General features: G+C 43.2%; 1 non-coding gene across 1 annotated transcript; it reads right to left on the reverse strand.

Moving 5' to 3' along the window:
* Positions 1–221931: 221931 nt before the first annotated feature.
* Trnas-uga (transfer RNA serine (anticodon UGA)) lies at positions 221932–222006 on the reverse strand. The gene has a single exon. It is a non-coding gene; the product is annotated as a tRNA-Ser (tRNA).
* Positions 222007–288358: the final 66352 nt, after the last annotated feature.

Consider the following 288358-nt stretch of genomic DNA (forward strand, 5'->3'; position numbering starts at 1 on the left):
ACTGCGAACGCAAAATGCATACCCAAGCGCTTGCATATTTTACTTAGTTATTTTTCTGCAGATATTTGTTACTGACAGCACAGCAAAGAGGAGCGAATAATTCCCGAACACAGCACACGTGTTATTCAGAATTGCTTGTTTTTAGACAGCTTTATGTCATGGTATCGCGTTCTTTCTGTGGTCTGTTCAAGATAACGCTGATTTTTAATTCGCTAGACAGAAGCAGCTACATCAGTTGTACATTGATTTTAAGCTAGCATGTGACAGCCTACACAGGAAGGAATTTTTTCAGATTATGAAAAAATTTAGAATCCCATTAAAAATGGTCAATTTAACAGAAATGACAATGAAAACAACAGTGTGTAAAGTAAAAATAGAGCAAGAACTGTATGGTGAATTCTAAGCACGGAGCAGGCTATGAAAGGGAGATGTGATCTCTACAAAGCTATTTAATTTAGTTTTAGAAAAAGTGATGGGGCAAATGCCGATATACCCAGGAAGAACAATACTTAATCGGCAAGTTCAATTGGTAGCATATGCAGATGATATAGCATTAGTGGCATGGAATGTAAGGCACTAAAGGGGAACTACGATACGTTAGAGGAAGCAGCAAGAGAAGTAAGTTCAGAAGTAAACATAAACAATACAAAGTATATGATGACGGGGGAGCCAAATATAAACTGACGACAGAATTCGGTAGTAATGAATGGGAAAGAATACGAAAGAGTGAAAACGGAGGACAAAAAAGTAGCAGTAGATAGTGAGTGGAAAACGTTCCTATTTTGCCTTGCAGAATGTATTTAATTCCAGGAATGTTAGTAGGAATACAAAAATCGTAATGTACACGACCAACTTAAGACCAATAGTAATATATGTATCAGAAGGCTGGGTATTGACATTACTGGAGGAGAACTGGTTATTGAGATGGGAAAGAAAGATACTGAGAGGCATTTTTGGAGTAATGAGACAGGAAGGTGACTGGAGAGTAAGGACAAATGTAGAGCTACAAATACTTTTTGGACAGATGGGTATTATTGTTAAAATTAAGCAGGGAAGGAAGAATAAGTTGGGCAGCACATGTATAGAGAATGCCAGAAACTCGAAGCGTCAAGAAAATTTTCATGGAAAAACCTGACGGGAGAAGGTGATGAGGTAGACCCAGGAAAAGGTGGCTGGACGATATGGAAGATGATCTAAAGGCGATTGAAATAAGAAATTGCAGAAGGAAGGTGATGGGGAGAGAAGAATGGAGGCAGGTGATACACGAGGCCAAGGTTCTTCGAGGATTATAGAGCCAACCAGGAAGAGGAAGACGACACAGATTAAACTTTTGCTTAGTTCGGGTAGTCTTTATAGTTTAATTGTGGCTCATACCATAGTCTTATCTTTGTCTTAAACTTGAAAGCTGACTATTAAATAGCCGCTTTCAGTACTCAGTTTTTCGTTTTCTTGTATTTACTGTACTACTTACTAGTAATTGTAGCATGAGTTGAAAGGAGATTCTGTACTAAGTATCGACTGCGGGTGTCTGAAGTTTTACCCTGTGAGGTTTTGCAGAATGCATGGTAGGACACTTCTCTGTGTCCGGGCCAATGGAAGCGTGACTTGCTCAGAACTACGATGCAACTACAGTAGCTTTCGAATAGTTTCACTGCGGTGTGAGCTGTAGAGAGCGGCCTGTCACTGATTTACTGTCTGCTGTAACGGTTTGTGTTATTGGGTAGCCATTACATATCTACAATACTACACTGAAGAGCGAAATAAATTGGTACATCTGCCTAACATTGTGTTGGCCTTCCGCGAGAATGCAGAAGCGCCGCAACACGAATTCGCTTGGACTCGACTAATGTCTGAAGTAGTGCTGGAGGGAAGCGACACCATGAATACTGCAGGGCTGTCCATAAATCCGTAAGAGTAAGAGGAGTTGGAAATCTCTTCTGAACAGCACGTTCCAAGGTATCCCAGATAAGCTCAATAATGTTCACATCTGGGAAGTCTGGTGGGCAGCGGCAGTGTTTAAGCTCAGAAGAGTGTTCCTGGAGCCACTCTGTAGTAATTCTGGACGTGTGGGATGTCACAGTGTCCTGCTGGAATTGCCCAAGTCCGTCGGAATGCACATTGGACATGAATGGATGCAGGTGATCAGACAGAATGCAGACGAGTCACCTGTCAGGGTCGTATCTAGACTTATCAGGAATATATTTGGACACGCGGGTTCTACGCGAAAGTAATGTTATCCAATATGGCGGCGATGACGTCATTCAAGATGGGAATCATGACATCAGCTGATGACTTAAGTACCGTTATCCAATATTGCTGATTTTGGAGGGAAGTTTGAATTTTGGCGGGAATGTACCACACGCCCTCCCCCACAAAAATGGCGGAAAGTTCAAATTCCTACATGATAATGTATCACACCCCTGTTATCTCTACAAAGCAAAGAGCATCGCAGGAAGATAGCTCACTTGCCCTACTTCCAATAACCTAAGTCACCCAACCGTTACTCCCTCCTATGAATTGGCGCCAAGTTTGAATTCGAACAGGATAATTCATCACACCCTAGTTATCTCCATTAAGCAAAGAAAATCGTGGGAAAATAGCTCACCTTGCCTACCTCCACCAACCTAAGTTACCCGATCGCCACTTCCTCCTATGAACTCGTGTCAAGTTTTGATTTTGGCAGTAAACAAAGATCACTTGCTGTTTCGCTGCTAATCTAAGAAAATGGAGCGAAATAAAGGACACTTGTACTAACTTCAGTCGCCCGACCGCCACCACCTCCTAAGGATTCCTGGGAGAAAAGGACCTGTCTTTATTATTTAAACAATTTCATTCTGGTGTGTTCACAACTTGGTACGGAGCCCAACTGACTTAGTATTTCGTCGCCGCCAGAGGGCACTAGCATGACGTCGCTTGATAACGCAAGTACCTTTATTCAAGATGTGTGGATATACACTCCTGGAAATGGAAAAAAGAACACATTGACACCGGTGTGTCAGACCCACCATACTTGCTCCGGACACTGCGAGAGGGCTGTACAAGCAATGATCACCAAACGGCACAGCGGACACACCAGGAACCGCGGTGTTGGCCGTCGAATGGCGCTAGCTGCGCAGCATTTGTGCACCGCCGCCGTCAGTGTCAGCCAGTTTGCCGTGGTATACGGAGCTCCATCGCACTCTTTAACACTGGTAGCATGCCGCGACAGCGTGGACGTGAACCGTATGTGCAGTTGACGGACTTTGAGCGAGGGCGTATAGTGGGCATGCGGGAGGCCGGGTGGACGTACCGCCGAATTGCTCAACACGTGGGGCGTGAGGTCTCCACAGTACATCGATGTTGTCGCCAGTGGTCGGCGGAAGGTGCACGTGCCCGTCGACCTGGGACCGGACCGCAGCGACGCACGGATGCACGCCAAGACCGTAGGATCCTACGCAGTGTCGTAGGGGACCGCACCGCCACTTCCCAGCAAATTAGGGACACTGTTGCTCCTGGGGAATCGGCGAGGACCATTCGCAACCGTCTCCATGTAGCTGGGCTACGGTCCCGCACACCGTTAGGCCGTCTTCCGCTCACGCCCCAACATCGTGCAGCCCGCCTCCAGTGGTGTCGCGACAGGCGTGAATGGAGGGACGAATGGAGACGTGTCGTCTTCAGCGATGAGAGTCGCTTCTGCCTTGGTGCCAATGATGGTCGTATGCGTTTTTGGCGCCGTGCAGGTGAGCGCCACAATCAGGACTGCATACGACCGAGGCACACAGGGCCAACACCCGGCATCATGGTGTGGGGAGCGATCTCCTACACTGGCCGTACACCTCTGGTGATCGTCGAGGGGACACTGAATAGTGCACGGTACATCCAAACCGTCATCGAACCCATCGTTCTACCATTCCTAGACCGGCAAGGGAACTTGCTGTTCCAACAGGACAATGCACGTCCGCATGTATCCCGTGCCACCCAACGTGCTCTAGAAGGTGTAAGTCAACTACCCTGGCCAGCAAGATCTCCGGATCTGTCCCCCATTGAGCATGTTTTGGACTGGATGAAGCGTCGTCTCACGCGGTCTGGACGTCCAGCACGAACGCTGGTCCAACTGAGGCGCCAGGTGGAAATGGCATGGCAAGCCGTTCCACAGGACTACATCCAGCATCTCTACGATCGTCTCCATGGAAGAATAGCAGCCTGCATTGCTGCGAAAGGTGGATATACACTGTGCTAGTGCCGACATTGTGCATGCTCTGTTGCCTGTGTCTATGTGCCTGTGGTTCTGACAGTGTGATCATGTGATGTATCTGACCCCAGGAATGTGTCAATAAAGTTTCCCCTTCCTGGGACAATGAATTCACGGTGTTCTTATTTCAATTTCCAGGAGTGTATTTTGTTCGACTTGTGCTCTAGGACACAACCACTGCATAATCCCATTACGTAATCCAAAATCGTCTGCTCTCTCACGCATTTACAACGGGATACATAGTGTGTGTGTAGCCAGCAAGCGCACGACTGCTGACGTCGCAGCCTTCAGCCTGCACATCCATACCCGCACCAAAGATAGTCTCTGGAAATATCCTAGCTAATCTAACTCAACACTTATTTCCATTTCAATTTTTTAGACGAGCGATTTGGCCGGACAGTATTGGTACGAGGTAAGATGAATTTGTTGCACGGCTGGACGCTAGCGGGCTCAGGGCATAGGGCGTGCAGCAGCGGTCAGCCCAGCAAATTGACCGTATCCGCCCCACGCGACCGCAGGTGCACAGAGGAGCGGCCTCACCGGAAATGAGTAAATCCCAGAGCTGGGAATCCGGACAGCTGTCGTTAACGTGACGTTTGTGCAGGAGACAATGCTCCAAGACAAGCTGAAAGCTGAATTCTTATAGCTCTTTGAGAGTCTGTAACAATTTACAGCTAAATATTAATGTAAATCCGAATACATTGACGATTTCCGAAAAAATGAGCCTCATCAATGACATAATAATAGTTTCAATACCTTTAGAACTACAGAAGTTAACATTGCTGCTACAGCCTGACACCGATCGTTGTACAGTTAATGTCTCCTCTTGACAGCTGTGCTTCTGGAATCAATATCTCTACCTACAGCGCACATAATTTTCAACATAAAAAATCTCTCGCCGTTTCCATGAGCTGAATCTATACGACCTCATGACAGGACACACAGTCAGGCCACAACATAAACCATACGCCTTCCGCGAGCGTGCATATACAGAACACACAGCGTATGCTCTCCGAATGTGGAGGTGACTGGATACAGTCGAGTACAGTGCAATATTACACCTCCCGATCATTGCATTTGGGCTAGGTGTTGGCAGCTGCGTTGCATTTGCAGACAATTTTAGAACACAGAACGAGATGTTATGTCTTGATCGCATGGATAAATTTGACCTAAAATCGATAGAATTGCGAAACATGGCGACGGAATAGGTATAAATTGACAGAATATACACTGAAATGCTGAGGAACTGAGGAAGTACTTACGTATCACCGAGCGAGGTGGCGCAGTGGTTAGCACACTGGACTCGCATTCGGGAGGACGACGGTTCAATCCCGTCTCCGGCCATCCTGATTTAGGTTTTCCGAGATTTCCCTAAATCGTTTCAGGCAAATGCCGGGATGGTTCCTTAGAAAGAGCACGGCCGAATTCCTTCCCCGTCCTTCCCTAACCCGAGCTTGCGCTCCGTCTCTAATGACCTCCTTGTCGACGGGACGTTAAACAGTAACCACCACCACCACCACCACTTACGTATCGTGTAACTCGGGCCGAACAAGTTGTACATGGGAACAAGTATTCGGCAACAGGAATAATCCGGGAAAACGTCGACATCGATACGAAGGGAGTCGGGGAGTCAGTCAATTTTTTTTCCGTCGAGGCAGTAGTAGGTCTATTGAGGTACCAGTGATTCACCCTAGTTGACTACTGTATTTGATGCTTTTCAGGAGGACAGAGAACAATTCAATTTTAAACTTCAAATGGCTCTGAGCACTATGGGACTCAACTGCTGTGGTCATTAGTCCCCTAGAACTTAGAACTACTTAAACCTAACTAACCTAAGGACATCACACACGTCCATGCCCGAAGCAGGAGTCGAACCTGCGACAGTAGCAGTCGAACGGTTCCGGACTGCGCGCCTGTAACCGCGAGACCACCGCGGCCGGCAATTTTAAACTTACTTAAACGATAACAGAGAGTGGAAGGGGTGATCGATTGAGATATAACTGTAACGAGGTACGATGTAGTGCTTGATTGATGCATTCTAGAGAAGGAGATGTCACAGGAGGTCAATTTTTTTCCATTGTTCTGTCCGGATGCATCAATTTTCGTGACATAGCCTGCATTCTACTCGTTTACAGCCACGTGTTCTGTATGTGGTTTAAAGCACTGTCTACTTGCGAGCGTTAACGGTAAACCTGTTGGTCATTAGAGGACTTCCATCTCATTTTTGATGAAACTTGACACATTCATCTAAACGAACTTTGATTTATGCATCACCCCTGTCGCTTCTTGGGTGTAAAATCGAGACTTCAGCGTCATAGCTAAGTTATCGATAGGTGTTTGTGAGGCGCTGCAATTCCCGTGTACACATTTGCCCGACAGATGTGCTGTTTACAGAGTTAGTGATGGGATGACTTGTAATTTTCACGTGTCGGACGCTACTGCTGTGTGTTTCTCTGTTTCCTTGTAGGATGTATCCCCCGCCACTAATGATCATTTTATATAGTGCTTATGCAGGTATTGTATAATTTCTGAACGGTGTTCGGATGTGCACAGTGCTTGTATCACGCGGAGCAAGTGTTTTACGGTTCGATGACTGCCACACACGACTCGTGAAATGACCAAAACGAGAGAGTTAGAGAATTTATAGCTGATACGGAGATGTACCGACAATCATTCTTCCCACTTGCCACTCGCGTAAACAAAAGGGAAGCGGGGATCAGAGAGTGCTGCTGAAAGGCCTTCGGCTTGCAGAAAATTGATACAGATGTAGATATCAAAAAGAAGTAAATGCATGAGCTATGGTACAATCAGCTTTGCAGCTCATGCATCTGCGTCGCCGACATTGGAAGTGTAAGAAGATGTTTTTGGATGGCAGTTTCTCTTTACGGAAGTTAAAGACACCAGAGAGACAGATCGGACGATGCGCTTCATAATGGATGCGAGAATTAGGAAAAATCAAGACACGTTCATGCATGATTTTGATCTAGAAACAGCGATCGAGAATCTAAAATTTTGCAAGACGTTTCAAGTCCACTTAAAAATATACCTAAGCCACAGAAAAAGTAGATTACGATAAAATATGAACATCAACCAGGAGGGGACAATAAGAATGGAAGATCGAGAGAGAGACAGAGAGACAGAGAGAGAACTCTCACTGAAAAGGACACAAGCTAACAATGCAGCCTGTCTCTACTATTGTTGAACCTATAAATGTAAAAACTAATAAGAAATGTCAGGATTGGAACTTAAGAGAGGAAGAATATCAATGATAATACTCGTTGTTGGAAATCGAAGATAATACGAATTATTCGAGAGTGGCGTATATAAAAGCATTCTATAGAAAGGGAGCTACAGATGCTTTTGGAAATTGCAGATTTTACAAACTCTTACTGTGGGATCAAAATGGTTTTAGAACAGGACGATCTTGCAGTGGTAATATTACAGTAGTGCTGCAGATAACTTAAAAGAAATGACAACATAATCTGAAGACTAATATTGCATTAGCAGATAATGGAAAGGCTTCGATATAGTGAGTAGGTACACGCTGTGTAATAAAGGGTGTGCAGTTTTACCGAAGACATTGAAATATCTCGAAAACTACAAAAGTTATAATTTCAGTTTGTTTGTCTACATATGTTTTGTCTGAACCATTTTCTTCGTTTCATCACAGATGGCGCTCTAATGGAAGTAATAGGACTGGGTACACACTCGTAACTGACGACATGCTGCTCTATGGCCTGCATGGGCAGGACAGGCCAGTATTTCATAACTTCTAATTGGAAACTCCATTCGCAACAATCTGTTCCTCCGACACACCGAACGGGGAACTGTTCGACGCACCACCGTGGCCGTCTAGCGACTACGACGTGTCATAACAGGCTGTACACCGCGGCTGGAGCTCTCGTATCCTGCAGACGTAGAACAGATAGCGGCTTTAAACATTACTAGACTTGAGCAGTGTGTGTTACCTGCCACCTACCTATCATTTGGAGAACAAACGTGCAAGTGGACGATGAATGTTGCAACCATTGAAGAAAATACTAGAATGATCCTGATTTAGGGAGAATGTAGGCAAAATGTTGAGGCTACTATTGTCCTGTATGCCGAGCGATTTCCAGAGAAATCTCGCTCTCGTTCTTCTTTCCCAACGGTGTGAACGGCTTTATGTCTGGTGGCAGGGTAAGACTAACAGAAGGAAACGAAGCAAACGTGTTACAGCAGAAGCTAATGAAGAAGCTGTGCTACCAGCAGTGCACCACAACCCACGGATAAGCGACCGGCAGTTACACTGCGATTCCGGTGTGTCCATGGGTAGTGTTGTCACAATACTGCTGCGTCGAATCACCCACACCACGTGTCACTGTATCAAGAACTTCATGGCGCCGATTTCCATACTGTTCTGTGAATGGACTCGTCAACAAATGCAAACGATCTGCACGTTCTTTGCCGAAGTAGCCTTTATCGATGAGTCTACATTTACAAACCATGGTAGCGTTACCCGGCATAACATGCATTACTGGAGTGAAGACAATCCCCACTGCCTACCCCTACCGTCAACGTGCTTGGTCGGTTAACGTGTAGTATCGAATCGTGGGCAATAAACTCATTGGTCCGCATTTTATCGACAGCACGTTGAATGGAAAAAATATCGAACATTTTTGGAACAGGAACTACCGCTACTACTGCAGGCTATTGCCCTGGACGTATGTGGGTGGCTTCAGCATGAAGGTTGTCCGGCGCATTACGCAAGTGAAGCACGGGAGGTACTAGACTGTGTTTTAAACTGGTCGGTGGGTCGACAGTGGTGACCCTATTAATTGACCCGCTAGGTGGCCGGAATTCTTTCTGTGGGGGTATTAAAAAGGTAATGTGCAATAGCAAGTGCCACCAGGCCATGGAGACATGGTCGACCCCATCATAAACGCCTGTGCTGACATTCGAACATATATACTTCTGTCCTGTGTAGGGTCCTTTGAAAAGCCGATCACTAAGTGTACTGAAGTTGGCCGCACTGCGGTTGAACACTTACTTTAATTGGAAAAGTAGAGCAGCGTTCGCCTCTAGCAACGGCCACGGTGGCTCGTTGAGTAGTCCCTTGTTCGATACGTCAGATAATACAACGATGCGAATCGGGTTTCCATTTGGAAGTTACGAAATACTGGCATGACCCACCCACGCAGCATGGAGCTGGGATCCCACGTGCCATTGGATAGTCAACGTCCAAGAAGTAGCATGTTGTAAATTACGCTGGTGTACGCGCTTCTGTTCCTCTGATCATGGCACAATCTGTGACGAACCGAAGAAAATGCTTCAGACAAAACGTATGTAAATTTTCCGCAGGATCGTAATCTGCAGTAAAGAACGGTGCTTCCCATTTTGATTTCGAAGTTGGCTCCCGCCACCTGCGTAGGGGGCTTTAGTTACGATGGACACCACGTATAATGGAAAGACAAGGTTATCCTAAATATTTAATGCAAGTGATCGAAAGCTTACATTTACATAGCCAAATATTAATTAATTAGACAGAACAGGACCAATTGCAACTAACAGAGGAGTAAAACAACGGTGCAGTTCCCGCTCACTTTATTTAATTAAAATACATTAGTAGACAATGGAAACAAGAACTTAAGCAAGGAAGAGAATTAATTCCTTGCAAGATACACATAATGCTGTATTCTTTGCTGTTAACCAAATAATTTTACAAAACACGAACGATGATTTACAATTTGCTCTACCAAAGTTAGCGTTTTAAACGAAAATACACAGTACGTTTTAAAATAATGCTGAATGAAAATCATTTGAACAAGTATCTCATTTTCAGCTGTTGGCATGTGAGATACGTATATGATAATAACATCTTCAATAAACTAAACACGTTTGAAGTGGTATGTTGAGCTATACATAGAACATTGGCCAATAAAACCAGCCAAATCTCAAACTTCTGCAAATTATTGCAACACTTACGCCCACACATCGTAAAGAGATCTGGACGTTAGCCAAGAAAGTCCAAAGGAGGACACAGTCAGTTTAAGTGAAAATTTTAAGGAAAGTGAAACGATATACTGTGAAATATTAAATAAAAAATTCTGAAATAAGAAAAGAATTCATTACCTTTTGCAGGAATGAGAGAACAGAATACAGAATAAGAAAATACAAGGATATTGAAAGAATGGGACAGATACAATACTCAGAGACGTAACAGACTATAGACATAAAGGGAAGAGACATACAGGAACATCAAAGAAAAGGTGTTTTTCGTGGAACCGGAACAGTCTACAGTCCTACATCTTGAACTAAGGAAGAACAAGAAGAAGAAGAAGACGATAAGAAACACGAACATTCCCTGATAACGTTACTGTCCTCTCTGAGAATGAGGAATAATTACGGGACCTGTGAATTGACTGCAAAATTAATGCTCATAGATTATGGACTGAGAGAAAATCCAAGAAGCAAGAAAGTAATGAGAAGCAGCAGAAATCATTTTAGCAATAAATTAACATCAAAATCGAAGACAACGATGTGGCAGCAAACACTGGCCTTAATTTGAGGACGAAATTTCCCAGAAAGTACATTTGTAGCACAGCATTGTATGACAATGAATCATGACTGTGGAAAAACCTTAAGGAAGAGAATCGAAACGTTTGAGATCTGGTGCTACGGAAGGATGTTGAAAATAGGGTGAAGTGGTAAGAAATGAGAAGGTCCTCTATGGATTCCGCAAGGAAAGGGAATATGTGTAAAACACTATCTAGAACAGGGTTTCCCAAACTTTGTTCCACAGGAAGTGTTCAAGTGTTCCACGAAAAGCTGATAGTAATATGACGTCTTTTCTGACATTTTTCCTTCTTTAAATTTTTTTGTGGTTGCTGTGTTATGAACTACGATTTAAAATTAAACTAGTCACTGAATAAAACAAGTACTTTCTCATTTTTTAAAATTTGATTAACCTTCAACATAGACAAGATCTTCCAAGAAAGTAGTAGGATTCTCAAATATTTATGACAGAGGAACAATCTGAGAACCTTTGGTCTCGAAGAAGGAGCGAGATGATAGAACATGTATTAAGACATCAGGGAATAACTTCTATGGTACAGGAGGAAGCTGCAGAGGGTAAAAACTATAGGAGAAGACAGAGACTGGAATATATGGCAGTAATAACCGAGGATGTAATTTACACATATTCCTGCGACGATCTAACTTTGTACTTTACAATACTGAAACCAGTGTCACTTGATGTGAACTGTTTGTTTCGTGACCAATTTCGACAGTAACTAGCTATCATTCTCAGGTTATCAGATCTTACATAAATGTAATTACACATCATTTTCAACATTTCGACCAACAGATGATTTCACATAAAGCTGTCTTGGCTTCTAATATTGTTAACTATAATAACTGAAGACATAGAGTGTAAGTGGCACTCTGTGATAAAGGAGAAGGCAGTCGCGGTGGACCGCATCGAGCCAGTAACAGGATGATCCAAAGAAAAAAAAAAAACAACGCCTAGACTCATCGTTTATATCATTTACCGGGTGACATTTATTGAGCTATATGAAGTAAAATCGTCATCGCCATAACTTCTGAACGGTAGGCTTCAGAATGTTCAAACTGCGCAGTTTGCCCCGGGGCGTGGTGGTAATTAGTATGTGCATTATGGTTTGGTTCAGGGACGAAGTTCACTTTCATTTGGATATATCTGCAAATCACATTTAAGTTCCTGGCAGAGGGTTCATCGAATCACCTTCTCAATTCTGTGTTATTCCAATCTTGTACAGCGTGCGGAAAGAATGACACCTGTATCTTTCCGTACGAGCTCTGATTTCCCTTATTTTATCGTGGTGATCGTTCCTCTCCGTGTAGGTCGGTGTCAACAAAATATTTTCGCATTCGGAGGAGAAAGTTGGTGATTGAAATTTCGTGAGAAGATTCCGTCACAACGAAAAACGCCTTTCTTTTAATGATGTCCAGCCCAAATCCTGTATCATTTCTGTGACACTCTCTCCCATATTTCGCGGTAATTCTAAACGTGCTGCCTTTCTTTGAACTTTTTCGGTGTACTGCGTCAGTCTCGTCTGGTAAGGATCCCACACCGCGCAGCAGTATTCTAAAAGAGGGCGGACAAGCGTAGTGTGGGCAGTCTCCTTAGTAGGTCTGTTACATTTTGTAATTGTCCTGTCAATAAAACGCAGTCTTTGGCTAGTCTTCCCCACCACATTTTCTATATGTTCCTTCAAGTTCTGTAATTGCAATACCTAGGTATTTAGTTGAGTTTACTGCTTTTAAATTAGACTAATTTATCGTGTAACCGAATTTTAACGAGTTCCTTTTAGCACTCATGTAGATGACCTCTCACTTTTCGTTATATTTTAAGGTCAACTGCCACATTTCGCACCACTCGGATATATTTTCTAAATCGTTTTGCTGTTTGTTCTGATCTTCTGATGACTATTAGTCGATAAACGACAGCGTCGTGTGCAGACAACCGAAGACGGCTCCTCAGATTGTCTCCCAAAGAGTTTTTATAGATAAGGAACAGCAAAGGGCCTATATCACTACCTAGGGGAACGCCAGAAATTACTTCCGTTTTACTCGATGACTTTCCGTCAATTACTAGGAACTGTGACCTCTCTGACAGTAAATCACAAATCCAGTTACATAACTGAGACGATATTCAGTAAGCATGCAATTTCACTATGAGCTGCTTGTGTTGTACAGTGTCAAAAGCCTCCCGGAAATCCATAAATACGGAATCGATCTGAAATCCCTTGTCAATAGCACTCAACACTTCATGTGAATAAAGTGCTAGTTGTGTTTCACAGGAACGATGTTGTCTATACGCATGTTGACTGTGTGTCAATAGACCGTTTTCTTCGAGGTAATTCATAATGTTCGAACACAATATATATTCCAAAATCCTGGCTGCGTATCGACGTTAACGATATGGGCCTGTAATTTAGTGGATTACACTACTACCTTTGTTGAATATTGGTGTGACCTGTGCAACTTTCCAGTCGTTGGGTACGGATCTTTCGTCGAGCGAACGGTTGTGTACGATTGTTAAGTATGGAGCTAATGCATCTACATACTCCAAAAGGAACATAATTAGTATACAGTCTGGACCAAAAGACTTGCTTTCATTAAGTGATTTAAATTGTTTCACTACTCTGAGGATATTTACTTCTACGTTATTGATGTTGGCAGCTATTCTAGATTTAAATTCCGGAATATTTACTTCGTCTTCTTTTGTGAAGGCATTTCGGAAGGCTTTGTTTAGTAACTCTGCTTTGGCAGCCCTGTCTTCGATAATATCTCCATTGCTATCGCGCAGAGAAGGCATTGTTTGTTTCTTGACGCTAATATACTTCACATACGACCAGATAGGTTTGTCAGTAGGCGAAATTGGGGCATTTGGGTGACTGAGAATCCGCATTTTGCAATCCCGAAGTCTCTTCACCCTAAGTGGGTGACTGTGTAGTGTGCCATGTCCAGTCACAGATAATTTGTGCGATATTCCTTGATGTTATGGTGACTACCTAACGCTAAGTGAAGGTTTTGGGAGATGATTTGATCCCCATTACCCAAAGTTACCCTGATTTCGACAAGATGTGGTTCATGCAAGACGCAGCTCGACCACATCGAAGCAGGAGAGTGTTTGATGTCCTGGAGAAGTACTTTGGGGACCGCATTCTGGCTCTGAGATACCCAGAGCCCACTGGCAGGGGTGTCAATTGGGCGCCATATTCACCGGGCTTGAACACATGTGATTCCTTTTTGTGCCGAAGTATTAAGACAGGGTGCTCAGCAATTACCCCAAAACCGTTACTGACTTGAAAACAGCCATTCAGGAGGTCAAAGACAGCATCGATGTTCCGACACTCCAGCGGGTCATGCAGAATTTCGTTATTCGTCTGCGCCACGTCATCGCCAATAATGGCACGCGTATCGAACAATTCTCATAAAAATATTTCTGAAGAGATTTGAAGAGAAAGTGGAGGATATGCTGAGTGAAGATCAGTTTGGTTTCAGAAGGGGATGGGGAACAAGAGAGGCGATTCTGACACTGAGGCTCGTTATCGAAAAGCAATTACAGAAAAATTAACCAACTTATATTGCCTTTGTAGACATGGAAAAAGCATTTGATAACGTTATCTGGCAAGAGACGTTCAGAGTGCTAAGGAGAAGTGGAGTAAAATACAAAGACATCCGTGTGATGCTCAGTTTCTACAAGAATGAGGTGGCAGTGATTAGGAACTGTCACCAGGAACAAGAAGCAAACATTTGAAAAGGGGTAAGGCAAGAATGTGCTCTTTCTCCTCTTATATTCAGAGCTTACATCGAGGAAGCCATAGACAAAGTTCGAGAAACTACTGAGGTGGGCGTCAAAATTAATGGGCAGAAATGGTTCAAATGCCTCTGAGCTCTATGGAACTGGAGGTCATCAGTCCCGTATAACTTAGAACTACTTAAATCTTACTAACCTAAGGGCATCACACACATCCATGCCCGAGGCAGGATTCGAACCTGCGACCGTAGCGGTCGCGCGGTTCCAGACTGTAGCGCCTAGAACCGCTCGACCACACCGGCCGGCCAAAGGGCAGAAGATGGACATGCTACATTATGCAGATGATTTTGTTATAGTCACAAAGACAAAAGAAGATCTATAGGAAGTACTCATAACAATGGGAAGAAATTCTACGCAATCAGTATGGAACATTAATAAACAAGAAAAAGACTAAAGTGATGGTATGCAGTTGTTGTTGTTGTTGCTGTCTTCAGTCCTGAGACTGGTTTGATGCAGCTCTCCATGCTACTCTATCCTGTGCAAGCTGCTTCATCTCCCAGTACCTACTGCAACCTACATCCTTCTGAATCTGCTTAGTGTACTCATCTCTCGGTCTCCCTCTACGATTTTTACCCTCCACGCTGCCCTCCAATGCTAAATTTGTGATCCCTTGATGCCTCAAAACATGTCCTACCAACCGATCCCTTCTTCTAGTCAAGTTGTGCCACAAACTTCTCTTCTCCCCAATCCTATTCAATACCTCCTCATTAGTTACGTGATCTATCCACCTTATCTTCAGTATTCTTCTGTAGCACCACATTTCGAAAGCTTCTATTCTCTTCTTGTCCAAACTAGTTATCGTCCATGTTTCACTTCCATACATGGCTACACTCCAAACAAATACTTTCAGAAACGACTTCCTGACACTTAAATCTATATTCGATGTTAACAAATTTCTCTTCTTCAGAAACGCTTTCCTTGCCATTGCCAGTCTACATTTTATATCCTCTCTACTTCGACCATCATCAGTTATTTTACTTCCTAAATAGCAAAACTCCTTTACTACTTTAAGTGTCTCATTTCCTAATCTAATTCCCTCAGCATCACCCGATTTAATTTGACTACATTCCATTATCCTCGTTTTGCTTTTGTTAATGTTCATCTTATATCCTCCTTTCAAGACACTGTCCATTCCGTTCAACTGCTCTTCCAAGTCCTTTGCCGTCTCTGACAGAATTACAATGTCATCTGCGAACCTCAAAGTTTTTACTTCGTCTCCATGAATTTTAATACCTACTCCAAATTTTTCTTTTGTTTCCTTTACTGCTTGCTCAATATACAGATTGAATAACATCGGGGAGAGGCTACAACCCTGTCTCACTCCTTTCCCAACCACTGCTTCCCTTTCATGCCCCTCGACTCTTATTACTGCCATCTGGTTTCTGTACAAATTATAAATAGCCTTTCGCTCCCTGTATTTTACCCCTGCCACCTTTAGAATTTGAAAGAGAGTATTCCAGTCAACATTGTCAAAAGCTTTCTCTAAGTCTACAAATGCTAGAAACGTAGGTTTGCCTTTTCTTAATCTTTCTTCTAAGATAAGTCGTAAGGTCAGTATTGCCTCACGTGTTCCAACATTTCGACGGAATCCAAACTGATCCTCCCCGAGGTCTGCATCTACCAGTTTTTCCATTCGTCTGTAAAGAATTCGCGTTAGTATTTTGCAGCCGTGGCTTATTAAACTGATAGTTCGGTAATTTTCACATCTGTCAGCACCTGCTTTCTTTGGGATTGGAATTATTATATTCTTCTTGAAGTCTGAGGGTATTTCGCCAGTCTCATACATCTTGGTCACCAGCTGGTAGAGTTTTGTCATGACTGGCTCTCCCAAGGCCGTCAGTAGTTCTAATGGAATGTTGTCTACTCCGGGGGCCTTGTTTCGACTCAGGTCTTTCAGTGCTCTGTCAAACTCTTCACGCAGTATCGTATCTCCCATTTCGTCTTCATCTACATCCTCTTCTATTTCCATAATATTGTCCTCAAGTACATCGCCCTTGTATAAACCTTCTATATACTCCTTCCACCTTTCTGCCTTCCCTTCTTTGCTTAGAACTGGGCTGCCATCTGAGCTCTTGATATTCATACACGTGGTTCTCTTCTCTCCAAAGGTCTCTTTAATTTTCCTGTAGGCAGTATCTATCTTACCCCTAGTGAGATAAGCTTCTACATCCTTACATTTGTCCTCTAGCCATCCCTGTTTAGCCATTTTGCACTTCCTGTCGATCTCATTTTTGAGACGTTTGTATTCCTTTTTGCCTGCTTCATTTACTGCATTTTTATATTTTCTCCTTTCATCAATTAAATTCAATATTTCTTCTGTTACCCAAGGATTTCTAGCAGCCCTCGTCTTTGTACCTACTTTATCCTCTGCTGCCTTCACTACTACATCCCTCAGAGCTACCCATTCTTCTTCTACTGTATTTCTTTCCCCTATTCCTGTCAATTGTTCCCTTATGCTCTCTTTGAAACTCTGTACAACCTCTGGTTCTTTCAGTTTATCCAGGTCCCATCTCCTTAATTTCCCACATTTTTGCAATTTCTTCAGTTTTAATCTACAGGTCATAACCAATAGATTGTGGTCAGAGTCCACATCTGCCCCTGGAAATGTCTTACAACTTAAAACCTGGTTCCTAAATCTCTGTCTTACCATTATATAATCTATCTGATACCTTTTAGTATCTCCAGGGTTCTTCCACGTATACAACCTTCTTTCATGATTCTTAAACCAAGTGTTAGCTATGATTAAGTTGTGCTCTGTGCAAAATTCTACTAGGCGGCTTCCTCTTTCATTTCTTAGCCCCAATCCATATTCACCTACTATGTTTCCTTCTCTCCCTTTTCCTACACTTGAATTCCAGTCACCCATTACTATTAAATTTTCGTCTCCCTTCACTATCTGAATAATTTCTTTTATTTCATCGTACATTTCTTCAATTTCTTCATCATCTGCAGAGCTAGTTGGCATATAAACTTGTACTATTGTAGTAGGTGTGGGCTTCGTATCTATCTTGGCCACAATAATGCGTTCACTATGCTGTTTGTAGTAGCTTACCCGCATTCCTATTTTCCTATTCATTATTAAACCTACTCCTGCATTACCCCTATTTGATTTTGTGTTTATAACCCTGTAGTCACCTGACCAGAAGTCTTGTTCCTCCTGCCACCGAACTTCACTAATTCCCACTACATCTAACTTTAACCTATCCATTTCCCTTTTTAAATTTTCTAACCTACCTGCCCGATTAAGGGATCTGACATTCCATGCTCCGATCCGTAGAACGCCAGTTTTCTTTCTCCTGATAACGACATCCTCCTGAGTAGTCCCCGCCCGGAGATCCGAATGGGGGACTATTTTACCTCCGGAATATTTTACCCAAGAGGATGCCATCATCATTTAATCATACAGTAAAGCTGCATGTCCTCGGGAAAAATTACGGCTGTAGTTTCCCCTTGCTTTCAGCCGTTCGCAGTACCAGCACAGCAAGGCCGTTTTGGTTAATGTTGCAAGGCCAGATCAGTCAATCATCCAGACTGTTGCCCCTGCAACTACTGAAAAGGCTGCTGCCCCTCTTCAGGAACCACACGTTTGTCTGGCCTCTCAACAGATACCCCTCCGTTGTGGTTGCACCTACGGTACGGCCATCTGTATCGCTGAGGCACGCAAGCCTCCCCACCAACGGCAAGGTCCATGGTTCATGGGGGGTATGCAGTACAGGAGCATAATATTAACCTCTGAGAATGAGAATTGGAATCGAGGAGCTGGAAGTGATAGAGGAATTTACTTACCTGGGAAGCAAAATCATAAGAGATGGAGCCAGCCGGAGTGGCTGTGCGGTTCTAGGCGCTACAGTCTGGAACCGAGCGACCGCTACGGTAGCAGATTCGAATCCTGCCTCGGGCATAGATGTGTGTGATGTCCTTAGGTTAGTTAGGTTTAATTCGTTCTAAGTTCTAGGCGACTGATGACCTCAGAAGTTAAGTCGCATAGTGCTCAGAGCCATTTGAACCAAGCCAACAAGATATGGTAGAAGCCAGAAAGAAATTGCGATCAGAACACAAAAGGCCAAAATTGCATTTAATTGGAGAAGGAGCTTAATTACCAGCAACAACATCAGTCTGAAAATAAGGAAACGTATCATGAAAAGTTTCGTTTGGAGTGTGGCCCTATACGGATGTGAAACTTCGACAATTGGAAGAGAAGAGAGAAGATGGCTAGAGGCCCTGGAGATGTGGTGCTATAGAAGGATGATGAAGATCAGCTGGAAAGACAAAGTAAAAAATGAAGAGGTGCTTAGAAGAGTTCAGGAAACCAATTCTCTGTGGAGGCACATCCAAACAAGAAGAGACAAACTTGTAAGGCACATCCTACGATACAACATCATTGGAACAATTGCAGAGACGACGGTTCAATACCGCGTCCGGCCATCCTGATTTAGGTTTTCCGTGATTTCCCTAAATCACTCCAGGCAAATGCCGGGATGGTTCCTCTGAAAGGGCACGGCCGACGTCCTTCCCCATCCTTCCCTAATCCGATGAGACCGATGACCACGCTGTCTGGTCTCCTTCCCCAAACAACCAACCAACCAACCTACCAACAATAGCAGAAGGAGCTATTGAGGGAAGAAATCGGCTGGCGGGACCAAGGATATCATACATACAACAGAGCATAAATGTTGGATGGAAACATACGTGGATATGAAGAAGAAGGCAGACAGAAGAGGGGAATGTCGCTCCGCTGCAAACCAACCTCAGGGTTGAACCCTAAAAGGAGATCGAACAAATCATAACCTAAATGGAAGTATCTGTAGGGACGTTCACATGTTGGATGTAGCGTGTGCGCACCGTAATTTGTAACTAATTTTCGTTTTTTTTCCCATATAGGTGAATAACCGTCATTCAGTGACGACACACCGTCCCGCGCTTTGAGCCGCTACGGGAGCTACAGCAGATGAAGCAGTCTGCTCGACGGACGCGATCCGTTGCAGCCGTGCGACCTCCGGACCATCTGTCTCCGTGCTTGTGTGTGTGCGCGTCCGTCTTTCTTGCAGTGTGCTCACTGAGGCGTACTATTACCCTGCTCTACAAAAGGCCGCGATCCTCGCTGCCCCTGCGCCGGTGAGGGCGGCCGTGTGGAGGCAAATTCCACACACTGCGCAGCCGCCACCATACGTCGCCGCCGCGCCGCCCCCCCCCCCCCCCCCTATTACCGTGACAGCCGGACCCCGGAGCACTGTGCGGCGACCGGCGCCGCTGCCTTCTCGTCTTCCATTCACCGCCGGGCCCTCACTGTCCCCTCCGCTGGCTTTGAAACTGTCTGCAGCCTAGTATAACAATCCCGTCCCACCCGGCCGCACGGACTTAGCTTCTTAGCACGGGCGGCACAAAAGGCAGCACCGGGGATTCTTCCCGCGGTCTGCACCTGGCCAACAGATCAGATTACTGCGCTCGAGTTCAACCGTAAACGTTTCCACCCCCTGCTCACCCCCTCTACCGCGCCAGGGTTCCAGACATCGCATACACGTCCAATACGTTAAAAACCGACGCTCCGTCACCTCGTACTGCCTCTAAACCTCCCCTTCTCCCGCTACACTGCCACCCTCCACCCCCATCCCCAAGCCAAGCCACCCTCACAAACAGCATTCCGGCCCGCCGCGACTGCCTCCCGGGAAGAGACCCTGACAGCCCAGGGTATTCTTGCGCGGGGTGGGAAACTGCCACCAGAACGACAACAACAATAACGGCGCGCCAACGAAAATATAAAAACAAAAATAAAAAGTACGGACAGGAGGAAACGGCGGGCGGAGGCGGCGTGGCCCTTTTCTGACCTGCGTTAATCGCCGGAAATGCCGACACGCTCGCATTGGTGATTCATTGTGCGCGTTATTTCGGCCCCGGCTGGGCGCAGCGTATTTGGGGAGCGAGTGGCGGCGGCAGCAGAAGCGGCGGCAGGAAGAGGGTTGCGTCTGCTGTGTGAACGGCGGGGGCAGTGGAGGGGTGGAGAGATGACAGAGCGAGATTTATTGTCGCAACTTAGCCGCGTCAAATTGGGGAACTGCGCACAAAAGATAAGCCTTCGTTGCTTTTTTTGTTGGTGTTCTTTCAGAAAGTTATTTGGGACAGGAAGCCGGTTGTCTGAATATGCGGGGTGAGTGAAAGTTGTAACCGGAAAGTCACGCCTAGAGAGGGAAATGGAGGGGACCGGGTACCAAGCCCTCGGTATTTTTTTTTTTTTCTCCTTATGATTTACTGTTAATTTACTTTTGAGTTATCAAAGAGACAACCTCATTTCCTGTCACATTTATTTCTTAAAAAGGAAGAAAGTATTTGACAAATTTCAAGTATAAGAACATTAAACAAAAAATCCATGCTACCTGTTTCCTTCATTCAGCACCTGCAGCAATCTGTTCTTTTTTTTTTCTAAATATCAAATTAGGGCATGAATTCATCTCCCGACTGCTCAGTATGTGGAAGTAAATAATGGATCACTGAAAACAAACACAATTAAAGCAGTTAGTATACAAAATTACGGCACGTTCAGTGGGTCATCACAGTGACATTTAGTGATTTATAGAATACGTCGTACTAAATACAAGTTGAACTGATACGTAATGTTTCTATCACACAAAATTATTGAGGCTTTCGTGGCCACTTGTTGACTTACTATCTGTTAGATGTTTTTAGGGATATTCGATCGACGTTTGCACAAATACGTTTTTTGGCATTTCGCTGCCACCAATGGCTGATTTTGGTATTCGCAACCAAGAGCTGAGGCATCGGGCGGAAATTATATATAGTGATTCCCTAATCGTTCAGAGATGGTAGAGAACGGTAAATGTATCAATCTGTGGTGAGAGACCCTGGTCCAGAAACGATGGAGTCAATAGTTATAAGAGAAAACGGTGGTTATGTCTATGACAGTGGCGCTCTTCTACTCCAAGTTCTTTGCTTTCCATGTCTAGATATGTGGTAGTACGGACCAAAACAAGAAAAGAATTTCAAGTAAGCACAGACTCTAAAGTGCCTACCTTAATAACTACGAGCACATGTTGGCCTTTGCTAATGTGATCCACGTTCTTCCCCTAGACATGTGCTCATAGCTTCTTAAGTATGCATTTAGAGCCCATTTTTCTTGTTTCAGTCCATACTACATCCTCCGAAATTAGGAAAGCAAAGAGCTTGCAGTGGAAAAGCCCACTGTCAGTGGCACCACAACTACTTTAGCAACTCACTAGCGTTCTCACTTTTATCCACGCATCAGAAAATGCAAGTACATACAGATTCATCATAGACTTCTGTGTTGTAATTACGGGTAATGTTGGCTTTTCTCATAGGAAGCTTCATCAGTATACAGGTGCTTGATAAATGACCGTTATTTCTTTAAAAAATCGTTAAACTGCATCCAAATTAGTTAGATTATGTGAATCTATGTCTTGGTTAGATGTTGTTTCATTGAAATTGATTAATGGTTTCGACTTTGCACCCGCCATCGAAACTAAAAGTTGCAGCAGCTACACATTACGTGTATTATTTATTATTAGACCTGTTTTCGGGACTGCCCCATATTAAAGTTTCATTAATCATATCCAAGTTGGCAACGTGCGTATTGCGTAGTAGGGAAATATCTGTGTACCACACTGAATCTAATAGAGCCAAGATTTTCCAAGACAAAACACTCCACGTTATTCAAAACAATTGCCAAACGGGCACCTGATGTAGATCTTGCCAATAATAGAGTATCTTTAAAACTAGTCTACATCAAAATAAAAGTAACATAGGTCCATCGACGGCAACCGTCTACTGTAAATGAACCTCTACGTTGCCATGACTGGATCGTGTAGGCTACTTACTAATACAAATGCTTTCATTTCGGCAAAAAATATCGCTACATAGTTACGAAATAAAGTTGAATACGTGATTTTGACTGTACTTCTGCATTCTTATCTACTGACATTTAAATTATAATATAAGACTATATCACCGCCGGCCGGTGTGGCCGAGCGGTTCTAGGCGCTAGTCTGGAACAGCGCGACAGCTACGGTCGCAGGTTCGAATCCTGCCTCGGGCATTGATGTGTGTGATGTCCTTAGGTTAGGTTTAAGTAGTTCTAAGTTCTAGGGGAATAATGACCTCCGAAGTTAAGTCCCATAGTGCTCCGCTCCAGCATATCACCATGAACAAAACAATAACCACTTAACATAAATTAATGAAACCAGAATAGAGCACAAACTTAAGCACTACGTTTGGTGTAAACACAGAAGAGACGCTTCTTTCCCTTCTTCATGCCTGCACAACCTTCATGGACCCATTTACAGCAAGACAGCACTGACTCACATCTACGGAATCTGCAGAGCACAATTCACAAACCGTGAAGTCATCAGTTTTCCGTCTTTCGTGTCTTTACTCGCATCCTCGAGTCTTGAATCTAATCGCACCCTCCGTTTTCCGTTCCCACGATTCTTGTGCAATTCAGATTTGAAGGGATTACTCGTCAGTACAGGCGGCTTTTGCATCGCACTAGATGCCCCATTTTCAACTTCTACCTCCGGGCGGGGACTACTCAAGAGGACGTCGTTATCAAGAGAAAGAAAACTGGCGTTCTACGGACCGGAACGTGGAATGTCAGACCCCTTAATCGGGCAGGTAGGTTAGAAAATTTAAAAAGGGAAATGGATAGGTTAAAGTTAGATATCGTGGGAATTAGTGAAGTTCGGTGGCAGGAGGAACAAGACTTCTGGTCAGGTGACTACAGGGTTATAAACACAAAATCAAATAGGGGTAATGCAGGAGTAGATTTAATAATGAATAGGAAAATAGGAATGCGGGTAAGCTACTACAAACAGCATAGTGAACGCATTATTGTGGCCAAGATAGATACGAAGCCCACGCCTACTACAGTAGTACAAGTTTATATGCCAACTAGCTCTGTAGATGGTGAAGAAGTTGTTGAAATGTATGACGAGATAAAAGAAATTGTTCAGGTAGTGAAGGGAGACGAAAATTTAATAGTCATGGGTGACTGGAATTCGACAGTAGAAAAAGGGAGAGAAGGAAACGTAGTAGGTGAATAAGGATTGGGGGTAAGAAATGAAAGAGGAAGCCACCTGGTAGAATTTTGCACAAAGCACAGCTTAATCACAGCTAACACTTGGTTCAAGAATCATGAAAGAAGGTTGTATACATAGAAGAACCCTGGAGATACTAAAAGGTTTCAGATAGATTATATAATGGTAAGACAGAGATTTAGGAACCAGGTTTTAAATTGTAAGACATTTCCAGGGGCAGATGTGGACTCTGACCACAAACTATTGGTTATGAACTGTAGATTAAAACTGAAGAAACTGCAAAAAGAGGCAAATTTAAGGAGATGGGACCTCGATAAACTGACTAAACCAGAGGTTGTACAGAGTTTCAGGGAGAGCATAAGGGAACAACTGACAGGAATGGGGGAAAGAAATACAGTAGAAGAAGAATGGGTAGCTTTGAGGGATGAAGTAGTGAAGGCAGCAGAGGATCAAGTAGGTAAAAAGACGAGGGCTAGTAGAAATCCTTGGGTAACAGAAGGGATACTAAATTTAATCGATGAAAGGAGAAAATACAGAAAGGCAGTAATTGAAGCAGGCAAAAAGGAATACAAAGTCTCAGAATGAGATCGACAGGAAGTGCAAAATGGCTAAGCAGGGATGGCTAGAGCACAAATGTAAGGATGTAGAGGCTTATTTCACGAGGGGTAAGATAGACACTGCCTACAGGAAAATTAAAGAGACCTTTGGAGAAAAAAGAACCACTTGTATGAATATAAAAAGTTCAGATGGAAAACCAGTTCTAAGCAAAGAAGGGAAAGCAGAAAGGTGCAAGGAGTATATAGAGGGTCTAGACAGGGGCGATGTTCTTGAGGAACACATTATGGAAATGGAAGAGCAGGTAGATGGAGATGAAATTCAAGATATGATACTGCGTGATGAGTTTGACAGTGCACTGAAAGACCTAATTCGAAACAAGGCCCCGGGAGTAGACAACATTCCATTAGAACTACTGGCAGCATTGGGAGAGCCCGGTCTAACAAAACTCTACCATCTGGTGAGCAAGATGTCTGAGACAGGCGAAATTCCCTCAGACTTCAAGAAGAATATAGTAATTTCAATCCCAAAGAATGCAGGTGTTGACAGATGTGAAAATTACCGAACTATCAGTTTAATAAGTCACAGCTGCAAAATACTAACGCGAATTCTTTACAGACGAATGGAAAAACTAGTAGAAGCCAACCTCGGGGAAGATCAGTGTGGATTCCGTAGAAATGTTGGAACACGTGAGGCAATACTGACCCTACGACTTATCTTCGAAATTAGATTAAGGAAAGGCAAACCTACATTTCTAGCATTTGTAGACTTAGAGAAAGCTTTTGACAATGTTGACTGGAATACTCTCTTTCAAATTCTGGATTAGGCAGGGGTAAAATACAGGGGCCCAAAGGCTATTTACAATTTGTACAGAAACCAGATGGCAGCTATAAGAGTCGAGGGACATGAAAGGGAAGCAGTGGTGGGGAAGGGAGTCAGACAGGATTGTACCCTCTCCCCGATGCTATTCAATCTGTATAGTGAGCAAGCAGTAAAGGAAACAAAAGAAAAGTTCGGAGTAGGTATAAAAATCCATGGAGAAGAAATAAAAACTTTGAGGTTTGCCGATGACATTGTAATTCTGTCAGAGACAGCAACGGACTTGGAAGAGCAGTTGAACGGAATGGACAGTGTCTTGAAAGGAGGATATAAGATGAACATCAACAAACGCAAAACGAGGATAATGGAATGCAGTCGAATTAAATCGGGTGATGCTGAGGGAATTAGAATTGGAAATGAGGCAGTTAAAGTAATAAAGGAGTTTTGCTATTTGGGGAGCACATTAACTGATGATGGTCGAAGTAGAGAGGATACAAAATGCAGACTGACAATGGCAAGGAAAGCATTTCTGAAGAAGAGATATTTGTTAATATCGAGTATTGATTTAAGCGTCAGGAAGTCGTTTCTGAAAGTATTTGTATGGAGTGTAGCCATGTATGGAAGTGAAACATGGACGATAAATAGTTTAGACAAGAAGAGAATAGAAGCTTTCGAAATGTGGTGCTACAGGAGAATGCTGAAGATTAGATGGTTAGATCACATAACTAATGAGGAGGTATTGAATAGAATTGGGGAGAAGAGAAGTTTGTGGCGCAACTTGACTAGAAGAAGGGATCGGTAGGGAGGGCATATTCTGAGGCATCAATGCATCACTAAATTGGTACTGGAGGGCAGCCTGGAGGGTAAAAATCGTAGAGGGAGACCAAGAGATGAATACACTAAGCAGATTCAGAAGGCTGTAGGCAGCAGTATGCACTGGTAGATGAAGAAGGTTGCATAGGATAGAGTAGCATGGATAGCTGCATCAAACCAGTCTCAGGACTGAAGACCACAATAATAACAACATCTACATCTACACGCATACTCAGCAAGTCCCTTTTAAGTGCCTGGCAGAGGATTCATTGAACCACCTTCACAATTCTCTCTTATTCCAGTCTCTTACAGCACGCGGTAATAACGAACACCTATATCTTTCCGAACGAGATCTGATTTTCCTTATTTTATGGTGGTGATTATTTCTCCCTACGTAGGTCGATGTCAACAAAATATTTTCGCATTCAAGAGAAGATCCCGTCGCAACGAAAAACGCCTTTTTTTTAATGATGCCCAGCCCAAATCCTGTATCATTTTACGGACACTCTCTCCCATACTTGTACAGAGGAAGAAATCTTTGGCAAAGGTTGACTGGTACAGCGGGAGATGACTTATTCTTCCAAACGTCTGTTCTTTGACTTGCAGAAGGAATGGCGTCAATAGTTGCCTGAAGACAGTCAGCAGCTGAGAAATGACCGAGTTTGAAGATGCTGCGATTTACTAGCCAAACAGCAGTACTTGCAAATCGTCCTATCACAATTGCAATAGTAGCTGCATTCACCTAGGCTTCAACAAGGATGTGTGCAATCTGAAACAGCGTGACACAATTCTCTAGCGTTCACCGGCTGCCGGATGTCGGTCTACATTTCACTGGTGTAATAAGAGCTCGAAGGCTTGAAAAATTCAACGTCTCGTGGTTGGAGCCTATGAATGGAGTGACCAGGTAATACCACGAAACTCACTCCGTTATAGCGTGCCAAACAACGTGCTTCAGTATTTTTAGCACACGTTGAATGGTCATCTAAGAGAAGAAGCACCTTGACCTCCCTACTTGGACGAAGTATTCGATGAAATGTTTCAACCACACTACAAACAATTCCTTAATGGTGTACACACTTTGAGGACTAAATGCAAAATACGGTACCTGGCGACGCTCCTTTCTTGAGCACATCATTTCCTCTGGAATGTTTAAGTATCATCACTGCACTGACACACCAAATGCCGTTTCATTTGTTCCCCTTTCGACAATGGAAACAGGGCCAACTTGTTGCTTACCTATCAATGCTAGATCCTTCTTCGGCTTCTTTTGAACTGTCCATCATCGTATTTCGTCTGCACTGTAGACACGGAAAGCACCCAGAGATTCCATGGAGCAGTTTGTCCAAGAAGTTCAACAATTCATAGAGCCTTATTTTATTGAAATCTTCAGCTCTGGCAAGAAACGTAGTCTCTGGTTGCCTTAGATTGAATCTAGGATGCCTTCCAGTGAAAAGTGAGTACAACTTTTTACCTGCCAGCTATTTCTTCGCATAGAATCTCTTCTCACAATATTGCACTCGCGTCAACAATCTGAAAAATACATAATGCAATGTATAATGTTTAACATAAAGCTGACATGTCAAAAACAAAACAGTTCATAAAAAGATGTGAAACACACATTTTTCAAACTGACCTCAGTAAACGTAAGTATGGATTTAATTTTTTTAAAAAATCACACTAATTCGAAACGCATATCGATTTTCCAATGAAAAAACTTGTGCCACTTAGACCTAATCAGAATTTATGGTGTAAATTCTATTACAATTTCTTTTTTTCAGAGAAATGTGATTTTATTTTGAAAATCGTTATAATGTCCAATACATAATTTCAGATAAATGAGATGAATTAAAATAATTAAAAATATGGTAAAATGCAATAATTAAAAGTAATCTACACGCCTTGGATATATATAATATGTTTGTCTGTGTGTGTTTGTGTGTGTGTGTGTGTGTATGTGTGTGTGTATTTTTTACTTCTTTTCTGCAAATAAATGCTAAAAACTAGGTATATATGAGGTTTTGAACAGTTTAGTATATTTTTGAATATATTTTAATGTGAAATAATTAACTGAAAATAAATACATCATGTAACAATGAGCGATCTTTGTTTAGTAACTATTATTAGTGTTTAACATATGAACAGTACAGGGTGAGATGTTCACTCTGCAGCGGAGTGTGCGCTGATATGAAACTTCCTGTCAGATTAAAACTGAGCTGTCACCGGGTTGCGCGGCCCCTCCCGCCGGAGATTCTCCTTCGGGCATGGATGTGTGTGTTGTTCTTAGCATAAGTTAGATTAAGTAGGGTGTAAGTCTAGGGTCAAATGACCTCAGCAGTTTGGTACCTTAGGAATACACACCCATTTGAACTTTTTTTTTTAAACTGTGTGCCGGACCGAGACTCGATCTTGGGAGCTTTGTCTTTCGCGGGCATGTGGTCTACCGACTGAACTACCCAAGCAAGACTCACGACCCGTCCACTCAGCTTCAATCCTGCCAGTACCTCGTCTCCTACCTTCCAACTTGTGAGAAGGAAAAACGAAAATCGTCCAGTGCGAGCTCTGATTTCTCTTATTTTATTATGATGGTTATTTTTCCCACGTAGATAGGCACCAACCAAATATTTTCACACTCTTAGCAGAAAGTCGTTGATTGAAATTTCAAGAGAAGGTCCTACCGCAGTGGAAAAGGCCTTTGTTTTAATAACTGCCACCCCAACTCGTGTATCATACCCGGGGCACTCTCTCCCCTATTTCACGAGCAGCCCTTCTTTCAACTTTTTCGATGTCCTCCGTCAATCCTATCTGATGCGTGTCCAACACGGCACAGCAATACTCCCGAAGAGAGTGGAAAAGCGTAGTGTAAGCAGTCTCTTTAGTAGACCTCCTGCACTTTTTAGTGTTCTGCCAATAAATCGCAATTTTTTGTGTGCTTTCCCCTCAACGTTATCTGTGTGGCCGTTCCAATTTAAGTTATTCATAATTGTAATCCCTAAGTATTCGCTTGAGTTTACAGCCTTTAGATTTTTGTGATTTATCGTGTAACTGAAATCTAGCGGATCCTTCTTAGCGTTCATGTGGATGACATCATACTTTTCATGATTCAGGGTCAATGGCCACTTTATGCATAATCAGATAATTTGTCTAAATCATTTTGCAGTTCGTTTTGATTAACTGATGACTTTACATGACAGTAAATGACAGTATCATCTGCGAACAATTTAAGAGGACTGCCCAGATTGTCTCCTAAATAGGTTATGTAGATCAAGAACAACAGAACGTTTATAACAGTTCCTGGTCTCTTACCCGATGACTTTCCGTCAGTTACTACAAACTATGACGTTTCTGACAGGGAGTCACATAACCAGTCATGCAGCTGAGACGATACTCCATAGGCACGCAATTTGATCAGAAGACGCTTGTGAGGAACGGTGTCAAAAGCCTTCTGGAAATCTAGGGAAGTAGAATTAGTTTGACGTCCGCTGTCGATAGCACACATTACTTCATGAGAATAAAGAGCTATATGTCCCACAACAACTATGTTATCAGAATTCGTGTTGGCTATTTCTCATTAAATCGTTTTCTTCGAGGTGATTCATAATGTTAGAGTGCAATATATGTTCCAAAATCCTACGGCATATCGAAATTAGTGGTGTGGGTCTGTAATTCAGGGGATTACTCCTATTTCTTTTCTTGGGTATTTGTGTAACTTGTGCAACTTTCCCGTCTTTGGGTAAAAAATTTTTCTACGAGAGAGCGATCGCATACGATTCCTAAGTATGGAGCTATTGCATCAGCATACTCTGAAAGCAGCCTGGCTGGCACACAATCTGGACCGGAAACCTTGCGTTTCTTAAGTGTTTTAATGTGCTTCGCTACACCAAGGACATCGAGTAACTAACTCAAGTTGGCAGTTATTCTTGTTTCCAATTCTGGAGCATTTCTTCGTCGTTTGTGTGAAGTAATTTCGGAAAATCGTGTTGAGTAACTCTGCTTCGGTGGCGCTGTCATCAATAACATCACCACCATTATAGTGCAGTGAAGGTATTGTATGAGCATTGGCATTGGCGTACTTTACGTATGATCAGAATCTCTTTGGGTTTTCTGACAGATTTCGGGATAGAGCTTCATTGGGGAAACATGTTCTGTTATCACTAATTACTGTATCTGTCATGATGCCGCTTTTCTGGTCAGGACTGTTTGTTGCCAAAAGGTCAAGTATGTTTTCGCAACCATTTACACATCTTCAAATAATTTTCTGAAAAGATACGTCACAGAAGAATGCACTTGGTTGTGTTTTATATTTAAAAGATTTTATTACCTGTTCATCAAGGGTATAGACAGCTGACACACTAGTATAAACCTTTTTAAATGCAAAATGTGACTGGCGAAAGACTCTTCACGGATCTCCTTTGAGGTATTTACGAACTCAGTGGGGCTGCCTTGGTGTAACAAGATACTGTTGACCATCTGGCCTGGGGTAGTCTGGAACCGTGCGGTAGACATAATAACATGACGCACGCCGAACCAGCTGACGGAATTCACACACACACACACACACACACACACACACACACATTGAGGAAACGTAACACATCTTCTGTGGGTGTGGGAGGGCGACCTTAGGCGAGGCGCAAGCTGCACGTGCCCCAAGAAGACGATCTCAATAGGGCCTTGGAGACGGTTCAGCTGCCCGCTTTGCAGACAACCTCGGATGTAACTGTATCCTCCATTCTTGCTGATCTGCCAGAAGAAACTTTATATCTTAGGAGCACGCAACATTCAAGCCTAAGGGGAGACAGAACAGATATTCTTCTCGATGCTGGTGGAGGATGGGGCCATATTTAGCCCCCTCGTTTGTTAATTTATTTGGTATAAAGGTTTCAGTTGCTGTCGATACTATTTCTTTGAATTCAAGCCACATCTGATCTAATCTTACATTGTTAATTTGGCACGAGTGGAGATTATATCTCAGGAAGGCGTCAAGCGAATTATTATCTGCATTTTTGAATACACACATTTTCCGTTTAATTTTGTAGGATTTAGGAGTTACAGTATTCAGTCTCGGTACGACAATATTGTGTTCACTAGCCCGTGTCGCCGATTTGGAGATCGTTATTAGCTCAGGAATCCTTATTGTTAAGAGGCCAAGTGTGTTTCCACAACCGTTTACTATTCGAGTGGGCTATGAACTATTTGTTCGAAATAATTTCAGAGAATGCGTTAGCACAATTTGGGATGATGTTTTATGCGTACCTCCGTATTTAAAACACTTATTTTCACGAACATATAAAGGGTAATTTAAAGTCAACAGCAACTATAACTGTATGAGTCGGACACGAGTTTGAAATCAATCTCAAGTTTTCTCTGAACCTTTCAGCAATTGTATCATCAGAGTTGGGAGGTCGGTAAAACGATCCAATTATTATACAGGGTGTATCAAAAAGAATTATCCGAATTTTAAAAAAAAATACAATTATTATGTTATTTGAGATGCGTGAGTGAACAAAGTACGGTTGGAAAGAGCAAACACTCGAGTTTTACATGGTTCCAGCTAACTAGCAGCAGTGTGCGCCCACTTCAGATCGAGTAATGGTGTAGGGACAAAAGTAAGCGTTTTGTGTTTTATGTTTTGCGCATTGCGTGACAATAATTTCAGCCTGACTTTCGTACATGGTATGGTGAGGATCCTCCTACAGCACAGAGCAATATACGATGGCATGAACAACTCTTGGAGACAGGTTTTTTGTGTAAGGGTAAATCTCCGGGCGATCTCCGAGTGTCTGATACAGACGTCGAACGCAACCGCAGAAATCCGTTCGCCGTGCAGCTCGACAGCTCAACATGCACCAGATGCTCGTCTGGCGTGTGTTGCGTGGACGTTTACACATGAAACTATCCAAATTTAGGTGACAACAACATGTGGAGTCCTGCAATTTCGTTCTTGATCTCCAAGGTCACTGGACCTGGTTATGTGGTTATTCCTTGTGGGGGTTTAAAAAAGCCTCTGTTTATGTGCCTCCGTTATCAACAACAATGAATAAACTGAGATACTGCATGACGGCAGCTGTGGAAGCCGTATCTCACGGCATGCCCGCTACAGTGAGCGAACAATTTGAACACCGGACTGACATATGCCATGCGTCTCAAGGGAGGCATATTGAACAATAATCAAACGGTATGAAAAAAAACCTTTTTCAGCTTCCGGTTCGTCAAAAAATAAAATTTACAGTATGTGTTTATTAGTTTCGGAAATACAGACGTGCCAAATCGGATGATTCTTTTCTGTATACCCTGTATTATTTCGCTTGCCAAGAAAACTTGGTTTTAGATAAAGCACGGTTTAAACTGGGTTAGAAAGACGTTTTGGTAGGCTACTTCTTCTTCTCTATAGATCAATATCTTAACAAGGTCTGTCTGACCACCTTAAGTAAAAATATCTATTAAGTTTCAATTTCTACAGCACTTGGTCATAAAAATCAATCTTGGGTATTTTGCATATGACAAATTTATCAAAAGTGCATAACAATGTGTCAATTTGGAAGTATATTGGCACTGTAAATATTAGCAGTTCCAGTTTACTGTATTGTATTCACATATCTTGACAATATCCTGACAAATGATCGGGAAAGTGAGTATTATATTCAAATGTTTTATGTTTTTTATATTACTCTTTGCGACATGTTCCACACCAACGAGAATCATCTCATATTTTTGTCTATAGAACGAATATTGAACCTAATATAAACTAACTTTAACACTTATCACTGCTACTCCTCATTATATTCATCTCCCATACCTGTATTTATTAAACCGTTCATTCCATTCATTTAGTCGTTTAACATGTCTTCACTTTCACTGAGATAGCAGTGCCATCAAGGAACCTTATCATAGATATTCTTAAATCTTCAATCTCAATCCCACTCTTGAGCCTCCATTTATTTATGTATTTCTTTTTTGTTTTAATTTCTGTCATTGCTTCTTCCATGTATATGTTGAAAGGTATGGGCATAAGGCTGCAATTCCATCTCACATCCTTTTTAAATTCGAACAGTTCACGCTTACTATTCAATTATTTTTATTTGCTTTTGAGTTTGGTACTGTTGTATATTTGCCCTTGCCGCAATGGTAACACCAGTTCCCGTCAGATCATCGAAGTTAAGTGCTGCTGGGCTTGGTTATCACTTGAGCTGGTCACCATCCGGGTCTGCCAAGTGCTGTAGGCATGGGGAGTGCACCCAACACGTTTGAGGTCAGTTAGGGAGCCACTTGATTCAGAAGTAGTGACACTGGTCATGAAAACTGACAACGGCCTGGAGAGCAGTATGCTGACCACCTGCCTCTCCATATTCGCATCCAGTGACGCCTAAGGGCTGAAGATGACATTGCGGCTGGTCGGTATCGTTAGGCCTTCAAAGCCAGTTCGGACGGTGTACTGTTGTATATTATTGTCAATAGCTTACTTCTGTCTTTGAAAATTTCGAACATCTTGCAACATTTGACACTGCTGACTGCTTTTCTGGATCGACAAATCGTATTAATATACTTGTTTCCAGTATCAGTCGCAGCACCAGAACTGGTCTCTGGTGCCTTTACCTTTTTGTAAAGCCTACTGCTCATCATCTGACAAACTGCCGTTTTATTTAGCATTCTTGTGATTTTTGTCATCAACTTGCATGCGTGAGCTACTGAGCTGATTGTGCAATAGGTATCGCACTCACATCCCGTTACTGTTTTCTGGATTGCATTGATGGTAATTTTATGAAGGTCTTACGGTATGTCCGCAGCCCCATAGATTCTACACACCAGCTTTAATACTCGTTCGGTTGCCGGTTGCCAGTTGCTAGTTTCAGTACCCCGATACGAAAAGGCTGAAAAGTGCCTAGTGGAAGATTATCCTCATGCTCAACTAGGAAGGTTTGAATTTGTTTTGTTTTAATCTCGGAATCACGCACGCACCATGCATCCTGCTCGATCAATCTATTTATAGGTTTTTCACAGCTTAAGTTAACCAAAAAACGTAAACTCGTAATACCCATCCAAACTCAGTGAGCTACAGTGTGTCATAGCCCTAGGCCGTTAATGAATGCAAGCGCGGCGTTCAATATGTAATGCAACACATTTTCTCTAAAGTAGGTTAGTTTTATTCGGTATTCCCTCTTTTAGCTACAAAACCCTATTTTTCAACACAATCTCTGTTCAATACAACGGCCGTTCTGAGAGGTTCTGTACACTGGCATGGTACCACTCTCCCGGTCGACGTGAGGGCCAACGTTTTGCTGCATCAGTAACCTCCCCATCATCTAGTACTGCTCCCCGCAGAATGCGTCATCCACTTAGCCAGACAAATGGCAGTCGGAAGGTACGAGATGCGGGGTGTAGCGTGGATGAGGAAGAAAAGTCCAGCGAGGTTTTATGTGCTGCTCTCTGGTTCGCAGACTTGTGTCAGGACTTGCGTTGTCGTAGAGAAGGTGAAGTTCGTTTACATTTTTTGTGGCATCCAACACGGTGAATTCCTTTCTGCAATTTCCTGAGGGTAGCACTATACGCTTTACAGTTGATCGCCACACCGTTATGAAGCGGAGGACATTAATCAGAACAGCCCCTTTGGTCTCAGACGGCCGTGGCCATGACTTCATCAGCATAGAGGCGGCTTCCTTTGGAGCAGAGGTGGTGTGGGGCCTCTCCATGGATTACCGTTTTCTTTCCGGTTCTAAACTCATCTTTCAACGCCTGTGGTGATATTCGACAAAAAATTATCTTGATCAGACTCGTAATGCGCAAGCAATTCCACGTGATCGTTCGTTGTTCTTTGTTGTCTTCTGACAGATGACGAGGAACCCAGAAGGCACATACACTATGTGATCAAAAGTATCCGGACACCGAGCTGAAAATGACTTACAAGTTCGTGGCGCCCTTCATCGGTACTGCTGGCATTCAATATGGTGTTGACCCACCATTAGCCTAGATGTCAGCTTCCTCTCTCGCAGGCATACGTTCAATCAGGTGCTGCAAGGTTTCTTGGGGAATGCCAGCCCATTCTTCGCGGACTGCTGCACTGAGGAGAGGTATGAATGTCGGCCGGTGAGGCCTAGCACGAATCGGCGTTCCTAAACATCCCAAAGATGCTCCATAGGATTAAGGTCAGGATTCTGTGGAGGCCAGTCCATCACAGGGATGTTATTGTCGTGTAACCACTCCACCAAAGGCCGTGCATTATGAGCAGGGGCTCGATCGCTTTGAAAGATTCAGTCGCCAAAACCAAATTGCTCTTCAACAGTTTAGGTCTGTGCTGTGATAGTGCCACGCAAAACCACAAGAGGTGCAAGCCCCCTCTATGAAAAACATGACCACACCATAACACCACTGCCTCCGAATTTTACTGTTCACACTATACATGTTGGCAGATGACGTTCACAGGGCATTCGCCATACCCACAACTTTCCATCTGATCGCCACATTGTGTGCAATGACTCGTCGCTCCACAAAACGTTTTTCCACTGTTCAATCGTCCAATGTTTACGCTCCTTACACCAATCGAAGCGTTGTTTGGCATTTCCCGGCGTGATGTGTGGCTTATGAGCAGCCGTTCGACAATGACATCCAAGTTTTCTCGCGTCCTGCCTAACTGTCATAGTACTTGCAGTGGATCCTGATGCAGTTTGGAATTCCTGTATGATGGTTTGGACAGGTGGTTCAAATGGTTCAAATGCCTCTAAGCACTATTGGACTTAACAAGTGAGGTCATCACTCCCCATCGATAGATGTCTGCCTATCACACATTACAACCCTCTTAAACTGTCGGCAGTCTCTGTCAGTCAACAGATGAGGTCGGCCTGTACGCTTTTGTGCTGTACGTATCCCTTCATGTTTCCACTTCCCTATCACATCGGAAACAGTGGACTTAAGGATGTTTATGAGTGTGGAAATACCGCGTACATATGTGTAACACAAGTAACGTCGAATCACCTGACCACAATAGAAGTCCGTGATTTCTGCGGAGCGTCCCATTCTGCTCTCTCATGATGTCTAACGACTATTGAGGTCACTGAAATGGAGTACGTGGCAGTAGGTGGCAGCACAATGCACCGAATACGAAAAGCGTATGGTTCTGGGGCTGTCCGGATGCTTTTGATCACATAGTGTACATTTGGGTGCCTCACCTAGTGGACGAGTGTTTCAGCACTATCAAACGAGACGTCTGTCCGCAGCTTGTGGTCGTGCGGTAGCGTTCTTGCTTCCCGGTCACGGGTTCCCGGGTTCGATTCCCGACGGGGTCAAGGATTTTTTTCTGCCTCGTGATGACTGGCTGTTGTGTGATGTCCTTAGGTTAGTTAGGTTTAAGTAGTTCTAAGTTATAGGGGGCTGATGACCATAGACGTTAAGTCCCATAGTGCTCAGAGCCATTTTTTTGAAACGAGATGTCCATTTGAGCAGCGAGGTGTTTGATTGTAATACGGCGAAATCCTCCAATGAGAGTGTACACACGTTCCAACATTGCAGGAGTCACAGCTGTGTGGGCGGCCGGCCTGCCCGCGGGAGATCGGATAGGTTTGCATGACCTTGTTACGTTGAAGACGGACACCTCATCTGACGGCTCACCGTGGTTTTGTTCACTGTCAGCTCTGTGTAGGAGTTCTTTAGGAGAACATGAGTATCTGCGATGCTCTGTTTTCCCACAAAAACAAAATTGTCTTACAACTCTCTGCTGGAAACACATCTCCGTTACAGACGCTATGCTACCTACAGGAAGTTCATGAAACTCTAGGGGTTGAAGCAAGTATGGTCCACCATGTACCACAGTAGATTCCCCGTTTTTAAACCGAAATTCGCCAAGAAAAGCGTTGCAATACTTATTCAACGTCCCTGTTATGTTTTATTCTAAAGTTGTACACACCACTGAAAAAAGGACGGAAGGAGCATTAGGACTGAAGAGCCCCGTCGAAGACGCGACCATCAGGAACGATGCACATCCCCTGAATGGAGAAGACTGGTGAAGGAAATCGGTCATATCCTTTTCATGAAACAGTCCCAGCGTTTGCCTTAGCGATTTGAGGAAATCGCAGAATTTGATCTTAAGTCTCCTAATGACAATTCTGGATTACAAAATTACGCACAACTCCCACAGTTTACACGTTATGTCAATTTTACAATGAGAAAAGGTCTTTATATTTAACACCAGTGCCATATCTCTCTCCCTTATAGTGTTTTGTAAAAGACCGTCTGATGGAACTTCTCATATCTAATTATGTGAAATCGTCAGACAATTCATGTCAAGAAGTAGTTGCGGACGATATGAAAATTCACTAAGGAAGATTTAAGTGTTGAAAATTGATAAAATTTAATAACTTACTACGGAGTTCGTTGAAAGTCAGACCCTTAACACTGGACAACTCTCGTAGAGTCGATCTAGCATACCTCTTATGGCTTCGGCAGCTAGATACAACGAATATTCGACGTGGTCAGTACATATGGTGTCCTGTAAAACAATTCTTAGCACTCAATTTATAAATCACAGATACTTTTACATGAAAAACTTAATTATCTTTAATTGTTTTAGGCTAAGATTTTCGAACGTGAACTTGAAGTAACAATCTGTACATTATTCACTAGTGCTCCTGGAGTTCTTCGTGCTTGAATATTGTGCCATTATTCCTCTTACATCCCTTCTGTAAGTGACATCAATGTTGCGTTTTTGATATAGGTGACAGCAGGTCATCTCTCTATTCTGTTGTTTCTTCCTTTTATTCAGTATACCTTACCCTTCTTCTTAGTGTACTATTACAGTATAGAATGTACGAGGGCCAAATGGTCTGTCCTTTTCATATATTTTCTTTGCTAAACGCTGTCGATGCAAGTTTGTTCTAAGCCCGTGTGGTGTATAGTTAATATTTTGTGACGTAGAGCTTTCCTACAGCAGGTAGCCATTTGCTGATCGTATGCACATATACCTGCAGATGTCATCCGTTCATCCCCTCTTGGTAAATCTTCTTGAACCTTCACCATTTTCATTTGTATCTTCGGACGTGCTCCCCAGTTTTTCTGCCACCTTCCGATCCCAACTGTTATTGGAAGCTCAGGTTAACTCGTTACAACCCAGACAACAACTCTGAATAAGTAAGAATTCAGTGATTTTAGAAGATGAGCGATCTCCCTCGATACCCATATAAGGTAGTAGCCTTCTCGAAAATCCTTTTTATATCGACAGTATAATTTACGCGTTGCCCTGCGGGTTGGTGCACCACTAAGCGATATAGCAGATACGTACACGGGTGCTACTGCAGGATAGTACAGTGTTTTCCCAAACGTCTGCGTTATTATTTCTCTCCATTTCACGTTGTTTTTTACTATTCGTGGTGAATTGCTCCACATTACAAACAAACATTCATAAATTCAATATAGCTCGAATGAATGACGTTTGTATCTGTTGACTAGGAAGCAAACACGTACCATAACACAAATAAAAATTGTTTACTTCGGTAATTTCAATACCGTCAACTTCCAAACAAACAGCGTGTGAGCGGTACATAGGCTGAAAAGGTCATCACAAGGGGCAATCGGTAAATCATTCAAAATTACAAAACAGAAATACGATTAAAAGTAGTAAAAGCTATGGAATCGAAAACTTTTCCTGTCAAGCAGCAGTATTAAGGCGTTAGTCTATTTACTATTAAAAATCTGAGAAATTGATAGCTGCCGATCTACTGTGCACGTAATATTAGCTAACCGGAGGATACCAGTCTACAACAGGTAATGCACAAAGAACTAAAACATATATGATTTCTTTGATAAGAACAGTTAACAGATATATTAAGACAGTTTTAAGATGGTAGTCAAGTATCAAGAGAATATTAACCACTTCAGTCATCAAGGGTACACGACTGGTCCTTCGGCTCCGAAATCCCACGTCGATGAAGGGACGGAAAATGACACCGGTATAAAAAAAAAATGTGCTCCTCCATAAGCGCTTCAGTCCAGAACCTCGCGACTGCTACGGTAGGAGGTTCGAATACTGCATCGGGCATGGATGTGTGTGATGTCCTTAGGTTAGTTAGGTTTAAGTAGTTCTTACTTCTAGGGGACTGATGACCTCAGATGTTAAGTCCCATAGTGCGCAGAGACATTTGAACCTCCATGCGCCATAAGATAGGATCCGCATTATCGATGTAGATATAAGGAAAGTTAATCTGATGCTATCAGTTATGAAGCCAGTATATCATATGTTAACACACACTATTTCTTTTACAGCGAGTGGGTTCGCTGTTGCCACTGGTGAATGTCTGTAGATTGTACCAGACACAGAAAATTTTGATTCAGCGTTCAATAACACATTTTTTATTAAATGTTCGTCCTCATGTGAAGATGAAGAAAACAATCGCCAGCATACTGCACAGTTTCTCGACTACCATATAAGTCAATTACCACACGTAGACGACTGCCTCGTGTAGTTCCGTACTAGCAACTGGGCGTTGCTATGTAAACCTATGAAAATAATAATCACACACACGCTGTGAATCAGCTCTCGCGAGTGTGGAGACATCATCACTTGTAGGCAGCGTTTACGATTCTTCACGATCAGGGTGCTCTTCAGAATAAATCTCTCATTCAGCAGATTCCTATGCACTGGTAAATCAATGGTTTTGAAACGGTATTCGTACCCAGAACTTGCATTTGGCAGACAACGCTCTTGCCAGGTGACCTATCCAGACAATAGTCCCTCTTCCCCAATATCACTTTTTTTTTTTCAGCAACGCTAACACAGCAAAGTACGTAGAAGAGCTACTGTAATTAATTCATTGAACGTGAATTCCTTGACATCAGCTGTATTACGTATTGATATAGTACACAATCCTGCCATATTAAAACTGATGTTGAAGCGGGTCTCGAACCCTTATTTCCCGCTTATCGCTAGCGGTCGTTTTAACCGCTTCGGCTACGCACGCCGCAGCATTACTTAGTTTCCCACAGCGGGAAAAAAATATTGCAATATTTACATGCATGTATGAAAGACCAGACACTGTTGACGATCCATAGCTGCAAGAATTAACCCCGGAATTAATTACCAGAATCCAAGTAATGTTGCGAGCATTAGGTGATGAATTTAGTGGGCTGCGATGTAAAGATGTGGACTGTGTGAAATATGGAGATTTAGGTTGGTCCTGGGAGGGTGCACAGATAGTGGAAGTGGTGAGGGCGATGTCTGGCTATAAACGGCAAATCCGGCGTCGAACATTTTGAGTCCAAGTTCGGTACAAATTTTCAAAAATCTTTATTGCGTAGCAGATCTATACCTAACACAGCGTATGTAAAGAATTCGCATTCAGCTAATTATCTTCGAATTATTTCGTACAGCTGTGGATCATCAACAGTCTCTTTTCTTTCAGACATGCTTGTAAACTTTTGTGACTTTTGGTGAGTGTGAGGGGTACGAAGATATTGAAGCTGTGGCGGTGGGGCGAGGAATGTCAGTCGGTAGAAGCATTTCCGACGGAAAATCGGTGTTCCCTGATCAGTCTCTGACAGCGGAATGTCCTCACCGTGGCGCTCGCTTTTGAGGTGATATTGCTTGAATGGATCCTATAGTCCCCTTTCACTATCATTAAATTTGTTTTCCAGTGCGCTCTGCATCCTACAGAACAATTCGGGTGTTTTCGTTACTAAACTTCGTACCAGAGCAGACTGAACTATGATCCATTCTAGCCGTAGCCTATTTCTTTCTACGATTTCCAAGCATAATATCGTTGTTATATTGGTTCTAAAAAAATGGCTCTGAGCACTATGGTAGTTAAAATCTGGGGTCATCAGTCCCCTAGAACTTAGAAGTACTTAAACCTAACTAACCTAAGGACATTACACACATCCATGCCCGAGGCAGGATTCGAACCTGCGACCGTAGCAGTCGCGCGGTTCCGGACTGAGCGCCTAGAATATGTTGGTTCTCTTCCAACTTGCAAATGCGTCTATAATGTCATTATAAGTCTTCCATGTTTTTATATGTAACTTAAGTCACGACTACGATTCCATAAAATGTTTATCTCTTGTTCTTCTGTTCCAAAACTCTCTGGCATGCGTGAGTGAATGAATGTTGGTGTGTTCCAATTTGCTGTACGGTGATTTAGTCTACTGCAGAGAATCAGCGGTAGTCTTACAGAATGACCAATCCTTGTAGTTTTCAGGAGGGCAGGGAGGTTTGCTCCCTTCGTGTGAAAGTTACCCGTGTTATGTTGGTGGCGGAAGCCTCATCTCTGGGTTTTCCTGGCCACGGGGTCGTGTGGGAGAAGTTTCAGTGTGAGATGGTCAGTCTGATTCGAGCTCTCCCAGTGTGTGCAGCAGAGGACTCTTCGAAGAAGGGCGAATAGACTTAACCGCGTGGCGCGTTGTCTCTCAGCGAGAGGGGAGCTTTTAGCTTTTGGCTTCACGTTTTCTTTTATAAAGATTGTTTGCTTGGTCGCAGCAAGGAATGCAAGACTTTTGCAGACTTTCATCTGGATTTCTAATGCAGACTTTGGTCTGCAAGAAGAACGTAGCACAAAGGTGTTGCATATGTTGAAGCGATGTCACGTAGGAAGTGCGCCCTCGGTTCAGTGTGAATGTTTGTGTGCCTGCGACTGCATGTGTATACATGCTAATCTTTATTTGCCTCTAGATGTACGTGATAATTACCAACTTCTTGTGTATTCGGATAATTCCTTCGTGGCGCATCATTTTACTCCTTTCTTTTAAATGTTTTACGTTGTACCTCATTGGAAAAAGCTGTAAACTAAATACGTATGTGTTTTCTGCGTTTTTTCTGTTTGCATAACATTCACTGTGAGTATGATCTATGGTACGGGTAACTAAGTAATTAGCATTCGCTTGTGCCTTACAGTTAACTGCCGTGGCTACGTGTAACGAGATAATTGCGACACGTGGTGACAGCTCGACTCTGCAGTAAGTCCCCATTTTCCGCTTCCTCTGACAGTGAGGCGAGGTGAGGTGTCGGATAGCGAGGCGTGAGTGGAAGATAGGTCCTGCTTGCTAGGCGGCGCACGTGGCGGCCCCTGGACGGGTGAATCAGCGCGGCGGAAGACTTGGAGCGCGAGGCGCGGCAGCAAATTGCGGAGAGGGATGCCGACAGCGGCGGGCGGGAACCCGTGCACTGGAGTCGCTCCGCACTTGTTCCTCCGCGCCTGCAGCTCCCCCGTTGCCGCACAGTGGACGGGCACCGGCGCCGCGTCGCTTCTTCTCAGCCTGTGTCTGGCTAGGCGTGAAATACCTGTTGCTACAGCTACGACTGCGAGTCAGCCGGTATTCCTCTCAGCATTGAAATCCAGTAGTGGTACTCAATGTGTAAGGTGGTAACGCTCTTGCCCCTTACATGGGTCCATTTAAAATGACTATGACCACTTCGCGAGTAATTTAGGTCAATTAAAACGACTGACAGCGACGCAATCGCTTTGTAGATAATAACGTGTTATTTGTTAGAATACTACGTTCGATTACGGTGTACGAAATGTCTGTGGAAACGCATCGGCATGCTGGTTATGTAATACAGGTGTAAGTAGGCTGTTTAGGTTTTCTTATTGGTAACGCCACATAGCGCTCGGTATGAAAAAATCACTGGCTGTGCCGTGTGCAGTCTGTGTTTAGTCTGCATTGTTGTCTGCCATTGTAGTGTTGGGCAGCGGCAGCTGGATGCTAACAGCGCGTAGCGTTGCGCAGTTGGAGGTGAACCGCCAGCAGTGGTGGACGTGGGGAGAGAGATGGCGGAGTTTTGTAATTTGTAAGACTGGATGTCATGAACTATCATATATATTTTGACTATTAGGTAAATACACTGTTTGTTCTCTATTTAAATCTTTCATTTGCTAACTATACCTATCAGTAGTTAGTGCCTTCCGTAGTTAGAATCTTTTATTTAGCTGGCAGTAGTGCTGCTCGCTGTATTGCAGTAGTTCGAGTAACGAAGATTTTTTCTGAGGTAAGTGATTTGTGAAAGGTATAGATTAATGTTAGTCCGGGCCATTCGTTTGTAGGGATTTTTTGAAAGTCAGATTGCGTTGCGCTAAAAACTATTGTGTGTCAGTTTAAGCACAGTCTTGAATAAATTTTTCTAAGGGGACGTTTCATACACAGAGAAGAGCGTACCGTTCCAAAGGATTGGAAAAGGTCACAGATCATCCCAGTTTTCAAGAAAGGACGTCAAACAGACGTGCAGAACTATAGACCTATATCTCTAAAGTCGATCAGCTGTAGAATTTTGGAACACGTACTATGATCGAGTATAATGACTTTTCAGGAGACTAGAAATCTACTCTGTAGGAATCAGCATGGGTTTCGAAGAAGACGATAGTGTGAAACCCAGCTCGCTATATTCGGGTTCCTAGGTAGATGTCGTGTTTCTTGACTTCCGCAAAGCGTTCGGTACAGTTCCCAACAGTCGTTTAATGAACAAAGTAAGAGCATATGGACTATCAGACCAACTGTGTAATTGGATTGAAGAGTTCCTAGGTAACAGAACGCAGCATGTCATTCTCAATGGAGAGTAGTCTTCCGAAGTAAGAGTGATTTCAGGTGTGCCGTAGGGGAGTGTCGTAGGACCGTTGCTCTTCACAATATACATAAATGACCTTGTAGATAACATTGGAAGTTCACTGAGGCTTTTTGCGGATGATGCTGTAGTATATCGAGAGGTTGTAACAGTGGAAATTATACTGAAATGCAGGAGAATCTGCAACAAATTGACGCATGATGCCGGGAATGGCAATAAAATCTCAATGCAGACAAGTGTAATGTGCTGCGAATACACAGAAAGAAAGATCCTTTATCAATTAGCTACAATATACCAGGTCAGCAACTGGAAGCAGTTAATTCCATAAATTATCTGGAAGTAGGCGTTAGGAGTGATTTAAAATGGAATTATCACATTAAGTTGATCGTCGGTAAAGCAGACGCCAGACTGAGATTCATTGGAAGAATCGTAATGAAATGCAATCCGAAAACAAATTAAGTAGGTACAAATGGTTCAAATGGCTCTGAGCACTATGGAACTTAACATCTGCGGTCTTCAGTCCCCTAGAACATAGAACTACTTAAACCTAACTAACCTAAGGACATCACAAACATCCATGCCCGAGGCACGATTCGAACCTGCGACCGTAGCAATCGCGCGGTTACGGACTGAGCGCCTAGAACCGCTAGACCACCGCGGCCGGCATTAAGTAGGTTACACTACACTTGTTCGCCCACTGCTTGAATACTGCTCAGCAGTGTGGGATCCGTACCAGATAGGGTTGATGGAAGAGAAGATCCAACGGAGAGCAGCGTGTCTCGTTACAGGATCATTTAGTAATCGCGAAAGCGTTACGGAGATGATAGATAAACTCCAGTGGAAGACTCTGTAGGAGAGACGCTCAGTAGCTGGGCACGGGCTTTTGTTGACGTTTCGAGAACATACCTACACCGACGAGTCAAGCAGTTTATTGCTCCCTCCTACGTATATCTCGCGAAGAGACCATGAGGATAAAATCAGAGAGATTAGAGCCCACACAGAGGCATACCGACAATCTTTCTTTCCACGAACAATACGAGACTGGAATAGAAGGGAGAACCGACAGAGGTACTCAAAGTACCTTCCGCCACACACCGTCAGCTGGCTTGCGGAGTATGGATGTATATGTAGATGTAGAGTTTGTAATTATCAGATTTTGCGTCGATGCATTATATGCGAGGCATTGGGGACAGCGCTCAGCCAGCAGCCTGACAGCGTGTCTCCAGTTGTGTAACCTAAAGTGTTTACAAAACAGAGAAGTGGCCTGCTCGGCATGCTCTCGCCTACATTCCAATTATTTTACGCCCTCGAGTAATTGAAGTGGGGCAGGCCAGTAGCTTGCTGAAGTCGGGCAGGGCAGGAGTCCCTTAGGAATTAAAAATTCCGGAAAAATTGTTGTTGCCCGCAGCTGTGGATCTTCCCACTTGGCTTGGGAGGAGTTTACTCGTGAAATTTGGTAGAAAGGGTGAAATTGTGGAAAATAGTTGGATTCTCAGGCCCTACATTCGTCGGCACTGGGAAACTGGGTATTTTGAGCGTTTCTAGGGATGTGATTCGCTCGGTAAAATTTACGTCGTGAAAACAGAGGCGAAGAGTGATATTGCTCATCTCTGTGTAGAGATCTTGTATCTTGGGCTTTCGTTCAGAGAGGACGTGGGCCGTGTCAGCTCTTTGCTGATGGGAGGATTGTCGCAATTTGACAAGTTTAAAGACAGCAGTCCGTTGTGCAAGTATTGTAGCAGCATCATTTCCGAGGCGCCGCACTTGGATTCCACGGCCGCTCCGTCGCCCGCCGGAGGTCGCAGCCACAGCAGCAGTATTACGGTGAGATCTATCCCGCTTCGGCCTGCGTTAGGAGTAAAGTTAAATAGCTGGATCACTTGCAATTGCTGTTTCCACTGAGGTTTCACGATATTTTGGGGTGTAGTGATTCTTCTTATTTTCGTTCTGTGTCGATGACAGTCGGTCAGCCAATTTATAAGAGATCGCGTTTCGTACTGATTTTGACACAGTTCGCTGCCAATCCCAGCTAGGAAGGTAATTTGTAAATGGTTCATCTGTGTTTTTATTCAGCATTGGTTTGAAGTTGATAATAAATTTATTCATACAGTAGAGCTTTTACTTTCAGTAATTTGATCCTGAATTCACCTTTTACTTTATTTTGTTTCTGTGTAATAGTATGATATCAATGAACCCCCTAAGTATTAGTTATGGTTCGTGGTTGGAATTAAAACTAGGTGTGATTTATCGTCAACACTACCACCGCAGATTAATTTGGCGTGATAGGGCGACATTTAAATCTAGCGTTATCCATTCTTGTCTACATTACCATTACCAATTTCTCTCTAAGTTGTTTGACAGGGGCGAACACACGCAAAATCCAAACAACCAACAGGAGAGGTGTTTCAAATAAATCTCATTTCATTTATTTAGCAATTTGTTACTAGAATGAAACGGCAATCTTACACACGGCAGCTTGCAACAATATTGAAAATGATGGCTGATGGGAAATATTTCACCGACTGTGCAGTCACATACACGGTGACAATTAAATGATACATAAAATATAATCGTCACAACTTCTGAACTTTTTTTTTTCATCAGTCTACTGACTGGTTTGATGCGGCCCGCCACGAATTCCTTTCCTGTGCTAACCTCTTCATCTCGGAGTAGCACTTGCAACCTACGTCCTCAATTATTTCCTTGACGTATTCCAATCTCTTTCTTCCTCTGCAGTTTTTGCCCTCTACAGCTCTCTCTAGTACCATGGAAGTCATTCCCTCATGTCTTAGCAGATGTCCTATCACCCTGTCCCTTCTCCTTATCAGTGTTTTCCACATATTCCTTTCCTCTCGGATTCTGCGTAGAACCTCCTCATTCCTTACCTTATCAGTCCACCTAATTTTCAACATTCGTCTATAGCACCACATCTCAAATGCTTCGATTCTCTTCTGTCCCGGTTTTCCCACAGTCCATGTTTCACTACCATATAATGCTGTACTCCAGACGAACATCCTCAGAAATTTCTTCCTCAAATTAAGGCCGGTATTTGATATTAGTAGACTTCTCTTGGCCAGAAATGCCTTTTTTTGCCATAGCGAGTCTACTTTTGATGTCCTCCTTGCTCCGTCCGTCATTGGTTATTTTACTGCCTGGGTAGCAGAATTCCTTAACTTCATCGACTTCGTGACCATCAATCCTGATGTAAAGTTTCTCGCTGTTCGCATTTCTACTACTTCTCATTACCTTCGTCTTTCTCCGATTTACTCTCAAACCATACTGTGTACTCATTAGACTGTTCATTCCGTTCAGCAGATCATTTAATTCTTCTTCACTTTCACTCAGGATAGCAATGTCATCAGCGAATCGTATCATTGATATCATTTCACCTTGTATTTTAATTCCACTCCTGAACCTTTCTTTTATTTCCATCATTGCTTCCTCGATGTACAGATTGAAGAGTAGGGGCGAAAGGCTACAGAACTGTCTTACAACCTTCTTAATACGAGCACTTTGTCCTTGATCGTTCACTCTTATTATTCCCTCTTGGTTGTTGTACATATTGTATATGACCCGTCTCTCCCTATAGCTTACCCCAACTTTTTTCAGAATCACGAACAGCTTGCACCATTTTATATTGTCGAACGCTTTTACCAGGTCGACAAATCCTATGAACGTGTCTTGATTTTTCTTTAGCCTTGCTTCCATTATTAGCCGTAACGTCAGAATTGCCTCTCTCGTGCCTTTACTTTTCCTAAAGCCAAACTGATCGTCACCTAGCGCATTCTCAATTTTCTTTTCCATTCTTCTGTATATTATTCTTGTAAGCAGCTTCGATGCATGAGCTGTTAAGCTGATTGTGCGATAATTCTCGCACTTGTCAGCTCTTGCCGTCTTCGGAATTGTGTGCATGATGCTTTTCCGAAAGTCGTATGGTATGTCGCCAGACTCATATATTCTACACATCAACGTGAATAGTCGTTTTGTTGCCACTTCCCCTAATTATGTTAGAAATTCTGATGGAATATTATCTATCCTTTCTGTCTTATGTGTATTAGGACGATCAAACCGCACGGTTGGCCCACGGTCATGATGGAAAACAGTATGCGCAGGCTCAGCTCGGTTAAGCGATGAACCTCACTTGCGTTTGGATGGGTTCGTCAATATACAAAATTGGCTCATTTGGGCGACTGAATTTCGCGATCAAGAAGTCTCTTCATCATAAACGGTTGACTGTATGATGTGCAGTGTCCAGTCACGGAATAATCGGTGCGATATTCCTTGATGGCACGATGACTGTCGAACGGTACGTGAAGGTTTTGGAACATGATTGCATCCCCATTATCCAAAGAGCTCCTCATTTCCAAACTATGTAAGTCATGCAAGACTGAGCTCGACCCCGTTGAAGCAGGAGAGTGTCTGATGTCCTAGAGGAGCACTCTGGGGACCGGATTCTGGCTCATGCGTAACCAAGGACCTGTGGCATGGGCCTCGATTGGCTGTTATGTTCGACGCATCTGAACACATGAGACTCCTTTTTGTGGGATTGTATTAAGGTGTAGAGCAATAACCCCAAAACCATTGCTGAGCGAAAACAGCCACTCAGGAAGTCATCGGCAGTATCGATGTTCCGACGCGGGTCATGCAGAATTTCGCTACTCGTCTGCGCCACATGGTCGCCATTGATGGCGGGCATATCGAACATGGCATAACCTAACTCTGAATAGCTGTAGTGACATTTACAAGTTGAATAAAGTGTGTGCACGCCGTAGTTCGTAACTAATTCAAGTTCTTTTTCATGTAGTTCAATAATTGTCACCCTGAAAATGCCCGATCCTAGGAAACCCACCTGAAATCATCTTGTCCATTCTATACTTCCTTATTTCAGAGCGTGATTACCAAGTAAACGTATGCGAAACTAGTTTTAGTGGCCTTCAGTCCTAAGACGGGTTAGATGCACTTCTTCAGCTCCAGGTTAGTCTCATCCGTGCAAATCTCTTCATTTCTACATAACAACTCCACCCCACATCCATTTAAACCCACTTACTGTTGCAAATCCTGCTTCTCTGTCGACAATTTTTACACTGCCCCACCCCCCTCCCCCTCAATACTGACCCCCCCACCACCACCACAAAAACACACACACACACACACACACACACACACACACACACACACACACACACACACACATACACACGGTCATTTAACTCTATTGCCAAATTCACAATTTCTTGAATCTTCAGAATGTGTTCCATCAACCTATGCGTTCTTTTAGTCAAGATGTGCCACAAATTTTTCTCCTAATTCGGTTCAGTACCCCTTAATTAGTTGATTAATCTAGTTTCAGTATTTTTCCGTTGCAGCACAGTGCAAGAGCTTCAGTCTTTTAAGTACATATGCAGACTGAAGCGACGAAAGAAAATTTGTTCCAAGGCCAGGACTCGAATCTGGGTTTCCCACTCGCTAGGCAGATAGGCTGATCACACAAGGGTAGTCCGTCCTGTTGCGAAGAGCCACTGTGACACGGTGACGTAGTGGTTAGCGTGTCTGCCTATTGGCCAGGAGACCCATGTTCGAATCCTGGCTTTGGTACAAATTTTCATTTCTGGCTTCAGATGGCTTGTATACGCTGTAGATATTTGAGACTGTAGAACCATATAGTTTCATTTGATTTAATCTTTTCTTGTCTAGGTTATCGCCCATACATCACTTCCGTTCTCAGCTACACTTAATGAGTATCTCCTGACACCTAAATTTGCGCTGAGGTGAAAAAAGTAATGGGATAGCAATATGCACATATACAGATGGCCGTAGTATCGCGTACACAAGGTATAAAAGGGCAGTGCATTAGCGGAGCTGTCATTTGTACTCAGGCAAGTCACGTGGAACTGTGTCCGAAGAGCATTATAGCCGCACCAAGGGACATAACAGTCTTCGAACGGCTAATAATAACTGGAGTTGCACGCATAGGACATTTCATTTCTGAAATTGTTAGAGAATTCAATATTCCGAGATCCATAGTGTCAAGCGTGAACCAGGAATTCCAAATTTCAGGCATTACCTGTCACCACGAACAAAGCAATGTCTGACGGCCTTCACTTAGCGACCGAGAGCAGCGGCGTTTGCTTAGTGGTAACAGATAACACCGCGCAAAATAGCCACAGAAGTCAATGTGGGACGTACGACGAACGTATCCGTTAAGACAGTGCTGCGAAATTCGTCGTTAATGCGCTGTGGCAGCAGACGACCGACGGGAGTGCCCTTGCTAACAGCACGACATCGCCTGAAGCGCCTCTCCAGGGCTCGTGAGCGTATCTGTTGGGCCCTAGACGACTGGGAAACCGTGGCCTGGTCAAGTAAGTACCGATTTCAGTTGGTAAGAGCTGATAGTGTGGCTCCAGTGTTGTGCAGACCCCACGAAGCCATGGACCCAGGTTGTCAATATGGCACTGTGCATGCTGCTGGTGGCTTTATAATGGTGTGGGCTGTGTCTACATGGAATTTACTGGGTACTCTGGTCCAGCTGAACCGTCGACTGACTGGAAATAATTATGTTCGGCTACTTCATTTGCAGCCATTCATGGAACTCATTTTCGCAAACATCGACGGAATTTTTATGATGACAGTAAGCCATATCACCGAGCCACAGTCGTTCGAGACTGGTTTGAAGAGCGTTCTGGACAATTCGAGAGAATATTTTAGCCATCCCGATCGTCCGACATGAATACCATCGAACATAGGTCAGTTCGTGCACAAAATCCTGCACCACCAACACTTTCGAAATTATGAACGGCTACAGAGGCAGCATTTCTCAATATTTCTTCAGCGGACTTCCATCGATTTGTTGAGTCCACACCAACTCGAGCTGGTGCACTATTCCGGGAAAAAGGAGGTATTCCGTGACTTTTGTCACCTCCGTGTGTATTCTGCGTCAACAAATCCTGTTTTTTGTTCTCAAGTTCTCTTGCCGTTTTCACCAGGCTGCATCATTGTACGTCGTCTCTACGTCGACCATGGCAAGTTAGTTTGCTGTTTTACTATTTTTAGTGTCTCATTTCCTGATGTAATTCCCTCAGCATCGCAAGATTCAAATAGACTAGACTCTGGTCACTCTACTTTTACTGTTGCTTTTGATAATATAACCTCTTTTCAAGACATCATTCGATCAGCCTTCCAATTACTTTTCCGTCACTTACAGACACAATTTCATCGACAAATAGTGTTAACTAAAGGCTTTTTAGTGACCAACTCCTTCTATTCCATAGATGAATTACTTGACATAAACTTTTAGGCCAGTTAAGGTAAAAATGTTCATTTAATTTCATTCTTCACAACACTTGGTTGTAATAGTTAAGTAGTTAGGTATTTTTCCGTATTATGAATATATTAAAAGTGAATGTTTGTATTTCGTGACATTGTCTTACTTCTGTAACTAGTGAAAGCTTACATATCTTGACACATTCCTGACCAAACTTCAGTGAAATGTATATTACACTCATCTTTATGCCCTTCAGTAGCTAAGAACGCTGTTTGCAGTATACGGAGCGCTCATGATGCTAAAAGTACGCTACAAGACTTACAGTTAAATGCCCGTACTAGCATCTAGTAAAAATGTACCCTTTTAAACATCATGTGTAAACGACTATGGAATATTGCAAACACCCAGTAATAGCTTCAACAAGGCTTCTTTGTTTCTGAAACAATATTATTTTGGATACTAAACGTTCTCGTGTGCTTCAGGTTTCTTTCAACTTCTTAGTGATTTAATAGCGTTTCCTTTAATTTTGTGTAATACACACATCAATAAAAGTTTTGCATCACCCTGGTTCACAGAGCTCCTCAAGATACACTGTGGATGATTTGTCACAGACACAGTCCCTTTCACTGTTGAGATATGTCACTAAACCAGCCCAAAGATGAAAACAACTAAGCATGAGCAAGGCCAATTAGACGGAGGGGGTCCGACAGACGATCAGTTCCAGTCATTCCACCAGGAAGGAGGCACACGGCTCCTGTTGTCTGTAGTTCAACCATGCCTAGACGGTCATTACCGCGGTTCGATGGTTCAAATGGCTCTGAGCACTATGCGACTTAACATCTGAGGTCATCAGTCGCCTAGAACTTAGAACTAATTAAACCTAACTAACCTAAGGACACCACACACATCCATGCCCGAGGCAGGATTCGAACCTGCGACCGTAGCAGTCGCGTGGTTACTAACTGCGCGCCTAGAACCGCTAGACCACCGCGGCCGGCACCTCGGTTCGACCGCGTCCCCATTATTACTTTGTGCCAGGGAGGGCTCTCAACAAGGGAATCGTCCAGGCGTCTCGGAGTGAACCAAAGAGATGTTGTTAGGACATGGAGGAGATACAGAGGGACAGGAACTGTTGATGACATGCTTCGCTCAAGCCGCCCAAGGGCTATTAAACTGCAGTGGATGACCGATACCTACGGATTATGGCACGGAGGAACCGTGACAGCAACGCCACCATGTTGAATAGTGCTTTTAGTGCAGCCACAGGACGTCTTGTTACGACTCAAACTGTGCACAATAGGCTGTATGATGCGCAACTTCACACCCGATGTACATAGCGGGGTCCGTCTTTGCAATCACGACACCATTCAGCATTGTACAGATGAGCCCAACAACATGCCGAATGGACAGCTCAGGATTGGCATCAGTTTCTCTTCACCGTTGAGTGTTGCATATGCCTTCAACGAGACAATCGTCGGAGGCGTGTTTGGAGGCAACACGATCAGGCTTAACGCCTTAGACACACTGTCCCGCGAGTGCAGCAAGGTGGAGGTTCCCTGCTGTGGCATTATGTGGGGCTGGCGTACGCCGCTGGTGGTCGTAACGGCTGCACGATACGTGAATGCCATCCTCCGACCGATAGCGCAACCATATCGGCAGCATACTGGCGCGGCATTCGTCTTCATGGACAATTATTCGCGTCCAGATCGTGCGCATCTTTTGAATGACTTCCTTCTGGATAACGACATCGATCGACTAGAGTGGCCAGCATGTTCTCCAGACATGAACCCTATGTAACAAGTCTTGGATAGATAGAAAAGGGATGTTTATGGACGACGTGACCCACCAACCACTCTGAGGGATCTACGCCGAATTGGCGTTGAGGAGTGGGACACTATAGACCAACAGTGCCTTGATGAACTTGTGGATAGTATGCCACAACGATTACAGGCATCTATGAATGCAACAGCACGTGCTGCTGGGTATTAGAGGTACCTGTGTGTGCAGTAATCTGGACCACCACCTCTCAAGGTCTCGCTGTATGGTGGTACCACAAGCAGTGTGTGGTTTTCATGGACAATAAAAAGGGCGAAAATGATGTTTGCGTTGATATCTATTCCAATTTTCTGTACAGGTTCCGGAACTCTCCGAACCCAGGTGATGCAAGACTTTTTTTGATGTGTATAATAGGTTCGTGTTTTCTATTGTCAAATGTCGTCCACGATAGCGATATTTTGACTAGTTCAAATTAGCACAGTCTCCTTGAGAAGATTTTTATCTCCAGTGAGCTGCGTTAAACTTTCATTTCATTTTTGTGACTTTTACTCCTCAGTTAATTCATATGTATTTTCTACAGCAAGGAATTCCACCGTCACTGAAATTGTGATTTACGGTAAATAATGTGCTTCCAAGCTGATAGGAATAATTTCTTTCACTAAATATGAAGTACAGAACGACACTGACAGGCAGTCATCTCTTGATGATGGGGAGGGTGCACGTGTTCGAAAACTCGGGTTTCTACTGAATTGTTACCAGACTTGGACACAAACGAATGACGAAGTTTTAATAATAATAATAATAAGAATAAGAATAAGAATAATTCGATATTGTGTGTGTATTGCGTATGGAACCGGGAACTTAAAAACGATGGAGAGGTTTCTTCCCCACAATAGCCCTCAGTGGTTCACAACCCCACAACAGGCTAAACAGTCCACTCGCCCCATCGCCGCCCCACACCGAAACCAGGATTATTGTGCGGTTCGGCCCCCAGTGGACCCTCCATCACCCTCGGGGACGTATCATACCAGATGAATGTAACCCCAAGTATTTGCGTGGTAGAGCAATTATGGTGTACGTGTAGCTGGAGACAGTGTTTGAGCAGCAATCGCCGACATAGCGTAACTAAGGCGAAATTAGGGTAACCATCCATCATTCGCCGAGGCAGATGGAAAACAGGCTTAAGAACCATCCACAGGCTGGCCGGCACACTGGACCTCGACACTAATCCGCAGGCGGATTCGTGCTGGGGAGCGGGCTGTGAGAATAATGATAGTAATAATAACAGTAGTCGCTTGGAATTTTAAGTGTTAAATCCCAGATCCAAAGGTCTGACTTTAGATTCCCAGTTTGTCCTAGGAGCCAGGAGCGTGATATATATATATATATATATATATTGCCACCCACTAGTTCGTTATCTATTGTAGGTTCTGAGGAACAAGTTAAGAGCTCAACAGCTCCAATTAGATTTTCGTTAGTAAATTACGATGTTGAGACCAAACCTCGGGATGATGACAGCTTTATCTTAATGGTGATGAAAGTAATGGTGATGAAGGTGATGGTAATGAATAAGAAGGAAAAATAAGAATGAATCTGAGAGATAATAGTGCTTAAATCTACTATCTTTTCAAACGATGAGTAACAATACCCCATTTACTTATAAAACTTCGTTAATGATGTATTGTCTTTTGGGGATAGTAACGGACAAAGAGAACATATTAGGCTTTTGACAGAAATTAAGTGGTGACTTGTTCTTCAACGGACTATTTGTTTCTTGCTGTAATTATCAGCAGGCGGGACACGAAATTTTGCCTTATTCATCAACTGAAGACATAAAGTCTGGCGTGCGGTCTTGTGCGCCGGCCGCCGGCGACGAGGAAACTGGGCCTTTCTCCGCATGTTACACCGTAGGAAAAAAAGTACGTCATGCAGAGAAGCCTCGATATGCCGCCATTGAGACTACACTCCGGATGTATTATCCACCATCGATTTTTATATTTTTAATTATTAGTCACTGCTTCGTTAATTACCTTACAATTTAGTTTACGGTAATTGGTCTGTCGCTTGCCGCTGTGGCCGAGTGGTTAGGCTCTTCAGTCTGGAACCGCGTGACTGCTACGGTCGCAGGTTCGAATCCTGCCTCGGACATGGATGTATGTGATGTCCTTAGGTTTAAGTAGTTCTAAGTACTAGGGGACTGATGACCTCAGATGTTAAGTCTCATAGTGCTCAGAGCCATTTGAACCATTTGAATTTATCTGTCAGGTTGGAAGATTTTATTTTCTAATTGTTTTTATCTTATACTTTTTAGACTGGCTTTTATACAACTATATGTTTTACCATGCCAAGCTAGAAACGTCACATTATTAATATTTGCACGTTTATGTGGATTTCAACTACGAAAACAATTCGACGTGGAGTATGTCATTACATGTTTTATTATTAGACGCTCGTTTTGCCATGCGAAGTGATTTTAATTAATGACTATGCATACCACATTTCAATTATTACAGTACTGATCGCTCTCTGTTTCCTTGCATAAATACCAGACGCATTCTGATAATCACCAGCACTTACTATGTCCCTACATGTTTAGTTTGACGTTGATACTACATCAGAATATTTTATGGTATGTATGGGTGGCATACGTGGCTGTTAATTATGTAAACATTTTATCTTTCTTGTGTAGCACCGGGACTTTTATTATTTTAGCGTCAGCAAACTAGATTATTTGGGTATACACTCTTTTTGTAACAGCTCTGAAGATGGCAGTGGCCGAAACCGGTCACAGTAAAATGTAAAAAAATTTATGTGATCAAGGCGGACCTGTAAAATAAATTTTCTATATTCGTTAAGTGTCATTTCACGCATCAGCTATCCTATCCTAAAACCTGCCCTGACGTTAGCGATGGCCCATCTATCATTTCGTCTGACCTAGTACTACGAGTTGCATCTAATTTCAAAATCAAGTTCCTTTCTCTTAGAGTATCCATCAGAAAACGTACTCCGTGTTACATTAGCTACGTTTTTTACCACCTAAGCCTATGTGCGAGTACTTCCCGCAAAACAGTTCCGTAAGAAGCGTTTCCGATAAACTGAAATGATTCTGCCGCAGGTAACATTGAAAGATAGCTCTGCACGCCAGAAAACCGTTCCCTTTTTTAAAAAAACAGGCCTGACGTTACACTACACAGGAGCAAAGTGACGGCGACAACAAAGAACGAGAGATTTGCTTTCCAGGCCATTACTCGTTTCCGCGAACCGGCACTGGGTACGGCGCCGCTCGGCGCATCTGCATTTCCGTCGGGCGCCCGCGAGCGCGACAGCACACAGTGCAGATCTGTGATGCGGGTTGCCAACCGACCACAAAGCAGGCTCTCGCGAGTTCTGGCGGCAGCCGCGCCAGCAGGGTAAACATCGCTGCCTGGCTTGGCCTAGCGAGCGAGCGGCACCACAGTGCGTCCGCCGTCCGCTCTCCTCTGTTTGCTGCCAGTTTTTACATTTCCGGCGCCACAAAGCGACGGCACAGTGAGTACTACGCTCGCGCCACTCTGCGCCTAGCAGGCGAACTTCGCGACACGCCCGTACAAACCATTACGCCCGTAATGCATTTTAATCTTTCAGCGAAATTATAGCTCACATTGACAGATCATTTTACATATTTTTATCATTTCCTTAAATTTTATTAAAGGTAACAGATTGTTTCACTGACGTCACCGTAGCAACCAGGTTCATTTTACGTAACGCGGCATGTTTTATACTTACAAACTGCTAATCTGATAAAGCGACACAAAGAAACCTCTGCTGGTACATGCTATAATCCGACAGTGACAAGATAGTGCTTGCAGTTTTGCGGTTCATCATTTTGGAGTTCACATACCAAGACTGTACTGCAGTGACGTTTTGCCACATCTCTGCCCATATATGTATCAGTGAGGTCTTCGACATTTTTTATGTTGATCTGCTGCAAATCCCTCTGCACTTCTTTCAGCCATTCTGTGCCGCATTTATTCTTTGTTATAATATTGAAAAGTCTCCTTGTTGCTCTGGAGTCTTCCATCCTGTAGATACAAGTATAAAATTTGGCTCCGTGTTTTCTGATTTCGTCAGTTACTGCGTTGGTCCTTATATAGAGCTCGTTTGCCCCGTAAATCTTCAAAACACGTTCAAATGTGTGTGCAATCTTATGGGAATTAACTGCTAATGTCATCAGACCCTAAGCTTACACAGTACTTAACCTAAATTATCCTGAGGACCAACACACACACACCCATGCCCGAGGGAGGACTCAACCCTTCGCCGGGACCAGCCGCACAGTCCATGACTGCAGCGCCGCAGACCGCTCGGCTAATCCCGCGCGGCGTATATCTTCCTGAGAATTTTTCTTTCCTGCTTTTCTATTTCCCCATTTTTGAATGACCATCAAAAATGGTTCAAATGGCTCTGAGCACTATGTGACTTAACTTCTGAACAGAATTTTTTTTCTTGATTTTGTAATTTAATGGATAGAGAAAATCAGGTGGCAACCTATTATTTTTCAGTTTTGATGTTAGCAGCGTTGAGACATTCCCATTTGCCACTCCATTTCGCACTGTTTATTGCATGCACGTTATAGTCTGCGGCCGGTGGAGAAGAAACCATTCGGCACAAAGACAATGAGTCATACTTACAACATAAGAGTTAATCAAATTGTTAACAGTTGTACTAGAAGCAGTTGTCGCGTAAGCTGCAATCAAATCGACCATGTAATTTACACCTGGCTTCGGTGGATAGTATGGCATTCAGGAAACCACCGTGTAGCATGAGAGGGTTCCATTTCACATTCCTTGTGTATAAATATTACACTTCGTATTCCTTGTGTACAAATAATTTACTCTGCATTCCATGTGTGTGTCACTGTTAGAATGCAATTATGGAATTGATGGGTTCACGACGGGCATAGTGAACGTCATTCATGATCTCAATGACCCCATGCGACTAGCGCCCGTGGGCTGGTACTGTTTACTCGGTCATGCACAATCAGACAATCACGATACCCATCTTAGATCAGGAGACGCTTGCTGTGAGACAGCTGTCCATGCAGACACAGCACCGAGGACTGTTGACATGGCGAAAAAATTTCATAGCTCCTCTGGATGCAGCAACAGAGAAGGGGACGCCAACAATGGTAGTATAACATTGGACAATGGGATGGCACCACTTCGTCTTTTGGCACGAATTCGGATTCCGTATACTTGATCACAAAGCACCTCTCAATGTGAGCGCGGAGTGGGATCCTTACGAGATAAGATTGAAGGAGTACATCGAGAAAGTTCAAAGAAGGGCACCACGTTTTGTATCATCGTGAAATAGGGGAGAGACTGTCACTGAAATGATACAGAATTTGGGATGGACAACATTAAAACAAAGCCGTTTTCCGTTGAGAAGCAGTCTTCTCACGAAATTCCAATCATCAGCTTCCTCCTTGAATGTGAAAATATTTTGTTTACACCTATCTACATAGGGAGAAATGATAAAATAAGAGAAATCAGAGCTCCTACGGAATAATATAGGTGTTCGTTCTTTCCACGCGCTATACGAGATTGAAATAATAGAGAATTGTGAAGGTGGTTCGATGAACCCTGTGCCAGATACTTAAATGTGATTTTCAGAGTATCGACGTAGATGTGTGGAGGCTTCTAGAAGGACGAACTTTGCCAGATTCGAATAAGCAATAATTTGGGTAGAATCCGTGGAATTTCTGACGTGGTAACACCAGTGGATGTGAAATTTGCCCCGTCTTTGAGGTACACGTGACGCTATCCTTCAACAAGATGACACAAGACCCTTTGTTACATTTGCTACCCTGATTCAATGGTGTGGGAGAGTCGTCCTGGTGAACACATCGTCCACGTCACTCAACAGTTTAAAACACAACACATAGTCGTGGGTTGCTCAGAGACTTGCATACCACCACACACCAACCTTTATGATTGATGAACTGTAGCACATAGTTGAAGCAGCAAAGATTGAAGTACCCACTTTGTTACTGAAATTCATGTCGACTCGATGTTCAAAAATGGTTCAAATGGCTCTGAGCACTATGGGACTTAACATCTGTGGTCATCAGCCCCCTAGAACCTAGAACTACTTAAACCTAATTAACCTAAGGACAGCACACACATCCATGCCCGAGGCAAGATTCGAACCTGCGACCGCAGCGGTTACTCGGTTCCAGACAGAAGCGCCATGAACCGCACGGCCACACCGGCCGGCCGACTCGATGTCTAGGCTGATTAAAGCCGTTGGTGGTGTCAGACGTGGCTGCTATATGTGCTGAGTTTCACATCCCTTACACCCCAAAATTACCTAAAAATTCAATCGTGTGTTTTCTACTACTGTGCCAGAAAAAAAGCAGCACACTCAAGGATTGTGTCCATTGGTGCCTGGGTGTAATAAGTGCATACTGAGGCGTTGTTAATGATTCATTTGCCACAGTCACCGGCGATCAGGGGCGCTGTGTACTGTCTGTTTCAACAGTGCAGACAGTAACTGTGTTGAGTTTAGAGGTGAACAGTGTTTGCAACATTCATTGTGTGATTGCGGAAGCTGTTGCCAGCACACAGGTCAGCAGAGTTGTAGCAAGAATGTCAATAGCAGGTAAGTGCTGGATCAAGCTCGCGTGTCAGGAGAGAGGCCAAAGACAGGCTCGCAAGCAACAGGCCGTCAGCGCCCTCTCAACCGCACCAGGTGGGATTGACGGAGGACATCGAAAGGGTGCAAAAAAGGGCAGCTCGTTTTGTATTATCACGTTATAGGGGAGAGAGTGTGGCAGATATGATACACGAGTTGGGATGGAAGTCATTACAGCATAGACGTTTTTCGTCGCGGCGAGATCTTTTTACGAAATTTCAGTCACCAACTTTCTCTTCCGAATGCGAAAATATTTTGTTGAGCCCAACCTACATAGGTAGGAATGATCATCAAAATAAAATAAGAGAAATCATAGCTCGAACAGAAAGATTTAGGTGTTCGTTTTTCCCGCTCGCTGTTCGGGAGTGGAATAGTAGAGAGATAGTATGATTGTGGTTCGATGAACCCTCTGCCAAGCACTAAAATGTGAATTGGAGAGTAGTCATGTAGATGTAGATGTAGATGTAGATGTAGATTTAGATCACCGCCGCTAACCGGAGGAGTCAGTCTCAGTCTGTCTCAGTCACAGTCACTAGGAAAGTCGCTCAGTCACTGACACACCTATTCGCACTCCAGTTTGGCGTCCATCATTCATGGCATAGCGGGACTTGTACTTCACCGGCAGTGAAGTTAACGTGGACTACTGCGGAAGAGCTTGTACCACAACTGATGCAACTGATGGACTTTATTTAAGTAGCTTCCTGTTTATGTAAATAAAGCACCTCGTGAATACACGTGTGCAGTTGAGTATAGAAAGAGGATACCGCCCACCAAACAACATCACCCCCCCCCCCCCCCAAATCTATTCCTGTGGTTCAAGACTCTGCAGTAGGCCACAACCAAACCTCACCAACGAGTACGTGTTTCTTTTGAACAGCATGAGACATTTGAACGGGACAGCTTACGGATCTGCACGAAGCTGGGTGACCATATAGAAGGACTACTACGTACGTTGGGCACAATCTATAGATGGTGAGTCACTTCTTCCAGCAGTGTCCTGTGGTAAATTCCGACACCTGTAGACCAGGTTCTGGACATCATAGTACAGGTGCACTCCAAAATCGACGCCTTATGGCAGCAGCAGTGGCCGACCAAACATCATCCAGATAAGAAATCTGGACACACGTTGCACGTGCTATGTGAGCAGGGACCCGGACTAAGATGACGTGTGTCTTTGGGCAATCTACCATTAACACCGTGACACCATCAGACATGCCTGCCGTGGTGTCATGATAGAATCGACTGGAGAGTTGAATAGGCGTTCTTTTGTCAGTGATTAGAGTAATTTCTCTCTTGATGACTTATGCACCCGGCGTAGACCTCGTGAGCTGCCTATTCCTGTGACACACAGGTTCCACCCCAGGCTTCATGGTAAAAACTCACTTGGTGTTTCTGCAGGGTAAAGTAACCAGTGCCACAGGTTGTTACCCAGTGTCACTGCCATTTTTTCATGGGGAAGGTGATGTGCATTTTCAGCAGAACATTTCACGTGTGGCTGCTGTAAAGCAACGTCCTCTTCGTGGTATAATACAACTGCCCTGACACCTATGGGACATGATGTAGTGGGGAGTTACTCGTTCTCAAGAGCGTGCAAGAACCATTGCCGAATTGCAAGTAAGGCGCAAGATGCACGGGACAGTCTATTGCAGGATGCCATTCAATACCTTTGTTATCATCTGCAAGTGAGAATACATCCCTGCATTGCCGTCAGAGGGTGGAAGCCTAAGGCGTACGGAAAGGCATTAAACAGAATATCGATTCGACTGTCTGGACAACCTTTACTTTAACATGCTTGTCTCATTTCGTCTTAATTTTTCGCATACTCCTACACTGCTGGACTACTGATCGCATCAGTTCTTGACAATCTTGGTTGGTTGCTTGGTTTTAAAAAAGGGGGGGGGGGGGGGAGGGACCAAACTTCTAGGTCATCGGTCCCAAGAGAGTGTTGGATTGCGGGATTGTATGCAGGGTGTTCCGAAACTGCTCTTTCAAATTAATACAAGATGTAGAGAACATCTAAACAAGTATATTTAGTTACAGTACATATGGTTCCTATCGGTAATTTCAGATGCTAGGTACGATTTCACAGAAGGTAGTAGCTTAACATGCTAATTATACCAGTGCCCACAAGAGCTGCTCGAATGTTCCACAATTGGCCTGTATGCACGCACTACATCTTCTGTTTCCACAGATGTTTCATACACCAGCTGCTTCATATGCCCTCAGAGGAGGAAATCCACACACACGAGGTCAGGTGGCTCGGGTGGCCAGGCCGTATGGCCTCCATCGATTCACGAAGATGATTCCTCACAGCAGTGCTGAAATGGGCTGGTGCCCCATTGTGTTGGAAGCGCAAAAAAAAAAAAAAAAAAAAAAAAAAAAAAAGGTTCAAAACACTATGCACCTTAACATCTGAGCTCATCAGTCCCTAAATTTAGAACTACTTAAACCTAACTAACCTAAGGACATCATACACATCCATGCCCGAGGCAGGACTCGAACCTGCCTGCGACCGTAGCAGCAGCGCAGTTCCGGGCTGAAGCGCCTAGAACCGCTTGGCCACAGCGGCCGGCGTTGGAAGTACAGTCTTCGTCTAACCTTCAGAGGTACGTCCTCCAGTAGTCCTGGCAACATTTGTACTTCGAAGGATATCTCCGTCCATTGAGACGGAATGGAATAACGTATGGTCCAAAGCACTCTATCACAGAGAATGCTGCTCCACACATTAACACCGGATCGCTGCTGATGAGAACGAGGTCGACTGCCTCGCGGATTCACATGTAACCAGACATGCGCCTTATGGGTATTGAAAGAAACATTACATTCCCGGTCAGCGACACAAACCGAACAGCTTACGTCAGCACCGCTAACGAAGATCCCTAACATTACAAGCTGACTTCTGAAACATATGTTTCTTATCAAAATACATTTGTTTCAATGTTCTCTACTTCCGGCATTAATATGAACGAATAGTTTAGGAACGTCCTGTGTATAGGAACAGTAAATTAAATTTTTTTTATATGCTATCTTTTCTGGCGACGCAGTTTTAATGAATACCTGTGTATGTTTAAAATGTGGTTCTTCAATAGCAAGTCTGAGAAAACATGTAGTCCAGGTAGCCTTTGTGCATACTGTCATTTACGTAGCTCATTTTCATTCGCATGTAGGATCAATGTGACTATCTCCATAGTAACCAGATAAATCCTTAACATCTGCTTCCGCTGATGAGGCAAACTGAGAACAGTTCTCAGCGGGACTCATCAGCAGAAGCAGCATTTTCCTGAAGATGGTGGACAGCTGGATTGCCCAAATATTGAATCGAGTTGATTCTAGGATCCGGCAGCAAACCCGAGGAGACTTTCAAGATTTATTACGCCAGGAAAGCCTACGGAGTCACAAATCCTTAACATCGTTTTTGAGGTCATCACTTGTCGTTCATGGACCTTTCTGTTTGATGCATACTTAGAATGCATCGTGACACGTCGGATAGGGCTTTTGCTAGGCAGTATCGGAAGTTTCGACAGCAATACAGATGCGCCTCTTATTGGTCTATCTCTGGACGTAATAGTGAGGCACTCGCATGACACATACTTCAAAATCAGTTTACGTCCCACCTAGTTGGAACCAGTCTAGAACATTAAGTCACGAACTCTGCGACTGCGGAAAAAGCAGTAACTTAGGATAACAAAATAAGCTGCTTTATTCATCAACACACAGATAAGAATCCATGGTTTTTTGTCACCTTTTATCTTTGAACTCTTGCTCTGATTTGACTTTGTGGAGATTATCGGATAAAGTTTCTAGAAACCATTTGGAGGCAGTGTATGTTTACTAATGGTGTATTATTTTCCAGCGTGTGGTCAAACCTCGGAAGGCTTCTAGATAAACCGTATGAATCGTCAGTTTTGGAACCGTCAAAAGTTTGACGCTGCGTAGTGGGTCAAACAGTGGCTGGAGGCTGCTATTCAGTCTTATTTACGAGTGTGCGTTGGTGCTTCAGTGTCTGAACCAGCTTATGTTCCTGCAGCTCTAGTTTTGTTTTAATTTTCCCGTTTATGTCCCGTTGGTTCTGTTTTCCAAGGGCATATACCAGCGGTAGGGGGACGTTCCACTATTACGGTACACATCAAAGGGTGTTCGAGATTAATCCCGCAGATGCTCACAGGAGTTTGAAAAAAAAAATGATTGAATGAAAATTATTTAACTACGATTCCAAAAACGCTGCTATGTCATAGTTTCGTTGTTTACAATATACATCTTTCCCCAAAATAAGCATTATCAGGTTATGTCAGATGGGTCTACCATCCATACGTTATTGAGGTTCTGTCTCTGTGTCTTCGTTTCCATTACACTGCATTAGTGCGTTGGTGTTCTTGGAGAATAACCTTTGGTTGTACTGTAAGTAGGCTGCTTAGGTTTTTATATTGGTAACGCCACGTAGCGCTCTGTATAAAAATCACTGGCTGTGCTGTGTGCAGTCTTTGGCTGGTTAGCATTGTTGGAATTTGCTATTGTAGTGTTGGGCAGTTGGCTGCTAACAGCGCGTAGCGTTGCGCAGTTCGAGGTGAGCCGCCAGCAGTGGTGGATCTGAGGAGAGAGATGGCGGAGTTTTTAAAGCGGATGATCTGGACGTGTGTCCATCAGACAGAGTAAATTCGTAAGGCTGGATGTCATTAACTGATATACATATATTATGACTTTTGAACACTATTAAGGTAAATACATTGTTTGTTCTCTATCAAAATCTTTCATTTGCTAAGTATGCCTATCAGTAGTTAGTGCCTTCAGTAGTTTGAATCTTTTATTTAGCTGCCAGTATTGGCGCTCGCTGTATTGCAGTAGTTCGAGTAACGAAGATTTTTGTGAGGTAAGTGATTCATGAAAGGTATAGGTTATTGTTAGTCAGGGCCATTCTTTTGTAGGGATTATTGAAAGTCAGAATGCTTTGCGCTAAAAATATTCTGTGTCATTTTATTGATGATCAGAATAAGTAAAGAGCGAAATGTGTCAGTACTTTCAGTTTTGCTCAGCTGTTTGAAAATCGAATAATGTAAGCGGTTTATCAGCACTTTAATTCACTAATTTTTCTAAGGGGACGTCCATATGAAATATGGATTAAGTGGTCATGAAACTCAGATGCTGTTGTCAAAATTGTAACAAAGTCGCTAGTCTGAGCCGCTTCAGGTTTTTATGAGCACAGCGAGGGGGTTCTTTTTTCGTAGTTAGTAAAAGCGCGTAGGGAATGGTGATGCATACGTCAAAAAACGAGTATGTGTCTGAAATCAGACTCAGCTGAACGAATGTAATTATGCTTTCGGTGTATGGCCGTACTTACTTACTCTTGCTCTTACTCTCCTAGCCCGCTCGGTTTTTGGCCCCGTCAAGCAGCCCCCTCCGCAGAATTCTGTCCTTGCCATCTTCTTCCCTCGCTCCAGGTATTTGAAGATCGCTGGCCACTTAGTCTCTCCATCTTATTTTCGGTCTACTTCAAGGTCTTCGCCCTTCAGGTTTCGTCTCTGACACTTCTCTCAATCGTTATCCCTCCTCTCTTCTAGAGACATGCCCAGCCCACCTCAACTTCTTTGACTTAGTATCCACCATATCATCTGATTCATTGTGTGCCTCTCTGAGCTCCCAACTCATTCTTCTTCTCCACTCTCCCCCCCTGACAGATTTCTCTCTGTACGTCTATCCATTCCCTTGTTTCCATCCCATATAGGACTACAGGCCGTATTATAGTTTTATATATCCTGATTTTGCTTGATAGAACTTTGGATGATGGAAATTTCTTAAGTAAATATGATGCTCTGGATGCCGCTTTTGTCATTGTTTCCGTTTTTTGTTTCTCATCGTTTCTTTTATTCACTACAGCTCCAGATACTTAAATTCTTCTCCTTCTTTACACTCGTGGTCTTTAGTCTGTATGTCTGAATTGAAGGGGATCACTGCTGTCAGCTGCAGCGGAACATAAAGCGCAGTCAGTGGCGACGAGCGAAAATGTGTACTGGACCGGGATTCGAACCCGGGATCTCTGCTCACTAGGCAGGTGCGTTAACCACTGCACCGTATGGGATACAGTTTTCGCAGCTGCACGGACTACTCGGTACGCCTCACGACCGATCCACACTACCACCGAGCACGACCTATCCGCAGTCCCTGTCCATTCACACCATGCTCGCTCCTCTAATGCTGTCTTAGGAGATCGGACGTATTTGTATATCCGCACTGAAGAAGGTGGATCCATTGCCCAGCTAGGCGAAACAATTATATGAATGTGTGGTGTCTGTTCTTTCTGACATATACGACAGACTAGATACCACGTAGTCATATAGCCCGTATGTCTTTGCGTATTTTTGTCTTGTAATTTCTTTCTACCTTATTAATATGCCTCTCTCGTCATTACATCCAGTCCAGCTTCCTTTGCTTTTTGAAATAACTTCGTTGTCAGTGTTTTTCTGTCGTCTAGATTTTCAGTGATTAGCGCTACAAAATCCGCAAACATCAGTACATTCTTTTTTATTCTTATGTTAATTTCCTTCTCTGCTCCACTGGATACTTGTTGCATCCAGTGCTTCCTGATTAATTATATTGAACAATAGTGGTGACATTCCATCTCCTGACTCCTTTTCTATGTCAGACGCCATGGAATATTCTCCATCCATTTTCATTACTCCTTTTGAGCCTTCCACATTTTCTCTCTTTATTCTATACGTAGTAGCCTTTCTTAAAATCAACAAACAGTGTTGCTGTATTCCCAGTATTTGGATATGGCGCCTTTCAGTACAAATACTTGATCAGTGGTGAATCGATTCTTCTTAAATCATGCTTGCTTCCCGTCTGTTTTCTCTTGTACATTTGGTTCCAATGTTTTCTGCGGAATCTTGGAGAACAATTTGCAGACCGTGCAAATTAATGACATTCCTCTCTAATTTATGCATTCTTGTTTCTAGCCCTTTATACTTAAATTCTTTATTCATTATAAATGTCGTTAATGAGTCTGTGTACTTAGTTTGCATTTGTATCTGCTCATTTTTTAGTAGTTCAGCTGTTATTCCATCTCTGGCTGAAAGTCTGTTGTTTTTTTAAATATTTTATTTGCATCTTTTTCAGTGTTCGCCGTGCAACTAAGTGCTCTACGTTCCGATATTTCTGTCATTTACCCATTTCTGTGTTTCCATGTTCAACATTTAAAAGGTCCTCAGAATATTTCTTCCAAATCTCCATACCTGCTGTTCTTCCCAAAACTGTATGGCCATTATTATCTTTAATGCCAAACATCGGCGGTAAGTATTCTTTTCTGAATAGCGTAATTGACCTGAAAAATCTGTTACATTCCATCTGTTGCATTCCCTGCAGTTTTATCCTCTTCTGCTTTTCTTAACTAGATGGGTCAAATGGCTCTGAGCACTATGCGACTTAACTTCTGAGGTCATCAGTCGCCTAGAACTTAGAACTAATTAAACCTAACTAACCTAAGGACATCACACACATCCATGCCCGAGGCAGGATTCGAACCTGCGACCGTAGCGGTCGTTCGGTTCCAGACTGTAGCGCCTAGAACCGCACGCCCACTCCGACCGGCTACTTAACTACACTTCTCTCTTTTTTCCTTCTGGTAAGATTCTTGGTTTCCCTTTTAGTATTTTTATATGATTGTTTGCTTGCTTCCAATGTTCCTATAGGTATTTCTCCTTTGATAATCTTCTTTCTTTCACGTTTTACTCACATTCTTTCGAGAACGAACGACTTTTTTTCCTGCTTCTTCTGTTTCCACACATTTCTACTGCTCCTATTTCCACACCTGTTTTTATCATTTCCCACTAGCCATTAATGTCGAGATTGATGTCGACTGTTGGAAACTCAAATCAGTTTGAAGCTTAGTGAGAAGTTCCCGTGTCACTTCACTATCTTTCAGTTTGCCCGTGTATTCCATTCTTTAATGCTATTCGCTCCACTTCCTTTTTCTATATTTGTCGTACCACTGTCATACCTAACAAGTGATCTGTGCCTGCTTCAGCTCTCCTCCTAGTTTTCCCATTCATTACACTGCTTCTGTGCGTTTGTTCTACCAGTACATGGTTTATTTGGTATTTCGTACTACTGTCCGGTGATACCCAGGTTGGCTTGTGAACATCCTTCCGAGGAATGGATGTTGTTAAAATCCTTAGGTTGGCGTGTGCTTGTACAACTAAGAAATCTCGCCTCACTATCATTACTTTCAGCGAGCAATCCTTCTATCCCTGCTATTCCCTTTCAGGTGGTCTCTCTTCCGACTTAAGCGTTGCCATCTGTGTTGGTGAGCTTCATGTCACGTGCTGGTCTCTTACCGATTACCTTGACAGTAATTCATAGAAACTGTCTTTCTTGTCATCCTCCGGTATTTCAGTTGGGCCATGTAAAGTAATGATTGTGATAGTTGTGAATCTATCTCTTTGTCTTCTAACAGCTATCCAATCATCAATTGGTTGAAAATCAGTTATTGCCGCTACTGTTCTTTTACCGACCATGAAAGCTACTCCATTTTGGAATTATCATCTTCCGATCTACTGTAGTGTAGAATGTGTTGGTCTGTTTCCAACCTTCATGTTCCTAGGCGTCTTGTTTCTTGTTGTGCATCCAAATCCATTCCATATCAGTTGAGCCTTTCCCACAGAACATTAAGAGCCACAGGGCAACCAAAGTTCTGTGCTCCACATTTCAGATACTAAGTCTTTGTTAGCAATCCGTTTTCGATGTTACTTGTTTCTGTACTCATCCAAGGCATGTTCCTGACGTTTCTTAACAGTTTTATTTTTCCAGCCTGGAGGACGAGCCAAGCAATTTTTTTTTCTTTTTTTCACGGTGAATATTTTATTCCCTCATTGGCCATCTACTCTGCTGGCGGCAGGACGGGCGAGGTTTCCTCAATTCCAGTGCGGAGCACCCTATGGAGTTAACTGGCAAGTCTCCATACAGGTGTGTATACATCGTAGTTTCCATAAGGATAAATGAGAGTTATAAGGATCGAAGTAACAATTTTTTTTAGGGTGCGCTGGTAAATGTATCCCTGGTTAATGTACGCAACAATAAATCACTTGAACACGCCAAGAGCGACGATTCCTCTGAATAAAGGTGCATTTCACTTGATGACACCCCGCTGAGCAGAAGTTCATATCCACAGCTGGAAACATAGACCTGAAAACCTGTTAAGGTAAATACATAACCGTCCCAGTTCATATGGTTCAAATGGCTCTGAGCACTATGGGACTTAACATCTGAGGTCATCAGTCCCCTAGAACTTAAAACTACTTAAACATAACTAACCTAAGGACATCACACACATCCATGCCCAAGGCAGGACTCGAACCTGCGACAGTAGCGGTCGCGCGGTTCCAGACTGTAGCGCCTAGAACCGCTCGGCCACCACGCCCGACCCCAGTTCATATCTCTTCTTAATACTATCTCTCCATACTGAACTGCTAACCTTGTAATCGAATACTATTGGCTTCTTTCTTTTTGTTATACACGTTTGTTGACATTTACGCACATTTAAAGAGAGGTATCTTTCATTACACCAAGTGAAAATGTTGTACAATTCCTTGTCTATTTCTTGACGATCATCCTACGAGGATACTCTGCTACAGCCAGCTTGATGTAATCATATGACAGATTTTTTTTCTTAACAGTTGTATGATCGTATCAATCTCAGAAATATTGTAGTACAGTCTTGAACGCCTTCGGATATGCAAGTCGCTTGCTATCTACTTATTCCCCTGCATCTACTGTGCGCAAGATATTGCGTTCCATACGAGTTCTCATGATGCTGCAAGCCAAACAGTAGCTAGGGCAGGATCATACAGCTATTCGATCGGTACCGTAATTATACATTCCCCTTCCTCGCAACTGAAAACCACTAGTGCTCCAAACCGTTAAGCGTCTTTCTGCGCCCATGGTGCGGAACTCCTATTTAAATTTGAATGACACTCGCGGGAGAAACTTTGGTATCTTCTCACGGATCCAGGAATACTCTTGAAAAATGTATAACCAATATAAGAATGCAGTACATATAATTATCCATTGCTCGTCTGCTTTAATTTCGGAAAAACCTGGGAACAGCCAACACGACAGGCTGAGTTTTATAACGCTGCGATATAAATTTATTGCAGGGACTTGGAATTATTCATCTCCCTCTTTTATTTTTAAGTTGCTACAGACAAGAGCCAGAAATATTTTCTTATTAATGTTGCATCTTTGGTAGTCTCAGTATACAACCTGAGCGGAAATAGTATGTTTGATGGTAGCAGTAAAGCTGAAGAAGGGAAGATATCCCTTCACAGAATCCTCGATCTAATCGACCTACGACCATTGTCACGAGGAACAGCATCATCCGTTTATTTTCATCAGAGTATGTATTATTGGACAGGATCCAAAGTACATCGCCAAACATGCTGATTTGTTATGTCTCAATAATGATGATAAAAATAAATGTAAACAGAAAAAAAACAAGAGTATTTTAACATGAGTGGTACATGTCGCTGATCCAAAGTACCTAAGCAAACATGCTGATGTGTTATGTCCAAATTACTAAGATAAAAATCTATGAAAAGAAAAATTATAAATAATTTAATATGACCAGTATATATCGCTTAACGATTCTGTATCAGTTCAGTTACATTTATTTCTTATACCGGTTTGCCAATGAGAACCTGAGAGGTTTGTAACAGTGTTGTAGGAGAGTGTTGCTAAGAAGTAATTGTTAAGAAAAAAATTCCATACGTTGCGCAGAGTTAGTTAGCAGTGAAGTTAATTAATCAGGTCGCTGCGCGCGACCTCTGTGGTTCCGTGAGTTGCCACTTGTTGAAATGCCCCTTCCCAGTTAACATTTGCGATTTTCGGAAGTGATAAATTTAAGCTAGGTGAGCAAAAGACACGTTTGTTCGGTTTCAAGAAACCAAATGAAGAACACATGTGGCAGCGCCGACTCTTCAATGTTGCTTGAATTTCCTCGTATGTGGACCTTATTAAAAAACTTAATGCTAAATAATTCGGAAACGGCGCAAAAACACAACCTCCTCTACAGCACCTTTAATGAGTTTTCCAGACTGTTTCTGGCTGTCCTATATAGAAGTGGGCAGTACAAAGGTTTGGTTGACCATTGACGATTCCCATATAAAGAAGTGAACTCCGGTACATCCGCGTTTACAGTCCTCTGTGGCAGAAAACCTTTCCTCAAAACTTGAGTGGCAGGCTTGGGAGATTCCCACCGTCGATTCGGAATTTCCCACTTGCCAAATTCTGAAGTGGCGGTAAAGTGGCGGTTTCCGGGCACAGATCCCTACGTGCGGACATAGCAGATCCTAAGCCCTAAAGTTCCCACTTGAGATATAAGCCCTGTCTATTCAGCAGAGATGTCTAGAGGTACACGGTCGTTTCACTTCCCTTGCAGTGTGACAAAATTCATACCAACTCCACATTATTTCTGTCGTTCTGTCTTTAAGGCACGTTAAAGTACATTGACAACAAGTGCTGTCGCCCCTCCACCAAGTGCTTAGGTTTTGTGTTCAGCTCAGGATGGAGCACGGAGAATTCATTCACTGTCTGGCTCTCTTCCAGTGCCGAGTGCTGAGTAAGACAATGTTCTGCTTTTGTAAAATCGCAGGTAGAGTATGGTCTTAGTTAAATTTCCGATTCCCTGTACTGAGCAGGTCGCATTTAACTATTTCAGTTGTGCATATAGATGGCGGAGTTCTTTGTGTTATTTCTATTGTTAATCTGAAAATGCGAGCTCTTTAGATGAGGTTAGTCTTAAGTATTTTCTTCTTTCTGTCTTCCTGATGATTTTAATCAAGTCCCACATAATTTAGTTTCAGTATAAAACTAAATAAAGAGAATGATCTGTAAGGACTGAACGTGAAATCCAGTCAAACTTCCATCTACTCGTTATCTACAAAGTAGTTGCTGCTTACATGGCTGTCATGTCAATTAGCATGTGGGCTGCGTATAAGTGAACTACGTAACTGTCCCTGCTTACCCACTATTAAGTTCAGCACCCAGTGCGCTTCGAAATACGAGGGTGGTCTGAAAATTCTGGTAAATTTTCAAAAAGAGAGCAACATATTTGCTGTGCCTTCGGGTTGGTTCCAAGGATCTTACAAAGAATTTCAACAATATACAGCGTACAGTTCATTGGTGACAGCCGTCTGTATTGGCCAGTGAGATTGAAAATGAAAAAAAAAAAAACGGAGTTTCCTGCTGTTATAAAACATATTCGTTCGAAATATTGAACCTCTGCACAAATCGGCACAGAACTGGATGAAATTGACGCTCTCTTTGCACCATCGTTGAAGACCATTCACTTCCGGATTAATGAATTTAAACGCGGTGGGACAAGCACAGAAGACAAAGTGCACCCCAGCCGTCCAATTGATGTCACCGTATAGGAAACATTGACAGAATCCAGGCCTTTGAATAAACATTCGTGAGATTGCTGAGACTCTGTACATCTCAACCGACCGTGGCATTATATCCTTATCCTGCACGGAGAATTGGCTATGAAGAAGCTGTGTGCGAGGCGGATATCGCGATTGCTAACAATTGACCAAAAGCCTATCCAGTGTAACATTGCAACATTTTGCGCCGATTTTTGACTGTTAATAAAACCTGGATCCATCATTTTACACTTAATCCAAACAGCAATCAAAACAATGGACGAAGGCACCGCACAAAACAAAGACCGTTTTGTCAGCTGCTAAGGTGGTGACCACTGTTTTCTTTTTTTTTCGATTCTCAAGAAATTATCCTCACAGATTTCTTGAGAAAAGGGAGAACTATAACTCGACTCTATTATATTTCATTGCTCGATCGTTTGAAAGTTGCACTGGGTGAAAACAGACTAAATTTGGCACTCAAAAAAAGTGCTCTTTCACCAGGATAATGCACCATCCCACACATCAGGGATAACAATTGCGAGAGTAAACGAACTGGGCTTTTAATTGGTTCCTCATACACACGAATCACTGAGAATGAGCGCCTAGGGACTTTTTCCTGTTTCCTAACTTGAAATTTTATCTTGCTGGGAAGAAATTTCCAAGAAATGAGGCAGTGATTGTTGCAGTGAAGAGTGTTTCGCAGAATTTGACAGCATCTATTCTTCCGATGGTATGAAAAAGCTGGAGGATCGTTGGACAAAGTGCATATCCCTCAAAGGCGACCATGTCAAGAAATAAGGTGAACTGTGAACGAAGCAAACATTATTTCTTGCTTTTTTGCTAGACTTGTGAAACCACTCTCGTAGTCTGTCAGTTGACACGAGAACACCTTACGGCCGTCCTCGTCACTGCTGACTAGAACCTATGTTACGTAGCTTGAATGAATATTTACATTATTTTTTCTCCCATACGTGAGTCTGCCATAGTGATTGGCCATTTGTTTTTGCATGCCTGTGCGACTGATGCGTCGTTAATATCCTACGCTGAGTTCCACAATAAGCGGTTACACTAGTTCTCTACCTTTGAATCATTTCACTACAACCGATTTGGAAATTTCATCTGACGAAAAGACAATCATTCAACGATCTCCTAAGAAATGGGACAGTCTGCATTATTAGATGATACAGAATCTCAGACGGCCGGAGTGGCCGTGCGGTTCTAGGCGCTTCAGTCTGGAACCGCGTGACCGCTACGGTCGCAGGTTCGAATCCTACCTCCTTAGGTTAGTTAGGTTTAAGTAGTTCTAAGTTCTAGGGGACAGATGACTACAGATGTCAAGTCCCATACTGCTAAGAGCCATTTGAACCATTTTTGAATCTCAGAATATGTGTCATTAAAACTAGATCTTCAGTTTAGCTAACGCCACATAACATTTCTGTCGTGTGGACGCATACAGGCTGTGATTGGAGACGGAGAATTCTTTAATATTATCCGTTAATATATGGTAAAGTATACTGACATCTGAGGATGAACAGACGTTCGAAATAGATAACGGCGCAGACTTACATAAAAAAAGGCGGTGACCGACAAAGCACTTCAGTATCCAAAAGACTTCTAACGTCAATGTGTATCCACTGTCTCTACTCCATTATTACCAGCCTATCCAGTACAAAAATCATGAGCAGAGTCCATTAGTCCACATCTGCTACTCCATCCTACCATAAAAGTTACATAAAGAGAGCGGAAATGAAACTGGTGGATTCCTGGGATAAACAATTGCCTCTGGATGAAGCGATCGCCATTTCCAGGAATAGTCGCCGTCACCGGCGCCTGCTTCTAATGAATAAAAAATGAAGCGTGGCTGCTGTCTCGATATTGAGGTCAGATTTCATAGGCTGCCGGAATTATTAGTGGGGCAATAGTGTCTATCTCCGCCTCGAATCAGGAATCAATTGTGCGCGGACGACATATTGTGACATCGACGGGAACTTCGTTCGGGGATATAAACAGTTCATTTGTTGAAGTCTGAAACAGTAATCGATGTATGATTCCTCAAGCACACGTTACTCACAACACTTCGAATGTGGTTAAAAATTATAACCAGATTTTGTGTATCTAGATGACACGAATAGTAATATGAATCATATTTTCGTAATATAGAAGACCTACACATACAGCAACTCTGAAAACAGCTGTAAGGTGGCTATAATTTCGCACCATACAAGCACCCATCTACATTCTTGGCTGTGATCTACAACGTGAATTAGGTATCATTTCATAGGTTGTACATCGTATACCTGAATATTTAAAGAAGACTGACATTGTCACGTACATTTAGTAAATAGTTGTTTCATGAAAGGTGATGGATCGTTTTTATTATGAAAACGGCGTAATGAATGGTTGCCTATTCTAGCAGAGGTTGGAACACCAGTGGAAATGAAAAGGCAGGAGTAACTCAGGCCCTGGATGGAAAAGCCCGTACAGGTGTGTTGGTCCTGCTAGAAACAGGAAGTAGCCCTAGACGGACGGTCAGGGAACCTGAGAGCTGAAGCACAATAGAGTGCTGGATGGCCGATATTGTAGCTAGGCCGGAAGGATAACCGGAAACTCTGAAAATCTTGGATGCAGCAGAGAGGAGCAAGGAAACATTACTTCAGAAATCACGGAGTCTGGGTAATTTCCAAGGATTTTTACTCTGAGAAGAGTGCCATTGTATGAATTCCTAATTAACGGGGGATAGGTATTTCCTCTCAAACTTTCCGAGCTGGACGACAAAAGACTAAAATCTGTTTGGCTGCCGTTCGGAAGAATCTGTAGAGAGAGAGAATATTCCATTGTTTCGAGAATATGATTCACCTTCTGCAGTTACGAGGGAGGGGAGCCGACCTTTCCTGGGAAGCCAGCATGGGAGAGAAAGAGGTCTTCCGTTTTGAGTGCCTGTGTTTGACGTATCGGCTTTTGTTGGTACAGAGCCTTTGCTCTCAGGAGATTGTATAGTCAGAATGGTTAGGCCCTGTACTGTTGCCAACTTATGCGATTCTGGACTTGGCCTCCGGGAAGGAAGTCGTCGTCGAGTACGCAGCGATTAGTGATTGAGAGCGATTCCTCTGTCTACACTCTCATAGAGACGTTATCTGAATTCTGTCGTAATGGCTTGGAGCTCGCATTTCCTGTCTGTAGAACGCAGAGAGGAAAGGACAGTACTAGATCATACTAGTCAGAGGTCGCCTTCTGCCGTCCTAGTGTTTGAAAGAGTTTTTTATTTTGTGACGTCGCAGACGTGTTCGAGAACCATCACTCCGATGCACATATGGTGATATTGCTAATTGCTTCGGCTTATTAGGGCTTTAAAGCTAAACAGCTGTGACCACGTTAGTTTATTTCCACTGAGGTTGCACATCACTGTATATCTACATCTTCACATCTACATCTACATGACTAGTCTGCAATTCACATTTAAGTGCTTGGCAGAGGGTTCATCGAACCACAATCATACTATATCTCTACCATTCCACTCTCGAACAGCGCGCGGGAAAAACGAACACCTAAAGTGTTCTTTGTTCTTTGAAAGTATTGTCTTCTAGTGTTTGGTACGTAGATGACGTCAGTCATGTCACGTTATTTATATTAGGTCGTGTAGCTATAAAAAGGGGAAGATTTGGGCGATTGATCAGTAATAGTAGTTAGGAAATTCATTTGTGTGTCTTTATGTCCATTGTACATTGATATATAAACATTTGTAACACATAAAATGAGTTTAATTTACAGTAAATGTATAAGCAGAATAAACATTTATCATTTTGTAGTTACTTGTTCACTTAATCATTCATTCATATAATTTATATGTTAAAGAGTAACAAGGAGGAAATAATATCACCATTAAGAGATCCTAAAATCTGCTTCAGGGGATAGTCAGACATGGCCAAATCTTCATTTTTGCATTCAGTATTTTCCGTTGCGCGCATTCATCTTTACACCGGCCTGGAGTGGCATCTTGGACAGCTGTGTGTATATGTAAGGCATATTCTTTACTCATTTCACTTATTTATTGATTTAACATGATCTGATTAGGCTCACAAGGCCCTCTCTTACATCGGACCAGAGTTTCACTCATTCAGTAACATTTTTACAACATAGCTGCCTAAGAAATAACATAAAATGATCTGAGTATCTGAAGTGTCAGTGTGATTAAATAATACTATCTATGAACTAATAAAATTAATACTGCCAGTTTTTGTACTACAGCAGCTGCTGTCACTAATAGTGATAGTGATAGTAAAAATAATAATAATGACAATAATTACAGTACTGATAGCGGCAGTATAAGAAGAAATTGTAGGAGTGCAAAATATATAATTTCTGATATAGCGAGTTCTGGGGAAAAGAAAATTTAAGGTGACTGTATCGGCTAAGAATACTGGGAAATGAGGAAGATTGGGTTGGAAAGATAGATGTATGAAGGTAAGGAGCGACTGCAGGGATAATGGTTGCCATTGTGGTTATTATAGTAGATTTCTCATTAAATGTCTTCTGTCTTCAGTTCTCTAATATAATCTGGGAGATTATTTCAGAGTCGGATTCCTGCCACTGAGGACTTCGAGAAAGTCAGTCAGTCATGGACTGGGACAGGAAGGGTCTTGCTCTGATAGGACCAGGTGTTCCTGCCGTGTTGTTGGGGCATCGTGTTAAGGTTCAGATGAGGTATGAGAGACACTGTTGATTGAAAAAACAATACGGAAGCCAGAGGATGTGGAAATCTATGCGTTTGTCTTCATACCGTCAGCATAGCTGGAGATGTCGTTTAGTTCTTTAATATAATGCTAGAGGTTATTCCAGAGCCGTGTTCCTGCTATTGAGGAGTTCGATCAAGTGACTAAACGATGGAGTGGGGCAGAAAGAATTTTGCTCTTGTGGGAACTGGTGTCTCCGCCATGTTGTTCAGGCAGGAGCGTTAAGGTCGAGGAAAGATGTGAGGGACAGTTTTCTTTGATAAGATAGTATGAAAGACAAAGTGTGTGGAAATCTATGCGTCATCGCTGCCCAGCCAGCATAGCTGTACATATGATAGGGGTAAAATATGATCAAAGAATCGGACATCACAGCTATAATAAACACAATCTTCAATAAGCAGTTCCACGCGAAGTGAGCAATCCTGAGGAAGACTTCGAGGAATAACATCACTATAATCAGTAATTGGAAGTGTAAATGTTTGTACAGGTTTCTTTTTCAGGTCAAGAAGGGAGAGCTTTTCACTCTTTTGTATGGCGCAAATAGATGCTGATGTCTTTTTGTCCTATGCAGTTACCTGCTCTGTCAAATTTCGAGCCTCATTACTGAAAGAGAGAAGTTGATATTTGTCGCGCGTAGGATTAAAGACGGTAAATATTCCCAATATTTAGGCTAATGAGCATATAATGACCAAGCAGTACCACATGGATTTTGTATGAAATGAGTTTTAACCCTACATACTACCCCCCTTTTGACTGCACACTTGTTGGTATTGAAATTCTCGATAGCTGCCTTCAGGTTAATATGTTTTGCACTTATATACGAGTACAACTGGAAATCATCAATGTACGTGTGGTATTTGTAGTAGAAAAAAACTGATGACATATCATCAGTTGGAGAGAGTATAGGACCTAATGTCGAACCCTGAGGGACGCCTGATACTACTTGTCTCCATTGTGTCGGACATGTCACACTTCCTGGGAGCCGTCAAGTATGAGTGAAACCACTGCGCTGCCATTGGAGACAAATTTAAGCTGTTACGTTTGACAAGTAAAATATCATAGTCGACAGTGTCAGAGCATTTGCTGAAATCTAGAAGCACACGATTTTCGAATGAAGTGTCTGCATCAGACAGCTCATGTGACACGGTTAATCGTGAACATATGTTCCATATAACAAATATTATCACATCAATTTAAACTATTGCTACGTTATATAATATTACTAAAATTGCAAACACAAAAGTTTTTCACACGATGTGAAGTAACAAGTGTCATAACGTAACATGTTTCTTTACAGGTGGGTAAACATTCAGTTTTTCTTTTAATTCTCGGAGTACAGAAAGAAGGGACATCCGTTTCTCCTTCTGGAAACCTACCTACATCTGCAGTCTGCGAACAACTGTGAAGGGTAGTCCCATTGCAACACTTATTAGGGCTTCTTTCTGTTCCTTTCACATACTGAGCGAAGGATAACGACCGGGTCCGTTGTAATTGATCTTATACTGCCTTCGCGATCTCTATGGAAGTGATACTAAAGGGTTGCAACATATTCCTAGAGTCATCATTTAAACTTTCTAGAAACTTAGTAAGTCTTCACGGAATAGCCAGCATCTATCTTCAAGTGTCTGCCAGTTCAGTTCTTCCAGCATCATCGTAACATTCTCCCATGGGTGGAGGAATTCTTTGACCGTACATGTTTCCCTTCTCTTTATCTGTTCTATCTCTCCTGCTGGTCCTATGTGATATGAGTCCCACACTCTTGAGTAATATTCTAGGACAGGTCGCACGATTATGGTCTTTTGCAATTCTCCTTTGTAGGCTGATTACATTTCCACAGTATTCTCACAAAGAACCGCAGCCTGCCGAGGCCACTCTCTTTACCTAAGACCGAGTCTGCGTGATCGTTCCATTCCATATCCCCACAAGTTGTTACGCCCAGGTGTTACTATCGGTTCACCGGTTCCAGCTATGGCTCACTGATATTGAAGTCACAGCATAACTAAATTTTTGGGGTTTGTGAAGAACACCATTTTATATTTCTGAACATCTAAATAACGCTCCCTATCTCTACATCTCTTTCATACCTTACCAAGATCTTACGGAATATTTGTGCTGCTACTTTCAGACAGTGCGTTATTATAGAGAACTGTATCATCTGGAGAAAGTCTGAGGTTACTATGAATATTGTCCACAAGGTCATACCCGAAGTTACTTCTGAATCTGTCAATGAGAGATCCTTTTAATCCTTTCTACATCAATGCTCTGTCTCGACAACTGGGAGAAAATCCAGAGAGGTTCTAGTCATAAGTAAAGTACATCAGCGGTAAGACACAGTCAATATTTTCACTGCGTGGTAGCAATGGTAATGTTACTGAAGACAGTGCCGCTAAAGCAAAGTCACTATACACAGTTTTTCGAAATTCTTTCACCAAGCAAGACGTAGTAAACATTCCAAAATTTGAATCAATAGCAACTGTCAACTTGAGTAATTTAGAAGTAGACATCCTCGGAGTAGCGAAGAAGTTTAAATTACTTAATGGCTCATTCAAATGGCTCTGAGCAATTATGCGACTTAACTTCTGAGGACATCAGTCGCCTAAAACTTAGAACTAATTAAAACTAACAAACATAAGGACATCACACACATCCAGGCCCGAGGCAGGATTCGAACCTGCGACCGTAGCGGTCGCTTGGCTCCAGACTGTAGCGCCTCGAACCGCATAAATTACTTAATCAATGCGAAGCCTCTGGTCCAGGTAGTATACCAATGAGGTACCTTCCAAAGTATGCTGATACAATGGCTCTGTACTTGGCAATCATATACAATCGTTTGCTCGACGAAAGTTCAGTACCTGAAGACTGGAAAGTTGCACAAGACACATAAATACTCAAGAAGGGAGAAAGGAGTAATCCGCTGATTACAGACCAGTATCAGTGGCGACCATTTGCAGTAGGATTTTGGAACACTTACTGTGTTCGAACATTTAAAATTACCTCGACGGTAAAGATTCATTGATAGATATCCGACATGGGTTCAGAAAATGTTGTTGTTGTCAAAACAACTGGCTTTTTATTCTCATGACGTAATGAGTGTCAACGACAGAGGATCTAAAATTGACTGCATGCTTTTAAATTTTCAGAAGGCTTTAGACATTGTTGCTCGAAAGCGGGTTCTATTTATATTGCTTGCCTAAGGAGTACCGCTTCAGTTCCTATCACAGATCGTAGTAATTGACGGAAAGCCATCGAGTAAAACAAAACTTTATCACGTTTCCCTGGGAAGGGTTAGAGACACTCTGCTGTACCGGATCCAATAAACGATTTAGGACACAATTTCAGCAGCTCTCTTAGACTGTTTGCAGATTACGCTGTCATTTACTGTGTCGCAAGGAAATCAGAAGATCGGAACCAACTGCAGAGTGATTTACACAAGGTATCTCTATGGTGCGGGGACTGGCTCTAAACTATGACAAATGTGCTGTTATCGACATGAATGCTAAAAGGAATCCGTTAAATTTCTGTTACTAGATTAATTACACGAGGAGATATGCTGTCAATTCCAATAAATACTAAAGGACTACAGTTACGGATAACTTAAACTAGAATGATTATACAGATAACGTTGTGGTGAAGGCAAACCAAAGATTGCGTTTAAGTGGCAGAACCTTAGAAGATTCAGTAAGTGTACTACAGAGTCTGCTTACACCAAGCTTATTCGGCCTCTTCTGGGGTAAGTGTTCCAACTGTTCACCTTGGTGTGCAGAATGTGTGAGTAGGCAATATACGATCAGACTTTCTGAAAAACAGCAGCCTCACAATTCTGATGATTGCAAGAACGGGCAACAGCGAGAATTATTGCACAGTCGCTAACATCTCATGCATCCAAGTTGCTGAAAAGAATAATGTACATAAGAGAAAAAAAGAAAATTGATGATCTGTTAGATGCTGATCAATTTGATTTTAGAAAAGGTGAAGGTACCTGAGAGGCAGTTCTGAAGTTGGTGTAGATAATGGAAGGAAGACTAAAGAAAAATCATGACACGTTAATAGGATTTGTCGACCTGGAATAAGCGTTCGACCCTGTAAAATGGTGAAGATGTTCGAAATTCTGTGGAAAATAGGGGCAGGCTACAGGGGAAGACGGATAACACACATTATGTACAAGTGCCATGGGGGAACAAGAAGAACAATAGTCAAGCAACGAATTCCTCTCATTGAAAAGGGTGTAAGTCAGGGATGTACTCTTCCATCCCTACTGTTCAGTCTACACAGCGAAGAAGCAACTAAGGAAATAAAAGAAAATTTCAAGTGTGGAATTCAGTGACAACATTCTCTGGTGACATTGCTATCCTCAGTGAAGTTAAAAAACTGCTACAGGATCTACTGAATGGAACGTACATTCTAATCAGTACAGAATGTGGACAGAGAGTAAATTGAAGGAAGCTGAAAGTAACGGGAAGTAACAGAAATGAGTACAACGAGAAACTTAAAATCAGGATTGGTCTTTAGGAAAAACACAAAGTTAAAGAATTCTGTTACCTAAGTAGCAAAATAATCCATGACTGGCGGAACGAGGACATAAAAAACAGTGTAGCACTGGCAAAAAGGGAGTCCCTTGCGAAGAAAAGTGTTTCAAACATAGGTCTTAATATGAGGAAGAGTGATATGTACCGTGAGGAAACAGGAAAAGAAGAGAATGGAAGCATTTGAGATGTGGTGCTACAGAAGAATGTTGAGAATTAGGTGTAATGATAAGGTAAAGAATGAGGAGTACTCCGCAGAATCAACGAGGAAAGGAATATATGGAAAACAATAACAAGAAGATGGGACAGGATGGTATGACATCAGTTACGACATCAGGGAATGCCTTTCATAGTATTAGACGGAGCTGTAGAAGGTAAAAGCTGTAGGGTAAGGCAGAGACTGGAATAAGTTAAGCAAATAATGCAGAACATAGGTTGCAAGTGCTACTCTCAGATAAAGAGGCTGCCACAGGAGAGGTATTCGTGGCGAGCCCATCAAACCAGTCAAAAAACTGATGACTCAAAATAAAATAAATTACAATAAAGTTGGAGAATGAGCTACGGATATGGTACGAGAATTTGTGTCATTAAAACAAAGGCGTTTTTCATTGCGGTAGGACCTTCTCATGAAATATCAATCGCCAACTTTCTCATCCAAATGCCAAATGCTTAGTTGGAGCCCACCTACATAGGGAGAAATTATAAGTGTTATACACTCCTGGAAATGGAAAAAAGAACACATTGACACCGGTGTGTCAGACCCACCATACTTGCTCCGGACACTGCGAGAGAGCTGTACAAGCAATGATCACACGCACGGCACAGCGGACACACCAGGAACCTCGGTGTTGGCCGTCGAATGGCGCTAACTGCGCAGCATTTGTGCACCGCCGCCGTCAGTGTCAGCCAGTTTGCCGTGGCATACGGAGCTCCATCGCAGTCTTTAACACTGGTAGCATGCCGCGACAGCGTGGACGTGAACCGTATGTGCAGTTGACGGACTTTGAGCGAGGGCGTATAGTGGGCATGCGGGAGGCCGGGTGGACGTACCCCCGAATTGCTCAACACGTGGGGCGTGAGGTCTCCACAGTACATCGATGTTGTCGCCAGTGGTCGGCGGAAAGTGCACGTGCCCGTCGACCTGGGACCGGACCGCAGCGACGCAACGGATGCACGCCAAGACCGTAGGATCCTACGCAGTGCCGCAGGGGACCGCACCGCCACTTCCAAGCAAATTAGGGACACTGTTGCTCCTGGGGTATCGGCGAGGACCATTCGCAACCGTCTCCATGAAGCTGGGCTACGGTCCCTCACACCGTTAGGCCGTCTTCCGCTCACGCCCCAACATCGTGCAGCCCGCCTCCAGTGGTGTAGCGACAGGCGTGAATGGAGGGACGAATGGAGACGTGTCGTCTTCCGCGATGAGAGTCGCTTCTGCCTTGGTGGCAATGATGGTCGTATGCGTGTTTGGCGCCGTGCAGGTGAGCGCCACAATCAGGACTGCATACGACCCAGACACACAGGGCCAACACCCGGCATCATGGTGTGGGGAGCGATCTCCTACACTGGCCGTACACCTCTGGTGATCGTCGAGGGGACACTGAATAGTGCACGGTACATCCAAACCGTCATCGAACCCATCGTACTACCATTCCTAGACCGGCCAGGGAACTTGCTGTTCCAACAGGACAATGCACGTCCGCATGTATCCCGTGCCACCCAACGTGCTCTAGAAGGTGTAAGTCAACTACCCTGACCAGCAAGATCTCCGGATCTGTCCCCCATTGAGCATATTTGGGACTGGATGAAGCGTCGTCTCACGCGGTCTGCACGTCCAGCACGAACGCTGGTCCAACTGAGGCGCCAGGTGGAAATGGCATGGCAAGCCGTTCCACAGGACTACATCCAGCATCTCTACGATCGTCTCTATGGGAGAATAGCAGCCTGCATTGCTGCGAAAGGTGGATATACATTGTACTAGTGCCGACATTGTGCATGCTCTGTTGCCTGTGTCTATGTGCCTGTGGTTCTGTCAGTGTGATCATGTGATGTATCTGACCCCAGTAATGTGTCAATAAAGTTTCCCCTTCCTGGGACAATGAATTCACGGTGTTCTTATTTCAATTTTCAGGAGTGTAAAATAAGATACATCCGAGCTCACACCGAAAGATACAAGTGTTCGTTTTCCCCGCGCCCTTTTCCAGAGTGGAACGGTAGAAAAATAGGTTGAAGATGGGTCACTGAACCCTTTACCAAGCACGTGACTTTGAATTGCAGAGTACTCATGTAGATGTAGATGACTCTCCACCCACATAACTTTCTGCGACCTAGCAACCAGAAAATCCTCAATCTAGTCAACTTTCGTTCGTTACTCAGTACCACTTCGATAGTAAGCGTAGTTACGGTACCTTGTCAAATACTTTTCTGGAATTCGAGAAGTACTGCATCTAAGTGATTGCCTTAGTTATTGGCTTTTGGTATACCATGTGAGAAAAGTGCGAGTTGGCATTCACATGATCGTAGTTTTCAGAATCCATATTGGTTATCATGGGTCAGGTCATTCTTTACGAGACAGTTACTTAGTTCAATTACTTTTGAATACATTGTGGGAGTGAACAGTAATCAATGTATTACAAATATTTACCATCAAAAACAGTCTTGATCACTGTTTATTTATTACTGACTGTTTTTGATAGTAAATAGTTTGAGCTCAAAATATTTTCTACTATTTTACAACGAAAGGTTGTCAAGGATATTAGATGTTGGCTGTATGGATTACTTTTATTATTCTTTCTGTGAACTGGTGTGACCTATGCTTTCTTCCAGCTACTGAGCACGGAAAGGAACTAGCTGAACTTGGAGAGAATGGCGAGCTATACCAAAATACAAGGCTTGTCCCGAAAGTAAGTTCCGATCAGTCGTGAAATGGGAACTACGTTGAAAATCAGAAACGTTTTATTTGCGGCAGTTGGCTCCACCTGCCAGCTACTTCCCTACAGTTGCCGCTCCAGCTAGGGCCTCTGTCGCACCGTTATACCAACTTTCCAATACCCTCGTCATAGAAGAGAGCCGCCTGTTCTTCCTGGCAATTCTCTGCGCTCGTCTACAGCTCGTTGTCTGTGCGAAAATCTTGTCTTCATAGCCATTAGTTAATGTGAACAGAGATGAAACACTAGGGGGCCAATTACCGGCTGTAGTGCGGGTGGTCAAACACTTCCCATCGAAAACACTGCAGGAACATTTTCATTGCCCCTGCAGATTGCGACCGAGAATTGTTACGAAGTAGGAACTGGATGACAGTTCTGTAATGCGAGCTGCGTAACATCAGGCGAAATCTCTCACCAGGACCTCGTACTTGGTGGGAGATACTATTTTCTACGCATCCTCATGTACTCACCATGCACTCAGAACTGAAAAGAGCGAAGTGATTCCACCAACAGGGATACTAGAGACACTGTCGAACACATATGTGCAAAGCTTTATTAGTTTTTTCTCAGTGATTGACCGATTGGAGCTCACTTTCCGAATATGCCTCGTGACTATCAATACGGAGGCTACTTGCAGGACTGTAAATGTTTTTTCGTTTCTGTCTTCACTGGATACTTCATACAGAATAGCAAGGACTTTTCTCAACTCTAAATGTGTGTGAAAGAATGAATCGACGGGGCTTAGTTACACAATGGGCAGAATGCTTCCTTTCTGCCATTCTTTTCCATTGTCTGCTATGCCGCAGAGGACCTTCAGACGCGCCGCCTCGCGCCGGATGTTCCCACAGTGTACTGCAGTAGCAGGATGTTGCGATGATGCGAGAGTACCGCTGTGACAGCGGAGTGGCCTCCACCGAGACATCCGTTACCGCACAGCTATAGATGGTGAAACACGTCAGGTGGATCGTTTCCCCAGGAATATGCCCGACCGAACTGCCCAAACCTCGTACCTGCCTGTCTTACGTCATAATCAATATAAGCGTTGACATAATCGTCATTAATAATGAAGAACTAGGCTAATAGCCGCTTTAGAAACTGATATTTGGCTGTCACTCTTAATTTTGTTAATGAGTAGACAAGTTCTTTTTTGTGTTTGAGGTTATGATTTAATTAAATATTCAGTGACACTTCCTCAAACGTCAACAGCAAGATCCGCTCTGTGGAAGACTGTTTAATCTTTTACATGTTAGGTACTATTGGCAGTCCATTCCTTGGTTGCATGTTCACTATCTGCTCAGAAGTATCCGGATAACGCTGTGTAAAGCGGTTTTGACGACTAGATGTAACGATAGACAATCTCGCCAAGTGCAAAAGGAGGCGGGAAGTACTGCGTTGTCAATAGAGAAACAGCAGAAGCAGACTGGATGGGTCAGCAGAGCTCAGTGACTTCGAGGATCGTATAGCCATTGGATAGCATCTGAGTAACAAATTTATCGGACATTTTATCCTTTCCGAAGATGCTCAAGTCGACTACTATCTATGTGAATGCGAAGTGGAAGCGCGAAGGAACATTGGGAATTTGTGGTAAGGTGCGACCAATCTGTTGAGGTCATCAGTCCCTAAGCTTGTGCACTACTTAATCTAACTACTTAATCGAACCTCCGACGGGGGGAGCCGCGTGGACCGTGACAAGACGCCTTAGACCCCGCGGCTTCCCGGCGCGGCAAATGGCTGTGGGGTAGGTCATCGAGAAACTCCTTATAAGCCACACATTTCTATAGTCAATCCAAAGCGACACTTGCGGCTGTGTGAAAAGCGATGCCGCTGGACAGTGGATGGCTGCAAACAAGTGATTCAGAGTGATGAATCACGCTGTAATGTGTGTCAGTTGCATGGAAGGGTCTGGGATTGGCGAATGCCAGACAACCTTACCTTTCACAACGTGTAATGCCAGTAGTAAATTGCAGGGGAGGTGGTGAGAAGGTGTGGCGCCTCACTGAGCTTACCAAAGCCCTGGATACGGAGGATATGAGCACATTTTACAACATTGGATATGGCATACAGTAGAGGAATCGTTCAGAGACTACGATTGTATCAGCTTGACGATGCACCTTCCGATAAAGCAAAGTGCGTGAGGCAGTGGTCTAGGGACAATAACATTCCTGAAGTGGACTGCCCTGTCCAGAGTTTCGATCTGAAGCCAGTCCAATAGCTCTCATGTGAGATAGAACCTCCACTTGGCTCTGGACTACAATGTCCAATACAACCCCCTTCTCTGGTTTCTGCTTTCGAGGAGGAATGAGCTGCCATTAATCTACAGACACTACTAAGCCTCTTTGAAATTGTCCACAAGTGAACTGAAGCCGTTATAGGGGCAAAGTGTGGACATTCCCTATATTATTATCCATTAATAAGTGTTCTGAGACTGTTAAGCAGATAATATTATGTAGTTGCCTGAGCTTTTTGAGATATTTTGAGATGAAGCTACTGTACATGTGCTTACAGCCTCTGTTGATGCGTCCAACTTCGTGATACGAATCGTTAGTCACAGGTACAGACCTCAGACCACTCTTTGATGCCAACATATAAAAATATCTAAAGATGCCATTACTGGCTGAAAAAGACAGCTGTGAATGATCAAAGAGGGAATAATGTTTCTGAAACTGTACTTTTACAGTGCAGAATTGTATGCATTTGGAACATGGTCTGTTTTAACACAGAGAAAGACTCACCTATAATTGTGTGAGACTGTTATACAGGCATGTTAAGAAACAGCCTGGAAGAAGAAAGGTGAAAAGATAATTTTCTGTAGGTAATAAAGCCACTAGAATCGAAGCAATTTGGCACCGGTGTCCTTAAGACGCGGATATAAATTAAAAATGTTGTGTAACCTGTTTCCTAGATAAATTGGTGTGCAGCCTGAAAAAGAATGTTGCAACGCGACCGAAATGTCAGCTATTCTAGTGTTCCATTTATTTTATATGAGAATGCGGTAGTACACGAGGAGGAATTTAATGAGACTGACAAGGGCAACAGCAAACCTTCGCAGTGTCAGGTATTCTAGTGTTCCATTTATTTTATATGAGAATGCGGTAGTACACGAGGAGGAATTTAATGAGACTGACAAGGGCAACGGCAAACCTACGCAGAGGTGATTCCGTGATGACATTAAAAACTTTGAGGTAATGGAACCTGGTCGAAAATCGACAGAGTAGGAAGGTATAAGCGAAAATCATTGTGATACAGCTAACAGTAGAATACATATACCGAAACTGTTTTTGCTAAGATTGTGGGGTAGGCAACTTTCGTAGGGGGTATAGTGGACCAAAAAAGAAAAAGATGTCTATCAAAATTTTGTTCATGGCTGAAGCAGCAACTGTAGGATGAAATCATCTTGAAGAAATAATAAACGGCCAATCAGTAGCAAAATGGAAGCTTTATTTAAACATGTTGACCATGGTTTCAACGTTTTTAAAAAGTCTTCTTCAGAAGTAGACGACCTACAGTTCATCAGCGAATACACACACACACACACACACACACACACACACACACACACACACAAACACATACACACACACACACATTTGTGTTTGTTCTTTCCTATATTTTCTATTTACATTATCTCACAGTTTATGTGATTTGTTTTTACCACAACGACCCTTATTTGATGGTAAGTTATTACTTGTTGCTATTTTGTTAATTTTAAATGTGTACACATCTAAATATGATCTGGTTTTTAGTGTGAAAATTATAACTTTAACGTCTTAAGCAACTTTAGCATAATAAAGTTCACTCACTATCTCGGGTAATTCTCCCGCATCTACTAGTGTCACATCTTGCTTGAAGCTTCCCTTATCCGAAGCGTTGCTTAAGCGACGTTACTGTGCAAGCTCTACATTGGTGAGGTAATACTAAATGACAACCAGCATGTTGTGCAAGTTTTAACCATTATGGAGGTGAAATTTTATAGTTTACTAACGACTTTCGGCTATATTTTAACATGTAACCCAGTAAGTTTTTTTTTTGTATTCGTAACGATATAAATATTTGATACTTATTTAGAATGTTAATATTACCTTTTCTTGAATAAGTTTGTAAAAATGGTGAAACCATGGTTAAAGATCTTAAATAAACCTTCCACTCTGCAACTGACTGGCTGTCGATTATATCTTCAATAAGATGCCTAGTAGAAGATTTCCAAATGGCATATCTAGAAACCTATGAGCACTTGTTCATCTTACTGTGAAAGGCATACCTTGTGCCGCAAGCTCTTTGGTTTCTATATTTTTGGAGGAGGTACTACAGACCAAAACAAGGAAAAAATGTCCAGTAACTATGGATCTAAAATGCGTACCTAAAGACCTGTGAGCACTTGTTTATCGTCGCTTCTGTGAACACGCTTCTCTTCTGCTGAACAATTGCCCATAGCTCACAACGTAGCCACTTTGGAGCCCAATTTCACAGGTAGTTTTTTCTTGTTTTGCTCGATACTGAAATTTTCCTGCCCTGTGATCTTGGCAACAACAGTACCTGTACGCGTATTCCACTGTATCAGAACGATTTTCGCCTATAATTCTGGACTCAGAAGTTTCCGGACCGGGATCCCTTAAATAAGATTGATGCACTTATTCTTCTCCATCTTTTGAGTCATACCTAACTGGAAGAGTGCAGAAAGTTGAAATAAGCAGTTCGCATAATATGCAAAAAACTGGTGATTTCTCAAACTGGGGAACAATCAAGAATGGGGTGCCACAAGGTTCGGTCTTGGGTCCTCTGCCGTTCTTAATATATACACTCCTGGAAATGGAAAAAAGAACACATTGACACCGGTGTGTCAAACCCACCATACTTGCTCCGGACACTGCGAGAGGGCTGTACAAGCAATGATCACACGCACGGCACAGCGGACACACCAGGAAACGCGGTGTTTGCCGTCGAATGGCGCTAGCTGCGCAGCATTTGTGCACCGCCGCCGTCAGTGTCAGCCAGTTTGCCGTGGCATACGGAGCTCCATCGCAGTCTTTAACACTGGTAGCATGCCGCGACAGCGTGGACGTGAACCGTATGTGCAGTTGACGGACTTTGAGCGAGGGCGTATAGTGGGCATGCGGGAGGCCGGGTGGACGTACCGCCGAATTGCTCAACACGTGGGGCGTGAGGTCTCCACAGTACATCGATGTTATCGCCAGTGGTCGGCGGAAGGTGCACGTGCCCGTCGACCTGGGACCGGACCGCAGCGACGCACGGATGCACGCCAAGACCGTAGGATCCTACGCAGTGCCGTAGGGGACCGCACCGCCACTTCCCAGCAAATTAGGAACACTGTTGCTCCTGGGTATCGGCGAGTACCATTCGCAACCGTCTCCATGAAGCTGGGCTACGGTCCCGCACACCGTCAGGCCGTCTTCCGCTCACGCCCCAACATCGTGCAGCCCGCCTCCAGTGTTGTCGCGACAGGCGTGAATGGAGGGACGAATGGAGACGTGTCGTCTTCAGCGATGAGAGTCGCTTCTGCCTTGGTGCCAATGATGGTTCTATGCGTGTTTGGCGCCGTGCAGGTGAGCGCCACAATCAGGACTGCATACGACCGAGGCACACAGGGCCAACACCCGGCATCATGGTGTGGGGAGCGATCTCCTACACTGGCCGTACACCTCTGGTGATCGTCGAGGGGACACTGAATAGTGCACGGAACATCCAAACCGTCATCAAACCCATCGTTCTACCATTCCTAGACCGGCAAGGGAACTTGCTGTTCCAACAGGACAATGCACGTCCGCATGTATCCCGTTCCACCCAACGTGCTCTAGAAGGTGTACGTCAACTACCCTAGCCAGCAAGATCTCCGGATCTGTCCCCCACTGAGCATGTTTGGGACTGGATGAAGCGTCGTCTCACGCGGTCTGCACGTCCAGCACGAACGCTGGTCCAACTGAGGCGCCAGGTGGAAATGGCATGGCAAGCCGTTCCACAGGACTACATCCAGCATCTCTACGATCCTCTCCATGGGAGAATAGCAGCCTGCATTGCTGCGAAAGGTGGATAGACACTGTACTAGTGCCGACATTGTGCATGCTCTGTTGCCTGTGTCTATGTGCCTGTGGTTCTGTCAGTGTGACCATGTGATGTATCTGACCCCAGTAATGTGTCAATAAAGTTTCCCCTTCCTGGGACAATGAATTCACGGTGTTCTTATTTCAATTTCCAGGAGTGTATTAATGACTTGCCATACTATGTTCACGAAGATGCAAAGCTGGTACTTTTTGCCGATGATACACGTATAGGTATCACACACAACAAACAAGAATTAACTGGTGAAATTGTCAATGATGTTTTTCAGAAAGTCATGAAGTGGTTCTCTGCAAATGGGCTCTCATTAAACTTTGACTAAACATAGTATATACAGTTCCACACAGTAAATGGAATGACACCATTAATCAATATAGACTTCGATCAGAAATCGGTAGCTAAGGTAGAATATTCAACATTTCTAGGTGTATGCATTGATGAGGGGTTGAACTGGAAAAAACACACTGAGGATCTGCTGAAACGTTTGAGTTCAGCTACTTATGCTATTAGGGTCATTGCAAATTTTGGCGATGTACATCCCAGTAAATTAGCTTATTTTCACTCTCTGCTTTCGTATGGCATCATATTCTGGGGTAACTAATCGCTGAGTAAAAGAGTGTTCATTGCACAAAAGCGTGTAATCAGAATAATTGCTGGAGCTCATCCAAGATCATCTTGCAGTCACTTATTTAAAGAGTTATAGATCTTCACTGTAGCCTCACAATACGTATATTCACTTATGAAATTTGTTATTACCAATTTGGACAAATTCAAAAGTAATAGCAGTGTACATGGCTACAACACTAGGAGAAAGAATGATCTTCCCTACTCAAGATTAAATCTAACTTTGGTTCAGAATGGGGTAAATTATGCTGCCACAAAAGTATGAAACGTCCCCTTAGAAAAATTATACATGACTGTGCTTAAACTGACACACAATATTTTTTAGCGCAACGCAGTCTGACTTTGAAAACTCCTACAAATGAATGGCCTTGACTAACAATAGTCTATACCTTTCATCAATCACTTACTTCACAAAAATCTTCGTTACTCGTACTACTGCAATAAAGCGAGCGCAAATACTGCTAGCTAAATAAGAGATTCTAACTACTGAAGGCACTAACTACTGATAGGCATAAATAGCAAATGAAAGATTTTGATAAAGAACAAACAATGTACTTACCTTAACAGTGTTCAAAAGTGATAATATATATCAGTTCATGACATCCAGTCTTACAAATTTACTCTTTCTGATGGACACACGTCCAGGTCGTCCGCTCTCAAAATTCCACCATCTGTCTCCCCAAATCCACCACTGCTGGCGGCTCACCTCCAACTGCGCAACGTTAGGCGCTGATAACAGCCAACTGTTCAACACTACAATAGGAGCTATTCCAACAATGCCGACCAGCCTCAGACTGCACACAGCACACCAGTGATTTTCATACAGAGCGCTAAGTGTCGGTGGCGTTACCAATATAAGAACCTAAACAGCCTACCTACAAGTCTTTGGTCACTTTCCTAATAGCATCAAAAAGTCTGAGAGATAGCCATACAGCACTTAAAAGGAAATTAAAAGAACTTCTTAATGGGAACTCCTTGTACTCATTAGATAAATTCTTGGATATAGTAAGTGTGTAATTTCCCCAATGCCCACAAAAAAATTAAAAATATTAAGTGTCATGTAATATTTGTGTAATGTAATATCTTGTATGAACACCTTTTATTAACCTGACACGTTCCACATCATTACGAAATCTCGTATTCATGATCTATGGAATAAGTACTAATCTAATCAAATCTAATCATCCCCTAAGGTTTGTGACGTCGTCAAGGTATAAGTAATAGGTCAGAAAGAAATGTACCGGGTGATCAAAAAGTAAGTATAAATTTGAAAACTGAATAAATCACGGAATAATGTAGATAGAGAGGTACAAACTGACTCACATGCTTGGAATGACATGGGGTTTTATTAGAACCAAAAAAATACAAACGTTCAAAATATGTCCAACAGATGGCGCTTCATCTGATCAGAATAGCAATAATTAGCATAACAAGGTAAGACAAAGCAAAGATGATGTTCTTTACAGGAAATGCTCAATATGTCCACCATCATTCGTCAACAATAGCTGTAGTCGAGGAATAATGCTGTGAACAGCACTGTAAAGCATTTCCGGAGTTATGGTGAAGCATTGGCGTCGGATGTCGTCTTTCAGCATCCCTAGAGATGTCGGTCGATCACGACACACTTGCGACTTCAGGTTACCCCAAAGCCAATACTCGCACGGACTGAGGTCTGGAAAGTGGCGGCTGAGCACACTATCATCACCAAACGACGGGCCCAAGAGAACTTTCACGCGTCTAGCAATACTGTACTTTGCCTTTTTCTTGGTTCTCATAAACTCCATGTCATTCCAAGCATGTCTGTCAGTTTTTACCGCTCTATCTACATTATTCCGTGATTTATTAAGTTTTCAAATTTATACTGACTTTTTGTTCACCCGGTATAGATACAGAGAATGCGTAAAACATATTGTAGATGACGATAGTTGAAAGAAACATGCAGTGGTGGAAAGGTTGAAAGGGCACAGTACCGCCCTACATTGAAAATAGGTACAACATTCTTCGTTATTCCTGTCATAACAACATATTTTTTCTAATAATAACTCAATTTCAATTAATACAGAAAAGCCGGATACCAGTGTAGAAAAGAATGACAATTTATTTATTTATTTGATCACATGTGCACTCCCACAAAATAAATCCCTACATCCAGTTTGGTGAGATCTGTGAAATGAATGAATGTGTGGTCGTCTGCTAACCACAGATAGTGAATGTGAATATATGATCATCTTTGAGACGATCCTTTGGCCACCGGAGCTTTGAGCGCCTGAAATGTGGCTGACTAGTACGGTAGCAAGGTGCTCCCCCATTTCCGCAGAGGTGCGAGGTGACCTGAAGAACGGCCATGTTTCAGCACTCTGTCGCTGGATCTAGTGTTGGTAAGACCTGTCTTAGGTGTGCTCTGTAAGGACAAAAGAGTGGAGACTTGGTATGCATGTGAAATACTTAAGAGTAGTTTAGAATAATAATTTCTCTATTTCAGGAACTTTTGTGGGGAGAATTAAATGTCAGGCAGATAATATTAAGGGGATCAAAGTAATCTTCGGAAGTAACCAACGGTCGCAATGAAACCACGTGTAGCAATAAGTTGAAATACCTCCGAGTGCTTAAGTTAAGCTGAATTACTAGCGTGTGTACTATAAGTTGGAACTATTTAAGAAATGGCGTGTGCAGGACTTGAAATTAGAGACGAGTACTTCCATGTGGTGAGTACTGTGTGAGTCTCAATCTGAGTATGAGACAAAGGATAAAGAGAAGTACTGGTCCATGGTATCAGTTGAAGAGTCGCGTGTGTGATGAATATGTTCTTAATATTACTTTGCGAGTTATGTTTCCGTGTGACGCTTGATTCAAACTCTAATACTCTGAGAGAGAAGCAAGGTGAGTCAACCGTCTACCCAGCAACGCCACATGGCTTACATTGTACAGGAAGACGTGCATATATACTCCAGAGTTTATAGTAGGAAAGAAAAATTACGAAGTGGGGCAGTGTCGTGTGAAACTGGGATGAATACTAATTGAAGTGGGAAAGCTGAAAGTGATGTGATTATAACGTTGTGACTATTCTTTGTATTGTACGTTGCCAGTGTGATGTATTTCATGAAATTTAAGTATGTGTGGTTGGCATGGGAGAGTAAGAAGATAGTTTTAGAGGCAGTGGGATATGCATGTTCCTTTTTGTACCGCTCGGTCTGGAGGAAATTTTCGTAATGATCGGTGTGAGAGTCGAAGTGTGAGATATAGCAAAAGATCCACCATCCTATCCAGAAAGTGCACTGTAGCGTTAAATAATTACGAGACCATAAGATAGAGAATTACCAATGTAAAGCCATGTCCTCTGGGCGGAATTTCTCAGGTGTTATTGTTGTAGGTTATAGAATTTGTGTGTTTAGGTTATAGAATTTATCGGAATAATTAAGATAGTGAAAAGAAAAAGATTGGTGGCCTTTTCCTTCGAATTGTATGTTGTCATGATATAGAGAATTTATAATGTGTGCGCCATTCATATTCAGTGCAATGGCCACGGTTGATGAAAGCCGTTAAATGAAAAAGAAAATGTGGTATTGCCAGTGCGTAGTGAACAGTCAGAGTTGTGTAAATTACTAATAGTCAGATGTGCGTTTCCGTTGCGTAATATTCAAACAGCAGAATGACTTGTAACTTAATTGTTAGTACTAGAGTTCATGTTACTCGATAAATAAGAATGAGTCCACTCGCTTGGCAGACCAGTCATCTTGCAGGCCTGACTGCTTGAAGCCACAGTATGAGCAAGGCATGTGGGTGGCTCTCAAGGTAAGCGCAGAATATGAAGAGACGTCGTCACCAATACAGTAGAAAGGCTTCTGGCATTCAAAACGCAGCAACTGAGGACCTACAGTGGTTGCTGTACGTAATCTGTTTCGCGTCTCGCGTCCACAGCAAGCGGTGTATAGCAGCCATAGAAAGCGGTGCTGAAGAGACAGGCTGGGCGCTTGTCTCTGTCCTCGAGGTGCCCATCAGAGATGAAGCGGAGGTCGCCGGCGCCGCCGCCAGTGATACGAGGGGGCAGGGCGGAATGCCAGGAGGCTCAGTTGATTAAATTCCTGATGGCGCCATAGGCGGCGCGCTGGTCTTCCGCAGCCTGGCTGCGGTCTCGCAGCAACTATTGCGATCGAGTGCCGCCAGTCGGATACCTCGGCCGAGGGCGCGGCTTCAGATGGTGCCCCTGCGGGAGGTGCAAAGTGGTTGACTCTCACTATCACGGCTACGTTTGAATCTTCGACTGGCAACCCAAGTAGGAGAAGAACTCGTCTTCGGAACGTCCGTGTCGACGCACCCGCTGGTGCCGGAATCTACATCTACATTCATTGAAAGGGTCCTGTAGCCACCTTTCGTTAGTCCGGTAGCTCATAACTCTCATAGTGATGTGTTTGAATAAATGTGGTTGTGTGTCACGCTGCTAGACGGTGGCGTAGTCTGCTGCAGAAAGTCTGCGATAGTCATACAAATTCAGCGCAGCAGTTGTACAGAATAGCCAACTCTCGTAGTGGTCAAGTAGGCAGAGAGGTTTGCGCTACTTGTGAGAAATCCACCTGCGTTAGTTTGGTGACGGGGTTTTCCGGGACCCGAGGAGCGTGGAAGAGGCTGGAGAAGGAAAAGGCGGCAGTGTGCCGCCGGAACGGGAAGCGTCCACAGCTGTGCTTCAGTCGAAGAAGGGTGAGTTAGACTGACCGCGTAGCGCGTTGTTACTTGGCGAGAGGAGAGCTGTTAGCTTTTGGTCTCGCTTTTCAACTCTGAAAGATTGTTTTGCCTTGTCGCAGCAAGGAATGCAAAACTTTGGCAGATTTTTATTTTAGTAAATTTCTATAGCAGACTTGGATTCGCCGGAAGAGCGCAACACAAAGGTGTCGATAAGAAGTGAGCACTCGCTCCTGTATGCATGTCTGTTTGCCTTCACCTGTGCCTGTATAAGCTTTCATTTTTCTAAATATTAATAGCTTTACCTTCTCGTAAATTTTCTAGCTTTAAGTATCTTTCGTCCGTGAGGAGCCGACCACGTGGTTGAACATTAGAGTTTGTTGGGCTACCGTCATCATGTTTGTTTTAAAGATTGTTAACTGTTCATGATTGTGTGATGAGATATTGTTGCAACTTGGTCACGATACCTAGAAATTGCGTCTCCACAAACCACGTGGGCACGCGGATGTACTTCGAAACGTGTACCGTTTCACGACTTATTGCTATCAGTTATCAGTCAACAGCAGTTGTATGAATGATTCAAACCAATGATTTTAGGTGTAGATTGTAATGTTGTATGTATCGGTGCTTTTCTTTAATGTTTTAGGAATTAATGTTATCAGGAATTGTGTACATGCCTCACATCCATATCTTAGGAATAAATGATTTTACACACAATCTTCTCTTACATTATGAGGTTACGTTTTTGCACCTAAGCCACTCACCTCGTAGCTTTCCCGTTAGCACATCCAATGCGTTTCCTTACGCACAGGTCCAGTGATTAGTTTCTCTATTTATTTTAAAACAAATGCTTTAGTGTAAGTCTTAATTTCAGGTGTGTTGCTGGGAGCTGATCATCTGCACAGTGTTCATGCATGTACTATTTTACTTCAAATGGTTGATTCTCGTGGACAGTGCACGGGAAATACTATTTATTACATCGCATCTCCTATGAGCGATATCACGACGTATGAATTTTTATGAGTTTTTGGTCTGTGATCAAATTAATTTTATTTTCCGACTCGGCCAAACCTTTGATTAGATGTATGGTTAGAGTCGGTGGCGACCCTAATCTTCTCACGTCAGTTTCACAATCAGTGCGCATTTCCATTCCCAATCTTAACGTAATAACCCGTAGAAACAGGTTAGTTACAACATACTCCGCAATCCACCATGTGGTGCGTGGTGGAGGGTACCTCGTACCACAACTAGCATCTTCTCTCCCTGTTCCACTCCCAAACAGAACGAGGGAAAAGTAGCTGCCTATATGCCTCTGTACGACTCCTAATCTCTCTTATCCTATCTTGGTGGTCTTTCCGCGAAATATAAGTTGGCGGCAGTAAAACTGTACTGCAGTCAGCCTCAAATGCTGGTTCTCTAAATTTCGTCAGTTGCGATTCACGAAAAGAACGCCTCCTTTCCTCTATAGACTCCCACACGAGTTCCTGAAGCATTTCCGTAACACTCGCGTGATGATCAAACCTACCAGTAACAAATCTAGCAGCCCGCCTCTGAATTGCTTCTATGTCCTCCCTCAATCCGACCTGATAGGAATCCCAAACGCTCGAGCCGTACTCAAGAATATGTCGTATTAGTGTTTTATAAGCGTTCTCCTTTGCAGATGAACCACATATTCCCAAAATTCTACCAATGAACCGAAGACGACTATCCGCCTTCTATCCGCCTTCCCCACAACTACCATTACGTCCCACTTCATATCGCTCTGCAATGTTACGCCCAAATATTTAATCGACGTGACTGTGTCAAGCGCTACACTACTAATGGAGTATTCAAACATCACGGGATTCTTTTTACTATTCATCTGCAATAATTTACATTTATCTATATTTAGAGGTAGCTACCATTCTCTACACCAATCACATATTCTGTCCAAGTCAACTTGTATCCACCTACAGTCACTCAAAGACGACACCTACCCGTACACCACAGCATCATCAGCAAACAGCCGCACATTTCTATCCAGCCTAACCAAAAGATCATTTATGTAGATAGAAAACAACAGCTGATCTACCACACTTCCTTGGGGCACTCCAGATGATATCCTCACCTCCGATACACTCACCATCGAGGACAACGTACTGGGTTCGATTACTTAAGAAGTCTTCTATCCACTCACATATTTGGGAACCAATCCCATATGCTCGTATCTTAGTTAGGGGTCTACAGTGGGTCACCCTGTCTTAGCGACTGGCTACGCACGAGATAAATTACGGGACTCATGGCTCCTCTTAAATACTCAGAAACGTTAACTGGCGGAATTGCATTTCTCCTCAGCACTCTGGCACTACTTAGTATGTCTAAATGATGATCGCGATCCTCCCTTGGATCCACGAGACAAGGTTAAACTTCTCACTGCGGCTGTCCCACCAATAAGGATCCTGCAGCAATCCAATTGCTTTCAGAAACATTGTCAGATCTGCCCACTAGATGAGAAAACGCACACCGCAGTCACTCACTACACGGCCTCCAACTGGTTTCAATGCGTGTCTCTACATACATAGTCCGCAGGCCACCGTACGGTGTTTGCCTGTGCGTACCCGGTACCACTATCAGTAGTTTCCTTTCCCGTTCCGCTCGCAGACAGAACGAGAGAGAAACGATTATCTACATGCCTCCGTATGAGTCCTAAATTCTCTTATCATCTTGGGCCTTACGATCAACGTACAGTATGTTAGCGGAAATAGGTTCTAAGTTAGAATGAACAGTCAAGATCGCGATAGTTTTTGTCCATTTACAGGTTTCGGCTTATGCCAAAGCCATCTTCAGAATCGCGATAGTTTTGTCCATTTAAAGGTTTCGGCTTATGCGAAAGCCATCTTCAGAACTTTTGGCCCTGAAAGGCTAGGAACAGCAAAGTTACAAACAGTATTATTACAGAAGACTTTAAAATAAGATACAGGAAAGCTGTAGAAAAATTACAAACAGTGCTATTTTTTTTGCGTTCAAAAATGGAGAACGGTTATAGCGTTTACCCCTACGGCTGGTGGTGGCAGCTCCTCGGTTGTTTCATGATACCACGATCGTACGCTGACTGATGGGTGTGGAGCCGAGGGGTAAATAGTGTGCAAGAAACTTCCTGGCAGATTAAAACTTTTTGTCGGACCGAGATTCGAACTCGGGACCTTTGTCTTTACGGGCAAGTGCTCTACCAACTGAGCTACCTAAGCACGACTCACGCTCTGTCCTCAGAGCTCCTGTGAGGACGGGCCGTGTGTCGTGCTTGGGAAGCTCAGTTGGTAGAGCACTTGCCCGCGAAAGGCAAAGGTCCCGAGTTCGCGTCTCTGTCCGGAAGTCTCATATCAGCGCACACTCTGCTGCAGAGTATAAATTTCGCTCTGGAAATAGTGTGCAGTTCGCGCCGAATATGGCTTACGTCATCACCAACCAATGGCAGAGACTGCACAAGAGCTGTATGCAATTTGCACAGTAAGTCCTCGTAGACCACGTACTAATACATAAGATGTTAAAGCATTATAAAGCATAAGCCAAGCAGTCATTTATGTCGAAATAAAATGAACAAACTTACACAACAGCAAAAGAAGCAGTGTAGTCTATTGACACTGGTGTGAAAACAGAACATTCTTACTAATGTTTTGCCCATACGAATAAATGAGAGAGTGGTAATTCTATGCACATAGACATTACATAAAGAGATAATGAGAGGTAAAATTCCATTAAAAGATACAACCATTAAATAGTATACACGCCGTCGTATATTTACTAGGCAGTGCTCTCTGGTAAGAATTTAAAAACGACGCCGTTTCCCAAACAACATGGAGGTCAAGATGGCCGCCGTAGTATCATAGAAGTGTACACGGAAAAGGACGCCGTGGTCATGACACTGTAATGGCCGAAGTGACAGTCGACAAACCAAAGAAGTACGTCTGGCGACGCCGACTACGATCAAGGTAGCGATTCAAGTCGATATCGTTCTTGCCGACGACTCATAAATAATGGCTGTAGGCGAGTTAATTAGTAGTCCCCATCGCCATTATTGACACCAAATCTAGTGACACATCAACCACTAAAGCAGCTGCTGTTGTCAAGGTGCCATAGTGACAGAGTGTGGACGTCTCCATGGCATGGGCTTCTAGAAAACTTGAATGCATATACGACACCGCATCGTTGGTAATATCCAGCTATACAGCTCTGAATAGTATATCCGTCCCGAAAGGCTGCCAACCGATTCTTCAATGTCGCGTGCCATAAGCACCACTACAATTTTTCCTAGATCAGGCTTTATTCACTAGTCAGATTCAGGAGTAATATGCAGACATTTTCGTTGGCGGTTTCCCTCAAGGGCTAACAGAACTCCTCTAGCAGATGCTACTTTCTGTGGGGGCTTCTTAAAAGTTTGTTTCCAGTATATGATGGAAACAGCATCATGGGAAATTCACTAATTCCTGAGCTAGAGTAGTGGGCTCTTACTACAATCCAGTCAGAAAGATTGCGAAAAGACGGACCTATTATATCGGGAGGGACGAAACCCGTTTCTCATGGATTCTGGTAACTAGCTCTGGGGTTCACAGTTACCAAGGAGATGAGCGACAAGATGCGGCCAGGAATGATACGTTGATCCGTTATATCTTGTACAAAGGGATGTGAAGGGTAGATAAGTGCCGCTCATCTCTTGTACACCGCCAGCTTTTCGTAGAGGAGTCTACGACAATTTCAGCCTCTGACAGTTACTCCAGGAATCTCCAATGGTGCACGAACTGTTACTCCACCCGTCACTTTTTACTAAGATTCCCAGTTCGTTAAACCACTTTTCTGTGTACAGCCGTTGATTCCACAGTCAAATCGTCGCTCTCTTTACCTGTAGTGCATAGGTGAATTCGTCCCAACTAATTCAACGGAATAAATAAGTTCTATATTTCCATGAATCGGAGCAATTCATTCACGTGCCTGTTGGTCACAAAGGTCATCAGATAACTGGAGCGGCACATGTGCGTTAATATCCTGTACACGGGGTTAAGTCCGTGAGGTTGGACCATTGGGAGAGACGAGCCAGTGTCGCGTTTCACAAATGTGCCGCTAGAGAGCAGCTCCCGCTTCGTACGAGGAATCTATTTCGTGAATAAACGTGCTGTAAAAGTGTTGCTGTCATTTTCGTGTTAGTTCTGTAAAATAATCCAATTCTCTCTTCCTGTAAACCGAAAAGTTATATCGTGTAGTTACATAATTTTAGTTTTAAGGTTTATTTTGCACAATATTGATTCTGTATTTTTACTGCAAGTTTGGCAAGTATGTACGCATGAAACTAACTTAAAATGGACACCTAGTTCGCTACCTGCAGACAGAAGTCAGAATGGTTCATCTCTCCCAGAAAATCTTGAGCGATGGAACACAAGCGAATTTAGTTTCAAGGCATGCGGAATACTTCCATTGAAGATGGCTACAGTGTCGGACTATATTTCTTTGTTGGAGGATATATCTGTGCCAACTAGTGGGTGAGCGGCATCTCGCAAACAGGCGAACCAACTACTTCAAAGCTCATCAAAAGACCTAGTGATCCCAATCACGTCAAACAGAGTTACCTGCACAAGTCAGATTCGTTCACTGATATAACTTGGGACAGCACTCCTACTATACTTGAGTTTTCCGAGATCAGCACCTCAGAACTAATTACACGCCAACAAATGTAGATAAAACATGTGGAAGAAATATTAGCTGTTCTTACTATTGGTAAAACTATGAATTTCAAGAGGAAGACAGCAACTGTATCCAAAGGGCTAAACTGTTGCGCAAATAAAGAAACTGTAAAGAAACAGAGGGATAAGAAAAGAAAGGTATCAGAAAAAGGCACAAACCGATCAGCAGAGGGAAATACTAATGAAGAGAAAAACTGACTGAAGGAGCTAAGAAGAAAAACAGGTCATCGTGTTCGCCATAAGCAGATATCGTAAAAGAATACGTAATGATGATGATGAATAGGATGAACATCGGAGCGTGGGCGTGGTGAAATCTATTACGAAACTAATAAAAGCAACGATTGGATCGAGGGCGATTCCTGTTCAAAGACACATGGAGGTTGTTCAACATCTGCTAAAAAGTGTAATTCGTGTGGTGAGAGAAAGAGTAATGCTTGAACAAAAGCAATGTTCAATCAACATTTATAATAAACTGAGAACATACTTTCGGACTAAAATATTTAATAGCACAATTCTCTAATCATTACAACACATTCCAAACAAAAATATGTAATTTTAACTGCCTCCTTTCTTCATGTATAGCCATTTGTATACGGTCCATCTCTCCCAGTGCACTGATCCGTCGCACCTATGGGATCGATGGACCGCTCACGTATATTTTCGTTTTATCATATCTGTTGTATTTTAATTGGCACTGCCTCAAAAATTTTTGCACATATTTATACATAAGTATGGACGACACCCTATACGAACATGAGCCCAGAAGTCAAAATAGTTGAAAAACATCCTTTTTATCGAAGAAAAAAATATGGTTCATCTCTCCCAGACCTATCCTACGTTTCTGTCTCACACGCGCAAAACTACTTTTGAAGGTGACAAGTCAACACAAGTGTTATCGAATGGAAATCTTCTTGTCCCAGACCAATACTCCTGGAATCCTGCTGTGAAGAAACGACAAAATGCAATAAATATACACTCCTGGAAATTGAAATAAGAACACCGTGAATTCACTGTCCCAGGAAGGGGAAACTTTATTGACACATTCCTGGGGTCAGATACATCACATGATCACACTGACAGAACCACAGGCACATAGACACAGGCAACCGAGCATGCACAATGTCGGCACTAGTACAGTGTAAATCCAGCAATGCAGGCTGCTATTCTCCCATGGAGACGATCGTAGAGATGCTGGATGTAGTCCTGTGGAACGGCTTGCCATGCCATTCCCACCTGGCGCCTGAGTTGGACCAGCGTTCATGCTGGACGTGCAGACCGCGTGAGACGACGCTTCATCCAGTCCCAAACATGCTCAATGGGGGACAGATCCGGAGATCTTGCTGGCCGGGGTAGTTGACTTACACCTTCTAGAGCACGTTGGGTGGCACGGGATACATGCAGACGTGCATTGTCCTGTTGGAACAGCAAGTTCCCTTGCCGGTCTAGGAATGGTAGAACGATGAGTTCGATGACGGTTTGGATGTACCGTGCACTATTCAGTGTCCCCTCGACGATCACCAGAGGTGTTCGGCCAGTGTAGGAGATCGCTCCCCACACCATGATGCCGGGTGTTGGCCCTGTGTGCCTCGGTCGTATGCAGTCCTGATTGTGGCGCTCACCTGCACGGCGCCAAACACGCATACGACCATCATTGGCACCAAGGCAGAAGCGACTCTCATCGCTGAAGACGACACGTCTCCATTCGTTCCTCCATTCACGCCTGTCCCGACACCACTGGAGGCGGGCTGCACGATGTTGGGGCGTGAGCGGAAGACGGCCTAACGGTGTGCGAGACCTCACACCCCACGTGTTGAGCAATTCGGCGGTACGTCCACCCGGCCTCCCGCATGCCCACTATACGCCCTCGCTCAATGTCCGTCAACTGCACATACGGTTCACGTCCACGCTGTCGCGGCATGCTACCAGTGTTAAAGACTGCGATGGAGCTCCGTATGCCACGGCAAACTGGCTGACACTGACGGCGGCGGTGCACAAATGCTGCGCAGCTAGCGCCATTCGACGGCCAACACCGCGGTTCCTGGTGTGTCCGCTGTGCCGTGCGTGTGATCATTGCTTGTACAGCCCTCTCGCAGTGTCCGGAGCAAGTATGGTGGGTCTGACACACCGGTGTCAATGTGTTCTTTTTTCCATTTCCAGGAGTGTATGAGGATTACGCCTTCACACACTTAAAATCTGAAAACTGCAGGTGCAAGAGAATTATTTGTAGAAAAGAGTGGGTCCAACTGGCATCATTGGAGGGGACGAATATCATTGTGTGGGTTATGGCAGTAAGGCTACACCAAGCTCTAAATAAAGGGGACAGAAAAGGTATGACACGTAAATCACGTATGGACTATGGCGTGCAGGCACGTTATTCGACATGTAAACGTCACTGCAGATATTCGGATGTAGGTTATGACATGTCTGATGTGCCTTCCAGCACTGGCGATGATGTGGTGCACACGAATATCAAAATTCTGCATGACCCGCTAAAGTGTCGGGACATCGACGTTGTCGGTGACCTCGTGAATGGCTATTTCCAGCTCAGCAATGGTTCTGGGGTTATTGATTTTGCCTTTAATGAAGTCACAGAAAAAGGAGTCGCATGTGTTCAGATCCGGAGAATTTGTCAACCAATCTTGGCCCATGCCAGTGGACTCTGGGTATCCCGGAGCCAGAGTGTGGGCGCCAAAGTGCTCTTTCACGACATCAAACACTCTCCTCCTTCGATGGGGTCGAGCTTCGTCTTGCATGAAGAACATTTTGTGTCGAAATCAGGGTCACTTTGGATAGTGGAGATAAAATCATCTTCCAAAACCTTCACGTGCCGTTCGGTGGCATCAAGCGATAATTTCGTGACTGCACATTACACACCACACAGTCACCCTTTTAGGGTGAAGAGACTTATCGATAGTGAAATGTGGATTCTCAGTTCCCCAAATGCGCCAATTTGGCTTATTGACGAACCCAATCAAATGAAAGTGGGCTTCGCCGCTAAATCAAACCATATTCAGATCCAAGGCTCGTTCGTCAGTTTTTCGGACAATAGTGTTGCCCAAACACAACCGCTGTTCCATGGACCTGGGGCTTAATGGCTGATGGGTTTGAATTTTGTATGCGAAAAGATGCAGGTCTTCAAAAACAATCTGTCTCAGTGTCGCCCAGTTGATTCCCACCGGTTGTACATCTCGTCTGGTCGATTTCCTGCGGCAGGTCTGAGACACAGCGCCTGTTCTAATGGTCCAAATGGCTCCGAGCACTATGGGACTCAACATCTGAGGTCATCAGTCCCCTAGAACTTAGAACTACTTAAACCTAACTAACCTAAGGACATCACACACACCCATGCCCGAGGCAGGATTCGAACATGCGACCGTAGCGGTCGCGCGGTTCCAGACTGAAGCGCCTAGAAACGCTCGGCCACAGCGCCTGTCTTTTCGATGTTTTCAGTCATTCTGACCCTCTTTGAACGACTGACATTTCCAACATTGTTATCACAAACTTGCAAATCTAATTCTTGTTTAGACCGTCTGTCTTCAGTTTGAACTTCCTTTGAGCCGCAGTTGGGCTGTTATTGCTCGCACAGTAGGGCTTCGCAAGATCTGTATGCTCAGGTACCACTGTACCGTGACATTTTCACGTGCAAATGACCAACGAGAACAAGGCACGTGTGCATGTGCATACTAATTCCCTTCATGCCCCGAAGAAAACCGTGCCGTTTGAACGTACTAAACCAGACCGTTAAGAAGTTGTAACGATAATAATTCATACAGTTCAATAATTGTCACTCTGTATAAATTATATACGGGTGTCAAATATTCTGACGATCATGACGATTGAGTTGTCATCCCGTACCAAAGCTTTAGTCATCACGCATTTTGACGACAACAAATAAGTCGCAATAACAAGTGTCAAACCCAAATTTATTAGAAGGTGACGAATGAATCTTTATTTCGACGGTGTATTTGATTCACAGATGTTATTTATGCGTGTCACCCGCTATTGGATCAGAAACTCACGTTTCCTTTCATGTTATTTAGTCGCTTATATCATTCGTCATTTGACGACATAAAGAAAACGGTGGCACTGTAATTTTGACTGAAAAATGTTGGAAACGGAACCTCACGCCACTGCAGTCCGAGCCGGCATGTCACTAGCTGTTCCTTCGTCATACAATGAAAAGCCAAAGAAACTGGTACACCTGCCTAATATCGTGTAGGGCCCCAGCGAGCATGCAGAACGTCCGCAACAAGACGTGGCATGGACTCCACTAATGTCCGAAGTAGTGCCGGTGAAAAGTAACACAATGAATCCTGAAGGGCTGTCCATAAATCCGTAAGAGTACGAGGGGGTTGAGATCTCCTCTGAACAGCACGTTGGAAGGCATCCCAGGTATACTGAATAGTGTTCATGTCCGGTAGCCAGCGGAAGTGTTTAAACTCAGAATAGTGTTCCTGGAGCCACTCTGTAGCAATTCTGGACGTGTGAGGTCTGGTATTGTCCTGCTGGAATTGCCCAAGACCGTCGGAATGACGGACATGAATGAATGCAGGTGACCAGACAGGATGCTTACGAACGTGTCACCTGTCAGAATCGTATCTAGAGGTATCATGGGTCCCATATCACTAAAACTGCTTGAACAGTCCTCTGCTGGCACGCAGGGCCCATGAATACATGAGGTTGTCTCAATATCCGTATACGTACATCCGCTTGATACAATTAGAAACGAGAATCGTCAGACCAGAAAACATGATTTCAGACCACAACAGTCGAATTTCGGTGTTGAGGGGTCCAGGTGAAGTCAACGCTTTGAGTGCTGCAGTCATCAAGGGTACACGAGCCCTTCGGCTCCGAAAGACCATATGCATGACGTCTCGTCGAATGGTTCGCACGCTGACACTTTTCGATAGCCCTGCACTGAAATCTACAGCTGTTGTCGGAAGGGTTGCACTTCTGTCACGTTGAACGGTTCTCTTCAGTTGGTCCCGTTCTTGCAGGATCTCGTTTCCGGCCGCAGCTATGTCGCAGATTTGATATTCACGGTACATTCGTGAAATAGTCGTACGGTAAATTCCCTACTTCATTGCTACTTCCGAGATGCTGTGCCCCATCGCTCGTGCACCGACTATAGCACCATGTTCAGAGTCACTTAAATCTTGATAACCTGCCATTGTAGCAGCAGTAACCGATCTAACAACTGAGCTAGACACTTGTTGTCTTACACTACTGGCCATTAAAACTGCTACACCAAGAAGAAATGCAGATGATAAACGGGTATTCATTAGACAAATATATTATACTAGAACTGACATGTGATTACATTTTTACGCAGTATGGGCGCATAGATCCTGAGAAATCAGTACCCAGAACAACCACCTCTGGCCGTAATAACGGCCTTGATACGCCTGAGCATTGAGTCAAACAGAGCTGGGATGGCGTGTACAGGTACAGCTGCCTATGCAGCTTCAGCACAATACCACAGTTCATCAAGAGTAGTGAATGGCGTATTGTGACGAGCCAGTTGCTCGGCCACCATAGACCATACGCTTTCAGTTGGTGAGATATCTGGAGAAAGTGCTGGCCAGGGCAGCATTCGAATATTTTCTGTATCCAGAAAAGCCCGCACAAGACCTGCAACATGCGGATGTGCATTATCCTGCTGAAATGTAGGGTTTCGAAGTGACCGAATAAAGGGTAGAGCCACGGGTCGTAACACATCTGAAATGTAACGTTCACTGTTCAACGTGCCGTCAATGCGAACAGGAAGTGACCGAGACGTGTAACCAATGGCACCCCATACTATCACACCGAGTGATACGCCAGTATGCAAATGACGAATAGACCCTTCCATTGTGCGTTCACCGCGATGTCGCCAAACACGGATGCGACCATCATGATGCTGTAAAGAGAACCTAGATTCATCAGAAAAAATGACGTTTTGCCATTCGTGCACCCAGGTTCGTCGTTGAGTACACCATTGCAGGCGCTCCTTTCTGTGATGCAGCGTCAAGGGTAACCCCAGGCATGGTCTCCGAGCTGATAGTCCATGCTGCTGCAAACGTCGTCTAACTGTTCGTGCAGCTGGTTGTTGTCTTGCAAACGTCCCCATCTGTTGACTCAGGGATCGAGACGTGGCTGCACGATCCGTTACAGCAATGAGGATAAGATGCCTGTCATCTCGACCGCTAGTGATACGAGGCCGTTGGGATCCAGCACGGCGTTCCGTACTACCGCCCTGAACCCACCGATTCCACATTCTGCTAACAGTCATTGGGTCTCGACCAACGCGAACAGCAATGTAGAGATACGATAAACCGCAATCGCGATAGGCTATTAGGCTACAATCCGACCTTTATGAAAGTCGAAAACGTGATGGTACGCATTTCTCCTCATTACAAGAGGCATCACAACAACGTTTCACCAATCAACGCCGGTCAACTGCTGTTTGTGTATGAGAAATCGCTTGGAAACTTTCCTCGTGTCTGCACGTTGTAGGTGTTGCCACCGGCGCAAACCTTGTGTGACTGCTCTGAAAAGTTAATCATTTGCATATCACAGCATCTTCTTCCTGTCGGTATAATGTCGCGTCTGTAGCACGTCCACTTCGTGGTGTAGCAATTTTAATGGCCGGTAGTGTATATACGCGTTGCCGACTGCAGAGCACTATTCTGCCTGTTTACGCATGTCTGTATTTGAATATACGCGTATATATCAGTTTCTTTGGCGCTTCAGTGTAGTTCCGTGCGGATCGGAGACTTTAACCATTGCGCCACCTGGCAACACGTTCAAATCTGATTGTGGCAGACAGCCGAAGGGTTATTTTTGAGGCAGGCCACATATTCCATGTGATTGGCGTAAAGTATCTTACGCCTTCTTTTCCAAAACGGCTCTGAGTACTATGCGACTTAACTTCTAAGGTCATCAGTCGCCTAGAACTTAGAACTAATTAATCGTAATTAACCTACGGACATCACACACATCCATGCCCGAGGCGTGATTCGAACCTACAACCGCAGCGGTCGCTCGGTTCCAGACTGTAGCGCCTAGAACCGCACGGCCACTCCGGCCGGCTCCTTCGTTTCGTGTGCGCGTTTCGTAGTCTGACATCTCTGTCGTTCACTCCACTTGTCAGAGTCATACGCTGTGAAGAGCTTCCGGTGTAGCGTGTGGAAACGCGACTGCAGCTCCTGCCGTTGCCTCAGTTACAGTGCTGATGCACGAGGGGTGCCGGCCTGAGAGCGGAGCGAGCTGCCGGCGGCCGCCACTGTGCAACAGACCTCGAGGGAGAGCCGCGGAGCGTGACGAGCGCCGCAGAAGAAGCGCGCCCGCTTCCGGCGCCGGCGCCGCAGACCGTGCGACTGGGCGCGACGCGACGCCAGGTGTCCGTCACAGCTGCCCGCAGCTTTGTGCCTGCTGCACGGTCGGCCCGTCATTTCCTACTACTCCCGTACCGAAACTAGCACTGTCGATATTTTTAATAGCTTCGGGAATCCGCTACATCGATATTTTACAAGGTGCATTTGGCAGACGTCGATCAGTCGAAAAACTACCCATATAAGCCAGAAAAAATATCGAAGTACCGGCCTATTAAAATATCGACTGCACACTCTAAATATACTGCTGATTTTAGGGATCTGTATTTAAATATTAATGGGCAGTGGAAAATTTGCTGTTTAGAAGAGCGCGCCGCACCGCGTTGTGTGAAGCACTCGCCCTCCGTTCCTGGCGCTGTGATAATCGCAGCTTTGGTGTCACCCTCTGGTGGAAAAGGGGAAAGGATGCCTGTTCACGTGCATTTAAGTGGCGCTATGAGCTCGCCAGTGGCGGTTGGTCAGTCGGAGTGAGTCTGGGTCAGTCTCGCGTCACCAGTTGCTGGTCTGCCTCTCGTTCGCATTTGCGCGGCAGTTAGTGTCTGTCTGCCTCGGAGTGCTAGTATGTCTTTTGGATCAAACTTTAAAGCCGGCAAATGAGAGTCTTGCCATTCCGCCAATACCAGAGCTCACCCGGTATGCCGCCAGTCTGCTCGAGTTGCTCGGGCAACGGTCATTGGCGGTTGGATTGATCGGCTGGTCTGTGGCGCACTGAGACACAAGATGACTTGTCCGCATTGAGCGTCGGCGCATGTGAGGTCGCCAGGTGAGTCCAGAGGGCCGAGCCGTATAGCAGGGTGTAGTGGCTACGCGGTCGACACGAGAGAAATAGGAGTCAATCGACGACATCAGCCTGGCCGGGGCTAGCTGCGACGCCGTGAGATGGGAGATCGGCGTGCGTTCCTGCGTCCGTTGAAGCGGCTGGCAGCGGACGGTTAGGGAAAGCGTTGCGGTTGCTGCGCCAGGTCCTCGCCAGAAATCGCACTTTATTAGAAGTTAAGTGATTGGAGATATGTTGCTTCATTTACTTGTTAAATTCTACTTGTTTTCTTGGTGAGGTCACCAGCCGCTTTGTTGTGGGGTCGTCCCACCATTCTTCTCCGCTTGCACACCCACGGCTAGGTGGTTATTTATGAATTGGGTGGTGTGTTTTTCCCTTTCGAAGTAGGGGCGGGTTAGAGCAACCTGAGGTTCGGGTTGTCCATTAATCTCCCTGTCAATCTGCCATACATTAATAGCTGCCTCTGTCATGTATGTCGGATTCGGTGTTAACGAATTTATTGCTTGAAGTTGTAACACCCCATCCGTCACTTATCTGGTTTTCGTGTGTGTTCACCCTAGATAATTGATTAACAGATCAACAGAGAGTGCAAAACTGCCGCAATGTGGGATAACGCAAAGAAAGTAACAAGGCCCTGTGACTCCCGATTGAACTGAGGTGGAAGTGTTGAAAGTGGTTCAGAATTGATCATTTTAATTAAAAAGGGGTGCACATTGATGTTATATTCAGCTACTGAACACGAGATGCAAATGTTGAACATGAAATTAATTAAAAAAGTGACTTGGGATTTCAACTACTTGATTGAAAACAGATGCAGTCGATTATCACAGATTTATTTTAACTCACGACCTTCAGTCATCACGTTACATGACTCTCTTAACAGCCAGTAGTAATAAATTGCATCTGCGTGGAGTAAAGCTCGATAAATCAAAAGTAATTCCTATCGACTGACACAGGCGTAATACTAAGTGCGAGAAGAATTCTACAATACACGGTCCATGAAACCCTCGTGGAAACTTTGCCGATGTGATCCAACAAATTAATCACTGGCCGGAGCGGGCGCAATATCACCAAATTCAGCGTGGCGAAGCGGTATCGTTGTGAGGACGCCGGCCGACCTCGTGGTGCTGCAATGGTGCCCAGGTATATTCACTCCTAGCTATCTTGCTCAGTAAAAAAATGGTTCAAATGGCTCTGAGCACTATGGGACTTAACTTCTCACGTCATCAGTCCCCTAGAACTTTGAACTACTTAAACCTAACTAACCTAAGGACATCACACACATGCATACCCGAAGCAGGATTCGAACCTGCGACTGTAGTGCTCAGTACATAGCTGAACCAAAACCTCCTATCTCCAAGCTCAATCGTTCCATTTACTAAGTGCTAAACTGCAGAGATGCTCACTCTTTCTCAGGCTAGCTGAGTAAAGAACGCCACGTCCACACTCTAGGGAAGCTGGGAATGAAAGACCTTACGAAGACTTCTCACAGTCCACTCTTCGCCTCGGTTTCCCCTCGAGCAAAATCACTTACGCCAATTGCAGCGTAAGTCACGTTAATTATGCGTCGCCTCCCAGTGCTGACCAATGCCTAATCTGGGAAGTGAACAAATTCCCATAAAGTTTCCCTTCCTCTGAACTTCTGCTATTTACCTCCTCCCAGGCCACCCATCAAGGTTAGCGTCTGCACAAAACACAATTTTTCCCAGAATTCTGACTCCCAGGAGAGTACTTCAAATACCTTGGTCCTAAGTTCCCATCGGAGGACGGCGTATTTCATTCTATCGATCTTCACCTGATTTGCTTCAGACTCTGTGGACCGTGAATTCAGTGTGAAGTTGCTGTAGTCACGAACACGCATATTTTGGCCTCTGTTGACTGCTTTAACGTAGCTTTGTGCGGCTTTCTTGCATGATTCACTGAAAACAGGACGACGGACATTTATCAACAGGAATACAAGTTCTCCGTCAGCTTCCCTGTACACCAGCATGCGGTCAACCACCCCCTCACTGTCATTTATCTTACGGCAGCTGGAGTCTGTGCCCTGTTACCGCCCTAAGCTGCCTGTTGTCACTTCACTTCGCCGCTCCCCAGCTGCTTGCCGTGGTCAACTCGAATATTTCCCTGGGGTAAGCTAGCCTCCAGTGAATTGATGAATTTCCGCAAAGTTTTTATGTTGTGTGAAATAGTTTAAAACCATCTCCTGACATTAATTATTCCAATACATCCATACTATACTCTCTACAACATGCATTGTGCCTTGTCAGTCATTTTTGTTCAGCCCTACTGTTCGCTCAACGTGAGTTACGTGATCTTTAATGACTTCATAGTTCTTGCCATCTTACAAAGTGTAACGGGTGAATTCCTGAAATATGTTTTAATCATGTCTATCATCTTGAGAGGTGGTATATGTGTAATGTAGAGCATGTTTGTATATTTTATATAAGACTGCAATTCATAGGTTATTTAAATGGTCATTTTAGTATAAAGTTGCCTCCCTTCCACGGTAAGAGTTTTTTTTTTAAAATCCAGTTGCACCTTCGGTGGCAAGTTAATTTTTTTAATGTTAGTCTTTTTGTACCATTTCCATCCCTCTTAAGGGGTGCATAGTTTATGTGCTTTGTGAGTTGTTAAAATTTTTAGTTTAAAGTAATCTGACGTGTTGCAGATTTGCACCAGTGTAGTCTTTCCGAGGTTGTTGTGACTATGGCCATGTTAAAAGGCAGCGGCAATGTTCTCAGACCGAAAGCTCATACTGTCAATATTTGTTCTTTCTGCCTCTATATAAAATTGTAATTTGATATTTTGTTACTCTTCCACGCAAACATAGGGGCTACACTCGTCTGGTGTGAGATGTTCCCTGGGGGCGATCCACCGGGGGCCGAACCACACAATAACCCTAAAAGACTGGTTCGGTGTGGCCTGGAAGGGGGGTGAAGTGGACTGCGGTAGTCGTCGTGGGGTTGTGGTCCACTGCAGCTTCAGTGGGGAGGGAGCCTCTCCTGATTATAAATTTAAATCTGTTTCAAAGAAAAAGGGCTTTTAGGAATAAAATTTCCACTTGTTGACAGAAATTTAATGTTTTCATCAGTTACCCACTGGCAACTACTACCACGCTCACATAGCGTGATTGTATGTGTTAATGTTCTTGATGAATCGCTAGTAAATAAAGTAAAATCTTAAGAAAAGGTTTTGAAAGTAAATTCACGGTTCAATCAATGTCGATGTAGTATGAGATATTCAGCACATCAACAACCTACTCCCCCCCCCCCCCCTTACAACTTGAGCGGAGATGAAAAAGATGCCACGTTCACGCTTGGCGATAACCACTTCGCTAACAACGGTAACTGGACGTAGTGGCACAATGAAAGGTGTGCGATGGGTACATCGTACGGTTTGGTCACGTAGCGGATTTGTCCAGAACACTTCGTGCCGACTTTCCTGTTTTATGATTTCTGCAAACGCAGCGACTCCAGCACTTGTAACGTCAATATTGTGTGGTGAAGTTAAACGCTGCAGTTTCTGCTGGTAGCGCAGAGTTCGGATTATGTCGGCATTTCCCCTAACCTCATCCCTGCCGATTGCAAAGACCAATTCTGTCATTTACATTTTTGTTCATCATTTTCAGCACCTGTTTTTAAAGAATGCCGATGTGAAGAAATAGCACACTAGTTGCGTAAAAAAAATGACGGAACTGGTGTGTCATTTCTTCACATCGTAAATCTTGTTATTCTGTTCACAACACCTGCTCCCACTTCAATCGGACTACTACTTTGTGCCAACTATACTTGCTTCACATAGTCAGAGAGAAACATTGGACGTGAAGAAAGCTCAAAAAGTAGTAACATTCCTTCCCACAGTGAAAGTAAAATTATTGTCCACTACGATTTCAAACGAACAGATTCAAATATTTACCGAAAATTTCGCGCTAAGTTTAGTATAAAATAAAAGCTTCGGCACTTGATACTGCCATTTCGGTATCGATATATGGATATTTCGGTGGAATGTATTATGATTGTGTATCGATCCTTTGTTGAAGAATTAGAGATATATCGAAATTTTATGAACAGATATACTTGACATAGCCAGCGCCACTGCTCCAAACTGTGTAACTCGCTTCGCAATTCTGTATCTGCTCAGTTAAATTTTACTTCCAAACAGTTAAACCCCGTATTGCCCGGGTATTCATTTCGTCAAATACCTAATAGATATGAAAACATAAACTTAATTGTGTTTGCGGTTAAGTATCGAAAGACTGTTATTTAAATATATTCGTAAAAACATCTTTCAAATTAAAAAACAATCACACAAAGAAATATACATAATGTACAGATCTGTAAGTTCTAACACGACTGACTATTGTAAAGGCAAGAGGCACTTAGGCACTGACAAACAAGCGACCGCGGACGCCCAGGTGGCGGCTAAGACCGGGTCATATACAGGTTGACAGCTGAAATCAGCTTGACAGGAGCAGTTTCACACTATGCTCCAGAGATTGGGTTGTCTCGGGACTCCCACCGGCCGCTACGGTGACCGCGTGACCGGGAAAACCTGTCCGTGGGGCAGAACAATGGCTACTGGTTTCTCATGGCCGCTTTTCGCGTCCAGTGGAAAATTAATGTTTATCCCAGAATTAACAAATATTGAACCATGTGTAGCAGTCTCATCTGAAGCGGAAAAGACGGACGATTAAGCATGTAAGATACATCCTCGATATCCGCATTAGTTTATATGGTATTGTAAGATTAATGTTATAAATAATGTCGGTCCGGGGGCCGAATGGTTCTAGACGCTTCAGTCCGGAACCGCGCTGCTGCCTCTGGCATGGATGTGTGTGATGTTCTTAGGTTAATTTGGTTTAAGTAGTTCTAAGTTCTAGGGGACTGATGACCTCAGATGTTAAGTCCCATAGTGCTCAGAGCCATTTGAACCATTTTGTTGTAAATAATTCCTGAGCTGTAAAACTGAATTCCGCCGAACCGAATTATCCGATTGCAGCGAACGATGTGTCAACCGATACATCTCGCAGAACTGTATCGGACTGTGGTGTTAGATTTACTGAAATTGTTTAGATACTGAAATCAGAGGCCGAAAAGTGAAATTTCCACAACTAAAAACAGCTTTTCTTACCAAATAAACAAAGAAACATTAAAAGTAGCGCAATACTGTAAACTTTAGATATATATAGCAAATTACGAAATGTATCATTTAAATTATTTCTTGATATGTACACTTATAAATCCCAAAACGGAGGAAAACCATTGAAATTATTGTTTATAAATAAACTATCGAAGACAAACGAAAACATAACAGCACAATAGTTATCGGAAAATTTCCGTCTGCTTTGCTGCATCATATGAGTACAAAAGGTTAAAATGAAGAATTCCAACCATTTTCACATTCAGTAATTTAACAGACTTCAGTGGTGCTTGTCTGTGGTTTGCTGGGTGAACAGCGGCAATTTGGAGGGGACTCTAGGTTCAGACGCCGTTGGAGGCGTTCATTCTGTCTTATTTCGTGTTAGGAGAAAAATGTATACGTGGAGGAGTGAAAGATCCGCCAGTTCGCTTCTGCGAATTATTCAGAGTTCCTGCTTTCGGACATAGATATTTTTCGGCATCTGATGAACCTGATTGAAATGTTTGTGTGTGTAATGTTTGGGCATATCTTTTCGTTCAGTAGAATGTGAGGGCTCAGAGCTGTTATAAAAGTTGTAAACAGTTTAAAACTTTAACAGTTGGCGAGACGATGAAAGAGAACGTATTTTACTTCGTCATCCACACAACATACAAATTCCCAAACAAGCCGTACGGCCACAAAGTACAGTGTCCACATCAGTAAACAAGATCTCAGACAGTTTCTGTATGCTGCGAGTAGCTGCTTTGCTGGTCTCTAACGCGATTTCTCAAGTCTCTCTGTGGCAACGCATGTTCACAGCTCTCTAGACGGCTACAGTTTTAGCCCACAGCTGTTTGCCCTTCGCAGTTGAAAACTGTCTAAAGCACTGCCTAAGAGAAATTTCCTTCAGTCGATTCGATTGTATGTCTTGTAAGTAGGCTGTTTAGGTTTTTTTATTGGTAACGCCGCCGCCACGTAGGGCTCTGTATAAAAATCACTGGCTGTGCCGTGTGCAGTCTGTGGCTGGTTTGCATTGTTGTCTGCCATTATAGTGTTGGGCAGCGGCAGCTGGATGCTAACAGCGCGTAGCGTTGCTCAGTTGGAGGTGAGCCGCCTGCAGTGGTGGACGTGGGGAGAGAGACGGCGGAGTTTTGAAATTTGTAAGAATTGGTGTCATGAACTGATATATATATTATGACTATAAAGGTAAATACATTGTTTGTTCTCTATTAAAATCTTTCATTTGCTAACTGTGCCTATCAGTAGTTAGTGACTTCCGTAGTTTGAATCTTTTAGTTAGCTGGCAGTAGTGGCGCTCCCTGTATTGCAGTAGCTCGAGTAACGAAGATTTTTGTGAGGTAAGTGATTTGTGAAACATATAGGTTAATGTTAGTGAGGGCCATTCTTTCGTAGGGATTTTTGAAAGTCAGATTGCGTTGTGCTAAAAAAAATATTGTGTGTCAGTTTAAGCACAGTCGTGTATAATTTTTCTAAGGGGATGTTTCAGTCTCATTAGTGAAGTACAAACGTTTTAAACCTACATGCATGGTGCGTTTTTTTTTTTTTTTTTCACTCATAAGACTGTTTACGGCGCCATATCTCCTGATCTGTGTGTTAAAATCATATAATTTTCTGCATATATTCAGCAGCATATTTGGATATTGTTAGATAAATATGTTGTGAATAGGGTTGGTAGCAAATAAGCCATTAATTTAAACCTCATTGTAAATTGGCAAGAACTATGCCCTTAATCGGGCAGGTAGGTTAGAAAATTTAAAAAGGGAAATGGATAGGTTAAAGTTAGATATAGTGGGAATTAGTGAAGTTCGGTGGCAGGAGGAACAAGACTTCTGGTCAGGTGAATACAGAGTTATCAATACAAAGTCAGATAGGGGTAATGCAGGAGTCGGTTTAATAATGAATAAAAAAATAGGAGTGCGGGTAAGCTACTACAAACAGCATAGCGAACGCATTATTGTGGACAAGATAGACACGAAGCCCATGCCTACTACAGTAGTACAAGTTTATATGCCAACTACCTCTGCAGATGACAAAGAAATTGAAGAAATGTATGATGAAATAAAAGAAATTATTCAGATAGTGAAGGGAGACGAAAATTTAATAGTCATGCGTGACTGAAATTCAGTAGTAGGAAAAGGGAGAGAAGGAAACGCAGTAGGTGAATATGGATTGGGGCTAAGAAATGAAAGAGGAAGCCACCTGATAGAATTTTGCACAGAGCACAACTTAATCATAGCTAACACTTGGTTCAAGAATCATAAAAGAAGGTTGTACACATAGAAGAAGCCTGGAGATACTGACAGGTTTCAGATAGATTACATAATGGTAAGACAGAGATTTAGGAACCAGGTTTTAAATTGTAAGACATTTCCAGGGGCAGATGTGGACTCTGATCATAATCTATTGGTTATGAACTGTAGATTAAAACTGAAGAAACTGCAAAAAGGAGGGAATTTAAGGAGATGGGACCTGGATAGACTGAAAGAACCAGAGGTTGTACAGAGTTTCAGGGAGAGCATAAGGGAACAATTGACAGGAATGGGGGAAAGAAATACAGTAGAAGAAGAATGGGTAGCTTTGAGAGATGAAGAAGAGAAGGCAGCAGAGGACCTAGTAGGTAAAAAGATGAGGGCTAGTAGAAATCCTTGGGTAACAGAATAAATACTGAATTTAATTGATGAAAGGAGAAAATACAAAATGCAGTAAATGAAGCAGGCAAAAAGGAATACAAACGTCTCAAAAACGAGATCGACAGGAAGTGCAAAATGGCTTAGCAGGGATGGCTAGAGGACAAATGTAAGGATGTAGAGGGTTATCTCACTAGGGGTATGATAGATACTGCCTACAGGAAAAGTAAAGAGATCTTTGGAGAACAGAGAACCACTTGTATGAATATCAAGAGTTCAGATGGAAACCCAGTTCTAAGCAAAGAAGGGAAAGCAGAAAGGTGGAAGGAATATATAGAGGGTCTATACAAGGGCAATGTACTGGAGGACAATATTATGGATATGGAAGAGGATGTAGATGAAGATGAATGGGAGATACGATACAGCGTGAAGAGTTTGACAGAGCTCTGAAAGACCTGAGTCGAAACAATGCCCCGGGAGTAGACAACATTCCATTAGAACTACTGATGGCCTTGGGAGAGCCAGTCCTGACAAAACTGGTGAGCAAGATGTATGAGACAGGCGAAATACCCTCAGACTTCAAGAAGAATATAATAATTCCGATCCCAAAGAAAGCAGGTGTTAACAGATGTGAAAATTACCGAACAATCAGTTTAATAAGTCACGGATGCAACATACTAACGCGTATTCTCAACAGACGAATTGAAAAACTGGTAGAAGCCGACCTCAGGCAAGATCAGTTTGGATTCCGTAGAAATATTGGAACACGTGAGGCAATACTGAACCTACAACTTATCTTAGAAGCTAGATTAAGGAAAGCTAAACCTACGTTTCTAGCATTTGTAGACTTAGAGAAGGCTATTGACAATGTTGACTGGAATACTCTCTATCATATTCTGAAGGTGGCAGGGGTAAAATACAGGGAGAGAAAGGCTATTTACAATTTGTACAGAAACCAGATGGCAGTTGTAAGAGTTGAGAGGCATGAAAGGGAAGCAGTGGTTGGGAAGGGAGTGGGACAGGGTTGTAGCCGCTCCCCGATGTTATTCAATCTGTATATTGAGCAAGCAGTAAAGGAAACAAAACAAAAATTTGGAGTAGGTATCAAAATTCATGGAGAAGAAATAAAAATTTTGAGGTTCGACGATGACATTGTAATTCTGTCAGAGACAGCAAAGAACTTGGAAGAGTAGTTGAACGGAATGGACAGTGTCTTGAAAGGAGGATATAAGATGAAAATCAACAAAAACAAAACGAGGATAATGGAATGTAGTCAAATTAAATCGGGTGATGCTGAGGGAATTAGATCAGGAAATGAGACACTTGAAGTAGTAAAGGAGTTTTACTATTTGGGACGCAAAATAACTGATGATGGTCGAAGTAGAGAGGATATAAAGTGTAGACTGACAATGCCAAGGAAAGTGTTTCTCAAGAAGAGACATTTGTTAACATCGAGTATTGATTTTAGTTGTTTCTGAAGGTATTTGTATGGAGCGTAGCCATGTACGGAAGTGAAACATGGACGATAACTAGTTTGGACAAGAAGAGAATAGAAGCTTTCGAAATGTGGTGATACAGAAGAATGCTGAAGATTAAATGGGTAGATCACATAACTAATGAGGAGGTATTGAATAGGACTGGGGAGAAGAGGAGATTGTGGCACAACTTAACTAGAAGAAGGAATCGGTTGGTAGGACATGTTCTGAGGCATCAAGGGATCACCAATTTAGTATTGCAGGGCAGCGTGGAGGGTAAAAATCGTAGAGGGAGACAAAGAGATGAATGCGCTAAACAGATTCAGAAAGCTGTAGGTTGCATTAGGTACTGGGAGATGAGGAACTTGCACAGGATCGAGTAGCATGGAGAGCTGCATCAAACCAGTCTCAGGACTGAAGACCACAACAACAACAACAACAATGCCCTTACATGAAGTCATTAAAGATCTCCTAACTTACGTTGAGCGAACAGTAAGGCTGAACAAAAATGACTGACAAGGCACAATGCATCTTGTAGAGGTTATAGTATGGATGTATTGGAATAATTAATGTTGGTTGATGGTTTTAAAGTAATTCACACGACATGAAAACTTTATGGAAACACGTCGATTTACTGAAGGCTAGTTTATCCCAGGGAAGTACTCAGAATTGACCGGCTAGGGAGCGGGAAAGGGAAGCGACAGTAGGCAGCTTAGGGTGGCTCAAGCTCTTAGAAAGCAGTAATGGGGTGCGACCTCCAGCTACCTTAAGATGTGTGACAGTGGGTAGATGGTTGACCCCATGTTGGTGTACCGGGAAGCAGATGGAGAACTTGTACGCCTGTTGATAAATATCCATCGTCCCGTTTTCAGTGGAACATGCGAGAAAGCTGCGCAAAGCTACGGTGGAGCGGTCAACACAGGCCAAAAATGCGTGTTCATGAACATTGCAACTTCACGCTGAATTAACGGTCCACAGTGTCTTAAGTAAATCAGGTTAAGAGCGACAGAATGAAATACGCCGCCCTCCAATGGGAACATAGGACCAAGGAATTTTGAAGTACTCTCCTGGGAGTCAGAATTCCGGAAAAATTGGTGTTTTGTGCAGACGCTAACGTAGATAGGTGGCCTGGGAGGAGCTAAATAGCAGAAGTTGAGAGGAAGGGAAATTTTTTTGGAATTTCTTCATTTCCCAGAGCAGACATTGGTCGGCGAGGGAGGCGACGCATAATCAACGCGACTTCCGCTGAAATTGGCGTAAGTGTTTTTCTGGAGGGAAAACTGAAGTGAAGAGCTGACTGGGAGAAGTCTCCATGAGGGTCCTCCGTTCCCAGCTTACCTAGAGTGCGGACGTGGCGTTCTTTACTCAGCTTGACTGAGAGAGAGTGAGCATCTTCGCAGTTCAGGACTTAGCAAACAGTATGATCGAGTTTGGAGATAGAAAGTTTTAGATCAGCTGTGTACTGAGCAGGATAGCTAGGAGTGAATAGACGAGCGCAGCCTTGCAGCACCATGAGGCTGGCCGACATCCTCACAATGACATCATCTGCCATGCGGAATTCAGTGATATTGTACCCGCCCTTGTTTGAATCAGGCCACCGATCAATTTGTTGGATCACGTCGGCAAAGTTTCCATGAGGGTATCATGGGCTGTATATCTGGGAATTCTTCTCGCACTTTGCATTATGCCTGGGTCAGTCGATAGGAATTAATTTTGATTTATCTCACTTTATTCCACGTAAACGCAATTTATTACCACTGCCTGATAGGAGAGTCATGTAATGTGATGATTGAAGGTCTGGAGTTAAGATATATTTGTGCTAATCGACTGCATCTGTTTTCAATCAAGTAGTTGAAATCCCAAGTCACTTTCTTAATTAATTTTATGTTCAACATTTGCGTCTGGTGTTCAGTAGCTGAATATAACATCAATGAGCACCCCTTTTTAATTAAAAGTGATCAATTCTGTATCAATTAATGCCAACACTGCCACCGCAGTTCAATCAGAAGTCACAGGGCCTTATTACTATTTGTGTGTTATCAGATATTGCTGCAGTTTTGCACTCTCTGTTGATCTGTTAGTCAATTAGCTGGGGTGAACACACGCCAAAACCAGATAAGTGACAGGTGGGGTGTTACATATGGCGACCCTGCCAGGATATGATAATTCTGGATTTTCTAAGAAGTAGTCTTGAAAAAGGAAATTTTTCCATGTGATCCACTCCTTAGCTATTTTTAATTGAAAAACGGATAGCATTAGTTACAATAAGTTACATTGTCTTCTTCATGTGCTGTCCTTTCAAACTGACATTTATAGGTGCCTATGAATTGTATTTGTGATTTGTTGGAGTACTTATGTAGTGTAGTGCCGTAATCAGCCAATGCTGACCACACAGAACACAGTCATTGGTCATAGCCTTATTGAGGGAATGCTTCATGAACTGTTTGTCAGGTCACTGCCCACACCCAGTGTATCAATTGGTGTCCTGATACATGTTTTGCATTATCTAATTATTGAGTGTACGGGGTACCTGTGTATTGAGTTTTCGTGTAACATAAAAGTGCAAATGATAACGAGGGGAAAAGCCAAGACAACGGCAGAATATAATCAGACTGTTACTCGGAAGAACATGGGTGGTAGTAGGGAAAACTCTACCGATGAGCGTGACGAACGCGAGTTGCAACTTCCTGGAACTGGGTGTCATGACCGGTTTAGTCCGCTGCCTAGCAAGTGTGTTGATTCATGCAGTGATACTGAGGGATCATGGGACGCAGGGAGTACAGGATTGACCTATAAGTATGGAAGATCCAGCCTAAGAAGCCAGAGTGTGTTTGACCAAAACGGTGTCCGACCATTATCAAACGGTTCATTCACAAGTGATCCAACGTGGGCGCGGAGCCGGCACTTGTTTAGATATCGAAGGGTCCCTCAGAACAGAGGAGCAGAGTTGCATATTCAACCACAAAATAACGAGGATCAAAATGCGGCTCCTCTCAAAAATATTACGGACCTGTTGCAACAGATGCAAAAGGTGAACTTAGAGCAGAGCGCCAACCTTAATGCCGAAATTAAAAAGGCGAATTCGGAGCTGAATTATAGGCTCACAGATGTTCATAGGGAAGTAAAATAAGAGGTAAAAAATCCCGGCGTCAAAATAGAGAAAGAGATTGCCATTATCAAACGAACGGCAATTGAAGCCAAATTAATTGCGAAAGCTGCAAGGAAAATAGCGAGAGAAACTCGGGACTCCACGCAAAGCACGGCAAAAGTAGGAGAGGTCATGTTATCAAGGCTACAAAGCCGGATAAAATGTGTCGAAGAAAAGCAACAGGAGCAACCGGACATAGGGCCTAACGAGATGTTGAAAGAGGAGGTGGCAATATTAAAAAGAAATTTAGTGGACGAGGTAAAACGTCTCATTACAGAGACATCAAGAAAGGAGAAGGGTGTAATTACTGCGTTGACTGAACCGTCACTTGCCGGAACACAGATAACCGCTTCACGGTGTGAAAAAGTTGACACTATAAGCCACGGGAGCCACGCCTTCATTCACAGCTCTAAGGCAACGACCGAGTTAAACACGGAAAGCGTGCAGCAGTCCAGTGAGCACAATTGTTGTCGGCTGATTAGATGTACCGAACAACTGTCGTACATATAGAGGGAGAGAGATGACGATAGCGTGTCGAAACGAATTAGTCCACGTCCCGAAGTTCATACAAATCGTAAGAACGGGCGAAATGATAACTGGAATGATGACCGGTTTGACTACAAGCATTTTGTATCAGTCCGAAAGTTCCATCACTACAAGGACGAAGGTAATAGCTTGCATGCAAAAACTTTTATGCGAAAATTCGAGTTATCTTTGCCTCTACACTGGCCATTGATGTACCAGCTGGATTTTGTCTGCTCCCATGTGGAGGGCGCGACCGCTGAGTACATGAGAAACGTAGCGAAGACGAGCGTCTCGTTCGAAGAATTAAAGAATGCCTTCTTGGGCAAGTACTGGTCTAAAGAAACCTAAGAAAGAATCAAAGAAATTATGATGTCCAGAGATATGGAAGGAGCAAGGTACCGGAGTCCGGTCAAATTTTTTGAAAATATGACAAAAAGGAACCAGTACCTTGACAACCCGTGTAGCGGTGCGGAAATCATCAGATTATGCTACATGAAACTTCCCATCTTGTATCAACAATCACTTGCCGGTCGTTGTGGTAGCGATACTGAGGTATTTAAGGGTATTTTGCGTGAACTGGAATTCGCATTTCAAGAGGAACAGGCGCGGGAGAATCGTTGACAGCGCGAACAAAATAACAACCGTCGCAATAATGGACCCCAGTGGGATAGTAGGCCAGTACCGAACTACAACGGCCACAATCAAGGTAAGAGTAATGGAAACTCGAAAAGAAGGTACACGGAAGAAGAGCGACACTCTCCGGTGCAACATAATAAATTACAAACGACTTGGGGCAGTAATCAGCAATCGGGAAGGAACAGGAATTATGGTTACCAAAATAACAACCAGGAAGAGGTCGAAGTCCGCCCTCCGAAGCCTGGTCCATCCCATCTTATCGGGCAGGATTACGAATGACTAGACCAGAGTGCGGACGTAGTAAATATAGGCTTAGAATAAAGACTTCTGCTAAATTCTATTGTTTGTTTATGTACTGATCTTAGTGGTAGAATGTCTCGTTTATATGTGCCTATATTTTGTGTTTTTATTATTAATAATGATACATCGCCTCTCGATGTTGTGAAAGTGAAGTGCACTAGATTATTTTGTAAAAACACATGATTAAATAACGGAAAATAAGTATTTCTGGGCGTACCCCTAGAAAAAGATAGATTAGGAACTCTGTAAATTACAGAAAAGTTCCCCGTAGTTGTATCTCCGTCATTGGAGAACATATTTAAGGTGGCCAGTCCCGTAGGTCGTTACGAGGACGCACTGACGCATCTCGTATGGCCCTGAAAACGTAAGAGGTGGACAGCTATGCGCAGTTGCGTGAATTAGTGCACCCAGTGTATGTTAAAATGATCGGATGTAATCATCTACCGAGCAAACAGCGGCATTTATACGCCAGAAATACTTGTTGATACCAGGATAGTGTAACAACTGCGAGTGTGAGCAGTGAGCTATATTTGTGTTGTGCCATTGTGACATTGCTAATCCGAAACATGTTCACAGGCCTTATAAAACTATTCGTGACAAAAGGAGAAAACGGGAAGAAAATAGAGGAGAGAAGAAGTGTCGCAATAAAACACGATAAAGGACGCTATCCAAGCTTCCAACAAAAATCTTGTTAAGACTGACACATGTCTAAGTTCGCAGGCACAATAAGAGGGACGTCTGCCACGTAGGGAATTCAGAAGAAAAAACAAGATTAGAGATAAAAAGTAGTAAATAGTAGATACGTAGTCTGGTTGGCCAACACCGTGTTAGTCGTAGGAATTGGTAGTTAGAAATGGTGATGGGATCCTGTCCAGATAATCTTGATTCCCTATTATTTGATTGTGTGTGTGTGTGTGTGTGTGTGTGTGTGAACGACTGTGAAGCAAGTTGTCTTGTACATTTTCATGTTATTGTATAAAAAAGTTCTGTTACATTTCTATTTTAATTGATACTGAAGTTGATTTACAAACAAGTAAAATTATTGCTTTTGTAAAAAAATAAGTTCATTATCTTATATCAAATATAAAAAAAAGTGTGGTACTGACGGTTACACATGAGCACTTTCCAGGTACTAAAATTAGTTGTCTTAGTGTGTTAAGGGAGTTCAAGCTACGACACCTGGCACACCACACACGAGCTGACAAGGAACGAGGACGACAGCAATGAGGGGAGCACACAGCTGACGATGATGATGGCATGCAGACCACACCCTGAACCGACGGGGGCGGTGGTCAACTCAGCAGCCAAGGGGAGGTGAGATCCAGCACCTCTGTGTACGACAAAGAGGTCGGTCCTGGTCTCTGTACACGGTACGGATCGGGGGCAGCAATGAAGAGGTCCAAGAAGGTTTCTGTATTTGTTGCTCGCCACGTCAGGTGGAGGGACAGCCCAGATGACGTTTTGTGCCTAATGACACCAACTTTGAAGGCCTGAGCAAAAAATATGCTCTTGTCTGATCACGGTCCCTCCCTTGCCCTAAAAAGTCTATAGAACGAGCAATGACCTGTGGCTGAGCCGCGAGACGTCATTGATCATAGATGCACCGACGGGGTCTTGTGCCTGTCGGACAAGATGTCAACAACGAGCTCTTAGGTGAGAGCCATCCTGCCTCAAGAAGATGCGGGTGCCTGTGGCGCCATCTCGGTAATCGACGTTGCTCTCTTCTCAGCCGTTAGCCATCCCTCAACTAGCTAGTCAGTACTAATGTCACTTGCGTTCCTGCAAGAAACTTGTGCCATGTGTGTAGGTGTGTCAGTGTAGATTCAAATGAATAACATGCGCCTCAACGAATGTAAAGTACTGATTTGTTCTGTTTACGAATTATGTTATAAAAAGGTTATGATTTTATAAATGTGCCATTTGTTAAAACGTCATATATTTGTCATGCCACGTCTCTTTGTGTTATAATAAGATTTCATACTTATACCTTGTTACAAATACACAACAGTGGTTGCTGAATACGCAATGATTCTTGTCATTTTGGTTGTGTTTTATATATATATATATATATATATATATATATATATATATATATATATATATGGTACATGTGTTTACACAATCCAGACACTGGACTTGACCTTGTTGAATTGTGTATAGATGACACTTCCACCATGCACAATATAAACCTCCAGAGACAGTGAGACACGAAAAAAAACTTTCATTTAGAAAATGTCAAATGGGCGTTCACATATAACTGAATGAGAGCAACCACTACCAACTTCACAAAATGTTACACGAATATTGTTCATGTATGTTTTTAGTAATTTAAGTCGAATAGGGATGGATAACTGAGAGTGAATGGACCTTGAGTTATAATTGTGGGTCTTGCCAATCAAATGACAAGCACAGAGGTGCTTAAACATGTGTATTTGCCCTTTGCGACGTGTGTCCTTGTAATATAATTGTAGTTTTCTTTTGAGTACTCTGACCGATAATTGTCTCAAGAATCTGCAGAGATTAAAGTAAAATTAGACTAAATAATGACCATGTCTTTAACAGTAAATCCAGTCATTGAAGGCAGGTACCCAAGGAATGAATGGAAGTTTGCATCAGAGAGGAGGCAGTGGTAATCAATAGCCCGTAACTAATCACACAAATGCATTAAAATAACAGTTATGGAGATATTAATTTTGTGCCACAGGTGGTAACACCATAGGACTCATCACCCGTACTACAAAATTGATTTGAAGAGAGGGGCTATGTAAGATGGCAAGAACTATGCCCTTCCATGAAGTCATTAAAGATCACCTAACTCACGTTGAGTGAACAGTAGGGCTGAACAAAAATGACTGACGAGACACAATGCATCTTGCAGAGGTTATAGTATGGACATATTGAAATACACTCCTGGAAATTGAAATAAGAACTCCGTGAATTCATTGTCCCAGGAAGGGGAAACTGTATTGACACATTCCTGGGGTCAGATGCATCACATGATCAAACTGACAGAACCACAGGCACATAGACACAGGCAACAGAGCATGCACAATGTCGGCACTAGTACAGTGTATATCCACCTTTCGCAGCAATGTAGGCTGCTATTCTCCCATGGAGACGATCGTAGAGATGCTGGATGTAGTCCTGTGGAACGGCTTGCCATGCCATTTCCACATGGCACCTCAGTTGGACCAGCGTTCGTGCTGGACGTGCAGACGGCGTGAGAAGACGCTTCATCCAGTCCCAAACATGCTCAATGGGGGACAGATCCGGAGATCTTGCTGGCCAGGGTAGTTGACTTACACCTTCTAGAGTACGTTGGGTGGATCGGGATACATGCGGACGGGCATTGTCCTGTTGGAACAGCAAGTTACCTTGCCGGTCTAGGAATGGTAGAACGATGGGTTCGATGACGGTTTGGATGTACCGTGCACTATTCATTGTCCCCTCGACGATCACCAGAGGTGTACGGCCAGTGTAGGAGATCGCTCCCCACACCATGATGCCGGGTGTTGGCCCTGTGTGCCTCGGTCGTATGCAGTCCTGATTGTGGCGCTCACCTGCACGGCGCCAAACACGCATACGACCATCATTGGCACCAAGGCAGAAGCGACTCTCATCGCTGAAGACGACACGTCTCCATTCGTCCCTCCATTCACGCCTGTCGCGACACCACTGGAGGCGGGCTGCACGATGTTGGGGCGTGAGCGGAAGACGGCCTAACGGTGTGCGGGACCGTAGCCTAGCTTCATGGAGACGGTTGCGAATGGTCCTCGCCGATACCCCAGGAGCAAGTGTCCCTAATTTGCTGGGAAGTGGCGGTGCGGTCCCCTACGGCACTGCGTAGGATCCTACGGTCTTGGCGTGCATCCGTGCGTCGCTGCGGTCCCGTCCCAGGTCGACGGGCACGTGCACCTTCCGCCGACCACTGGCGACTACATCGATGTACCGTGGAGACCTCACGCCCCACGTGTTGAGCAATTCGGCGGTACGTCCACCCGGCCTCCCGCATGCCCACTATACGTCCTCGCTCAAAGTCCGTCAGCTGCACATACGGTTCACGTCCACGCTGTCGCGGCATGCTACCAGTGTTAAAGACTGCGATGGAGCTCCGTATGCCGCGGTAAACTGGCTGACACTGACGGCGGCGGTGCACAAATGCTGCGCAGCTAGCGCCATTCGACGGCCAACACCGCGGTTCCTGGTGTGTCCGCTGTGCCGTGTGTGTGATCATTGCTTGTACAGCCCTCTGTCAGTGTCCGGAGCAAGTATGGTGGGTCTGACACACCGGTGTCAATGTGTTCTTTTTTCCATTTCCAGGAGTGTAATTAATGTCAGGTGATGGTTTTAATGTAATTCAATGGTAATGTACACGTGCGTCAGTGAAAAAGACCAATAAAAAGTGTTAGCATGTGGACGTAATGTGCTGTTCCAGTCTCTTCTGTATCTGAGGTCCATCACCGTTCCCTTTGGTTCCCTACGTAATTCGGTGCTCTCCGATACACACGATCGAACTGCGGAGGAGTGGTACTCAAGCGTCAACTTTAGGTTACAATATCTCCGGATGTAATTAACATTTTACAATGCAACAAACGGCACTAATTACGTATTTGTTTATATGGTCAGATGTGCTAAAAAACTTACGGAGTTCCATTTAAAAAAACGTAGATTGGTGTTAAAAAACATACTTCCGTGCATTTTTTTATGGTTTGTGTTAACCAATTACACTAGCCCCTCTCCTCACGTTCGGTCTGCGGAATCGGTTCGTCAGTATTTGATGTGGTTTACGAAACATATCCAGCGGTAAATGTTAGGTGACTCACCCTGTATATTGAACCGGATACCACCGACTTCTATTTATTCGGAGTGTAGACTTGAACCACACAACAACTGACCAGTATGTTCAAAAAATTCATTACTAAATGAAAATCACGTTGAAGTCGTTAAATGTTTGAACAACGCTCAAATCTCTTTATCAAAACTTCTACCAGTAAGTGATAAGTATTCTGAAAGTGAAACCTTACTGAATTAAGAGACCACATCGGAGCTGACTAATAGTTCAGAACCGTTGACTTTCAGTGATTTTATCTTGCCAATGAAGTCTGTAGAGAAGCGTAAGACATTTTCCCACGACAGGGCTTAATTATGACTGCAGGTATCTTGGACAGGCATAGTTTGGAGAGCCAATGTTACTTACAATTGGACGCATAGGAACATCTTTCTAATGGATCTTTTGAAGATCATAAAGCCTCGAAGGAAACGCACCACTTAGTTTGAACCTTCGCACAACATCTGTTGGAAAACTGAAGGCGTTGAGAAGTGGCATGTTCCGCGAGATTAAAAGGATTTAGCGAGTGATAATGCGTCAGTCTTTCTGCTCACTTTGAAGATGGGTGAACTATGTGCAGCCGAACTATTAGGAGAAGAACCCGAATTCAGGCGGCTGCTCATCTGAAATCTAGTGGAGCAGTCATTGCGTGGCGTAAACATGAAGATGCACGTTCTTGTCACTTGAATGCCTGTTTATAGAATGCCTGTTTAGGCGTACGAAAAGTTCGGATGACTCTAACTCATCTTTGTCGCTTTCCGTGTCTCTACGGGGTCAGCATGTTACGTAGGTTATGTCAGTGTCAACGGTAAGTGGTTGGATGATTCCCTTCCTGACGCCACCAACCCAATATGTGCACCCCGTCTGTCTGCCTCTAGGGTAGGTCTCATTGTCAATGTGAGAACTTCTGCTAAATGTTTATTTAGTGTGTATCTGAGGTGAGACGCGGGAACCAACCCAGTATTTATCAAGCTGAAAGTGGGAAACCACCTAAAATCCACATCCAGCCTGGCCTGCACACCGGAGCCCATCATTAAACATCGGGCGCTTCCTTAAGATGCTTTAAAGTTCTCAACTATTCGGGCGGGTCTTGTACTTGCCAGAGTGATGCCTTCTTTTCCAGTCACAAACGTTTCGATCGCACTGTGTGAACCTGCAACAGATCAAGGATTTAAACTCTTGTGAGTCATCGTCAGAACAAGTATCTTGTTACATGTCAAAGAATAAACGGCTACAATGTTCACTGCATATGAGTGAAACTGCGGAAAAATTATTTTTCAAAATACGACGATGCTTTGATAAGCCTGGTAATTTTCCAAGAAAGAAGGGAACATTTTTGTTGCGCCCTGTTGATTGTTAAAATTCTTTATACGATCCTTGGAATAATCCATGTTACCGATGTACAGTGCACAGTTCATTGTTAACAACTGACTGAACTGGACAGTGTTTCGATTGTTATTGAAAAGCCGGGAGGAGTGGCCGTGCGGTTCTAGGCGCTACGGTCTGGAACCGCAGGACAGCTACGGTCGCAGGTCCGAATCCTGCCTCGGGCATGGATTTGTGTGGTGTCCTTAGCTTAGTTAGGTTTAAGTAGTTCTAAGTTCTAGGGGACTGATGACCTTAGAAGTTAAGTCTCATAGTGCTCAGAGCCATTTGAACCATTTTTTTGTTATTGAAAATGGAGAAAATGAAGTTGCGACCTGTTGTTACAAATTAAATTTGGGGCATTGGACTGCCGCACAAACAGAATTCCATGAAGTTCACGCGGATTTTGCACCATCGTTCAAGACGATTTACCTTTGTATGAATGAATTTAAGACTACAGGCATCTCAACTGAGCGAGTGCACAGCATCCTGACCGGAAAAAATGCTATGAAGAAGCTGTGTGTGAAACAAACAGTTTTTGTTGCTTTTTCACCGGACTTTCAAACCACCCTCGCACATCGCATTCTCAGGTTCGATAATGTCACATTTCATAAATGAATAAAAAAATAGCCTTGATTGATGATGAAGTTTTCGTCTCGAGGCTACAACATTACATCAGTGACGGGGTCTTTTGCAAACTGTACTGCCACTTCATCTACTTATATGTCCAAAAACCACAACAATCTCTGACTGCAATGGACACGGAACCGCTGGGACTGAGGTGCTATACTTCACGTTTACTGTCACCTTACATGCGCCGCTTCGGTCTACCCTACAGTAAGAGTCAAGTACGTTTTACGCGCTACTGTTCCACCTAGCATTCGTGACTGAACTGCGGAATAACACAACGGTGGGTGGTTCCATGTGCCACTGTAGGCAACTCGCAGCCCTTGAGGCACGCAGTCAGTGGTAGGTAATTCCGCAGTAGCAACTATCATCAGTACAGTGCTGAAAACCCACATGGCGGAACAGTATATTTCTTTTTTCTTTCTTAAACCTGTATCAGAAAACACTAACGAATCTAGCAAGATCGTGAAACTAAACTTTTGCTTCCAAACGTAATCCAGTTCACTGTCTAAGTATTTTTATTGGTGGCCAAAAGGGAGCAGAATCCTTGTGAGCTATCGTTTCCATCTCTCGCGGGGTTTCTCCACGCTCCTAAGATTTTTGGGACACACGAACGTCTTCCCAGCCAGCATCAGAGACGAGGAAATGCAAAGCGCTGCTAAGCTTCACCGAGGAGGGCGAGCTGAGAATTTATCTCTCCGTCTGCTGTCGTCCCGTTCTTACACAGGCGCCACTGCCCCTATCCTAACCGCCGACCGCTCACTCGTACCCTACAGATCGATGTAACTTCATTTCACGTTTTACCGCTCCCCCCTCCCCACTCATCCACCACCCCCACCCCCACCAAGGTAACTTTTTTAACTGATTGCGCGACGGAGGGAGGGGGTGCGGCCTGTGATGTTCCATCACTGGCCGAAGTTATCACGTAGGTTTGTTTTAGGTGGCTCTGATGTGAATGGCATGTTTGCTGGCCTCTTCTTATCTCAAACGGAAAGTCACTTTATTATTTTTTCTTTCTTTTCGCTTTTCAATCGTTTGCTTTACACAGGCTATCCAGAGGCAACATGAGGCGTGCCCAACCTTTACCATTTACCCATCTGGCTGATGTTCTTCGTGGAACACTCACGTCAGAATTGTTTGTTCAAATACCAAACTACGTATGCTTTCCGAAATCTGCCAGTTAAACTTACCCGCTTAGAAAGTAACTACAAACAAATCCGGAATCATCATGTATTAAGTAAATCGTATTGGGCAACTTCGAGTTGCCGTGAAGGTCGGGAATATATTAACAAACGGTTCGTCATCCAGAACAACGAAGTTTGGAGAATTCCGGAATGTAAATGCCTAGACAACTACAGGAAATAATACAGTAGAATTATCCACGGTGTTGTGATGGCTCCAGATGCAGCATATAAACTTACATCCCCCACGTCATAAAAGATACCTGTCTTAATTGCATTTATAATAGAAGTCGTAATCAAAGTATTTTCTGCTGTATATAAAATCCAAATAGGAGAAGCAATGTTGCAGTTGTTCAGTTATCTGTAGTTGCAACAGTGATACTAACAGAAGAATTTGAATGTTAGAAGATAATAACTAAGGAAGGAAGATGCTGTTCATTAGTGATGGAACATAATTTTGGATTTGTGCACTTTTCAAGAGGACTATCCATTCAGGGAGAGCACGGTAAACTTAGATCAAGATGACGACGCGCCAGTCGCTAGAAAAAGCGAGTCCATCGCCTTAAGTGCTGCATCGCCTAATTCTGTCTTAACAAAAAATGAAAAAGGATTAATAACAACAGGAGACTTTGATCAAGGTAGAAACACCGTGCTTCTTCTACGCAGAGGAAATGGCACCTAATTGAATTGGGAATGGAAACAAATGAACAGGAAAATAATATGCAGTATAACATAACATAGTGTCTATCGTTAAATAACATAGTAGAAGTAGAAGAAGAAACAATAGGAAGTTTTAAAGGAGAAACATATTTATTCAGTGAACAAGTGTAAGCTGTGAGTGTTGCTTCCAGTGGCATAATAATGTACTGGGAAGTTATACTGGAAAGTAAAAAACAATACTTAAAACTAAATGTCCTGGTTACTTTCTATCACCAGTTTCAAGGCCAAGTTCATAACCGCTATATAGTTTACAAACTCGATGGGTAACAACATCTCTGATTTAATTTCGTGTCCATGTAGTCTTTCTTTGAAACGTTCACCCCGCGTTCAGTGGCGGGGTGTGGGGGTAGTTCCCGTTAGATCAGAGGCGGAGTATCAACCACGTACCCGTAGCGTACGTGGTAGACTTTCTCCAATGTCACTGACCAAATCTCTCTTGTCCCTGCTCTTCTCATCTACGAAATTAGGTCAGTAATCTGATCCCACACTCCTGCCAACTCCGAACATAGTGGGGATAACTTCAAAATACCTCCATTCTCGCGTTCACTCATACATATTTACGACGTAAGGTTGATATCAACGGGCTGAGGAGAGACGAATAAACAAACGAAACCACTCCTCCCTAGAGGACGGCAAAGTTTTCGGCTCACCCGATAAAGGGTGTCAGTAGTTCAAATGTTTGTGCCTATTTCTCAGCGTATGGACGATGAATAGTTTGGACAAGAAGAGAATAGAAGTTTTCGAAATGTGGTGCTACGGAAGAATGCTGAAGATTAGATGGGTAGATCACATGGCTAATGAGGAGGTATTGAATAGGATTGGGGAGAAGAGAAGTTTGTGGCACAACTTGACTAGAAGAAGGGATTGGTTGGTAGGACATGTTCTGAGGCATCAAGGGATCACCATTTTAGTATTGGAGGGCAGCGTGGAGGGTAAAAAATCGTAGAGGGAGACCAAGATATGAATACACTAAGCAGATTCAGAAGGATGTAGGCTGCAGTAGGTACTGGGAGATGAAGAAGCTTGCACAGGATAGAGTAGCATGGATAGCTGCATCAAACCAGTCTCAGTACTGAAGACCGCAACAACAACAACAACAACAACAACAACAACAACAACAACAATAGTCCTAATCATCCTCTGATCGAAAATGGTTTCCAGCTATATGTTTCTTAAGCTTAGGTAAGAGAGCAAAGTCAGAGGGGGTGAAATCTGGTGATTAAATTGGGTAGCGAAGCCACAGCAATCGATGGGAGACATAACAATGACAGATGTGTGAGCGGGTGCGTTGTCCTAATGAAAGAGCGCTCGTTTTTTCAACGTCCCGAGTCGTTTCACTATCCAGAATGAAATTTTCACTCTGGAGTGGAGAGTGCGCTGATATGAGACTTCCTGGCAGAGTAAAGCTGGGGTCGGACTGAAATTTGAACTCGGGACCTTTGCCTATAGTCGGCGAGTGCAAAGGTTCCAAGTTCGAATCTCGGTCCGGCACACGGCTTTAATCGTTCACTTTGATGACCTCCCGCAAACGCAGTATAATATGCTCCGTTCACTGTCTCACCTCTTCGGATGTATTCAGCCAGGATAGCTCTCATCTTCATGAAGAAAAATGTCGGTTCTCAGTAATAATTTTGAGTCTGCGATAGCTATCATTGCCAATTGTCGTTGGAAATATATACTGTGTGTCACATTTCATTCGACGTCTTTCTTTCATAGACGAGATACAACTGTCTATAGTATCTTCCACTAGTTGACGTCCGCCTGGTTAACTGGGTGGTAGCGTGCTTGCCTCCCATGCACTGGGCCCGGCTTCGATTCCCTGCTAGGTTGGAAATTTTCTCCGCTAGTGCACTGGGTGTTGTGTTGTCCTCATCATCATTTCGTCCTGATCATCGGCCGCAAGTCACCCAATGTGGTGCCGACTGAAATAAGACTTGCACTTGGTTGTCGAACCCGAATTGGACCTCCCGGCCATTTCATTTCCACTAGTTGAGGGTTCCAGTGTTGCATCTGAATAATTCGCTCCTCTGTAGTAACGAATCACGAGTTATCGGACAACTTTTTGAGGCTATTCCTAATGATTAATGCTTTATTGATTCGGCAGTGTACGAAGATAACTTAATGCACCAATAGTTATTTTGGCTGAGCAAACGACATTCAAGAAATTGCACTCCAGTTTGAAATCGTCTTGTTGATCCCATGGTAAGGCAAGTTCCAACTTAGCGTCCGCGGCTGACCAACCGCTTTCCACGAAGTGGGGCCGGGGCTGTTCCTCGGCTAAGTAATGTAGCTTGACATGGTACCTTGGTACTTCAGCTTCTTATGTTTGACTGTGCCTTATTCTGACACGTATCAGTTTCTTTTATGCTTCTGAAGAAGGCTAGTTTACTATAGCTGAAACCTGGGTAAAAACCAGTAACTTTTCACAACTCAGGAAGATTTTTTACATATTATTTTCAGATTATTTCCATTACTTCGTAGCTACTCAATATTTGACGATTCTTATTAATTTCTAATACGAAAGGGAAACACAACATTTGAAGATTAGTTTTGCTAAATGACCTTCAACTTGACATTTTGTTTAACTTTTTCATCTTCACCCAGAAGACAAAGAATAACAAGCGCTTCTTTCAAACGCAATATGTGATCAAATCATTTGTGTTTCTTCCATTCTGCGGATGAGGAAAGCTCAGTACCACATGATTAGCGGAACTTCCTTTCTGCATTAATGATTCGGTATATTCGTGCACCCCTCTGAATTTAGATGCTCGATATATATTATGTAACCTACCAATCGATTCACCTTACCGTCACTAGGGTTTACATAGTGCGTACTAGCACCACCTTTAACAGCGGAAAAAACGCTGCGCACGCCTATAGCAGCGTTCCCAACATTTCGATCCGATTATCATTCGTTCAGTATTCAGATTCAGTACTATTTTTGTTGTTTTATTTATCTTTATATTCTAGCAAGATGAGGGCCATCAAACTGTCATACATTGCAACCAGACATCCTATATTTTTCTCATTATGATCATTACGACACCCACGTTACAACATAATCAGACACATCCGTACACCTGTCAGTGGACATCAGTGTGAGGTGTGTCCACTGTTCTTGTTTATGAGCTCTGTTGGGTATACTTTCAGTGAGGTGAGTGATTATCTGAGGAGGAACGGCAGCTCATTCTTCCTCAAGAGCCGAAATTACAGAAGGCTAGGACGCTGGAGTCTAGAGCAAAGTCGACTTCTAAACCCTGCTGAAGGTCTTCCATTGAGTTGAGAACGTGACCCTGCAGGCCAATCCATTTCAGGTATGTTACTGTCCACAAACCAATGCCTCACATATGGTGCTCCATGACAGAATGTCATATCGTGCTAATACAAACATCCCTCATCTCTGAACTGTTCCTCTACTGTACGTTACACACAGTGCCATAAAATGTTCATGCCCTTCCACATGAAATGTTTTCCTAAGTGTGATGAGAGGGTTACATCTTATAACGCCTCTTCTTCTTGATGATTTGGTTTGATTTGTACTTGGCCTCCGCTAAAACTCGGCGACAGTCGGTAGAGTTGAAACGTCCCCTTAGAAAAATTATACAAGATTGGTCTATGTGAAACGTCCTCTTTGAACAATTATACACGACTGTGCTTAAACTGACACACAATATTTTTAGCGCAACGCAATCTGACTTTCAATAATCCCTACGAAAGAATGGCCCTGACTAACATTAACCTATACGTTTCACAAATCACTTACCTCACAAAAATCTTCGTTACTCAAGCTACTGCAATACCGCGAGCGCCACTACTGCCAGCTAAATAAAAGATTCAAACTACGGAAGGCACTAACTACTGAGGCACAGTTAGCAAATGAAAGTTTTTAATAGAGAAAAAACAATGTATTTATCTTAATAGTCATAATATACATATCAGTTCATGACACCAATTCTTACAAATTTCAAAACTCCGCCATCTCTCTCCCCACGTCCACCACCTCTGGTGGCTTACCAACAACTGCGCAACGCTACGCGCTGTTAGCATCCAGCTGCAGCTGCCCAACACTACAATGGCAGACAACAATGCAAACTAAACACAGACTGCGCACAGCACAGCCAGTGATTTTTCATACCGAGCGCTAAGCGGCCTTACCAATAAGAAAACCTAAACAGCCTACTTACAGAGTGTTGAGATCGTCATCAAGTTACAAAGACGACGTTACACAAAATAACAGTGCTGAACCGAAATGTCGACGTGAGTGAAATATTTACTTCACCAAAAATCGTAATTAATCGTTCGTAATCGATGTTTCACTGATTAAAAAAATGGCTCTGAGCACTATGGGACTTAACATCTATGGTCATCAGTCCCCTAGAACTTGGAACTACTTAAACCTAACTAACCTAAGGACATCACACAACACCCAGCCATCACGAGGCAGAGAAAATCCCTGACCCCGCCGGGAATCGAAACCGGGAACCCGGGCGTGGGAAGCGAGAACGCTACCGCACGACCACGAGATGCGGGCGTTAACTGATTGATGATGAAATATTAATGATAAAACCCTTACAGTGACATCCACAACAAATTCCCTGCAAACTGGTCGTAATTTCAAGTATCTAAGAAATCGTAACAGTGGGCTTGTTATTTGAGTCAAAGATTCTACACAAGCGCCGAGCGCTACAGTCAAATATTATCGCTGCGCGGAGTTTCATGTCAATAATTTGCTAGAATTTTAAATCACAAATGCACTACTTGGCACGAGAGGGTGTTTTATTGCACAATATCAGTCACTTCCCAGCCGAGCCTTGAGAAGAAAACTTTCCCAGGTGTTGGCGGGATTTAAATTATATGCTTCGGACCTATCACTGAAGTTCCATAAACCACTGACTATTATGAATGAAAATTGTCTATCAGTGTTCGTAGCCTAAATCACTGTCTAAGTAATGTTTAGTTCAACTATCTATTGAAAAGTTCACTTTATTCGAGTAGGTAAAAGTCCTCCGTTCGAATTCTAATGCAGTGATATTTGAAGTCAGAAGATCGTATTACTGCGTCATAATAGGTCGCAATTATTCAGTCTCAAAAACAATCTAAGCGCGCCTACATGTACGAACATTCAAATATACTACCTACTTCGGCTAACTCTCGTAACATAGTGACAACGCATTGAATTATACTTAGTCATTACTCACGATTCCCAAAGAGTACTCACACGGAGTATTCTTTGGGATCGTTGATTCTACTTTGCGAATGTTAATTTATGCTAATTTTGCGATTTATTATGATTTTGATTTTAATTTTACTGAAATTTAATCTTTCTTTCGTAGATTGCTAAATTGTCAAGTATTAGATTCCTGATTTAATTACTTGTTATTGTCCTAATAATAGTGATAAATGGAACTTCGTTCGCTTATTCAATTTTCTAGGAATTTGGGACTTGAGGGGATATCTTTGGGGTATTGGGAGCTAATTTTTGATTTTTATTTCTCGTCCAAGGAAGTGGCATTACAATCTTAACCATGAAACACGCCCACAAGCTGTAACACCTCCTCGGTGCTTCATTGTTGGCACCACACATGATGGCAGGTAACATTTCCCAGGTATTCGCCAAACACAGACTCTTGTATCGGATTACCACAAGGTATAGTTGATTCAACACTCCAAATCAGTCCTTTCTAGCCACCCACTGCACAGTGGCGTCGCCTTTACACCACCTCCGGCGTCGGTTAGCACTGACTGCAGAAGTGTGTGGCTGGGGAGCAATGTATGACCACTGTACTCCGCTCTTTTTTACTCCCTAAGCACGGTCATTGTGGTATCAGCACTACTAATAGCACTATGGACCTCACGAATAATTCCTCCCGCTGAATTCATTCTACAGAACCACTCTCCGCAGTGTTCGGCGGTCGGTGTCTGTGAGTTCATACGGTCTAGCTGGTTTTGTTCAGCTGTGGTTACTCCTTCGCGGTTCCACATCACCAACAGTCGTCTTGAACATCTTACGAAGGGCTGAACTTGAGTCGATCCGCTATCCATATCCAAAGATACAGGGGCAGCTCTTTTGGCGATGCCTCCCCGGCGTCCACCTCTAGAGAATGTAAGGGCGAGTATGTCTCGTGGGACAGCTGGAGAGGTGTTCGCGTGCGGAGTTGATGCCGCGGGGCTGGCACAGTTTTACCTTGCACGGCAGTTCGGTGGCAGCGTTTATAGTACACGTTCGAATCGTCATCTGCTTGGGGAGCAAAGTTGGAGTTATACTTGGAGTTAAAGCTGGTCATTGAGAGAAAGGTTACGCTTGCCAGCCCGTCTAAATCGCCGTCGAGATTACGAGTGTGCGCTTGTGTGGGCTGCCCGTTTTAGCTGAAGGACAGCAGGCTCAGTGAGTACGGCTCTAACCATCTCGCAATTTTGCCGAGTGTCACCGTATCGCCTGTACATTCTCGTGGCAGGGGAAGGGCAACGCAAACGGGCGTTACAGTTCGATACGTAAACATTTGTCAGCTTTGGCATTAATGTTGGATTAATGTTGTTGGTGCTGTCGTCGTCTTCCGTCAGAAGACTCGTTAGTTGAAGCTCTCCATGCTAATCTATCCTGTACGGATCCTCCATCTCTGAATAACTACTGCAACCTACATTCTTCTGAATCTGCTTACCGCAGTCATCTCTTGGTCTCCCTCTACGATTTTTACCATCCCACACGTCCCTCCAATACTACCAACCCATCGCTTCATTTGGTCAAGTTGTGCCACATATTTCTTGTCCCCCCAATTCTTTTCTTCACCTACTCCTTAGTTACATGATATACCCATCTAATCTTCAACATTCTTTTGTACAACCATATGTCGAAAGCCGATAATCTCATCTTGCCTAATCTGTTCATCGGCCATGTTTCTCTTCTGTACATGTCTACACTCCAGACAAACATACCGAGCGAGGTGGCGCAGTCGTTAGCGCACTGGACTCGCATTCGGGAGGGCGACCGTTTAAATCCGAGTCGGGCCATTCTGATTTAAGTTTTCCGTGACTTCAACAAATCGTTTCAGGCAAATACCGGGATGGTTCCTTTGAAAGAGCAGGGCCGACATCCTTCCCGATCGTTCCCCAATCCGTTGGGACCAATGACCTCGCTGTCTCGTCCCCTCCCCCAAACCAACCAACCAACCAATCCAGACAAATACCCCCCAGAAAATACTTCCTAACACCAAAATCTATATTCGACGTTAACGTGCGTCGCCGATTAACCTTGCTTACGAGTCTCATGATGTTTGAAAGCATTCTGTCTACATTATGCGTGGTACAATCTATGTTCGGACGGTTCCCCCAATTTTCGTCTTTTTGTTTTGGCTGAGTGCCATTGAATTCTGTGTACTAGTGTTGATGCTTACTAGTGTAGTCTTTGCTGAGTATTTCTCCTTTAAATTTTTTAAAAGTAAATATATTTTATAGCACTGCTTTTGGTAAAGATTAATGATCTATTTCCCTTAGGAAGAGAGATTTTGGCGGAGCTGAGAGTCATGTCAAGCAAAGTGTTTTGAAATAATGCGGTGCTAACCTTTTAAGGCCTGATATTTGCCCAATCGCTTTGAGACAGCCCACCACACTTTGGGAGGCAGCATCTGGTGGTAATTGATTCCACAAAGGAATTCTGAGTTTCAATGTTTATATTGTACTTGTCTTAAGGGAAAATAATCGTTTCCGTGGGTGACCTCTAATCTTGTTTCCAACTATTTAAGGAACCCGTTTCAGTTTGAGTTATTTGATAAAATAATATTTTTCAATGGTACGTGTTTATTGTAGGTGTGTGCCTCTGGCTTCTTTCACTGACGAACTGAATATGTGTTATTTGTTCATTCGGACGTTTCGGCACCAATTTTTAAATTTCCCCGTTTGTTTAAATCAATTCCCACTCGTAGATAATATCTGTAATTCCTTGAGGCCGAATTGAATATTCTATGTTAAGGTAATTTTGAGATATCTCACACCCAGCCCTGCAGATGTCAGGCACACAGATCGGCACCAAACGTTTCATGGCACTATAGTATCAGTCAAAGCAACTATTTAGTTTTTACTGCGTGCTGTCGTCCAGTAGATCATCCATAAACGATCAATTAAAGTAACACCAAGCTACGGAGGATAAGAAAATCGTATATGTGAATGACTGTCTTGTAGATCTCGCGTGGGTACGATGGTAGCAACGGTCCTGCGCTCAAGCCATGTTCTTTTGGTAGTCTGCTTTCGCTTCGTTAGTTGAAAGTAGCAGACCTACAGAGAATAGCTGTGGTGTTCTGTCCGAAATGTGCGACAGAACAGACACCACTCGTGATGAAGCAGCTAGCGCATTTGTAGTTTCACAGACTAAACATAAATAGTCGGAGCATTAGACTAGAGAACCCACTGCATCACACATGCGGAAGTATTAATAGTCCCATGTAACACTTTCAAGCGTAATACAGTAAAAAATATTATTATTGCCACAATTTGAACCCAGGACCCTTCACATAACGATCCAATGCTCTACCAACTTCCCCACGGAAGCTATGGATATTGACTCGTCACAGTTATGCTTTTCCTGTAGTCCGTACTTCTGGTGTTACTTTTAATTAACGTTTAAGCTCGTCCTGCTTGCCGACGTCACATAGTACGATCTAAATCGGAGTTTTAGTTGATACTCGACACGCAATACTCTATCGACGAATAACGTTTGATACTGAAACATCCCCCTAGAAAAATTAAGAATGACAGTGCTGATAAACCTGTTACGTTATTTTATTTTCAAACAGCTGAGCAAAACTGAGCGTACTCAGACATTTCTCTCTTTAATTATTCTGATCAACACTAAATTGACACACTACAAAAGAATGACCCCGACTAATAATAACCTATACCTTCCATGAATCATTTACCTCACAAAAATCTTTGTTACTCGAACTGCTGCAATACAGCCAGCGCCAATACTGCCAGCTAAATAAAAGATTCTAACAACGAAAGGCACTAACTACTGATAGGCATATAGTTAGCAAATGAAATATTTTGATAGAAACAAACAATGTATTTACGTTAATAGTGTTCAAAAGTCATGTTCATGACATCCAGTCTTACACACGGCCATATCGTCCGCTCTCAAAATTCTGCCATCTCTCTCCCCACATCCACCGCTGCTGCCGGCTCACCTCCAACTGCACAACGCTACGCGGTATTCACATCCAACTGTCCAAGACGACAATCGCGAATACTGCAACAATGCCAACCACCCAGAGACTGCACACAGCACAGTCAGTGATTTTCATACAGAGCGCTACGTGGCTTTACCATCATAAAAACCTAAACAGCCTACTTACAATACCGATCAGAGTGTCTGATATCTGGACGTTTAGGTGCCTGAAATATGTCTGATGGATATTCATCTTTTGAATCTGCAGCTCTTGTGTATCTTTCCATACTTGTAGTTACATTATTGGATATAAGTTCCGGCTTTTATGCAAAAAAAAACTGTTTTTTCTTGTTGCCAAAGCATGTTTCGGCACCTCTTTGTCTCATCAATGTATTTACCTTACTAAAAGTCAGAAAAACGAACAAAAACATTCTTCAGACCTCTCTTTGTTAAATCAGTTACAACCTACAATATGTTCACTTTTTACAGTTTTCAATAATCAAAACGAATAATGACGGTACAGAGGAGCCGAAACCTGTTTGGGTAACAAGAATAAACAGTGTTTTTGTATAAAAGGCGGAACCTATATCCAATAATCTTGTTTATTCACGTGACAGGCAATGACGAGTGCACATTCAACGTCACTGAGTAGTTCAGAACGATCCAGTCCACAGTTACAACTTCTTTACTGGCAACACAACGCTACCCGCGTCTTTTTAAATTGGCGGATGCGCCTCTCGTGACATCTAGTGGCCGATGCCGCATCACATAGTGATGTCCGGACACTTTTGATCATATTGTAAGCGATGTATCTGCAGATTGGTTCAAATAGCTCTGAGCAGTATGGGACTTAACATCTGAGGTCATCAGTACTCTAGAACTTGGAACTACTTAAACCTAACTAAACTAAGGACCTCACCCACATCCATGCCCGAGGAAGAATTCGAACCGGCGACCGTAGCAGTCGCGCGGTTCCGCACTGAAGCGCCTACAACCGCTCGGCCACTAAGGCCGGCTGTAGCTGTCGAGCATTGAAGTATGCAGTGTAGTGGCTAAAGGGCAGACCTGCCGCCCAAACTTGGAATGTCCCTGTCAGCAAACGAAGTCGGAGCTGACGCGTTCTGTGGTACGTGGTAATGGACACGGACCGCTGACCGGAATTTACAGGCAGCGCCCCACTGGGGGACGGCACCTGCTGCCAGAGGCCGGTGCAGGTGGGCGGCGGCGGCTGCCGCCCGTGGGCGGCGCAAGGACGGCGACCGGCGTGCCGCGACACGACGGAAAGCGTGAGGCGGCGTAGCGGCGTGGCACCCACGGCGGGTCTTAAATGGAGCGCCAGCCGGTGCAGAGACCCAGCGGCCTCGCTACGAGCCGTGCTGGCGCTCACCGCCGCCGCCTCGCCAGTACCTGGCCGAAAACCCCCCAGCTCGGTGAGCCTCACCCACTCCGTCACTAGTTCCCTGCCTGCAGCTCCACCTGCATGCGCGTATGTCACGTGTATTTCACACTGGCAACTGAGATTCTCTGCCTCCAGATACGATTTTGAACGTGTCTGTGTTACTCCGCCAGTGGCAAAATCTTTGTCCCGAAGCATTCTGATAATAGTACTTTCTTGCTACAGTGATCATTTTTGTACGTTCGGAGGCATTCCAGAATACAGAAACACAAACCACTGAAGAATGAAAAAAATAGGAAGTTCAGGGATGCCAAAACGAAATCGCTGCATCAAACATATGAAGAAATCGAGAAAGAAATTATAGCTGGAAGGACTGACTTAGAATTTACAGGGTGGTCCATTGATAGTGACCAGGCCTAATATCTCATGAAATAATCATCAAACGAAAAAAGTACAAAGAACAAAACTCGTCTAGCTTGAAGGAAGAAACCAGATGGCGCTATGGCTGGCCCGCTAGAAGGCGCTGCCATAGGTCAAACGGATATCAACTGCGTTTTCTAAATAGGAACCCGCATTTTTATTACATATTTATGTAATACGTAAAGAAGTATGATTGTTTTAGTTGGAGCACTTTTTTCGTTTTGTGATAGATGGCGCTACAATAGTCACAAACTAACAAGTACGTGGTATCTGGTAACATTCTCCAGTACGGACGCTATTTGCTTCGTGATATACTACCCGTGTTAAAATGGACCTTTTACCAATTGCTCAAAAGGTCGATATCGCGTTGATGGATGGCTATTGTGATAAAAATGCCCAACGGGCGTGTGCTATGTATGCTGCTCGGTATCCTGAGCGACATCATCCAGCCGGCCGATGTGGCCGTGCGGTTACGCGCTTCAGTCTGGACCCACGTGACCGCTAGTGTCGCAGGTTTGAATCCTCCCTCGGGCATAGATGTGTGTTTTGTCCTTAGGTTAGTTATGTTATTTAAGGAAACAGGAAGTGTTAAGCCAGATGTGAAACGTCAACCACTACGTGCAACATATGATGATGCCCAAGTAGGTGTTTTAGCTGCTGTCGCGGCTAATCCGCACGTCAGTAGCAGACAAACTGCGCGAGAATGGGGAATCTCAAAAACGACGGTGTTAAGAATGCTACATCAACATCGATTACACCCGTACCATATTTCTATGCACCAGGAATTGCATGGCGACGACTTTGAACGTCGTGTATAGTTCTGCCACTGGGAACAAAGAAATTACGGTACGATGACAGATTTTTTGCACGCGATCTATTTAGCGACGAAGCGTCATTCACCAACAGCGGTAACGTAAACCGGCATAATATGCGCTAATGGGCAACGGAAAATCCACGATCGATGCGACAAGTGGAACATCAGCGACCTTGGCGGGTTAATGTATGGTGCGGCATTACGAGAGGAAGGATAATTGGCCCCCATTTTACCGATGGCAACCTAAATGGAGCAAAGTATGCTCATTTCTTACGCAATGTTCACCTGGTGTTACTACAAGATGTTTCGCTGCGTGCCAGAATGGCGATGTACTTTCAACATGGTGGATGTCTGGCACATAGCTCGCGTGCGGTTGAAGCGGTATTGAATAGCATACTTCACGACAGGAGGATTGGTCGTCGAAGCATCATTTCATGGACCGCACGTTCACCGGATCTGACGTCCCCGGATTTATTTTTGTGGGGAAGTTGAAGGATATTTGCTATCGTGATCCGCCGACAACGTTGACAACATGCGTCAGCACATTGTCAATGCATGTGTAATATTACGGAAGCCGAACTACTCGCTGTTGAGAGGAATGTCGTTACACGTATTGCAAAAGCATTGTGGTTGACGGACATCGTTTTGAGCATTTATTGCATTAATGTGGTATTTACAGGTAATCACGCTGTAACAGCATGCGTTTTCAGAAATGATGAGTTCACAGAGGTACATGTATCACACTGGAACAACCGAAACCAAATGTTCAAACGTACCTACACTCTGTATTTTAATTTAAAAAAACTACCTGTTACCAACTGTTTGCCTAAAACTGTGAGCCATATGTTTGTGACTATTACAGCGTCATCCATCACAAAGCGAAAAAAGTGGTCTAGTTAAAACATTCATATTTCTTTATGTACTAAACGAATGTGTAATAAAAAGTGGGGGTTTCTATTTTAAAAAACGCAGTTGATATCCGTTTGACCTATGGCAGCGCCCTCTAGCGTGCCAATCATGGCGCCTTCTGGTTTTCCCGTTGAAGCTAGACAAGTTTGGATCTTTGTAGTTTTTTCGTTTGACGCTTATTTCGTGAGATATTTGGCCCGGTCACGATCAGTGGACCACCCTGTATAAAGGTCGAAACAACCTTCAGTGAAACTAAGAGAAAGGGCGAGAACATTAAGATTGCAATGGGAGTCCCACTGTACAAGCAGAGGAGAGGGAGGATAGGTGGAAAGAGTATTCTGAAGGCCTCTACGATGCGGAGGACTTGTCTGACAACGTGATAGAAGAAGAAACAGTAGTCGATTTAGAAGAGATAGGGGGCCCGGTTTTAGAATTTAAGAGCTCTAGAAGACCTAAAATCAAATAAGGCGGAAGGGATAGATAACATTCCATCAGAATTTATAAAATCATTATCAGACGTGGCAAAAAAAAAAAAAAAAAAAACGGCGTTGGTGTGTAGAATGTATGAGTCTGGCCATACAGTAATCAGACTTTAGGAAGATGGTTCAAATGGCTCTGAGCACTATGGGACTCAACTGCTGTGGTCATTAGTCCCCTAGAACTTAGAACTACTTAAACCTAACTAACCTAAGGACATCACACACATCCATGCCCGAGGCAGGATTCGAACCTTTAGGAAGAAAAATCATCCCATAATCCCCAAGCTTGCAAAAGTCCGCAAGTGCGAGGATTATCGCACAATCAGTTTAACAGCCCATACATCCAAGTTGCTTACAAGAATAAAATAAAAAAGAATGGAAAACAAAATTGACTATCTGGTAGATGATCTGTTTGACTTCAGGAAAGGTAAAAGCACCAGAAAAGCAGTTCTGGCACTGCCGTTAATAATATAAATAACACTGAACAAAAATCAAGACACGTTCACAGAATGCGTCGACCTGGAAAAAGCGTTCGACAACGTAAAATGGTGCAAGATGTTCCAAATCCTGAGAAAAACCGTGGTAAGCTATAGGGAAACACTTGTAATAAACAATATGTTCCAGAACGTACAGGGAACAGTGAGAGTGAAAGATCAAGAACGAAGTGCACGGATTAGAAACGAAGTAAGACAGCGATTTAATCTTTAGCCCCTGTTGTTCAATCTACACGTCGAAGAAGCAAACGCGAAAATAAAGGAAAGGTTGGTTCAAATGGCTCTGAGCACTATGGGACTTAACATCTGTGGTCATCAGTCCCCTAAAACTTAGAACTACTTAAACCTAACTAACCTAAGGACATCACAAACATCCATGCCCGAGGCAGGATTCGAACCTGCGATCGTAGCAATCACGCGGTTCCGGACTGAGCGCCTTAACCGCGAGACCACCGCGGCCGGCAAAAGAAAGGTTGAAGGGTGGAATTGAAATTCATGGTAATATGGAAATGAGCATACGGCATTGCGGGCGGGCAGTGCCCCATTCCGGCAAGTTCGGCCGCCGAGGGCAAGTACTTATTGCATTCGACGCCACATTAGGCGACTTGCGAGTCGGAGATGGGGATGAAATGATGATGAGGACAATACAACACCCAGTCCCTGGGCGGAGAAAAGCTCCTGCCTCACCCGAGAATCGAACCCGGGTCCCCTGTCGTGGCATTTCGCCGAGCTGACCACTCACCTCACGGGGCGGACAAATATCAGTGATAGGATTCGCTGACGACATCGCTACCCTCATTGAAAGCGAAGAAGAACAACGCGGCAAGCCGAATGGAACGAACAGATCGAAGGAAGACGAAAGTAGTGACTACTAGCAGGAACGAGCGAGAGGGAAACTTAACGTCAGGACTGGTGCTCACGATGCAGATGAAGTTAAGGAGTTTTGCTACCTAGGCAGCAAGATAACTCATGACGTAGAATCTAAGAAGATATAAAAATCAGACTATCACTGGCAAAAAGGGCATTCCAGCCCAAGACAAGCCTACTAGTATTAAACATGGGTCTTAATTTCAGGAATAAACTGCTGAGAATGTACTTTCGGAGCACACCATTGTACAGGGTGATTCAAAAAGAATACCACAACTTTAGGAATTTAAAACTCTGCAACGACAAAAGGCAGAGCTTAGCACTATCTGTCGGCGAATTAAGGGAGCTATAAAGTTTCATTTAGTTGTACATTCGTTCGCTTGAGGCGCTGTTGACTAGGCGTCAGCATCAGTTGATGCTAAGATGACGACTGCTCAACAGAAAGCTTTTTGTGTTATTGAGTACAGCAGAAGAGAATCGACGACAGTTGTTCAGCGTGCATTTCGAACGAAGTATGGTGTTAAACCTCCTGATAGGTGGTGTATTAAACGTTGGTATAAACAGTTTACAGAGAATGGGTGTTTGTGCAAAGGGAAAAGTTCTAGACGGCCGAGAACGAGTGATGAAAATGTAGCACGCATCCAGCAAGCATTTGTTAGCAGCCCAGGAAAATCGACTCGCAGAGGTAGCAGAGAGCTGCAAATTCCACAATCAACTGTATGGAGCGTCCTACGAAAAAGGTTAGTTATGAAACCTTATCGTCTGAAATTGGTTCAAGCACTGTCTGCAGCCCGTGACAGCCTCCAAGAAGCCCTGATCTTACCCCCTGCGGTTTTTTCTTATGGGGGTATGTTAAGGATATGGTGTTTCGGCCACCTCTCCCAGCCACCATTGATGATTTGAAACGAGAAATAACAGCAGCTATCCAAACTGTTACGCCTGATATGCTACAGAGAGTGTGGAACGAGTTGGAGTATCGGGTTGATATTGCTCGAGTGCCTGGAGGGGGTCATATTGAACATCTCTGAACTTGTTTTTGAGTGAAAAAAAACTTTTTTGAATACTCTTTGTAATGATGTATAACAGAAAGTTATATTATGTTTCTTTCATTAAAAACACATTTTTAAATTTGTGGTATTCTTTTTGAACCACCCTGTATAGTAGTTAAACATGAAGCGTGTGAAAAACGGAAAAGAAGAGAATCGAATCAACTGAATTTTGGTGCTATAGAAGAATGTTGAAAATAAGGCATACTGATAAGTTAAGGAATGAGCAGAGTCGGCGAGGAAAGGGATGCACGGAAAATTCTGACAAGACCGAGGGACAGGATGATAGGAAATGTGTTAAAACATAAGTGAATAAATTCCATGGTATTAGAGGTGGCTGTGGAGGAGTAAAAACTGTAGAGGAAGTCAGAGATATGTATATCTGCAGCAAATAATGGAGGACGTAGTTTGCAGGTGCTACTGTTAGACGAGAACGTTGGAACATGAAGGGAATTAGTGACGGGCCGTATCTAACCTGTCAGAAGACTGATGACCCAAACAAATAACATAAAATAAAACAAAAAGAATGGTCATTCTCGCGACCTGGTGGGCGCATTGTTCAACGCAAATAAGAAACCATTCGTTACGTTTTTCAGAGTAATGTGTGCACCAAAAACAAACCAACAGATTCTAACAACTGTAAGTAATACAACTAAATCGATCTCATATTGTGAATCATTCTCGCCACATTCAGTGATCACATGTTCCGTTTTTACGTCTTGGTACAGCTACATGACACCTGCAATGCTGCAAACATGAAATATACATCTACCATCTGATCAAGAATCTCTAGGCGATTCGAAACTGGCAATGGGAAATAAAAGTTGAAGAATAAAACAAAAGGCGACTGGTTTCAGTAATTTCTGGAAACCTTTAGTAAGGATTAATTTGTTGACTTTATTTGTTGTGTTATCGAATGCATAATATAATGGCAACAAGTTGCCACATATCTACCGCTAGAAATTGCTGTCTGCTGTATACATTACTTGTTCAATTGTATTTCTCGTCCTTGACTTTAAGTAAACATATAACATAAGTAACTCAGAATACGCTCTTTTCGATTCGCACTTTGTCCCGACGACCCCTGCAATTTTTGCGGTATTTACTCAGAACTAGTGATTGGCTGTATTTTCTGTAGATTTGCAGCACGCTACCATAGGCATGCTAATGTCGCACTTTTTTTATACGCTAAGGAAACAAATATGAACATATATGACGTCAGTGGAGCGGTACAGCCGTCCGGTACGGCATTCCACCGCTCCAGCGCATCTAGTCTGGTAACACTGATACTTGCATTGCGACTATGTAATGTGATTTCCACAGCTCAAGGATAGAAAAGCGGTTCGCGCAGTGAGAATTCTAGAAAAGGTAAACGTTTTCTTATTTTCTTCCATGATCATAAACGTATCGGCATACTTTTAGGTATGTCGATCTCCACAGCCAGCAAATTTGAGATTATTTAACTTACTTCCAATCAGTCCCCTTCCTACTAATGAATGTACGCAAGGACCCTCTTACTGGGCAACTACAGGAAGGTGAAGGCAGTGCGGGGGAGGGGTTGTTGGTTGCAGTAAACGTACAGATCCCCCGCCACACACGTTGAACTGTACCTCGTGTAGCAAAGATGCAGATGTGCACAACAAGCAAATGTGATTGATTATATTCACGTCACCGTCGTCCAATACGTTCTGACTAAGACAATACGTGTGATGTTGCGGAGCGCAGTGAAACCGTATGATTTGAGACCATAATATTTCATAACTTTTACAGTCATAAAGATGTGGCGGGAGTAGGAATTACCATACCACACACATCATAAAAATGTATGGAATAAAAACCGCCACCAGTTGATGAAGGTAGTACTCAGAAGCTCTTGACCTAGGTTCAATCGCATGTAAATGGACCTTCTTTAGAAGTCTTATTACGTTTTACATACTAATCCTGATGTGTTGCCAATAGGCTTAGTCATAATCAAAATTGACAATCATAAAAAATGCCACTTAATTGCCAATTCTAATTACGACGAAGCCTACTCGCGGCACATCTGGATCAGCACATAAAACGTTATAAGACTTCTGAAGAAGGTCGATTTATATGGGTTGAAACCTCGGTCAAGGGTTTTTGACTCCTACGTCCCGTAGCTGGTGGCTGTTTTTAATCCCAATATTACATCTGTGCAATAGCTGCTACAGCCATGCTTAAGGTTCTGTCATATAATGTGTGTGTGTGTGTGTGTGTGTGTGTGTGTGTGTGTATGTGTGTGTGTGTGTGTGTGTGAGAGAGAGAGAGAGAGAGAGAGAGAGAGAGAGAGAGAGAGAGAGAGAGAGAGAGAGAGAATGTTACACATCTCCTAAACAATGGACCAATTCCAACCAGACTTGGTACATATAGCACTTACTATGTGGAAAGAATTGCTGTGGAGGTAAGGAACACCTACCTATCAAAGGGGAGGGGAGGGAGGGGGGCGAGGCAAATGAAGTGTAGCCCACAGTGCATGAATATCCAGACTTTATTGATTCAGTATTTCTGAATGAGAGCACTTGGTGCCTTGTAACAAACTTTACACATAATTTCAAATCATTACGACACATCTTGTAGCTGATGCTTCCCATAAAATGAAGAAAGAAAAAAATTATCGCTTACTACGTTTTCGCTGTTAGTACAGTAAAAGTGGCGCATAAGACATGCGTTTTAATTTATTATTTACTTACTGCAAACTGTATTCGGTGGACATTTTCCGTACAGTGTTCACGTATGTCCCTGGATACACCTACAAAATTATATCATTTTACTACCCATAGTTCAGGAGGTAAGACGCCATAAGCATTGAGCTGCGTGAAAAACAAACTACATGGAGAAATTCGCTAAAGATGCAGGTGAAATATATGTACAAATATGTGTGAAATATTTTAAAGATATGTGAACTGTGGAGATGCGGATAAATTCTTGGGTAAAAAAGTCGCCCTAAATTCTTGGATCGATTTCATCAAAACTTTGTACACACATTACTCACTACCTGGAAAGAAACACTGTGGAGGATAAGAAGCAGCAACCTCCTATTGGGGTGGGGGTGATAACGTGCATAGATAGAACATCAGAGAAAGAGATGGACAGACAGAGTGAGGGAAGAAGGACATTGACACAAATATGGGGGAGGAGGAGATGGACGAATAGAGATAGAGGTGTAAATGGACAGAGAAAGAGAGGAGGAAGAGGGGGGCAGGAGAGGGGTAGGAGGAAATGTATATAAGGGTAAGAGTTGGAGTGAGAGAGCGGGAGGAGGAAACAGAGGCAGTTAGGCAGAGTCTCAGGGAGCAGGAGAAGATGAGAGCGGGTGGTGATGAACAGAGTGTGAAGGAGCAGGTGGACTTGCTGGAGGATTGGTGTCAGGTGAAAGGAGAGAGACGCGCAGGAGAGATGGGCAGAGAGAGGGGTAAAAGAAGATGGGCACGGAGGAGGATGGAGGGGATGGACGGAAAGTGGGAGAAGTAGATGCACTAACAGAATTGGAATAAACACGTACGAGGGTAACGTCGGGTACTTAATCAGGACCCGGAAAGTTGACTTCTGTAGCTGTTAGCTCATTCTTTCCCTCAACACAAATAACACACCCACTTCGTTTAGTGTCACAGGAAGCATTTACTCAGTATGTTCAGCAAATGAAATCGTTTTTTGTCTGCTCAACATATTTCGAAACAAGGTGATTGTTAAACCTGTTGTGGCACTGCGTGCAATGTGATACGTCGGGAACTAGAGAGACCGAGGAGACCGTCTATTTATTATTACCATTTGTTCATCAAATGTTACAGGAGAAAAAACAAGTGTCCAGAGGAATATACTCCATGACGTCGTTGTAACGCTAAGGAACAAAGGGCGATAAGTTATGCTCCGTCAACGTCCAATTCGTTATAGCGACAGAATTCCAGCCCGACATGCAAACCGAGGGAGAAGGAAATCGCTCTGGCAAAACAAAATACATATTCGCCTGAAATACTGGTCGATAACTCGAAAACGTTTACTCAACGTACGCTTTAAAAGCGCACCACATGTGTTTTTCACTGCTTAATCCCATACGATAATATTCTGCGGCATTTACAACACAAAGGACAAATGCTGAGCACCTAGACACGATACAACAAATTTTCGGCTTCTGTTGTTTAGTAACCACAGATTCTGCATGTATAAAGACTATATCAGGACACCGAACAAAAAAAAATTTTCAATCCCGTGTGAAATCGCACTAATGTCGGTTAACGTACCCTCCAGCCTTTGTAAGGGTCTCATTTCGGCGACGCTATTTGTCCCTAAGCCTGTGTGCATATGTGCCATACCAACCTGAGGCCACTCACTGTTGATTAGATTCCGTAGACCGAAGAGCTACCGACTTGCTCTGAACTAATGCGTTTCGCTCTCTGTCGGGTGATTTTGCTGAACCGTCGAGATTCGTGGGTGTTCATCAGGTCAGGAATAGCCTATGCGGCTTTAGGAAGACAGGAGTGCCCACAATATACTCGTCAAGAGGGCGGAATTGGTCACCTAGAATGTTCAGATAAACAACCCGGTTCAAGTTCACGCTAACCTGAAAATACGCCCAAAAACTGGCACGATGATACGCTACAAACATCACAATACCTTTATAGATTAAACGCCTCATTGGTACTTCTGCGTAATGGACTCTTTGCATCATCTGAAAGAACGAAAAATCGGGAATCGCTGCACCACACTACAGCCTCCATTCAGCTACGCTCGAGTTTCTGTTATGCTTGAGCGACAGACGATGTCAAAATGTCCTCTCCCTGTTCTGCCCACCACAAAGTTCCCTCGGAAACTGGTTGAGACGCACCTGCATTCACTGGAGGCTACAGATGCTACCGATTTTCTAATGAACAGCCTCCGACCTCTGTAGGTTAGAATAGCAGCAATTGGAACACCATTATTTGTAGACACGTTGGACAGTCCGAGTTGATACACCAACAAATGAGGCAACTTAATTCGCAGTTTGATCATGGATACGTCCACATAGGACAGCTTCTTTGCGCCGTTCCGTCAACACATCTGACTGTAATGATTCCGATCAACAAACTGGTACATTCACACCTCTTTCAGTGTTGATGCTAATGTCAGTATTTCATCACATTTTACAATAATTGTGTATTACCGTTAGGTTTTCATATTTTCATGCCACATTTCCAGTCCTAGGTGCGGAACAAAATGAAATCTGTAGCTCGGTTATACGATGTCGCGAACGTAAATTTAGAATGACTGACGCAGCAGATTATTGTTATGTGTGGTAAACTAATTGAGTTCCGGACACAACGGCTGCTCACCGAAGACATACATTCGTATGCAGTGCCTCAGCAGAGAGTGAAAGTATAAGAATCGATATATACTGAAGAAAGCAAAGCTAAAAACTCAGAGATAGTTGTAAAACAAATATTGTAGACCCTGAATAGGTAAAACAGGTTTTGAGAAAATGAACGAGCCAACAATAGGCGCCTTCCACGTTGAAGCAGATACTTTCCAGCCGCCATATCTGTACTAAGTTTCGTAGCTCTATAGCTCCAGACAGGCGAAATACCCTCAGACTCCAAGAAAAATATAATAATTCAAATCCCAAAGAGAGCAGGTGATGACAAATGCGAAAATTACCGAACTATCAGTTTAATAAGTCACGGCTGCGAATTCTTTACAGACGAATGGGAAAACTAGTAGAAGCCGGCCTCGGGGAAGAACAGTTTGGATTCCTTAGAAATATTGGAACACGTGAGGCAATACTGAGCCTACGACTTATTTTAGATGAGAGACTAAGGAAAGGCAAACCTACGTTTCTAACATTTGTAGACTTGAAGAAAGCTTTTGACAATGTAGACTGGACTACTCTCTTTCAAATTCTGAAGGTGGCAGGGGTCAAATACAGAGAGCGAAAGGCTATTTATAATTTGTACAGAAACCAGATGGCAGTTATAAGAGTCGCGGGACAAGAAAGGGAAGCAGTGGTTGGGAAGGGAGTGAGACAGGGTTGTAGCCTCTCCCCGATGTTATTCAGTCTGTATATTGAGCAAGCAGTGAAGGAAACAAAAGAAAATTGCGGAGTATGTATTAAAATCCATGGAGAAGAAATAAAAACTTTGAGGTTCGCCGATGACATTGTAATTCTGTCAGAGACAGCAAAGGAAGAGCAGTTGAACGGAATGGATTGTGTCTTGAAAGGAGGATATAAGATGAACATCAACAAAAGCAAAACGAGGATAATGGAATGTAGTCGAATTAAGTCGGGTGATGCTCAGGGAATTAGATTAGGAAATGAGAATTTATTACTAATTTGAAAAGGGTGTTTAGGATAACATCACGCCGTATCACTATGCTCCAAGCACGAAAAGAGAAGGATGACGAAGAAGAGCTGATTGAAAGAGCTCAAACGTTTGTTGCTGACGTCAGTGAGCATATCACGAGAGTAAACATCGATAAAGTTCTATATGGAACTGTGATCAGAGTCAGTTCAATTATGAACTTTCCTGTGACAGAACACTATCCATGAAAGGGGAGAGAAACACTGTCGCGATATTGTAATCAGTTAACTGTGCAACACATAGTTACACGATCGATGTTGCTATATCAATGGACGGACGATTGGCAGACAAATTCTATATTTGCTTCCAAGAATCCAGTGGAAAGTTTGGACCCCGCGTGTCAAGGGACATAGAAACGCGGTGCCCCCCAAATGTCGTAGTCGATGCAAGTGTCAGTGGGAAGATGGAACAACGTCTGAAGACGTTTTTTTCTGTCAGTTTTGAGTCCACATTTGTCGAGAAAGTCATTAGTACTTCGTGACTCCTGGTCTGGACATAAGGATGAACGAGTACTACTGGAAGCATCTGGCGGGAAACATGTAGATTTAAAAATCATTCCGCCTAAAACTACAAAATATGCACAACCTCTGGATGTGTATTTCTTCAGGCAATATAAAATATATGCCAAAAGAATAACAGACCTCATTAACCTACGTTCCAGCAATATGCAGCCGAAATTGCACGACAGATTCTTTATCATGATTATGCATTCTGTCATTTACAATCAGTTATCTGCGGGAGTATACAGACCAATGCTGCGTTACGCGTGGCAGAACGCTGGCTACGATATTGGTGAACCAGTGAACAACTTCAAAAGTGTCATTGACGTGGCGCTCAACACTGATATTATAGAATGTGCAAATATGCCATGCGATCAACTTGGTTTTCGTCACTGTGCATTTTGCAGTCATTCGGACTGCTCGGAGCATTTTATTGACATTCCGCATTTACATTTATTGTTAAGATTGCTGCATTGCGTATGGCATCTACAATTACATCTACAGTTATATCTAGAGCATGACTGCAGAGTTTTGCAGAAAAATCGACACCCACCAGCACATTCAGAGGTACATAATGGTCCTGTAACCAAACGTTCATACAGGTCTGTTTGTTCGAGCCCAAGTACTTTCCTGGTGAGATACGTTTACTGCGACGAACATTTAATCACATTCCCTCCACCCACACTGTATGCTAAACCAGCTGGACGGAACACCTTCAACTGACCACTACCTGTAATCCCGCTGGTCAGTACGAAGCAGGCGAGGCTCACACAGGCTAATATCTCGAATGCATTCCGCGGTGTAGCAGGACTTCTGTGTGAAGCACTTCGCCAGTGAGGCAGTATTCGGTGTGCGAAACGTGTTTCGGTTATTAGGAGACAGTGGCGCGGTGAATGGGGACCGAGCCGTGGCGGCTATTTCTGCACGCTGAGCGGACAGGCCCGGAGGTGAATGGGGGCGCGGTACGCCTGAATGAGAGCCCCAGCGACCAAAGAAGGCGACGTGGCTGGGGCTGCGCAGGCGCAGAGCCCGGGCCGCGTCGGCACAAAGGAGGCAGCGCGCCGCACAAAGGCGAGCCACGCAGCGCTGTACAGCAGGTAGGGCCGCGCTCACCAATTATGCCGCCTCTTTGCTTTACGCTCACGTCCGGGCGCGGCGCACTTTTCACTGCTTGTTTTCCCCGGAAGGATTTATGACCGCGCCGTTGTGCCCGAGTCGAAATGCCGTCCGCAGCGGGGTTGACGCTCAACTTCCGGTCGGGGCCGAGGAGAACGAGATGTGAAAGACTGGTGGAAGCTGATCTCGCGGAAAATGAGTCTCAGATCAGGAGAAATGTAGGAACGCGCCAGACGATGCTTACCCTACGATTTACCTTAGAAGACAGGCTCAATAAAGACAAAAAAGACACGGGGTGCTCAAATTTCGGGCTTGCAACCGGTCATTGTCCATTGCAGCACACAATATTTCAACAGGGCACCTGCCAGTCATCTTCAAGTGAGCCATCGAAGACTGACGAAGACTTACTTCGTTCTGCAACACAGCGCGCTCTGACTATTCCCCGCATGCGTCAAAATCAAGTTCACAGACTACCTGGCGGCAGCGCCCTTGGTAGTGTTGTTGTTGTTGTGGTCTTCAGTCCTGAGACTGGTTTGATGCAGCTCTCCATTCTACTTTATCCTGAGCAAGCTTCTTCATCTCCCAGTACTTACTGCATCCTACATCCTTCTCAATCTGCTTAGTGTATTCATCTCTTGGTCTCCCTCTACGATTTTTACCCTCGACTCTGCCCTCCAATGCTAAATTTTTGATCCCCTGATGCCTCAGAACATGTCCTACCAACCGGTCCTCTCTTCTTGTCAAGTTGTGCCAAAAACTTCAGTTTTCCCCAATTCTATTCAATACCTCCTCATTAGTTATGTGATCTATCTATCTAATCTTCAGCATTCTTCTATAGCACCACATTTCGAAAGCTTCTATTCTCTTTTTGTACGAACTATTTATCGTCCATGTTTCACTTCCATACATGGCTACACTGCATACAAATACTTTCAGAAACGACTTCCTGACACTGAAATCTATCCTCGATGTTAACAAATTTCTCTTCTTCAGAAACGCTCTCCTTGCCATTGCCAGTCTACATTTTATATCCTCTCAGCTTTGACCATCATCAGTTATTTTGCGTCCCAAATAGCAAAACTCCTTTACTACTTCAAGTGTCTCATTTCCTGATTTAATTCCCTCAGCATCACCTAACTTAATTCGACTACATTCCATTATCCTCGTTTTGCTTTTGTTGATCTTCATCTTATATCCTCCTTTCAAGACACTGTCCATTCCGTTCAACTGCTCTTCCAAGTCCTTTGCTGTCTCTGACAGAATTACAGTGTCATCGTCGAACCTCAAAATTTTTATTTCTTCTCCATGAATTTTGATACCTACTCCAAATTTTTGTTTTGTTTCCTTTACTGCTTGCTCAATATACAGATTGAATAACATCAGGGAGAGGCTACAACCCTGTTCCACTCCCTTCCTAACCGCTGCTTCCCTTTCGTGCCCCACGACTCTTATAACTGCCATCTGGTTTCTGTACAAATTGTAAATAGTGTTTCGCTCCCTGTATTTTACCCCTGACGCCTTTAGAATTTGAAAGAGAGTATTCCGGTCTCGGTAGTAGAAACACGAAACTCAGCTGTTTCCACATTACGGCTCCCCGCGTCCGTTGGTGCCCTCTGTTGTCTTAGATTAGAAAAAATCTTGGAGATGATTGGGTTCCTTGCACTGTCCAGCTGGTAGCCACGTCACGGTTCATGAGCTTTTCCGCCAGGCCTACTTGCACAGGTTCTACAATGACTAAGTTCCAGAAATCTATTGCTATGATCATAATCATAATTTCATCATACTCCATTGAATGTCCAGCGGAGATACAGTATGCGGTACTAATTGACTTCACTGGCTGCAAAAGGTGAATGCAACGTTGATGCTAAGTGAAGTGTTCTTCCACAGTCCGTGTAGTTTGTCCTGTGTAAGCCATACCACATTGAGAAGTCCGGCCTTCCACAATAACAAGTCGTCCGTGACTGATCCCAAAAGATCTGCAATCTTGGAAATGGTTCAAATGGCTCTGAGCACTATGGGACTTAACATCTGAGGTCATCAGTCCCCTAGAACTTAGAACTACTTGAACCTAACTAACCTAAGGACGGCACACACATCCATGTCCGAGACAGGATTCGAACCTGAGACCGTAACGGTCGCGCGGTTCCTGACTGAAGCGCCTAGTACCGCTCGGCCAAAGCTGCCGGCGGACCAAGAAATCCAACAAAAGAGACGACCACCTTTCCCTATTTCTATAATGAACTGAATGTAGATATGAATGGAGTTGAGGTTCTGAAGAAACTCCATCGATTTATCGTCTCCATGAGACCATACTACGAAATTAACGTCCACATACATCCAAAATTCAGTTGGTTAACGTGTAGCTGATGCAAGCACATTCTCTGCAAAATCCTCCATATAAAGGCTGGCCACCAAAGGAGAAAGAGAGCTGCCAATCAGTCTGTTCAAAATATTCTTTGTTGAACACAATAATGGTTCAGGATACAGCGTGCTGAAACAAAGCAGTCACGTCCACCTGAATCTTGTTGCCAATTATTGCCAATTTCACAAATAGCGGGTGGGCAAAAACTTGGAAACACCACAAACACACCGCATTGCAGGAAACCCATTGGAATTCAAAACAGCCTCCAGCTACCTGGTAATGAATTAATACAGGTCCTCCATGGTATTCAAGGGAATCTTGTACCATACTTCTTGCAAAATAGTGGCTAGTTCACGTAACGACAATGTAGGTAAACAGAGCGAGTACGAACACTTCACTCCAGAGCAGACCTCAAAGGCTCATTGTATTAAAATATGGTGACTGTGGTGACAAAGGGGGACGCGACAGTTCGTTCTTGTGCTCACAAACGCAGTCCTCGATCATGTGAACAGAGTTATCAGGGACGCTGTCGTCTCGGAACGAAACACTACAATTGGGGAACAGACATTGTACCATGGGACTAACCTTATTACCCAAAATTGTCACTTTATCCTTGGCAGTAATGCAAACTTACAGGGTGACCATGGGGCCCATAGAATACCACAACATGGCTACCCAAATCAGCACCAAAGCTTCAACATATTTCACTCTTTGAACGTAAACCCGTGGAGAAATGTGACACAGTGGGGCACAAGACTCATCTGACCAAACTACTTTCTTCCATTGTTCCATAGCCCAAGTTTTATGGATTCGGTACCATGCTTTCCTGTTACGGAACTTCGGAAATCGAGCTCGCCCTACAATTTCCTGCTTATGGAGCTCCCTTCCTGTTGTTTTGATGCTTAGAAGGTTCACAAGTGCGACATTCATTTCTGAAGCGACTGTTGCAGCTGTTGTCCACATATTTTTCGTCCCAGTCCTCTTCAATGGCCATCTGTCACCATGCGATGTCACGTAAGGTTTACTGCTAGTGTAATGCTCTTCCAAACAGTATCCTATACGAGCAAACCAGTTGCATCTTTACACGCAGTTGCTTGTAAATTAGGTATTTAGACTTTGCACGGCTCAGTTTGAAAAGAATAGCTCGATGTAGTCATAGGGTCAGGCCGCGCAGGTCTGCTTACATGCTTCGCAGCTAATACAGTGCAAATAATGGCTTGTAGCTGTGCGCCTACAGTCATATAGTTTATGCATTGATTAGAATTGATAGTCAGTAAAATACGCAGAAATACAAAATAAAAGTCTCTAATTATTGTAGACGACAGAGAAAAATAGTTGAATAATTTCTATTCAAGACAGATCACCTCAAATGATATTCCGTTAAAATACAGACAAATATACCCTTACTAAATGCAGTAAAGCTACATTGAGAGCGATATGGGAATGGTACCAAATACCAGAAATAAACTGTCACCAAAGATACGCGAAAACTAAGTCAATTTCCTTATCTCAATACTCGAAATACTCACCAGCTCAACGAGAATTTTCAGCTCAATGTGATCTATCTATCCTCAGTTGTTTCTTTTTTTTTTTTTTTTGAGTCATCTGTCTTCTGACTGGTTTGATGCAACCTGCCACGAAATCCCCTCTGGTGCCAACTTTTTCATCTCATAGTAGCACTTGAAATCTGTGTTTTCAATTATTTGCTGGATGTATTCCAAGCTCTGTCTTCCGCCGCAGCTTTTACCCTGTACAGCTCCCTCTAGTACCATGGAAGTTATCCTTTGATGTCTTAACAGACGTCCTATCAACCCGTCCCTTCTTCTTGACAGTGTTATCCATTTATTAAAAAAAAGTGGTTCAAATGGCTCTGAGCACTATGGGACTAAACTTCTGAGGTCATCAATCCCCTAGAACTTAGAACCTCTTAAACCTAACTAACCTAGGGACATCACACACATCCATGCCCGAGGCAGGATTCGAACCTGCGACCGCAGCGGTCTCGCTGTTCCAGACTGTAGCGCCTAGAACCGCTCGGCCACTCTGGGCGGCTCTTATTATTACCTCTTGGCTTTTGTACATATGGTACGTTACCCGTCTCTCCCTATAGCTTACCCTTATTTTTCTCAGAATTTCGTACATCTTCCATCATTTTACAATGCCGAGCGCTTTTTCTAGGTCGACAAATTCTATGAACGTGTCTTGATTTTTCTTCAGTCTTGCTTCCATTATCAACTGCAGCGTCAGAATTGGCTATCTCCTGCCTTTACCTTTCCTAAAGCTGAACTGATCGTCATCTAGCACATCCTCAATATTTTTTTCAATTCTTCTGCAAATTGTTCTTATCAGCAACTTAGACGCATGAGCTATTAAGCTGATAGTGCGATAATTGTCACACACGTCAATTCTTGCAATCTTCGTAATCTAGAGGATGATGCTTTTCCAGAAATCCGATGGTATATCGCCAGACTCATACATTCTACACATGTACGTGAATAGTCATTTCCCGTATGATTTTAGAAATTCTGATGGAATGTTATCTATCTCTTCTGTCTTATATAATCTTAAAGTCTTCGGGAGCTTTTTCAATTCTGATTCTAATACTGGATCCCCTCTCTTTTCTATATTGACTCCTGCTTCTACTTCTACCACATCAGACAAGTCTTCCCCTTCATAGGGTCCTTCATTGTACCCTTTCATCTACCAGCTCTCTCCACAGCACGTAACAGTGGATTTGCCATTACACTCTTAATGTTACCATTCTCACTTTTTATGTCACCGAAGGTTGTTTTCACTTTCCTGTATGCTGAGTCAGTTTGCCTGACACTCTGGCATTTTAGGGCCTGTCCTGCATGAAGATCAAGCGGCCAGCAGCCGGAAAATTCCCAGCTTTGGGATTTACCCATTTCTCGCGACACTGCTCGCCTTTGTACCTGGACAAGCTCCTACCGGTCGGCCATCCGGGCCTCTCGCAGAACGCTCTGAGCCCAAGGCCAGCTAGGGAGCAGCCGTGCAGCTCTCTCCTCATTCACCTCAAGGCAGCCAAATCGCGCCTCTACGTATGTGTCACGTTACTACTATCATTCACGAGACACGTTCGTCAGCATTGTGACTTTGCGGATGATGTTTTTCTACTGCATCTGTGTATGGTATGAATATTCGATAAGGTGCCATTTGGAGCACCAAAACACTTTGGCTCCCTTGGCTATGGGAGCACTCACCAGACGCACACCTACAATTTGCCCACGTCCAGATTCACTTAGCTCCGACATGACGCAGTTACAACTACCCAGAAGACAGTTCCGACCATGAATGGTACTTGCAATGTCATGAGAACATTGCGCAGGTACCGTTCGTGGTGACATAAAATAGCGCAATCTGCAGGCTTAGCAAGCATCTCCATTTATATTCAAGCTTCCACTATTGCTTTGTTTCCATGTTTCCATCCAAACGCTGCATCTTTACAGTGGTTGTTGGTTTAGAGAAAGCTTTTGAGATTGTTTTCCGGAGTATACTCTTCGATATCAAAACAGAAACATCGCTAATGTAACATAGTCGGTTTAAATGAGGTGCTGTTAAAGAAATTACGTTAGGAAATGAGGTTAACGGTAATAGATTAGTTTTTCTGTTAGCGCAAAACGATAGTTGATAGCCGAAGTAGAACATAAAATGCAGACTTATAATCAGAAGAAGAACACTTATAAAAAATAAGTTTCTTAACATCGAGCTTAAATGCCGGGAAGTATTGTTTGGAGTGTAGCCTTGTATGGCTCAAATGGCTCTGAGCACTATGGGACTTAACATCTATGGTCATCAGTCCCCTAGAACTTAGAACTACTTAAACCTAACTAACCTAAGGACATCACACAACACCCAGTCATCACAGTAGCCTTGTATGGTAGCTAAACTTTGGTGATAATCAGTTCAGACACAACAAGAGTAGATGTACCTGGTACTACAGTAGATGAGAAGATCGTGTACTGCCATAAGCTGTCCCCAGCTCACCGATCGGCAAAGAAGCTGCAAGAAGATAGATAATAGGCACTGAATCAAGTGCTCCTATCAGGAGAGAGGCCAAAGACAGACTAGGAAGCAATGTAGCCGACAACGCCCTCTCGACCGCCAGTATTTACAATTTTTTTGTTTAATTTTTTTTTTTTTTTTTTTTTTTTTTTTTTTTTTTTTTTTTTTTTTTTGTTCATTAGTCAACTGATTGGTTTGATGCGGCCCGCCACGAATTCCTTTCCTGTGCTAACCTCTTCATCTCAGAGTAGTACTTGCAACCTACGTCCTCAATTATTTGCTTGACGTATCCCAATCTCTGTCTTCCTCTACAGTTTTTGCCCTCTACAGCTCCCTCTAGTACCATGGAAGTCATTCCCTCATGTCTTAGCAGATGTCCTATCATCCTGTCCCTTCTCCTTATCAGTGTTTTCCACATATTCCTTTCCTCTCGGATTCTGCGTAGAACCTCCTCATTCCTTACCTTATCAGTCCACCTAATTTTCAACATTCGTCTATAGCACCACATCTCAAATGCTTCGATTCTCTTCTGTTCCGGTTTTCCCACAGTCCATGTTCCACTAGCATACAATGCTGTACTCCAGACGTACATCCTTAGAAATTTCTTCCTCAAATTAAGGCCGGTATTTGATATTAATAGACTTCTCTTGGCCAGGAATGCCTTTTTTGCCATAGCGAGAATGCTTTTGATGTCCTCCTTGCTCCGTCCGTCATTGGTTATTTTACTGCCTAGGTAGCAGAATTCCTTAACTTCATCGACTTCGTGACCATCAATCCTGATGTTCTCATTTCTACTACTTCTCATTACCTTCGTCTTTCTCCGAATTACTCTCAAACCATACTGTGTACTCATTAGACTGTTCATTCCGTTCAGCAGATCATTTAATTCTTCTTCACTTTCACTAAGGATAGCAAATGTCATCAGCGAATCGTATCATTGATATTCTTTCACCTTGTATTTTAATTCCACTCATGAACCTTTCTTTTATTTCCATCATTGCTTCCTCGATGTACAGATTGAAGAGTAGGGGCGAAAGGCTATAGCCTTGTCTTACTCCCTTCTTAATACGAGCACTTGGTTCTTGATTGTCCACTCTTATTATTCCCTCTTGGTTGTTGTACATACTGTATATGACCCGTCTCTCCCTATAGCTTACCCCGAAATTTTTCAGAATCTTGAACAGCTTGCACCATTTTATATTGTCGAACCATTTTTCCAGGTCGACAAATCCTATGAACATGTGTTGATTTTTCTTTAGCCTTGCTTCCATTATTAGCCGTAACGTCAGAATTGCCTCTATCGTGCCTTTACTTTTCCTAAAGCCAAACTGATCGTCACCTAGCGCATTCTCAATTTTCTTTTCAATTCTTCTGTATATTATTCTTGTAAGCAGCTCCGATGCATGAGCTGTTAAGCGGATTGTGCGATAATTCTCGCACTTGTCAGCTCTTGCCGTCTTCAGAATTGTGTGGATGATGCTTTTCCGAAAGTCAGATGGTATGTCGCCAGACTCATATAGTCTACACACCAACGTGAATAGTCGTTTTGTTGCCACTTCCCCTAATGATGTTAGAAATTCTGATAGAATGTTATCTATCCCTTCTGCCTTATTTGACCGTAAGTCCTCCAAAGCTCTTTTAAATTCCGATTCTAATACTGGATCCCCTATCTCTTCTAAATCGACTCCTGTTTCTTCTTCTATCACATCAGACAGATCTTCACCCTCATAGAGGCTTTCAATGTATTCTTTCCACCTATTTTCTCTCTCCTCTGCATGTAACAGTGGAATTCCCGTTGCACTCTTAATGTTACCACCGTTGCTTTTAATGTCACCAAAGGTTATTTTGACTTTCCTGTATGCTGAGTCTGTCCTTCCGACAATCATATCTTTTTCGATGTCTTCACATTTTTCCTGCAGCCATTTCGTCTTAGCTTCCCTGCACTTCCTATTTATTTCATTCCTCAGCGACTTGTATTTCTGTATTCCAGATTATCCCGCAAAATGTTTGTACTTCCTCCTTTCATCAATCAACTGAAGTATTTCTTCTGTTACCCATGGTTTCTTCGCAGCTACCTTCTTTGTACCTGTGTTTTCCTTCCCAACTTCTGTGATGGCCCTTTTTAGAGACGTCCATTCCTCTTCAACTGTGTTGCCTACTGCGCTATTCCTTATTGCTGTATCTAGAGCGTTAGAGAACTTCAAACGTACCTCGTCATTCCTTAGAACTTCCGTATCCCACTTCTTAGCGCATTGATCCATCCTGAGTAATGTCTTGAACTTCAGCCTGCTCTTCATCACTACTATATTGTGATCTGAGTCAATATCTGCTCCTGGGTATGCCTTACAATCCAGTATCTGATTTAGGAATCTCTGTCTGACCATGATGTAATCTAATTGAAATCTTCCCGTATCTCCCGGACTTTTCCAAGTATACTTCCTCCTCTTGTGATTCTTGAACAGGGTATTCGCTATTACTAGCTGAAACTTGTTACAGATCTCAATTAGTCTTTCTCCTCTTTCATTCCTTGTCCCAAGCCCATAATCTCCTGTAACCTTTTCTTCTACTCCTTCCCCTACAACTGCATTTAAGTCGCCCATGACTATTAGGTTTTCGTCCCCCTTTATATACTGCATCACCCTTTCAATATCCTCATACATTTTCTCTATCTGTTCATCTTCAGCTTGCGACGTCGGCATGTATACCTGAACTGTCGTTGTCGGTGTTGGTCTGCTGTCGATTCTGATTAGAACAACCCGGTCACTGAACTGTTCACAGTAACACACCCTCTGCCCTACCTTCCTATTCATAACAAATCCTACACCTGTTATAGCATTTTCTGCTGCTGTTGATATTACCCGATACTCATCTGACCAGAAATCATTGTCTTCCGTCCACTTCACTTCACTGACCCCTACTATATCTAGATTGAGCCTTTGCATTTCCTATTTCAGATTTTCTAGTTTCTCTACCATGTTCAAGCTTCTGACATTCCACGCCCCGACTCGTAAAACATTATCCTTTCGATGATTATTCAACCTTTTTCTCATAGTAACCTCCCCCTTGGCAGTCCCCTCCCGGAGATCCGAATGGGAGACTATTCCGGAATATTTTGCCAATGGAGAGATCATCATGACACTTCTTCAATTGCAGGCCACATGTCCTGTGGATACACGTTACGTGTCTTTAATGCAGTGGTTTCCATTGACTTCTACATCCTCATGTCGTTGATCATTGCTGATTCTTCCGCCTTAAGGGGCAATTTCCCATCCCTAGGACAAGAGAGTGCACTGAACCTCTATACGCTCCTCCGCCCTCTTTGACAAGGCCGTTGGCAGATTGAGGCTGACTTCTTATGCCGGAAGTCTTCGGCCGCCAATGCTGATTATTTATCAAAATTTAGGCAGTGGCGCGGATCGAACACGGGACCGAATACGCTACCCCTAGACCACGGGTACACTACTGGCCAGTAGAATTGCTAGAGCAAGAAGAACTGTAGATGATAAGTGGGTATTCATTGGACAAATATATTATACTAGAACTGACCTGTGATTACATCTTCACGCAATTTGGGTGCATAGATCCTGAGAAATCAGTACCCAGAACAACCACCTGGTTGATAGGCCTGGGCATTCAGTCAAACAGAGCTTGGATGGAGTGTACAGGTACAGCTCCCGATGCAGCTTCAACACGATACCACAGTTCATCAAGAGTAGTGACTGCCGTATTGTGACGAGCCAGTTGCTTGGCTACCATTGACCAGACGTTTTCAATTGGTGAGAGATCTGGAGAATGTGCTTGCCAGGGCAGTAGTCGAACATTTTCTGTATCCAGAAAGGCCCGTACAGGACCTGCAACATGCGGTCGTGCATTATCCTGTTGAAATGTAGGGTTTCGCAGGGATCGAATGAAGGGTAGAGCCACTGTTCGAAGTGCCGTCAATGCGAACAAGAGGTGACCGAGACATGTAACCAATGGCACCCCATACCATCATGCTGGGTGATACGCCAGTATGGCGATAACGAATACACGCTTCCTACGTGCGTTCACCGCGATGTCGCCAAACACGGATGCGACCATCATGATGCTGTAAACATAACCTTGATTCATCCGAAAAAATGAAGTTTTCCCATTCGTGCACCCAGGTTCGTCGTCGAGTACACCATCGCAGGCGCTCCTGTCTGTGGTGCAGCGTCAAGGGTATCGCAGCCATGCAAACTGTTCGTGCAGATGGTTGTTGTCTTGCAAACGTCCCTGTATGTTGACTCAGAGAACGAGACGTGGCTGCACGATCCGTTACAGCCATGCGGATAAGATGTCTGTCATCTCGACTGCTAGTGGTACGAGGTCGTTGGGATCCAGCACGGCGTTCCGTATTACCCTCCTGAACCCACCGATTCCATATTCTGCTAACAGTCATTGGATTTCGACCAACGCGAGCAGCAATGTCGCAATACGACAAACCGCAGTCGCAATAGGCTACAATCCGACCTTTATCAAAATCGGAAACGTGATGGTACGCATTTCTCCTCCTTACACGAGGCATCACAACAACGTTTCACCAGCAACTCCGGTCAACTACTGTTTGTGTATGAGGAATCGGTTGGGAACGTTCCTCATGTCAGCACGTTGTAGGTGTCGCCACCGGCGCCAACCTTGTGTCACTGCTCTGAAAAGCTAATCATTTGCATATCACCGCATCTTCTTCCTGCCGGTTAAATTTTGCGTCTGTAGCACCTCATCTTCATGGTGTAGCAATTTTAATGGTTAGTAGTGCAGATCGTCGCTGCGGACCGGAGCCACAGAAGTCAGCCCAGTCGCAGACACTGAATCGCAGTCGCAGTCAGCTCAGTTACTACAAGAGTGTAGTGTTTAAAACGGGACTTGTGCTTCACCAGCATTGAGACTAACTGGACTACTACGGAGGAGCTTGCACCACAACAACTTGTTTAAAGATAAGTGGCTCCTTGATCTCCTGAATAAAGAACTCTATTAACACATGTGTACAGTTGTGGTGTAGAGAGAGGATACTGGCCACCAAACGACATCCTCTCCCTTGGTTCACCTGGAACAAGACGACACAAAAGATCGGATAGCCAATGAAGTGGTAATAAATGAAATTAGGGGGAAAGAAATTTACTGACAACTTTATTATGCTCACAAACTAACCTACCCTAAACAAAGGCGGTCTGTCCAGCAGCTCAGAGCATACTGCCTGAAAGGTACTGACACTTGGAGCACTGTAGCGCTACAATCGTTCAAACTCAACAAGGAACACAGCTCCCCGGTATCCACATCAGCCCATCACAAAAGTTCAGATTAAAGGAAGCCAGAGACGAAATTGAGCAGTACTGAATGTAAGCTTGAGGGCGAAGAGTGGGGTGGAGTGGCCATTACTATTTTCAAATATCGTGAGTGAGTGGAGCATGCTGGTTTTCAAGCAAGACATACACAGCGCACACGGCCGACGTTTGCCCTCTAATGCAGTTATTTTCAGTGCAGTGCAGACGCGAAGATAACGAGGAGAGGAAAGCAAATGAAATGCGATAACTCGGTAGCGAGCCACCGGAGACCAGGGGATCCTCATTACAAAACGCTCAGACAATATCATTCAGCTTTCTCCGACCTTTTGTCGGAGGCTTTCTGGTTCGCCCTGAATAACGAAGTATTATCTGAAAAAATTAATGCCAGAGAAATGCAGACAGGGAGGTACGCGGGCTGCACGGTTCACTGGAGATTTGCGGACACCACTTGTGCTGTCAGGCAGCTTGGCATCTGTCCGTTCTCGAGACGGAAATGTCCACAACTCTCCGCTTTCAGGCCGTCGTGTCCGTATCTTTCCGAAAACGACCAGCACTTAGGGGGCCTCCTCATATTTAATGTTTATTAACAACCAGGAAACCCATACGAAATTTTCCCACTTTAATAGTTTTAAATAATGGCAGTATTTGGAATACGTGTTGTCGTTTATTAGGTTGGTTGTGAGAATAAAGAGAAAAATTTCCAAAAAAGAAACCGAAAGACGTGAAATAATTATCATGAATTTACTAAGCATATTTGAATATACATTTCCATATGTCCAAAAATGTTTGTATATTTAGCTCGACAAACATGTTCAGTTACAGTAAACACTTAGTAGCAACAGGTAAATCAAGGCGACAAAAATGTATTTGCCGTTCAGGAAAGTATTTTCGGTTAGAAATGTCAACACGTACAATGGCCAGACATTACGTTCTACCGCAGTGTTCACGGCTATTATCTATGACAGTGCTGTATACAAATCATCCACTTAATAAGCAACTTAAAACAACAAAGCGGTATTTATAGTAACATTCCTTAAAAGTGAGTCTCTTACTTGTCATTAATAAGTTAACTTCATAAAATAAATGTATAAAGATTGGAATTCGTGATGCTCTTTTGCGTATGATAGTTAAAAGTCTCTTTTATGTAAACATTTTCTTCGAGTAGTACGCTTTAAGGAAAATTCTGTATGCAGTCTCAGAAGCTGGTTAAAAACCCATCTGATGACACCTCATCCATCCCTGTATGATTAGTAGGCGTTGAGAGAAAGGTATGTTGACTTGGAAATAACACAAATGATACTATAGTGTCACTTCTTTAGTATACTGATGCCGCCATCACACCGTCAATGATTACGTAGTTATTCTCAATATGAAATGACATTTCAAGAAGCCAAGATGGTATAGGATATTTATGCTATTTTATTGACTATTACTGTCAAAAAAGCAATAACAAAAGAAAAAATTGGATATGTGCATGGTTAAGAAAAGAGAACGAGATAAGGTAGTCCAATTTGCTGACAGAAATTCAAAGTCTCTTGCAAAGCCTCTGGCAGAGCAGAGAAAAAATATGTGCTAATTAGGGACGAAACTGTAGTAGGAAAAATGTAATAATGAAATTTTCTGGCAACAGGAACGTCATTTCGGTGATGTATAATGTTGTAATACCAGCAAACGCCAGGCGTATAACTGTGATGAAAAGCTGCAAGCAGTCTGTCATGCAATAATGCTTTTAGTTAATTAGAGAGAAGTAAAGAAACAATCTTTTATGTTTTGTGATCATTATTTCGTGTGGCATGAAGGGAAATATTGCTGTGGAGTAATATGAAAATGCAATAAAAATAGACATATAACTCTAAAGTATATACCTATTTAGATTTTGATCAGCATGTAACAAAGTATTACTACAGCGGGGTCCAGTTCCTTAATAATTTGTGATAATTCCGTGAGACTGAAGAGTATTGTACAGACTATAAAGTTCCCAATTGGAAGCAGTTTTCGTGGCTGCAGTATGGAAAATTGCTGCGACTTATGGCGCCAGACTAAACTGTTTCTTGATATTTAAAATGAAAGTAATGTCCAAGAGAATCATTTTAGAACCACAGCCCGAATGCTATAGTCGTTATTGCATGAACGTACGCTGCCTAAGGAGTTCGTATTGAAGTGGAATTCAAAAAATTTAGCCTGAGGTTTTCGTTTCGTTTTAAATATCTAGCACGAAGCATGCATGCATGCATATTTTTTTTTATTTTATTTATATTCTGAGGCCAAATAATGCTTTCTGCTTGTTTATAAATTAGGAAACACAGTGAAATGTCTCTTTTAGATTCGTTTCGTAGTATGTAACATGTATTTCGTGCTGTCACACTCTATTATTTGTGCTTCAGTTTTGTACTTCGTGTCTGTCCCAATTCAGTGGTATACAGTTACATTAAAGTATTAGTTTTTCCAGTGAGCATCTAATCCCCTGTACTTTACCTACATTTCGTACTCCCAAGTTTCCTTTCTATCTTTATCATCTGTATGAATGACTTACTGAGAGTGTATGTTGAATTTGTCTCACATATTGTAGCAGTACGGCATCTGCCTGTCTGCTGTGGAAGCAACAGTGCAGCCAACGTAGTTTTCTCAGTCAAGGCTAAGAGATTTGTACCATTTCGGTAGTTATTCAAGAGTAGTTAAGTTGGTGGCGGAAAGGACCCCTCTGGTCTCTTCCAGCTACCTGGGAAAAGTTCGTTATAGAGAGAGCGTCCTCTCGGCACTCTGGCCTGGAGCTTTGGTGAGTGAAGACGGGACTTTTAAGAGCGACCTGGCACTGGTGAGTGTGTCAATGTGTGATGTACACGTTGATCTGCTACCTCATTTTTAAGTTTGGTAGTCGAATTCTTACATTTTTCAGAGTAGAGTTTTCTGTATGTTGTAAGTTTCTCCGGTCCTCGCTCTGTGTAAGCAGAACACGTGATGAAGACAGTTCGTTACTCCAGAACAGGTTTAAAATTCAATTTTCTGAATTATCTTTTAATTGGAATGTACGTGCGAACTTTCCTCGTACATATGAGTTTTATCTCTTCTACTTTTCATTTTGTCAGTTTTTAAATTGTATAGCTTTTCTCATGCCACGTGGAGGTAATTTCTACATGTGTGATTTCGGTGCCATCTTGAATAAGTTTTATTCTCAAGTCCGCGTAATATTTAAATGCTGTTTGTGTCTATACGATTTATATCTGTGTTCTTGAAGTTTTCACGAGTGTTAATGAGTCTGCATTGTTCATAAATATTCATGGCGTTTGCTGGTGTTTCAAGCCAGCGTGGCTTAGTCTGACGTGCAAGGTTGATTCAGACAGATTTCTTTGTCGGAAATTCAGTCATAGCGATAGGGATGAAGCTCTGAGCCGAAGATTTCCTTTCCATTTATCACCACAGTGTACCACAGCACTCAATATAATAATAACACAAGTGAGGTAATTAAGTACATAACAGGCAACGACAGATCATAGTTTGGAACTATTTTGTGAATTTTTAATATGATGCTTTATTTTAATAAACTAGGTGAAACTGTGATGATTGTTTCTGAGACAAACCCATCCCCTTTTGTAAGATTACGTTCAATACACTCCACGAGGCGTTTCTAAAGTGCAGAACGCTGGCCTTACTTTTGTAGACTTTGTCTGATTGTCTTATTCTTTTTGCTGAGGCTTAAGCTCGTGCTTGCTCTGAATTATTTGTTTTAACGGTTATACTTAAATTGTTTCCAAATGCTTATTCCAATTATTTACTTGCATTTTTATTAATATTAACACGTTAGTTATATTTACCAATTCAGTTATTAGTTCTTATATTAAATTTTCCCAATTTTAATTACACTAGATGGCGACCCAGAAATTTTGTGTCACCCGAAAGTTACAGCAGACTGCAGAGTTTCATGTTGGCTAACTTTCCCCAGCTTCTGTTCGCAAATCGCTCTTCAGATAACCATTGAGCCATTAATAACCATTTAACGGAATGTTATTTAGGTAATTCACTTTTTCATGTTAATACTTTCGTGAGGTACTTTCGCTTTGGACGCAAAGTAAGCACAGTGATTTCTGTCTCCACCAGTGCGACCACACAGCTCTTGTTGGTCAGCGGAGGCGGACAGACTACCTGTCGAGACGAGGGGGAAGCGACAGGTACGGGCCAGGTAAAATCAACATTGAACCATCTCTGTCAGCATGTTTTCGGTGTCTGCAAATCTACTTCTTGGCATGTTAGCTCACAGCGAAAAAACAGTGCACTTCACAACAAGCAGAAACTTGTGGCTATAGTAGTGGCGAGCTCGTACAAGTGACTGGGTGTTGTAGTTTGTATGGATATGATTTGTACGATCATATTGGTCCCTTAATAGATAAAACAGATAGGCTGCTTGGATACAGCAGTCACTCTGCGATGGTGGTTGCTTACCAAACATTCGTGAAACTCATTCTACGATACTGCTAAAGGGTGTGGGACCCAAACCAGACAGGAACAAAACATTATACTGGACGTGTACAAAGAAGGGCAGTACGAGTATTCACAGGTTTGGAAATATTAACATAAACTGGCATATATTTGTAGGTGGACGCCAAATATCTCATGAGAAGCAACTTTCTAGTGCTTGAATGTTTCAGTATCAACTATTTATGATTACACTAGGTACTGTAATGGTCTTTCTGGGATGGTAATTCTCTGCTGAAGATGGATACAAGTGTAGCAGAAGAAGACAGTTAGTAGATACAAGAACCTCTTTATTGCTGTTGACTTGCAATCACTAGACATAAATGGCGAGCGAGGCCCAGGTGACAGTACGGAACGTGCACTACAGCTGCAGCTGCCACTGTGCTAGAGAAATCTCGCGTACCGCCCAGCCCACAGCGTGACCCACACGGCGAATACGGTTGTCTCTGTGAATAAATCAGGCTGCGAACAGCCTCCAGTGGCACAGGGCGAGGAATTCCTCGGTTGATACCTCAACAGAGGTCCGGGCAGCTGGATACCCCGTGTCTTAGTTCCGTGAGTGCAGCAGAACACGGAGTTGCCCAAATGTGGTTTCCATATCGTCTCAGAATACAGTTGTTCATACCATACGTAGAACAGTGTTGTGTTTAAACGTTGAGTGGCTCCCTTAAAACCACGTGCGTATTTCGATAGATGATTTCAGGCAAGCCAGCAGCAGTGTGGAGCAGAACAATACGACCGCCACGGGATTATCAGGTACGTGGTGTGGACAGAGCGCACGGTCAAGAGAAGCGAAATGACAACCAGTTGAAAGGGTTATCCTCACACACTTGTACCCCGGGCGTGTAACAAATAGAAGTATAACAATTTTGTTATTTCAGCAGATCATGTTACTCCTGTTACGTAACATCAGGATTTACGTTTATAAAACGTTTTGCCTTATGAGTGTAGCCGGGCGTTGACGCCGAGCGGTTCTAGGCGCTTCAGTCCGGAACCGCGCTGCTGCTATCCTCGCAGACTCGAATCCTGCCTCGGGCATGGATGTGTGATGTCCTTAGGTTAGTTAGTTTTAAGTAGTTCTACGTGTAGGGGACTGATGACCTCAGATGTTAAGTCCCATAGTGCTCAGAGCCAGTTTAACCATTCTGATGTATACCATTTTATTACATAATGATAGTCCCCATAATGCATACAATAGCTAACAATTATGATTTCGTTATTGAAATCACAAACTGTGAACGTTAAATAGAATAATACGGTAAATAAATATATTAGAACTTTCGTATTTCCTGTTGTAATCAATTAATATGACCTTTTTGTTCTAATAAATAACGGGAAAATCATTACTACGATAATAATAAAAATAATTATAAGAAGCCATGAAGTTCCACCTGCCTGGTGCCTACAGATAAAACGGTATTTCGTAAGTGCAAAACTGGGAACATTTACATTGTAAATAAGTCGTAATCTGTGCATGTTGTATTCGCATAGAAAACAGTGAGTAGAAAACACTTAAAATCAAAGTAGGCATAGACATAGAAATGTGTGGAAGAAATTGAAAAAATTGCTCTAATAAGTGATAGTACTTGGAGACTTCTGTGCAAAATTATATGGCCAGCTTGTTTGGTAAAGCGCTGCCCTAACAGTTTTTGTTTACGAACAGAGACTAAGTACATGAAACACGTACTTTTTAGTGACTGAGTGGTAGATCCCCGGAAAAGTAAATGGAACGATTGATTCGGGCTGCACAGAAGCAAGCTATCAAAACTAATCCTATCGAAGCCACAAACAGCAACAAGATTCGAAGTAGATGAAGCACAGACGCCTAGAGAAAGCTGACGGATTGTGGGCTGGTACACTGTAACATGCCCGATGTGAAGTGAGGGGATCATAAACACAAACTATCATACTTTCGGCTTCAGAGTGATCGAAGTCCCGAACGCAATTCACCCTACACAACAGAGGTACACAAAAGAAATTTTGATGAGGTGACACAAGTATTCCAGGTGCCAACCGAATCGACGAGAAATTGTTGGAAGAACTTTCTAGAAGTGAGGACTTGAAAATCGAGTTTTGATCGATCTGGTACAGACAAGTTATCCCAGTGGTTCTGAGCACATGACGTTGGTCCACATCATTTGCCTCCCAAGAATTGGATATTTCCTCTGGTGGGTTCTAGCCATTTTCTATTAGTATTTTCCAAGCAAATATTCCTTAATTTTTATTCACTGTTAATTATCGATAATACATTGTGCTGAAAAATAATTGACCAGATTGCACATAGTTATATCTTCTACATGAGTGAAGACTGGTGGTAATTTACACATACGACCACTAAAACTTTTATTTTCAAAATAACCAACCGCTTTTACAGGAGTATGTCAGTCCCACATATACAGTGTTTTCATTTACCTTTCACAAATGTTCTGGGCTAACTGCACCGGACGCATGGGAAACCTTCATACGGTAGAGAGAGTAGTCTCATGCTTTAGCTGTTTTATCTGGAGTTATTACATTCAGCGCTGTTTCTAAGCAGCATCCAAGTTCACCAAAAAGCTGTTGGAAGCCAAGGAAAGCAGATGGAGTCTTTCAGGAATCCCCATAAAAGTAGTTAGACGCTGTGAACGTGTACAGTACCACCCGACATTGAAAATAGATACAACATACTTCATTATTCTTGTCAGAACAACATATATTTTGTAATAATAGCTCAATTTCAATTAATACAGCGAAGCCGGATACCAGTGTGGGAAAGAATGACAATTTATTTATTTAATTGATCACATGTGCACTCCCACAAAATAAATCCCTACATCCAGTTTGATGAGATCTGTGAAATGAATGAATGTATGGTCGTCTGCTAACCGCGGATAGTGAATGTGAATATATGATCATCTTTGAGACGATCCTTTGGTGAAACCAAACAGATGAAATTTACCGGAGCTTTGAGCGCCTGAAATGTGGCTGACCAATACGGTAGCAAGGTGCTGCCCCACTTCGGCAGAGGTGCGAGAGGACCTGAAGAACGGCCATGTTTCAGCACTCTGCCGCTGGATCTAGTGTTGGTAAGACCTGTCTTAGGTGTGCTCCGTAAAGACAAAAGAGTGGAGACATGGGATGCATGTGAAATACTTAAGAGAAGTTTAGAATAATAATTTCTCTATTTCAGGAACTTTTGTGGGGAGAATTAAATGTCAGGCAGGTAATATTAAGTGGATCGTTGTAATCTTCGGAAGTGACCAACGGTCATAATGAAACCACGTTTAGGAATAAGTTGAAATACTTACAAGTGCTTAAGTTAAGCTGAATTACTAGCGTGTGTACTATAAGTTGGAAATATTTAAGAAATGGCGTGTGCAGGACTTGACATTAGAGACGAGTACTTCCACGTGGTAAGTACCGTGTGAGTCTCAATCTGTGTATGAGACAAAGGATAAAGAGAAGTACTCATCCATGGTATCAGTTGAGGACTCGCGTGTGTGATGAATATGTTCTTAATATTACTTTGCGTGTTATGTTTCCGTGTGATGCTTGATTCAAACTATAATACTCTGAGAGAGAAGCAAGGTGAGTCAGCTGTCTATGCAGCAACGCCACTTGGCTTGCATTGCATCGGAAGACGTGCATATATCCTCCAGATTTCATATTAGGAAAGAAAAATTACGAAGTGGGGCAGTGTCGTGGGAAACTGGGATGAATACTAATTGAAGTGGTAAAGCTGAAAGTGATGTGATTATAATGTTGTGACTCTTCCTTGTGTTGTATTCCATGTTGCAGTGTGGTGTATGTCATGTAATTTAAGTATGTGTGGTTTGCATGGGAGAGTAGCAAGGTAGTTTCAGAGGTAGTGGTTTATGCCTGTTCCTTCTGTACCGCTCGGTCTGGAGGAAAGTTTCGTAATGTTGGTTGTGAGAGTCGAAGTGTGAGATATAATAAAAGATCCACCATCCTATCTAGAAAGTGCACTGTAGCGTTAAATAATTATGAGACCATAAGATAGAGAATCACCAATGTAAAGCCATGCCCTCTGGGCGGAATTTCTCATGTGTTATTGTTGTAGGTTATAGAATTTGTGTGTTTAGGTTATAGAATTTATCGGAATAAATAAGATAGTGAAAAGAAAAAGATTGGTGGCCTTTTCCTTCGAATTGTATGGTGTCATGATATACAGAATTTATAATGTGTGCGCTATTCGTATTCAGTGCGATGGCCACGTGTTGATAAAAGCCGTTAAATAAGAAAGAAAATGTGGTATTGCCAGTGCGTAGTGAACAGTCAGTGTTGTGTAAATTACTAATAGTCAGATGTGCGTTTCCGTTGCGTAATATTCATACAGGAGAATAATTTGTAACTTAATTGTGAGTACGAGAGTTCATGTTAAACGATAAATAAGAATGAGTCCACTCGTTTGGCAAACCACTCATCTTGCAGGCCTGACTGCTTGATGCCACAGTATGAGCAAGGCATGTGGGTGCCTCTCAACTCTTAGACCAAGCGACCTTGGTGAGCGATGCGACACGACATCTGCATGCCCTTTTGATGTAGGAAATGGTAATTCAATCAAGACCCTACGCTGTCAACACGTGTTGATATACATCGACGGGGACAGTTGAAAATGTGTGCCTCGACCGGGACTCGAACTTGGGATCTCCTGCTTACATGACAGACGCTCTATCCATCAGACACCGAGGGCACAGAGGATAGTGCGACTGCAGGGATTTATCCCTTGCACGCTCCCCGTGAGACCCACATTCCCTACTTACTGTCCACACACTACATTCGTAGTGCCCTGCCCACGACACTCATTACTCACGGCAGGCAATCTTACCGAGTCCCGTAAGAGTTCGGGCAATGCGTGTGCATCCAGCACAGAAGAAGAAGGTCATGATCGCTTAGCCTGAACTATATATGGAGATTTATCTATTCTTTCGGACATGCCCGGAAGAACACATACAATCTCCAAATACTTTTGTTGTAGTGTCGTAAGTTCAACAAAAATCGCGTCACATAATTGTAACAGAATTGCATCTGTCGAAGCAATGTAAAACATCTTTTGTCACCATCTCAAGTAGATAAACAATGAGTAATGAACCGATGGAGCTAACTGCATCAAGTATGAAATACCAACTTGCACTGAGATAAACTTACAGTTTCGATATATAAGTTAAAATACACCCTAAGTTTTTTGAAAATTTGAAACTGAAATCTGTGGTAAGCCTATATGGGGATAATATGCTAAGGTCATCGGTCCATAGACTTACACACTATTTATTCTAACTTAAAATAACTTACGCTATGGACAACACACAGACCCATGCCCGAGGGAAGACTCGAACCACCGACGGGGGGAGCCACACGTTCCGTGCCAAGTCACCTCAGACTGCGCGGCCCTAAGTCTCTTTCTTCAGTCGTGGAGAAGATAAAGTGTTCTGATTTAGGATCAATTTTTTTCTTTTCTTTTTAAATATCGTACATAATACACTCCCGGAAATGGAAAAAAGAACACATTGACATCGGTGTGTCAGACCCACCATACTTGCTCCGGACACTGCCAGAGGGCTGTACAAGCAATGATCACACGCACGGCACAGCGGACACACCAGGAACCGCGGTGTTGGCCGTCGAATGGCGCTAGCTGCGCAGTATTTGTGCACCGCCGCCGTCAGTATCAGCCAGTTTGCCATGGCATACGGAGCTCCATCGCAGTCATTAACATTGGTAGCATGCCGCGACAGCGTGGACGTGAACCGCATGTGTAGTTGACGGACTTTGAGCGAGGGCGTATAGTGGGCATGCGGGAGGCCGGGCGGACGTACCGCCGAATTGCTCAACACGTGGGGCGTGAGGTCTCCACAGTACATCGATGTTGTCGCCAGTGGTCGGCGGAAGGTGCACGTACCCGTCGACCTGGGACCGGACCGCAGCGACGCACGGATGCACGCCAAGACCGTAGGATCCTACGCAGTGCCGTAGGGGACCGTACCGCCACTTCCCAGCAAATTAGGGACACTGTTGCTCCTGGGGTATCGGCGAGGACCATTCGCAACCGTCTCCATGAAGCTGGGCTACGGTCCCGCACACCGTTAGGCCGTCTTCCGCTCACGCCCCAACATCGTGCAGCCCGCCTCCAGTGGTGTCGCGACAGGCGTGAATGGAGGGACGAATGGAGACGTGTCGTCTTTAGCGATGAGAGTCGCTTCTGCCTTGGTGCCAATGATGGTCGTATGCGTGTTTGGCGCCGTGCAGGTGAGCGCCACAATCAGGGCAGCATACGACCGAGGTACACAAGGCCAACACCCGGCATCATGGTGTGGGGAGCGATCTCCTACACTGGACGTACACCTCTGGTGACCGTCGAGGGGACACTGAATATTGCACGGTACATCCAAACCGTCATCGAACCCATCGTTCTACCATTTCTAGACCGGCAAGGGAACTTGCTGTTCCAACAGGACAATGCACCTCCGCATGTATCCCGTGCCACCCAACGTGCTCTAGAAAGTGTAAGTCTACTACTCTGGCCAGCAAGATCTCCGGATCTGTCCCCCATTGAGCGTGTTTGGGACTGGATGAAGCGTCGTCTCACGCGGTCTGCACGTCCAGCACGAACGCTGGTCCAACTGAGACGCCAGGTGGAAATGGCATGGCAAGCCGTTCCACAGGACTACATCCAACATCTCTACGATAGTCTCCATGGGAGAATAGCAGCCTGCAATAGCAGCCTGCATTGCTGCGAAAGGTGGATGTACACTGTACTAGTGCCGACATTGTGCATGCTCTGTTGCCTGTGTCTATGTGCCTGTGGTTCTGTCAGTGTGATCATGTGATGTATCTGACCCCAGGAATGTGTCAATAAAGTTTCCCCTTCCTGGGACAATGAATTCACGGTGTTCTTATTTCAATTTCCAGGAGTGTAGTTTTGTGATTGTTGATTCCTATCGCTACACTTGCTGGATCTAAGAAATCGAAACTTCTGTCTTAAATACCTAGGATTAAATTCCCCGTGTGTGACTCAGCCATGTGCTAGAAGATATATATAGGAAAACAGACCGTTCGTGCTCGGCATCAACACTGACCGTATGATGGTGTTTGAAAGACAACTCGCTATCGGTAGATAAGATACATTAGTTCTACCGTGCAAATATTTGGCTTTAAATCAAACAAAGCCTTTTAAGAGGATTTATCCTGTCGACTATACAATTTTAAAAAGCTATGTATATACAATGATCACCCAAAACATTATGACCGCCGACCGACTATCGACATAAAGCCGTCCATGCGATAGCAGCGTCACCTGGCGAGAAATAAATGCTAGCCACACACACGTACGGTGCATGTAGTATCAGTCAGCGCGCTATCATGTGTAGAAATGGGGGAAACGCACGATCTACGTCTACAACCATATTCCGCAAGCCACCTGACGGTGTGTGGCGGAGGGTACCTTGAGTACCTCTGTCGGTTCTCCCTTCTATTCCAGTCTCGTATTGTTCGTGGAAAGAAGGATTGTCGGTATGCCTCTGTGTGGGTTCTAATCTCTCTGATTTTATCCTCATGGTCTCTTCGCGAGATATACGTAGAAGGGAGAAATATACTGCTTGACCCCTCAGTGAAGGTATGTTCATGTCCCTTTCCTGAAGCCGAACTTGCATTACAAGAGCGAATAGCAGACAGGGCCTTTTAGCCAAACCTCTAAATATGTGAAATTCAGAAAAGAAAGACATGACCGATGGAGATTTGCGATATGACTTACGTTATCTGGCGACTACTTTCGAGAGCATTGCCTTCACTTGGTCCAACTGTGTCATCACATACTGTGAACCATTAATCAGTATTAGGGCTTGTATATGTAGGATGTGAGGTCCGCCAGTTATGCAAAACACCGTTTTTTCAAGCACCCAAACATGTTTCAGCACCACTGTGCTATCATCAGTGGGTTTCCGTTTTATTTAATCTGTAATGTGAAATATTTTTACTTAATGAATACAAAATTATGTGGATATTTAGTTCAAACAGTAGTTCGTATCTTTTTTTTAATACCTTTACTCTTTGTATTCATGATTTTACAGGACCACTTCTGTATTATTTATTACAGGTAGCTTGTCATCTGCAACCAAACTATGTTAATGATAAATTTCGTTGGGAGTTAACCTATCATCTAAACACAATTTAGTTTGTTGCGATATTTCGTGCCTATTTGCGGTTTTACTTACGTTTTCATGTGGAAGCCCTTTTATTCTCAGCATCATGGTGAGATGTCGTGATGCTCACCTAAATATAACACGTATATCAAGAAATAAGGTCATAAGAGCGCTTTGCACTTCACCAACACAGTGTAATTGTGGTTGTTTTGTGTCCCAGACCAGTCAGTGTAAATTTGTTCACCAGAGAGTTCGGCGCCAAATTTTAAACTTTGTTTACATTTTACCTTTGTGCGTGCGTGCGTGTGTGTGTGTGTGTGTGTGTGTGTGTGTGTGTGTGTGTTTTCTGTACGCCTTTTACCTGCCTGTGTTGCGTTTTACATGGTGAGTCTTTGCAGACTGTAGTATATCCAGTTTGTTGCCACGTTTGCGAGCGCGCGCGTGTTTGTGTGTGTGTGTGTGTGTGGGTGGGTGGGTGGGTGGGTGGGTAGACTTTATCTAATTGTGTTGTCTTTTTTGTAAAATTCTGTCAATGTGTTAATAATATGTTAATAACCAGAAATAACAAAATAATCCGTCAACACGTACCTATCGATCGCAGCTCTTTTCCCCCAACAATAAACTTAGCGATGTAGTCGACTACCATCTTCAGCAGATGCAGTTACGTTATATGATCCTTGACGTACATGTGCATCCAGGTGGTGTAGAGATCACTGAAATGTACGGTACGTTGAAAGCTACCAATCAAGGAATTCCAGCTCTTCTTAAAATCATACGAAGAGTGCTACTTCTGACTCATACACGTGTTTAACTATTTCGTAGTTTTCATGATCATTCTTCACTGTATTTCCATTTGCCCTTTATTTCTATGTGCCTAATCCAACGGTTCCTCTAACTTCGCGATACTTTTCTTAATTAATCCGACCATTTTAAAGGACAAATGACGCTCTCAAATTGACTTGATGAGTATGTATCGTGTGTTCACGACCTACGAGGCGTTATTTATTCGGTGGGGTGGATAAGTTCTCTTGTGAACCCACTTAACGTTTCACTCTGTTAGTGTCACTTTTCTGAGTTTCAGCTTTTTATGTACCTTTTAATCGGATATGTTATCCACAAAATCTGACTGCTCGTTCTAATTAATAGTGTATTGAATGGCGTCCACATTTTGGCTCTAAAAGGTTTCTCTGCTCTTCGCTGAATAAAACGCAGCTCGGAGGCTGTATATTTCTGTTAATTTGGTTTTAAAAGTTCGCGTTTCAACCCAACCGTCAGCTATTGTATGCGCGTCCACTTTAACAGGTGAGAGCGGTTTGCATTCGCCTCCCGGCCTGTCATTGGCCTTAATTTGTTTCGAAACTCCTCTTTGCCCTGTAATTCAGTATCGCTTTTTCTGTACCTGCGAACGTATAATTCTGCGACAGCGGAAGTCGTTCCTAAACTTTTTCCACCACATCAGCTAGAAGCGATACCTGTCCTGTCAAATTAACGTTGCGTGTTATTTTAACCGCAAGCTCTAAGGACTGTTTTAAAACTTTTTATTTATTTGCTATTTAAATTCTCTGCTAATGAGGACAGGCAGGTAATGTTCATGCTATCCCATTCAGCCTTTGATTTCCAATGATTACAAGGTAGAATTTTTATCGTGAAAAGCACGTGGGCTCCTTCTCTTTCTATAGATTTAATGGTGGTGGGTGTTCTGGTAAAAGTACAATGGATAAATAAGTGTTGCAGAAGAACAGATGTCATTACTAAGGACAGCATAAGCAGTCGTTTCGGCCAAATATAAAGTAACCTAAGAGACCTGATGAAAAAATGTACAACACATTTGGTGCGGAATATGGTTCGTACGATAAGAAAATCAGATCCGAAGGTGACGGGAAATTGTAGCCAGGAGAATAACGACTTCATTAATAATTGTCCGATTTATTTAACATCAAAACTGGGAACGACGCTGGAGCAAAAAGTGAAAGGATTCTCCCAGTCTGAAAAGCAAGATAACGCAGGATGGCCGATGAAATAAAGATTTCAGAAATAGGCTGGCACAGGGGAAGGCACCTTACTTCAATAAAAGAACCCTACAGATACTGACGTGAAAAAAGGAACATATTCCCCCATGTGTACATCTGGTGCATAGCACTGTATGGAAGTGAAACGTAGGGAGCTAGAGAGTCGTTGAAAAAGAAACTGATGCATTTGAAATATTGTTTTATCAATGGGTGTTTAAATGTAGGTGGAGATATAATGAAATGTGCAGTGGAGAACTAGAATGATAGTAAGGGCGGTAGTCTGTGGAAGACATTTACCGAAATAAGAACTGTGTTGAGTGCTCATTTTTATATTTACTTCCTCGTCGTTTAGGTTTGTGTCCGAACTGCGTTGTTAAATACATTTTCCAACTGACACTCACACATGCATTATTCGTACATTAGAAGAGAGGTGGTTGTATTGATCAAAACAGGATACAGTAATCATGGCCTCTATAGTACATACCTTTCAGAGCTATGAGAATATGTTCATCTTTGCTTTCATGAAACACAAGTGGTCATAGCTCTCAACGTACGTGTTTTAAAGCCCACGGCTACTCGACAATTTTTTCTTGTTTTGGTCCACAGTACCTCCTCCCAAAATGTAGAAAACACAGACCTCGCAGTAGAAGAGGTCTACTGTCATAGGTATCAGTGAAAGGTAACACTGGTGGGACTATTTGATTGATTGAGAATGTTGGCAAAATTTAGTGTACTAACAACATTTAGTCGTATTTTCCCGAACTAGACATAAATTACATTAAACAAGTTATAGATTGAATACCCTAAACAACTAACAGGTGATCTGATATTGCGCTGGGTGGATCCTGGTTGGAAAAAGACAATTTAACTAGGTGATCAGTGATTCAAGTACTCTGGCCCTAAAAATGAGGATAATGCAAGTTGAATTGATCTGAGGCTGAGCAGACTTTGATTGATCAAATCTACTGAAGTTTCTCTACATAGGTGCACCTGAGAGCAAGTGGAGACTGAGATCTGTACCTCCTGACAATGCCGGAGTGGCAGTACGTCACCCCGTCTACTTAGTGCGGCGACGTGACTTGCAGCTGGCAAGATGTGTGACGCGTGGAAGCTGCACCTCTGAATCGATCGCGGCCACGAAGGAAATGCAAAATTCTCACGGTCTAGCGATCAGGCAGACGGATCGTAATTGACTCTCTACCAGGGCCCTGAAATCACGCTAGATTTCGGTGTGTGACATCAGACCAAAGCCCAACACCTGAGTACTTCGCACTTCTCCAGGAAAAAAAAAAAAATCCGTGTTCCTGCAAAGTGCATGAACGACACCACCTTCACCCCATCTTCAGCCAGTCACAAGGCTCTAGACGATCTAAATTTCCCCTCCCACACAGCAGCACAAACTGATGTCGAACCAGGGCAAGAGTTAAGAAACCTGCGTCCCCAAAGAAAAGGAAACCGCCAATTATTGGTTTCTTAAGTTTTTGCAGAGTGGGAAGACATGACTTTTTTTCAAAGTCATGTCACTTCCCATGCAAGAATAGAACAGATACACTCTCAAAGTTCTTTATCTAAATCGCCTGTGCCTTGGAGCTTTTTAGTCCCAGCTCTGAGGTGTAATAAAGATAATATCTCTAAACGCGTCTCAGACGCCAGAGTTTTCTTATACAACCGAGGCGGCCGAGGGAAGAGGTTCACTGGCCTACTTCCAGTGTAAGCAAACACAAAGACATGTGAATTTTTAGTACGCATGGCTCTGCACACAATGCCCACTTTGCAACCACACTGGGCAGATGCATTTCTTCAGACTATCGCCTCTGCCTAGGCTTCTGCTGGCGCTGTGGCAGGTAGTGCAGCATTGTTCTGCTGGAACAGTGTCTCAACGAGAGGCTGCGCTGTGTGGCTGTGGACCTGTCCAGCAAGATTTACTAAGGGATGGGGTCTCTGAAAATTGCTTTCAACACACATTAAGCAATTTCTATGAGCTAAGAATCATAAAAATACCTCATGCTTTTAGTGCCACGCTAGGCTCCATCAACATCTGATCAGGCCATTAACCTTCTAGAATCCCGCTCAAGGTGCGTCAGGTTGTAATGAAATCTGTTATAATTTTAAGTATACCAAAAATAGGTTAGAGAGTAGCTTGTCTACATCTACATCTACATACATACTCCGCAATCCACCATACGGTGTTTGGCGGAGGGTACCTCGTACCACAACTAGCATCTTCTCTCCCTGTCCCATTCACAAACAGAACGAGGGAAAAATGACTGCCTATATGCCTCTGTACGAGCCCTAATCTCTCTTACCTTATCTTTGTGGTCTCTTTCCGCGAGATGTAAGTTGGCGGCAGTAAAATTGTACTGTAGTCAGCCTAAAATGCTGGTTCTCTAAATTTCCTTAGTAGCGATTCACGAAAAGAACGCCTCCTTTCCTCTAGAGACTCCCACCCGAGTTCCTGAAGCATTTCCGTAACACTCGTGTGGTGATCAGACCTACCAGTAACAAATCTAGCAACCCGCCGCTGAATTGCTTCTATGTCCTCCCTCAATCCGATTCATAGGGATCCCAAACGTTCAAGCCGTACTCAAGAATAGGTCGTATTAGTGTTTTAGCCGGCCACGGTGGCCCAGCGGTTCTAGGCGCGCAGTCCGAAACCGCGCGACTGCTACGGTCGCAGGTCCGAATCTTGCCTCGGGCATGGATGTGTGTGATGTCCTTAGGTTAGTTAGGTTTAAGTAGTTCTAAGTTCTAGGGGACTGATGACCAAAGAAGTTAAGTCCCATAGGGCTCAGAGCCATTTGAACCATTATTAGTGTTTTGTAAGCGTTCTCCTTTACAGATGAACCACATTTTCCCAAAATTCTACCAATGAACCGAAGACGAATATCCGCCTTCCCCACAACTGTCATTACATGCTTGTCCCACTTCATATCGCCCTGCAATGTTACGCCCAAATATTTAATCGACGTGACTGTGTCAAGCGCTACACTACTAATGGAGTATTCAAACATTACAGGATTCTTTTTCCTATTCGTCTGCATTAATTTACATTTATCTATATTTAGAGTTAGCTGCCATTGATTGTACCAATCACAAATCCTGTCCAAGTCATCTTGTATCCTCCTACAGTCGCCCAACGACGACACCTTCCCGTACATCACAGCATCTTCAGCAAACAGCCGCACATTGCTATCCATCCTATCCAAAAGATCATTTATGTAGATAGAAAACAATAGCTTAAGCACCACACTTCCCTGGGGCACTCCAGATAATACCCTCACCTCCGATGATCACTCACCATCGAGGATAACGTACTGGGTTCTATTGCTTAAGAAGTCTTCGAGAGACTCACATACTTGGGAACCAATCCCATATGCTCGTACCTTAGTTAGGAGTCTGCAGTAAGGCACCGAGTGAAACGCTTTCCGGGAGTAGAGGAATATGGCATCCGTCTGATACCCTTCATCCATGGTTTGCAAGATATCATGTGGAGTAAGGGCGAGTTGCGTTTCGCAGGAGCGATGCTTTCTAAAGCCGTGCTGATGCATGGACATCAACTTCCCTGTCTCAAGGAAATTCATTGTATTCGAACTGAGAATATGTTCGAGAATCCTGCAAAAAACCGATGTTAATCATGATCAGAATGATTTTCGCTTATAATTTTCAACTCTGACATGATTAATAAAATTCTTTTCCGGGATATTATGCCGTGGTCTGATGGATTTCGCATTGTAAACCAACGTTTCGTCCCCATCTGCGAAGGACATCTTCAAGATGTCCCCCTTGAAGATGTCCTCCGCAGATGGGGACGAAACGTTGGTTTACAATGCGAAATCCATCAGACCACGGCATAATAGCCCGGAAAAGAATTTTATTAATCATGACAGTTCCGGCAGTAAAAGTTTACATTTTACAATTTTCAATTCTGTCGTTTCCGGAGGTGGGTCCCTTACGTGAGATTGATAAACATTTACCCTTCTCCATTATCCCTGAAAGTATGTAGCATCATCAAGGAATCCCCATGTACATATAATAAACTGGATGGCTGTTGCTTATTAAATGTGTAACGGTTCACCATTTAGGCCATTAGTACTTCAGCTTTACTCCGCTCATAAATAACGAAAATAGGAACATGTACTGAAAAACATTGCTGAGAGACGGACTAAGTCTCTAGCAGTGGATTTATTGTCTGCTAAATTGTGTTAAAGTATGTTGTAGAACAATCGGTGTAGTGTCTAAGTTCATCTTGGTTTCCAAATTTCTGCTGATGCTGACTGCGCCTTCAAAATCAGAAGACGCTTGCTGCTTCGTAGAAAGGCAATGTTAAATCTTAACAAGGTTTTAAGGATTGGAGATATAACGTTAGCAACAAAGATCCATGTTGTAAAAGCTATGGTCTTCCCAGTTGTAAGGTACGGATGTGAGACCTGGACCATTAGAAAGGTGGAGTGTTCAAGAATAGATTCATTGAATTGTGGTGTAGAAAGAAACTACTAGATTCCCATTGGCTGCAAAGAGAACGAATAGATCGGTATTAGATCAAATAAAACCAGAGTACTCCCTGACATTAAAATAAAAGCTGACCTACTTGGCCGGCCGAGTAGCCGAGAGGTTCTAGGCGCTTCAGACTGGAACCGCGCAATCGCTACGGTCGCAGGTTTGAATCCTGCCTCGGGCATGGATGTGTGTGATTCCTTAGGTTAGTTAGGTTTAAGTAGTTCTAAGTTCTAGGGAACTGATGACCTCAGATGTGAAGTCGCATAGTGCTCAGAGCCTGACCTACTTGGCACATGCTTCACTGGAAAAGAACACAAATGTTGGGGAAGATAGAACGCACTACAAGAAGTGGACGTCAGTGATTGAAATGGACAGATGGCATCACCGAAGTAATGTCTTCTAGAATGTCTTGTAGAAAGGAATTACTGAGATTTCGGGACGACAATGCTATTCAGAAGACACTAAAAAAATTTTAAAAAAATGATGTGATAGACAGGCCTTGCTCCGCATAACTGTGTAGCGTCGCAAGTTGTTCCGAGCTAACGTTTGTTTTAGGATAGCTTGCTGGATGTAACTTCAGGGGCTGACATCTAGCGGCCTACCCATGAGACACACGTCCACCGGGCACTGCCCGCCTGGGAAAGCTATTCAGTGTCTCTCACTAAACGCGTACATTCACCACCTATAAGAACCTAAATAAACGAAATTAAATATTATCAATCATTTCCAAAATTGGTTCACTATCTTTTGCTATTGAGGAAAAGACTGTATAAAAACTTCAACACTGTAACTATCATAGTTTCGGGGACAGAAAAAATTACTTAAAAAGTCAAAAACCGACACTTATATCTTTTGGTATCATTTAAAAAACAAACAGAACTCTCAGTGTGCAGAACGCAATAACTGAGATTTTCGTATTAAAACATTAATTGATTATCGTTTTCAAATTATAAAAATCAGACAAAATTATTATTTGTGTCTAATATTGTTTTGGGAGTAAAAAATTGGCTCTGAGCACTATGGGACTTAACATCTGTGGTCATCAGTCCCCTTGAACTCAGAACTACTTAAACCTAACTAACCTACGGACATCACACACGTCCATGCCCGAGGCAGGATTCGAATCTGCGACCGTAGCAGTCCCGCGGTTCTGGACTGGGCGCCTTAACCGCAAGACCACCGCGGCCGGCGTTTTGGGAGTAAATATGAGTAAATGAGTGTGTGTACGTGGGACATTCGTCAAATTTTATTGTTGCATTATATACCGTTTTAAGTAACTTGAAAGAGTTACACAAGTCTATCGTGGGAAAATGATCCTAGGGGATTTACCCACTTTGCTCACGATGTCTAGGTGTGATTGCTATTTTAACAGAGCAGCCACAAAGTCAGCTGGAGCAAAATCTGTATCCAATGAATATTTCCAGAATTATTGTCTTTCCGTTTTCATTTATTAAACATAACTTTAATATTTGTATGTCACATTGACGCACATGCGTCAGCGTGTAAAGATTGGTGCAGGCCAGTTTTGGTTCGAGTATGATCACGAGCGAGCATTCTGATTAGCAGCGAGTATGGTCAGCCAATCAGAATTGAGTCGGTTCCCGCTCATTACCTGATAGTTATGCTGGGAGTGAGGCTGGAAGAAGGGAGTCACTCTCTAGCTTTGAATGCGGGCGCTCATGTAACTAGTGCCAGTCAAAATAATGTATAAGATTGAAGGATTACTTGATGTTCGAGTTATTGGTGAGCTAAGTCGATAGCAGTTGTTGAGCACTGCTTGACAAAATTTCAGAGATTTTGACTCAAAAAATGTGTGTGAAATCTTATGGGACTTAACTGCTAAGTTCGTCAGGCCATAAGCTTACACACTACTTAACATAAATTATACTAATGACAAACACACACACCCATGCCAGAGGGAGGACTCGAACCTCCACCGGGACCAGCCGCATAGTACATGACTACAGCGCAGTAGACCGCAATTGGTGCTTTATCACCCGGGAAGAATAATAGTAAAGTTCGGGTATGTAGGAATTTCATAAAACGCAGTAGTATTTAAATGGACTTGTAAAGTATTCACACGCGAGTGATAAAGGAACTATTGTGGGCAATAGACAATAGTCATGGGTGACTGGAATTCGGTAGTAGGAAAAGGGAGAGAAGGAAACGTAGTAGGTGAATATGGACTGGGGCAAAGATATGAAAGAGGAAGCCGGCTGGTAGAATTTTACACAGAGCATAACTTAATCGTAGCGAACACTTGGTTCAAGAATCATAAAAGAAGGTTGTACACATGGAAGAAGCCTGGAGATACTGACTGGTTTCAGATAGCTTATATAATGGTAAGACAGAGATTTACGAACCAGGTTTTAAATTGTAAGACATTTCCAGAGACAGATGTGGACTCTGACCACAATCTGTTGGTTATGACCTGTAGATTAAAACTAAAGAAACTGCAAAAAGGTGGGAATTTAAGAAGATGGGACCTGGATAAACTAAAAGAACCAGAGGTTGTACAGAGTTTCAGGGAGAGCATAAGGGAACAACTGACAGGAATGGGGGAAAGAAATACAATAGAAGAAGAATGGGTAGCTTTGAGGGATGAAGTAGTGAAGGCAGCAGAGGATCAAGTAGGTAAAAAGACGAGGGCTAGTAGAAATCCTTGGGTAACATAAGAAATATTGAATTTAATTGATGGAAGGAAAAAATATAAAAATGAGTAAATGAAGCAGGCAAAAAGGAATACAAACGTCTCAAAAATGAGATCGACAGGAACCGCAAAATGGGTAAGCAGGGATGGCTAGAAGACAAATGTAAGGATGTAGAGGCTTGTCTCACTAGGGGTAAGATAGATACTGCCTACAGGAAAATTAAAGGGACATTTGGAGATACGAGAACCACTTGTATGAACATCAAGAGCTCAGATGTAAACCCAGTTCTAAGCGAAGAAGGGAAAGCAGAAAGGTGGAATGAGTATATAGAGGGTCTATACAAGGGCGATGTACTTGAGAATAATATTATGGAAATGAAAGAGGATGTAGATGAAGATGAAATGGGAGATACGATACTGCGTGAAGAGTTTGACAGAGCACTGAAAGACCTGAGTCGAAACAAGGTCCCGGGAGTAGACAACATTCCATTAGAACTACTGACGGCCTTGGGAGAGCCAGTCCTGACAAAACTCTTCCATCTGGTGAGCAAGATGTACGAGACAGGTGAAATACCCTCAGACTTCAAGAAGAATATAATAATTCCAATCCCAAAGAAAGCATGTGTTGACAGATGTGAAAATTAGCGAACTATCAGTTTAATAAGTCACAGCTGCAAAACACAAACGCGAATTCTTTTCAGACGAATGGGAAAACTGATAGAAGCCGACCTCGGGGAAGATCAGCTTGGATCCCGTAGAAATGTTGGAACACGTGAGGCAATACTGACCCTACGACGTATCTTAGAAGCTAGATTAAGGAAACGCAAACCTACGTTTCTAGCGTTTGTAGACTTAGAGAAAGCTTTTGACAATGTTGATTGGAATACTCTCTTTCAAATTCTGAAGGTGGCAGGGGTAAAATACAGGAAGGGAAAGGCTATTTACAGTTTGTAGAGAATGCAGATGGCAGTTATTAGCGTCGAGGGATATGAAAGGGAAGCAATGGTGGGGAAGGGAGTGAGACAGGGTTGTAGCCTATCCCCGACGTTATTCAATCTATATATTGAGCAAGCAATAAAGGAAAAAAATGGAAAGTTCGGAGTAGGTATTAAAATTCATGAAGTAGAAATAAAAACTTTGAGGTTTACCGATGACGTTGTAATTCTGTCAGAGACAGCAAAGAACTTGGAAGAGCAGTTGAACGGACTGGACAGTGTCTTGAAAGGAGGATATAAGATGAACATCAACAATGGCAAAACGAGGATAATGGAATGTAGTCGAATTAAGTGGGGTGATGCTGAGGGAATTGGACTAGGAAATGAGTCATTTAAAGTAGTAAAGGAGTTTTGCTATTTGGGGAGCAAAATAACTAATGATGCTCGAAGTAGAGAGGATATAAAATATAGACTGGCAATGGCAAGCAAGCGTTCCTGAAGGAGAGAAATTTGTTAACATCGAGTATAGATTTAAGTGTCAGTAAGTCACTTATGAAAGTATTTGTATGGAGTGTAGCCAAGTATGAAAGTGAAACATGGACGATAAACAGTTTGGACAAGAAGAGAATAGAAGCTTTCGAAATGTGGTGCTACAGGAGAATGCTGAAGATTAGATGGGTAGATCACATAACTAATGAGGAAGTATTGAATAGCATTGGGGAGAAGACAAGTTTGTGGCACAACTTGACCAGAAGATAGAATTAAATATGGAAAAGGTCAAAAGTGACGCCACAAATTTTAGTTTCGATGTATCGAAATAAAATGACACAGGTTTACCTGAGTCAATGTCGTCTAACTATGGTGTAGATAATGAACTGAGCGCAGCGGAAGCCGATGATAAATATATTCCTGTTACTGTTAAAAACATGAAACAGGAGCAAATATCAGTAGCTTGTGAACCAAAAGATAGTGTTTCAGATATGTTTGCGAATATTCTCCAGCATATGAAAGAAATGGAATCAGATCTTAATAGTAAAAAGAAAATTTCGAATTTGAGGGAATTGCGGAAAAATAACCTGACCCTGTTTGTCAATAATATTAAGAGTGAATAATGTGTATCAGGCTAGAATTTAATGCTGCAATTGTAACAGTGGAAAGTGAACTAACTTCCCAGATTAGGCAGGTTTCTGAGAGTACCGAACAGTTCAAAGAATACGTAAATTCCAAAGTGGATAAAATTCATGAACGTGTACAGAGTGTAGAAAATTACTGTGAGGTTAACCATGTTGCGTTAGAAAGTAAAATTAAAGAAGGGAAAGACAGATGTGCGAAGTTTGGCGTACAAGTGGCTAATAAAATCACTAACCTAGAAACAGCTGTGAACATGACGGTAGACTAACAAAAGTAGAACGGTGTGGCTCTGAGCACTATGGGACTCAACTGCTGTGGTCATCAGTCCCCTATAACTTAGAACTACTTAAACCTAACTAACCTAAGGACATCACACACATCCATGCCCGAGGCAGGACTTGAACCTGCGACCGTAGCAGTCGCACGGTTCCGGACTGCGCGCCTAGAACCGCGAGACCACCGCGGCCGGCTAGAACGGTGTGTCAGCAGCAGTAGTGATAGTATTCTATCTAACAGTTTAATAGACTCATCTGAAATAGCATACGTAACTCACTGATAACTTTTTTGAAATTTGATCCAAACCAGAATGTGCACCCGAAAGAATTCTGGAGCGACTTCGATGATGTGTTACCTAAAGTAGGAATAACGAGCAAAAGACAGGTATTATTACAACTAATTTAATGGGAAAAGCTAGAATTGGGGGTAATTTACCTTCTGATAAGTATGATAAGTTGGCGGACTTCAAACAGGCATTTTTTGAAGAATATTGGGGCAAGAGGAAACAGATGGATGTTTTGAATAAGTTTTAGTCTTGAGAGAGATACGATCCCAAGAAAGATAATATTAAAAGGTTTGTACAAAAATGGGTAACGACTTTATCGTATCTAAGTTCAAAAGTAGAAACTGAGAAAATAATTATGGGGATAGAAAATAAGCTGCCACTGTACTGGAGATAATCACTATCTAGAAAGGGTAGAAAGTATTTTAAAGGAAGAAGAAAATGCTAGGAGAAAATACAGGCCCCCTGAGCTAAGTCGATAGCAGTTGTTGTTGAGGACTGCTTGGCAAAATTTCAGAGATTTTGACCGAATCTGTTCGGCAGATATTCGCTTGTGAAATATTGGATTTCATAGTATCCGCGTGGTATGTTTCAATATTCAACCACTGATCATTTTTTGGTGAGTAGCTTCGTTTTTAGAAATCCACAAGAAGGACCAAATATAATAACTCATATTAGTGGAAAGATTAATGACTGTGAAAACGTTGTTTAATTTGGGTCAGGTTTGGATAGATTTCTGGGTGTTGTGCATCTGAACTTTGTTTATGAATTATGAACTGGAAGGAAATAGCCAATAGTTTAGATGTGGACTGAATTGTACCTTCTCTTTGGCTATCAAGGACAAAATAAACATTTTTGTATGGAAATTTCGGACATTATTTTCCAGAAGTCAATCCATTTTCTTACCGCCCAATAAAAATTTTAATACTAAATTTCTACAGAAATTTCTTTCATAGCTAGAGTTGCGCAGCCTCAGTAATAGGAGATACTAGATGGTGCTTTTTGTGAACGCTGCTTTCACATCATCTTGTAAGTATCTACGATGCCGAGTGAAGAGACATTGAGCAGACGCCGTTCTAAGGTAGGTGAATTTTGGTTTGCAGCTTCCTTCACTCAATGCTACAAACTTTTTAACTCGCCACACCGCAACTGACTGATATAATTTTATATATTGCACCAGCCTAAGATTTTATTACACGAATGTGGAGTATAATTGAAATATTTAGGGACAGACAGGGAGTATAAGGCGCAGTACATACATTGTGAAGAATTTAAAATACAGTTCCAATGCGATACAGCAGTTCTCTTCGTCTTAATCTGTAGGTTGGGATTGTTTTGTGTGAATTGAATTAGTGATTACTAATCCGTGCAAAATTACATTTCATTACACTTCGTGAAGAATATCTAGGCCTACTCTTTAAGATAGCTATAACCCGTCAAGAAAGTTGACCATTAGATACGCATATGGGAGAAATGATTTTAGAGCGGTGAGATGCAAAACCAGGGCCCAAATATTAACATTTGAGTTTTAATACGTATCGCATGTAATGAGGATATAAATTTTATAAACACATATCGAAAATAATATAGCCAACTTCAGGCTATTCTTCGTATTGTGTAAGACTGGAAATAAATAAGCAGTCAGATATCGATAGTAACAATCTGAGGGCGAAACATGGGAGCGCGATTCTAAGCATTCTTGTGAGACGAGGTCTGTCTGCGAGAGTAACATTTCAGTACTGTTGTTCGATAGCTCGGAGACAGAAGACGTGTCACGCCGTCCTAACGTCGGTGATGTCAGATCTTACCACACTCAAGGCCAGAGTTCACTTATATGGCCAGGAGAGATTTAAATGGCTTGACTACGCCTGATGAAGGAATTCAAGGTAAAATTCGTAAGCATTGTGTAAAGTGCAATTGCGGGGTTAAGCTCCTGATCGTTAGTGGGAGTTTGCAATAATCCCATTTTTTGCTTGTCAGTTAAAGAAGCCTCCTTATGCTCCAAATAATAATAATTATTCTTCACATCTGATTCACAAATATGCAGTTGTTATTAAATGTTAACATAACTTTAAAACGGAAATAATTTGTTAATTTGGCAGTCAGCCATTATTGATACTTATAAGGTCATTGTCAGGCCATTATGTCGAACTGTTATGGGTCATGATGATATCTGATTTTTCTTAAATCCCTTCTTACAAGTTATTTAGTAGTTAAAGGACCCAAACAAACTCCTTTTTATTAAATTCATTCTTAGTAACAAAAAGCTTTAGTCGCTGCTGCTGCTGTGAACTGCTGTAAACTACTTGTAAAAAGGCAGTCACCTAAGGAGGTGAGTGCAAAACTTAGGGCCAAACCAGAGACACTGACACACCACAACATGTCATGCACTGTAATCCAGTAAATTTCGCTGCACAAGTCAGAATCTCTATCACTTGTAAATTATTATTCAAATACGCAGTCAGATAGCTTATCCAAATGTTAGTTTTAAGTTTTACATGTAACAATCTGTTGAGGGCGTAAATGACAATGAAACTGACACTCTTACAACACGCGCACTATGCAGATCAGATATCGATTACTAATAGCTCAGGTTGCTTATCGAGTCCATTTCCCAAGGCGAAGCGTTATTTGTTGTAAGTAAGTTACACCATCTATCCGTCTATAAATGCACACACTGGTGTGCAAACCTTAAAGAGGAAAGTAATTTTCACCTGATTGTGTGACTGCCATTTAACGTAACTCTATGAACCTTGGATTATAAATAAAAACAACTGCTAGAGTACAATGTAGTAAAGTATAGCATAGTATAGTATAGGAGGTAAGTGAAAGAAATACGCAGTGAGACAAACAGAAAATTTACGTGAATCCCTTGTTTGCACTGTGAATATATGGTGCTCGGTGGGAATGAGGGTCGACCATGGGGTGTACCGAGATAGTCCGCGTAGCTGCGCTAATGTTGTGTCCCAGATGGAGCAGTGGTACCTTCCTAGGAAGCAGGAGAGCCAGGGTTAGAATCCCGGCGGACCGTCACTGTTGATTCCACGTAACGTCCCGATACGCCTGACATCAGCAATCCCTTTCCTTTCTTCCTTTCCTCCCTCAATTTACATACAAACAGGAAATAAACTTCTTTTTAAGACCATAATTAGATGGAAGTGACTGCCATATATGATGGTCACCTGGGCGTAACAAAAAGCGGGACATGATTCATAATAGGGTGTGTGATCAGCACGGACAGCAGTGAATGCTCTGCAACGCGCTCCCTTCCTGGCCACTAGATTGCTAAGGAGTTCTTGTTGTGGAGCGTTCGATCCCTCCACCAGCGCAGTTGCCAACTGCCGGATAACCTTTGGTGCCTAGGGACGTGCTGCAGTACGCATCCGCAACGCATCTCACAACTGCTCGGTGATATTTAAGTAGAGGACACGGTCAGGCAAGTCTTTTCGCCCAAAGTCCTCCACCTGCGCTGCTCTATGCAGTGATACATCCCACGATCATGTTTCGGGTGCCTTACGTGTTCCCACCTCTCACCATATTAAGGTACGTTCAGACTCCCTTCTTAGACTGAATCAGCTCTGAAGAGCACGTGACTCCACCCCTTGTTGGCCCAGTTCCCTATGCTCGTGGCACCATCGCAGGCGATGCCGCAGTTGTTCGGGTGTCAACGGAACTCAACGAGCTGGTCGTCAGGCGGAGAGCAGCCGAGCAACAACAGAATGTGAGATTGCTCATCTTGCAGCCCTGTTGCAGTTACAACCACTGTTTGACATGAGTCCCATCTTGCCTGATTCACAACATAGTGATCATTTGCTTCTGCAGTTGGCAATACTAGACAACCTTCTTTTCTTCGGATCGCAGTGCGTAAGTTTCGGAATGATCCTCATGCACGTGCAACAATACTATGAGCTTGTAACATCTATTTTCAACCTATTTTGTATCTGTATCGATATTTCTGTGATATTTTGTAGTGTTGCTTATATAAAGTGTTGTTTCTGTCACGGAAATTATTTGACTATGTATACATGTTTCAGTTATGTGAAACTTTTGAACGATATTGTTTAAAATGTGCATGTGAATTCAAATAATTATTGGAATTATTGTTATGTAATGTACTCTAGAGGAGTTGGTCCATAGTTAGGGAACACAGATTTGAATGTAAAAGCTCCTCAGCTACGGAGTGGAAAAGGTGTCTAGCGCGCAAGTGACAACTCGTCCTTTGTGACGAGTAAGGAGTCGGGGCTGAGCAGTGCTGTGGTTAACACCTCGCTAGAAGTAGCGGACCATTGTGGATCATATTACTGGAGTTCTGAGGCCATAAGAGCTTAAGGGCAGTATTTATGGGCCTCGGATGCTGCATTTGGTGATACCATTATATGGCATGGTTTTTGACGCTATAAAAATATAACTCCGACACCAAGAAGATATGTAACAGGGCGAGGCCAACAGTACTGTTATGATTGCATCGCCGCCAAGTTAATAGCCACTGCAAGTTACGTCACCAGTAACACCAGCTTTCCACTAAATTGTTTGTATTTGGTACTCTGTAAATGGACCTGCTACTTGTGAAATTTGGTGTATTTTTTTAATAATAATCGTGGTGTTGCTATAAACCCTGCCTTACCCCTGTGATTATTCCATATCACAAACCTGGACAGGAATCCTCTCCTAGTGAATAAAGTTCCGAGTGTCTTTATTCATTAAGAGAAAGTGCTTGAACTTGAATTTAATGTTGTGTTGTCATTTGTACAGCCAATACTTCTGAGTAAGTCAAAAGACTGATTATGAAAGTGCACATCTGTATGTGTAAACTGAGTGTGTCTGAGTAGAAGACTACAGTACAAATGTTTAGTTCCTTCCTGCACTGAGTGATCATGTCATGTAACCAGAATTAAGAGTCATAAAAAAAGTACAACGGTGCAGAGGATTAATCTGAGTCCTGTGATAAAAGTTCCTGATTAAATCTACGGACCGGAACGTCGTGTAATGTTTCTGCCACGCTGCACATTGCTAACAGAGAGTGGATTTATGCCTGAGCGGCACTCCGTTCGACGTTGACTAAGTTCACAGTAAGACAAACGTGGAACGTCGTAGGTGATCCTAATTCTCGTTCGGCCACCCGTACGAAGGTTTTGGAAAGGATTTCCAAATCTATTGACGCATACGGTGGTATTATTCTCTTAAAAGGGCGCTATGATTTCCTTCCTTCCCCAGTTAGTGTTCCGGCGCAAAATCAAGCGCCGGCACGCCGGCATGGAAGGTTTCAGCAGAGAGGGCTGTGAGACGACGTCAGCCAATAGTATGCTGACTAGGGTGACACCACGACAGGAGCGGCCCCTATACGAACAGAATAGAAACGCCGCTCCGCCAAGCCGCGGGCACTAGAAGGTGAGTCGTCATCCAAACGCTTTAGCCGTGACTTATGAACCATTATGTTCTGCTTGCATTGAATCTGTATACCAAAGGACATTAATTATTTACATGTCGCCATCTCTTTGTGAAAACGCAAAGTATTGTCAATTTAACTTACTGTAATAAACTCCATTAATAAGATTTGCCTGAAGTGTTGTCTAGCTATCCGAGAAAACAGCTTCCTAGGCACCTTATATCAGACGAGTGGGCTGGATACGACAGTTAAAGGTAATGTTCCGTCTCTAATGATCGTGTCTTAGATGGGACATTAAAGCTAAAAGATCCTTCCATAATATCCTGACAATTTCATCTGCAGCATAGTCAAGGTACCACAGTGGTTAAGGGACTGGACTTTCATCCGGAAGAGGCGGTATTCAGTTCCACATCCGGTAATATCGCTTTACGTTTTCTTTGATTTTCCTAAACCTAATGACCAGGAAGTATCTTCTGAAAAAGACATGACCTCCTTCCAGATCCTTGCACAAACCTAGCTGTCGTTGTGTCTTCGAAGACGTTGATGTCGACGAAATTTGAACGCTAATTTTCCTGATCTTTCCATGTGGAACGTAAGAAGGTAGTTTGATAATTGCAAATTGTCCCAAAAACACTTAACCTTCGCTTTATGGCGCATTATTAGGTGGCAAAATAGGTGCAGCAAACTAACTTCGAAGTTGGTACGATCAGTCGGAGGATGGTCTCGTAAATCGAGGTCATTAGGGACAAATCTCGATATTGCGTTTTACAATAATTGGGAAGGAAACCGACGGGAATGTCTTAAATAACGGGAACAGCATTCCTTTTATGGGCTTTAGAATAACTACAGGCAATCAAACAGAGATACATGGACGAAGATTCAGTCTTGTTTTTGCGGACCAAGCACGCATCAAAAAAATTAGTCACTCCCATGAGATACTTCGATAATACCGTTAAACACCATCTCTTGCGCTGATAATTCACGCAGTACAGAAAGAAAAAGGGTTAACAAGCTTCTTCACATATGCCATATCCAGCTTAACTTCACTTATTGATGATTATATCCGGCAGAGTTACCAACCTTCGCACACGTCGACTGCTACGCTTCAAATGCTGTCCCAAACAGTTCACATAATTATTATTTTCGGGAGGGGGGGGGGGGGTTAAGATAGGATGATTCTGTGGATCAGTCGAGAAGCGGTAGCGGTACCTGAGTGTTCACGAAGTCGGGAACGCAGGCGGCCAGTTCTGTGAGTAAAGCTTTTTTCGTCTTGGAAGATGGCATTTTTCGCGGAACACCCGCCCTGAAAATGTAGGAGAGAGGGAACACTTGGTCACCGAACTGTAGAAATAAACATCCTGGTCCGTGTTCACGCTAATATACACTCCTGGAAATTGAAATAAGAACACCGTGAATTCATTGTCCCAGGAAGGGGAAACTTTATTGACACATTCCTGGGGTCAGATACATCACATGATCACACTGACAGAACCACAGGCACATAGACACAGGCAACAGAGCATGCACTATGTCGGCACTACTACAGTGTATATCCACCTTTCGCAGTAATGCAGGCTGCTGTTCTCCAATGGAGACGATCGCAGAGATGCTGCGTGTAGTCCTGTGGAACGGCTTGCCATGCCATTTCCACCTGGCCCTCAGTTGGACCAGCGTTCTTGCCGGACGTGCAGACCGCGTGAGACGACGCTTCATCCAGTCCCAAACATGCTCAATGGGGGACAGATCCGGAGATCTTGCTGGCCAGGGTAGTTGACTTACACCTTCTAGAGCACGTTGGGTGGCACGGGATACATGCGGACGTGCATTGTCCTGTTGGAACAGCAAGTTCCCTTGCCGGTCTAGGAATGGTAGAACGATGGGTTCGATGACGGTTTGGATGTACCGTGCACTATTCAGTGTCCCATCGACGATCACTAGAGGTGTACGGCCAGTGTAGGAGATCGCTCCCCACACCATGATGCCGGGTGTTGGTCCTGTGTGCCTCGGTCGTATGCAGTCCTGATTGTGGCGCTCACCTGCACGGCGCCAAACACGCATACGGCCATCATTGGCACCAAGGCAGAAGCGACTCTCATCGCTGAAGACGACACGTCTCCATTCGTCCCTCCATTCACGCCTGTCGCGACACCACTGGAGGCGGGCTGCACGATGTTGGGGCGTGAGCGGAAGACGGCCTAACGGTGTGCGGAACCGTAGCCCAGCTTCATGGAGACGGTTGCGAATGGCCCTCGCCGATACCCCAGAAGCAACAGTGTCCCTAATTTGCTGGGAAGTGGCGTTACGGTCCCCTACGGCACTGTGTAGGATCCTACGGTCTTGGCGTGCATCCATGCGTCGCTGCCGTCCCGTCCCAGGTCGACGGGCACGTGCACCTTCCGCCGACCACTGGCGACAACATCGATGTACTGTGGAGACCTCACGCCCCACGTGTTGAGCAATTCGGCGGTACGTCCACCCGGCCTCCCGCATGCCCACTATACGCCCTCGCTCAATGTCCGTCAACTGCACATGCGGTTCACGTCCACGCTGTCGCGGCATGCTACCAGTGTTAAAGACTGCGATGGAGCTCCGTATGCCACGGCAAACTGGCTGACACTGACGGCGGCGGTGCACAAATGCTGCGCAGCTAGCGCCATTCGACGGCCAACACCGCGGTTCCTGGTGTGTCCGCTGTGCCGTGCGTGTGATCATTGCTTGTACAGCCCTCTCGCAGTGTCCGGAGCAAGTATGGTGGGTCTGACACACCGGTGTCAATGTGTTCTTTTTTCCATTTCCAGGAGTGTAGGTCGGAGGGCACAAGTCATGCAACACTTCAAAAGCATCACAGAACAACCTCTGAAGCTGGGACAACACCGTCCATGAACTGTGAGTTGAAAGTCCCGCTCTGCCTCTGGTGCAGTCGATGCTCTGAATCGTTGGAAAACAGGCAAAATGACGACGACACTACAAGTCTGTACAGTACACGTCACCAGTGGGCTACTGTCCAGTAGCTGTGTTGTTTTGGCCACCGAAGACGTGCAGCTTCACGAATCACGTGCCACTCTCAGCAATGGCTGTTTGCCTGCCCGGTGAGCCGTTTGGTCTAACGCACGGCTTTCCAGATTGGGAAGGAGTGCCTGGTCCGCTGCACGAATCAGACCGGCGGACTTGTGTCGAGGTACGTTGAGGCGGCCAGTCTGTGGATGGTTTTTAGGCAATTTTCCATCTGCCTCAGCGAATGCAGTGTGGTTCCCCTTATTCCGCCTCAGCTACACAATATCGGCGATTGCCGCGCAAACAGTTCCTCCACGTATGCGTACACCACCATTACTCTACCACGTAAACATAAGGGCTACACTCGTCTGGTGTGAGACATTCCCTCGGGGTGTCCACTGGGGGCCGAACCGCACCTGAACGCTAAAACAGCGGTTCGGTGTGGGTGGCGGAGGGGTGAAGTGGACTGAGGTAGTCGTCGTGAGGTTTGTGGACCACTGCGGCTGCAGCGGGCACGGAGCCTTCCGTTGTTTCTAGGCCTCCGGTTAACATACAGTACAATACAATGGCTGTTTATTAGATATCCAACATCACATGTCGTTTGTATGCAGGTCCCTTCACAGTGTTGGGGCTGACCTTCATTCACCGAGAGTAACAGTTCGTGTCGGGCTTGAAACTGACTGTCATTGTCGAGGAGTCATACTTGCGACTGGTCGGTTATGATCTTTAACGACCACTTTTCTCGCGCAGTGACAGCGAATGGTACACTGCAGCTCGTAAGCACAATGAACAGTCATCCCTGATGCACCAACGAACTTGGTAGCTTCACTCGCAGTGCGGTCATTGACACGTCCAAAAACGATAGCACCACTCTGCAATTCTGTCACGAGCCCAGGCTCACCCATTTTACCATACTGGTTCTGTACAATCGACTGTCACCACTCCATTGCCACGACTGATATCATCAGTAGAGGACCACATGATGACCTGGCACAAATCATGGAAATCAGTCCAAGGACACCACTGTGGTCTCCTGAGGCGATGACTAGCGTTTTGTCCTCTGAGCTTATGAGTGGCAGTTGTTCGGCCCTCTTTTGGAACCTTCAAGTATTGAGAGAGATATTCAGCAGGAATCTCCAGCAACGACTATCGTCTTAACTTCATACTTCTCTCATTCGCCAAAGAATCAGTTCAAGTCAACAGTGCAGAAAATACGAAAACTCTAGATCTGGTTTGCCTGTGGACTCTTCATTTGTAGCATATATGGGTTATTCAGCCGGCTTTGTCACTTTCTTTTATGCAACCCGCAATGCCTTAAAGTACCATGCGCAAGATTTTCATATTATCTCCCTTGCTAGACACAAACTATAGGTCCAACAGAAAAACGGACAGGACCTTTTTGAGGGAAATTTAATGTAGTTAAATTTTGTACTGGGCTGCTTTTTCGCTAGAGGCCGTAGTTTTCGAATTATGAAAAAAAAACTTACAAAAGTGACCTTTTTGTATCCCGCCTGGAAGGTGGCGCGTGGGTAGGAGCAGGAAAAGGTGATACACGTCGGTACTGCAAATACAGTTAAAGCACCTATAGTAGTACATAAACATCTGCAAACATATTACATAATTTTAGGTGATGACACGTAGATGCGACGTTGTGGCCCCATCGTAACACATGCAAAGTCTCAATAGCAAACTAAGCTGAAGCGATGTTTCCTGGCTGTCTGCACCTGCTAAAATGGGCAGGCTCGGGAGCGACGCTCGTAGAGCTCAACAGCACCGGCTAGAGGGCGCCGTGGCATCGTTGCTATCGATACCCCAGACCTTCGAAAGCGTTTCTCCCCAATAATTCGAAAATTTGAGGCTCCAGTGAAAAAGTAACACTGTATAAAAGTTATCGTTAAATTTCTTACAAAAATTCCTGGTCATTTTTTATGTACGACTAATAGCTTGCATGTACTAAGCGAGAGGATATGAAAATCTCCCACGTGATTTCTGAAGGCGTTGAGGATTGCACAGACACACACAGACACACACACACACACACACACACACACACACACACACACACACACACACACACACACACTCGTGATTTGTCTGGTTTTATCGGCCATATTCTATGTATAGTTCAACATGCTACACTGAAGCGCCAAAGAAACTGGTATAGGCATGCGTATTCAAACACATCGATATGTAAACAGTCAGAATATGGCGCTGAGGTCGGCAACGTTTATATAAGACAACAAGTGTTTTACGCAGTTTTTAGATCGGTTACTACTGCTATAATGGTAGCTTATCAAGATTTAAGTGAGTTTGAACGTGGGGCTATAGTCTGCACACGAGCGATGGGACACAGCATCTCCGAGGTAGTGATGAAGTGGGAAATTTCCCGTACGACCATTTAACGAGTGCACCGTGAATATCAGGAATCCGGTAAAACATCAAATCCCTGCGGCCGGAAAAAGATCCTGCAAGAACGGGAGCAGCGACAACTGAAGAGAATCGCTGAACGTCACACAAGTACAACCCTTCTGCAAATTGCTGCAGATTTCAGTGCTGGGCCATCAACAAGTGTCAGTGTGTGAACCATTCAACGAAACATTATCGATATGGGCTTTCGGAGCCAAGGAGTACCGTTGATATTGCACGACACTCAGCTTTACGCCTCGCCTGGGCCTCGTCAACAGCGACATTGGACTGTTGATGACTGGAAACGCGTTGCCTGGTCGTACGAGCCTCATTTCAAATTGTATCGAGCGGATGGGCGTGTGTGGGTATGGAGGCGACCTCATGAGTCCATGGACGCTGCATGCCAAGAGGGGACTGTTCAAGCTGGTGGAGGGTCTGTAATGGTGTGGGGAGTGTGCAGTTGGAGTGATATGGGACCCCTGATGCATCTAGACACGACCCTGACAGGTGACACGTACGTATGCTTCCTCCCTGATCACCTTCATTCGTTCACGTCTATTGTGAATTCCGACGGACTTGAGAAGTTCCAGCAGGACAATGTGACACTCCACACGTCCAGAATTGCTACAGAGTGGCTCCAGGATCACTCTTCTGAATTTAAACTCTTCCGCTGGCCACCAAACTACCCAGACATGAACATTATTCAGCATATCTGGAAACGTACTGTTGGGAAGAAATCTACACTCCGTCGTACTCTTACGGATTTATGGACAGTCCTGTAGGATTCATGGCGCCCGTTCCCTCCAGCAGTAGTTCAGACATTAGTGGATTTAATGCCACGTCGTGTTGTACCGCTTCTGCGTGCTCACGGGGGCCCTACACGATATTAGGCAGGTGTACCAGCTTCTTTGGCTCTTCAGTGTATAATGCAGTACTGTATGTTTAGTCGCTGACAGTAATTCGCGAAAATATTCCAGCTAGATTAACGATAATTATTTTTCAGGTATCTGCCACATTAATTAGCTTGAACCTCCCGTTTCCTGCTTTTGCTCCTTTGATTAGAAAGAAAAAGCCGTTACTTTTTCCCTCATACGCGGCCCAGCCAGGGCTGAGAGATTCCAGTTGCATGCTCACACGCGGCGGACGTCAGAGCGCTGGCTGTTTGCCGGCGTTTCCTGCCTGCGGCCGGTAGGGAAGTCTCTCATTGTTCTTTTGTTACAGGTACGGAAAGGCTTTGTCTCGGTCCCCCTCGCTGTCTGTCGACGCAATCACACTTCTCCAGAATGTCTTCAGCTTCCTTTTGTCTTCTAACCAGGTGAGTAATTTCTACATCCCTTTCCCATTGTTCTGCAGATGACGAAAGTATCTGAAAGATAGTTCTTGAACTCTCTCTCTCTGTTTTACGTGGTGCATCCAAAATCCTTATTCTTTCTTCAAATAGGTCAGTATCACGTATTTACGTCGCAAGTTAAACCTTCCTTGCTTGTAAAGTAAAAGCATATTGTGGACGTAAAGTTGTACAAGTTTTGTGATGCAACGTCCTGTTACTTCACGTGGAGGAATCATTGTCGCAGGGGAAACACGAAATAAGCTCTACGAAATTTTAACAACGTGCAACGAAACGTTTGTCTAGTAAGAGAGGGCTTTTACGATATTCGCTACTGGATTTCGTCGTTTCCAGATGAAGTCAACATTTGGTGTGTTTTAAATTATAGCTTACGTCTTTTGAAAGCACGCCTTTTCAAATCATCAGAACATTAAGTATCTCTCAAAAAAGCATTATTATTGGTACGACTTCTTGTAATAAAATGACGGGAGACGTCATATTGGTGGTAACAGGATTTTTGAACTATAACTTGTGAGTTATGAAACATGTCGTTGCAAGACAACGACACTTTGAGATTCATCAGAAACCCGTTCTTCATCGTTGGTACAATCTGGTATAATTAGCTATAGGCTAATAAGATGTTGACAGTTAAAGGTTGGTCCTGAGCATTATGGAACTTAACACCTGAGGTCATCAGTGCCCTAGACCTTATAAGTACTTAAAACTAAGGACATCACACACACCCATGCCCGAGGCAGGATTCGAACCAGCGACCGTAGCAGTTGCGGGGTTCCAGACTGAAGCGCCTAGAACCTCTCGTCCACATCGGCCGGCGATAGTTAAAGCCTGCAAAAGAGTTTAACATAAAGCACATGATGACATGCTACACCAGTTCAACGTAGTGTGGTGAAAGAGGTGAGGAGTTATGAAGTGAATTTCAGCTTGCTACAATTTTTTTTATTGATCTTCCACTTTTCTAAAGGTTTCTTGGAGTTCCTTGTGAATTTAACAGGAATACCCTTTGTACTGTAATATTCGATAATATATAATCATAAGTGTGCTGTCTCTCAGTGGTGATGGTTCAAATGGCTCTGAGCACTATGGGACTTAACATCTGTGGTCATCAGTCCTCTAGAACTTAGAACTAATTAAACCTAACTAACCTAAGCACATCACACACATCCATGGCCGAGGCAGGATTCGAACCTGCGACCGTAGCAGTCGCGCGGTTCCGGACTGAGCGCCTAGAACCGCTAGACCACCGCGGCCGGCTCAGTGGTGAATTTATACGGTTTTGTGCTAAGGAACATGGCTCAACAATCTGCGAGCTTGCTTGTTACGACTCGCAGTTCAGTGTTTATTCATTCATCCAGAACCGCTTTAGATTTTGGGATAGATAATTCTTTTATAAAAATTATTTATTATTGCACGCACACACACACACACACACACACACACGATTTGCATACATGAAGTACAGAAAAAGTGACAGTAATGTTACTGTAAATAACTGATTTTTCATTTTTGTATTTTTATTTTATTTTACTTCCGCTGTATCTGAATAGAACTCAGCCTACTTGCAACTTATTTTGAACTTTCTTGTTTCATATCTAGAATTTCACACGTTTTAAAAATTCTGCCACTGCGTATAAACAGTGACCGAGTAATACAGCCTTAGGATTTTACTAAAAAGCGATAATTATTAAACAGTTTCTATCTAATGTGAAAGGTTATTCCAAATTTGTATCGCACTGTTTACAACGGAACTTTTATAAGTTGATATCCTTACTTACTGGCACAGAACTTTCATTTATGAATTAAAACACATTCATGGGTACTGAAGCTTTTATTTGTGTATGCTATAGACAGAAGAACAGGACTACTAATGGACACAGGAGGAACTGTACGTTTTAATACAACTAACGTAGGAACCTTAGGCCGGCCTTTTTCGTAGACGAACTGTGTGATTTGAAAGCCAGATACAGCTGACAACTGCCGCTAGAGAGAGCTGCAGTTTGAAATCACGTTAACTAGCACGTCCGGTGTTACCACGGTGCTGTGCCTCGTGCGGTTAATCTTATCGTCTGCGTTCTCGTCCCGCGTGCAGACAGCTTTAGGTGTTTCGAGTCCAGGAAACGCTGTCGACAACACGCCTTATTCTTCTGTATGAAATGTGCCGGCGAAGCTTACCTAATGGCAGTGAAATTCGACAAAAGTCAAATTATTTCAGGAAGCAGCAGTAAATATTGACCGTTGCACGCCAAAACTATTTCGTAAGTAACCCAGCTTTATGAGTGTACGTAGCGAGGATTACTAATTCATAACATAAAAACTGATGCACTTCACGAGGAATATCTGCCTGACAGAAACTGACGATACAAAGCGACACTTAAGTCAGTCGTTAACTATTTAGGGTGGTAGCGATGTAAACCACTTCGCTTCTGGAATTTTCCAGCTAAACGATGTGACTGCTCAGGCACCACCCTGGAGTAGTAACTACACTCAAACAACAAATCTATGCAGGGTAGGAACAAAAAACGAACAAATTAAGTTAACAGTACTGGAGATGGAGAAATCGTGTTTCCTTAAATATATTGTGATTCACTTAGTGACAAGCTAATCTTGTTCTCTTTTGTCCGTCTGCGAAAGCAAACAGTTCCCACCGCGATGGGCAGAGACCTTAGTAATGAAATGTCCAAAAAAAACAAACGGGAATTCACGTCCAAAAAAAATCACAAACTAGATCATTTGAAGATAATGGGTGACACAGATGGGGTCAGAAATATTAGGACGCGATTAACATTCAACTGCAGAGGGTAAAAACAGTATTAGCATTCTGCTTTCTACAGTTTCCTATGGAAACCAGAATCAAAAGAAGAAAATAGCCGTTAAAAATCATCTAAACCAAGTTAGGGGAGATGATTTTACAGCCTGATTAGGACAATAGTTTGGTTAATTTGTGTTTGTTCAATGAACACATGTTGCTCTTTCTCTTGCAACGGAACTAGCTGACTACAAGTAACAGAAACTAAACGTGTTCCCAAGAAAACACTCGAAGATTGTATCAGAAAAACTTAGTTTCTTAAGTAAGTGTTCTTAAAGTGAATCTCAATTCAGGGAAACAAAACTAACTTTCTACGAACGTCACCATATCAGACTCAGCTGATGAGAAGTTCGTATATGGCACGGTGTCAGAATATTGTCAAATAAGACATTTTATAAGATTCCTTGCGTTCAGTTCATTGTATTTAGGTACGTGCTGTAGAGGTCTCGCTGGAAAATATAAAAATCTGTGAAAACCACAAGCGTTTGCTACATAATCTAGGACTAGGCTTAGCCATCCAATTTTGGTAAACATCAAGACGTCATTTTACATTTTATGGGCTTCACTGCTTTCCTTTCTTCTAAACACCGTGGACGGCAATGACTATAACAAAATCCTTTCAACTACAACACACGACTATACTTAAATATACTGTCCGTAATCGACGGGCGGTACACATCGGCTTTGAAATTAAAATGAACACACGGAACAACAACAACAACAACAACAACAACAACAATGATCTATACTAGAGTCCCTGTAAGGCACATAAAATTTATTACACCATTTATAAGACGACCGAAGACCTCTCAAACCATCTTCAGTTTCGATACATGCACTCAGACAAATAAACGTCTCAATAATTACATTGGCGTTTTACATACGCATGTTTGTGTACCAGATCATCGTTTTCATCTGCGATAGCAAAATGAAATTATAGTTATCCTTTAACATTGTTATTACATTATGAATGCGGAAGCCATATGACAAAATAATAATGGGAAATTTAACGACACAAAATTTTCGAGTGTACATAGGTGACCACACGCAAATCGTACTGACAGATGAATTGGCGAACTACTGCCCTTTCCATTACAAACGAACTTTTCCTAACAGAACGTAAACCTTTACAATCTACACCGTTTAACTGAAAGCCATAAAGACAATTTGTATTCCGATGTTTTACATATTGTAGGAAATGCGTGACACAGTGCTGTATTGCAAGTTGGTAATTATTTCAAAATAAGAAATACGATTTTACAATACAGCACTGTGTCATTCATTTTCTACAATATGTTTCTGATTTTATCATGTCGCCTAAAAAAAGGAAAAATGTTGTTTTATCTGTTGATGACAAAAATGACAGTCCTTGTAACAATTTAAATCAATAAATATATGGCACAGGACGCGAATTTTGTTTTAAATACCCAAGCAGATTTTCGTTTTACCTTACATTAATAAAGTTTCACTTATACAAGTATTCCATTACAATGGTGAATACGACTTTATTTTTCATGTTTTCCGTTAATGTAAATATTTTGTGTACCTGAAAGGATAATACTTTCCTTGTTAAACATTCTGTGTCTCACTATTTTACGTATCCTCTGTGCCTATAACAGTAATGTCTGTTTAAAGAGAACCTAAGTTTTTCTGTAGTCGCAACATTCAGATGTCAGCTGGCGATGGCCTAAACAGGCGGAAAGTTGGTTCGTGTTATGCTGCAGAACGTATAACGCTTCCTTGTAGCAGGCGGCATCCCTATAGACACTGAAGTTACCACAGGGACATTATTTGCGCATGCCGGTAGTTTCCTGCAAGCTCGCTGGTTATCTCCAATCTTAATTTTGAGATCGTGAGCGTGATCGTGCCCTTGGGCCACGCAGTATGGGGAATTTTACCCTGTTGGTACAATAGAACTGAGAACAGCATTTCAGCAGTTATGAATATCTCTGGATCACAAAATGCGTGAAATCTGTGTATTTATTGTAAGGTTCAAGTGAATATTGTGAATAAGGCAGCAGCTGCGATTGTGTGGAGGGTACAGAAGTAAATGTCTACCCTGCGTGGCATTAGGTAAACGGAATACTCATAAGACTTAGGTGGAGAAAGAGAACGATGTTCGAAGAACAAGGGCCCCTACAATCACAACCAGTCGTTGTTTTGACAAGAATTAAGGCTTTGTATTGTAATGATTCTGGATTGAGGTGTTTGTTCGAGGACAAGAGTGTAGAATTTACCTCCGATTATCGTTCAAGCTCGAGGACGAATTTTATTCTGATTTGTAACTTGCTATCATACTGAAACTGTGTGCCACACTGGAAGACGAACCCGGGTCCTTCACATTTGGAGGGCATGTGCTCTGCCCACAGAACTATCCAGGCACGTCCACGACCGCTATCGGAGTGGTCTTGTGTCGTGCTTGCGTAGCTCGGTGGGAGGAGCACTTGATCGCGACACACAGAGGTTCCAGGATGGCGTCCTAGTCCAACACACAGTTATAGCCTTGAATGGAAGTTTTATTATTCAGGGTGTTAGGAACGGAAATTGTTCGAGGCGTAGTGCCTGTAGTGTTAATGGGTGAATATATTGTGTTTATAAATCGGTGATAAAAGGTTTATGTTTCACAGAGTGAACTGGTGTGAATGTATGCCCATTTTATTTTCAGTAATTTTGCGTGGTATGCTGTTTTCAATCGTTGCTAGAATTTACGTCAGTCATTTACTCCTTCAACTTGTTGTTTTTTTTATTATTTTTTTCAGCACGAGAGCGTCGGATAATTTTTAAGACAGTCAGATGTTATTCTAGCTCCCCCGTTATGATTTTTTTATTGGTTACCACAGTTTCCCCAGGGTATTATTAATCAGGCCTCTTAATTCAGTAGTTTACCTGAAGCAAATTGTGCAAAAGAAATTAGGTTTTTGCTGAAGATGAGCGCTCGCATTTCTAGGCTAATTACTTTCAAACAGAAAACTTTTGAGAATCTTCTGGGTTGTTAGGCCGCGTCGTATTTCTTCTGTACGACCTTCTATATTAGACCTTCTTGAGAATGTTGTGCCGGCCGCGGTGGTCTAGCGGTTCTAGGCGCTCAGTCCGGAACCGCGGGACTGCTACGGTCGCAGGTTCGAATCCTGCCTCGGGCATGGATGTGTGTGATGTCCTTAGGTTAGTTAGGTTTAAGTAGTTCTAAGTTCTAGGGGACTGATGACCACAGATGTTAAGTCCCATAGTGCTCAGAACCATTTGAACCATTTTTTTTGAGAATGTTGTGGTACCCTGTCTTGACGAGGGAACCGCCAGACCAGGCACATGCTGCTCATAATTTCCTCGAGAGGAGTTATGTTAGCAACAAAATTTTATTTTTTATGAGCTAGTTGCATGAACATTGAGGAAGCATGAAATAAGACGGTAAAAGACAACGAAAATTAGTTCATATATTATATCAAAATGAGTTTAAGCCAGTGAAATGTGATTATTTTTACGTTAACATTTCATAGGTTCTGACTTTGCAGTTAGTAATGGAAGGACGACCATAAGAAAAGCAGGGACACGTTCATAGTATCTGTCGACCGACAAAAAGCGTTCGACAGTGTAAAACGGTGCAAGATGTTCAGAATTCTCAGAAAAATACGGTGTAGGCGAAAGCGTATAATGTATTGTAAGCACAAGAAGCAAGTCGGTAAAGTTAGAATGGTAGATCAAGAACGAAGCGATCGGATTAAAAAGGATATAACACAGGGATCCAATATTCCTGCCCCACTGTTCAGTCTGTATAGTAAAGCAGCAAAGACGGAAGTCATAGAGAGTTCGTGAGTTGGACTGAAATTCAGTGTGATAGAATATCGACGATAAGATTCTTTGGCGACATTCCTATTCTCAGAGAAAGCGATGGAGAATTTTAAGACCTGTTGAATGGAATAAATAAGGTAATGAGTACGGAATACAGATTGAGACTAAATCGAAGAAAGACGAAAGTAACGAGAAGCAGCGGAAATTAAATTGGCGATAAATTTCACATCAAAATTGGGGACCACGAAGTAGGCGAACTGAAGGAATTCTGAAACTTCCTGGCAGATTAAAACTGTGTGCCGGACCGGGACTTGAACACGGGACGTTGGCCTTTCTCGGGTAAGTCCTCTACCAACTGAGCTACCGAAGTATGACTCACGACCCAGTACTTCATCTCCTACTTTCCAAACTTCACAGAAGCTCTTCTACGAACCTTGCATAACTAGCACTCCCAGAAGAAAGGATACTGCGGAGACATGGCTTAGCTACAGCCTGGGAGATGTTTCCAGAATGAGATCTCAAGCTGGTAGAGCACTTTCCCGCGAAAGGCAAAGGTCCAGATTTCGAGTCTCGGTCCGGCACACAGTTTTAATCTGCCAGGAAGTTTCATATCAGCGCACACACCGCTGCAGAGTGAAAATCTAATTTTGAAGGAATTCTGCCATTTTGAAAGCAAAATGATTCCAGATGGAGGAATCAAGGAGATCATAAAAATCAGGCCACCACTGGAAAAAGTGTATTCCCGGGGAAGAGAAGCCTGCTGGTATCAAACATTGGCCTCTATTTGAGAAAGAAATTTCCGAGGACGTAGTCCGAAGCACGGTATTGCAAGGCAAGGAAACACGGAGTGGGGGAAAAAGAGAATCGAAGCGTTTGAGGTGTGGTTTGAAATGTTTATATTTTCCCACCTCCGCGTTGCAAATGTATTGAGTGAAATGCCCAGTCGTTGCGCTGTTATTTTCACGTCAATTCTACCAACATTGAAAGTTGTTTAGTTTTCGGGGTTTTGTAAAATTCCTGGATTCATGTCTCGTCGCTGTGAAGCCTATGAAAAGGATTGCTGAAGACTCCCAAACAAATTCCAAAGTACAGTGCAGTTTTAATACCAATATATTTCCAGGACTCTGGTGTCCGAGCCTGGTGAACTGTACCGGTTACATCACATGTACCCAAAGTTGCTGGACTCGCATTCGGGATGACGGCGATTCAATCCCGTCTCCAGCCATCCTGATTTAGGTTTTCCGTGATTTACCTAAATCGTTTCAGGCAATTGCCGGAATGGTTCCATCGAAAGGGCACGGCCGATTTCCTTCCCAATCCTTCCCTAACCCGAGCTTGCGCTCCGTCTCTAATGACCTCGTTGTCGACGGGACGTTAAACACTAACCACCACCACCACCAACCACCAAAGTTGACATCATACGTCACAGAGTTCACAACAATCAACAAACGAGTGAGCCTACAATACATTTGCTCGCAACCCTAGCCAAAAAACAAGTGCCTCTATTTGTACTTTTGTTAACAATTACCTACAACGAAAATTACAATTTTATGTAAAATCACAATTAAAAGTTAAACCGAATATGAGCTACACAATTTCTAAAAATTTACAATCTTAGTGCTGGACAAGGTGAACCTATTTTCAACTTAGTTACGGGTTAATATAACATTTTCTGACTAATTATGTTACAGGTAACAATTACATTTCTAAATTTGTTTATGACAAATCAACTAGTGGCTGAATTTTACTGCTAGCATATATCGGAGATTCAATTAACATGCTTTATTTATATGTTCTATTTAATTTGCAGTAGTAATTTTATACTGATAGGTTTATTGGTACATCCTGACTATGTACTACATTTCTTTCGATTAGTTACAGTATTAATTTCACATTTATATTGTGTTTCTCATATAAGAACAATGTTAAATGCTTCTGGCATATTCAAAATACACAATTAGGACTGGTGTTTATCTTTAATGCTCTCCGAGGGGTTCTTATAGGTAGCAATGAGATACAGTAATATTTCAGGTTCTGTAGGTTGATATTGAAAATTAGGTTGGGTAGTAATGAATGAGGAGCTTCTCCACAGATTCGGCGAAGTAAGGAACGTATTGGAAAACATTGACGAGAAGAAGGGATATGATGATACAACATGTCATAAGATATCAGAGAATAACTTCAGTGATACTAGAGAGAGTTGTGGAGTGCAGAAGTTGTTGCGAAAGACAGAGAGTCGAACTCACCCAGCAAATAATTTAGGTGGTAGGATGCGAGTGTCAATCTGAGAGGCAGAGGTTGGAACAAGGAAGGAATGCGTGGCAGGATGGTTCGTGATGAGATAAAGAAGAAGGAAAAATTAAGCGGTATTTTGAGTTGTAAACATCAGGAAAGTTATTCGTTTTTAATGCGACTACTATAGACGTGGGGAGAGAAATAACTTAGAACGTTCAGCAAGCAGCAAAGGTGAACGAGGATAGGTGAGGGAGCGAACGCAGCACACAGCGCGCCAGACCGCCACGTGCTTCATTTGTCGAGGCGCCAGCGCAGCGGCGGGCCCCGCATTTGCATATCAGAGGCCGCGCCCGGCGCGACTGGCCGATGTGACGCTCTAACAACCTCGCCGTCCGCGCCAGCGCGGCGCGAAATCGCTGCCATCAATAACGCACCTGCTATCAATTACCAGTGTTGTCGCCGGGGCGAGCAAATACCGGCCGGCCGGCGTAATCGCGCTCGCTTCCGTTCCGCCTCTGCCTCGCGCTCTGCTGCCGCTGTGCAGATTCGCAATCAGCCGGACCAGGAAGGGCCCCTCATCTCATTTCCGCACGCGCCAGGTAGACTAACCAGATGACGCGGACGTCCGTTCCGCGCGCGATAAACAGCGTCCTATCTTTAGCACCACTTCATCCGCATTGTGCCCAACGTGTGTACTCCTTCTCTTTGTCGGTTTACTTCCAATAATAAATAATCCCTTTACCTGCTCATTGTTAGGATTACGTGATGACTGAGAAGACAAATCTATGGAAAATTTACAAGCCCTGAAGTAGTCGCGAACGAAGACTGTCATCCCGAAAGTGTAGAATCTGTTTCTTCAGTTCCGTTTATGATCACAAAAATTTCCACCGCCCCATCGATTTCGGGCTACAGTCACGATCTTCTGACCTGTCAGAAAAAGGGAAACCAATTATGACTAAGGGCCAAACCACATCTCCTAAACATTAATTTATGACGTAATTAAAAGTTCTAATTTTATAAAATGAATGGAAAAGCTGGTAGACGCCGACTGCAGGGAAGATCAGTTTGGATTCCGAAGAAATGTAGCAATATGTGAGTCATAACTAATCCAACCACTTCTCATGGAAGATAGGGTAAGGGAAGGCAAACCTAGTCAAAAATAATCAACTTTGGATTCTACACATTTTTTGTGTGAAGCTTATTTTTCGAGTTATTCTGGTTTGTCATCTTAAAATTTACACCGTATATAGATTGAGCCGAAATGCGATATATTACAACTTAAATATATCTGGAAATAAGACAAAGATCATGACTTCCAATGAAAAGAATCCAGTCAGATCCCAAAAAATAATAGATGAGCAAATTTTAGAACAGGTGTCATACTCCACTAATCTAGGATGTGATATTAGTTTTAACTGTGACAAAGACACTGCAAATAAGGTTAATAAATATCAAGTTATCTGCGGAACAACTGGTTGAACTTGGAGAAAAGATACAAGGAAGGAAACACAAATGAGATTCTATAATGTTATGTCTCTACCTACTCTTGCATATGGTTCTGAATCATGAAGAGTAGGAAAAAAAATAACGTATGTAGGCAGCAGAGATGAAATTCACATGTAAGAGGATGTAATAAAATGGATAAATTAAGGAATGGAACGATATGATCAGACTGAAAAATGTTTTCAGTTGATGACAGGATAGAAGAGAATACATTGATCAAACGAAAGTCGCAACATGAAAAATAATTTATATAGAGCAATGAAATTTCGTGAGTACATTTGTCTACCTATCATATTTAAATGATTAACATTGCAAGATCACAGGTTAATGTAAGTGCGAGATAAGCCATTGCAAATTTAAAATGATGGTGCACTAACAACCGGTGTAACGGCAAGAATGTTGAATGGAAGCATGCAAACGTGCATGCATTGTGTTTGACGGGTACCGCATGTCAGTTTGTGTGATGGAGTTCCATGTCTGTTGCACTTGGCTTGTCATACAGGGATGGTTAATGCTTTTTGTGGACGACTCTGGAGTTGTCATCCGATGATGTCCCATATGTGGCCGAGCAGATCAAGACAACATATCGACGCTCTGTAGAGCACGTTGGATTACAACCTGGGCGAGCATTATCCTGCTGGAATAACACCCTCTGGAATGCTGTTCATGAAATAGTCACAACAGGTCGAATCACCATATAGACATACACATTTCCAGTCAGGGTGTGTGGAATAATCACGACAATAGCCCTGTTGTCATACGAATTCGCTGCCCAGACGGTAGCTCCTGATATAGGTCCATTGTGTCTAGAACAATGGTTGGCTGTAGGCGCTCATCTGACCTCCTACTAACTAACATACAGCCATCACTAGCACCGAGGCAGAACCAGCTTTCATCAGAAAATACAACAAAATGGTTCAAATAGCTCTGAGCACTATGGGACTTACCATCTGAGGTCATCAGTCCCCTAGTACTTAGAGCTACTTACACCCAACTAACCTAAAGACATCACATACATTCATGCCCGAGGCAGCATTCGAACCTGCGACCGGAGCGGTCGCGCGATCCCAGACTGAAGTGCCTAGAACCACTCGGCTACACCGGCCGGCAAAATACAACAGAAAAGTATATTAGATCTGCACACTACCGTCCAATGAGCTCTCGTTTGACCCCACTGAATTCGCAAATGGCAGTAATTTGAGGCTAGTAGAATACGTGCTACAGGGCATCTAGCTCGGAGCTGTCCGTGAATAAACCGATTTGGAATAGTCTGTTTGTCACTGCGGTGCCAACAGCAGCTCGAATTTCTGCTGCAGGTGCAGTACGATGCCTCAGAACCATACGCCACACACGATGTTCTTCCCTCTCGGTAGTGCCACGTGGTCGACAGGAGCCCGGTCTTTTTGCGACCGTACATTCTCGTGACCACTGTTGCCAGCAATCATGTACAGTGTTGTTTTTTTTTTAATTTTAATAATCAACAGTCTCGTTTGCACCGTATCTCTAGAATTTACCTAGGTTTCAGTCTGGATAAGCCAACCTTCTTCAGAATAACAGTAACTACCGTTTGTCCATAGTGGACATCGTCAAGCTAAAACTACCAATCAATAAACTATCGTCAGACTGTAAAAACGTATCTGAAACTGCCTCAGCCCCACTTTGCGACCGCGATGGGTGACTGCCGCATCGCGACGAAGTGGGGCTGAGGCAGTTTCAGATACGTTTTTACAGTCTGACGATAGTTTATGGATCGGTAGTTTTAGCTTGACGATGTCCACTATGTGAAACGCCCCCTTAGAAAAATTAATGAATTACTGTGCTGATAATCCTGTTACGTTATTTGATTTTCAAACAGCTGAGCATTACTGAACGTACTCAGACATTTCTCTCTTTACTTATTCTGATCATCATTAAACTGACACACAATATTTTTAGCACAACGCAAACTGACAGTCAAAAATCCCTACAAAAGAATGGCCCTGAATAACAATAACCTATACCTTTCATGAATCACTTACCTCACAAAAATCTTCGTTACTCAAACTACTGCAATACAGCGTGCGCCAATACTCCCAGCTGAATAAAAGATTCAGACTACTGAAGGCACTAACTACTGACAGGCATAGTTAGCAAATGAAAGATTTTAATACAGAACAAACAATGTATTTATCTTAATAGTGTTCAAAAGTCATTATACATATATATCAGTTCACGACATCCAGTCTTTCAAATTTACTGTCTCTGATGGACACACGTCCAGATCATCCACTCTCAAAACTACCATCTCTCTCCCCACACCCACTACTGCTGGCGGCTCGCCTCCAACTGCGCAACGCTACGCGCTGTTAACAGCCAACTGCCCAACACTACAATAGCAAATTCCAACAATGCAAACCAACCACAGACTGCACACAGCACAGTCAGTGATTTTCATATAGAGCTCTAGGTGGCGTTACCAACATAAAAACCTAAACAGCCTACTTACATATGGACAAACGGTAGTTACTGTTGTTCTGAAGAAGGTTGGCTTATCCAGACTGAAACCTAGGTCAATTCTAGGGAAACGGTGCAACTGAGGCTGTTGATTATTAAAATTAAAATTAATATTTATACAGTTGCTGACATTGCCGCGAAATGTTGAAGATATTTATATTACATTGTTTATGTTCCTGACAGGTCTTTCAGCATTATCACAGAAGGAACATCCAGATTTCCGCAGCCCTGTTACACGACCTCGTTCAAACTCAGGTTGTCGCCTTAAAGGCATTCTTCACTAACATCACGTCGCCAATCTCAAAGGTATCTAATGCTCGCGACTTTTACATTACGTAGTTAAAACAAACCTCATTTGCATCCTCATAGAGGCACCACTCTTACGCGACTGGAGCAAAATTTGAATGGATATCATCTTTCAAATGAAGAAACAAGGCTACCAACCTCCGCCTACGTCGCACAACTCCTTCTTGGTGTTGTGGCTCTTTTTCCGTAAGTGGAGATTGGAATGGGAGGGGTGCATTCAGCTCTTGTGAGACAAACTGAGGAGCTACTTTAGTGAGAAGTGGCGGCTTCGGTCTCGCAAACTGACGTATGGCAGAGAGAGTGGTGTGCTGACCACACACACCTCCATATCCGCAGCCAGGGACGCCTGTGATCTGAGGGTGACCCGGCGGCCGGTCGGTACCTCTGGGCCTTCATGCCTGCTCGGTCGGAGTTTAATTTTTAAAAAAGATAGTGAACTACAGGCCGATTGGAAGGCGTGAACTAGGTACCACCCGTAAGAGATGGATGGAAAGATGGATGATAGACACTGGAACAGGTGACTACGACACCTTATCCTTGGAAGGAGAAGACGATCATTAAAAAAGAAGAGTCCGGTTGCATGTTGTAGCTACCTGCATAAACCACCAAAGTGTTAAGTAATTCATTATACAAGGTGGTCCATTGATAGTTACCGGGCCAAATATCTCACGAAATAAGCGTCAAACGAAAAAACTACAAAGAACGAAACTCGTCTATCTTGAAGGGAGAAACCAGATAACGTTATAGTTGGCCCGGTAGACGGCGCTCCCATAGGTCACACGGATATCAATTGCGGTTTTTTAAATAGGAACCCCCATTTTTTATTACAAATTCGTGTAGTCCGTAAAGAAATATGAATGTTTTAGTTGGACCACATTTTTCGCTTTGTGACAGATGGCGCTGTAATAGTCACAAACGTATAAGTACGCGGTTGGGTTGTTTTTTGAGGAAGGAGACCAGACAGCGAGGTCATCAGTCTCATCGGATTAGGGAAGGACGGGGAAGGAAGTCGGCCGTGCCTTTTCAATGGAACCATCCCGGCATTTGTCTGATTGCTTTAGGGAAATCAATGAAAACATAATCAGGATGGCCGGACGCGGGATTGAACCGTCGTCCTCCGGAATGCGAGTAGAGTGTCTAACCACTGCGCCGCCTCACTCGGTAAGTACGTGGTATCACGTAAGATTCCGCCAGTGCGGACGGTATTCGCTTCGTGATACATTACCCGTGTTAAAATGGACCATGTACCAATTGCGGAAAAGGTCGATATCGTGTTGATGTATGGCGATTGTGATCAAAATGCCCAACGGGCGTGTGCCATGTATGCTGCTCCGTATCCTGGACATCACCCAAGTGTCCGGACCGTTCGCCGGATAGTTACGTTATTTAAGGAAACAGGAAGTGTTCAGCCACATGTGAAACGTCAACCACGTCCTGCAACAAATGATGATGCCCAAGTAGGTGTTTTAGCTGCTGTCGTGGCTAATCCGCACATCTGTAGCAGACAAACTGCGCGAGAATCGGGAATCTCAAAAACGGTGGTGTTGAGAATGCTACATCAACGTCGACTGCATCCGTACCATATATCTATGCACCTGGAACTGCATGGCGACGACTTTCAACGTCGTGTACAGTTCTGCCACTGGGCACAAGAGAAATTACGGACGGTGACAGATTTTTTGAACGCGTTCTAATTAGCGATGAAGCGTCATTCACCAACAGTTATAAGGTAAACCGGCATAATATGCGCTACAGGGCAACGGAAAATCCACGATGGTCTGGACAAGTGGAACTTCAGCGACATTGGCGGGTTAATGTATGGTGCGGCATTATGAGAGGGAGGATAAATGGCTCCCATTTTATCGATGGCAATCTAAATGGTGCAATATGTAACATTGTTGCATTAATTTGTGTTGTAAGCGGTGCTGCTATTCAAGACCATAAAAGTGGGATAAAAGCTGTGAGTTGCCTGAGGAAGTTAACCTTGCGTTACTGAGCAACTGTTTCACGAAGCATCCAGTCTAGCTTACCAAATTTCCAACCAGATTAACATTAATTATAATCTTTTAATAGTCATACGAAAACCGGTGATACATACACTCCTGGAAATGGAAAAAAGAACACATTGACACCGGTGTGTCAGACCCACCATATTTGCTCCGGACACTGCGAGAGGGCTGTACAAGCAATCATCACACGCACGGCACAGCGGACACACCAGGAACCGCGGGGTTGGCCGTCGAATGGCGCTAGCTGCGCAGCATTTGTGCACCGCCGCCGTCAGTGTCAGCCAGTTTGCCGTGTCATACGGAGCTCCATCGAAGTCTTTAACACTGGTAGCATGCCGCGACAGCGTGGAAGTGAACCGTATGTGCAGTTGACGGACTTTGAGCGAGGGCGTATAGTGGGCATGCGGGAGGCCGGGTGGATGTACCGCCGAATTGCTCAACACGTGGGGCGTGAGATCTCCACAGTACATCGATGTTGTCGCCAGTAGTCGGCGGAAGGTGCACGTGCCCGTCGACCTGGGACCGGACCGCAGCGACGCACGCCAAGACCGTAGGATCCTACGCAGTGCCGTAGGGGATCGCACCGCCACTTCCCAGCAAATTAGGGACACTGTTGCTCCTGGGGTATCGGCGAGGACCATTCGCAACCGTCTCCATGAAGCTGGGCTACGGTCCCGCACACCGTTAGGCCGTCTTCCGCTCACGCCCCAACATCGTGCAGTCCGCCTCCAGTGGTGTCGCGACAGGCGTGAATGGAGGGACGAATGGAGACGTGTCGTCTTCAGCGATGAGAGTCGCTTCTGCCTTGGTGCCAATGATGGTCGTATGCGTGTTTGGCGCGGTGCAGGTGAGCGCCACAATCAGGACTGCATACGACCGAGGCACACAGGGCCAACACCCGGCATCATGGTGTGGGGAGCGATCTCCTACACTAGCCGTACACCTCTGGTGATCGCCGAGGGGACACTGAATAGTGCACGGTACATCCAAACCGTCATCGAACCCATCGTTCTACCATTCCTAGACCGGCAAGGGAACTTGCTGTTCCAACAGGACAATGCACGTCCGCATGTATCCCATGCCACCCAACGTGCTCTAGAAGGTGTAAGTCAACTACCCTGGCCAGCAAGATCTCCGGATCTGTCCCCCATTGAGCATGTTTGGCACTGGATGAAGCGTCGTCTCACACGGTCTGCACGTCCAGCACGAACGCTGATCCAACTGAGGCGCCAGGTGGAAATGGCATGGCAAGCCGTTCCACAGTACTACATCCAGCATCTCTACGATCGTCTCCATGGGAGAATAGCAGCCTGCGTTGCTGCGAAAGGTGGATATACACTGTACTAGTGCCGACATTGTGCATGCTCTGTTGCCTGTGTCTATGTGCCTGTGGTTCTGTCACTGTGATCATGTGATGTATCTGACCCCAGGAATGTGTCGATAAAGTTTCCCCTTCCTGGGACCATGAATTCACGGTGTTCTTATTTCAATTTCCAGGAGTGTATATAAAAAAGAGAATTTATATAAAAAGTAATAAATCAGTTTATATTTGGAAATTTATTTTAATATTGATCATTGAAATTTCAGCATGTTAAACTTGAGTCATAACTAAGCTGGTGCCTTATTTAGGATTGTGAAAATGTGAGTTTGTAATGTTACGGAATACATCAAATATGGAGCCAAGATTGGGAGACTGCATACAACACTACATTCATAAAATAACACACGAAGAACGTTGAAACATATGCAAGAGGAAATTAACCGCAACCAACCGATTCAATTTTCACCCAGAGAAGTTACGTCCGTAGCGCAATCCTGTCCGTCACGTAATTACCACACACTGGTATACTAAATTCATACAAACTCGCTGTGAAATCTTCCCGAAAAGAATAGCTGAGGGCTACTATGATGATTACACCACATGCCTCACGTGGTCAACTTGGTTTACACAAAGAGTGTAACTCCACAATCATTTTGATAATTAAAATAAATTAGATCGAAAAGCGATTTACAAAAGAAAAACCTCGAACTGGTTACTATCGTCTTACTATTAACCCGATGGGTCAAACAATTGTATAAGCACGTGGTACTGATCTCACAAAGTACACCCTAGCTGGGTTGAACATAAGGAAAAGTTGCTATATTGAAAAATATTGTTAAGACGAGACGTTATAATCTCCCTCACATTCGCATTTAAGATTGATGATCTTAGTTAGAGTTTCTGATCAACACGTGGTTCCACTTTACTCACAAAGTAGTGACAAAGCAGCTACTGGAAGATATTCTGAAGTTGACACTCGAAATACACTGCGTTGCAATTTAAGATACCATTAGATATTTTAGAGCTAAAACCTGAAATAAAGGTGAATAAATTTTCAGTTAGGCTGAACTTAAGAAATCCATTGTGCTGCGGACTTAGCAGACACGCGCTTAGCCGGAGATCTTACCACTTCAGACGCTCGCAGCGGACAGACAGACCTGGGCACCTACCAAGGGCGCTTCCGTATACAAAACGGAAGTGACCAGAGAGGCAGCTTCCTATACCAACATGACAAGGGACGGACAGGACAATACTAAGGATAGAAACCTCTTTGCTTTTAGAAAGCGTAGCTACCTGTTCCGACGTTGGTCCTACTGTTCTCTAGCAGCCAGGCTTGTCTGGTACCATCAAGCATGCAACTAGAAATACATTTGCTCATTCATCCCTTCACACAGAAGGGAAGGGGGATGACAGTATCTTATCATATACAGTATATAAAAGCAAGCGGATGTAGGTTCCGTGCGAGACTGTGTGACATGAATTACATGTAAACTGTGTTTTAAAGTGTAGTAGTGTGACAGATCGTTCTTGTTTATGTGTAAAAGTAACACGTTCCACTACTCAGTCTCCTCCCAGATAGTCAGAAACGCCACAGTAAATTTAGAAGAGGAATTTATGCCGTAAATGACAACAGATTTAAGAAATTAACATGAAAGAAATCCAACAGAGTCCTTTGAAATGTATGCTGATTTCCTACGTAATGTTCTACCGATGTTACTACAAGATGTTTCACTGCATGACAGAATGCCGATGTACTTCCTACATGATGGGTGTCCGGCACATAACTCGCGTGAGGTTGAAGCGGTAAAAGCATATTTCGTGATAGATGGATTGGTCGTTGAAGCACTATACCGTGGCCCGCACGTTCACCGGATCTGACGTCCCCGGATTTCTTTCTGTGGGAAAGTTGAAGGATATTTGCTATCGTGATCCACTGACAACGCCTGACAACACGTGTCAGCGCACTGTCAATGCATGTACGAACATTACGGAAGGCGAACTACTCGCTGTTGTGAGGGATGTCGTTACACGTAATGCGAAATGCATTGAGGTTGACGGACATCATTTTGAGCATTTACTCCATTAATGTTGTTTTTACAGGTAATCACGCTGTAACAGCATGCGTTATCGGAAATGATACATTCACAAAGATACATGTATCTTATTGGAACAATCTAAATAAAATGTTCTAACTACCTACGTTCTGTATTGTAATTTAAAAACCTACATGTTACCAACTGAAACTACCTGGCAGATTAAAACCGTGTGCCGGACCGAGACTCGAACTCGGGACCTTTGCCTTTCAAGGGCAAGTGCTCTAACAACTGAGCTATCCAAGCACGGCTGATGTCCCGTCCTCACAGCTTTACTTCTGCCAGTTTTAATCTCCCAGGAAGTTTCTTATCAGCGCACACTCCGCTGCAGAGTGAAAATCTCATTATGTTACCAACTGTTCGTCTAAAATTGCGAGCCATATGTTTGTGACTACTACAGCGCCATCTATCACAAAACGAAAAAAGTGGTCTACCTAAAACATTCACATTTCCTTACGTTCAGTAGAACCCCTCTAGTCCGACCTTGGATGGTCCGTCACTCCATTTAGTCCGACCACGCTCAGGCTCGCGAGCCTGTGCCGACTTGTCACTGACTGGACGCCTGTCGGGCCGTTGTTGCGGTATCTATCGCTGTGCATATTGTTATACTGTACGTTATTGCGCAGTGTGTACAGTTGTCTGTTTTTCAACATGTCTGGATTCAGACGTAACCACGTAACTCTTTCACTAAATGAAAAATTAGCAGTGCTACAAAGACTGGACGAAGCAGAATCGCTCCAAAAAATTGCAAAGGAACTGAATGTTGGTGTTACGACAATTAACGATTGGAGGAAGAATCGGGAAGACATTGAATTCTGTACAATTACGATTGATGGTGAAAACACTCTGCATAATCGGAAAACGTTAAAAAAGCCTAAACTTGAACTGCTTGATAACTCATTGTGGATGTGGTTTTTTTCAAGAAAGAAGGAAATGAGCTCCAATATCCGGGCCAATTCTCAACGAAAAAGCGATAGTTATGCAGAAAAAACTGGAAGCTGAAAGTAAATTTGCTGCCAACGTCACGGTGTCCGATTTGTTTCTATTTCCGGTGAAAAACTATCTGCCGATGCCGCAGCTGCTAAGGAATTTTCTGTTAAGTTTCAAGAAATTGTAGAAGAAAATGAACTGTTACCCTGCCAAGTGTGTAACATGGACGAAACAGGGCTGAACTTTAAAATGTCGCCAACAAAAACGCTCGCAGCTTCAAATGAATACGTATAAAAGACAGAATAGCAGTCATTCCTTGTAGCAACGCAGATGGTACCCACAAGCTCCCCTTATTCGTCATTGGCAAATCTAAGAAGCCAAGGGCATTCAAAAATGTAAACGTATATTCCTTGTCGGTTTATTACCGCTATCAAAAATCTGCTTGGATGGACTGCAATCTTTTTAAATCCTGGTTTTTCGACGAGTTTGCGCCATCGGTCGAAAAAGACTTGAAGCAAAAAAAAAGAAAAAAAAATCTGACTGATCGGGCTGTACTGCTGTTGGATAACGTACCATCACATCCATCTGAGGAAGATTTGGTGAAAGGGGACATAAAAGCTCTCTTTCTGCCTCCTAATGTGACCTTACTCATCCAACCAATGGATCAAGGCTTTATCCAACGGTTGAAAAGGCGATATCGCAGAAAGTATATCAGCTCAATCTGAAGGAGGTCATAACTCATTCGAGGCAATGAAATCCCTGACCATCAAAGATGCTATCTACACTATCGCTGCAGCATGGGATGACCTGGGACCTGACACACTGCGTAAATCGTGGCGTAAGTTTTGGCCACAAGTTATGACCGAAAATGACCATACCGAAGATGAGGAAAACAACGACGCACTGGAAATCGTTAAAGATCTACAAACTCTAGAGCCGAACGTCTCTGCCAATGAAGTTGAAGAGTGGATCAACGAATGTGACAAAGACAGTGACACTTTTAAAGAGCTCAATGACGACCTGATTGTTGCCGCTGTTAGCCAGGAAACTGTAAATGAGGATTCGGACGCCGAAGACGAACCCCCCACCTAGATTTCACACAACGATGAAACAAAACCTTTTGACGTCGAGCAAAATCCAACTTCAACTCCAATTGACATTTTTTGCATATAAAAATGGAGGGACACTGCAGGTAGATCTAGAATAACAGCTGCTAAACAATTTGTTTTCGTTTTTACCGTAAAAACAGTGCATACAGTATAATGATTTCTTAGTTTATACGTACAGTAATTTCTTTCTTTGTAAAAAAAATGCTTTTTTTATATACAGTGCTAAAAACAATTTTTAGGTTACAGTATATATCGTTTATACGTTAGGAAGTATAGTACAATACTGTAATTTGTTTGTCGTTTTTTCCTTTTAAAACCAATATATATTATAGAGTGTGTAGACGTTTTTTCGTTAGTATATTGTTTAACACTGTGTAAAAAACAACTTTTTATATTACTGTAGACGTCTTTCAGTTCTTAAACTAAATGTCTTTTTATATTTTTTTTGCAATAAATATTAGATTTTTCGGATAATCCGACCTTTTTTTTCGTTCCGACCATGGTCCCGGTCCCGAAGGTGACGAATTAGAGGGTTTCTACTGTACTACTCGAATATGCAATAAAACAATAATTTTATCTTGGAACTCTTTCATTTGGTCCGTGTTTGCATAGAAAAACAACAATATCAGAAGTTGAGTCCGCCTTGATGCAAAACACCTTGTTGTATGTTTAATTTCTTTATTTTCCCCACTAATATTGAAAACGATCTACACATTTTGAAAAACAGCAACAGTCTATGCCAACAATTAACAATAGAAGAAAATTACTATATACAAAAGGCCACAGTCGAAGGGAAAAATGTAATAAACGAAAACACAACACTTTGCAATAACACACTCTTTACTGCTCTGAGAGAACTGGCCAAGGACTCAGAACAGACAAGCACACACACGCAACAGAACCACTTCCCCATCACACACACAGACATAAATAAAGAACAGGAGTCGTAATTCGCGCTACAGTTTTCATAGCCTCTCTCGCCACATGCGATACACCTCTCGCGACACGCGCTAACGGCAAGATGGAGTAATACCCGCGAGCCAAAACAAAGTGCGAAATTTTTGTTTTGTGTATATAAAAGCGTCTCCACACCATCCAACGAACGTAAGTACACAAATAGCTAAGTAACAGTTTCATTACACTGCATTCCACAACGCTGCTGCAATCCCAAGAGTATATTGCTGACATACACAGTTCACCTTCAGTATTTGTTTACTAACAGCCGCTCATACAGTTTGCAGATGACATGATGTTTGTGAATAAAAACGGTGACATAAGCACGGAGTAAATATGTTGCAGACAGCAAAAATAATGCTCAAAAACATTATGTAACTTGCAATAAATAAGGTAGTATAAAAAAGTATATTTCAAAAAACATTCAGTAAAAATGTAATAATATGCCACTCTGTTGGTGTAACCATGCTATTCTCTGCATGTTCTAGATTAAAAAAGCCCACTGATGATGGTGATATTTGTCGCCGAAACTAGTTTGGGAAAATGAAGAAATTAAACATACAACAAGGTGTTTTGCATCAAGGCGGACTCAACTTCTGATATTGTTGTATGCAATAAAAAGTGGGGGTTCCTATTTTAAAAAAAACGCAGTTGATACCCGTTTGACCTATGGCAGCGCCATCTAGCGGGCCAACCATAGCGCCATCAGGTTTCCCCCTTCAAACTAGACAAGTTTCGATCTTTGTAGTTTTTTCGTTTGACGCTTATTTCGTGAGATATTTGGCCCGGTCACGGTCAATGGACCCCCCTGGATAGCAGCTCCGTTTGTGCGATTTCTCAGCATTTGTCGCAAGGAAAGGGTGAGAATGAAGATAAGCGGCGGCGACCAGGAAGCGGTTGTTGGGAGCACGAGGCGTCCTTGCAAAGAGCGAGCCGCGCCATTGTGGCGGCCAGGTGTGTCTGGACAATGGGTGTGGGACAGGAAGCGCGCCGATGAATGGCCGGCGCGGCCATTGAGGCGGCGGCGCGGCCAGCTCAAGTGGGCATTTCCGCAGGTAGGCCGGGCCGCCTGTAAACAGATTAGCGGGCCAAAAACCGGGCGCACGCCGGCCGCCGGCGCGCCGTTTAGCGCGCTCCGACGCGCCGCAGCAGCGCAGCGGCGGGTTATTAATGCCCGCCAGGATTACCCCCGGCAGGTGTTATTAATGCGGGCAGATTAGCGCCGTCTGGGCGACGTCGACGGCTCCCAAGGCGGAGGGGATCTCGCGGGTCCAGCCGCCGTCTGAATGGGGAAGGCTCCAGCGCGTGCGTTATACTGTAGAATGGACCTAGAGGCCTGGACGGGCTTTCCACAACGCCTGTCTGCACTTCTCGTAACAAACTGCAGACAGACGGCTTACCCCTGGCAGCTCCTACTGCACTACTTGCCGTTAAAATTGCTACACGAAGAAGAAAAGCAGTTGATAAACGGGTATTCATTGGACAAATATATTATACTAGAACTTACATGTGATTCCGATCCGTTCAGTAGAACGCCAGTTTTCTTTCTACGGATCGGAGCGTGGAATGTCAGATCCCTTAATCGGGCAGGTACGCTAAAATATTTAAAAAGGGAAATTTATAGGTTGAAGATAGATATAGTGGGAATATCCGTAGTTCGGTGGAAGGAGGAACAAGACTTCTGGTCAGGTGAATACAGGGTTATAAATACAAAATCAAATAGGAGTAATGCAGGAGTTGGTTTAATAATGAATAAAAAAAATAGGAGTACGGGTAAGCTACTACAAACAGCATAGTGAACGCATTATTGTGGCCAAGATAGACACGAAGCCCACATCTACTACAGTAGTACAAGTTTATATGCCAACTACCTCCGCAGATGGAGAAATTGATAAAATGTATGATGACATAAAGTAAATTATTCAGGTAGTGAAGGGAGACGAAAATTTTATAGTCATGGGTGACTGGAATGCGAGAGTAGGAAAAGGGAGAGAAGGAAACATTGTAGGTGAATATGGATTGAGGCTAAGAAATGCAAGAGGAAGCCGCCTGGTAGAATTTTTCGCAGAGCATAACTTAATCTTACCTAACACTTGGTTCAAGAATCATGAAAGAAGGTTGTATACATGGAAGAACCCTGGAGATACTAAAAGCTATCAGATAGATTATATAATGGTAAGACAGAGATTTAGGAATCAGGTTTTAAATTGTAAGACATTTCCAAGGGCAGATGTGGACTCTGACCACAATCTATTGGTTATGAACTGTAGACTAAAACTGACGAAACTGCAAAAAGGTGGAAATTTAAGGAGATGGGACCTGGATAAACTGAAAGAACCAGACGTTGTACAGAGTTTCAGCGAGAGCATAAGGGAACAATTGACAGGAATGGGGGGAAGAAATACAGTAGAAAAAGACTGGGTAGCCTTGAGGGATGAAATAGTGAAGGCAGCAGAGGATCACGTAGGTAAAACGACGAGGGCTAGTAAAAACCCTTGGGTAACAGCAGAAAAACAGAATTTAATTGATGAAAGGAGAAAATATAAAAACGCAGTAAATGAAGCAGGCAAAAAGCAATACAGACATCTCAAAAATGATGTCGACAGGAAGTGCAAAATGGCTAAGCAGGGATGGCTAGAGGACAAATGTAAGGATGTACAGGCTTATCTCACTAGGGGTAAGATAGATACAGCCTACAGGAAACTTAAAGAGACCTTTGGAGAAAGGAGAACCACTTGTATGAATATTAAGAGCTCAGACGGAAATCCAGTTCTAACCAAAGAAGGGAAAGCAGATAGGTGGAAGGAGTATATGGAGGGTCTATACAAGGGCGATATACTTGAGGACTATATTATGGAAATTGAAGAGGATGTAGATGAAGATGAAATGGGAGAAATGATACTGCGTGAAGACTTTGACAGCGCACTGAAGGACTTGACTCGAAACAAGGCCCCCAGAGTAGACAATATTCCATTGGAACTACTGACGACCTTGGGAGAGCCAGTCCTGACAAAACTCTACCATCTGGTGAGCTAGATTGATGAGACAGACGAAATACCCTCAGGCTTCAAGAAGAATATAATAATTCCAATCCCAAGGAAAGCAGGTGTTGACAGATGTGAAAATTAGCGAACTATCAGTTTAATAAGTCACAGCTGCAAAACACAAACGCGAAATCTTTTCAGACGAATGGGAAAACTGATAGAAGCCGACCTCGGGGAAGATCAGCTTGGATCCCGTAGAAATGTTGGAACACGTGAGACAATACTGACCTCACGACTTATCTTAGAAGCTAGATTAAGGAAACGCAAACCTACGTTTCTAGCGTTTGTAGACTTAGAGAAAGCTTTTGACAATGTTGATTGGAATACTCTCTTTCAAATTCTGAAGGTGGCAGGAGTAAAATACAGGAAGGGAAAGGCTATTTACAGTTTGTAGAGAAAGCAGATGGCCGTTATTAGCGTGGAGGGATATGAAAGGGAAGCAATGGTTGGGAAGGGAGTGAGACAGAGTTGTAGCCTATCTCCGAAGTTATTCAATCTATATACTGAGCAAGCAATAAAGGAAACAAAAGGAAAGTTCGGAGTAGGTATTAAAATCCATGGAGTAGAAATAAAAACTTTAGGTTCGCCGATGACATTGTAATTCTGTCAGAGACAGCAAAGGACTAGGAAGAGCAGTTGAAAGGAATGGACAGTGTCTAGAAAGGAGGATATAAGATGAACATCAACAAAAGCAAAACGAGGATAATGGAATGTAGTCGAATTAAGTCGGGTGATGCTGAGAGAATAAGATTAGGAAATGAGACACTTAAAGTAGTAAAGGAGTTTTGCTATTTGGGGAGCAAAATAACAGTGATGGGCGAAGTAGAGAGGATATAAAATGTAGACTGGCAATGGCAAGAAAAGCGTTTCTGAAGAAAAATTTGTTAAAATCGAATATAGATTTAAATGTCAGGAAGTCGTTTCTGAAAGTATTTGTATGGAGTGTAGCTATGTATGGAAGTGAAATGTGGACGATAAATAATTTGGACAAGAAGAGAATAGAAGCTTTCGAAATGTGGTGCTACAGAAGAATGCTGAAGTTTGTATGGGTATATCTCGTAAGTAATGAGGAGGTATTGCATAGAAGTGGGGAGAAGAAGAGCTTGTGGCACAACTTGACTAGAAGAAGGGATCGGTTGGTAGAACATGTACTGAGCCATCGAGGGGTCACCAATTTAGTATTGGGGGCAGCGTGGAGGGTAAAAATCGTAGAGGGAGACCAAGAGATGAATACACTAAGCAGATTCAGAAGGATGTAGGCTGCAGTTGGTACTGGGAGATGAAGAAGCTTGCACAGGATAGAGTAGCATGGAGAGCCGCATCAGACCAGTCTCAGGACTGAAGACCACAACAACAACGACATGTGATCACATTTTCAAGCAATTTGAGTGCGTAGATCCTGAGAAATCAGTACCCAGAACAACTACCTCCGGCCGTAATAACGGCCTTGATACTCCTGGGCATTGAGTCAAACAGAACTTGGATGACGTGTACAGGTACAGTTGCCCATGCAGCTTCAACACGATACCACAGTTCATCAAGAGTAGTGACTGGCGTATTGTGACGATCCAGTTGCTTGGCCACCATTGACCAGACGTTTTCAATTAGTGAGAGATCTTGAGAATGTGACCTCCAGGGCAGCAGTCGAACATTTTCTATATCCAGAAAGACTCGTACAGGACCTACAACATGCGGTCGTGCATTATCCTGCTGAAATGTATTCGCACGGATCGAATGAAGGGTAGAGCCAAGGGTAGTAACACATCTGAAATGTAACGTACACTGTTCAAAGTGCCGTCAATGCAAACAAGAGATGACCGAGACGTGTAGCTAATGGCACCCTATACAATCACGCCGAGTAATACGCCAGAATGGCGATGACGAATACACGCTTCCAATGGGCGTTCACCGCGATTTCGCCAAACACGGGTGCGACCATCATGATGCTGTAAACATAACACTGATTCATCCGAAAAAAATGAAGTTTTGCCATTCGTGCATCTAGGTTCATCGTTGAGTACACTATCGCAGACGCTCCCGTCTGTGATGCACCGTCAAGGGTAACCGCAGCCACGTTCACCGAGCTGATACTCCATGCTGCTGCAAACTGCGTCGAACTGTTCGTGCAGATGGTTGTTGTCTTGCAAACGTCCCCATCTGTTGACTCAGGGATCGAGACGTGGCTGCACGATCCTTTACAGCCGTGAATATAGGATGCCTGTCATCTCGACTGCTAGTGATTCGAGGCTGTTGGGATCGAGCACGGCGTTCCATATTAGCCTCCTGAACCCACCGATTCCATATTCTGCTTAAGAGTCATTGGATCTTGACCAACGCGAGAAACAATGTCGCGATAAGATAAATTGCAATCGCGATAGGCAACAATACGACCTTTATCAAAGACTGAAACGTCATGGTACGCGTTTCTCCTCCTTACACGAGACATTAAAACAAGGTTTCACCAGGCAACGCTGGTTAACTGCTGTTTGTGTATGAGAAATCGGTTGGAAACTTTCCTCACGTCAGCACGTTGTAGGTGTCGCCACCGGCGCCAACCTTGTGTGAATGCTCTGAGAAGCTAATCATCTGCATCTCACAGCATCTTCTTCCTGTAGGTTCAAAAATGGTTCAAATGGCTCTGAGCACTATGGGATTCAACATCGGAGGTCATCAGTCCCCTAGAACTTAGAACTACTTAAACCTAACTAACCTAAGGACGTCACACACATCCATGCCCGAGGCAAGATTCGAACCTGCGACCGCAGCAGTCGCACGGTTCCGGACTGCGCGCCTAGAATCGCGAGACCACCGCGGCCGGCTCCTGTAGGTTAAAGTTTGCGTCTGTAGCACTTCATCTTCGTGGGGTAGCAACTTTAATAGCCAGTAGTGTAACTGGTCCGCGAGTTACTTCCTGTGTACATTATTATTTGGTAGGATATAGGTTCCACCTTTTTGGAGACACTGGTTTCTTTTTCTTTTTGTCGAAACGTGTCTCAGCATCTCTGTGCCATTATCAGTAGGTTTTGTTTACTGAAAACCGTATAAAGGGAACATATTTTAGGTTGTGACTGAACTAACAAGGTGAGGCCTAAAGAAGGTTTTCGTTCGCTTTGGTTCTTACCGTGATTTTACATTATATTGTTTGCGGGGCGTGATACAGGCGTGTCAAAATGTTCTAACAAGATACTGAGAACACATCAGAATCCTAAAAAGTTACAGCACCAATATAACATTTGTTGACCACCTAATAGTCCACAACCACCGCCAACTACAATAGCAACAGATTTAAAGATGCTGAAATCCAGCCCTAGCCTATGCCACAAACTGACAGTAGAAGAGAATTTCCACATACAGAAGGCAATATCAGAAGCCAAATAAGTTTCAAATGAAAACACTACACTCTGTAAAGGCACATTATTTAGCACATTAATGGAACTTTACAGAAAAAGTCAACACAAACTATTGAAGGAGCTTTTTCTTTTTAAAAAAATCTTGATCTTTGTATATTACACAAATTCAACCTACCATCTCAAATAATTCGTGGGACCTTAAATGTTCTTAAAAGCCTTCATCAAGGTTAAGAGGGGGCCAACACCTTATTGAATTCCAGCATTACCGATGGGTGGCGCCACTGACGTGTAAGTCAGTTTCAGCCAGGTACGTTGAGACAGTCTTTGACTGCTCCTTCTTTCTTTCTTTGTCTGAGCCTTGTCCTACAGTTACACAGGATCGGCCATGGTTAATCAGATGTGGCATGTTAAGTTTAAGGGGTAGCAGGATGCCCTTCCTGCCGCTACTTTGTACTCACAAGGAAGGAATTAGTGTACCCAGCTGTCTGTGTCTGCGAGTCGTGTAACTGAGGCGGAACGTGTAGACCAGCCCGGTATTCACCTAGGGGGATGTGGAAAACCGCTTAAAAACCACATCCAGGCTGGTCGGCACACCGGCCCTTCGTCGTTAATCCGCCTGGCGGATTCGATCCGGGGCTGGCGCGCCTACCCGAGTCCAGGAAGAAGCACGTTAGCGCTCTCGGCTACCCTGGCGGGTAGAGAGAGTCTTCGACTTGAAGGTTATTAATGCACTCTTGTGTCTCACCTGTACTACTAAACACGAAAGTGACACACTTCATTATTATGTTTTTCAACTTACTAAGCGATTGTAAGGAGTTTGGTCCCACAAATTTCCAATTTTCCAAATACCGCTGTCTACGCAACACTTTGAACTGGCTTCTTGTAACGACTGCATCAGCGCCGATGATACGTCGTGCTTAAATGCGCAGAATGACGCTGTCATTGTTGCCACCTAACTGAGAGACTTTTCTCTGACTTAGAAAAGGAATGGAGAAGCCGCGACTGCAGCCCTGTCCAGTCTCCTGACGAAGAGAGACTCGAAAATTAAAATTTAATTTGTATTTTCAATTACAGATTCAGACTGCTTGTGAAATTACGAATCAAATTATGTCAGCCACGGGTTGATCGAGTTACTAATTCGAAAGTCAATAAAATTAATTAATTAATAAATGTTATTATTACATCAATTTACCCCGATAACCTGAGACCACCGATGGCCAGCCTAAATAGAGAACTGTCGGCTGGTGGAGGTGGAGAAATTTTCAGAACCACAGATTAATTGTTGTGAATTATAACAAGATGGCCTAATTCTGTTGGGATTCCGAGACGTAACTGGGAATTTCCCTCAGAGAGGACGGTAGCAGACTTTGCCACCATGGCAGAATTGGCGCCACTTCAGTCTTACCAAGCCCTGAGCAGAGAGGCCAGTCTGTCACAGACCGGAACAGACAGTGACCGCAGCCGCTGTTAGGTTGGCTGCGTAAACTTCTTTCTGCCGGCTGGCGTCCACTGGGGAGGGAAATCGAAACGACAAAAGTGCGGAGAGCCGACATCAGCGACACATTTCATTGCAGCTCCTGGTCGGAGCGACAGAGTGACAGTAGTAGAGTGGGTGCGCGGGTGTTGTCACCATTTTCTCTGTCTGTGCGCTTGCTTTCGTTATTTGGTGCAAGCAGTGGACCGAGAAGTTCGTTTTAGTACCGCAGATTCTAAATACCAATCACAGAGGTTCAGCCTCTAATTATCGTATGACAGAGAATCTCTGTAGGTTTTCTAACGCGTTAATGCCGGGCCAATTTCCGCTGGAAAAAAAAGTTCCAATTTGGCCACCCGGTGCAAGTCTGTCGCTGTGAATGCAAGAAAGAGGTATAGAGATATTTCTATATGTAATGGATTGACAACGGGACGTGGGCAGAAAAGGTCAATCAAGTGAGCACGGCTTAGTGTTGATTTTATTATTTACCGCCGCTTACACAATTTCGGCAACATGAGCACCAGAGAAGTAGACAAGATGGTGCATCCATAGGAAGGCGTGATCAACAGTTGCTCACAGCAGTTATTGTGGAAACTGAGCAACATATTAATGTACACCGGCCTTCAGTATAGGTAGAGCCTCAATGTGTCATTGGTAAAGGTGTTCTGTTAGATAACACCAGAGCCAAAAGTCACGTGGATTCAATTCAGCTGATCTTGCAGGCCACGATTGTGGAAACTCTGGAGATAACACGATCGTGAAAGGCTGCATTAAGCAGATCTGTCACTGGGTGAGCGACATGTCCCATCTTGCATGAAAACAGTGGTTCCCACACAATTGTCCTCTTACAAGGCAAGGACGTCTCGAAAACGTGCAGACGTCACGGTACCCTTGACAGACCTTCTCTTAAAAAGAAACAGAGCCAAAATGAAGGTGCTTGTGGGTCCAACCACACAGGCGCATACGGCGATAGCTCTTCGTGCACAACCCACTGTTTAACCGAACCCCAAATTTGGCAGTTCTGTGTACTAACTACACCCTGTAGGGTAAAATGTGCCTCGTCATGTCTCAGAATATCAACTTCGATCCTTACGGGAAGCCGAAGAACAAATTCTGAACATTGCTGCTGATCATGAGGTTTCAGTTGCTGCACCATCTATATCTTGTGCGGGTACCAGTGTAAATAAGACAGTAAAACATTCCGTACTGTTGGCTATGGGATGGATAATTCTCGTGATCCTGCATGCGCACTAGAAATACCTGGGGTTCGTGGTGCATGGCGATTTACAGCAACCTCGTCAGTAGCCCGCACTTTTCCGAGTGTCACCCTAAGCTCACCCCTGTTTTCGCATTTCGTTAGCATCATCCTTAAAGTATTTGACGACATCAGGCCCCTCCTCAAACCTTTCAGTCGGCGATACTCTCTCAATACAGCACTGTAACTGCTGCCGTTCACACAAAGTATCTTCATTAACAGCGCACTTTCTCTCTTCTCGGTAACCATATTTTCACCCACGTTATGGAGTGTCAAATGACAGCGTAGATTATGTGTAAACATATAGCGTCGGAAGAGTGGCACTGCCAAACTACTGTCACACCGCAATTAACGTTTCATTTTCAATATATTAAGTCATTTACCACATTCCTCAAACAGTGACAGATATAAGACAGTTCACTAACGACGTAATATGGACGTCACATCGGGCCTAGAAGTACTTCACTATGGCGATAAATGCCGAAAGACTCTGTCATAAATACAGATTCGTTTGAAAAGCAGCTATTTTGGTGTACCTGTTCTAATAAGCCTGTTGTTATCAGACATATATTATGCTGCTGTCCCTAAAGAAGAAGAAAAAACGTCAAACCGTCATACAAACAGTGTACAGTGCCAGATTTGCACCTGGTGGTCAGAATTGGAACTAATATATATATATATATATATATATATATATATATATATATATATATATATATATATATATACTCCTGGAAATGGAAAAAAGAACACATTGACACCGGTGTGTCAGACCCACCATACTTGCTCCGGACACTGCGAGAGGGCTGTACAAGCAATGATCACACGCACGGCACAGCGGACACACCAGGAACCGCGGTGTTGGCCGTCGAATGGCGCTAGCTGCGCAGCATTTGTGCACCGCCGCCGTCAGTGTCTGCCAGTTTGCCGTGGCATACGGAGCTCCATCGCAGTCTTTAACACTGGTAACATGCCGCGACAGCGTGGACGTGAACCGTATGTGCAGTTGCCGGACTTTGAGCGAGGGCGTATAGTGAGCATGCGGGAGGCCGGGTGGACGTACCGCCGAATTGCTCAACACGTGGGGCGTGAGGTCTCCACAGTATATCGATGTTGTCGCCAGTGGTCGGCCGAAGGTGCACGTGCCCGTCGACCTGAGACCGGACCGCAGCGACGCACGGATGCACGCCAAGACCGTAGGATCCTACGCAGTGCCGTAGGGGACCGCACCGCCACTTCCCAGCAAATTAGGGACACTGTTGCTCCTGGGGTATCGGCGAGGACCATTCGCAACCGTCTCCATGAAGCTGGGCTACGGTCCCGCACACCGTTAGGCCGTCTTCCGCTCACGCCCCAGCATCGTGCAGCCCGCCTCCAGTGGTGTCGCGACAGGCGTGAATGGAGGGACGAATGGAGACGTGTCGTCTTCAGCGATGAGAGTCGCTTCTGCCTTGGTGCCAATGATGGTCGTATACGTGTTTGGCGCCGTGCAGGTGAGCGCCACAATCAGGACTGCATACGACTGAGGCACACAGGGCTAACACCCGGCATCATGGTGTGGGGAGCGATCTCCTACACTGGCCGTACACCTCTGGTGATCGTCGAGGGGACATTGAATAGTGCACGGTACACCCAAACCGACATCGAACCCATCGTTCTACCATTCCTAGACCGGCAAGGGAACTTTATGTTCCAACAGGACAATGCACGCCCGCATGTATCCCGTGCCACCCAACGTGCTCTAGAAGGTGTAAGTCAACTACCCTGGCCCGCAAGATCTCCGGATCTGTCCCCCATTGAGCATGTTTGGGACTGGATGAAGCGTCGTCTAACGCGGTCTGCACGTCCAGCACGAACGCTGGTCCAACTGAGGCGCCAGGTGGAAATGGCATGGCAAGCCGTTCCACAGGACTACATCCAGCACTCTACGATGGTCTCCATGGGAGAATAGCAGCCTGCATTGCTGCGAAAGGTGAATATACACTGTACTAGTGCCGACATTGTGCATGCTCTGTTGCCTGTGTCTATGTGCCTGTGGTTCTGTCAGTGTGATCATGTGATGTATCTGACCCCAGGAATCTGTCAATAAAATTTCCGCTTCCTGGGACAATGAATTCACGGTGTTCTTATTTCAGTTTCCAGGAGTGTATATATATATTAGCGCAAATCGGTCCCGCATTAAGGTGGGAATTTAAGGACATGGGATCTGGATAAGCTGAAAGAACCAGTGATTGTACAGAGTTTCAAGGAGAGCATAACGGAACAATTGACAGGAATGGGGGAAAGAAACACAGTAGAAGAAGAATGGGTAGCTCTGAGGGATGAAGTAGTGAAGGCAGCGAAGGATAAAGTAGGTAAAAAGACGAGGGTTGCTAGAAATCCTTGGATAACAGAAGAAATATTGAATTTAATTGATGAAAGGAGAAAATATAAAAATTCAGTAAATGAAGCAGGGAAAAATGAATACAAACGTCTCAAAAATGAGATCGACAGGAAGTGCAAAATGGCTAAACAGGGATGGCTAGAGGACAAATGTAAGGATGTAGAAGCTTATCTCACTAGGGGTAAGATAGATACTGCCTACAGGAAAATTAAAGAGACATCTGGAGAAAAGAGAACCGCGTGTATGAATATCAAAAGCTCAGATGGCAACCCAGGTCTAAGCAGAGAAGGGAAGGCAGAAAGGTGGACGGAGTATATAGAAGGTTTATACAAGGGCGATGTACTTGAGGACAATATTATGGAAATGGAAGAGGATGCAGATAAGGACGAAATGGGAGATAAGATACTGCGTGAAGATTTTGATAGAGCACTGAAAGACCTGAGTCGAAACAAGGCCCCCGGAGTAGACAACATTCCATTAGAACTACTGACGGCCTTGGGAGAGCCAGTCATGACAAAACTCTACCAGCTGGTGAGCAAGATGTATGAGACAGGCGAAATACCCTCAGACTTCAAGAAGAATACAATAATTCCTATCCCAAAGATAGCAGGTGCTGACAGATGTGAAAATTACCGAACTATCAGTTTAATAAGCCACAGCTGCAAAATACTAACGCGAATTCTTTACAGACGAATGGAAAAACTGGTAGATGCAGATCTCGGGGAGGATCAGTTTGGATTCCGTAGAAATGTTGGAACACGTGAGGCAATACTGACCTTACGACTTATCTTAGAAGAAAGATTAATAAAAGGCAAACTTACGTTTCTAGCATTTGTAGACTTAGAGAAAGCTTTTGACAATGTTGACTGGAATACTCTCTTTCAAATTCTGAAGGTGGCAGGGGTAAAATACAGGGAGCGAAAGGCTATTTACAATTTGTACAGAAACCAGATGGCAGTTATTAGAGTCGAGGGGCATGAAAGGGAAGCAGTGGTTGGGAAAGGAGTGAGACAGGGTTGTAACCTCTCCCCGATGTTATTCAATCTGTATATTGAGCAAGCAGTAAAGGAAACAAAAGAAAAATTCGGAGTAGGTATTAAAATCCATGGAGAGGAAATAAAAACTTTGAGGTTCGCCGATGACATTGTAATTGTGTCAGAGACGGCAAAGGACTTGGAAGAGCAGTTGAACGGAATGAACAGTGTCTTGAAAGGAGGATATAAGATGAACATCAACAAAAGCAAACCGCGGATAATGGAATGTAGTCAAATAAATCGGGTGATGCCGAGGGAATTAGACTAGGAAACGAGACACTTAAAGTAGTAAAGGAGTTTTGCAATTTAGGAAGTAAAATAACTGATGATGGTCGAAGTAGAGAGGATATCAAATGTAGACTGGCAATGGCAAGGAAAGTGTTTCTGAAGAAGAGAAATTTGTTAACATCGAATATAGATATATGTGTCAGGAAGTCGTTTCTGAAAGTATTTGTTTGGAGTGTAGCCATGTATGGAAGTGAAACATGGACGATAACTAGTTTGGACAAGAGGAGAATAGAAGCTTTCGAAATGTGGTGCTACAGAAGAATGCTGAAGATAAGGTGGATAGATCACGTAACTAATGAGGAGGTATTGAATAGGATTGGGGAGAAGAGAAGTTTGTGGCACAACTTGACTAGAAGAAGGGATCGGTTAGTAGGACATGTTTTGAGGCATCAAGGGATCACCAATTTAGTATTGGAGGGCAGCGTGGAGGGTAAAAATCGTAGAGGGATACCAAGAGATGAATACACTAAGCAGATACAGAAGGATGTAGGTTGCAGAAGGTACTGGGAGATGAAGAGGCTTGCACAGGATAGAGTAGCATGGATAGCAGCATCAAACTAGTCTCAGGACTGAAGACTACAACAACAACAACAACAACATTAACCCGTTACAGTATCTACCAGGTTTCGCTGGCATACGATAACTGCAGCCCACCACACTGCACCTCTGTGAGTAGCTGCACTTTAAGTATAGCCTGGTAGAGTGCTAGCGGTAATTTCGGTGGCGATTTCTAAGTGATGCAACCTTTTCCATCTCGATCTACGAGTATGATGATTTTTTTCCATGGTGACGTAATATAGCGAACTCTGTCTGGACTTCCATTCAGAAGCAGATCTCATGGCCGTCGATTATTTTGCCAAAGTGTTGGTGCAAATCGTTCACGTTTCATTCCTGTGTTGAGTGGTGCTGCTTTTCCTTCGTCTAAGGTAAGACATTTTCGCGCCAGGTTATTTCATTATTTGTGTTTGGATCGATTTTTCGTAGCACGTAACAGGCTATTTTACATGTCACGTGTTTCATTATGAATAAATCTGACTTATTTACCTGATGTGTCTATTTGCTGGTCTGTAGCTTTCCCCCGTTTTCATGTATCCGTAGCTTTTATTTAGCTATTGTAGCCTGTACTAGACATAAAGAAGGAGATTTCATCACGGTCAAGGGATCAGAAGAGTGGTAAGTGAGGTTTAATTTCCAGCTAATAGAGAATCAGCGGCAGATAGCGTATTAACATTATTGCACGTCAGAGTTTCCAGTCACTAATCAATTCTCCCAACATCAGCACATTTGCGTATCAGCGCTGGGAGTTCTGAGAATGTTGAAATTGACTGCTTGTTGTTCTAAGTTCGTAAAGTTTTGTACTTTGCCCTTAGTGTTAATTCAGATGAAGAAAATGTGACACTGAGAGGACGCGAATACGGCGACGAACACATAACAAACGGCAAAGCAGATATGCATGCCGAAGCAACATTTCAAGGCCCCTGGGAGTCAAAAGACCCCATTTTTTATATCAAGAGAATCTCAAAGGTCTTTTCGAAGCAACAGTCTCAGCTTTGAGCTGGATGGAACTTCTTCTTCGCCTTACGAAATTGAGTGCACATCGCAAACGTAGCGCTGTTTTTCCTGACCACTTCTCAAAGACAGGTGGCATGGTTTTCGTAATGACACAGAGTCCGTTATGGAGACTCTTAGCCATTATTTCAGTGTTAAAGAGTGCCACTCTTCACAGATTGCAGCAAAATTAGTCTGAACACCGTACTTCTGCACAATGGGAACAAAATTCCTTCTACTCTGATTGCTCATAGTCTGACCGAGACACATGGGAACTTCAAGCTGGTACTCCCCCGTATCCAGTAGAACAGACAGCATATACATGGAGATCTCGAGGGAATTTCAGTTCTTCCCTGCATGCAGCTCGGGTACACAAAGCACTGCTCTTTTCTATACGAAGTGGACAGCAGAAACAGAAAACACCACTGTTATGAAGTAAAATGGCCTGCTCAGAATGAAATACAGCATAGACAGAAGAATGCGGTGAACACGTTCCTTGTCAACGCCCAACTAGTGTATTTCCGCCGTGCTTTAAACTGAGTCTGGACAAAAACTTCATGAAAGCCCTGGACAAAGCTTGACGTGGATTCGTGTATTTGCGAGAAAAGATTCGAAGGTTCAGTGAAGGAAAACTAAGTGAAAAAGTACTTGTAGGACAGCTAACTACGTAATTATCGTATGATGAAGGCTTTCTTGATTTGGAACTTCCTGGCAGATTAAAACTGTGTGCCGGACCGAGACTCGAACTCGGGACCTTTGCCTTTCGCGGGCAAGCTTGCAAGCGAAAGGCAAAGGTCCCCAGTTCGAGTATCGGTCCGGCACACAGTTTTAATCTGCCAGGAAGTTTCATATCAGCGCACACTCCGCTGCAGAGTGAAAAACTCATTCTAGAAACTTTCTTGATTTGTTGCGTGGTGTTGAAGGAATGGAGCGACTATCTTTGACAACTGTCTGTATGGACTAACAGTATGGACCTTTTACGCAAACAGAGAAATGTCGCGATACTGTACTAGAGCCCCTGAGATCATACCACATTATCGGATGTAGCGCGTCACCTAAACTACATTTCTTGAATGATTACTCTGGCTTTTCCCCTCATAACTTTACCGCCATTAACGACGAACATGCACAACGAATACACCAGGACATTTCTTCAAAGGTAAAAGCGTAATCCAGGCAAACAAAAACGTTGTCCAACTAGTGGCGGTCCTGGCAAAATGACGGTCCTGCGGCAGAGCATCGCAGGAAATGTGGTAGGAAATTCTTTAGATATGATTATTTACTTTTATTTACTCTTATGTTATTCATTTCTTTGATTTATTTGTGAGTGACAGAGTTTTTGCTGTTTGCTGTTGCTAGAGCGTGTCGTTCTGCCAGATAAGTATGATACATGCGCTGCCGCAAGTATCCATAGAACATTATAAAATTGCGTCTGGATTCAAGGTAAATTATATTCCAGAAATAGCATATATATGTTTTCTTCTAACTAAAACGTTTTGGTGATCAGCATTACTCCCAAAAGGTGTCGTGTGTGAACGTGACTGAAAATTGTTCTTTTGTCTATCCGCCTTGATGAGAAGTGGCGCCAGCTGCAAGAATTACCTCACCGATGCAGTGTTACCTCGTGCTACAGATTTACAATTCGTTCTCGTCTAGCTACAGATGAGATACTGAAATAAGGGAAAAATTCCCATTCCTGTAAGATGTCTCGAAAAGAACGATCTCCTCCTTGCCAGCCAACATGAATTTCGAAAACATTCATCAAGTGTAACTCAACTCGCATTCTTCTCATGTCATATCGAGAAAGCCATGGATCGAGGCAGTCTGGTAGATGCAGTATTTTTTAAATCTCGGAAACGATTTGACTCACTGTGCCACCAATGCTTGTTTATGATAGTTTGCCATATGGAGCAGCAAATGGAATTTGCGACTAAATTTATGACTTTCTAGTGGGCAGGTCAAAGCACGTTATCATGGACTGAGGGTTGTCGACAGATGTAGGACTAATTTCAGGGATTTCCCGGAGATATACGCTGAGGTTCTTGTTGTTCATGGCATTTATTAATATTGTGTAAAGGCAATATTATTAGCAAACTTAGAATTTTTGAATGTTGCTGTTATCAATTACAAAGGACTACCGAAAAATTTCTGCACAAATATTGCCGTATTTTGGAAAGAAATCGAAGTGGCAACTTTGAAATATTCAGAAATGTAAAAGTTTACGTTTCAGGAAACGGGAAAGCGTTTGTGTTCTCTTTGCTGCAATCAGTCAACGAGTATAAATAACCTCAGAGTAACGGTTTGTGGGCATTAAAAATCACATATCTCTGTGGTAGATACAGAAGGCGGCAGATTTCGGATCATTAGTATTATATTTTTTTTAAATGCAGTCGATTTACTAAGGACACTGCTTACAATAGATTTGTGCGTCCATCTTAAGTTACTGCTGAAGTGTGGATGATAGAAGGGTGGGGGAGGGTGAGAGAGGGGCGAAGAACACTAAGAACCGCAGCAAGAATGGCCACAGGTTTGTCTGACTTACGGGACAGTGTTACGGAAATGCTGAAGGACACGGATTTGCAGATGCCTGAAGATAGACGAGAACTATTCCGCGAAAGCGTACTTACAGTGTTTCACGAACCAGTACTGAGCGAGGATTGTAGGGAAAATCCCTACGTGTCGCTCCCGTGCTGGCCACGAATATACGACAGACATATTTCAGTGTGCATGGGGCTATTCATCAGTATTCATCCAGCGCTCTATACAAGAATGTAACGTATCCGTATCCTCTCATCGATCAGTCGCTAGAGTTTGTACACGGTGGAAAAAATCACCCTATATATTACGCTGAAAAGTGCTCACTGCTATGGATTCATGATGGTTCGTAGAGTAAGTGCAGGTATAGCCGAGATTACGATGCTTGAATTGAAGATTGTAAATGGAAAAAGTTACGCCATTTTTTGCAAACGGTGTTTTCAGTGACTCTGCTGTACGTCAAGGCTTGTTCCATCTGTCAGATCACGGAGAAAATGTCTCAATCATTCATTAATAGATTGCGCATGGTCTTTGAGAAAACCAGTGCTTCCCTCAAGAGTTCCAAGCGCCAAGGACCATCGTTTTCTCCATTTAGCCTGGGATGACCTGAAGAGATAACACACAAGCATTTTATGGATTGGTACACGGTTTTGAGTGTCACACAGATTTTGAAATAATAGAGAAACAAAGAAAGGTAAGCAAGAAGTTTATTTCACCAGATTTATACTACAGTGTCCAGCCAGCTAAAACTGTTAACTCATTCCACGCAATTTCAACGCCAACGTTTCACTTCCTTGACTTTAAAGATGCTGCTGAAACAAGTTTGTCAGTGCGGTATAAGATCTCCAAATACAGTATGATCAATGTAACTCATACTCATCCATTTCAAATAGCTATTACAAATTCTCAGTCTGAAACGAAAGAATGGAAGAATACCAGTTTCTTCAAAAAGAGGGAAGACAATGTCAGATGTATACCGGAGAGGTACGTAATCTGAAAGACAAGCCATGTTTATCAACTGCAAAACAGAAAGTCCTGTTTACGATGCTGGCATTCCTCACCAACAGCACGCTGAGTTTTATAGTAATCGTCGCAGCAACTGATGCCAGGAATTGACTTGTGTAAGAAACAAAAGTCAATACAGACAGATTTTATTTCTTGAATTTAATTTTGTTATTCTCTTGTAAAAAACTGAAAAGAAATTAGCAATGGTTTTTGTTGACTTTAGTTTTACTAGTTAACATATCACTTCTGTACTTTTATTTTTCTTAAAGCGTAGTGCCTCAGTGTTAATGGCAATTGAGACAAAAACTTTCTCATTTAGAACCCATCAGTCTCTCAGAATGGTACTTATAACGTTCGTAACAAATTATTTACTTTCTTTTTTTTCTCGTAATTTTTGGGTTGATGTGATGGGCATCATAATTTCTGGTATCATAATATCTTTTCAATCTCTTGGCTGCAAATAAATTCTGTACAAAAAGAGAGACATTATTTCTAGATTGTCGTGTTAAATGCGAGGTTAGATACAGTGAATGGATCTTTTAAAGAACTGAAATATCCGTCAAGGTCACATTTATATCTAACGAAATCGCCTTTATAAGCTGGCATTGGTCAATCTCAGAATATAAAATACTTGTAGTGGCTTAACACTACCACGGTGAAAACCACGTTGCCGCGAACCGCGGCCTACATTTTATGATCTGAGAATGGCCGATGTCAGCCGAATCTCGGTCATTTCGTTTGAAATGAAGCGCCAAAGAAACTGGTATAGGCATGGATATCCAAATACAGAGATATGTAAGCAAGCAGAATACGGCGCTGCGGTCGGTAACGCCTATATAAGACGAGAAGCGTCTGGCACAGTTGTTAAATCAGTTACTGCTGCTACAATGCCAATTTATCAAGATTTAAGTGAGTTTGAACGTGGTGCTATAATCGGCGCTCGAGCGATGGGGACCATAATCTCCGAGGTAGCGATGAAGTGGTGATCTTCCCGCACAACAATTTCATGAGTGTACCATGAATATCCCGCATCCGGTAAAACATGAAACCGCTGAGGCCGGAAAAAGATCCTGCAACAAAGGGACGAATGATGACTGAAGAGAATCGTTCAATGTGATGAAGTGCAACCCTTCTACAAATTGCTGCAGATTTCAATGCTGGGCCACAAAGAAGGGTAAGCGTGCTAACCTTGCAACGAAACATCATCGATGTGTACCCTGTGTATCATTGATGACTGGACGACACAGAGGTTTACGCCTCGCCTGGGCCAGTCGACACCGACATTGACCTGTTGATGACTGGAAACATGTTGCCTGGTCGAATGAGTCTCGTTTCTAATGTATCGAGCGGATGGACATGCACAGGTCTGCAGACAGCCTCATGAATCCATGGACCCTGCGTGTCAGCAGAGAACTGTTCAAGCTGGTGAGAGCTCTGCAATGGTGTGGGGCGTGTGCAGTTGGAGTTATATGGGACCCTTGATACGTTTAGATACGACTTGGACAGGTGACACGTACGTAAGCATCCCGCCTGATCACCTACGCCCATTCGTGTCCACTTTGAATTCCGACGGACTTGAGCAATTCCAGTAGGACAATGCGACACGCCATACCTTCAGAATTACTACAGAGTGGCTCCAGAAACACTTTTCTGAGTTTAAACACCTCCGCTGACTACCTGACTCCCCAGAAATGAACGTTATTGAGCATATCTGCGATGCCTTGCTGTTCGGAAGAGAACTCCACCCCCTAGTGCTCTTACGAATTTATGGACATCCCTGTGAGATTCATGATGTCAGTTCCCTCCAGCACTACTTCATACATTAGCCGAGCCCATGTGACATCATTGTCTATGCCCCATGCCGTCCCGCTCCAAAGTGTCTTTTTGTTAGAACACCTATTACTGTTAGTAATTCGTGGCTACTGCTGCCACAATATTGCTGACCAGTCTTAACAAACACACACGCTCACACAACTGCAGCGGTAGTGCTTGTAGAATGTTTGCTGCGGGAAAAAATACGTAAATTTGTTGGGAGTACTTAACACATCTACTAGGTCCCTCGAATGACACCGAGAGAGGTGGCGCAGTCATTAGCACACTGGACTCGCATTCGGGAGGACGACGGTTCAATCCCGCGTCCGGCCATCCTGATTTAGGTTTTCCGTGACTTCCCTAAATCTCTTCAGGCAAATGCCGGGATGGTTCCTTAGAAAGGGCACGGCCGATTTCCGTCCCCTTCCTTCCCCAATCCGAGCTTGTGCTCCGTCTCTTATGACCTCGTTGTCGACCGGACTTTAAACAGTACACGCCTCCTCCTCCTCCTCCTCCGCGCGGGTCCTACACGATATTAGGCAGGTGTACCATTTTCTTTGGCTCTTCAGTGTAGATGTGAGGATAAAGTGTTGTTGGAACACTGTTACTTCACGAGTGTTGAGGGAATCAGCTGTCTACCGCGTAGCAACAGCGGCCGGAGCCCACACGAGCGCAAGGGCCTCGAAGCCCGGCCCACGCCGTCGGCGGCTGCGCAAACCTGCGAGGCGGCTGGCCACCTGTCCCCACTACGCATTTGGCGATCACATTAACCTGTTGCCTCGGCTGCATTTCTCGGCCCTGCGACAAGGCCACGCTCGCGTGCCAGCTGTTAACCCAGCGACTGAGTCACCGAGCGTTTGTAGCGCACACGAAAGAAAGAGAATTTTTTTTTTTGATTTAACGACCCGTCAACATCGACATTATTAGGGACGAGTGCGCATATAACTTCACCCCCGTACTTCTATACATAACCTAGTATTCTTCATCTAACTACCTAATATATATGGGGTAACTGATTGAATATTAAATGCTTTGAACACGGGAACTTCACTCATTTTTATATTTTGTCATCTCTACATCTACACCCACATCTACAGCCATACTCCGCAAGCCACCGGACGGTGTGTGGCGGAGGTTACCTTGAGTGCCTCTATCGGTTCTCCCTTCTATTCCAGTCTCGTATTGTTCGTGGAAAGAAGGTTTGTCGGTATGCTTCTGTGTGGGCCCTAATCTCTCTGATTTTTTCCTCATGGTCTCTTCGCGAGATATACGTAAGAGGGAGCAATATACTGCTTGACTCTTCGGTGAAGTTATGTTCTCGGAATTTTAACAAAAGCCCGTACCGAGCTACTGAGCGTCTCTCCTGCAGAGTCTTCCACTGGAGTTTATCTATCCTATCCGTAACGCTTTCGCGATTGCTAAATGATCCTGAAACGAAGAGCGCTGCTCTCCGTTGGATCTTCTCTATCTCTTCTATCAACCCTAACTGGTACGGACCCCACACTGCTGAGTAGTATTCAAACAGTGGGGGAACAATTGTACTGTAACCTACTTCCTTTGTTTTCGGATTGCATTTCCTTAGGATTCTTCCAATGAATCTCAGTCTGGCATCTGCTTTACCGACGATCAACTTTATATGATCATTCCATTTTAAATCACTCCTAATGCGTACTCCCAGATAATTTATGGAATTAACTGCATCCAGTTGCCGACCTGCTATTTTGTAGCTAAATGATAAGGGATCTATCTTTCTATGTATTCGCAGCACATTACACTTGTCTACATTGAGATTCAATTGCCATTCCCTGCACCATGCGTCAATTCGCTGCAGATCCTCCTGCGTTACAATTTTCCATTGTTATAACCTCTTGATACACCACATCATCATCTGCAAAGAGCCTCAGTGAACTTCCGATGTCATCCACAAGGTCATTTATGTATATTGTGAATAGGCTTTTGACTGTGAATCATAAAATTCTTCAAGATAAGCTTAAATATTGTGGTATCACTGTGACAGTGCACAAATGTATTAATTCATGTTTATCTGGAGGAATGAAGAAGGCTGAAATTAACATTGCAGATATGAAACTTCCTGTCAGATTAAAAGTTAAAGGCTAACGTTGTAAGCTACATGAAGCTTTTTGCGAATGACGCTGTTTTATACAGATCAATATTAACCCTGGCGAATTGTAGCGAAATGAAGGTAGGCTACAAACGATGATGTAGAGATTGGTAGTTGATCCTCAACACGTACATATTTAACTTAATGTGCTTAAAAGAGACGGAAAGTGACATAATGGTTTTTGTATGATGATATAATCGCCAAACAGTCACTATAACCAGTTATAGCAATTACACATGTAGGAGCATGCATAAGGAGTCGTTTAAAGCAGAACCACCACAAAAAATAATTGTATGATAGACAGACGGCAGAGATCGATTGGAAGAATGTTCAGGAAATGTAGCCCACCCGTGAACGACCGATACTAGAGAAGTGCTTCTCAGATGAGACACTTACCAGGCGGGTTCGATAGATGAAGTAGAGAACATCCAATGAACAGCCCGGCGTTTTGTCACAAGTTCGCGTAATAAGCACGAAGATGCCCCTCCAACACCATTGTCGGATGCAGAGAAATGGGCGTTGTGTATTAAAATGTGGTTTACTGCTAAATTATCGAGAGCACTACGGTCAAGAGAAGTCACCACATTAAACTTACTCCTAAACCTAACTCGTGAAAAGACCACGGAGGTAAAATCAGAGAGATTCCAGTTCACATGGAGACTTACCATTAATCTCGTTTCAGTTCACCATTAGCGATTGATACGAGAAAGGGCGAAAATGACAGAGGCTCTTGAAATGGGGTTGGAACACTTGCACAGAGTGACATTTGCGCGGAGTGACACTTGCGTGGATTCCGGGGCTCTTGCCGGGAAAACAGGCTTTTCGCAGGTGCAGACAGACCTAGACGTCTAGCAGTTCAGCACAGCTGTTCGTGCGAGCTGGCTCGGGCTCACACCATGATGTGCTAGAGCAGAACATATTCATCTATGACATCGCATTTCCTCGTTTTCCTTATACACTGGAACGAGCCTGCAAACACTGATCTTGTTTCCACAAACACTGATTAAAGTGAGAAGTGCAACCAGCAACATCTGTTCCAGGAAAGAAATTGTTAGCTGCTTTTCCGATGACAATTTCGAAGTCGGTCACCAGAGATGCAGGGTTCCATCCAGGCACGTTAGCTCTAATAGCTTTAAAAAACGTTCATATGCTCTTCACTTTTTATTTGACAGCAAAGTGTAAGCACCTGTTTCCTCCCAACAAATACTATGCTCCAGGTGAAGTATAAACAACTGTTCATACTGATTGCTCGAACTTTTGAACGTTCCATCTACAAAGAATAATTCGCAGTTTGATATACACACCTTTCCGTTTTCGCCTGCAAACACCAACGTTCTGTTCTTTTTGCAGTAATTTGATTTAATTATCAAGTGATTTTGGATTTAGCAATTGATTTAGTATTGGCATAATTCGTGCCAGCAGCTGCGGTTGTATGATTGATACAAGTGAATATTATTGGTTAAAACAGTTGTTTATATTATTAGGGTTAAAATATAAATTTGTAAGGTGAAATGTTAAAATTTATTTGTGGCTCTTTTTATGAATCTGTGAAATTTAAATAATAAACTAGGATTAGATACCCTATTATTTTAAATGTTAATTATATTTACCACAGCACTATTAGTTAAGGTCTTTAAACCCAAAGAATTTAGCGGTATCTCATTCCATTCAGAGGAACCTACCCTGTGATTGATAATACACGATTTACTCTACTTAATTTATTTGTTTGTATATCTCTGTTATCAGAGAATGTTTATAGAGTTATAATTCTCAAGATTTATAATTATAAAATATTTCAGGTCAAGGTGCAGCTTATAGTTAAGAGGAGGTGGGTTACAATAGATTTTTGTTTATAACAGATTTGATGGTGAAATACTGTTAATGAAGGTGGATTTGATAGTAATTTAATTTATTTAATTTAACTGATATTGGCTCTGAGGTGTGTACACATCGCCCGTCGCCCTCATTATTGATTATTCTATTTTATTTTAAAGTAGCTTCAATTTAGATGAGATAAGTCGTAACATAGTAGATGTACTGGAAAGTGTATCTAGGAAGAGGTTCAAGATATAACTTATTAGTAAAGTGTTTCACTTAGACTGATAATTTTTCTGTGCAAATCAGGATATCTTGATTATTTATTTCATTATATTTATTTTTTGTTTATTTAATTATTTAATATAAATAATTTTATTGGATTTTGTCTTAGTATATTTTATAGAATTGATTTTTTAAGTTATAGTGTATTGGTAATGTAAGTGTTTTATGAAATATTATTTTAAATTTTTTTAAGTAGATTTTATTTATTGTACCTTTTGTATCAGGGTTTATCAAAATTTTAGCATTTATTTTACTTGTCTCGATTTGGGTTCATTTATAAATAATTTATAGTTAATGTATCATAATTATTATTAAATTATTTATAGAAATGAGATGGTAATCGTTTCCCAAGATATCTAGTTTCTTAAGAAAAAATTAAATTTTTTAAAGTTAGTTGTTTTTATTTAATTTTTTAAGTGTAAATATTAACTTATTTATTCTTTAAGGGATAAGCTTTGAAGTTAATAACCTATAATTCATTTTATAAAAATATAATAGTAAGCTTTAAACCAGATATCTTTAAGATTACGTTTTAGTTCATTATTTTTTATTTTGATTTTATAAATATTTTAGGTTTTTTATTAAGATTATTAATTTAATTTTTGAAATTTTTGTAATAATCATAGAATTAGTATATTTATTTGTATTAAATTTTTACCTTGTGAACTTATTATAAGGCACTAGACAAAATTGATTTCCGCCTGTTTATCAAAACATGTCCTCTTGAAAATACTTTGAGGTCTGGCCTGCTCACTGAGTGCATTTTTAAAGAGCCACTGTATTTTGACCGTGCAAAGGTAGCATAATCATTAGTCTCTTAATTAGTGGCTGCAATGAATGGCTTGACAAGAAATCAACTGTCTCTTAATAAATTTTTGAATTTAACCTTTGAGTCAAAATTCTTCTTTAGGACGAGAAGACCCTATAGAGCTTGACATTTTACTTTTATATAGTTTTTTGTTTGTCTTTCTATATTTAATGATGATGTTTTGTTGGGGTGACATGAAGAATAAATAAACTCTTCATTATTATATCATTGATTTATGTTTGTTGTTTTGATCCATAATTTATGATCATAAGATTAAGTTACGTGAGGGATAACAGCGTAATTGGTTTTGAGAGCTCATATCGACAAAGCAGATTGCGACCTCGATGTTGGATTAAGAAAAATTTTCAGTGCAGGAGCAAAATGATTAGGTCTGTTCGACCTTTAAATTCTTACATGACCTGAGTTCAGACCGGCGTGAGCCAGGTCGGTTTCTATCCTAAAACTATTAATCCATATTAGTACGAAAGGACCATTGGGTTGAAATATCTTTTGTTATATTGATTAATTCCAAAACCATTTAGAGAAGCTAAGAGTTAATTTGTAAGAAGCAGCCAATTCCTATTATATCTAATTACTTACTTTATTATTTTTCCCCTGTTTTTAATTTAATGATTTCTTTAGCTGTTTGAGTAATTTTTCCTTATTTAACTTATATATGTTCTTTTTCTTATAGGTTTTAGTTTTTTTATGTTGTACTAGATTAGGTGTTTATACCGTTATGATTTCTGGTTGATCTTCTAATTCAAATTATTCATTATTAGGTTCTCTTCGTTCTGTTGCTCAAACAATTTCTTACGAAGTTAGTTTAGCTTTAATTTTATTATCTTTAATTATTTTAATTGGTAGTTTAACATGTTCGATTTTATAAATTATCAACTTTATTGTTGATTTATTATTATTTCTTTTCCTTTAGCTTTAGCTTGTTTTGCTTCTTGTTTAGCTGAAACTGAGGGTGAATCTGAGTTAGTTTCAGGATTTAATAATGAATATGGTGCGGGTGGTTTTACTTAAATTTTTTTAGCAGAGTATACTAGAATTCTTTTTATAGGAATATTATTAGCTTTAATTTTTTTAGGTGGTGATTTTTATTCTTTTATATTTTTTATTAAGCTTGCTATTATATCTTTTGGTTTTATTTGAGTTCGTGGGACATTACCACGATTTCGTTATGATAAATTAATGTACTTAGCTTGAAAAAGTTTTTTACCTTTATCTTTAAATTCTTTTATTTTATTTGTTGGTTTAAATATTTTATTTATCTCATTTATTTAGTGAAATTTTTTGAGAAAAGTTAATAGAAGAGTTAAACATCTAATTTTATGTTTTCAAAACATATGCATTTCCTAAGCTAATTAACTTATTATTCCTTAATTAATTTATCTAATGCGTTTGCAACATAGACATTAATTAAGAAGTATGTAAAGTAGATAATTGTTAAGATTTGTCCTGTTATAATATAAGGTTCTTCAACAGGTCGTTTACCAATTCACGTTAATAAGCATACAACAACTATTATAATTCAGAATAAAATTTGATTAATAGGATAGAATTGAATACCTCGGAATGGTGTTTTATTGTAAAATGGTAAGATCATTAAGATTCTAATTGATAAGAATAATGCAATAACACCTCCTAACTTATTAGGAACTGACCGTAAAATTGCATATGAAAATAAGAAATATCATTCTGGTTGAATATGAACTGGTGTTACTAATGGGTTAGCAGGTACAAAGTTGTCTGGATCTCCTAATAGGTAAGGATTGATTAAACATAGTAAACGGGTAAAACGGCGCTTACGTATCTGTGGCGATTCCGTTGGGTGCTGCTTTCTGTACCGGTTCGTATGATGGAGGGGAACTGAAGACGACGAGCCACATCAGTCATTCGTAATTTTCTTCGCTTTGTAAACGAAATTTGTTAGAATTTCGTTTCACTTACCACAACCTCAGAAATTGCGATATATCTGGGGGGGAAAAAGAAACGGCGAAACATTTGTGACAACCTAGATTGTAAGAGTGGGCCATTCTCATGTGGACAGTAACTGCACTTTAACTCCTTTAAGGATTAATAAAAGACATTAAAGTCGCAAGAGCTTCGTCAAAAACACTAATTTGGTGGTTGTGTTTATTATGTCTAATACATCGCACAGTCTACTCTTTCTTTGTGATTTTATTCTAGTGTCTAAGTGGAGTTTACAACTCATTGCTACAAATACGATAAGGATAAACGTGGTTAAATATCGTCTCTTTCAATTTGCTAAGGATCCCATAAGCGATGTTTTTTCCTTGTTTACCTTAAAATCTTTAATAAAAACACTGTCCACTACGTTTATGCCACTGGTTACCCTCATCTATGTGAAATTACTAGATATATAACGAATGGAGTTACATTGCAATTAAAATCATTCAAGAAATGCTTTTTACTTACCGAATAACGCTAATTTAATACATAGGAAGCCAAGTAATCTTTCTCCCCGCTCCTTAGTGGAACAACTTCACAATTACAACGAGATTTTTGCTCTGCAGTGGAGTGTGCACTGATATGAAACAACTTCACAATTACAACGAGATTTTTGCTCTGCAGTGGAGTGTGCACTGATATGAAACTTTATAGAAGATTAAAATTGCGTGTCGGACTGGACTCGAACTCGGACCTTTGTTGTTCGTAGCAAGTGCTCCACCAACTGAGCTATCCAACACGACTCACGACCCGTCCACACAGATTCATTCTGCCAGTACCTCTTCTCCTACCTCCCAAACTTCACAGAAGCTCTTCTGTGAACCTCGCAGAACTAGCACTCCTGGTAGAGCACTTGACAGTGAAAGGCAAAGATCCCGAGTTCAAGTCTCGGTCCGACACTCAATTCTAATCGGCTAGGAATTGTCATACCAGCGCACACTACACTGCAGAGTGAATATCTCATTCTGGGAACATACCCCAGGCTGTGGCTAAGCCATGTCTCCGCAATATCCTTTCTTCCAGGAGTGCTAATTCTGCAGGGTTGGCAGAAGAACTTGTGTGAAGTTTGGAAGGTAGGAGACGATGTGCTGGCAGAATTGAAGCTGTGTGGAGGGGTCGTGAGTCGCGCTTGGTTAGCTCTGTTGGTGGAGCACATGCCTGCAAAAGGCAAAGATTCAGAGTTCTAGTCTCGGTCTGACATAGTTTTAATCTGCCAGGGAGATTCAACTTCGCAATTGTAAGTGAAAAGCTCACTATAATGCATGTTCAAGAATATTCGTTAATTTTAGCTAGTCGGATTATGGCTTACATGGGCACCACTTTACTTTAACTGACTACTGTAGGTGAATGTTAACGTATAAAGCGGCTGCATTCTGACACCGATTGTACTCCTGTTTCCTAAACGTAACTATACAACGTGAGCCGAGACCCCATAGACAGAAATGCGAAGGTCGTGCAGGTACATTTTCAGAGTGTTTTTCTATAACGCACCTGTTGTCTCTAGTGACTCATTACAGAACTATAATGTAATTATTATCTTTTTGTCTTTATTCCCTCCCGGGATGGGAACGAGCATTTTTTTTACACATCCCTTTACTGAGAACTATTTTTTAACACCCTTTTACTGTTGGGATAGTTTTGCAAGAGTTTATATATCGACTTATGGGAAACTGAAAAAGAGAGGGGGACAAAGGGTGTTATATGCGTGCATACGATAAGCCTCTTCCCTCGAAAATTTCTCCCTCTCATACCTCCTCTGTGTTACCACAGATGACGTGTCAGTGACCTCATTTCTACTGAGATTGCAGTACACGTGAGGTGCCTATTTGCTTCCACCACCCTGAGTGGAATGCGTAAGTGCTAATTAATCTTCAGCAACCTGCAGTCTTCTATAGTTGTTGTCCCCTGCACAGAAGACAGCACGTAGGTCGTGAATCCGTTATCTTGAGGCTGCAGGAAACTCTTAGCGAGGAACTGACGTTTTAGACATAATTACATTTCCAAAGAGTTTATTTATAAGGGATACCACTTTCTTTTTATTAGCAGAATACCTACACTGCGCATATAAGTTCCACTTCACACATTCATTAAAAAATTGCGTATTTGTGTAATTACCGTCAAATTGTCCTCAATTACATCTCGACATAACCAAAGACTGCTAATACAGTCGTAACTGATACTGACCGAGGCAAACAGCATGTCTGTCTTCCTAGAGTGCCGAACTACCTATGATCTTTTATAAACCACAGATTGCTAATAAAGTCTTAACTAGAACCGATCGTGGCATACATGTCTGTCCTTCGACAATGCCCAGCCAGCTCTGATATTACACCCGACTCACTTAGCCCACCAAAGTAGGCGTGATCCGAAGATCTCCGAAGTGCTGCTTCTGCCTTTTCGTATAGCAATTGTTTACTATTCTGATGGTAATTGGCAGTTTTGAAATAATAGAATGGTAGGACACTATTGAAATATGCATTAATATGAAATGTAAGTAAATATGCTGTTTAGTGTCTTTCCCACGATCTCAGTACCGAACAAACTATCTGTCACCAGTACCTTACACAACATTACGTCATCTTACCAGTGCTGCCCTCTAAACTGCTCTCAGAAGAGCTTCTTGTACTTGAATACGATGGCTGCAAAACCAGAAATATTACAGAGTCAATGTGATTGATGCATATCCTGTGATTCTTCAGTTACAACTTCCGGGCTCAGAGGCCTCAGAAGATTTCTGCCGCGGAGGGAAACGAAACGTCAGTGGAAATTTCATACACCGACCACGGCCTCTCAGCCCGGAAGTTTTAACTGAAGACAACACCGGCCGTGAAAGCCTACATTGTATGATGCTGTGATTCGTTTGAGCGATTGCAGGGCACTCTCACTTCTAATTCGGTGTTATGGTGTTCTTAGGGAATATGATCTTTATGGCGATTTTGACATCATACATCATGATGGTGGGCAGCAGTTAATGCTCTTGCTTGTATGCTCTTGGGAAGGAATAATGGTAAGATTTATCTGCATTCAAAGGAATAGGGTACCGATTTAAGCGAATGCAATAAAAGCACATGGCGACGGTGGGCCGAGGGAAGCGGGTTTTTTTGCCGAACCTGGGTGGAAACATTTCCGGATGGCCGAGTTACGTTGTCTCATTGTACAGGCCCGTTGGCCGGCGTCGGCTGGGGGCAGCCACATCTAGGTAGACTGACTAGCGCTGACAAGTCACTGCTGCAGTGGTCTGTGCATTGTAGACTGGCAATAAAGCAGAGGATGGGCCCTTGTTAGGCAGGAAGCCGACAAAACAACTGTGAGCGTTCTGCGAATTTCCGTGAGACAGGGCCACTGGCATCCAGACATCCAGACTCTGTTGCAAAACATATTTGTGAAAGCGCGAGGCTTTTAGCGAGTTCATGCCCATTCTTTGAAAACTTTGATATGGACCCAGCAGGGGAGATAGCAATTTTTTTTTATGGAGGGGTGTGGTACCATCCTGGTCATGCTGTTAGCAAAGACATGACGTATACGTGAGGGAAAGAAGCCGCAAAGCTGAATCTTTTTTTCCTTTTCTCCCCAATTAACTTTAAAGTCTCTGATTGGTCAAATCGGTGAAGGACCGCTCTCCCAGCTTCGAATGCCAGGCTCCAGCTCGTGATTTGCTTGGGCTAAAGTGGAAGTAGTCTAGGATGTAAATGTGCTTTGCTACCGAGCTGAGGATTAAGCGGACAGAAAGAGAAGAGAGCTTAATCTTGTACTGGTGCTTCGCTAGTCAAGAACTGCAGGTCTCTACCTAAACGGTGAGACTTGTGTCCTTGGTAGTGTGCCACTTAGGGCCTGTGCCAGTCGCCATCTGAACCTTCAGAGGTACTGCTTCTAGCATCACGCCAACAACGAGTGATTCGCGAGTGTCTTGAGTCGCCCGTCTAAACATTTGACATATCCCGTCATGCACAGTTATGGCACGGGGTCACATTGGTTTGGCAGACCAGCAAATGGGTCCACCTGCACACAGGAATCCACCAGAGTTTCAGAGTCTCAAAGGTAAGTACCTGTGTTCCGAATTAGCCGAGCGCGAGACCGCATACTTGCATTTTTCGGGCGCGCGCCATTAACAACAAGTTGTGGCCGTCCATGACTTCAGTCGTTGAACACAGCGTGGTGTGCCTCCCTGACCAGCAGGAGGGTAAGGTATTGGCTGCTACAGCGTACGGCTCCAATATATGTTTCTCAGCACCCTGTTCTTTCGATCCATGTTTTTCTTTTTGGGATGGTAGAAAATAGATGCCTGATAGTGGCGTAGTTTTCGTGCCATAACCCGCATTCACGTGTATGAAGTCAGATAAAGCGATTAGTGTTCCGTTTGGTGTCGTATGGCGATCCCAAGATGATAAATTTGTCCACCATAGACCCACGTTAGTGAAAGCGTTTGTCAAATAAAAATGTTTGTGTGATGTTGCTTTAGTCGTTTTTGTTGTCTTGTGATGTTAAGGATGAATAACTCTATTGTCATTTAGATCACAACTTCTACCTGAGGTCTGATTAACAGTTCCTTCCCATTTTATTATTAAAGTCTAGATTTGAAATGTAAGTAGAAGGTTTTCACGTTTTTCGGGAGATTATTTCGATTTTCAGGTGCGGGAAGACTATGCTAGCGGCTGTAATAGGTTACTACCGATTCATTTTCTGTGTGATAGAGGTAGGGGTGCTTTTTGTAACAGGAAACTACCCAATTTAATACGGCTACATTGTATGTATTGTATTGTACGTTAACTATAAACGACGGAGAGGCTCCATCCCCGCCGCAGTCGCAGTGGTCCACAACCTCACGACGACTAACGCAGTCCACTTCACCCCTCCGCCACCCCACACCGAACCCCGGGCTATTGCGCGGTCCGGCCTCAGGTGGACCCGCCAGGGAACGTCTCACACCAGACGAGTGTAACCCCTATGTTTGCGTGGTGGAGTAGTGGTGGTGTACGCGTACGTGGAGAACTTGTTTGCGCAGCAGTCGTCGATTTAGTGTAAATGGGGCGGAATAAGGGAAACCGGCCCGCATTCGCCGAAGCAGATGGAAAACCGCCTAAAAACCATCCACAGACTGGCCGGTTCATCGGACCGCGACACAAGTCCTCCTGGCGGATTCGTGCCGGGGACCAGGCGCTCCTTCCCGTCCGGATAGCCGTGCGTTAGACCGCACGCCAACCGGCCGGGCTACGGCTACATTAGTTTCGCTGCTAGAGCCAAGGTCTCGAATGTATCTGTTCCTCTTATCACAGCACTGCGAGGGTGCGAACAGGTCATGGTTCTTGGGCGGATGTTGCAACAGCAGTCTTTGTTCTGCTTGCTAGCCGACAGGATCGTCTATGAACGCCTGGACGGACTGCGAAACAAGTATTTTCGTTAAATTAAGTACGTTTCCTATTCTACACCATGGATAGGGCGGGGAGAAGAGACGTCGGTGCGTCGGCGGCTGGGTGGGCGGGCAGGGAGGCAGTGGGCTTGTAGCTAGCCACCGCTGATGTTATTTCGGTGACTGACGTGTAATCCAGGGAGAGAACGTGACAAGTGCTGCATTGTATATATTGTTCTGTCACGCTGTGGTTCCTCTTGTTTAAGGTCAGAATCTACAGCTTCAGTTTCTCTCTCTATACAATCAGCTTTCTGAACGGCTCGTCTGTGGACTGCGACAGTCTCTTTTTCTTTTTATAATAAATTACGTTTCCCGTCCTATACTACTACAGTGGTGATACACAGTGGTGATCCTACCGCTACAGCGGAGCACGTGGTCATGCTGCAACTGCGAAGCGTCTCTGGGCACGGCAGAGGATGTGGTCTCGCACATCGCTATTGGTAATGTTTCTGCGACTCGCTGCGATTACGTATAACCTAGGGAGAAAGTAGAAAGTGAGTATTTGCTTGTATTGTTTATGTCACTGTGCTTCTTTCTGTTTATCAATGCATTTTTTTGTTAGAATAATAATGAAAAATAAATTGCATTGTGATTGGCTGAGGGAGTCATGGCAATCGACGTAACGCAGAATACGAAAATGAGGATAAACACGTAAAAAGAATATTGTGAGAGCACTTACAGACCTGCCTTCTGCCACGAATGCCATAACAGAAATCAAGTGCTGTTACTTAACGTAACCAGTTAGAGAAAAAAAGCCATCTCTTTAAATGTATATTTTTCTGTAGCGCCGTGTTAAGCAACATCTCTGGCTGGAAAGCAGAAACCTCCTAAGGAACTTCACGCAATCTAGTGCTGCAGAGATGTAGATAGCGGCGTGGTATTTTTTACGCATTATCCTTGGTTAGATATCTGTAGTGTTTATAGAATTTTGCTATGGATAAATACGTAAAAAAACTGTGTTGCGAGTACTTATATATCTGCTTGGTGCCTCGAATGAAGTAATTAGAGACACAACCTGATCGTCTATGCCCCATGCCGTCCCGCTCCAAAGTGTCTTTTTGTTAGAACAGCTATTACTGTTCTTAATTCGTGGCTACTGCTGCCACAATATTGCTCACCAGTCTTAACAAACACACACGCTCACACAACTGCAGCGGTAGTGCTTGTAGAATATTTGCTGCGGGAAAAAATACGTATATTTGTTGGGAGTACTTACACATCTACTAGGTCCCTCGAATGACACCGAGCGAGGTGGCGCAGTGGTTAGCACATTGGATTCGCATTCAGGAGGACGACGGTTCAATCCCGCGTCCGGTCATCCTGATTTAGGTTTTCCGTGACTTCCCTCAATCTCTCCAGGCAAATGCCGGGATGGTTCCTTTGAAAGGGCACGGGCGACTTCCTTCCCAGACCTTCCCTAATCCGATGACACCGATGACCGCGCTGTTTGGTCTCCTCCCCCAAACAACCCAACCCAACACTCGAATGACGTAATAGAACTCAAGCGACGTGATTTGTTATAAACATAGTCTGATACTCTCCCTCTCCCCCTTCCCCAAGTCCTAAGCTGTTCAGCTCAAGAGTATCGATTTCGTATGAACAACAAACAGACACAGGTTGATGGCCTCCCTCTGCTGCGCTGTTTCAGTGTTCATTGTTTAGAACAGTTACTGGTTGTTACTGATTCGTGAGTACCGCTACCACGGTATCGTCAAACAGACAGACTGCAGCCACACACAGTTGCGGTGGAGAAAGGCTAATAATGTCGCGGTCGTACTGCGCTGATACACTTTCATTATTTTTTTATTTCACCTAAACGAATGTGTATTGGCATTACTGCTGCTCACGACAGGAGCACAGTCGTATGAAAAAAATATTAATTTTTCCAACTACCTGGACACACCACTGTCGTGTTACGACAGGTAGGGAAATATTAATTAATATTTCCAACTACCTGTCCACGCCACTGCATGGCGGCGTGGAAGTAAACTGCAAGCAACGAACTCGTTACTGTCTCGGCTATACTGCCGATACTCCATGCTCTAATGTCACACTGCTGCTGCCGCTGCACGCAACACTGCTGAATTAATAACTGCGACAATATCAATGTGAAATCCTTTTAAACAGTTATAATAGGAAGAATGTCACTAAAATATTTGACAAATTCTTACTGGCTACTTCTGCTACTCAAATGACTTTCTTTTCTCAATTTCGCGTGTTAATGCGGCTACTGTTGCGGCTGGAAGCAACACTGCTCGAAAGCAATTATAATAGCAACAATATCAAAGAGGGACAATTATAACAGCAACAATACCACAAATATATCTGTCAAATACACACTGGCTGCTCGCTGCTGCTCTAAATGCTTTCTTGCAAGATTTGCGATTTTAAAAGGATACTACAGCGGCCAATGCTGACGAAAGACTGGCGCTGAAAGTGCTCATTCAGGCAATAGCATAAAATGTTACTCCACGCGGAGCCGACTGGCCGAAGGGCATCGATACTCAAACGCTGTTGAACCCTAAAAAACAATAGGCCAGGGGGGAGAGGAAGGGGCAGAGACAGAGTGAGTCCAGAGAGAAACAGGGCGTGATTACATAAGAGAACAATTTGTAACCAATTAATTACGTTGTTGTTTTATCAGGGTCAGAGGTCAAGTTGTGAATTAGATAAAAAGTGTCCCAGAAGCCACCCTTTCACACTTAATCTGGAACCACTCTATCGAATGGATATGTAAAATTCCGCTTTAAAAATTATTTTTTTGGTAACGGGAAACAGACCGACGCCTTCTGTTAACAATGGACGTTGTATTAAAGGCGTGATGATCAGTAACTGTTGTAGCTGAGTCCAGATGCTGAATGCAAAAAAGAAATGGCAAAAATCTGCCGAAACACCAGCGAAAATGTGTCTGATTCCTAGCACGGACATGGTGTTAATTTTAGTGTATTCATTTCTAATCTAATTCCCTTAGTAGTATCGATTGATTCAATTCTCTTACACTCCCATAACCGGTGTTCTAAGTTTTTTTAAATGTTTTCCTTATAATCTTTTCTTTATTTTATTTATTGATTTATTTAATCTGGCAAGATTGGGGCCATCGGACCCTCTCTTACATATAACTAGGCATTCTACTTATTTTACATTCATATGTTTTAGTAGGCATGTTAAACTACATCTAGTACAAAAAGTGAAATAAACAATTACAAAGGCACACTTGGAAAAATACATACATATAGAGTTTACATTCGGGGATGATAAGTACAGTTACGATAAGACATTATGAATGAGACAGATTTTAGATAAGAATGCTAGCAGCAGGGAGTATGAGGGAGACTCTTCGTGAAGGTAGGAGAAGAATAGAGACATGATGAAACATAATTAAGGAAATATAAAGAAAATGAAGACTGCGCGGCTAATAGAGATAGATGAAGAGGAAGAAGAGAAAGGAGCAAGACAAGAGACACTAGCTTTGTACATTAATTTTGTCGAAAACGTTATGAGGATGATACCAGAAAATGCTTCAACTTCTTCTTAAAAGCAGCAGGGGATTGGATTTTGCGTAAGGTGAGGGACAGTTTGTTCCAGAGGCGGACGGCGGCAACTGAGAAGGAATTTGCAAAAGTTTTTGTTTTGTGAGTGGGCAGAGTTAGGATACCAAATAAGAGTGACCTCGTGTTTCGATTATGATGGCATGAAAGGTGTTTAATCTCTGAAGCAAGGTACTGGGGTGCTTGCGTGACGAGGAGTCAATGAAGTAGACATAAAAGTAGTCACGCAATTTGTCCAGTCGCAGCCACCCTAGCTGGGAGTAAGAAGCACTAACTGTTCAGGCCACTGTTTACAGTCATCTACGTGAAATTTATAGATATGTAGCGAAAGGAGCCGTTAAAGTCATCCGAGCAATGTTTTTTTACCTAACAAATAACGTTAATTCAATTTTATTATTCTTTCCCCTTTTCTTAGTGGAGCAACTTCACAATTATAAATGAGGAGCTCAGTATTGTACATGTTCCACAATATTAATTAATTTTCGCTAGTCATTTTTCGGCTTCATGGCCATCATTAGACTTAAACTGACTCATGTCCTCAAAGAAGGAACAATATTCGTGAACAATATCGAAAAAGATAGTAAACATCAAGAATGATGTCGGTCACGAATATTGATCCATCTCTGATGGGACGTGCTGGAATTTAGTGTCTCCGAATTTCTTCTTCTGTTTCCAACAACGTTTCAGGTACTACATGTCATACAGATTCCTCGGTACACATAATCGCTTCGCAGACGCAAGTTGTAATTGGAGTGCTTCGAATAGTATAGTGTAATATGGCCGTGTGCAACGTAACTACGTCGGTGCGTGAGAAACAGGGTGCTGTAATCGAATTTCTAACGACAGAAAACGTGTCTCAAATTGAAATCCATACAAGAATGAAAGCCGTGTGCGGTGATGGCTGTGTGGACATCAGTAATGTGTGAGGTTGTGTCGTTTGTGTTCGTAATTAAGGAAACGGTGGTGCCATCCCCTTAGAGTGAGTCACAGGGCTAGAAATGGACGACCTCGTACGGCAACCGAAGAGACTCATTGAAATCGGGTTGATGATATCATCAGAGAAAATAGTCAGGTAACACACACACAGCTCTCAAGTAAGAGTGGAATATCACAATAGCGTGCAAAGGCCATTATTGTACGGTAAGTCTTGCAGTAGAAATGAGAACAGCGAGAAACTTACATCAGGATTGATGGTCACGAAGTCAATGAAGTTAAGGAATTCTGATACCTAGGCAGTAAAATAACCAATGACGGACGGAGTAAGGAGGACATCAAAAGCAGACTCGCTATGGTAAAAAAGGCATTTCTGGCCAAGAGAAGTCTACTAACAGCAAATATCGGCCTGAATTTCAGGAAGAAATTTCTGAGGATGTACGTCTGGAGTACAGCATTGTATGGTAGTGAAACATAGACTGTGGGAAAACCGGAACAGAAGAGAATAGAATCATTTGAGATGTGGTGCTATAGACGAATGTTGAAAATTAGGTGGACTGATAAGGTAAGGAATGAGGAGGTTCTACTCAGAATCGGAGAGGAAAGGAATGTGTGGAAAACACTGATAAGGAGAAGGGACAGGATGATAGGATATCTGCTAAGACATGAGGGAATGACTTCCATGGTACTAGAGGGAGCTTTAGAGGGCAAAAACTGTAGAGGAAGACAGAGATTGGAATACGTCAAGCAAATAATTGAGGGCGTAGCTTGCAATTGCTACTCTGAGATAAAGAGGTTAGCAAAGGAAAGGAATTCGTGGTGGGCCGCATCAAACCAATCAGCAGACTGATGAACAAAAAAAAAAAAAAAAAAATAAATAAAAAAATAAAAAATAAATAAAAAAAGTGTAAATACTGGCGGTCGAGAGGGCATTGTCGGCTACATTGCTTGCGAGTCTGTCTTTGGCCTCTCTCCTGATAGGAGCACTTGATTCAGTGCCTATTATCTATCTTCTTGCAGCTTCTTTGCCGATCGGTGACCTGGGGACAGCTTATGGCAGTACACGATCTTCTCATCTACTGTAGTACCAGGTATATCTCCTCTTGTTGTGTCTGAACTGATTATCACCAAAGTTTAGCTACCATACAAGGCTACTGTGACGACTGGGTGTTGTGTGATGTCCTTAGGTTAGTTAGGATTAAGTAGTTCTAAGTTCTAGGGGACTGATGACCATAGATGTTAAGTCCCATAGTGCTCAGAGCCATTTGAGCCATACAAGGCTACACTCCAAACAATACTTCCCGGCATTTAAGCAGGATGTTAAGAAACTTATTTTTTATAAGTGTTCTTCTTCTGATTATAAGTCTGCATTTTATGTTCTACTTCGGCTATCAACTATCGTTTTGCGCTAACAGAAAAACTAATCTATTACCGTTAAACTCATTTCCTAACCTAATTTCTTTAACAGCACCTCATTTAAACCGACTATGTTACATTAGCGATGTTTCTGTTTTGATATCGAAGAGTATACTCCGGAAAACAATCTCAAGAGCTTTCTCTAAACCAACAACCACTGTAAAGAAGCAGCGTTTGGATGGAAATATGGAAACAAAGCAATAGTGGAAGCTTGAATATAAATGGAGATGCTTGCCAAGCCTGCAGATTGCGCTATTTTATTTCACCACGAACGGTACCTGCGCAATGTTCTCATGACATTGCAAGTACCATTCATGGTCGGAACTGTCTTCTGGGTAGTTGTAACTGCGTCATGTCGCAGCTAAGTGAATCTGGACGTGGGCAAATTGCACGTGTGCGTCTGGTGAGTGCTCCCATAGCCAAGGGAGCCAGAGTATTTTGGTGTTCCAAATGGCACCTTATCGAATATTTATACCATACACAGATGCAGCAGAAAAACATCATCCGCAAAGTCACAATGCTGACGAACGTGTCTCGTGAATGATAGTAGTAACGTGACACATACGTAGAGGCGCGATTTGGCTGATGACAAAAAAAAAAAGTCTTGTCCTCTGTAGCTGCCGCTGTTTCTCTGTAGATCTCTAGTTTAAATATTCTCCATAGTCATAGGCGTTCCTTGTGGTGAGCGAACTGGCCATTTTGTGGTTCCTCAACGATCTCTTAATTTCCCATTTAGGAAGTCTTCAACTATCTGTGCAGAATTTGTCGCTACTGCATGCATTGCCTTGTATCTAAAGAGTGTCTTACAATAACTGCCACATGGATTGCCTTGTATCCAGTGAGTGTCTTACAACAACTACTGCATGGATTGCCTTGTATCCAGTGAGTGTCTTACAATAACTGCTGCATGGATTGCCATGTATCCAGTGAGTGTCTTACAATACCTGCTGAGAGGATTGCCTTGTATCCAGCGAGTGTCTTACAACAACTGCTGCATGGATTGCCTTGTATCCAGTGACTGTCTTACATGGATTGCCTTGTATCCAGTGAGTGTCTTACAACAACTGCTGCAGGGATTGCCTTGTATCCAGTCAGTGTCTTACAACAACTGCTGCATGGATTGCCTTGTATCCAGTGAGTGTCTTACAATACCTGCTAAGTGGATTGCCTTGCATCCAGTGAGTGTCTTACAACAACTGCTGCATGGATTGCCTTGTATCCAGTGAGTATCTTACAATAACTGCTGCATGGATTGCCTTATATCCAGTTACTGTCTTACAATAACTGCTGCATGGATTGCCCTGTATCCAGCGAGTGTCTTACAATACCTGCTGAGTGGATTGCCTTGTATGCAGTGAGTGTCTTACAATAACTGCTGAGTGGATTGCCTTGTATCCATTGACTGTCTTACAATAACTGCTGCATGGATTGCCTTGTATCCAGTGAGTGTCTTACATTAAATGCTGAGTGGATTGCCTTGTATGCAGTGAGTGTCTTACAACAACTGCTGCTTGGATTGCCTTGTATCCAGTGACTGTCTTACATGGATAGCCTTGTATCCAGTGAGTGTCTTACAACAACTGCTATATGGATTGCCTTGTATCCAGTGACTGTCTTACATGGATTGCCTTGTATCCAGTGAGTGTCTTAGAATAAATGCTGAGTGGATTGCCTTGTATGCAGTGAGTTTCTGACAACAACTGCTGCATGGATTGCCTTGTATCCAGTGAGTGTCTTACAACAACTGCTGCATGGATTGCCTTGTATCCAGTGACTGTCTTACAATAACTGCTGCATAGATTGCCTTGTATCCAGTGAGTGTATTACAATGACTGCTGAGTGGATTGCCTTGTATCCAGTGAGTGTCTTACAATAACTGTTGCATGGATTGCCATGTATCCAGTGAGTGTCTTACAATACGTGCTGAGAGGATTGCCTTGTATCCAGCGAGTGTCTTACAACAACTGCTGCATGGATTGCCTTGTATCCAGTGACTGTCTTACATGGATTGCCTTGTATCCAGTGAGTGTCTTACAATAACTGCTGCATGGATTGCCCTGTATCCAGCGAGTGTCTTACAATACCTGCTGAGTGGATTGCCTTGTATGCAGTGAGTGTCTTACAATAATTGCTGAGTGGATTGCCTTGTATCCAGTGACTGTCTTACAATAACTGCTGCATGGATTGCCTTGTATCCAGTGAGTGTCTTACATTAAATGCTGAGTGGATTGCCTTGTATGCAGTGAGTGTCTTACAACAACTGCTGCTTGGATTGCCTTGTATCCAGTGACTGTCTTACATGGATAGCCTTGTATCCAGTGAGTGTCTTACAACAACTGCTGCATGGATTGCCTTGTATCCAGTGAGTGTCTTACAATAACTGCTGCATGGATTACCTTGTATCCAGTGACTGTCCTACAATAACTGCTGCATAGATTGCCTTGTATCCAGTGAGTGTCTTACAATAACTGCTGAGTGGATTGCCTTGTATCCAGTGAGTGTCTTACAACAACTGCTGCATGGATTGCCTTGTATCCAGTGAGTGTCTTACAACAACTGCTGCATGGATTCCCTTGTATCCAGTGAGTGTCCTACAACTGCTGCATGGATTGCCTTGTATCCAGTGAGTGTCTTACATGGATTGCCTTGTATCCAGTGAGTGTCTTACAACAACTGCTATATGGATTGCCTTGTATCCAGTGACTGTCTTACATGGATTGCCTTGTATCCAGTGAGTGTCTTAGAATAAATGCTGAGTGGATTGCCTTGTATCCAGTGAGTTTCTGACAACAACTGCTGCTTGGATTGCCTTGTATCCAGTGAGTGTCTTACAACAACTGCTGCATGGATTGCCTTGTATCCAGTGACTGTCTTACAATAACTGCTGCATAGATTGCCTTGTATCCAGTGAGTGTCTTACAATGACTGCTGAGTGGATTGCCTTGTATCCAGTGAGTGTCTTACAATAACTGTTGATTGGATTGCCATGTATCCAGTGAGTGTCTTACAATACCTGCTGAGAGGATTGCCTTGTATCCAGCGAGTGTCTTACAACAACTGCTGCATGGATTGCCTTGTATCCAGTGACTGTCTTACATGGATTGCCTTGTATCCAGTGAGTGTCCTACAATAACTGCTGCATGGGTTGCCTTATATCCAGTGACTGTCTTACTATAACTGCTGCATGGATTGCCCTGTATCCAGCGAGTGTCTTACAATACCTGCTGAGTGGATTGCCTTGTATGCAGTGAGTGTCTTACAATAACTGCTGAGTGGATTGCCTTGTATCCATTGACTGTCTTACAATAACTGCTGCATGGATTGCCTTGTATCCAGTGAGTGTCTTACATTAAATGCTGAGTGGATTGCCTTGTATGCAGTGAGTGTCTTACAACAACTGCTGCTTGGATTGCCTTGTATCCAGTGACTGTCTTACATGGATAGCCTTGTATCCAGTGAGTGTCTTACAACAACTGCTATATGGATTGCCTTGTATCCAGTGACTGTCTTACATGGATTGCCTTGTATCCAGTGAGTGTCTTAGAATAAATGCTGAGTGGATTGCCTTGTATGCAGTGAGTTTCTGACAACAACTGCTGCATGGATTGCCTTGTATCCAGTGAGTGTCTTACAACAACTGCTGCATGGATTGCCTTGTATCCAGTGACTGTCTTACAATAACTGCTGCATAGATTGCCTTGTATCCAGTGAGTGTATTACAATGACTGCTGAGTGGATTGCCTTGTATCCAGCGAGTGTCTTACAATACCTGCTGAGTGGATTGCCTTGTATGCAGTGAGTGTCTTACAATAATTGCTGAGTGGATTGCCTTGTATCCAGTGACTGTCTTACAATAACTGCTGCATGGATTGCCTTGTATCCAGTGAGTGTCTTACATTAAATGCTGAGTGGATTGCCTTGTATGCAGTGAGTGTCTTACAACAACTGCTGCTTGGATTGCCTTGTATCCAGTGACTGTCTTACATGGATAGCCTTGTATCCAGTGAGTGTCTTACAACAACTGCTGCATGGATTGCCTTGTATCCAGTGAGTGTCTTACAATAACTGCTGCATGGATTACCTTGTATCCAGTGACTGTCCTACAATAACTGCTGCATAGATTGCCTTGTATCCAGTGAGTGTCTTACAATAACTGCTGAGTGGATTGCCTTGTATCCAGTGAGTGTCTTACAACAACTGCTGCATGGATTGCCTTGTATCCAGTGAGTGTCTTACAACAACTGCTGCATGGATTCCCTTGTATCCAGTGAGTGTCCTACAACTGCTGCATGGATTGCCTTGCATCCAGTGAGTGTCTTACATGGATTGCCTTGTATCCAGTGAGTGTCTTACAACAACTGCTATATGGATTGCCTTGTATCCAGTGACTGTCTTACATGGATTGCCTTGTATCCAGTGAGTGTCTTAGAATAAATGCTGAGTGGATTGCCTTGTATCCAGTGAGTTTCTGACAACAACTGCTGCTTGGATTGCCTTGTATCCAGTGAGTGTCTTACAACAACTGCTGCATGGATTGCCTTGTATCCAGTGACTGTCTTACAATAACTGCTGCATAGATTGCATTGTATCCAGTGAGTGTCTTACAATGACTGCTGAGTGGATTGCCTTGTATCCAGTGAGTGTCTTACAATAACTGTTGATTGGATTGCCATGTATCCAGTGAGTGTCTTACAATACCTGCTGAGAGGATTGCCTTGTATCCAGCGAGTGTCTTACAACAACTGCTGCATGGATTGCCTTGTATCCAGTGACTGTCTTACATGGATTGCCTTGTATCCAGTGAGTGTCCTACAATAACTGCTGCATGGGTTGCCTTATATCCAGTGACTGTCTTACTATAACTGCTGCATGGATTGCCTTGTATCCAGTGAGTGTCTTACAATAACTGCTGAGTGGATTGCCTTGTATCCAGTGACTGTCTTACATGGATAGCCTTGTATCCAGTGAGAGTCTTACAACAACTGCTGCATGGATTGCCTTGTATCCAGTGAGTGTCTTACAATAACTGCTGCATGGATTGCCTTGTATCCAGTGAGTGTCTTACAATACCTGCTGAGTGGATTGCCTTGTATCCAGTGAGTGTCTTACAACAACTGCTGCATGGATTGCCTTGTATCCAGTGAGTGTCTTACAACTGCTGCATGGATTGCCTTGTATCCAGTGAGTGTCTTACATGGATTGCCTTGTATCCAGTGAGTGTCTTACAACAACTGCTGCATGGATTGCCTTATATCCAGTGACTGTCTTACAATAACTGCTGCATGGACTGCCTTGTATCCAGTGAGTGTCTTACAATACCTGCTGAGTGGATTGCCTTGTATGCAGTGAGTGTCTTACAACAACTGCTGCTTTGATTGCCTTGTATCCAGTGACTGTCTTACATGGATAGCCTTGTATGCAGTGAGTGTCTTACAACAACTGCTGCATGGATTACCTTGTATCCAGTGAGTGTCTTACAACAACTGCTGCATGGATTGCCTTGTATCCAGTGAGTGTCTTACAATAACTGCTGAGTGGATTGCCTTCTATCCAGTGAGTGTCTGACAACAAATGCTGCATGGATTGCCTTGTATCCAGTGAGTATCTTACAATAACTGCTGCATGGATTGCCTTATATCCAGTGACTGTCTTACAATAACTGCTGCATGAATTGCCCTGTATCCAACGAGTGTCTTACAATACCTGCTGAGTGGATTGCCTTGTATGCAGTGAGTGTCTTACAACAACTGCTGCATGGATTGCCTTGTATCCAGTGAGTGTCTTACATGGATTGCCTTGTATCCAGTGAGTGTCTTACAACAACTGCTGCATGGATTGCCTTGTATCCAGTGACTGTCTTAAATGGATTGCCTTGTATCCAGTTAGTGTCTTACAATAAATGCTGAGTGGATTGCCTTGTATCCAGTGAGTGTCTGACAACAAATGCTGCATGGATTGCCTTGTATCCAGTGAGTGTCTTACAATAACTGCTGCATGGATTGCCTTATATACAGTGACTGTCTTACAATAACTGCTGCATGGATTGCCTTGTATCCAGTGAGTGTCTTACAATAACTGCTGAGTGGATTGCCTTTTGTCCAGTGAGTGTCTTACAACAATTGCTGCATGGATTGCCTTGTATCCAGTGAGTGTCTTAGAGTAACTGCAGTAGCACCTATCTACATCTAAACCTGCATCTACATTGAAACATCGCAAACAGGCTTGCAGTTTGTGGTGGAGATTAGTGTCATTTCCCCATTTCCTTGTTCCAATCGTGAATGGTTCGTTAGGAGATCCATTACCGGTGAGTCTCTGTGTGGACTAGAATCTCTCTGGTTTTATCTTTATGGTCTTATCGTATGATGTGTGTAGGAGGAAACAAGATACTTGTTGACTGTCTTAGAAACGCACGCTCGCGGAACTTAAACTACGGACCATACAGAGACGCAGAACGCCTCTCTTGCAACGTGTGCCACAGAGGTTAATCAGTCATCTCTTTGACGCTACTGTTTTTGTTAATTGAACCTGTATCGAAACAAAGTCCCCTTCTTTGTGTCTTCTCTTATTCCTCTATCATGTTTATTAAATGAACCTATAACGAAACACACTCCTCTATTTCGTGTCATTTCTGTTTCCTCTGTCAATCGTTCAGATCCCTCACTGGCGGTTAGTATTGAAGCATTGGTTGAAGGAGGATTTTGTAAGCTACCTCCTTTGTTAACGGACTACCTTTCCTGAGGATTCTGCCAATGAATCCTAGTCTGGCGTCTGTCGTGTCCACGATTAGTTTCAGACATGTCGTCCCACTTCACATCTCTCCTTACGCTTACTTCTACATGTTTTTTGGAAGGAACTGCTGCCATAGATTATTCTGCAATCGTTTAGTCGTACAGTAATGGGTCTTTCTGTCTATATAAACGCAATGCCTAGTAACTGTAGATACCTGTAGCTTTTTACAGTAAAACATGAGTGAAAAGCCGAGCAATGATGCCATCGTTGACAATGACGTACGACAAGTTGACAGACCACGGTCGTTGTTTATCCACTTAACAAGTGTAGACTTTTAGCTGACTAATACCGTAATACGAAGAATGATTTGCTCACAGTATGAAAACGACAAGTAACTCGTAAATAAAGTACTTCATGGGAATGCGGCATAGTTTAGCATTTTGGCTGACATCATTGCCAGAGCTACAACCGATGTAGAAAGATGTTACTACGAAGGTTTTGATGTAGCGAAATCTGTTGTAAAGGGCGAAATGCGCTGGACTGTTGCTTTCGCTTACTCAAGCTGCCTCATAGTGAAACGTACATTGCTTATTTCGACTGATAAATGTTGATGAAATCTTCTCGGGCTTCCATCCGGGTAGCTGCGTCGAAAATCCGCGACGTTTCGATGAGTGTCATTCTCATCATCGCCAGAAGATGATGAAAATGACACTCATCGAAACGTCGCGGATTTTCGACGCAGCTACCCGGATGGAAGCCCGAGAAGATTTCATCAGCAGTATACGCCGGGAAAGCCTACATTCACATATGATAAAATATTGACGTATTTCGCTCATCAGTTGCCATGCCTTTTTGTTTGTAATGAAAGGTCTCTGTTGGATTCCTTTCATGTTAATTTCCTAAATCTGTTGCCATTTACTGCATAAATTCCTCTTCTAAATTTACTGTTGGCGTTTCTGGCTATCTGGGAGGAGATTGAGCAGTGGAACTTGTTACTTTTACACATAAACAAGAACGATCTGTCACACTACTACACTTTAAAGCACAGTTTATATGTAATTCATATATGTAATTCATGTCACACAGTCTCATACGGAACCTACATTCGCTTTCTTTTATATACAGTATATAATAAGATACTGTCATCCCCCTTCCCTTCTGTGTGAAGGAATTAATGAGCAAATATATTTCTAGTTGCATGCTGGATGGTAGTAGACAAGCCTGTCTGCTAGAGAACAGTAGGACCAACGTCGGAACAGGTAGCTACGCTTTCTAAAAGCAAAGAGGTTTCTATCCTTAGTATTGTCCTGTCCGTCCCTTGTCATGTTGGTATAGGAAGCAGCCTCTCTGGTCACTTCCGTTTTGTATATGGAAGCGCCCTTGGTAGGAGCCCAGGTCAGTCTGTCCGTGGCGAGCGTCTGAAGTGGTAAGATCTCCGGCTAAGCGCGTGTCTGCTAAGTCCGTAGAACAATGGATTTCTTAAAATCAGCCTAACTGAAAATTTAATGACCTTTATTTCAGGTTTAGCTCTAAAATATCTAATGTTATCTTAAATTGCAACGCAGTGTAATTCGAGTGTGAAGTTCAGAATATATTCCGGTAGTTGCTTTGTCACTACTTTGTGAGTAAAGTGGAACCACGTGTTGATCAGAAACTCTAACTAAGATCATCAGTCTTAAATGCGAATGTGCGTGAGATTATAACGTCTCGTCTTGACAATATTTTTCAATATAGCGACTTTTGTTTATGTTCAACCCATGTGGGGTGTACTTTGTGAGACCAGTACCACGTGCTTATACAATTGTTTGACCCATCAGGTTAATAGTAAGACGATAGTAACCAGTTCGAGGTTTTTCTTTTGAAAATCGCTTTTCTATCTAATTTATTTTAATTATCAAAATTATTGTGGAATTACACTCTTTGTGTAAACCAAGTTGACCAGGTGAAGCATGTGGTGTAATCATCAAAGTAGCCCTCAGCTATTCTTTTCGGGAAGATTTCACAGCGAGTTAGTATGAATTTAGTATACCAGTGTGTGGTAATTACATGACGGACAGGATTGCGGTACGAACGTAACTTCTTTGGGTGAAAATTGAATCGGTTGGTTGTGGTTAATTTCCTCTTGCATATGTTTCAACGTTCTTCGTGTGTTATTTTATGAATGCAGTGTTGTATGCAGTCTCCCAATCTTGGCTCCATATTTGATGTGTTCCGTAAGATTACAAACTCACATTTTCACAATCCTAAATAAGGCACCAGCTTAGTTATGACTCAAGTTTAACATGCTGAAATTTCAATGATCAATGTTAAAATAAATTTCCAAATATAAACTGATTTATTACTTTTTATTTAAATTCTCTTTTTTTATATATGTATCACCGTTTTTCGTATGACTATTAAAAGATTATAATTAATGTTAGTCTGCTTGGGAATTTGGTAAGCTAGAGTGGATACCTAATGAAACAGTTGCTCAGTAATGCAAGGTTAACTTCCCCAGACAGTTGACAGCTTTTAACCCGCTTTTATTGAATATCAGTACCCCAAACAGAAAGTCACAACAAAAAAAAGCAAGAACATTACAGTTTATTCTATTAGGCTCGACTATCCAGCTTTTTTTTTTTTTTTTTTTTTTTTTTAGAAAGGCACCCGCTCCGCTGTTCTGACATTTACCGTTAAAGGAAAACATTAAGAAAATCTGAAAAGCACCCGGAGCAAGTTGTCTGACACACAGACTTATGGGATGAGATGAGAGGTGAAGAGGAGATGGACAGAGAAGATGGAGTGGTGGGAGGTTGAGTAAATGGATGTAGGGAGGGTGAAGAAAGAGATGGACAGATTGAGGAGGAGGAGGAGGTTGAGAGAGATGGAGGAGGAGTTGGACAGGGAGGCAGGGGGAGGAGGTGACAGGCAAAGAGGGGGACTTGTAGGATATGGACGTTCACACGTGCGTGCATTCCTAAGGGAGCAAACTGCTGTCATCCGTCCCTAGACTTACACACTACTTAAACTAACAACAGCACACACACCCATGCCCGAGGGAGGACTCAAACCTCCGGCGGGAGGGGCCGTACAATCCGTGGCATGACGCCTCAAACCGTGCGACCATTCCGCGCGGCAAAGATATGGTCAGAGACAGGACGCAGGAGGAGATAGAGGGGAGACAAATAGATTGGGAGGTATCGAAATACCATACATATTAAGCACCTGCGAAGTATTGCCGGGTTCAATATTACGCGTGAAAGTATGTGTAGGTTGAAGTTCGAATATTACTGTATTACAATAATTTTCAGACCGGAAAATAAATATCTTCCACAGATGATAGCACAAACAGTGCTGAAACATGTTCAGGAAACATTAAAGAAACAGTGTCTTGTATAAGGCACAGTATCTCACAACATTGTTTCAGTAAGAGCGGAAAGAAAGAAGAACGTCAACATCTAAAAAAATTATTATCTTGTTACTATGTATTCAAATCCAGCACCTGATATATGGTTGGGGTGTTCCTCGAACGTTCTTTGCAAGACCGCAGAAAAACATACATAGTTTCATTCAAGAAAGAAAGGAAGTCAGTATACTGGGTGTTCAAAAAGTCAGTATAAATTTGTAAACTGAATAAATCACGGAATAATGTAGATAGAGAGGTACGAATTGAGACATATGCTTGGAATTGCTTGGAATGACACGGGGTTTTGTCAGAAGCAAAAAAAAAAAAAAAAAAAAAAAAAAAAAAAAAAAAAAAAAAAAAAAAGAGTTCAAAAAAAGTCTGGCAGATGGCGCTTCATCTGATCAGAATAGCAATAATTAGCATAACAAAGGAAGACAAAGCAAAGATGATATTCTTTACAGGAAATGCTCTATATGTCCACCATCATTCCTCAACAACAGCTGTAGTCGAGGAATAATGTTGTGAACAGCATTGTAAAGCGTGTCCGGAGTTATGGTGAGGCATTGGCGTCGCATGTTGTCTTTCAGCATCCCTAGAGATGTCGGTCGATCACGATACACTTGCGACTTCAGGTAAACCCAAAGCCAATAATCGCACGGACTGAGGTGCGGAGACCTGGGAGGCCAAGCATGACGAAAGTGGCGGCTCAGCACACGATCATCACCAAACGACGAGCGCAAGAGGTCTGTCGGACATTTTGTGAACTTTTTTTTGTTTTAATAAAACCCCATGTTATTTCAATCATGTGTGTCAGTTTTTACCTCTCTATCTACATTATTCCGTGGTTTGCTAAGTTTTCAAATTTATACTGTCTTATTGATCACCCGGTACATCAAACAGACTTTCTTTACGTTCTTCATAAAATACGCGATACTGTCCGTTTTCACAGCGAAGATCGCACATCGGTATATCTATTCGTTATGAGCATATTTGCGGTGGGCCGTCTGAACTTCTTTACCATGCGTAGGATATGCGTAAAGTGGAGAGGATGGGAATCGAGGCGTCTAAGATGGGGTGCCAGAGAACACTGCTGAAAATACAGTGTGCTGCTGAGATAACAAGAAGTTTCTCCGTCGAATTTGCTGAAAAAGAAGGTGTCGAAAACGATATCTAAAATCTTTTCTGGGGGAGGACAGAGATGGGAACGTGTACAGGAAATAACTGAAGATGTTGGCAGGACGGCACTGGAGACGAAATTGTGACGGCTAAGCTCAGATAGTTCAGTCTACATCTACATTTATACTCCGCAAGCCACCCAACGGTGTGTGGCGGAGGGCACTTTACGAGCCACTGTCATTACCTCCCTTTCTTGTTCCAGTCGCGTATGGTTCGCGGGGAGAACGACTGTCTGAAAGCCTCCGTGCGCGCTCTAATCTCTCTAATTTTACATTCATGATCTCCTCGGGAGATATAAGTAAGGGGAAGCAATATATTCGATAACTCACCCAGAAACGCACCCTCTCGAAACCTGGCGAGCAAGTTACACCGCGATGTAGAGCGCTTCTCTTGCAGAGTCAGTCAGTATCATATGGTGGCTCACACCTTCCTTTTAATCTCGGTCGTAGTTACAGAGGAGTTGCGCAATGGTACGACAGCCACTGGATCTGTATGGCACTTCAGTTCCCTGCACTGCCATCAGGTTTTGCCCTTTTTCACAAAATCACTTAAGGCCAATGTCGAGCTGGTTCCTTCGGAAGGGTAAAGCTAGTTTCTTCCGCAAGTCCGAGTTTCTGCTTCGTCTGTAACGGTCTCGCTCTTGAAGAGACGTTAAAACACTAACTTCTTATTTTCTCTCTTCATTAGTTCGAGACCTTTCCCACAGCGTAGACATGGCACCAAACCAGCATCCAGACAACTGGAGACAGACGAGACCGTCTCACGTAATATGAGGAAACAACTGCAGCGTGTGATTCAGAAGGAGGTGACGAATACTGTCTCACGTGCTCTGCTCTACGTCACTGAGTTTACTGGCCAGATAAACTAGAGCGCTTTGTTAGCTCACTTTACACAGCTACCCTAGCGCTCATCGAGCTTCTGAGAAGCGGTCTTCGTCAGGGAACTCGCAATTACTTCTTCCTGGACGTCGGTCTGCGTCCTTAAACGTGGCTGACAGTGGCCAGCGGCAAAATTCCTCGTCAAAACTGCATTCTAGTTTAACTTACTGTGTTATACGGGCCCGCATCTCGTGGTCGTGCGGTAGCGTTCTCACTTCCCACGCCCGAATTCCCGGGTTCGATTCCCGGCGGGGTCAGGGATTTACTCTGCCTCGTGATGCCTGAGTGTTGTGTGATGTCCTCAGTTTAGTCAGGTTTAAGTAGATCTAAGTTCTAGGGGACTAATGACCATAGATGTTAAGTCCCATAGTGCTCAGAGCCATTTGAATTTGTGTTATACGAGGGGCTTTCAATACTGTTTCTCGCAAATTCGGTTCAAAAATTTTTTGTAGGACATCGTGCAATATTACCACTTCAGCCACTATAGTTTGATGAAGTTCCGATAGGTCGCGGCGCTATACGTATCCTTCAAAATGGTGTCAGTAACAGAGGTGCGTTCCAAGATGGCAGCCATCACTAAGAATGTTTCGGTGAGAAACCAGAACATCGCAGATATTTATGGCGGTTTGCAGAATGTCTATGGACACGTGGCAGTGAAAAAAATCACGGTGAATTGCAATAAGGTCGCGGAAATCTGTCCGATCCCCTCATGCCACCCGGCCGCACACAGCTGCGATCCCTGCAATGTTGGAACGTGCGGACACACTCATTCGAGGTGATCGACGAATCGCAGTCAAACACCGAGGTGCTCAACTGGACGTCTCTATTGGTATTTCTGACCACCAGTCAGGGTACTCAAAGGTTTGTGCCCCTCGGTTGCTCTCCGCGTAATAGAAGACCATAAAGAACAAAATGGTTTAAATGGCTCTGAGCACTATGGAACTTAACATCTGAGGTCATCAGTCCCCTAGAACTTAGAACTACTTAAACCTGACTAACCTAAGGACATCACATACATCCATGCCCGAGGCAGGATTCGAACCGGCGAACATAGCGGTCGCGCGGTTCCAGACTGTAGCGCCTAGGACCGCTCGGTCACCCCGGCCTGCTCATAAAGAACAACAAAGGACTAGTTGAGTGGAAGTGCTTGCGCGTTGCGAAGCTGACTGTGACAGTTTTTTGTCCAACATCGTCACAGTAGATGAACAATGTGGACTGTTCTTCCTCATTCACGCTATAGTCCGGATCTCAAACCTTCCATCTGTGGAGTGCTACCATGAGGGCACAAAGGCCGTCCGCAGAAGGTCGTGTATGTCCGTTGCATTGAACGGAGATTACTTTGCAATATAAGTTTTGTAAACAAAAGAATGGGCAATAATATAGTGTGTTGGAATTCTCGATAGTGAAGGTTCCAGCGCTTTGCAAGGCTATTTGCTGATGTGGAATCTCAATCGATTCTATCAGCACTGTGTTACAGATATAGTTCCAATCCTGGCTTGTGGACCGAAGAACAAGTGTATTCGAAAGGGAGGAGAATACGTTGCAAAATACAAGGGGGGACCCAAAAGAAACCAGACTCCGAGGGCGCTGCCACTCCTAGACATAGTGCAGGGTTCTCACGCTAGATGGTATTAGTAGAGACCTTCATGAAACAGCTGTGCAGACGGCGTGAGAGCTGAACGTGCAAGTGTGGTATTGTGTTTCTCTGACTGTTGGCGGGTTATCTCTGCCAAGTCATAATGGCAACTTTAAAAGAACAGAGATTGTGTGTGAAATTTTGTTTCCTGCTTAAAAAAAAACTGCAACAGAGACACACCAATGCTTCAGGAGGCTTTCCAGGAGGACGCTATGAGCCGCACACAGGTTTTCGAGTGGTTTGGGCGCTTTAAACGTGGTGAGATGTGGGTTGAAGACCAAGCTCGTTCTGGACGCCCTTCAACATCGCGAAATGAGGAGAACATTGAGAATATCCTCCTAAAGATGAACGAGGATCGTCGCCAAACGATTGACCAAACTTCAGCAGAGACAGGAATCAGTTGGAGATCGTGACAGCGGATTTTGAGTGAGGATTTGCACATGAGACGAGTTGCTACTAAATTTGTTCCTCGCCTCCTCACACAGCAGCAAAAAACCATCCGCCTGAATGTGTGTCAGTCCGCAGCTCGTGGTCGTGCGGTAGCGTTCTCGCTTCCCGCGCGCGGGATCCCGGGTTAGATTCCCGGCGGTGTCAGAGATTTTCTCTGCTTCGTGATGACTGGGTGTTGTGTGCTGTCCTTAGGTTAGTTAGGTTTAAGTAGTCCTAAGTTCTAGGGGACTGATGAACATAGATGTTAAGTCCCATATTACTCATACCCGCTTTTTTCTTCTTTTTTTTTTTTTTTTTAATGTGTGTGATCCAAACTTCTTGAACAAAGTCATTACAGGGGATGAGAGTTGGTGTTACGGGTATGACCAAAAAACCAAGCAAGCGTCAAGCCAGTGGAGGCCTCCCAACTCTCCCAGACCAAAAGAAGCAAGGCAAGTGAGTTCAAATGTGAAGACGATGATCATTGTCGTTTTTAATGTTCGTGGAATTGTGCATCGGGAATTCGTACCCCCTGGCCAGACTGTTAACCAGCACTTTTACTTGGATATTTTAAGGCGTCTGCGAGAGGATGTGAGGAGGAAACGCCCGGAACTTTGGCGATCAGGTGACTGGTTTCTGCATCACGACAGCGCTCCAGCACACACGGCGCTACGAGTGACCCACTATTTGGCATCTCAGAGGTGGTCTGCCTTTCCCCACGCTCCGTATTCGCCGGACCTAGCCCCGTGCGACTTTTTCCTACTTCCTCGAATGAAAAAAACGCTAAAAGGGGAGCTTTATGGCGATGTGGAGGCGGTAAAAACAGTTTCGCAAAGGGCACTGGACATCAAACTTGAAGAGTTCCAAACATGCTTCCAACAGTGGGAAAAGAGACTTGACAAGTGCATCGCATGTAATGGACAGTATTTTGAAGAGGACTGAAGTAATTTTGTAAAAAGGTTCATCGATAAATTTTTTATGACGACAATCCGGTTACTTTGGGCCCCCTCGTAGTATACATTCTGATCAACTATCGTTTTGTAAACACGTTGCAGAAAGGGAAGTGTAGATAGTTTTTGCCTCCCTCGTAGTTCGAATGTGGGATGTTACTTGCAGTGCTGACTTCACAGATGCAAAGCGTAAGCCATTGAGGAGCGTTTCGGCAGCGATGACTCTGCGTCGACGGTAGGTAACTTGCCCTGTTCTGTTAATGGCAGTCCCCTTCCCAAGCGCGACCCCGGCCAAGTGGTTCGCCACTGAAGACCTGCTTCGCCTCTCTCCAGCCCTTTTGTCCCGCGGCGGCAACGCACGTGTACACACGGTAGGCGCGTGTGCACGTAACTCGCTGGAGAATAATAATGAGGGACCCCTGTAAGCTGGCGCATGCGCGCCAGGGGGGCGACCGGGAGGCGGTCTGTCCCTCCGTGGGAGGCGATCGGCGGCGGCGGCGGCAGCTGCGACCAATTGTGGCGGCGGCGGAAGCCGGAGGGCCGTTATCGGCTAAATCATCTGGCGGTGCCCGCCGGCCGCCCATTGTCATTACGCAAATAAGTTGAGGCTCGCCCGGAGGGGGCCGGCGTTTCCGGTGGAGAGAGAGTCGCAGGGGGCGGTTGCGCCCGCGTGACGCCGCGTCCTGGACGCAGACGTGACGCTCAAGTTGGCAGCCCTGACGAAGTCGTGGCAGCCCGTAATTACCCGGGCTCTCCCGAGAGCCGCAGACACCCCTCGCCCGCACGGCAGGCTGTTGTTCGTCCGTCGACAATTCCGCTCCGGCTTCACTCGTGTGGTGCCTCCTAGCGCCTCCTCCGCAGCCACCGTATCCCCGCAGTTGCCGGCTTTTCTACCCTTCTCCGGTACAGTAGCCACCCTCACGCTCCGCCCCTTTCGCTGCCTCTCTCCCTCTCGGTTCTCTGCGAGGCCGCACGCCGACGGTCAGTTTAATTGGCCCAAATTTCGGGCCAGCTGGCCCGAGAGAGTGCGGCGACCAAATGGCCTTAATGACGTGTGGGGCGGACGTGATCAGTGAGAGTCCGGCGGCGGCGGAAGGACACGTCGCCCGCCGCGGCCGTTGCGCGGTATTAGCGACAATTCCATTTGCAGCCGGCTGCACGGCGGAGGGTCGGACCTGCGGCGACAGCAGGCACGGCCGGTGGAGTGGCGCGGTGAGGTGAGGTGCGGTGCGGTGAGGCGAAGCGGAGCGCAGTAGAGCCAGGCCGGGCCGCGACGTGACACTCGGCTGCAGGTCCGGCCGCCGCCTCCGCTGTGCCAGCGAGGTGAGTCGGCCAGCCGCTGGCTGCGGGCCCAGCGGCCTCACACACGCACACAGCGTGCAGTTCGATGGTCCCGCCAGTGCCAAAGCGGTCAGTAGCGTGGAATAGAAAGGGGCACTTCTCCCGGATCTCTCTCCACAGGGCAGACCAGTGTGGTTCTCTTGGTGCAGCCATCGACGAAACAAAATCTTTCTTGAAACGAAACAAAATCTTTCTTGAAACCCAATCATAAATCGATATTAAGAAGAATTTGTCTCATACTGCAATTAAATGATTTTAATTTTTATTTTTACACAGTGGCTTTCCAGGCTTCTAGCGTCATCGACAGATGAGCTAGATACATATTGTGATGTAACACACTGAAAGGCAGATATTGAAATATTTCATACATTCATTTACTATATATATATATATATATATATATATATATATATATATATATATATATATATATATACTGGGTGATCAAAAAGTCGGTATAAATTTGAAAACTGAATAAATCACGGAATAATGTAGATAGAGAGGTACAAACTGGCATACATGCTTGGAATGACATGGGGTTTTATTAGAACAAAAAAAAATACAAAAGTTCAAAAAATGTCCAATGTCCGACAGATGGCGCTTCATCTGATCAGAATAGCAACAATTAGCATAACAAAGGAAGACAAAGCAAAGATGATATTCTTTACAGGAAATGCTCTATATGTCCACCATCATTCCTCAGCAATATCTGTAATCCAGGAATAAGGTTGTGAACAGCACTGCAAAGCATGCCGGAGTTATGGTGAGGCATTGGCGTCGGATGTTGTCTTTCAGCATCCCTAGAGATGTCGGTCGATCACGGTACACTTGCGACCTCAGGTAACCGCAAAGCCAATAATAGCACGGACTGAGGCCTGGGGAAATGGGAGGCCAAGCTGAGCACACGATCATCACCAAACGACGCGCGCAAATCCTTCACGCGTCTAGCAATACTTTGTTTTTGTTTTGGTTCTAATAAAACCCCATGTTATTCCAAGCATGTGTGTAAATTTTTACCTCTATATTTACATTATTCCGTGGTTTATAAAGTTTTCAAATTTATACTGACTTTTTGATCACCCAGTATATATATGACTTGATATACATTGGCTAATATTGTGTAGGGCCACCATGAGCACGCAGAAGTGCCTCAATGCCACCTGGCATGTAATCGACTAATGTCTGAAATAGTGCTGGACGGAATTGATACCATAATCCTGCAGGGCTGTCCATAAATCCATAAGAGAACCAAGGGGTGGAGATCTCTTCTGAACAGCACGTTGTAAGGCATCCCAGATATGTTCAATAATTTTCATGTCTGAGGAGTCTGATGGCCAGCGGAAGTCTTTAACTCAGAAGAGTGTTTCTGGAGCCACTCTGTAACAGTTCTGGACTTGTGGGATGGCCTCCTAGAATTGCCCAAATCCGCCGGAATGCATGCAGATGAATGGATGCAGATGATCAGACAGGATGCTTACGTACGTGTCACCTGTCAGAGTCGCATCGAGAAGTATCAGGGGTCACATATCACTCCAGCTGCACACACCCCACATCATTACAGACCCTCCACCAGCTTGATGCTGGTATACATGGTCCATAGATTGGTGAGGTTGTCTTCTCGCCCTTAGACTTCCATCCGCTCGATACAATTTGAAACGACACTCGTCCGATCAGGCAACACGTTTCCAGTCGTCAACAGTCCAATGTCAATGTTGACGTGTCCAGGCGACGCGTAAAGCTTTGTATCGTGCAGTCATCAAGGATACACGAGCGGGCCTTCAGCTCTGAAAGCCCATTTCAATGCTGTTTCGTTGAATGGTTCGCACGCTGATAGCCCGGTAATGAAATCTGCAGGAATTTGCGGAAAGATTGCACTTCTGTTATGTTGAACCATTCTCTTCAGTCGTCGTTGGTCCCGTTCTTGAAGGATCTTTTTCCAGCCGCAGCTATGTCGGAGATTTGATGTTTTACCGGATTCCTGATATTCGCGGTTCAAGCGTGAAATGGTCGGGCGGGGAAATCCCCACATCGCTTCTACCTCTGAGATGCTGTGTCCCATTGCTCGTGCGCCGACTGTAAAACAAAGTTCAAACTCACTGAAATCTTGATAATCTGCCATTGTAGTCGCAGTAACCGAACAAATAACTTCACCAGGCACTTTTTTTCTTATATAGGCGTATTCTGACTGTTTACATACCTTTGTATTTGAATACGCACGCCTATACCAGTTTCTTTGGGGATTCAGTGTATTTTATCTTTTATACGTTACCTTACATTTAAATTTTTTATTTCATTTCACAGTTATTTTTTTTTTATCTAAACCTATTTGCAATAACTAAATGCTATTGAATTTACTGAAACTTTGCTGACATATAACACTGAAAACTCCCGTATGCACGTTCCTGCTTTGTTACGGCGATAATTCCTAATCCAAAATTACGATAGTTCGTTCAAATAATACAGAACTAGAAAAAATAGCAATGTCGAGTCTGGTTATTACAGGTGTAAAAAAATGTCCACAGAATTGCTTTTAACGTGGTTTATAAAATAATTAGATGCAAAAAATAACGTAACTTTAGGATTGCAGCCTCTGCAAATGATCGATACTAAAATAACCCTAGTAATGTGGAAATTTGTACAGTAATTTTTGAAGAGATTTATTTCTTGTTTTTTACACAATATCAAATCATGTTAAAATTCAGTTTGTGTTAAACATTTTCCTCTCTTTTTTCAATAAAGCACACTTTAATATTTGTGAATACACAATTTTTCATTATAACAAGATTAAAGTTTTAAAATAAACTTGTACGTTTTTGTTGTTACTTCTTTATGTAGACTACTGCCGTAGTGTCTTCACAGAGGGAGATACAGTTGGTGGTTGTTGATGTGATAACTGACAGTAGTTGTTTATAGTATCAAAATTTGGAAATGGATTAATCTGCAGAATGGAATCGAAGTTTGCTAAAATTTTGTTGCTTGATCTGCTGCACCTGCGGAAAATAAATGGAAAGTCATACTCTAAACTTGTCAGGCTATCAATTTACGTCAAAGAATTCTGGATCTCTTTATTCAACGTCATCGTAGGTGTTCACATTACTGCCTTTCCAACTCTATCTGATTAAGTGTTGATTCGTGGTGGTACGGTCTAGTTTAATATTCCGAATATAAGCCGAAACTATTCAGAAAACACATATTTGTAAGTCGTACCCAGGAGGTGTAGATACAGCAACAAGGAACAGCTCAGTGGGCAGTACAGATGAAGCGGAATGGACATCTCTAAAAAGAAGGTACTGCGAGGAAACTGCGGGTAACAGAAAAAATAGTTCTGTTGATCGATGAAAGCAGGAAGTACGAAAATGTTCCGGGAAACTAGGGAATACAGAAATACAAGTCGCTGAGGAATGAAATAAATAAGGAATGCAGGGCAGCTAATACAAAATTACTGCATGAAAAAGTGAAGAAATCAAAAAAGAAAAGATCGTCGGAGGGACTGATTCAGCGTATAGAAAAGTCAAAACATACTTCGGTGACATTAAAAGCAAGGGTGGTAACATTAAGGGTGCAACGGAAGAGAGCGGATAGGTGGAAAGAATACATTGAAACCCTCTATGAGGGGAAAGATTTATCTGACGCGATAGAACAAGAAACAAGAGTCGATTTGGAAGAGATAGGGGATCCTTTATTAGAATCAGAATTTAAAAGAGCTTCCGAGGACTTAAGATCAAATAAGGCGGAAGGGATAGATAACATTCCATTAGAATTTCTAAAATCACTTCGGGAAGTAGCAACAAAACGACTATTCATGTTGGTATGTAGATTCCATAAGTCTGGCAATATACCGTCTGACTTTCGGAAAAATATCATCCACACAATTCCGAAGACTGAAAGAGCTGACAAGTGCGAGAATTACCGCACAACCAACTTAACAGCTCATGCATCGAAGTTTCAGTCAAGAATAATATACAGAAGAATGGAAAAGAAAATTGAGGATGTCTTAGATGACGATCAGCTTGGCTTTAGGAAACGTAAAGGCACCAGACAGGCAATTTTGTCGTTACGGTTGGTAATGGAAGCAAGACTAAAGAAAAATCAAGACACGTTCATAGGATTTGTCGACCTAGAAAAAGCGTTCGACATTGTAAAATCGTGCAAGATGTTCGATATTCTGAGAAAAATAGGGGCAAACTATAGGAAGAGACGGGTGTTATACAATATGTACAAGAACCAAGGGGGAATAATAAGAGTGGACGACAGAGAACGAAATACTTGGATCATAAAGAGTGCAGGACAGGGATGTAGGTCCCCCCCCCCCCCCTTCTACTGTTCATTCTGTACATCTAAGAAGCATTGCTGGAAATAAAAGAAAGCTTTAGGAGTGGAATTAAAATTCAAGTTTAAAGAATATCAATGATACGATTCGCTGATGACATTGCTATCCTGAGTGAAAGTAAAGAAATATTACAGGATCTGCTGAATGGGATGAACTATCTAATGAGTACAGAATACGGATTGAGAGTGAATCGAGGGAAGACGAACGTAAAGAGAAGTAACAGAAATGAGAACAGCGAGGAACTTAATATCAGGATTCATTGTTACGAAGTAGATGAAGTTAAGGAATTCTCCTACCTGGGCAGTAAAATATCCAATGGCGGACGGAGCAAGGAGGACATCAAAAGCAGACTAGCAATAGCAAAAAGAGCCTTCGTGGCCAATAAAAGTATACTGGTACTAAACATAGGCCTTAGTTTGAGGAAGAAATTTCTGAGAATTTACGTCTGGAGCCCTGCATTGCATGGTAGTGAAACATGAACTGTGGGAAAACCAGAACGGAAGAGAATCGAAGCATTTGAGATGTGGTGCTGCAGACGGAAGTTGAGAATTAGATGGACTGATAAGGTAAGGATTGAGGAGGTTCTGCACAGAATCGGAGAGGAAAGGATTATGTGGAAAACACTGGCAAGGAGAAGGGACATCTGTCAAGACATGAGGGAATGACTTCCATGGTACTAGAGGGAGCCGTAGAGAGCAAAAACTGTAGAGGAAGACAGAGATTGGTATCCATCCAACAAATAATTGAGCATGTTTGTTGCAAGTGCTACTTAGAGATGAAGAGGTTGGCACAGGAGAGAAAATCGTGGCGGGGTGCATCAAATCAATCTGGAGACTGATGACCCCCCAAAAGAACTTTTTCTCTCCAGCTTTCCTACGTCTACCACGGGATGTCTCTTGGACAGTGCCTGAGAGGAAGGAATGTTTCTCTCGACAAGCATATTTGGTTTATGACGTGGAGCGCTTTAATGGGACTTTCATCGGCAAAATTGCCATTTCTGTCGCCCGTTGAAGGTATTGATTGTGTGAGGCACTTTACGTAGGATCAGAATTTCTCGTTTTTCTACCAGCTCTCGAGACAATGTTTCATTGAGGAAACTATTAAAAGCACCACGTACTGAAGTGCCCGGTATATTTCTAAGTACGCCCTCTTGTATTACAGAATGCGTTACAGAGTTCATGAAAAGAAAATTAACCATTTTCGAAGACTGAGGATGTAGAATTGCCTTCTATAGAATGCACGACCACACGTCATCGTCCATCCATTCACACCTACGCGTGAGTGCACGGGTTTCACAGTGCCAGCTTGGTCGATACTGGAGATCCGGGTCTATGGAGAAAGGAGCGGCAGTGACCCAGTGTGACGTCCGCATTGGCAAAGCCACCAGTATAGCTCTGTTCCTGGCACGTTTTCCGTAACATACGTTGGCGTCCTGCATGTCGCTCGCCAGTGGTGACAGGTTTACCCTATCTGATCTCTCACGCAGCGAAATACCTTCTAAAATGCACGCAGCCCCGCCATGGAAATATTCATCACACGACGGTACCTAGGACATTGTCACCGATTGCTCAGAGGTAAAATAGCGAATGGACGCTGGCTTACTCGCCAGAACATAGCTGACAAGAAACAAAGGAATCGAACCACAGTGAATTTTTAGCTCTGCAGCGGCCTGTGCTAATCTGAAATTTCATGGAAGTTTAAAATTGTGTGCCGCGTTGATTCCTGACCCGGGGCGTTTGGCGTTTAGGGTCAAGTGCTCTACCGGCTGAACTATCCAAGTACGACTCTAGGCCCCAATTTGCTACTTTTCCTACCTTCCAAATTTCTGCTGCATGCCTTGAGGGACTAGAAAAGGTGGAGCAAAGAAGTGCCTTAGCCATAAGCTTGGGGACTGCTCTCAAAAAATTCATTCTGAAAACGTTTCTGAAAATCGCGGTACGGAACAACTTCCTGAGACATTCTATTGCCAGAAACTGAAATTGATAAATGAAATATCTGCACCGGATTATTTATAAGTACCACTGAGGCTTCAGTAGAAGACTTCGGCCAGCCGCTGTGGACGAGCGGTTGTAAGCTCTACAGTCCGGAACCGCGCGACAGCTACCGTCGCAGGTTCGAATCCTGCCTCGGGCATGAATGTGTGTAATGTCCTTAGGTTACAAAGGTTAAAGTAGAATGAGATTTTCACTCTGCAGCGGAGTGTGCGCTGATATGAAACTTCCTGGCAGATTAAAACTGTGTGCCCGACCGAGACTCGAACTCGGGACCTTTGCCTTTCGCGGGCAAGTGCTCTACCATCTGAGCTACCGAAGCACGACTCACGCCCGGTACTCACAGCTTTACTTCTGCCCGCGAAAGGCAAAGGTCCCGAGTTCGAGTCTCGGTCGGGCACACAGTTTTAATCTGCCAGGAAGTTTCAAGGTTAAAGTAGTGCTAAGTTCTAGCGGACTAATGACCTTAAATTTTAAGTCCCATAGTGCTCAGAGCCATTTGAACCATTTATAAGACTGCGAGGAAACTACAAGATACAGAAAAATGACGTCTTTTTCAATGACTATTTGCAATTATAATGATTGTAAGAGCTTGCGAGGCGTGAATTTGCTGTAGGACGTACTCACACATAGTGAATCTTTAGTATGCAGCCATATGAATTCTAGCTTTATGACTGGAACCGCCAACTCGCTTATATTTGACTCACTGTAGATTAATTTGGAACTGTAGTTGCTTATTCCACAAACCCACTGCATAATCTTCCGTAATCATCTGCTAGGTTTCCCACGGTGACGAATTTGCCTTTTTGTGTTAGACTGAGCTACTTGTGTGCACCATTGTTTACACTTGAAACATAGATGTTCTTTCTTTCAGCGTACGAAGTGAGTATGTCGCTGCATTGTTAACTCTCATACGTCACAGGCGTCAACCAATAGCAGAGGTAGTCTCTAGTCTCCATAATCAAGTAGAAGTACAACAGTCTGTTTTCAGTTAGCAGTCATAAATCAACCAAGCACAAGTAAAAGCGCGAAAATTTCACACCGGTCTGTTCTACTCGATTACTTAAGTCCAATGCTGGCGCGACAATTCGTATAAGACTTTTCAGGTGATTACAGCGCTTCTTAATACGTGACACTCGACATTTCATACCATCTAGAAACTGAAGGTAACGCCACGTTAGGGTACTCCATACTTCCAGGGCGTGACCTGTGAACCTTTTTCTGTGACGCTAGCGCGCGAATTTAACTACTTGTCCGGTTTGCGTTGTGGGCGCGTCTAGTGTTTACTCCTGCATTAAATACATATTTGCTTCGACATGCTGGCCAGTACTACAGACAGCAGAAGGTGATTAAAAACACACAGTTACTACAAACAGCTTCTTATTGGGCTTCCTCGCCACAACGTGACATGGCCTTTTTCTAAATGATTTGCTTATTTACGTAATAAAAACTTGGAAGCTAACTTTTGTTATTTTAAAATTATTCAACAAACAGAATCTGTATACGTGTAAGAAATACCTCCGTTTACCCTATGAAGAACGCATCTGACTACGAACTGTCTTTCGAAAGTAGTTAACCTTCCCAAGCACAAGGGGAAACAGACTCGTTTGTCTAAGAAAGAAACAATTATTGAGTACTGCAAGGTCAATAAATGGAGAGAACGAAAGTGCAAACTTTATTATGGAATCAATTTAACGGACGTCTCCTAATAGACGTTTTTCAGTGCACTGGACATGTTTATGCAGATTTTATGGTCTGAAACAACCCTGAACTCAACTTAAATGCAAAAACCCTGACATTTGAATACACAAAAGGAGCTTTTGTGTGGGCGTCTGGTGGAAGCTGTCCCGCAGCGCGTGCAGGCGGTGCCGCTGTATTTGCCGTTGAGTCTGATGTTCACTCGCCCAGAGATGCTAAAAAATCATGTAATTCAAAATAATACTCGTGGTGAAATGAAATATACTAGCTATTTTTATAAATAACAGAGCATTTGAAAAGGGTATAAAGTCATTATTTGGCCAGTTGCTGACCAAGCAATTACATAACCAAGTGGTTGCGAACGTAAAAAGGAAGAATTTCAAATAAACGAGCACATGAACACAAGATTTGTTAATAATCAATTGTAACAGAAAATCACTATTGCAGAAAATGCCTATATACATCGTATCTCCGTAATCAACATCAAAATTCAAACGGAATATAAGAGAGAAATTACCTTACTACATACCAAAAAGATTTCAAAGAATCTAACTAACTTGCTAATGAATGAGAATTCATTTTAGAATATAGTATTATGATGGATGCAATAGCATACAGGGTGAACGTTAATTAATCCGACAAAATTCAGCATATCCAGACACCCTGGGATGATGATGGCATTGAAACAGAGGATGACAAGCGTAAAGCTGAAATGCTAAATACCTTTCTCCAAAGCTATTTCACAGAGGAAGACCGCACTGCAGTTCCTTCTCTAAATCCTCGCACGAACGAAAAAATAGCTGACATCAAAATAAGTGTCCAAGGAATAGAAAAGAATCTGAAATCACTCAACAGAGGAAAGTCCACTGGTCCTGACGACATACCACTTCGATTCTACACAGAATACGCGAAACAACTTGTCACCCTTCTAACAGCCGTGTACCGCAAGTCTCTAGAGAAAAGGGAAGGTTCCAAATGATTCAAAAAGAGCACAGGTAGTCCCAGTTTTCAAGAACGGTCG

The sequence above is a fragment of the Schistocerca gregaria genome, chromosome 6, assembly GCF_023897955.1.
Source record: "Schistocerca gregaria isolate iqSchGreg1 chromosome 6, iqSchGreg1.2, whole genome shotgun sequence".
Taxonomy (NCBI): Eukaryota; Metazoa; Arthropoda; class Insecta; order Orthoptera; family Acrididae; genus Schistocerca; species Schistocerca gregaria.